Genomic DNA, 228,980 nt, shown 5'->3' with positions numbered 1-228,980 from the left:
CCTTTCGGTAGGGCAAGTTCTTCCTTTGTGACTTTTGTAGTGTAGGTCTTACAAAAGGCGGGGGTGAGGGGGGGAGAGCGATCTTCACGTTGGATGATGGCGCGTCTTGTGGCTGCGTCCGGGGAGGTATGGGTTTGGTCATCTGACGAGCCAAGTTTAGCTAGTGCATCGGCCAGGTCGTTACCACGTATGTTGCAGTGGCCCGGGATCACAGTAGCTGTAGTCGCTTAGGCGGAGGGAAAAGGGCGATGTCACCCTGAAGTCTCCGAATGGCAGGGTCTTGCGTGTGGGGGTTTCCCATAGCTTGGACCAGTGATTTGCAGTCAGTGAGGATGATTGATGTCTGCCAGTCTGCTGTTTTCCTCAGCTACGTCCATTCGCCAAACGGCTCAAAATGCGTTTAATGATTAAATACAAATACTAGTATTTTATATACAAATACTAGTATTTGTATTTAATCATCAAACGCTGTTTTCGGCTGGATTTGACCGAATTTGAGAGCATTTTGAGCCGTTTGGCGAATGGCCCTGTTCTTCAAATGGCCGACAAGCGACGACGTCTAGCTCCGTTCCCTCACAACGCGCATCGGAAATCTAGTCTGTATACACGATACCTATGGGAATACCAAGCAAAAAAAAGAAGGAAGACGACGAAGAATGTGAATTTCCTTTGTCTTGTTTTAAACAAAATACTAGTATAATATACAATACTAGTATTATATATACAAATACTAGTATTTGTATTTAATCATTAAACGCTGTTTTCGGCTGGATTTGACCGAATTTGAGAGTATTTTGAGCCGTTTGGCGAATGGACGTATATAGACGTTTTTTTTGCCTTATCGAGCGAGGAATTCACTTCCCTGGGCTCGGTTCTAATGTCCAAAAAGCTCCAGTATTTGTATTGAATCATTAAATGCTGTTTTAGGATGGATTTGACCCGATTGCTGTCATTTCACGGCTCGGTTCTGCTACATCTGCCCGCCCAAGAGTGCTTAATCCCGGGCTGACATGCCCGCCCAAGAGTGCTTATTCCCGGGCTGCCATTGACGGTAGACTAATAAATTGAGAGTGATGAGCGGCAAAGGGAAATTAATCATTGATTTTTACTATAATTTGGACAACGCCGGCGGCAGGGCGTATTAAAAATCCTAACGGGCCGTATATGGCCCCCAGGCCGAGGTTGAAAAACTTGTACACACACGATCCGGGGGCGGGGCGAGCGCGCGAATACCGTTTCGGCTAAACCTCCGTGAATGAACGTTCGGCGGAACGTCCATTCGGCGACCTGTCCGTCTGTCAAACGTCCGTCGGCGAAACGTCTTAAGACGAATCATCCGGTCACGTGACGGTCGGCATTTGTTTAGAGACTGCAGTAAAGGCGGTTTGGATGGGGGGGGGGGGTGTAATAGCCAGGGTGGGCAGGGGGGGAAGAGTATGTACAAGGGGTATGGAGTTCAAGGGCGGTAAGACGGGGAAGGGTCGAAGATCGCCAGTCTGACTTCTTTTGTAACCGCATTTTGATGTTTTCATGGAGAAGGTGAGGTCGGGTATCAGAAGGAGGCAGCTGGTTACAGGCATCAGCTTTAAGAAGTGTATGTAGATTGAGGCGGGATGAGAGGGGTGTAAGATACGCCTCATGTAGGACTGCTTCGGTGGGGGTAGACCTGAGGTGGTGGGTTATGGCGCGGGCTGCTTCCAGTTGGGCAGTTTCGAGGGATTAGAGGTGAGTTTGGGCCAGCCAGGGGGCCCATGCCGGTGCTGCGTACTCTGCGAGACTTCTTTGGGTGGCAATATATACCGTTCTAAGGTCGTTTGGTTGCCAACCCCAAGATGTGCCACTGAGTTTGCGGAGGAGATTTGTTCTTTTGGACATGGTTTGGCGGACTTTTTTTCGCCTGCTCCGCAAACGTGAGTTGTCGGTCGAAGGATACGCCAAGGAAAGTGGGGGTGGGGTTATGTTAGAGGGCGGCGCCATTTATTGAGATCTTTGGTTGCCATTTGGCCTCAGCTGAGTGAGTCCAGGCTAAAAAAGGACGCCTCACACTTTGTGGTGTTAAGATTTAGGTGTGCCTCGGAACTCCACCTCCAGACTTTTCCAACCTCCGTTTGAAGTCTGCTTTCCACCTCCTCTTTGTTCCTAACCCGACAAGCAAGAGCCAGATCGTCTGCATAGGCGCTGACCAGGGTGGAATCGTTGAACTTGTCGAGGAGGTCATTAATATAGATGATGAATAGGAGGGGCGACAGGACTGAGCCTTGGGGGAGCCCTTCTTTGAAGGTTCTGCACCTGCCGGAGGTATTGTTGATCTTGTTTGTTGTTGAGGTGAACACCCAGGTACTTAAAGTTCTCCACGATTTCAATGTCTGTACCCTGGATGTTCACCTGAGTGGTCTTGTTGAGGATTCCTCCGAAAATCGATGACCATTTCCTTTGTCTTACTGGTGTTGATGTAGAGGTGGTTTTGCCTACACCAATCAACAAAGGCTGTGATGACTCCCCTGTATCTAGGTTGTTCCCGTCCGTCACTCGTCCAACAATAGCGGTGTCGTCAGAGAACTTCTGGAGGTGGCAGGTGTCTGTATTATGTTTGAAGTCTGATGTGTAGAGGGAGAAGAGGGGTGGGGAGAGCACTGTGCCTTGTGGGGCCCCCGTGCTGCAAGCTACCACATCAGACGTACAGTCCTGGAGTCTCACATATTGTGGTTGTCAGTGAGGAAGTTGATGATCCATGCGGCTAAGTGGTTCCTTACTCCAGCCTCTTCCAGTTTCCTTCCAGTTGAACGCACTGGAGAGGTCAAAAAACGTAATTCTCAGCGTGCTTCCCATGTTCTCCAGGTGTGAAAGAGACCTGTGCATCAGGTAGGTGGTAGCATCTTCCACACCAATGCCTGGACGATAGGCGAACTGCAGAGGGTCCAGCTCTGCATTCATCAGGGGGCTCAGGTGATTTAGGATGATTCTCTCCAATGTCTTGATCAGGTGAGAGCTTAATGCTACCGGCCTGAAGTGGTTTGGCTCCCTGGGGTTCGCGGTCTTTGGAACTGGGACCACACAGGAAGTTTTCCACAAGGTGGGGACCTTCTGCAGACTGAGGCTGAGGTTGAAAATATGCAGAATCACTTTGCCAAGCTGATCCGCACAGTCTCTCAGTATTCTGGAGCTGAGGCCGTCTGGACCGGTAGCCTTCCTTGCCTCGATCTTTATTAGCTGTTTTATCACCTGATCGACAGTAATGCAGAGACCGGTAGAAGAGGGGGAGGAAGAAGAGGAGGAGAAAGAGGGGGGAGTTGCTTCTGGTCTGGGGGGTCAGGGGAGTGGGGGCAGGACTGAATCTGTTAAAGAACTGATTCAGTTCATTGGCCCACTCCCTGTCTCCGGACTCCGGGTCTCTCTCACTGTTGCCTCCATGGCCCGAAATGGTCCTCAAGCTCCTCCAGACCTCTTTGCTGTTGCCTCTGTGGAGTTGGTTCTCTAGCTTCCTCCTGTAGATGGTCTTAACCTTGCTTCTCTCTCTCTTCAGCTCCTTCAGTGTTCATCAAAGTTGACTTTAATGTGTTGTCAAAGAAGACTGCTCTACATAGTCAATTACTTGGATTTGATATAAAAGAAGCTGAAGAATCATCTGTGTGCCTTTGTCTCACTCTCTGAACGGAGTATCTGTGTAGATGGTGTCCCAGCGCTATCAAAGAACATCACAAAGCTAAGCTAACTCGCTAATATTGACTTTTTTTTGTTGTATTTCTTGTTCGAAAGTGGCAACTATTGGAGTAATATGAAGCATCGAATGAATTAAGATATTTTGACATTAGAAGCAATATGGCTGCCACGACATCTTAAACATCTGGTAAGAAAATTGTAATTTTTGCAATTAGAAAGCATCAGGTTCTCATCAAGATAGACTTATTTCCTTTTTCAAATTAATGAATTTGATATTTTGCATTTACAAAGACAGGCATATTAACTTCCTTATGATAATTACCCTAATAATGTGCTTTTGATTCCTACAGTATCTCAGAAATACCATGTGTGATGATTTTTCTTAAGATTTTCCCTTCAAAGTAACACATTTGTTCTCCCTATTAAAACCATGAATATGGAGGTGAAAATTGGGAATCAGGGGGGCGGCTTATACGCGAGAAGATGTAAAAATAAAAAAATTCAAGGCAATTTTTAGGGTGCAGCTTATACACGCAGGTGACTTATATTCGAGTGTATATATATATATATATATATATATATATATATATATATACATATACATAAATATATATATATATATATATATATATATACATACATATATATATACATATACATATATATATACATATACATATATATACATATATATATATATACACACATATATACGTATATATATCAGTGGCGGGCCGTCAGGGCCTTCAAGGCCTTCTCTGCTGGCCTAAGAAATATCTGAATCATATTATATTTTGTCCATCAATACTTATTATTCCAAATGCTCTGTTAGCTTCCTTTCATTGCTTTTCCCCCTGGTTGCACTGCTTCCAGATGTGTGTTTTCATATTGAAGCATTTAACCAATCACATTTCAGCCATTATTTGTTGCCAGATCAGATCTGCCTCAAAGCCTTCACAATCAGTTCTGCGGGGTCTGCTGCATTAAACTAGACTGTTGCTTTTAACCAATCAGATTTCGAGTTGGCAACCTCACAATGATTTTTCATCGGCGTTAGCATTTTGCTGGCTGGGACATGTCATTGCTTTCACCAACTATGATTGGCTAGTAGGCAGGCCAAAGCAGTACCGAGGCAGCCGAGATCGCAAACTCCACCCACAATGGCCGACAGAAGCAAAAAACAAATGGATTCTGTTTGCTCACAAAGCTATTTTCCAGACTGACTTTTCCAGAAAAAAATGGACATCATTAAGAAAGGGCGGTCAACTCCGAAGCTAGCAAGCCTGTTACAGCCGGGAAAATGGTGTGTGCGGGACTTTCAGTGCGCTAACTTAGCTGCACCACCAAATAGAATATTGTTGTGTTGATTTAAAGCCATTTTCAAAACGGACTATGCCGGAAATATGACAGGACAGGCTCGACTTTCATCATTAGCTTCGATGGCGATAGGAAAGAAGGAAGAAAGAAATGAGGATGGATATTGTGTACAGTTAAAAAAAAAAATTTGGTGAGTATAATATGGCTTTATTCCTAAATAATATTTCAATTGTGGGCCCGGTTCTGATATCTGAAAAGCTCCAGTGTTTGTATTTAATCACAAAATGCTGCTAGGAAGTGGATTTTACCCCAGTTTAATTTTTGGCGTTTCGCCATTGACGTCCATCGCTGTCTTTTCCCGGGAAAAATAACCCCCCTGGCCTGGTTGTAATGTCTCAAAAGCTCCAGTATTTGTATTCAATCAATAAATGATGCTAGGAAGTGGATTTTACCTAATTTTAGTGCATTTTTTGTCATTTCACGTATGGACGTATCGACGGTCATCGCTGGCTTTTTACCGGGGAAATGATACCCCGGGCCCGGTTCTGATGTCTAAAAAGCTCCAGTATTTGTATTTAATCAATAAATGCTGTTTTCGGCTGGATTTTACCCTATTTTCGGGCAATGTTTGCCCGTACGCCATTGACGTTCATCGCTGTCTTCTCCCGGGAAAATCACCCCCCTGGCCTGGTTTTAATGTCTGAAAAGCTCCAGTATTTGTATTTAATAATGAAATGCTGCTAGGAAGTGGAATTTACCCCATTTTTGTGCATTAATTTATTGATTATTTTTTATGTGTCGCAGCTGTAGCTGCAGTAGTGGTTTTATAGCCATAAAATAGTTTTTGAGGGTTGAGAAAATGCACCGACCGCCACTGATATATATATATATATATATATATATATATATATATATATATATATATATATATATATATACATTTATATATATATATATATATATATATATCAGTGGCGGGCCGTCAGGGCCTTCAAGGCCTTCTCTGCTGGCCTAAGAAATATCTGAATCATATTATATTTTGTCCATCAATACGTACTTATTATTCCAAATGGTCTGTTAGCTTCCTTTCATTGCTTTTCCCCCTGGTTGCACTGCTTCCAGATGTGTTTTCATATTGAAGCATTTAACCAATCACATTTCAGCCATTATTTGTTGCCAGATCAGATCTGCCTCAAAGCCTGCACAATCAGTTCTTGCGGGCTCTGCTGCATTAAACTAGACTGTTGCTTTTAACCAATCAGATTTCGAGTTGGCAACCCCAAAATGATTTTTCATAGGCGTTAGCATTTTGCTGGCTGGGACATGTCATTGCTTTCACAAACTATGATTGGCTAGTAGGCGGGCCAAAGCAGTACCGAGGCAGCCGAGATCGCAAACTCCACCCACTATGGCCGACAGAAGCAAAAACAAATAGATTCTGTTTGCTCACAAAGCTATTTTCTAGACGGACTTTTTCAGGAAAAAAATGGACATCATTAAGAAAGGGCGGTCAACTCCGAAGCTAGCAAGCCTGTTACAGCCGGGAAAATGGTGTGTGGGGCACTTTCTGCGCGCTAACTTAGCTCCACAAGCAAATAGTATATTGTTGTGTTGATTTAATGCCATTTTCAAAACGGACTATGCCGGAAATGTGACAGGACAGGCTCGACTTTATCATTAGCTTCGATGGCGATAGGAAAGAAGGAAGAAAGAAAGGAGGATGGATATTGTGTAAAAAGGATTTTTGGTGAGTAAAATTACAAATATGGCTATATTCCTAAATAATATTTCAATTGTGGGCCAAGTTCTGATATCTGAAAAGCTCCAGTGTTTGTATTTAAGCTCCAGTGTTTGTATTTAATCACAAAATACAGCTAGGAAGTGGATTTTACCCCAGTTTAATTTTTGGCGTTTCACCATTGACGTCCATCGCTGTCTTTTCCCGGGAAAAATCACCCCCCTGGCCTGGTTGTAATGTCTCAAAAGCTCCAGTATTTGTATTCAATCAGTAAGTGATGCTAGGAAGTGGATTTTACCTATTTTTAGTATTTTAGTGCATTTTTTGTCATTTCACGTATGGACGTATCGACGTTCATCGCTGTCTTTTTACCGGGGAAATGATACTCCGGGCCCGGTTCTGATGTCTAAAAAGCTCCAGTATTTGTATTTAATCAATAAATGCTGTTTTCGGCTGGATTTTACCCCATTGTCGGGCAATGTTTGCCCGTACGCCATTGACGTTCATCGCTGTCTTTTCCCGGGAAAATCACCCCCTGGCCTGGTTTTAATGACTGAAAAGCTCCAGTATTTGTATTTAATCATGAAATGCTGCTAGGAAGTGGATTTTACCCCATTTTTGTGCATTAATTTATTATTTTTTATGTGTCGCAGCTGTAGCTGCAGTAGAGGTTTTATAGCAATAAAATATTTTTTGAGGGTTGGATTGATACGTTGAAGGCGCTACCAGAAAATGCACCACCCGCCACTGATATATATATTTATATATCATGCCTGTCAACCTCTGCCGATAACTGCCCTTATAAATGATTATTGATTCCCCTTACAAACCCCCCAAAAACCTTACAAACACCGTACGACTCGTATGGTGTTTGTAAGGTTTATATATATATGTGGGTTACACCATCTCTCACAACTACGGCAAGCAGCCCCCGACTCTACTATTTTCCCCTTAGAAAAGTACTGCACAGTGACTGCTGGGATATGTAGTTCTTTTGTCAATACACCCAATGGATTGTGGCCTGTACATCAGCACAGCTTGACGAAGGGTGGCAGGCAGCGCCGGGCTAGTTACACTAGCTACTAGCTAGCTACTATTTGCGAATGGATTGTGGCCTGCCGATCGGCATCAACACAGCCTTGCGAAGCATGGAAGACAGCCCCGGAATAGTTACGCTACCTACTAGCTAGCTACTATTTGCGAATGGATTGTGGCCTGGCGATGGGCATCAACACAGCCTTGCGAAGCATGGAAGACAGCCCCGGAATAGTTACGCTACCTACTAGCTAGCTACTATTTGCGAATGGATTGTGGCCTGGTGATCGGCATCAATACAGCTTTGCGAAGCATGGAAGACAGCCCCGGAATAGTTACGCTACCTACTAGCTAGCTACTATTTGCGAATGGATTGTGGCCTGGTGATCGGCATCAACACAGCTTTGCGAAGCATGGAAGACAGCCCCGGAATAGTTACGCTACCTACTAGCTACCTACTATTTGCGAATGGATTGTGGCCTGGTGATCGGCATCAACACAGCCTTGGGAAGCATGGAAGACAGCCCCGGAATAGTTACGCTACCTACTAGCTAGTTACTATTTGCGAATGGATTGTGGCCTGGCGATCGGCATCAACACAGCCTTGGGAAGCATGGAAGACAGCCCCGGAATAGTTACGCTACCTACTAACTAGCTACTATTTGCGAATGGATTTTGGCCGGCAGGACGAACATATAAAACTCAACGTTTTCGATGACTAATTTGGACAATTGTTCAATTCGGACACAGAAAATGAGGACTTTGATGGATTTGTGGGTGATCATGACATGAGTAAGTTGTAAAATAGCTAAATAAAGTACAACCGAACTTAGTTTTGCTTCCGTTGCCTTTTTAAAAACGTGTTTTTAGCGTGTGGGTGTAGCGTGCAAGAACTATATATCCCAGCAGTCACTGCGCACCGGAAACCGGAAATAGAGTCTGGGGCTGCTTCCGGTAGCCAGCGCTATTGCGGTTCGATATTCATCCATATATAATATATATGCGTCTAAAAAAACGGTGCGTCCTTTGTGTTTAAAATAGAAATAGCACTCGTTACTGACACTGCGGTACATACCTACCTACATACCTACCTACCTACATACCTACCTACATACCTACATACATACCTACATACATACCTACCTACGTACATACATACCTACGTACATACATACCTACGTACATACATACCTACGTACATACATACCTACGTACATACATACCTACGTACATACCTACGTACATACATACCTACCTACATACCTACCTACATACCTACCTACATACCTACCTACATACCAACCTACCTACATACCTACTTACATACCTACTTACATACCTACTTACATACCTACTTACATACATACCTACATACATACCTACATACATGCCTACATACATACCTGCATACCTACATACCTACATACATACCTACATACCTACCTACATACCTACCTACATACCTACCTACATACCTACCTACATACCTACCTACATACATACCTACATACATACCTACATACCTACCTACATACATACCTACATACCTACCTACCTACACACCTACCTACCTACACACTTACCTACCTACCTACACACTTACCTACCTACACACCTACCTACTAACACACCTACCTACCTACACACCTACCTACCTACACACTTACCTACCTACACACTTACCTACCTACACACCTACCTACACACCTACCTACACACCTACCTACACACACACCTACCCACATACACACCTACACACACACCTACACTCACACACACACACATACACACACACACACACACAGGGAGAGGGAGATTGCTGTAATGGCTTTTTCAGGCACTGATTGATACTTCTTAAAACCTAAGAATTTATTGGCTCTGCTCTCAAAGGACAAAATAATTCCATCTATGTAATTACAACATGTATTGCATGTAGTACTGCAACAATTAGATTCGAAGTAATTGCCAATAACAATTCCAGCATTATACTATTATAAGTATAAGCACAACACTAGTATATGGTTTGTAACTGATCAGTCCTTGCTGTTTTAATTCTACAAACATTCACCTTCATTTGTCCTCCTTTTTGTTTGCAGAGAGCCCAACAAAACCCAGGTCTTCACTTTCTTCCAGACAGATCTTGGTGGTTTACTTCCTCGCTCTGTGGTTGACTCCTTTTTCCCGTCCAGCATGGCAGCATTCTATAGCAATCTGATCAAAGTTGTTAAATCATTCAAAGACCATTGACTTTCCATGAGTCCAATTTCTGTACTATCCATTATCACAATTGTAACATTTAAGTTTAATACATAGTACAGCCAATTCACTATTGAATACCATTTTACTTGTAATTGTTCTAATTCCTCCCACAGACATACTGTGTGCTAACTTAGTCATCCTAGACATTTCTTATACTACAAAATGCAGTTGTACCTCTACTTACAGATGCGTCTACATACTAAATTTTGAGGTAGAAAACCCTTTAAAATGCCAATTAATGTTCCAACATACGACAACATCCAAGATTCTCCAAAATAACAATGCATTTCCTGTATCCATTATTTTATTTTGTCGCGGCAGTGTTGTCCTACTTGATAATCTCCCTACACCCATTGGCCTTCTTTTTTTCATGTGGTCATAGCTCAAATTAACATTTCTGGTGCAATTGAAATGAAGAATTCGACCCTGTTAGCCATCCACGAGCGATATTGCAAGGCAACACGGTCATACTCACCTACCATCACTACAATATTGAACTAGAAGTAAGCTTTTAAAGTGACGACTCATTGGCATGTCGTCACTGAACAACGACATGGAGAGACTGTTATTGCTTTCGATAAAAAAAAGGAAGAACTTGCAGGAGGGTGGCCTGCCGGCTGAGTGGTTAGTGCGTCAGCCTCCCTGTTCTGGGTTCGATTCCAGGTTGGTCCTCCTGTCCTGTGTAGAGTTTGCGTGTTCTCCGTGGGTTTTATCTGGGTACTCCGGTTTCCTCCCACATTCCAAAAACACTCATGGTAGGCTGGTTGAACACTCTAAATTGCCCCTCGGTGAGTGTGAGTGTGAATGTGTGTCCGCCTCCTTATGTCACCAATTCAAGGTGTTGTCCCCCCGCCTCGTTCCCGAATTCAGCTGGGAAAAGAGGTTCAGAAAATGAATAAATGAAATTGCAGGACATACAGTGACGGACTCGATCATTTCTGAAAAATCAGCTATTTAATGCTAAGTTGGTTTGTTCATAATTTGAAGTTGTTTAGATGTCCTTTTATGTCCCTGTGTTTTTGTGCTATGTCTATTGCCTAACGTTAGCTTCCTCCTTACACTCATGCACCTGCATGAATAGAACATGTTTTGCATGTTTTTTATTAATTTTAATAAATCATTTTCTGTCATTTTTCAGTTTCTCACATCTTTCATGCAAAAGTGGGACACTTATACACAGATAATTTTTAAAGGGTTTAGACAAGGGAACGAATTAGATAATTTACATATAAAATACTGCTCTATTCACGAAAAATCCAAGTTACAAAACAAGTTCTGGAACCAATTCAATTCGTAAGTAGAGGTACCATTATAATGTACCAACATGTTTCCATTGACGCGTAACATGCTGTAAGATGGGATATTATGTTTTCTTTACATTTGTGTCTGTTTGTTATTATTTTTGCATTACTTTGTCATTGTCTACTTACTTAATCAAAAGATTACAATTTCAGAATGTTTTAAGTAACTTTAAATAATGTGGCTTTTCTCCAAGATGACCATTGTTTCCAAGGTGTTGGTAATACACTAAGACATCATGGTTTGAAATCATGCATACCACAAAGGGTTTCCCTGCTTAAGCCAGTAGGCGAAGGTCTGTCTTAAGTTTACCAATGACCATTTGGATGATAAAAAGGAATCATGGGAGAAATTTTGTGGTCAGATGAGACCAAAATAAATTTCTTTGGTCATAATTCAATTAATGGTTTTTGGAGGAACAAGAATGATGACTATCACCCTGTCAGGATTATTAGTTTTACATTATTATATATTTGCTTGCAATGGCGAATGCTTTGCTTAACTACTAAACTTAGTTTCATATTATTATATGGTTGCTTGCAACAAAGTAAATGCTTTGCTCCTGAGAACCTTATTTAGACTAAACACCAAAACCCTTGGACTGCTTGGAGTGGACTAAAACAAAGAAGATTCAAAACACCAAGAGCTGCTATTGACTTTCAGACCTTCATTTGTTTTGACTATATTGCCGTCTCACTTCTGTTTCCCACCCCTCCCTTGGGAGTTGAGACGTCCATTGTAGTAACTAGGGTCCTTGAAGTTAATAAACAACAAAAAAGGCGTGTGAGGCCAGAACAGAGCGGGGACTGGAGCTCACCGATTTGTTCTCCTTGCAAGAAAAATCCAGAAGATTGTCTTCTCTTTATTTGTGCGTGCATTTGGCAATGCCTATTGGTGAACCTATCACACCCCAAGAACACAATCCCTACGCTGAAGCATGGAGTGCTAGCATTATGTTTTGGGGGTGTTTTTCTACACGTGGGACAGGACAAATGCACCGTGTAAGGAGTGGATGACTGGAGTCATTTATTGTGAGATTTTGGGGAATAACCTGCTTCCCTTAGTCATTGCATTGAAGATGGATTGTGGGTGAGTCTTCCAACATGGCAATGACCTGGATGACAACCAGATAAACCTAGGAGTGGCTTTGTAAGAATCATGTCAAGGTTCAAACATGGCCTAGCCCAGGCATGGGGAAATTACGACCCGTTAAACATTTTGATCCGGCCCGCCGAACATCATAATATCACATTAATAAACCTTGTTAATTTTTATTTTCCCTACCATTCCTCTTTTTTTCCACTAGATGGCACAGCAGATGCACTGGCTTTGTTGAGGTAAATCGTAGGGCATTTTCCTCCACGTTTGCTATTTCCCCTTTGACCCTTCTCTATCCGTCAGCCCTTCGGTATTGATGAGCGGACCTAAGAAACGGAAAGTGGACAAAGAATGTCGAGTGTTCAATACGGAGTGGACAACTAAATATTTTTTCACAACACTGATCATGTGCTGTTTGCCTATTAACTGTTGTGGTTTTCAAAGAGTATAATATTAGCCGGCACTTTGCTACAAAGCATGCTAACTATGCTAGCAAGTTGTCAACAAAAGAATGGAAAGCTGCTGCTCAGAAGTTGGCAGGTCATTTAAAGGCTCACCAAAGTTTTTTTCATCGTCAGACTGCCATTCAAGAGTCAAGTACCAAGGCCAGTTTTATGCTTTCATTCAAAATAGCAAATGCTAGTAAAACACTGTCTGAGGGCGAGTTTTTAAAAGAAGGTGCTGGCGTTGTTCGGCTCGACCTACATGTGTGAACAGACCTTCAGCATCATGAACATCAACAAAGTCAGCCACAGATCCAAGTTAACAGACCAACACCTCAGCTCCATTCTGAGAATCGCCACAACAAAACTAAATCCAGACTTTGATGTGCGGGCTAAAAAAGGAGACCAACAATGTCATTAAAATTGAAAGTGTCTCCGTGATACGCACATTCTCCAAAATAAACAGTGCGCGCCGATTAAATTTCATTCCGCTCCACAGACTGACTTGCTGCCACTGTTTTGTCTGAAGGACAACAGAACTTTCCGTACTTTAAAATAGAAATGGTTAGTAATTAATAGAGGAACATTTAGTTCATTTGATCTTCAGTGTTTTAAGACTAATTCAAAAGTCACATGTTTTGTTGTAATGATTGTTCATTTTCATTTGAAATTAAAGCACATATTTACTCTATACCCCAAGATGTGTATTTTTTCTCCAATGAGGGGGGATTACCAAAGCAATCCATCAATCTCCTCCTGGCCTGGCTCCTTTGTCAAATGTTAGAACCGATTGTGGCCCGCGAATCAAAAAGTTTGCCCACCCCTGGCCTAGCCTAACCTAAGCCCAGTAGAAAATCTTTGGAGGATCTCAAATTTCGTTTCTCAACAACAGCCCAGAAACCTAACTGATCTTGGGAAGATCTGTGGAGGAGTGTGCCAAAATCTCCTGCAGTGTTTGCAAACCTGGTGAAAATTAAACGTTTACAGTGGGGAAAATAAGTATTTAGTCAACCACCAATTGTGCAAGTTCTCCTACTTGAAAGGATAGAGAGGCCTGTAATTGTCAACGTGGGTAAACCTCAACCATAAGTGACAGAAAGTGGGAAAAAAATCACATTGTTTGATTTTTAAAGAAGTTATTTCCAAATTAGAGTGTAAAATAAGTATTTGGTCACCTACAAATAAGCAAGATTTCTGGCTGTCAAAGAGGTCTAACTTCTAACGAGGTCTCCACTCGTTAACTGTATTAATAGCATCTGTTTTAACTCATTATCGGTATAAAAGACACCTGTCCACAACCGCAATCTCTCACACTCCAAACTCCACTATGGCCAAGACCAAAGAGCTGTCGAAGGACACGAGACAAAATTGTAGACCTGCACCAGGCTGGGAAGACTTAATCTGCAATAGGTAAAAGAAGGCTTGGTGTAAAGAAATCAACTGTTGGAGCAATTATTAGAAAATCGAAGACATACAAGACCACTCATAATCTCCCTCGATCTGGGGCTCCATGCAAGATCTCACCCCGTGGCGTCAAAATGATAACAATAACGGTGAGCAAAAATCCCAGAAACACACGGGGGGACTTAGTGAATGACCTACAGAGAGCTGGGACCACAGTAACAAAGGCTACTATCAGTAACACAATGCGCCACCAGGGACTCAAATCCTGCACTGCCAGACGTGTCCCCTTGCTGAAGCCAGTACACATGCATGCCTATCTGCGATTTGCTATAGAGAATTTGGATGATCCAGAAGAGGACTGGGAGAATGTGTTATGGTCAGATGAAACCAAAATAGATCTTTTTGGTAGAAACACGGGTTCTCGTGTTTGGAGGAGAAAGAATACTGAATTGCATCCGAAGAACACCATACCCACTGTGAAGCATGGGGGTGGAAACATCATGCTTTGGGGCTGTTTTTCTGCAAAGGGACCAGGATGACTGATCTATGTAAAGGAAAGAATGAATGGGGCCATGTATTGAGAAATTTTGAGTGAAAATTTCCTTCCATCAGAAAGGACATTGAAGATGAGACGTGGTTGGGTCTTTCAGCATGACAATGATTCCAAACACATAGCCAGGGCAACAAAGGAGTGGCTTCGTAACAAGCATTTCAAGATCGTGAAGTGCCCTAGCCAGTCTCCAGATCTCAACCCCATAGAAAATCTGTGGAGGGATTTGAAGGTCCGTGTTGCCCAACGATAGCCCCAAAACATCACTGCTCTAGAGGATATCTGCATGGAGTATTGGGCCAAAATACGAGCAACAGTGTGTGAAAAGCTTGTGAAGAGTTACAGAAATCGTTTGGCCTCCGTTATTGCCAACAAAGGGTACATAACAAAGTATTGAGATGAACTTTTGGTATTGACCAAATACTTATTTTCCACCATTATTTGCCAACAAATTCTTTAGAAATCAAACGTGACATTCTGTTGTTTTTTTTCCTCTCATGGTTGAGGTTTGCCCATGTTGACAATTACAGGCCTCTCTAATCTTTTCAAGTAGAATAACTTGCACAATTGGTGGTTGACTAAATACTTATTTGCCCCACTGTATATAGTACATATAAATTGCTAAAGTATCTCTTCCTCATTTTCTGAACCGCTTTATCCTCACTAGGGTCGCGTGGCGTCTGGAGCCTATCCCAGCTGACTTTGGGCCAGAGGTGGGGGACACCCTGAATTGGTAGCCAGCCAATCGCAGGGCACAAGGAGAAAAACAACCATTCACGCTTACACTCAAACCTAGGGGCAATTTAGAGTGTCCAATCAGCCTACCATGCATGTCTTTGGAATGTGGGAAGAAACTGGAGTACCCAGAGAAAACACACGCAGGACAACATAACCGACCCAGATTTGAACCCAGGTCGCCCACTGTGAGGCCGACGCGCTAACCACTCAGTCATCGGGCCGCCCCTACTAAAATATGAATTAATAATTTTGCAATGCACAAACAAATTAAATCTTGATTTATAAAATCTAGATCTTACTGAATAACTTTGGATTCAGCACTACAAAATTACATTAAGAAACAGATGTTTGCATTAATACAAAAAAAAGACCAGTCTAATGAATCTTGAAGCAGGCAATACACATTCAATAAAGCATTTTGTGTTTAGGACCTTCCAAACTTTTGTGTGAGCTCATGTAGCTATGATGACAGAACTGCTAACATGACAGACTAATCTATGTCACAAGGTTCATCGTGAATTTAGATGCAACTGTCGAATGGGTGCTTAGCTACCCAGTTAAGTAAATGTATACATTATTCAAACAGGATCATTTGCTCTTATCGGATTACCACAACCTTATGTGTTACAAAGTAAACAGAGGACATTGTGTAAAACAAATTACAATGGTATTGCAAACTGGTATTTTATTAATATTGATGAGTGCATATGCATCAGCATCCTCCTCATGGAGCAAAAGAGTCACAAGAATGGGAGCCCCTCAGAAGAAATGGAAAGGCAAGTGTTTCCCTCCTGAAGCAGGAAACCCTTCCCTGAAATTGTGACTCGTCTATTGTCGGGTGAAGGAAGCCACTCCTGATAGCACAGGCTATAGGTTTCCTGTTGTGCGCCAATGGCTTGGCTTCATTGAGAGTGGGCAGGAAGGCTGAAGAATGCTGGGTCATGAGCGGCCCCAAATCCTATTAAAGCGTTGTATCATTACACAAACAGCTATCTCCCTCTGGTCATAACTGTGCAGCCGGAGACAGTTAAATGTAGTTGTGCAATTTTTTTGAATAGGAATAAGCGGAATGAAAAAAAAAACATGATGGGTAGCCGGGGAAACTAGTGAGTTTGGAAAGCATTAAAATGCCTAGCGACAGTTTGACTCATTTTCCTTCAATATGTTTGGTTATTGAAAATGTTTTAAGCCAAGAATGTACAGAGATCCATTCATTCAATCATTTTCTGGACTGCTTATTCTCACAAGGGTTGTGGGTTGACCTGGAGCCTATCCCAGCCAATTAAGTGCACCAGTTAGGAGACACCCTGAATTGATGGCCAGACAACCATTCACGCTCACACTCATACCTAGGGGCAATTTAGAGTGTCTAATCAGCGTACCATGCATGTTTTTGAAAGTTTTGAGAAAACCGGAGTACCCAGAGAAAACACAAGGAGAACATGCAAACTCCACATAAGTAGACCGACCTGGATTTGAACCTAGGACCACAAAGCTGTGAGGCTGACGTGCTAACCACTGAACCACCGGGCCTCTGATCCATTCATGTGGATAAAAAAAATAAAAAAAACAGGGGCAAAAAAATTAATAAATATTAAGGTATTCAAGCAAAGGTATTGCTTAAGCTAGTAGCTATTGGGTGAGTCTTAAATACATTCTAGAGAGGCACTTTCCTGACAATACGCCACACGGAATTTTTAAAAGTATATTTATTCATTCATCTTTCATACTGCCATTCCTCAAGGGTTGCCGGGGTTGCTGGATCCTAAACCAAGCTGTCTTTGGGCGAAAGGCAGACTACACCCTAGACACAGAGAAAAAGACAATCACTCACTCTCACAATCACACTGCCACCAAGTGGGAATTGAACCCAGACTGCCCGCACCAAAGTCAGGTGGAAGAAGCACTGCAACATCCGGTGGCCAAGTACATTTAGAGATTTTTAAATTAAGTTGGGTGGCCCGGTTGCTTGAGTGGTTATCGCGTCGGCCTCATAATTATGGGGTCCTGGTTTCAAATCCAGGTCCATCCACCTGTGTGGAGTTTGCATGATCTCTCCTGGCCTGCGTGGGTTTTCTCTGGCCACTCCAGTTTCCTCCTACATTTCAAAGACATGCATGGTAGGCTGTTTGGATACTCTAAATTGCTCCTAGGTATGAGTGTGTGTGTGAATGGTTGTCCGTCTCCTTGTGCCCTGCGATAGGCTGGCCACCGATCCAAGGTGTCCCACGCCTCTGGCCCGAAGTCAGCTGGGATAGGCTCCAGCACCCCACGCGACCCTAGTGAGGATGAAGTGGTTCAGTGAGTGAGTGAGTGAGTGAGTGAGTGAGTGAGTGAGTGAGTGAGTGAGTGAGTGAGTGAGTGAGTGAGTGAGTGAGTGAGTGAGTGAGTGAGTGAGTGAGTGAGTGAGTGAGTGAGTGAGTGAGTGAGTGAGTGAGTGAGTGAGTGAGTGAGTGAGTGAGTGAGTGAGTGAGTGAGTGAGTGAGTGAGTGAGTGAGTGAGTGAGTGAGTGAGTGAGTGAGTGAGTGAGTGAGTGAGTGAGTGAGTGAGTGAGTGAGTGAGTGAGTGAGTGAGTGAGTGAGTGAGTGAGTGAGTGAGTGAGTGAGTGAGTGAGTGAGTGAGTGAGTGAGTGAGTGAGTGAGTGAGTGAGTGAGTGAGTGAGTGAGTGAGTGAGTGAGTGAGTGAGTGAGTGAGTGAGTGAGTGAGTGAGTGAGTGAGTGAGTGAGTGAGTGAGTGAGTGAGTGAGTGAGTGAGTGAGTGAGTGAGTGAGTGAGTGAGTGAGTGAGTGAGTGAGTGAGTGAGTGAGTGAGTGAGTGAGTGAGTGAGTGAGTGAGTGAGTGAGTGAGTGAGTGAGTGAGTGAGTGAGTGAGTGAGTGAGTGAGTGAGTGAGTGAGTGAGTGAGTGAGTGAATAAAGTTAAGTTGGTCATAGTTAATACATTTCAGGATGACTATATAAAATACTCAGTGAATATCTGTGATTAAAATGTATGTTGCTCAATGTTTTGTTTATCTACGTATATTGGCCTGGTTTAAGATATCTATGAAAACAGTCTGCAAGGGAAATATTGTACCTACACTAGAAAGGATAAGGGCCTCATTCCTGTCAAGCTGACAAATGCATGATATGGCATGAATACGGGATTATGGGCAGTGTTTATACCACAGACACAGCGATCATAGCAAAAATCATGAGGTTGTTTTCTTTTGTGATTCAAGTACTATAATTAAATAACCTAGACGACAATCCTCTAAATCGGAATTCTAATTTTAGTCCTGCAGATAACATGAATTCATTTCAAGTCTTTGAAGCAGGTTTCGAAAGATATATTGCGCAAGAACACTTCTATTTGCTGACATAGAGGCAAGAACTCGTCTTCTATGTGTGGAATGATCTCTTTGAAAGTGTACCCAGTGCCATTTAAAATGGAAAACAAATGAAAGCAATACTTAATTTGGGGTGTGGCAGTATTCAGCATTGACCATTCATTTCGATATATACGTACAGTAAAAGGACCATTTAGAGTGGTTCTGATAAATGCTGAATGGCTTCCGAGATGCTTGGAGGTCTCGCACTAACATTCTGTTGTTTTGTGTTATTTGGAACTGTTGCAATTATCTACAGCTCAACAATAAAAGCCCCAAGCATGATGCTGCAACAAACCATGCTTAACTTACCGTAGTAATTACACCAAACTACTATGATTTAAAAGCAAAATGTTCACTCTGGCTTCAGTTTTACAAAAGCACAAATGAACTTCTCCAAATGGATGCAGGAAAATTTGTGACACTCCGATGAAACCAAAGTTGAAATCTTAAAGCATCTAAAGATAATGAAGCATCAGGTTTTGGGGATGTTATTCTGTAAAGTTTAATTTATTTTCCACTTATGTTTTGAAACAATTTGTTTCGGTTACATTTTTATTTATCTTCATTACAACAAGTTGACATCTGAAAAGGGTTCTGAAGAGATAAAATGTCCACTTAACGAGTGCTTTGTTTGCATGTCAAAATGTCGCTGTAGCCACCTGATGGTGTAGCGCAGGGGTGGCGAACACATGGCTCGAGAGCCGAATGTGGCTACCGGCCAAAATAAATGCAGCTAATCAGTTCTTATCAAATTTTGTATATAGTGTGGCTCTTTAACTCGTTTTATGTCCCTCTAATTTTTATTCTCTCTTAATACACTCAAATTCATCAGGGCCCATTAAAAACAAATAATATAGTATATTTAAAAAACAATTAGGGCGGCCCGGCGGCTGAGTGGTTAGCGCGTTGGCCCCACAGTGGGGGACCTGGGTTCAAATCAAGGTCGGTCCACCTGTGTGGAATTTGCATGTTCTCCCCGGGCCTGCGTGGGTTTTCTCCGGGTACTCCGTTTTCCTCCCACATTCCAAACACATGCATGGTAGGCTGTTTGGACATTCTAAATTGGCCCTAGTTATGAGTGTGAGCGTGAATGGTTGTTTGTTCCTTGTGCCCTGCGATTGGCTGGTCACCAATTCAAGGTGTACCCCGCCTCTGGCCCGAAGTCAGCTGGGATAGGCTCCAGGACCCCCCGTGACCCTAGTGAGGATAAAGCGGTTCAGAAAATGAGTTGAGTAAAAAACAATGCATTATTAAATGTATTCAAAAGCATCATATAATGGAAATAGTTCTATAAATATTCAACTAGCTGAGGGGTGGCGAACACATGGCTCTCAGGGCACATGCGGCTCCCGGCTAAAATTAAAGCGGCTCCTTGCTTATCATATTTTGTATATAGTACGGCTATTTACCTGGTTTGATGTTTAACTTATTTTTATTCTCTTAAAACACACTCAAATTCATCAGGGGCCATTAAAAACAAATAATCAATTATATTTTAAAAATAATTTGGCAGATTGATCTTTTTATGCTGTTTCTGACGTAAGGTGAGGCTCTTCGACTCTCACAGTTTAAAATTTTGCCTCTTTGTGTCTAACTTGTTCGCCACACCTTTGCTAGCTAATTGACTTGAATGATATTGCCTTGAACTCACAACCATCCCTTTATATGGTTTGAATGGACAGTATACTGTATGGATCAAACAACAGGTTATCAGAAACATATTTAATTGATGAAATAAATACTCCATTACATGCATGGTCAAACACATTAAAGTACTGTGTGGCGTCCAATAATGTGTAAAAACCTATGGCACACTCACAGCAGCTTTTACCAAGTAGGAAATCACACACGTTGGAAAAACAAGCACTTCTCTCTCCTACCAAGCTCACAAAGCACTTGTGCAACATCAGGTCTGTCAATTATAGGTTTGCAAAGCTACATCCATCTTACATCGAGACTGGAATTTCACCAGAGCTGAAAACTGAGGTAAACTTTTTAAGTTAGAAGGGTGCTGTCAGTTTATGAAGCATAGACTGCATTGGCCTCATGGTGACCAAGTAGCCTTATTGCTTGGTTTGGGGTCACATCCAGCATGACATAAAACTCTCTCGAGAGGTTATCACTGATGTTTCAGCTCAGGTCATTGCAGACACCAGGCTTCCTTGTATGTTTTTGTAACATTTTCGAAACCTAGTGATTAGGTATCATACGCGTGTCTTTGGTATGTTGAAATACTTTAAGACCATAAATCAGATTGCCTTTTCCTGAACTAAGTCACAAAATGAGAGTTGACTGGTGGCAGAGTCCTAGGAGACGAGCGCGCTCTGAGTGCCTGTGTGAGCAGGGTACAGCCATCAGACACAGCAGACGCCGAGTTTCGCAGGCGTTCGCGGTAGTCAGCCATTTTGGAGCTGCTTTCTGGGTGCTGGGCAACATCCCTAAGACCTTGGGTGAGGAGGACACAGGCCGAAACCACACTCATGGCGCCCCCTAAAACTGCAGTCTGTACTCCCTTCCCTTCAGTGGAGATACTTGCAGCTCTCCCCAGGAACTGGGGTTCTGTGGCAAAGCCGACCAGCGCATTGACAGCTTGCACCAGAGCGGTGCTGAAGAGGATGCAACGATTCCTCGATAGCTCGCTGGGCTGAGTTTTGACTTCTTTCACACAAGCCAGGAAGGCAGTGCCGCTAGTGCTCATGCTCTTGACACTCAGTTTGAACTGCTCTTTTCCAAAGCGATCTCTGGATCTTTCGGTTGCCTGCGATGAGATGTCTGTGAGAGTCTTGAGGTTAGTGGAGATGTTCTGGGAGAGCTCAAGGAGAAGTTGGGGAGTAAGGTCAGGCAGGGGAGTGATACGGAGAACACTGCAGCTTTGTTCAACCTCGTGGCGACAACGGGTCACCTTGTAACGGTCCACAAGACCAAGCAAGCAAGGCTGCGAGCCAGTGGTCTCTACTGCGGCCAGGTACGCGGCGTGGGCAGAGCACTCAGTCAAAGAAACAACGAGATCAGCCATTTCTAACAGGCGGCCCCCCACCTCTGTGAATCTGCCCATGTTGAGTTGGCTTTGTATGTCATGGGTGAGGATAGAGAGCTCTTTAGTCCGTGCAATAACAGTGTCACGACACTGGTCAAAAGTGTCGGCCATTGCCACACCCTCAGAAGTCATGACTGGTCTGGTTTCGCTGGACAGCAGGAGAAGGTCAGCCACCAGCTGCATCTTGCCCTTACATGTGTCACAGATGGACGAAAGATGCTTTCTCTGCTGAAAACTGCCACTCAGCGGACTGGTGTATCCTTCACTAGCCGATTTGCCAGAGCCACCGCTAGCCATAATAAAGAGGAGAATGGTGTAGAGGTGGTCAAACTGGAATTTGACAGGCTTACTTATAGTTTGTTGCTGCTGCAAACTCTGAGATTCTGCTTAAGATATTTCCATATAAAGCCCCAACTCTGCATGTTCAAATCTCTCTCAGAAACAACTGGCCAAAAGTATTCGTTGACTTCCTTCACAATATAGTAAATCTTCTGTACATGGTATGTCGATGCACTGCGTTATGTTATTGTAAACACTGCTGAAAAGCATAACAAATTTACTGCATTATTATAATTAAGTTTCCATTGCCCCCAACCCGTCATCCAACCCATAAATAGAAATGCCCTGAATTAAAGGTAGATGTATCACAATAGTCTTAGGTTGTGGTGGAGCAAAAAAAATTCACAAGTTGATTCTAAAATCAAATCAGACAAATTGCAGTGTTAAACGCCTTTCCATAAGGAAAAGGTGCAGACTGAAAATTGCTCAAAACACAAAAGAAAACAGATGAACTTTTAAAACTAAATTAAATTAAATTCCGGGGCGGGAACTAATTTTTTGCTATGCAGTAAAATTTGAGATTTTACAGATGTATCTGTCACTACAGGGGGGACACTTTCCTGATACTAAACTTAAGTCTCTTTCTGCTGTATTCAATAGCACATCATTTAACGTCCATCCGAACGAAGGCTGATCTCGAAGAGTACCTTGCCAGACTGGTTCCCAGTGAGTTTGACCAGGCTGGCGTACTCATGTGTGTTAGAGCCAGTGCTCCACCCGGACAGTTCTTGCAGACAGGCTCGAACGCCATCGTTTTAGGAATCCCACTGTAATCCACTTGATTTTGCCGCTAAAAGTCCATTCAAGCCGATTCCGCGATCCAGTTTCAACCTCGTCTTCTTCAAACTCAAGCCCGGGTGACACGCTAGCGGTCGATTCGATTCCATAGACATCGTCCGTGTGTCCACCTCCTCTTTGGCATCTTAACACGGGACCAGTGCGCGTGAAAACCCACGCACTCTCCGTGAACATTCGAGTCTTGTATCCATAACGCTCGGTGGTCATCCAACATGTAAATACACGTGCGACAACTGGCCTCCTCAAATATCAAAAACGGGGTTTGGAAAAAGTATTTCCCCAGATTCTACGTGCCGTTGCGTGCTCCCGCTGCAGTTCTTTGAGGAAATGGGGAGGGTGTGGTCGCGCTGAATGGTCGCTGGAGTGAACCAAGTTGTTTAACACACTGATACGACAAGGGGCAGTTCGCGTAGGCCGAAGCATTTGCTGTGTTTGGGGCCACGACAGCCCCAAATAAAAGGCTTTAAAGGGGTAGCTCGGAAGACCACGGTAGCGTATAACTTCCTAGGACTTTGCATTACTATTAAACTCCTCGTAGTTCTGTCTGGCATGCGACATCACCACTCAATCAAGTAGGAAGTTAACCAAGCGAACCATCATACGCCGGATGTGATGTTCCAAAATAAAGTTCATATGTCAGATAACCGTATTTGTTCGTTTAACTCGCATATGTATGGTTGCTAAAAGTTTTGACACTCAGGAAAACGCAAAATATCAAGATATTTATGTATTCATTATCCGAGCCATTTATCCTCATAGGGGCTGCCTGCATCCCAAGGGCAGTTTACACACTGATTTGGTTGCCAGCCAATCGCAGGGCACACGGAGACCACGCACATACTCATACCTATGGACAATTTGGAGAAAACCCGTTAACTAGGTACGGGGAGAACAAGAACAAGAGCAAACTCCACACGGGACCCACAAGTGACCCAGGACCGTCCAAACGTTTTCTCATAGGGTTGCTTTCACAAAAAAACAAAGGATGTGAGCATCAATTTGAAGTCCTTCCTCTTTTATATAGAGCAGCGTTCCCCAACCACCGGTCCGCGAGCTACCTAGTGCCGGTCCGTCAGGGTAAAAAATATTAACGTTTTCAATCTCTCCCTCCTACTTGAAATGAGAAAAGTTGTTGTGATATAATAATAAATAATTGCTATTTTGCTTGGGACTTGTTTTTTTGTTGTTGGCGTGGTGGGTGTCGTCCCCCCAGGCCCCTCTGAACTGAATGAAATATGACAGTACACTTGTAATAGCCACAAAACCTTGGTGTTCCATCACCACAACACCCACTACCAGTGCAAAGATGAATGGATGTGTTGCGCACCGTGTTGCTGTGAATGCCTTCATCTCCTGGGACGGATTTCTTCACCCAACTCTGTCCCTACATTATATGTTGTCAGCATCCCTACAAGTGCTGTCTAGTGTTCTGGTTTTAATGTGTGAGTGGCCACGTTTTATTTATTTATCATCTCATCTCATCTCACTTTCTGAACCGCTTTATTCTCATTAGGGTTGCAGGGCACAAGGAGACCGACAACCATGGACACTCACACCCAACCTAATGGCAATTTAGAGTGTCCAATCAGCCTACCATGCATGTTTTGGGAATGTGGGAGGAAACCGGACTACTCGGAGGAAACCCACGCAGCCCCAGGGAGAACATGCAAACTCCACACAGATGGACGTGATCTGGATTTGAACCCAGGACCACAGAGCTGTGAGGCCAACGCGCTAAACACTCACTCCACCGGGCCGCCCCTTTTATCTATTTATTTATTTACAATTCCCAACTGATTGTTTTCATTTTCACGCTGTTTCTGGAGTGCCATCAATGACAAGTCAGCAGGACGCCTGGCCTGTATCCTCCAATGTACTGTGATCCTTCTTCACTTTACGGCTTCAACCTTCACGGCTTCACTAGATCGCAGATTTTTTGGGGGGATTTTTTTTTTATAAAAAGGTGAAAATCCACGCTGAAACTCGCAAGTGGAAGCCACTCCCCTGTCTTTCGCTTGCCACTAGGAAAATAACGGAAGACAGAGGACTCAGCACTGAGGAAAAAATGGCAGGCAGCGGGCGGGGGCCATTATTTTCATCCGAAAATAGAGCTTTCTGAGCGGCCGGGAGCCGCTGCAAGGGTGCATTATTGTTTGAGATGTGAGCCCCGTGCGGTCTAACGCCGTGGCACTGATTTGAAAATAAAACGTGCTCGGCGAATTGGACGGCAGAGAGCATCAGCGAAGGGATATTTTTTGGGGGGAGCCCAGGGCGACGTTATGGTGGACGCTATCGGCCTTGTCTGAAAATAGAGCACTTTGGCCAGCGAGGATGGCGGGATGTCGAGGAGGAGCAACGTGGAAGTTGAGATTCCATTTAAGTCCGGGCAGTGGGCTAACCTCATTGCACTTATCCCAAAATAGAGATCACTGGATGGCTAATTGACAGATGGACGCCACGGAGGAGCAAAGTGTAAGTTTAATTTCACAGCCAGTCGGGCGATGATTAAACGGCAAATGCCCACGGCTTTGGCTGGGGCTTCGGCGGCCTGTGCCGTGGCGTCAGCCGGTGATGTGGTGGCGAGCGAGGTCTGCTTAAAAGAGAAGTAAATCAACTTTTCCGCTCGGAACAGGCAGCAACAAGTTTTTTGAAAGAGTATGCTAGACACTTTTATTCAAAAACCAACTGAAAATGCCAGGCTTCACATGGATCCTATGTGTGGGGATGCTGCTGGCTGGTTTCATGGAAGAGCCAGGCTTAATCAACAAGCTTATATCTGTAATATTTGATAAATATACACTTGTACTTGTCTACTTGTATTTCTGTGTAGGCGCGAAAACATGTATTGTGGTAGTTATAATGGGGTGATCCTACTTGGTCTACATTAATTGTGATATTCGAGGGATTACTGTAGTATGTGATGTTATGACTGTCCAGTCGGGCTGTACCTGGATGGTATGAGATGTTCAATGACAATAAAGCTGTCAATTTCATTCAATTCTAAGATAACTCTTATGTTTTAATAACTTCATTTATGTGAAGAATATATATATATATATATATATATATATATATATATATATGTTTGTATGTATGAATGTACGCACGTACGTACGTACGCACGCACGTACGCACGCACGCACGCACGCACCTAAGTACGTACGTATATATTTATATATAATTCACATAAATGAAGTTATTAAAACATAAGCTGTCTGCCCTTTCACTATAAATATAGACTTTTATGTGCGCCCTTGTGATGGTTTTTTTATCGCTCAATTAGGGTAATTGCAATCGGAATTCGCTGAGGTGGTTGACAGGTATGATATTATATATATATATATATATATATATATATATATATATATATATATATATATATATATATATATATATATATATATGTAACGTACATACTTAAAAAATCCCGTTCAAAAGTTTTTATACAACACCAACACAAAACTTTTTTTCTCGTTTTCATGGCCACTAAGGTGGAGACAAACAAACAACTTTGAGTTTATAAATTGCCTGAGATCCAATCCATTTGACATTTTTAAAGTCATCCTTTATTTTGAAAATCCTTCAAATGATATTTTGGTTTCCGCGTGTGTTTTTTCTTGTTGTGACCGGATATGGCACTGGCCAATCAGATTGGACCATCTGGAAACATGGCGTTTGACTTTCGGTCGCAATGTGTAGCTTTTCTCTTGTGTACTTGTTTGCTTCATTCTTTAACGAGTAACATTAAAGATAAGGCCAAGAAAAAGGACGTAAGGGACTACAATGATGCAGATATGGCTCGTCTTCTTGAGCAGTGGGAGGTACTGTAACATGCGCTCATCTCATCTCATTTTCTGAACCGCTTTATCCTCACTAGGGTCGCGGGGGTGCTGGAGCCCATCCCAGCTGACTTCGGGTCAGAGGCGGGGGATATCCTGAATTGGTGGCCAGCCAATCGCAGGGCACAAGGAACAAACAAACAACCATTCACGCTCACACTCATCTAGGGGCAATATAGAGTGTGAAATCAGCCTACCATGCATGTCTTTGGAATGTGGGAGGAAACCGGAGTACCCGGAGAAGACCCACGCAGGCCCGGGGAGAACATGCAAACTCCACACAGGTGGACCGACCTTGGTTTGAACCCAGGACCCCAGAGCTGTGAAGCCGACCCGCTTTTGCCAAGTAAACGCAGCTTATGGAGAAGCACCACCAATTTCATCATACGCAGTTTCTGGGTGTGATGACAAGTAGGCTTTTTGTTGTTGATGATGACGACAGGGCCTATGTCTGATTATTATTATTAACCACTCGCCACACTGGACCGCCGTTTTATTTTATTTACAATTCCCAACTAATTGTTTTCATTTTCACACTGTTTTTGGAGTGCTGTCAATGGCAAGTCAGCAGGTCGCCTGGCCTGTATCCTCCAATGTGAGGCCGACGCGCTAACCACTCACCCGCCGCCCATTGTAACATGCTCTATTTATCATCTTGTCAAATTGTTATTAATCACAGCCTTGAGCTTTTTCACATCTATCATCGCTCATTAAAATATTCTTGCAGAAGTAATATTTTGCTTATTTTCATACCATCAGACAATGAATCTTAACATTCTGAACCGAGTCTGAATTACTTACCTTGAGTTTGAATTACTTACCGTATTTACTCATTTAAGACGACTGCGCGCATTAGCCGCACCCTTAAAATTCACTTAAAATTTTTCAATTTTACAATTTCTCGCGTATAAGCCGCCCCCGATTCCCAATTTTCTCCTCCATGTTCATGGTTTTAATAGGGAGCACAAATGTGTTACTTTGAAGGGAAAAATCTTAAGAAAAATCACAAGTGGTATTTCTGACATACTGTATGAATCAAAAGCATATTATTAGGGTCAATATCATAAGTCTTTGTAAATTCAAAATATCAAATTATTCAATTTGAAAAAATAAATATGTCTATCTTGATGCAAACCTGATGCTTTCTAATTACAGAAATTCCAAGTTTCTTACCAGAAGTTTAAGATGTGGAATTTTGTTTTACTACAAAATAGAGGCTATTCGCTTCTGGCCAGTCAGAGCATGTTTAACTAGGTTTAGACGGCAGCACCCTAGGTAAGATGCCTGCCCGGGACCTTGGTAAGATAACTGAGCAGTGACGGGAATGTGAGTTTTTTTCACGTTTTATGCAAGTTACCTACGTTTTTTTTCTTGGATTTCATTCATAAATGATGTTTAGCGTTTTATTTACTTATCTTTTCTCTATTTTGAAATAAACGAAAGTATCGGCCGCATCGCTTGCGTCATGACGTCACGCTGCCATTGCGTCATGACGCAACGGGGCCATTTTGTCGTTACGTCATTGTGTCACGGCGGCATCAACTTGCAGTTTTTTTGCATGTCGTGTTTTTATGCGCATATAAGGCGTACCCTCCATTCTGTCATTTTGTCTGACAAAAGCAGCTTATATGTGAGTAAATACGGTAACTGGAATCTAAAATACTTAATTGGAATCTGAATAACTTAACCGGAATCTGAATTACTTAACTGGAATCTGTATAATTTAACTGGAATCTGTATAACTTAACTGGAATCTAAAATACTTAACTGGAATCTGAATAACTTACCTGGAATCTGAATTACTTCACTGGAATCTGAATTACTACACTGGAATCTGAATTACTACACTGGAATCTGAAATACTTAACCGGAATCTGAATTATTTAACCGGAATCGGAATTACTCAACCAAAATCTGAATTACTCAACTGGAATCTGAATTACTCAAACAGAATATGAGTTACCGTATTTACTCGGATATAAGCCGCATTTGTTGGATAAAAAAATGCTGACTGAATCGAGGGTACGGCTTATATGTGCATAAAAAGACAACATGCACTAAACTACAAGGTGAAAAAGATGAAACACCATTACCCCATAACACATGACAATACGGCCGATACGGTCATTTATTTCAAAATAGAGAAATGATAAACAGATAAAACGCTAAACAAGATTTATTTTCCCGCATATGAATGAAATTCAAGAAAAAAAAACATCTTGCATAAAACGTGAAAAAACTCACTCTCTTGCTCAAGGCGTCGCCGTCCTACCTAGGGTGCCTCCGTCTTACCTAGTTTAACGTGCTCTCACTGGCCAGACACAAGTAGCCTTGATAGATGTGTTTGTAGCTTTTACCTTGTCAGCACATACCAATACAGTAATCCCTCGAATATTGCGGCTTCAACTATCGTGGTTTCACTACATCGCGGTTTTTTTCTGGGGGACATTTTTTTGTTAATTACATTTTTTTTGGTAAATTCATAAAAATGGGAAAATCCACGCTGAAACTCGCAAGCGGAAGCCACTCCCCCGTCCTCCACTTGCTACTAGAACTCAGCACTGTAGTAAAAAAAAAATATATATATATATATATTATTTTTTTTAAATAGGGGTGACCCTACTTCACTTTTTCGTTTATCGCGGCCTTGTCTGGTCTACATTAACTGCGATAATCGAGGGATAACTGTAGTTGTTACAGCTAATGTAAGGTCTTGCGGTCGATCATTAAAATATCAGCCTTGATACCTGCGTGATACCAGCTGTTATTGCACTCAGAGACTTGGTGGACACAGATCTGTTAATTCCTTTTTGAATTTGTCTACGTGCAGGCAACACCTTCCCTTTTGGAACACAGAAAGGAAATTATTGTACATTGGTGATTATGAAATAATCTTTTAATTTCTTTTTCGAGAGTGACAACTATTGCAGTAATATGAACCATCGATAAAAATAGAGATATTTTGACATTAGAAGCAATTTGCCCGCCACAACATCTTAAACTTCTGGAAAGAAAATTTTAATTTTTGTAATTAAAAAGCATCAGGTTCCTATCAATATTGACGCTTTTATTTTTTCATATTGAATAATTTGATATTTTGCATTTACATAGACAGGCATATTAATTTCCTTATGATATTGACCCTAACCATGTGCTTTTGATTCATACAGTATCTCAGAAATGTCACGTTCGATGATTTTTCTTAAGATTTTCACTTCAAAGTAACACATTTGTACTCCCCATTAAAACCATGAATATGGAGGTGAAAATTGTTATTCATATATATCAGGGGTCTCGAACTCAATTTACCTGGGGGCCGCTAGAGGCCGAGTCTGGGTGAGACTGGGCCGCATCAGGATTTCCACAAGAAAAGCACTGATAAAACTTTCCAACGTTATCAAATATCTTTATTTTTTAACAAAAAATAATGAATTAAATAATTTAACTTAAAGATGAATAAAAAATAAATCAATCAGTAATATAAAACCAAATAATACTAATGAGCATACATTAGATATACACTGGCTGGCTAAGTAGAGAAAATGAATTATTTTTATTCCGTTTCAAATGTCTGTATTAACAGCTCTTTAACCTTTAACTTTCTGAACTTGAATGGAACATTGAACATGAAATATTCTGAACACGGCTTCTTTTGCCTACTCCTTGCTGCTAGAGACCTGGCAGCGCTTCTTCTCACATAGTCACATTTGGCTTGAGGGAGGAAGCAGTGGAGACCCTCAGTAGAGCTTGAAGATGCTCATCAGTAAGTCTGGACCTGTACTTGGACTTATTGAAGTTCAAGGTGGAGAAGAGCTTCTCACACAAGTATGTGCACCCAAAAAGGCACATGGTCCGCTTGAACCTTCGGGAAAGTTCAGGGAAGCTGGGGGTCAACTCTCTCAAAAATTGCCCAAGCTTGTCTGCTTCTCCACTCACCTCCCTGAACTTGGCTTTGAGTGCAGAGTTGCACTGCAGGTCAATGAGCTCCATTTGAAGCTCAGGAGGGGCATCTTGCACATCAAAGGAGAAGGGGTCCGCAAAAATTGAAATGTGGCTTTGTGTGTCTTGAAGTCTGCAAATCTGTGATCAAATTCCTCCTGTAGCTTCGAAATGGCCTCAACATACTTCTCACCACTGAATGGTGTGCCTGCATCCACGAGAGCCTTGCATGCTGGGAAATGGCAAAGGTTTGTCTGAGAGAGCTGGGCTTTCCATAACACAAGTTTAGTGCAGAATGCTCTCACGTTGTCATAGGCAGCACTGACAAGTTGCCCCTGGCCTTGTAGCTTCTTGTTCAGTACATTAAGCTCATGTGTGATATCAACAAGAAAAGCCAAGTCCATGAGCCATTTGGGATCACTTAGCACAGGATCAATCAACTCACAAACGGCGTAGCTAGCTTTGACTGCTGCATTACTGTCTTTGGTAGCCTTCTTGAAGAGATCCTGTTGCCTCAGAAGACGTGTTTTAAGACTGGCAACCTGGTTGGCTCTCTCATCTCCCTGGTATTTTTCGTACTCCTCAGCATGTCTCATAGTACAATTACGTTTCAAATTGTATTCCTTGTGCACCGCAACTTTTTCAGTGTAAATGAGACACGTCGGGGTGCCCCTGTGTTCAACAAAGAAATATTGCACTCCCCACTTTTCTTGAAACTGTCTGTGCTCATCACCGACCTTTCTCTTCACGGCAGGCTTTGAAAGAGACATCTCTGGGGCTCTGTAATATGTTTTTCCACTTGGAATGAGTCTCGGGTTGATCTTTCACATTCAGTCGCGCGGGTTTGTGGCGCATGTGCACTTTCGCTCTCCGTTTCAATCGCGGAGATGGCTACAGACACTGACACAGGCTGGATCACGGATCATAGCGCCTCATTCAGTTCTATGCTGAGAGCAGCGGAGGAGTGTGCGCGCCGAGCGGAGTGATCGGCCTCACGGCTTCTCCTCCGCCCAGCTGATTGGAGGAATGAATGAGTGAGTGAGCGAGGCACTGGACAGCCCGGCCGATGTCCCGCCCTCCAGAGCCGTATACCTCACCGTGATTGGTTCATTCAGCTCCGAACCAAAGTTCCCTCTAATTTTTTGTTGGTCTGAGCAGAAAGACAACCTCCCTGAGCGCACTGAGTACCAGTGTGAGCGACATCATCGGTACTCGGATGACTCGCCTAAAGACGTTTCGCCGACGGACGTTTGACAGACGGGCAGGTCGCCGAATGGACGTTCCACCGAACGTTCATTCGGCCGAACGGAGGTTTCGCCGAAACGGGATTCGAACGCTCGCCCCGCCGGATCGTGTGTGTACAAGTTTTTCAACCTCGGCCCGCGGGCCATATACGGCCCGTTAGGATTTTTAATCCGGCCCGCCGCCGGTGTTGTCCAAATTATAGTAAAAATCAATGTTCGTCTACCATCAATGGCAGTCCGGGAATAAGCACTCTTGGGCAGGCAGATGTAGCAGAACCGAGCGGTAAAATGACAGCAATCGGGTCAAATCCATCCTAAAACAGCATTTAATGATTAAATACAAATACTGGATGATATCGCGATGGAGGCAAAAAAACGTCTATAGACGTCCATTCGCCAAACGGCTCAAAATGCTCTCAAATTCGGTCAAATCCAGCTGAAAACAGCGTTTAATGATTAAATACAAATACTAGTATTTGTATTTAATCATTAAACTAACAAATACTAGTACGACCTGTCCGTCTGTCAAACGTCCGTCGGCGAAACGTCTTTAGGCGAATCATCCGGTCACGACATCATCATTGCTCGCTATCGGCACACCAGTATCACACCTGCCACAAGCAGGTGCATGTCAATGTTCCCTCTAATTTTTCATGTAAAACATGCTGTAAAACAAGAAAAACATGAGTGGACAGAGCTACTGCCACTGGCTGCCACTTAAACGGCGCCATCATGGGGAAAGGGGTAAAAAAATAAAAAAATAAAAAAAAAAAAAATTAAAAAAAAAATCGATCTTTCATATTAAGACGGGGGCCGCAAATTATCGTCCCGCGGGCCGCAAGTTTGAGACCCCTGATATATATATATATGATTCATATATATATATATATATATATATATATATATATATATCATATATATATATATATATATATATATATATAATCTCGAATTCAGTCAGGTTTGATGGTTTCCGAGCACGGACAGCCCGCTTTAAATCACACCACAGATTTTCAATAATATTCAGGTCTGGGGACTGAGATGCCCATTCCAGAACGTTGTACTTGCATTCTAATTACGCCAGCAACCTTTCAACACAAAAACGTGCGGCTACCGCTGACAGGTTGGTTTCTGGCTTGCAGACTCAGCAAAACATCTTTAATAGAGCAACTTCCATCCAAGGAGCATGTACGCAGACAAGTTATTTACTGGCATTCAAACTAGCAAACAAATTCTTGCAGTTTACAGTGCAGTTGAATCAAGATGGCGAAAGCCGTAGCAATGGTGTGAATTTCGAGGCATTTAAATTGGAAATGTGGTACTTTTCCAAAATGGTTGCTTAAAAAAATATACGTGAACATTTTTGGGTATTTCAGGAGTAAAGGGAGGTTGTCCGGAGTCCCAGAGTTTGCGTTGCATTTCCGGAGAAATTCCTGAAATTCCGAAGTAGTTGGCAGCCCTGCGAATTGGCCCAAATATAAGACGGCCCCCTCTTTTTCAAGACTAAACTTTTGGCTCAGCTGCTTCCTCACCACGACAGACCGGTGCAGAGTCTGCATCACTGCAGATGCTGCACCGACCCGCCTGTCGATCTCCCGCTCCATTCTTCCCTCACTCGTGAACAAGACCCTGAGGTACTTAAACTCTTCCACCTGGGGAAGGACCTGATCCCTGACCCGGAAAGGGCATGCCACCTTTTTCCGACTGAGTACGAATCGTTCCAGCGAGAGTTCGAGATTGGATTGGATAATTTTATTCATCCCGCATTTGGTAAATTTCATTGTGACAGTAGCAAGAAAAGGCATAGTTATAAGTTAGGCTAACAGAACAAGGAAAGTTGTAAAAACATTAAAGTAAAAAGTATTAAGTACAAAGTAAAGTAAAAAGGAATGTATTAACAAATATTGAAATGTAATTAAAAAAAGATAGAAAGGCTGTAAAAGTTATAAGTTAGACAGTACAGTCGCAAAGGCCGCAGAACAACAAAGCAAAAGCACAAAGTACAAAGCAATCAAAGCAAAATGGGATCACTAAGAATCACCAAATCAAATCATTAAGACAGAAAAGCAGCAAAATCACAAAACGAGCAAGAGTGGACGGAGCTACCGCAACCGGCTGCCACTTGAACGGCGCCATCTTGGTTGCGGTAGCAAAAACGGATACAGACTCAAAAAGATGTTGTAAAGTTGGACAAAAACTGGAACCACACACAGGAAGTCTTCCACAAGATGGGGAACTTTTGCAGACTGTGACCGAGGTAGAGAATATGCAGAGTGACTCTTCCAAGCTTATCCGCACAGGTCCTCAGTAGTCTGGAGCTGAAGACAACAGTAGCAGAGTAGAACCCCTCGACTCCGTTGCTGGTAAGCGCCGACAGCTCTTCCATCTTATCCCATGATGGAATGGTTGGTCAGTAGCGTTGCCTCTTCTCTCGGCACTTTTGTCCAGCTTCGAATCTCCAGTGGCACCAAGGTGTTGCTCCTTCTGCTGCGTATTGTAACACCTAGTCCAATGTGTATGACAGCGTAGGCATGGCTGAATGGTTCCAAAAAAGAAATAGCAGAAAGAAGCCAGGCTAACAGAACAAGGAAAGTTGTAAAAACATTAAAGTAAAAAGTATTAAGTACAAAGTTAAGTAAAAAGGAATGTATTAACAAATATTAAAATGTAATTAAAAAAAGATAGAAAGGCTGTAAAACACGAAAAACAAATAAGAGTGGACAGAGCTACTGCCACCGGCTGCCGCGTGACGGCGCTATCTTGGGAAAAAAAATGGTAATAATGGTAGGCTAACATAAGTGTGTTGCCTTCATTGTAAGGCTTTTAATTTTTTGGGGGGGCTCCAGACATTTCTCATCTCATCTAATTTTCTGAACCGCTTTGTCCTCATTAGGGTTGCGGGGTGTGCGGGAGCCTATCCCAGCTGACTCCAGGCCAGAGGCGGGGGACACCCTGAATCGGTGGCCAGCCGATCTCAGGGCACAAGGAGACGGACAACCATGCACTCTCACACCCATACCTAGGGGCAATTTAGTGTCCAATCAGACTACCATGCATGTTTTTGGAATGTGGGAGGAAACCGGAGTACCTGGAGGAAACCCACGCTGGCCTGAGGAGAACATGCAAACTCCACACAGATGGACATGACCTGGATTTGAACCCAGGACCTCAGAGCTGTGTGGCCGACGCACTAAACACTCGCTTCACCGGGCCGCCTCCAGACATATTTGTGTTTTTTCTTTCCGTCCAATATGGCTCTTTCAACATTTTGGGTTGCCGAAGCCTGCACTACACCATCAGGTACCTTGTTTAAAAAATATATAAATAAAAGATTCATAAAATATAGATATTGTATCGTCTTGCTTTAAAATACCTTTTCAACCGATTTAACAGTTTTTAAATTTTACTGCATTATTGGATGTAGGCCTTCCCAAAAAGAGACTCGCAGTAAACAAAACATTTGACTTTTGTATGTATATTCAACATTTCTCCTTATCTATATAGAAAGATGATGACATTGAGGAAGGTGATCTTCCAGAGCACCGGAGATCTCCTCCTCCCATTGACTTTTCGAAGATTGACCAGTCCAAGCCTGAAGATCTGCTGAAAATATCAAAGAAGGGGCGCACCCTGATGGTTTTTGCTACAGTATCAGGAGAACCCACTGAGAAGGAGACTGAGGAGATCACAGGGCTGTGGCAGGGCAGTCTGTTCAACGCAAACTATGACATTCAAAGGTATGAAATACGGATGTCCCAATCACATATTTTTATACCCACGTCCGAGTCACCTGATTTTGTGAAGCTGCCTATAGAGACCATTGATTTTAATTTAAAAAAATAAACTATCCAAACATGTTAGCCTGTAAACACAGCGGTTATTTACACCAAGAAAAAAATTAAAACTTTTCTTTTGCAAATATCTGTTTTGCAGCACAAATAAGATAAAAAAAATTGTGAATACAGTCATTTCAAGAAGTATTTAAACACCATGCCATATTGCTATACTGTTATCCTTCACCACTTTGCGGGTTCAGTACATAGCATTTTTTTAATATTAAGTATAAATAAAGTTCCTAAAAATGTCAAAATTGAGGGGTGAAACCAAACAAACAGAAGACACTTCCCTGTCTTCTGCTTGCCACTAAGAAAATGGCGGAAAACAGGGGAATGACACTACTCATCACCGGAAAAGAAAAATAGCACGCAGCAGGCGGTGGCCGTCACTTTTATCCAAAAATAGAGCTTACTGAGTGAGTGGACAGAATGGCCAGGATCTTCTGTGAGGGTGGATTTTTTTTCAGAAATGAGAGCCCCGGGCGACCTTACTATGCCCTCACGCTAATTTGAAAATAGAGCTTGTTCAGCGGACTGGACACTTGGGAGCCTCAGGGTCGCGGAGTTGATGGTGGAATTTCCCAAAAATGTTTCACAAAGTGCAAGCTCCGGGCGAGATTACGGAAGACACCGTCGCTCGCCCTTGTCTGAAAATAGAGCCCTTTGATGCTCCAAAAATGGTTGGATGCTGCAAAGGAGCAAAGTGGAAGTTCATTCATTCAATCATTCATCTTCCACACCGCCCATTCACGAAAGGGTTGTGGGGGTTGCTGGCGAAAGGCAGACTACACCCTAGACCAGGGGTCGGGAACCTTTTTGACAGAGCGAGCCATAAACAATTCATATTTTCTAAAGTCATTTCTTGAGAGCCATTCTCAGAATTGAAAAGTAAAAACACATGAAAATGTGTGATTTTTTTTGTCATTTCACCACTTTTAAAGTACCAAAAGTCACTGAATTCTTTTGACAACATTTTTATGCTGTTGCTAATAAATCAGTATCAATGATACTATGCATGCGGAAGAGTAATAAAAAACTAAATTATGATTAAAGTGGTGGTAGAGGTAGTGTCAACGCCACAGTGACGCTCTTATTAGTGCGTTCGGGACTCAGCTCTCTCACCACTGATTTCCATATTTTACCTCACGGGTTAGTGGAAAGCCATATGCACCCATGGAAAGAGCCACATATGGCTCCCGAGCCATAGGTTCCCTACCCCTGCCCTAGACTGATCGCCAGTCATTCGCAGGGCACACAGAGAAACAAACGACCATCCACACTCCCAATCATAACGCCACCAGCGGGAATTGAGCCCACACTTATATCTCTATTTGTCCTAAAAAAGAAACAGTGGTCACAACTCCCCATAAAGATTTTCCCTGTGCGCCGAAAACCTCTTGCAAAAGCTCCTGAAAAGCTCCCCTACGGCGCCTCCTGAAAATTCCATCAATGATCCAATCCCTCTCGAATCTGACAAAAAATTAAGCGAAGAGGAACTATTTTCACTGTGAGTCCAGTATTTAAAGTATTTACATTTTTTATATATAGATTACATTTAGATATTAATAGATTCATTTTTGCATCTGCTTATAGCTGTAATTTTTAATAAATAAACTTTTGTACTTGTATTTCGGTGTAGGCGCGAGAATGTACTATGATCGTTCCTTACTTCGTTGCTTCAACTTTTGTGGCTTTGACATCGCAGAATTTTTTTCAGAATGGAATCAGCCTTGTCCGAAAACAGAGCACTTGGGCCGGCGAGGATGATGGGACCTCTGGGCAGAGCAACGTAGAAGTTGAGATTCCATTTAAGACCAGACAGTGGGCTGACGTTGTTGGCGCTTATTTGAAAACAAGCTGGGGGGACCGGCAAAAACCGGAACCAAAAGACAACTGTTGCGCTATTAAAAAAAATCTCTTTTGAAAAATGGGCATTTAACAAATAAAAGATTGGGTTTACACACTTAGAGAAGGTGAAGAAATTAAACCACTCGTCTATTAGGATCCGTCAGCCGTTTCTGGCCACTCTATGTGCACGGTTTGGACAAACGTAGCTAAGAAATCTTAAACTCACACGCACACACCCATAAATCTAGTGGCGGTCGGTGCGATTTTCCCGGGAAAAGACAGCGATGAACGTCAATGGCGTGTGGGCAAACATTGCCCGAAAATGGGGTAAAATCCAGCCGAAAACAGCATTAATTGATTAAATACAAATACTGGAGCTTTTTAGACATCAGAACCGGGCCCGGAGTATCATTTCCCCGGTAAAAAAAACAGTGATGTACGTTGATACGTCCATACGTGAAATGACAAAAAATGCACTAAAATTAGGTAAAATCCACTTCCTAGCAGCATTTATTGATTGAATACAAATACTGGAGCTTTTGAGACATTACAGCCAGGCCAGGGGGGTGATTTCCTCGGGAAAAGACAGCGATGGACATCAATGGCGAAACGGCAAAAATTAAACTGGGGTAAAATCCACTTCCTAGCAGCATTTAGTGATTAAATACAAACACTGGAGCTTAAATACAAACACCAGAGCTTTTCAGATATCAGAACCGGGCCCACAATTGAAATATTATTTAGGAATATAGCCATATTATATTCACCAAAAATTCTTTTTAACTGTACACAATATCCATCCTCCTTTCTTCCTTCTTTCCAATCGCCATCGAAGCTAATGATGAAAGTCGAGCCTGTCCTGTCATAGTTCCGGCATAGTCCGTTTTGAAAATGGCTTTAAATCAACACAACAATATATTTGCTTGTGCAGCTAAGTTAGCGCACTGAAAGTGGCGCACACACAATTTTCCCGGCTGTAACAGGCTTGCTAGCTTCGGAGTTGACCGTCCTTTCTCAATGATGTCCATTTTTTTCTGGAAAAGTCAGTCTGGAAAATAGCTTTGTGAGCAAATATGCAACAGAATCCATTTGTTTTTTTTTCTGTCGGCCATTGTGGGTGGAGTTTGCGATCTCTGGCTGCCTCACTATGGCTTTGGCCCGCCTACTAGCCAATCATAGTTGGTGAAAGCAATGACGTATCCCAGCCAGCAAAATGCGAAAGCGTATGAAAAAGCATTGTGGGGTTGCCAACTCGAAATCTGATTGGTTAAAAGCAACAGTCTAGTTTAATGCAGCAGAGCCCGCAGAACTGATTGTGAAGGCTTTGAGGTAGATCTGATCTGGCAACAAATAATGGCTGAAATGTGATTGGTTAAGTGCTTCAATATGAAAACACATCTGGAAGCAGTGCAACCAGGGGGAAAAGCAATGAAAGGAAGCCAACAGACCATTTGGAATAATAAGTATTCATGGACAAAATATAATATGATTCAGATATTTCTTAAGCCAGGAAAGAAGGCCCTGACAGCCCACCACTGCATAAATCACACTTTATAAGGATCATAGATAAAACCTGCTTGGCGAATTGGACGGCAGAGAGCACCAGGAATGATGCTTGCTTTTTTTATTATTATTTTTTTTCCTCTGGCGGCCAAGCTCAGAAAACAAAAAGAAAAATGAAAAACAAAAAATATATAATTAATTCAAAAACAACCTCATGGGGGAAAAAAAACTAAGAAAAAATTACCGTATTTTCACGACTATTCGGCGCATCGTATTTTAAGCCGCAGTGTCGGTAACAAGTGCTATTTCTGTATTTTAGACACACAAAGCACGCACCGTTTCATTAGGCGCATATATATTATATATTATATATGGATGAACATCGAAACGCAATAGCGCTGGCTACCGGAAGCAGCCTATTTCCGGGTTCCGGTGCGCAGTGACTGCTGGGAAATATAGTTCTTGCACGCTACACCCACACGCTAAAAACACGTTTTAAAAAGGCAACGGAAGCAAAACTGAGTTCGGTTGTACTTAATTTAGACATTTTACATTTACATTTCGTTCTCATAGTCACCGTCATTTCCATGTGGCTCCTTAGAAATGATGCCGGCTTGGCAAAAGCTCGAACAACCGTGCAAGCAGACACATTCGCCCAGGCGGCCACAATCCATTCACAAATCGTAGCGTAAGAAGCCGGGCGCTGCCTGCCACTTTTCGTGAAGCCAGGCATGGCATATATATATTATTTATGGATGATTATCGAACCGTAATAGCGCTGTCTACGAAAGCAGCCCCAGACGCTATTTCCGGTGCGCAGTGACTGCTGGGATAAATAGTCCTTTTGTCAATACACCCAGGTTGACGGCTGTGATAACTTGGCACTAATAGTATCAATATACTACAACAGCGAACACACTAATTTGGTGCTACATGTACCAAATGCACGCTACACCCGCACGCTAAAAACACGTTTTTAAAAAGGCAACGGAAGCAAGACTGAGTTCGGTTGTACTTTATTTAGCCATTTTACAATGTACTCACGTCATCATCACCCACAAAACCATCAAAGTCCTCATTTTCTGTGTCCGAATTGAACAATTGTCCATTGAAAACGCTGAGTTTAACATGTTCGTCCAGGCGGCCATAATTCATTCGCAAATAGTAGCTAGCTAGTAGCTAGCGTAACTATTCCAAGGCTGTCTTCCATGGTTCGCAACTGTGTTGATGCCCATCGCAGACCACAATCCATTCACAAATAGTAGCTAGCTAGTGTTGATGCCGATCGGCAGCCCACAATCCATTGGGTGTATTGACAAAAAAAACTATATATCCCAGCAGTCACTGCGCAGTACTTTATCTACGGGAAAATAGTAGAGTCGGGGGCTGCTTGCCATAGTTGTCCTATCAATGGATTTATTTTATTTTATCGTGATAACAATTTTAGTATTGGTCCACATATAAAGCGTACTGGATTATAAGGCGCCATGTCTATTTTGGAGAAAATTTCAGACTTATGTGCGCCTTAGTCGTGAAAATACGGTAATTGAAAAAAACAACCCTCAAAATAAATTATTTGAAAAATAGAGTTGAAGAAAAAATTATTCAAATAAACAATCCCAGAAAATAAATTATTTTGAAAAATTTAGTTATCAAAAATAATTCTCGTATTTTCACACCTATAGAACGCACCGCATGAAAGGGCGCCATCTCACTTGCGGGTGTATATTCAGTTTTTTGCCCATAGATAGGGCGCTTCGGCCCAATGAGCGCCAACATAACACTATGCTAGCGTATGTTATGTTAGCGTATGTTATGCTAGCGTTAGCGTGTTTTTTTTTAAAGACAGCATGAGCAAAACTAAGTTTGATTTACTTCATTGACATAAAAGGGACTCACGTTGGTTGAAGTTAAAGCAGCTAAACATCCACAAAACCATCAAACTCATCTCCTGTGTCTGATATAAAGAGTTCGGCCAAGGGGGCGAGTTCGCCGTCCAAGATGTTATGCTCCATCTCACTGTCAGAGTCAGAGCTGTCGCCGGAGTATTCCGGGAACTTGATGCCAGCTTTGGCGAAAGATTGAACTACAGTTCTGTCCGACACTTGAGACCAGGCATCCACAATCCATTGACATATTTTCACGTAACACGCCCGACGCTGCCTGCCAGTCTTTGTAAAACTATGTATACATCAGACATCCATTGCTCTCAAGCCATTCGCAACTTAGTTTTGAATGCTCTGTTGACAACAATTTCCAGCGGTTGTAGTTCCTTCATCAAGCCTCACAGAATGACGTTAAGCTCGGAGTTAGTATGCCATATGTCGAAAGTGAGCGGCCCCTCGTACATATTGGGGATGTGGCTCGGCTGGATACGCTTGTCGCCAATCTTTTTGCTGCAGTAAGAGCGGAAGGCTGTCATCTTTTCTTTGTAGTCTGCCGAAAGCTGCTATGCCACCGTAGTTCTTCCCTGGATTGATAGATGGTTCCATTTCATGGCGCGCAAGCACCAAGACAGACCTCCATGAAAATGTTCAATTTTCATTTCATTGGCAAGCTTTTTTTCCCCTGCGTCGAATATTGACTGTAGAGATGTTTCTCCCCGCTGCTCTTTCCTCCTGGATCCAATGGTTGAGAAACTCTTCCAACATGGGCCATCTTGCTTTACCTCCAGCGTTGTCTTTTTGGCTTGTTCAAACTGATTTTCCAGCTTCCTCCACTTGCGAACCATGGACTCATTTAGGTTGAGGTACCTCGCTGCAGCTTGATTTCCATGTTCTTCCCCGTAGCGGATAGCCGCCAGTTTAAACTGTGCCTCGTAAGCGTGTCTCTTTGTAGGTCCCATTTTTGGGGGTTCAACTGATATTGTTTTGCACAACGTATGCACCCATTATTTATAGGGACTGTATTTTCACGATAAGGCGTGCATAAGGCGCACATAAAAGTCTTACATTTTCTCCAAAATAGACAGGGCGCCTTATAATCCAGTGCGCTTTATATATGGACCAATACTAAAATTGTTATCACGATAAAATAAAATAAATCAGTCGATAGGACAACTATGGCAAACAGCCCCTGACTCTACTATTTTCTCGTAGATAAAGTACTGCGCAGTGACTGCTGGGACATATAGTTTTTTTTGTCAATACACCCAATGGATTGTGGCCTGGCTATCGGCATCAACACAGTTGCGAACCGTGGAATACAGCCTTGGAAGAGTTACGCTAGCTACTAGCTAGCTACTATTAGCGAATGGATAATGGCCTGGCGATCGGCATCAACACAGTTGCGAACCATGGAAGACAGCCTTGGAAGAGTTACGCTAGCTACTAGCTAGCTACTATTAGCGAATGGATAATGGCCTGGCGACCGGCATCAACACAGTTGCGAACCATGGAAGACAGCCTTGAAAGAGTTACGCTAGCTACTATTAGCGAATGGATTGTGGCCGCCTGGAAGAACGTATTAAACTCAGCATTTTCGATGGACAATTGTTCAATTTGGACACAGAAAATGAGGACTTTGATGGTTTGGTGGGTGATGATGACGTGAGTACATTGTAAAATGGCTAAATAAAGTACAACCAAAGTCAGTCTTGCTTCCGTTGCCTTTTTAAAAACGTGTTTTTAGCGTGCAAGTGTAGCGTGCATATGGTGCATGTAGCACCAAATTAGTGTGTTTGCCGTTGTAGTATATTGAGACTATTAGTGCAAAGTTATCACAGCCATCAACCTGGGTGTATTGACAAAAGGACTATATATCCCAGCAGTCACTGCGCACCGGAAATAGCGCCTGGGGCTGCTTCCGTAGACAGCGCTATTACGGTTCGATAATCATCCATAAATAATATATATATATGCCATGCCTGGCTGCGTCTAAAAGAACGGTGCGTCCTTTGTGTGTGTAAAATACAGAAATAGCACTCGTTATTGACACTGCGGCTAAAAATACGATGCGCCGAATAGTCGTGAAAATACGGTACATGCTCTATTCTTAAAAAAAAACCTGCACCACCCCCTTCACACCCGCATACTGTTGTTAGTTCCGTACGTATTTTCAGTTTAATACGTCAGCGAGAAATGCACCCAGACAATCAAGCAATCAGCGTCATACAGCGACATCTACAGAATCTTGACTTTAGTGCACAAAAAGGCGCACCGACAGATTGGGGGCCCTGACCAATTTGGGAAAAAAAATAGACTTTTAACTGCGCCCTATAAGGTGTGAAAATACGGTAATTCAAAAAACAACCTCAAAGTAAATTACACTACAGTAATACCTTGACGAGTGCCCCGACATACGAGCAATTTGAGATACGAGTAAAATTTCGAGAAAATAGTTATCTTGAGATACGAGACCAATTTTTATATATGAGCATACGCGGACGCGAGAGGCTGTTCATGAGCTCAGCAAGGGCACTGTCTTCTTGCCGCAACTCCCTCGTCTAAATGTTTCTATGAGCACTGGGCGGAGCGTTGCATTTTTTCCGTGTTTTTTTTCTCGTTAGTCAGTGCAGAATAAAGGGAACAACAATTGTGTATGCGTGGCGGAGCTTGCTCACTAATACGAGTACTACCCAGGCAAGTAGGCAAGTGGTCGTGCGTTATCCTATTGTGAGGACATTTGTGTGCATCATTTTCTGAATATTTTGAATGGAAGACAAAAGCAAACAACCCTCAATAGGTTCCTTTTAAAAAACTCAGCTGAAAGTCAGGGTTGAGGTGGGGCAAATAGAGCCAACCCGCGAGAAGAAAGTTTTTTTTTTTACCTTCTTTAAAACAAAATTAGAAATAAGTTTAGTGTAAGGTTAGATTACATGTATTTTTGAGTGACTGTATCGTAATCCAAGTTCATTTAAATTTGTTTGTTATGTTATGAGCGCGTTGCCGTGCAAAAAGCTCGTATCTCGAGGTACCAATGTATAGTCAACCATCAATTGTGCAAGATATCCTACTTGAAAAGTTCAAGTTTGTCTCGTATCTCAAGGCAAACATTTGCTCGGAATTTTCCTTGCATATCAAATTTCTCCTATGTTGGGACACTCGTATGTCAAGGTACTACTGTAATTGGAAAAACGGTCAGGGCTTTCTGTATTTCTAATGTGAATGCAATATGCTTCCGTACAAACAGCAGCACTTTAAAATTTCCTTAACCCATTTCAACCCACTCTCCTCATTTGATGACAGCCTGTATTTTTTTTTTACGTGATATCAAGGAATTATCCCATTTTATCTAAATGTTATGAAAAAAAATTTCCTTAACTGGCAAAACAGTGAATAGCAGTGGACAGGATATGGAGGGCGCAAGGAAAAATGGGACAAAGATAGGAAATGGTCGTGGGATCATAGTGTTGTACTAAATAGATTTGTTTTTACCTTTTTGTTTTTGTCATTTTAAATAGTTAAATCAGTGTTTCCCAACCTTTTTTTGAGCTGCGGCACACTAATTGCATTGAAAAAATCTCAAGGCACACCACTATCTGAAAATCTTCTAATTTAAAACTGTCGCCTATATTAACATTATAAAGTTGTTCTCATCAAAGTTTTATTAACAAGAATTAAACAATTCCCCCAAATTATTACAAAATCTATTTATTTCACACCGATCTAACGTCATTAAAGTTGACGTCCGTAGACCCTGAAGAGCTTTCAGTTGGACTGATTTTAAAATAATTAATGCAACGTTTTTTAACCTTATTTTAATTTTTGACTTTTTCTCCCAAAATTAGGCAAAAAGTCATGTGCTCACAGAGACTTTACGTTGCCAAAAGTTGATACCCCTGAAACCAAACAACTTCCGGTTCACGTAGCATAAAAACAGGAAAATGACTTAAATCTCGTAATATTACTTAGTTTTTTCCTCCCAATATTACTTCTACCACATAACATTACGAGAAGAGCCGTTTTGTGCTCACATAGACTTAGCGTCGACAAAAGCCAAAGACTTCTGGTTTACTTTACATAAAAATAAGCAACAAAATGACTTTAATCTTATAATATTACGATTTGAATCTTGTTATAGTACAATCTATGATTTCCTATTTCAATTTTAACCTCGTAATAGTTTGATTTTAATCTTTTAATACTTATTACGATGTATGACTTGTAATTTCCCACGCACACCTGAGCATCGCTCACGGCACACTGGTTGGGAAACACTGAGTTAAATAATGCATAGAAATTAACGCTGGCATGACGATGTACCAATAGCAAAGCCAGTCTGGTTTTGTGCATTTCACCGCAGCATCCTGTTTCATTTTCGTCCATGAATGCAATAGTAATCTATTTAATTAGTGAAGTCATGAGCAATGTGTAAATATGTTGGTGTTGTGTTCACCTTTAAAATATGATCATTACAAATGAAGAAAATCTTAATCCCCTTTTTTATCTGCCCCTACAGATTTGTGGTTGGCTCCAACAGGGTAATTTTCATGTTGCGTGATGGAAGTTTAGCGTGGGAAGTTAAAGATTTCCTGCTGACCCAGGAGCGCTGCTTGGATGTAACTGTTGAAGGACAGGTGTTCCCTGGCAAGGCTGCCAAGAAGGATGACAGTATGTACAAAGCAAATGAAGTAAATGCTAAGAAGAAGAAAAGCACAAAGACGACTGAGAGTGAGAAGGTTGATTTGAAAAGGAACAAAGCCAGCCCCAGGAGACAAGATCTATGATGGAGAGGCTGCAGGACCATATAAAAATTCGCACTTCGATGTCATTAATCAATGAACTAATCATCCCTGTGTCGATTTGCTTCACTTCTCTCCATGCTCAATGGTCCTTTTTGATCATTCTGTATTGTTTTACAAATACTGTCTTTACTTGATTAAAGCCTTGCAAGTCTGACAAAATACAAACTATCTTGATGTTGTGACTGAATTAGGTATTACTTGACACACCATTTATACGACCTGCAATTCTTAGTCGAGGCCTTTGTTCACGTTCAATTGCACTTCAATCAATGTTAAATAATAACTTGCATATTTCTTCTGGCCTTTCACTGACTTTTTGGTGTGTGTATGGGGTCTTATTCATTAAATACACTCCCATGTTGAATTTCAGGATTGGATATGATTTATTTTCAGAGTTAGCAAGCTGTCTCAATTGCATGACTATTTTTATTCTGTAAACTTATTATTTTTGAAATTTCTGCAAACTTTTTGTGGAGGGGTGTCAAGACTTTCAAAGTGCCCTGTCATATGTCAAGTTTTTAAATTGTTTTCAAAATATCAGCAGGATCCTGTTGAAAATAAAGGTCTCTCAGACTGTCATATAACCCAAAATGTGGCTGTGAGACACAGATAATTTTACCTTCTTAAAATGAAAATAATAAATAATAATAAAAATGCCATGAAGAAATCAGACACGGATTGTAATTTCTTCTGACGTTATTTGATTACAGTTATTGAAAAAGCACATTACAGGAACCCGGCAAATATTACCTTGTACTGACCAGTGTAAAGTCTAGTTACAGTAAAATAGGAGTACTACTTTCCCTCAGCTGAGCTAAAATGTATGGGTGTAGAATCTCTAATACTTCATGGTGTGCTGCACAAATCAAACTCGTAGAATTTTCTTGGGCGATCTTTCGATGTCCATATCGGATTGTCATGCTTGTCTGTCTGGTACAAGTGATGCCATTCACCTGGCTTTTGTTACTGCAGATAATCACAAAAACAACACAAATCTGCATTCTTCCTGGTACAGATACATTTTCTTCCGAATAGGTCCAAGGACCCCACCTGACTGTTAGTAATATGCAAAGAGACTGGATCACTAAATATGACTTCGCTGGCCAGCTTAATAAAATAAGAAAAAAAAGGTGTACCTGAAGGTAAAAATGAAAATAGATAAAGGTAGTTATAAAGAGACAATACATTTGGGGTGTTTATAGCAGAAAAATAAAGAGTAAGACATAATTCGGTTGTCTTAATTGTCTATAAGTGCACTCAAACGTGTGTCACAGTCCTGTGTCTTCATGTTTTTTTTTCTTTTTTTCCCTTTCAGTGTTCTTTTGTTCTGATGTAATGTGTATGTGATGAGTGTTTTTGCGATCACAACTGGGTGAGTCTTTCCCCCATCCTTATTGTTCTCTTTTTCTCATGACAACAGACGGGTATCCCTAAGAGAATGAATACCCAAACAATGATTTGCCTCCCACATATAAACCTACTTCAATCACAATTCGTTGGGGAAAAGTTTATTTTACAAAACAAAATTTGAGTCCTGATTGTACAAAAAAATTAAACAACGTCTATCCGTTTACGAAAGAGGTAAAGAACAAACCATTTTTTTTCCACTGATATTGCCTTTGCTAACTTTACCTGTTTGAACCTTACAGGGCAGGGTATGAATCTGGGGTCGATAGGTGAGACATGGGGCACCCACTGATTCCAAGTTGTGACCTATGGTGGTGTGGTCCAAATAAATTATATGATTCCTGTCAAAATGCAACAGGACCTTGTGCCTTGGTTTCACTGCTATTACCAGTATCTGTTTTTCCATCTACAGTCAAGGAGATAAAATTGGCAGCTCAGAATTTTGGTGCAGTGGCTGGCCTCTCCCGACGGCGTTGAGCCTCATGGAGGGATGGCTATCCGATTTACATTGATGCAATTGGCATCCCAGAGGCATACCAAAGGAGTGTAAGTTGGCTAACATAATTGCAGCTGATTGGGAGTCTATTTTTCTTTGGGTTACTCCAAATAAAAATGTGGATAGGATAAACTATATACATCCATTACAGCAGGGGTGGGCAAACTATTAATTTGTATTTAGATTTTGTTCTTCATTTTTCGGACCTGACATGAAAGTAATGTGAATTTGGGTAAAGAGCAAGATCACAAATTTCCCCCAAGTCTATTTATGTTTGTCATAAAAAATGAATTAATAAAATAAAGCCGCTAGGAAGTTTTATTAAGGAAATTATATGTACAAAAATATAATAATCAGGGGAAATGTCAGGGTTTTTATTTCATATTATACATTTTCTTCCAACAAAGAATACGCTTGGCCTTGCTATTAAAGAGTGCTTTGCTCACCCTTAGTTTATTATTATTCTTATTATCATACTTGCTTGCAACGAAGTAAAGCTTTGCTCCTGAAAACCTTGGTTAAACTAAACAAAGAGGGGCCAGAATGCCATGGATTCCTGGGAACTTGGTCTGGGAATTGCTCCCCAAGGCTTCCTGATGCTTTGGTCCTCATTTTTTTTTCCAAGATGGCGCCGTCACGTGGCCCCCAGTGGCAGTAGCTCTGTCCACTCTTATTTGTTTTTCGTGTTTTACAGCCTTTCTATCTTTTTTTAATTACATTTTAATATTTCTTAATACATTCCTTTTTACTTTACTTTGTACTTTATACGTTTTACTTTAATTTTTTTACAACTTTCTTTGTTCTGTTAGCCTGGCTTCTTTCAGCTACTTTTTTGGAACCATTCAGCTATGCCTATGCTGTCATACACGTGGGACTAGCTGTTACAATACATAGCAGAAGGAGCAACACCTCAATGCCGCTGGAAATTCGGAGCTGGACAAAAGTGCCGGGAGAAGAAGCGACGCTTCAGACCAACCATTCCATCATGGGATAAGATGGAAAAGCTGTCGGCGCTTACCTTAACAGAGTTGAGGGGTTCTACTCTGCTACTGTTGATTCTTCAGCTCCAGACTACTGAGGAACTGTGCGGATAAGCTTGGAAGAGTGACTCTGCATATTCTCTACCTCGGTCACAGTCTGCAGAAGTTCCCCATCTTGTGGAAGACTTCCTGTGTGTGGTTCCAGTTTTATCCAACTCTAGAATGTCTTTTTTTTGAGTCTGTATCCATTTTTGCTACCGCAACCAAGATGGCGCCGTTCAAGTGGCAGCCGGTTGCGGTAGCTCCGTCCACTCTTGCTCGTTTTGTGTTTTTGCTGCTTTTCTGTCTTAATGATTTGATTTGGTGATTCTTAATGATCCCATTTTGCTTTGATTTCTTTGTACTTGCTTTGTTGTTCTGCGGCCTTTGTGACTGTATTGTCTAACTTGTAACTATGTGTAACTATGCCTTTCTTGTATCTGCATTCTCACCCTCTTACTACTGTCACAATGAAATTTCCAGAATACGGGATGAATAAAGTTATCCAATCCAATCCAATCGGTTTTTACCAGTGGCGGGCCGTGAATTTCCTACCGACGCCAGCTATGTCTGAATCAATCCAACCCTCAAAAACTATTTCATGGCTATAAAACCTCTACTGCAGCGACAGTTGTGATACATAAAAAGTATAAATAATAATCTCATACAATTGAAATATTATTTAGGAATATAGTCATATTTTACTCACCAAAAATCCTTTTTATCTACACTATCCAATGAAAGGAAGCTGACAGACAATTTGGAATTATTTAATAAGTATTCATGGGCAAAACATTAACATCAGTCTGTGAATCAGACTGATTAAGTATTTGGTCACCTACAAACAAGCAAAATTTCTGGCTGTCAAAAAGGTCTAACTTCTAACGAGGTCTAACAACGTCTCCTCGCGTTACCTGTATTAATAGCTTCTATTTTAACTCGTTATCGGTATAAAAAAACATCTGTCCACAACCTCAGTCTCTCACACTCCAAACTCCACTATGGCCAAGACCAAAGAGCTGTCGAAGAGCACCAGAGACAAAATTGTAGACCTGCACCAGGCTGGGAAGACTGAATCTGCAAGAGGTAAAAAAAAATGCTTGGTGTAAAGAAATCAACTGTGGGAGCAATTATTAGAAAATGGAAGACATTCAAGACCACTGATAATCTTCCTCGATCTGGGGTACACGGTCGATTGGTCGCCGGTCTTTTGGTCACCGGTCTTTTGGTCGCGGTCTTTAGATCGCCCGGAAGTTTGGTCGTCGTCTTTTGGGCTGCCGGTCTTTTTTGTCGCCGGTCTTTTGGTCGCCTGATCGGCTGCTGCCATCTACTGTCAATTTATTAAATAGCAGATTGTGTTTTTATTGAAGCAGTCCAATGAACCTTCATTCTCTCTGGGAGAACTTGCAATGTTGAAATACTTTAGATTAGAGGGTCATTTTTATCAAACAAATAACAGTATTGTATACTTTTAGTTAGACAGTATTTAGATCGTTTCAACAGTATTTAGACTCTAAATACTGTTGAAACGATCTAAATACTGTTGAAACGATCTAAATACTGTTGATACGATCTAAATACTGTTGAAACGATCTAATACTGTTGAAACGATCTAAATACTGTTGAAACGATCTAAATACTGTTGAAACGATCTAAATATCTAATATCAAAATATCAATAAGAGCACTCATTTAACACATCGGCTGCTGCCATCGACTGTCATAGGCGTCCCATGAACCTTCATTCTCTCTGGGAGAATGAATGGGAGAATCTCTCTTAAGGTAGAAAAATGGTTAAGAATGCCCAGAAAAGTGTTCCAAAAGCGGAGTAATAATTTTAAAAACAGCATTTAATGATTAAATACAAATACTGGAGCTTTTCAGACATTAATTGGGGGTGATTTTCCCGGGGGAAAGGGCTATAAACCTCGGCGCGACCAAATGCGACGACCATTTGCGAAAGGGTCTACATTTCACTAAAACGGGGTAAAATACGCACTTATTGATGAAATACAAATACCGGAGCTTATCAGACATGACTATCGGGCTCTGGGGTGATTTTCCCGGGGGAAAGACAGCGATAAAAGTCGACGCGACCAAATGCGACGATATGCGACCATTCGCAAAAGTGCCAAAAATGCACTAAAATGCGGTAAAATCAGCACTTAGTGATGAAATACAAATACTGGAGCTAAAATGACAGTCGATGGCAGCAGCTGATGTGTTAAATGAGTGCTCTTATTTCTCCCAGAGAGAATGAAGGTTCATTGGACGCCTATGACAGTCAATGGCAGCAGCCGATGTGTTAAATGAGTGCTCTTATTGATATTTTGATATTAGATATTTAGATCGTTTCAACAGTATTTAAATCTTTTCAACAGTATTTAGAGTCTAAATACTGTTGAAACGATCTAAATACGGTCTAACTAAAAGTATACTAATACTTTTGTTTGATACTGTTGAAACGATCTAAATACGGTCTAACTAAAAGTATACTAATACTTTTGTTTGATACTGTTGAAACGATCTAAATACTGTCTAACTAAAAGTATACTAATACTTTTATTTGTTTGATAAAAAATGACCATCTAATCTAAAGTATTTCAACATTGCAAGTTCTCCCAGAGAGAATGAAGGTTCATTGGACTGCTTCAATAAAAACACCATCTGCTATTTAATAAATTGACAGTAGATGGCACCGGCGATCAGGCGACCAAAAGACCGGCGACAAAAAAGACCGGCGACCCAAAAGACGACGACCAAACTTCCGGGCGACCTAAAGACCGCGACCAAAAGACCGGTGACCAAAAGACCGGCGACCAATCGACCGCACACGCGATCTGGGGCTCCATGCAAGATCTCACCCCGTGGCGTCAAAATGATAACAAGAACGGTGAGCAAAAATCCCACAACCACACGGGGTGACCTAGTGAATGACCTACAGAGAGCTTGGACCACACTAACAAAGTCTACTATCAGTAACACAATGCGCTGCCAGGGACTCAAATCCTGCACTGCCAGACGTGTCCCCGTGCTGAAGCCTTTACACATCCAGGCCCGTCTGCAGTTCGCTAGAGACCATTTGGATGATCCAGAAGAGGACTGGGAGAATGTGTTATGGTCAGATGAAAACAAAATAGAACTTTATGGTAGAAACGCAGGTTCTTGTGTTTGGAGGAGAAAGAATACTGAATTGCATCCGAGAGAACACCATACCCATGGTGAACCATGGGGGTGGAAACATCATGCTTTAGGGCTGTTTTTCTGCAAAGGGACCAGGATGACTGATCTGTGTAAAGGAAAGAATGAATGGGGCAATGTATCGAGAGATTTTGAGTGAAAATCTCGTTCCATCAGCAAGGACATTGAAGATGAGACGTGGCTGGGTCTTTCAGCATGACAATGATCCCAAACACACAGCCAGGGCAAAAAAGGAGTGGCTTCGTAAGAAGCATTTCAAGGTCCTGGTGTGGCCTAGCCAGTCCCCAGATCTGAACCCCATAGAAAATCTGTGGAGGGAGTTGAAAGTCTGTGTTGCCCAACAACAACCCCAAAACATCACTGCTCTAGAGGAGATCTGCATGGAGGAATGGGCCAAAATACCAGCAACAGTGTGTGAAAAGCGTGTGAAGAGTTACAGAAGACGTTTGGGCTCCGTTATTGCCAACAAAGGGTACATAACAAAGTATTGAGAAGAACTTTTGGTAATGACCAAATACTTATTTTCCACCATGATTTGCAAATAAATTCTTTGAAAATCAAACAATGTGATTTTCTGGTTTTTTGTCCACATTCTGTCTCATGGTTGAGGTTTACCCATGTTGACAATTACAGGCCTCTCTAATCTTTTCAAGTAGTATAACTTGCACAATTGGTGGTTGACTATAATAATAATAATCGGACATAGGCCCTGTCGTCGTCATCAACAACAAAAAAGCCTTCTTGTCATCACACCCAGAAACTGCGTATGACGAAATTGGTGACTATACAGTGGTACCTCGAGATACGAGCTTAATGCGTTCTGGGACTGAGCTCATATGTCGATTTTCTCGTAACTCAAACGAAAGTTTCCCATAGAAATGAACTAAAAACAAATTAATTTTTTCGAACCCTCTGAAAAAACACCAAAAACGGGATATTGGATTGGAAAAACATTTTTATTTCTTCTAATTCTCCATCTATTAACAAAATAAGAAATAACTACTTGTTTAATAGTACTGAAATGTGTTTAATAGTATACTATAATTAGATGGATTTCGCGGAGGGGAGAGAGACGCACAGAGAGAGAGGTAACATAACATAAACAAATTTAAATGAACTTGGATTACGATGCAGACACACTCAAAAATAAATTTAATCTAACCTTACACTAAACTTAATTCTAATTTTGTTTTAAATTTTGATACCTATCTTCTCCCGGGTTGGCTCTATTTGCCCCACCTCCACCGAGACTTTCAGATGCAACCTATCGAGGGCTGTTTGCTTTTGTACTCCCTTCAAAATATTCCGAAAATGATCCACACAAATGTCCTCACAATAGGATAACGCACGACCCCTTGCCAACGAGAAGTAGTATATACGCCATTCGCGCTGAATAACAGAAAAAAAACACTGAAAAAATGCAACGCTCGGCCGAGTTGCGACCAGAGAGACATTACACGAGGGAGTTGCGGGGAGAGAGACAGTGCCCATGGTGTTCTTATGAGCAGCCTCTCGCGTCTGCTGTCTGCTCGTATAACAATTGTTTTCGTATCTCAACATAAATATTTGCTGAAAATTTTACTCGTATCTCAAATTGCTCGTATGTTGGGGCACTCATATGTCGAGATTTCTCATTTATTTTAATGGCCTAATAAGAAAAGTATTTTCTTGCATAAATACATGCATTCGTTTATCTTCCAAATTGGTATACATTTATATTTTTTATGCTAAATTAATAGCCATTTGTTATTTGTTATCATCAGTAATTTGATCATTGTTTTTGGGCAGAAGCTGTGAAAAACAGTAGGTAGCTCTGGGTGTTTGTTGTATAAACAATTTAGCTGTGTTCTGGCAGTTGTGAAGCTTTTACTAATTTGATCATTCTAGGCCTGTCTAGACATCTTGTTCCTTCAGTTGAAAGAAAGGTGTTATATTCTGAGAATCTTTTACCTCAGCAAAGGTTTAGGTTAACGCCATGGTTAACGTCATGGAAGCTTCAATAATGTCTTGCCTATATTTTATATTAAAACTTGTTTCAACAGATCTTTCAGAACAAAGAAAAGAACATCCCACAGTGCGAACAATTGAAGTTAAGAAACCACTTCTGAAACCAATTATTTTTTTAAGTAAAGGTACAGCTGTATTTAGATTAGGAAGTTTTTTTATGAGACACTAACCGCCCTGGGTAAATAGTGTCTGAGTGTAGGGTTTTTGGGGGATTGCATATTTTTTAAAGTGTAAGAACATATACAGAATAATAAAAGTTAAAACTATCTGTAAAAACAACTAAACAGTGAATTTTAATTTCAGTTCTCCAACTAGGTATACTGGCTTTGTTCTAAAAACTGATGACAATCAAACAGCAGTCAAAAATCTGTTAATCATTATTTATTTCTGTAAAAAGTTTACAAGCTCAAATCACATATATAACCATTTTGTTTTCTTGACAGTGGACAATTCATAGGTTTGATGGAGGTTGGAAGATGGTGCACTATTAGATGTACCTTCCAAATTCGAGATGGTAGCGTCTGTACAATAAATAAGTTCTGTAGATTTTTAAAAACGCATTAAACAAACAAATCACTAAATAATTCCTACACCCTTCGAAAAAAGACCAGCTATTTCGGCAACGGGAGAGGTTCAAATTGGTAATGTTTCTGTGTGACTTTAGAAGGAGAAAATTTACACCTAGGAAAACTCCATTTATGCTGATTAACATTAAAATGGCAGAGATGTATCATAAGCACAAGATAAACATCCATGTGTTGGATGCTACCAAGGAACAATAACATGAAAATTTTTCACCGTAGTTTAACAAAAACCCATTATATCATTTCCATCGCGATGTAGATGTTGCATATTCAATTTGCTTCATGTAAATGGATGTTTCAATGTCCTAAATACAACTTGTTACAGAAAGAGCTATATTTATATTAATCCCTCTTTTTTTCCCGCTTGTATCACTTGTGTCAATTTTTCTTGGAATTGAAGTGCTCAATTAAAGAAGTGATTAAGAAAAACAGTTTTGCTTTCCAGGCTGCGGAGCCATCTGACTAACAATGTAAAAATCCACTGAAAATTTGCAATCAAGAAACGCCAGCGACTAAGAAGCAAACCCAGCAGATTATAGATTTTAAATGAGGAATTACATGTGCATAATGTAATACCATAGATATGTTTGTGGTTCTTTTTAATATGTTGTTTGACAAAAATAAACTAGAAGTTGGACAAGCTTTCAAGTGAGCTGTGCATTTTACACACTTCCGCACTTTAACAACCATATGTGGTCCTCTCGCAAGCCAAATGATATGACGTGCTTGTGATAATGCATGAGTGCAGTCACAAAACTGCCCAATGTATAAGGAGTCAGCCACATTTCAAAAGCAGCAGCGGTCATTATATGGTCGTTTTTAAGATGTCCACTAATGAGGTTGTCTTAGATTTATTGTGGACAATGCTTCTCTTTCTCAACACCCAATACACAATTCTACAAGAACACACCACTTGCTTGCAACAAATCTGCAGTCAGTGTATGATGTATGGTCTATAAATGAGTGTGGGTCATCATATTGCAGCCACATAGCCTCCTTGTTGTACTCCCTGTTCTCACTGTCATTCAGAGCTTCATCTTGTGAACCACGGGGATAGGTAGGACTTGGTGAATCTTTGCTCTGTCTGGGTCCACTTCCAATCGAATCCAGTCAGGGTGGAACGTGCCTTTGAAGCCTACAAATGCCAACTTATCTGCAGAAAGAGAACATTGTAGAGGCTATGAAGACTAGAGGTGAGGATTTTTGCCTCAAAACACGAATCTTCTGCAATGACTATGACTTTCTATGAGATGCGAAGAAAAGAGTTCTCTCACAATCCAAAAAACACAAATGATTCTTGGTGTGAATAAGCAGCCACATGCTAAGACCTTGTTCAGACTGGCAGCCAATGTGCAAATTTTATGCTATCCAGATTGTTAATGGGTGGCTCTTTTGTAGTCTGAACAGTCAAAGAGCACAGAAATGGAATTCATGTATGACCAATTGAAACATGTGGGTGCTAGTTACACTAATCCCTCGTTTTTCGTGGATATTGTAGATCAGCTATGGCCGTGATATTAGACAAGTACAATTATCAAGAAGTGTATTAAATGTCACAGTTAAAGGCATATGAAAAGACTATACAGTAATCCCTCGATTATCGCGGTTAATGTAGACCAGACATGGCCATGAAGTAGGGTCACCCCTATTTAAAAAAAAATATATATATATACATATATATTTAAAAAAATAATATATACATACATATATATACACACACCCACATATATATATATATATATATATATACATATATATATATATATATATATATATATATATATATATATATATATATATATATATATAATTTCAGTGCTGAGTCCTAGTAGCAAGCGGAGGACAGGGGAGTGGCTTGCGCTTGCGAGTTTCAGTGTGGATTTTCACATTTTTATGAACTTACCAAAAAAAAAAAAAAATTCCCCCTGAAAAAAAATCCGGGTTGTAGTGAAAGGTTGAAGCCGCAATATACATGGGATTACTGTAATATATTAATATCTAAATACAGTCGTAGCCAATGTTCCCTCTATTTTTTTGTTTGTCTGGGCAGAAAGACAACCTCCCTGAGCACACTGAGTGTGAGCAACATCATCATTGCTCGCTATGGGCACACACCAGTATCACACCTGCCATAAGCAGGTGCATGTCTACTACACATAAATTATTTAGTAATAATAAAATGTAATGATTAATATCTATGAATGGGGCGGCCCGGCGATGAGTGGTTCGCGCGTCGGCCTCACAGCTAAAAAAAATAAAAAATAAATAAAAAATGGGGATTTTATTTTGTGCGCTCCATATGATTTGCTGTGCGCAGAGAAGACGAGACTAGTGCGCAATTGCGCACGCGCGCAGCTTAGAGGGAACATTGGTCATACCTCTACTTACGAAATTAATTGGTTCTGGAACTTTTTTCGTAACTTGATAATTTCGTAGGTAGAGGAGTACTTTATATGTAAATTCTCTAATTCGTTCCACGGTCCTCACACTACTACCAACTTAACCCTTTAAAATTGGTCATAGTGTCCCATTTTTTTATGAAAGATGTGAGAACCACACAAAAATGAAATAAAATGATTTATTAATGTCTTAAAATGAATAACAAGCATACAAAATATATCCGTGTTGAAGCATGATATGCGCACATGCATTTCCCTATGACCCGATGGCGCCAGAAAGCCGTCCACTTTGTAGTACATTTTAGACTTTTACGTGTGCCCTGTGTGTGTGTGAAAATATCTGCCACGTGGCATTTGTACGGTCCTTATCTCTTAATAAGGGGAATTGCAATCATTAATAAGGGGAGCCTTTAGCCGAGGTGGACAGGGGATGATATGCGCACATGCATTCCCCTTTGACCCGGTCGCATCATTAAGCCGTCCACTTTGTAGTGAAATTTAGACTTTTACGTGTGACCTGTGTGTGTAAATATGTGCGGCATTGCATTTCTATGTTTTTTTAAGGTGGACAGGACATGATATGCGCACGTGCATTCCCCTTTGACCTCTCCGTGCCAGAAAGCCGTCCACTTGTACAGTTTTTATCACATAATATGGGGAATTGCAATCATTAATAAGGGGTACATTTAGCCGAGGTTGACAGGTTTGTAGAATCTTGAAACATGGATAGTGGTTGTTGTGAGACAGCCAATGAGAGCGCAGTAGAGTGTAGCGAGGTTCTAAAGTGAGAATCAATGCATCTGCGACAATATTTTCAAAATAAAATACTGGATAAGAAAATGCATTTACTTTTTGGGCGATTTCGTAACTTGGATCTTTTTTGTATCTCGAGGCACTCATCTGTATATAAAAAGCTTTTAGAACCTGAAATTTTTGTACCTAGAGGCATTCGTAAGTACAGGCAGGTATGACTGTATAATTTATAATTAAATGTAAATACATAGTTACTGTCCTCAAGTAAAAATAGTTCCTCTCCGCTTTATTTAAATAATTTATTATTGTACATCTGTGTATGTATGTATAGATGTGCTTATATATGTATGTGTATGTATGTATAAATGTGTATGTACACGTATGTGTATATTGTTAGATGTTACGTTTTAGCATCTGACTCCAACGCCTAAAACTGTCTTATCTCGTCTAACAATGTAAACTTAACGTCTAACAATATGTATATATATATATATATATATATATATATATATATATATATATATATATATATATATATATATATATATATATTTATATATTTCAGCAACACGCTTATTTATTTATTCATGTATTTATTTATTAACTTACTTATTACCTATCTATGTATGTCTAAAATGCCTTTCCTATTACTGCATCCTCACCCTCTTGCTACTGTGACAACAAAATTTCCCGAATACGGGATGAATAAAGTTATCCAATCCAATAAAAAAAAAACGGATTATCGGAGTTTTAGTCCAAGTCCTCTTCATCAGATTCGAGAGGCATTTTTCTTGTACAATACGATTGCCAACTTCAATGGCTCCGTCATCCGTCAATGTTGTCATCAGTCTCCTATTTGGCCCCATGCAGTGTGTTGACGTCCTGGCATCATGCTATCTTCACGGCTATATCTACGGCGTACAGAGCTGCCAACTTCTCCGGAATGTCCGGAGTTTACTCTGGACAAGCAACGCAAACTCCGTTACTCCAGACAACCTCCCTAAAATCCCAAAAATTGCCACTTAATTTTTTTAAGCAACCATTCCGGAAAAGTACCAAATTTGCCATTTAAATGCATCGAAATTCACACCATCGCTACGGCTTCTGCCATCTTGATTCAACGGCACTGTAAACCGGATGAATTAGGTAACACGAGTGCGTTGTGAATCATCCGAGTTACAAGTTTGTCTTGTGCGACTTCAGCTTGGCAATTGATTCTGAATCAATTTCGTTTTTCTTATAAGGGAAGTATTATTAAGGCTGACTAAGCCACCAGTCTTTTGTTTTGAAACAAATCCTTTTATTTCCGGGGTTGTTCTAAAGGATGTAGGAGTACACACCACTGGTAAGTCAATATGCCTACTCAGAAAATGGATGGCAATTTGGATGAAACTTCTACGAAGAAACCCAGACACTCGTAGAAGTTTATTGGTTCTTATTCGACGAAATATCCCATTTGAAGCCGTCTTCAAAAGGACCGACATCTGCACATTGCACAACATGCAAGTGCTTGGTAAGGACCAGCTGAAAAACTTTTGTTAATGTTGTGGAAATTTGAATTTGCCAATCAACAAATTATACTTTGTATAATAATCAGTGTGGTCAGAGACCTTTGTGATACTATATTTTGAAGGCAGTGTCCACGGGTCGGCCTGTTGCCTTGGTAACCCAGTGTTCGCCATGAACAGAAAGTAGTTTTTCTGGCTGTTAGGAAGCGCGTATGGCAACAAAATTTTTACACGCATCTTTCCTGTGGCCCAAAAGAGAATTTGCGTCAGGTTCAGTTGGTGGCTGTGGCCTTAGCGCTCCGTGGCACCCCCTTCGATTTCTCGCACAAGCCTTTCCGCACGAACAAGCGATTAAGCGACGCTCCGAACCGCGTCGCACTTTGGCGCCTGTCCGACTCGCGCGGTGAACGCTCGGGCCTGTTCAGTACTGCTTGCAGTCGTAGTTACATTTGTAATTTGTGATTACCAGACTTGACCCATTCAGAAAATGATGAAATAATTTTATTTGATTTTGATTAAAACAAAAAGATCTGATCGTCCAGACATAGCTTAAATGACCTAAAATGGCAACAATTTACTGTTTTTTAGATGGTGACAAAAAAGTGCATGTGTATTTTTATATTGGTAGTATTTAAACTCTTAAATTGAGTAACATTTGCCTCACAGTTCTGAGAGCAATGATTCAATCCCATGCCTGACCTGCCTGTGTGAAGCTTGCATGTTCTTATTGGGCCTGAGTGGGTATTCAGTTTTCTTCCCACATCACAAAAACGTGTATGCTAGAGGTTGGTTTGACATGTTCATATTCATGTCAAGTTCATGCTTGCAAATAGAAATAAGTTCCCTCAAAATCCTCAACATTATGCGGTACGGATAATGAATAAATGAAGTAATAGTGCTCATTTTTGGTGTTTGGTTTTAATGTGTAATGTGAAACAGTAGCAGAATATTACATGACTATTATTTTTTTTAAACAATATTTGGAGAGAAAAAAAAAGACATTGGTAGTGGGTGAAAATACCTTTCAGTTGCTTGCCCGAGTCTGCCCCAAGTCGTTCCAATACTTTGGTCCAGGGTCCTTTTGTAACCAGACCCCCTTTAGATGTCAGAAGAACAACTGACCTGCAGAAAGAACCGGCCAGATGCTGCATTTCACTTTCATGGGGGAAGAATAGTTATATGTGTGAGAGTCCTGATCTGGAGGTTGATGCCCATTGTAATTGTGTCCATTCATTGCGATTCACGATCGTGTAAATTCCAACAATCCTTTATTAATAAATACTTGTACACTTTTGTTAAAAAAAAGCAGTGAGGTGGACTATAAAGTTGTACGTATGTGTTCCTCCAAAATTGTCTAAGGACAGAGAGTTTATTTTTTAGTTCTGCACTCTGTGATATTTTTAGGGGATCTTAATTAGTATTTAAACTCTGAGTATCCCCTGCCTAGTGCCCGTAGTTGGCTGGGATACGCTCCGTAATCACCCCACCTTTTGACATTAAGCGATACACAAAATGATTTAATGACTATCATGCTATTGTTTTTACAATAGAAACCTTTCTTACCCATCTTGTAGGCTACTGATATAGTTGTTTATTTGTGCAGGAACACCCTGAAGGATTGAGTTCCTGAAGCCTTTGTTGTCCACCACCTTCCCATTATGCCCGTCAATCACGGTCAGATGTACACCATCTTCTGGTTGGTACAATTTTCTGCCGTTCACCTATTATATTGGCAGACATTTACATAACTGTTTTAAGTCCCGTCACACAGCGTCCAGCAAGATTTTGATGAAACTCTTAAAGCAATATTTATAATATTTTTTAGTACAGGAACACATTGTTGATGGTTATTAGCTGAATATTTTTCCTTCAGTCCCGTAAAATTAGGAAAAACGTATTGGATTATGTTCTCAGTTATTAAATAACCCTGTTAGAGGGTATATATATATATATATATATATATATATATATATATATATGCATATATATATATATATATATATATATATATATATATATATATATATATATATATATATATATATATATATATATATGCATATTATTCGGGTCAATATGATAAGTTAATATGCCTATCGTTGTTAATGCAAAATATCAAATTATTCAATTTGAAAAAAAGAAATAAGTCTATCTTGATGAGAACCTGATGCTTTCTAATTACAGAAATTATAATTTTCTTACCAAAAGTTTGAGATGTTGCAGCCATATTGCTTCCATTGTCAAAATATCTCAATTCTTTCGATGGTTCATATTACTCCAAAAGTTGTCACTCATGTCTGGTCAGTCAGAGCACGTTTTTAAATAGGTTTAGACCGCAGCGCCCTAGGTAAGATCGCCGCCCCGGGACCTAGGTAAGATGGCTGTGCCCCGAGCAAGCAGTGATGGGAACGTGAGTTTTTTCACGTTTTATGCAAGACACCTACGTTTTTTTCTTGAATTTCATTCATAGACGTCAAAATAAATGTAGTTTAATGTTTAGTCTGTTTATCTTTTCTCTATTTTTAAATATATGGCCGTATCGGGCGCATTCGCTTGACGTCACGGCGCCATTTTGTTGTGACGTCATCGTGTCATGGCGGCGTCAACTTGCAGTTTCATGCATTTCATGTTTTTATGCGATTATAAGCTGTACCCTCGATTCAGTGATCATTTTTTGTCCGACAAAAACGGCTTATATGGGAGTAAATATATATATATTATATATAATATATCCTTAAGTTTATAAATGAACGAAAAATATATTACCTCAGAATAAGCGAAGTCCTCTTTGATGTGGAAGAACCGAGTATTATAAGATTCTAGTTTGACTTCAAGTAAGTGCTCTGGTGAGTGCTGAAAAGAAATAAAATCTGATAATTTGTAACTTTTGCCACAAAAACCTAACATAACATTGTAATAAATCTCAGTTTGAAAAAAGCCTTACATCAAGATGAAGGAATTGAACAATGTCAACGTTGGTTAGGACAAATCGGTGGACATATTTACCTTTGATGTCAACACAAGTTCTAAACTCATATGCCGTGACATACAATCAGGGGAGGCAGGTGAGGCAAAGCTTCACCTCTCATGATGTAAATTCATATATAAACCGGAGTACCCGGAGAAAACCCACGCATATATATGCATGGGTTTTCTCCAAGTATATATTTACTCGTATCTCAAATTTCTTGTATGTCGGGCCACTCGTATGTCGAGATACCACTGTACATATATATATATATATGTATATATGTATATATATACATATATATATATATATATATATATATATATATACATATATATATAAATATATATATGCGTGGGTTTTCTCTGGGTACTCCAGTTTCCTTCCACATTCTCCCACATTCCAAAGACATGCATGGTAGGCTGATCGGACACTCTAAATTGCCCCTAGGTATGAGTGTGTGTTTGTCTCCTTGTGTCCTGTGATGGGCTGGCCGCCAATTCAGGGTGTCCCCCACCTCTGGCCCGAAGTCAGCTGGGATAGGCTCCAGCACCCCCCGTGACCCTAGTGAGTATAAAGCGGTTCAGAAAAAATATATATACTGTTAGGGTTATTAGTCTTACATTATTATATATTTGCTCGCAATGAAGAACGCCTTGCTTTGCTTAGCTTATTAGTCTTATATTATTTTATATTTGCTCGCAATGAAGAACACTTTGCTTTACTTAACTTATCATTATTAGAAAAGTCATTTTAGAACATCTGCTTGCAAGCATGTAAATGCTTGCTCCTTATTTAGACCAAACAAATGAAGGTCGAATCACCTTGGACTGCTGGAATGCGGAGAAGAACCTTCGGCTCAACATGACCCTCATTTGTTTTGAGACCTAAAACTTCTATTGACTTCTCACTCCTATTTTCTCACCCCTCCCTTGTGAGCTGAGATGTCTATTGTAACCAGGGTCCTTGAAGCTAATAAACAGGAAAAAGATGCGTCTAACGCCAGAATGAACTTGGACGAAGGCGCGTCGGTTCGATTCTCTCTTGCAAGAAAACCACAGATGAGTCTCCTGTCTCTTTTATTTGTGCGTGCATTTGGGAATCCCTATTGGTAAACCTATAAATTGCCCCTAGGTATGAGTGTGAGCGTGAATGGTTGTTTGTCTCCTTGTGTCCTGTGATGGGCTGGCCGCCAATTCAGGGTGTCCCCCACCTCTGGCCCGAAGTCAGCTGGGATAGGCTCCAGCACCCCCCGTGACCCTAGTGAGGATAAAGTGGTTCAGAAAAAAATACAACTATATCGTATTTACTCGCATATCAAGTCTAACAGATTTGTCAGACCATCCTCGTAGTAAAAAAAGTCTGAGTCCAACTAGAGATAACACAGTGCATTGACGGAGGGTGATGGAGGTTGAATTGTATCTTTTGGTCGAGAAAGCTTGAGTGGTGAAAGAGTATAGTAATTGGAAGGTGGATGACTGGCAGGCTGTCGTCGGCGTGAGCGTGGACGGCATCCCGGTGGGTCCTTGGCTGGTGTGATCGTTCTGTCACTTATGTACGGCGTCGAGCGTGGAACGTGGAAGGACCCAAATGCGGGGAAGATTCTTCGGCGCTAAATTGGGTGGCACTCAGCACTGAGGAAGCAGCAATATTTTACCGTGGAAGAATAACGTTCCGAATAATGTAAAAGGCAGACGACATCTTGGCTTCTGCTGTTTTATTGCGAGGGAATTTTCCATCGCGCACATTACCTGTGGAGAAACACTACGCCAAGCCTATTCCAGCATTGTTTGGGTATTGAGTCGCCGTTGAAAATATCTCCTTAACGTCTTGGGCCATCTAAGGCATCCAATGAGCCCAAGAAAAAAAAAAGAGTGCTACATATCCTAAAGGCGTAGCACTCCATTCCGGCATAAATGAATCTACTGTGTGTTATGCCAAGAAAGAAGAAGCGAACATTCGAACAATGACAACAATATCCTTTTCCAAAGACATCAAGTGAGTGGTAACCCCTAGGAATAACAAAATGAACAAGTACACGGACGTGAAGCTGCCATGACGAGAGGACGTCAACTCACTGCTCGAGATACCTCTATGAACCCCCAGCAGTATGGCACGCAGTTTGTAACAACGGGTCCAGAAGATTGATGACAACATGGTCAGAGCCATTGAATTTTGGCAATGGTCTTGAGGGTCTCCTGTCCTTGTACAAAAGCATATTTGTGCAAGAACAGAAACGGCGGTCCCCATGTTCGTTGTGCGCCGAAAACCTCTCGCAGAAAGAAGCCCCTACGGCGTCCCCTGAAGATTCCATCGATGATCTCGAATTTGACGAAGAGGACTTGGACTAAAGCTGCCAATAACCTGTTTTTTAAAAATTATTATTTAAATCAAACAGAGAGGAAATATTTTCACAGTGAGTACAGTACTTAAAGTATTTTATTTATTTATAGATTATATTTAAATATTAATACATACCAGTCTTTTAATATGCATATAACTGTATTATTTAATAAATACACTTCTTGATAATTGTATTTGTATTTTTGTATAGGCACGAAAACATATAGTATGGTACTAATAATAGGGGTGATCCTACTTCGCAGTTTTTCGATTATCGCGGTAATATTATGTCTAAATTAACCGCAATATTCGATGGATTACTGTAAACCTGCATCGTCTGCTCATTTTCGACTTTCTCAAATGTAATGCTTAAATGTATGAAACAAAGCAGAATCCATGACTTGAATTTAAGTCACAAGACGAAAAACTCAGTCCAGGTCAACAAAATCTGCACATGTTCATGATCAAACTTGACAAAATGTACTTCTAGTTTAAATTAAATTAAATTAACTTTCCAAATACAGATTTTGAATTATTCCCTTTCCTTTAATTTGATCTTTCACTCACCAGTCGGTCATTTGGGATCTTTTTGGGCATCGGCACATCTACAACAGAAAGTTCAGCATGTCTTGGGTAGGCCCGAGACATGCAATTGCTCGGTGGACTTCCTTTTGGGATGACAGCTGTTATCTTTACCCTCTCACATCCTTTGAGGGAACAGAAAGCATAATGTTCCCTGTCGTTATGAGCCTGAATGTTCAAGAAGAGCAGCCTGTAACAGACACACACGCATAAGCACACACACTGACCCTGAAAATGCCAGTTTATTTCATTTTTCTACTTGTTTCAAATCTAATACTCAACTTTTATGGGAAAATATGCGTACTATATTATACAGCTAAACAGTTACTGTATTTACTCACATATAAGCCACTTTTTTCAGAAACATGCACGAAACTGCAAGTAGACGGCGCCATGACACAATGACGTCACGACACTATGGCGCTGTGACGTCATGACGCAAGACAATACGGCTGATACGGTCATTTATTTAAAAATAGATAAAAGATAAACAGATAAAATGCTATACAAAATGTATTTTGACGTCTATGAATATAATTCAAGGAAAAAATAAACCGTATCTTGCATTAAACGTGAAAAAAACTCACTTGTGCCAGTTAATACTCGCTCAGAGCGTCGCCATCTTACCGTAGTTAAATGTGCTCTGACCGTAGTGTTCAAGAAAAAAAACACGTATCTTGCATAATATTTATGTAAATAATATATATGTCTGTCTGTCTGTCTGTCTGTACATAATATATATGTAAATAATATATGTATATAGGTATGTATATATATATATATATATATATATATATATATATATATATATATATATATATATATATATATATATATATATGTGTGTATCTATCTATCTGTCCGTCCGTATATATATATATATATATATATATATATATATATATATATATATATCAGTGGCGGGCCGTCAGGGCCTTCAAGGCCTTCTCTGCTGGCCTAAGAAAAATCTGAATCGTATTATATTTTGTCCATCAATACTTATTATTCCAAATGGTCTGTTAGCTTCCTTTCATTGCTACCCCCCCCCCTCACCCCCCCTGGTTGCACTGCTTCCAGATGTGTTTTCATATTGAAGCATTTAACCAATCACATTTCAGCCATTATTTGTTGCCAGGATCAGAAATCTGCCTCAAAGCCTTCACAATCAGTTCTGCGGGCTCTGCTGCATTAAACAAGACTGTTGCTTTTAACCAATCAGATTTCGAGTTGGCAACCCCACAATGTTTTTTCATAAGGATTGGCATTTTGCTGGCTGGGATACGTCATTGCTTTCACCAACTATTATTGGCTTGCCATAGAGAGTAGGCGGGCTATAACTTAGCTGCACAAGCAAATATATTGTTGTGTTGATTTAAAGCCATTTTCAAGACGGACTATGCCGGAAATATGACAGGACAGGCTCGACTTTCATCATTAGCTTCGATGGCGATAGAAAAGAAGGAAGAAAGAAAGGAGGATGGATATTGTGTACAGTTAAAATGATTTTTGGTGAGTATAATATGGCTATATTCCTAAATAATATTTCAATTGTGGGCCCGGTTCTGATATCTGAAAAGCTCCAGTGTTTGTATTTAATCACTAAATGCTGCTAGGAAGTGGATTTTACCCCATTTTACCCCAGTTTAATTTTTGCCGTTTCGCCATTGACGTCCATCGCTGTCTTTTCCCGGGAAAAATCACCCCCCTGGCCTGGTTGTAATGTCTCAAAAGCTCCAGTATTTGCATTCAATCAATAAATGCTGCTAGGAAGTGGATTTTACCTCATTTTAGTGCCTTTTTTGCTGTTTCACGTATGGACGTATATGGACGTATCAACGTTCATCGCTGTCTTTTTACCGGGGAAATTATACTCCGGGCCCAGTTCTGATGTCTAAAAAGCCCCAGTATTTGTATTTAATTAATAAATGCTGTTTTCGGCTGGATTTTACCCCATTTTCGGGGAATGTTTGCCTGTACGCCATTGACGTTCATCGCTGTCTTTTCCCGGGAAAATCACCCCCCTGGCCTGGTTTTAACGTCTGAAAAGCTGCAGTATTTTGTATTTATTCATGAAATGCTGCTAGGAAGTGGATTTTACCCCATTTTGTGCATTGATTTATTGATTGCGTTCTATGTGTCGCAGCTGTAGCTGCAGTAGAGGTTTTATAGCCTTAAAATAGTTTTTGAGGGTTGGATTGATACGTTGAAGGCGCTACCAGAAAATGTACGGACCGCCACTGATATATATGTATGTATGTATATATGTATGTATGCGTATGTATGCGTATGTATGCATATGTATGCGTATGTATATATATGTTATGTATGCGTATGTTTATATATATGTATATATGTGTATATATGTATATATATATATATATATATATATATATGTATATATATGTATGTATATATGTGTATATGCATATGTATGCGTATGTATGCGTATGTATGCGTATGTATGGGTATGTATATATATATGTATACGTATGTATGCGTATGTTTACATATATATATATGTATATATGTATACGTATGTATATATATGTATATATGTATACGTATGTATGCGTATGTTTATATATATATATATATATATATATATATATATATATATGTATATGTATACAGTGGTACCTCGACATACGATCTTAATCCGTTCCGGGACTGAGATCCTATGACGAGATTCTCGTAACTCGAGCGGACGTTTCCCATTGAAATGAATGGGAAACATTAATTCGTTCCAACTCCCTGAAAAAACACCAAAAACAGGATATTGGATTGGAAAAAATGTTTTATTTCTTCTAATTCGCCATCTATTAACAAAGTAACACATAACTAGTGGTTTAATAGTAATAAAATGTGTTTAATCTAACTAAAATTGGGCAGATTTCGCCGACGGGAGACAGAGACGTTTGGGCGCGTGGGGGGGATCGTTTTTTTTTCCACGACAACGCACTCGTAAACGGAACAAACACATTTAAATTAAATTGGATTAATATATACAGACACTCAAACATGTTTAATGTAACTTTACACAAAACTGAATTTTAATTTTGTTGTAATCTTTTGTTACCTTCGTTTTGCGGATTGGCGGTTTGCCACGCCTCCACGCTCACGTTTGCTATCGATGGGCTGTTTGCTGTTGTACTACGTATTCCCTTCAAAATACGTATTCCGAAAATGATTCACACAAATGTCCTCACAATAGGATAACCCACAACCACTTGGCAACAAGAAATAGTCTTGTAGTACATTTTAGCGATCGCTCCGCTGCTCATAAAGACCGGCTCGCAACTCCCTCGTTGAAATGGCTCTGGTTGCAACCGCTTTGAACGGTGCCTATGAGAGAGAGTTGCGACCAGAAATATTACAAAGAGGGAATTGCGAGCCAGTGCCGCTGATGTTCTTAGGAGCAGCGAACGAGAAGTGATATAATACTCCTCGTATTAGATAATAAAAATAACAGGAAATGCAACAGGTCAGCTTACCCATGTATTGATTGTGTGTAATGAAGTTTCATTCTGAGAAAGAGTGCCATTGCCTATCGGCGTTGTGTGCACGAGTATACTTCATTACCCAGAAAGCCCTCTTTTTGCCCCCGCATGCGCGTTGTGCGTTTCCTGGTCGATGCGTAGGAGGAAAAACTCGCCTGAATTAATCGTTCAGTGCTCGTAGATATTGTAATACACGAAAGATATGCAAAAAAGCTTGGTCGCATCACGAAATTTTGATCGCATGACGGGCGAATTATTCGATCGAAATTTCCGTCGTAAGACGAGAATTTTGTATGACGAGCGGTCGTGTGACGAGGTACCACTGTATATGTATACGTATGTATATATATATGTATATATATATGTATATATGTATATATATGTATATATATATATGTATATATATATGTATATATATATGTATATATATATATATATATGTATATATATATATATATATATATATATATATATGTATATGTATATATATAACACTGTTGTATGTTTCCCTGGTGAGGCCCATTCTCGAGTATGGGATCCAAGCCGCATCACCGTACCTCGCCAAGGACATCCAGCATCTGGAGCGGGTCCAGAGGCTTGCAACGAGGATGGTCCGCGGCCTCAGGCTATTGTCCTACGAGGAAAGATGCCAGCGACTCAACCTGCCGACCCTTGAGGCTAGGCGTCTGCGAGGGGACCTAATACTGGCCTACAACATCCTCCACGGCATCTGCAGCGTGCCCCGCGACCTCTTCTTCACGCCCGCACCTGATCGTGGTCTGAGGGGTCATCCGTGGAAGCTGTACCCTCGAGGGTTCCGGTTGAATCGGCGGAAGGCGGCTTTTTCAGTGCGCATCGCCGGTCCTTGGAACCGGCTTCCGCAGGGTGTGGTCGAGAAGCCGACGGTCGCCCAGTTCAAGCGGGCTCTGGATGACTTTTTGGCCGTGAACCAGTGACTACACCGCGTTTGTTGCACATTTCTTGTGTCTTGTTACATGGCCCTTAGCCTAGTGCTTTTTTTTTGCCAAATAAATTGAATTGAATTGAACACTTTAACTTTATAACTTTGGATAACTTTATAACTTTATTCATCCCGTATTCGGGAAATTTCGTTGTCACAGTAGCAAGAGGGTGAGGATGCAGGAATAGGAAAGGCATTTTAGACATAAATAGATAGGTAATAAGTAAGTTAATGAATAAATATATAAATAAATAAGCATGTTGCTTAGCACATTTATACATACACATGAATGTACATGCATGCCTACGATAGGTCTTAACACTCAGTCATTTTTTTGTTAAAGAGCCCGACAGCTGATGGGAGGAAGGATCTGCGGAAGCGCTCCTTCCTGCAATGAGGGTGCCGCAGTCTATTGCTAAAGGAGCTTCGGAGGGACTCCACAGACTCATGCTGGGCGTGGGAGGTGCTGTCCATGATGGACATCATCCTGGTCAGCATTCTCCGCTCTCCCACTTCCTCCACAGAGTCCAGAGGACAGCCCGGAACAGAGCTGGCCCTCCTGACCAGCTTATTCAGCCTGTTCCTGTCCCTCTCCGTGCTCCCGCATCCCCAACAGAGCACTGCATAAAACACTGTAGATGCCACCACAGTGTCGTAGAAAGTCCTCAGCAGTGTCCTGCACACTCCAAAGGACCGTAGACTCCTCAGTAGGTAGAGGGGGCTCTGGCCCCTTTTGTACAGGGCATCTATGTTTGTGGACAAATCTAGTTTGTTGTTGAGGTGAACACCCAGGTACTTAAAATTCTCCACGATTTCAATATCTGTACCCTGGATGTTCACCTGAGTGGTCTGTTGAGGATTCCTCCGAAAATCGATGACCATTTCCTTTGTCTTACTGGTGTTGATGTAGAGGTGTATATATATATATATATATATATATATATATATATATGTATATATGTATGTGTGTATGCGTATGTATGCGTATGTATGTATATATATGTGTATATATATATATATATATATATATATATATATATATATATATATATATATATATATCAGAACCTATCAGGAAGGTCCAAACCTGGGAGTGAGCCCTCGATCTTAGAACTGAGGCCAATATGCTAACTACTTGGCCACCCAATGATAATAAATAAACTTCAAAAATGTAAATAAATATACTGTACCATTCTACCGCAGACTGAGTGAGACACAGACTTATGCTGTCTTTTTCTTCAGAATTATATTCTGTATTGGATGGTTCAAACATGCTCAATATCATAGACAGAGGAAACATGCCAACCGTGGCTGCACCCACAAATACCCGACACTACCATCCAAATAGCAAGCAGCACGCTACTCAGATCAGAAAGGACATTCGACTCAGGAAAAAAAAGAGGTGGTGGACTTTGCATTTCTGTGAATGAGGGATGGTGTCACAATACCACTGTTCTGGTTAGGCACTGTTGCCGAGACAAAGAATTCATGTTGGTGAGATGCAGACCCTTCTTTCTACCCAGAGAGATAGCTTTTGTTATCATCACTGTTGTCTACATCCCACCGTACGCTAAGGTGAGTACAGGGCTATCCCAACTAATGGACACAATAATCAATCACCAGAATGCCTATCCAAGTGCCGCACACATAATTGCATGAGATTTTAATCGGGCAAATCTCAAAACCCACGAGGTCCGATCACCCCTCCGGGTACAAGATGGAGCCTTCAGATCCGGTGACAGGGCACTCTACAGCGCAGCTCGTGCCAACCTGAAGAGAGGCATTAAGGCTGCCAAAGCAGACTACAAGGGGATGATAGAAGGACAACTTGACGACCCCTGAACGATGTGGCAGAGCATACGGAGCCTCACCAACTACAAGGGCCAAGCTGCAACTCCTGCGGACTCAGATGCGGCACGGGCAGAGGACCTAAACATCTTCTTTGCCCAATTTGAGTCCCAAGCCCACCACCCAGTCATGCCACCTCAACCTGCAGTCAACCCCAGGAAGGCTACAGGACTGGATGGAATAGCAGACAAAGTACTTTATGCCTGTGCTGACCAACTAGCACCAGTCTTCACAGACATTTTCAACCTTTCACTAGAAAAAGCCTCCAGACCAGCCGGTCTTAAATGGGCCACCATCATCCCAGTACCCAGGAAGTCACCCGCTAATAATCTGGGCAACTACCGCCCAGTAGCTCTCACACCAATAATCACAAAGTGCTTTGAAATATTGGTAAAGAAACACATCAAAGCCTGTCTTCACCTTATCCACGACCCGCATCAGTTTGCATATCGGCGGAACAGATCCATCGGAGATGCAATAACCACCGCCCACCACGCTGCATGGAGCCACCTTGAGAATAGAGGGAGCTATGTCAGCTCGGCTTTTTAACACCATAAGACCGGACATTCTTATCCCCAAGTTGGCCAACCTGGGGCTCACAGTTTCCACATACTCCTGGATTGAGGACTTACTGATCAACCGACCCCAACACGTGAAGCTGGGTCGCCACCTCTCATCTGTCCGAAAGCTCAGCACCGGCTCGCCCCAAGGCTGTGTACTGAGTCCACTACTCTACTCGTTCTACACACACAACTGCAGACACATGCACCCTGAGAACATCATTGTGAAATGTGCGGATGATACAACGGTGGTGGGGATGATCACAGGGGAGAATGAGATGGCCGACAGAGATGAGGTCCTTAGACTGAGCGAGTGGTGCGCCCTCAACAACTTGTCGCTTAACGTCTCCAAAACCAGAGAACTGCTCTGTCGCCACTGTATATTAATGGCGAATGTGTTGAGCAAGTGGAGAGTTTCGAATTCCTAGGAGTCCGCATCTGTGCTGATCTCACTTGGGCGGCAAACACCACAGCACTCGTCAAGAAGGCGCAGCAGAGGGTACATTTCCTGAGAGTACTCAGGAAGGAGCAAATGAACACCAACCTGCAGAGAGTGATCAACACAGCCCAAAAGATCATCAGTTGCCCCTACCTATCCTGTCCAACACTGATTGGGCACCCATGGAATAATATCCGATAATTTTGGGGAACATTTTGGACTTTTAAGTGCACTCTATGTGAGTAAATATGTGCAGTGTTGCATTTGTACAGTTTATTATAGCTTACTAAGGGGAATTGCAATCATTAATAAGGGGAACGATTGGCCAAGGTTGACAGGTATGCTATCCCAGCCAACTACGGGCACAAGGCAGGGGACAGCCTAAAATATTTTGTCTACTGTAGTATGTGTGTCTGACCCTGTGTCTTCCTCCCAGTAGTAAAAGCTTCTGGTCAGGTGTGAGTGACTGATCTTCTCCATCTGCATGGTTCTCATGAAGACTCCTGTCTTGCGAGTCTGTTTGGTCAGGCGATTGTGGATGTCTGAGATGACTACAAAAGTGGTGCCTTTTGGGTAGCACACACCAACATTTATCCAGTCCTTCCTGCAACAAAAGATGGCGATATAAAGCAATACAAAATATTTGTCTTTCGTGGTTACTTACAAAATATCGCAACGTTTGTAAGCATTTTACATTTTATACAGTCTCATAATATGGTACATGTATAACAATAATACAAATAGTCATACCTCTACTTACGAAATTAATTGGTACCAGAAATGTTTTCTTAACTTGTGAATTTTGTAATTAGAGCAGTACTTTATACAGTCGTACCCCTACTTACGAAGTTAATTGGTTCCAGAACTTTTTTCGTAACTTGAAAATTTCATAAGTAGAGGTGTACTTTATATGTAAATTCTCTAAATCGTTCCACCGTCCTCAGTTTAATGCGTTCCGAGACTGAGCTTGTATGTCGATTTACTCGTATCTCAAATGAATGTTTCCCATAGAAATGAACTAAAAACTAATTAATTTGTTCCAACCCTTTATTTGTTCTTGTTCTTGATTGCTTTTGTCTTCCCTTCAAAATATTCCGAAAATGTTGCACACAAATGTCGTCGAAATAGGATAACGAACAACCACTTCCTTGAAAAGTACATCTTGGAGCAAAAACGTTTGAGCACGGCTTGACTAAAGCCATAATGGTGATGTCAATATATTGGCTTCAAGCAGGGGGGGGCTGCTTCGCCGGTCCCCCCTGCTTGTTTAGAACCAAAAGACAATTGTTGCGCTATTAAAACAATTCTTTTGAAAAAAGGTTGTTTAACAAATAAAAGATTGAGTTTACACACTTAGAGGAAGGTGAAGAAATTAAATTACTCATCTATTAGGATTCGGCAGCTGTTTCTGGCCACCATAAAAAAATGTATGTTGCATGGTTTGGACAAACGTAGCAAAATAATCTTAACATAGACAGACAGACAGACACACACACACACACACACACACACACACACATAAATCACGTTTTATAAGGATTATAGATTAATGTTTTATTGTTATTAGCACATATTTTGTTGAATAGATCCCAAGCCAATTGACAGATTGACACGAACTTTACAGAAAAGATAGGTAATTACCTTCTGTTTAACGGACACCTTTTAGTTTTTCAATAAGACATTCCATGTATTAATTATTAATTTATTACTATTATAAGCACCTAATATCTTCAATAGCTCCCAAGCCATTTGACAGATGGACACCAATTTTACAGAAAAGATATTATATATAGGTATTTACCTTCTGTTTAAAGAAAACCATTTGGTTTTTCAATAAGACATTCCATTTATTAATCATTAATTTATTACTGTTATTAGCACCTATTTTGTTCAATAGCTCCCAAGCCGATGGACGTATTGACATCACGTTTACAGAAAAGATCGGTAATTAGCTTGTGTTTAACAAACACCTTTTAGTTTTTCAATAACACATTCAATTTATTAATTATTAATTTATTACTATTATTAGCACCGAATATCTTCAATATCTCAAGAGAGCAGCAAGTTAACATATTTCAGGTTAGGCATACTCATCGATAATACTTGCAAATGCTCAAAGCTTGAGTTCACACACTTAGAGAAGGTAAAGAAATTCAATCACTCGTCTATTAGGATTCGACAGCCGTTTCTGGCCACCATAAAAAAATTCAACTCTGTACGATGCACAGTTTGGACCCAACAGCTGTTTCTCGCCACCATAATGTCAATTCTCTACGAAGCAGGGTTTGGACAAAAGTAGCGTGAGAATGTTAACATTAAACATCCACCCATCCATAAGTCACACTTTATCTATTCCTGCTCCCCACAACACTTTTTTTCATGTCGTGACGGAAATACTCGGCGAGACACGATGGTGCTGGGTGCGTTGACCCAAGACGCCTTTCCACGTCGTTTACAAACGTCATTTTGGGGAGAATTTCCAGGTGCACACACACATAAACATCCATCCGCATATCACGTTTTATAAGGGTAAGAGAATACATAACGCGTGATTTATGGATGGGAGGATGTTTTATAACTCCCGTCACGACAGAAAAAAAAGTGTGCCTGGGAGCACCTAGAAACTCGCTGGCGGACCATTCAGCCAGGCGGTGCGTTTAGGTCATATCATGTAAAAACAACGATTCGTACATCAACTCTGCTTTCAGCTGTAACAAATAAAAGTTGAGTTTACACACAGAGAGGGTGAAGAAATTCACTCGTCTATTAGGATCCGACAGCTGTTTCTGGTCACCATTAAAAAAAATCAACTCTTTACGTTGCACGGTTTGGACAAACGTAGCGAGAGAATCTTAACATACACACAAACATACACCCATAAATCACACTTTATAAGGATTATAGACAAGGTGGATTGGAAATTAAATCCTATCAGGTAGAAAAGTGAGTCATTACTCAGAAAATCCACAAATTGAGAGTTCTGAACAAATGATCAAAAAATATCTTTCCTGGTCTGGATTAATGAAAGCCAAAATAAAATTCTTTCAAAAGACTGCTTTATAAGGTCTTAACTCAAACTCTCATGATATTATCAGTATTACTGAGTATACAAATATAAAATCAAAAAAACACCACATCAAAGTGTGAAACACCTGTATGATGAATTTGCTTGGGAAATTGAATGTTTTCAAAGCAAAAAGTATTGGATTGGATTGGATAACTTTATTCATCCCGTATTCGGGAAATTTCATTGTGACAGTAGCAAGAGGGTGATTACGGTCTGTGTTATGATCGCGCTCGGTGGCGGAGTGGAGTTGGAATCAGGCAAACAAAGGGTGTGTGGGGGCACAAACGAAGGCTTTAATAAACAGGGCATACTACAAAATAAAACCTTACAAACAATAAATATGGAAATTCTAAAAAAACAAAGAAACAACGTAGGGAAAAGACACGAGGGAAGAGGCACACCAACATAACGCTACATAACCTCCAGAAAAGACAATACTCCCATGGAGACTGACAAAAACACTGGTTTTAAACATACCTAGACAGGGGGTTGACAAGACAATTTCTAACACCTAGGTCACAGGAAGGAATAAGAGTCGGAAAGACACAGCAGGTGAAACTCATTTGCAATCACGCAGACAGGACACACAAGGAAAAGCACGCTAAACCACCAAACCCCAACAAAATGTGACATTCTGGAAACGTTTTCAAGAGAGTCGTAATTTGATTGATTGATGGATGGATGGATGGATGGATGGATGGATGGATGGATGGATGGATGGAGGGATGGAGGGAGGTAGGGTTGGAGGGATGGAGGGATGGAGGGATGGAGGGATGGATTGATTGATTTGATAAGGGACAGCACATATTAATGAACATATTCATATTCATGTTAAAGAACATATATATGTAAATATGTAAGATTGTAGTCGCCGGCTAATTTCCATCTTTAATCCCTAATAATATAATCCCTAGTAATGACACACATGATCAGTTTTTATGGTCACAATTTCACAACAGCATGACGACCATTGTCAGCCGCTTCTTTTATAGAAAGGTGCGGTGGAAGAAGCACTTAAACACCATTCAATTTGCTCTGATTTGACTCCTGGCCATTTTATGATGTTCTAGCTCACACAAACCTCGAAGGACAATGTACAGTATAAAAACTTTGGAAAGAGGTTGGCCTCAAGAAGAATCCTTTGTTTAGCGCAGTTTTCAAGATAGTTAAACTTTAATTTGTGAATTGGGATGCATTGTATATTTGACAAATAAAACAGAGATTTAAGTGGGTTGGTGACAATTTTTATAATTTAAAAAACCCTCTAAGACAGGGGTGCCCACCGTTGGTTCTCGAGGGCCCCTATCCAGTCTGTTTTCCATGTTTCCCCTGATAGTCTGAACAGTCTGTCCCGCACATACAGTAATCCCTTGATTATTGCGGTTAATGTAGACCAGAAATGGCCGCGATAAACGAAAAACCGAAAAGTAGGGTACCCCTATTTAAAAAAAATTAAAAAAAAATGTTTTTTTTTTACTTCAGTGCTGAGTCCTAGTAGCAAGCGGAGGACAGAGGAGTGGCTTCTGCTTGCGAGTTTCAGCGTGAATTTTCACATCTTCATGAACTTAAACATTTTTTTATTTTTATTTATTTTATTTTTTTACTTCACTGCTGAGTACTAGTAGCAAGCGGAGGACAGGAGAGTGGCTTCAGCTTGCGAGTTACAGCATGGATTTTCACATTTTTCTGAACTTACAAAAAAAAATCCCCCAGAAAAAAAATCTGCGATTTAGTGAAAACGCAAAAGTTGAAGCCGTGATATTCGAGGGATTACTGTACTGTGAGAGATATTTTAAATTTTCAGGCCACTATAGATAACAGTGGTAACAGTGGTCACACAAAAAGGTATGGACAATTTCTGTCCTGGCAGCATACATTGTTATTATATGAGTGCGATCTTACAATTCTGCTGTTCTTTTTGTACTTACTTATTGAAGTTAATAGGCCAGATCGTAACCTCAGTAGGTGCAGCCTGGTCCCAGTGGATGGTATAACCCTTTGCCAATGTGATGACTGGTTGGAACTGCTGGTAGTGCTTCCTCTTTCCTAAGGCACCCTCTAGTTCCAAGGGATGTTCAGGATAATCATTTTTCACTATTTGCATGTTGAGGTTGGAGGGATTACGTGTTTGGATGTATATCTGTAGGAGCACAATCATAAAGTTGCCAAATTGATTTTGAAGTCAGTAATATAAGATTATTAAGTAAAATGTAAGTAAAGAGTATCTATGGTTTTTGTAAACCTTTTTTTAAATCACTTAAAGTGCCACGAACACTTTTTTCCACACTAATTAAATGATGAATCTTGAAAAAGGGATTCAAAAATAATTTATAAAGGCTCACACGGGTCCATAATTATTGAAACTGCAATAAAAATATTTTTGTGAGTGGTTTACTTCTGTATAGTTTGAGACAGATAACATAAAAAAGCAAGTATAACGGCACGGGACATGAATCGATTGACTACTTGCACATATCCCTGCACCTTGGGAGGCTACTACCAGTAAAGCACCGCTGCCATTGTTGTTGTCAGCGAAAGTACTGAAGACTAATGGCGGCTCTAATAGCCGCAAATGAAGACCAGATCACCAGTTTCACAGGAGATCGATGGATATATCCCACAGGAAAGCAGAGTCATAGAGAATACGATGTGAGAACTTGATGCCATCAAAAAACACATTTATGTTCCGCGCACTTATGCTGTGAAACATATCATATCCAAAGGCCCTAGGGTTTACCCCATCGATATATTTAAACATACTCACTATGTGTAAAACTCCTAGATGTTGCATACCTGTCAACCTCTGCCGATAACTGCCCTTATAAATGATTATGATTCCCCTAACAAACCCCCCAAAAAACCTTACAAACACCGTACGACTCGTACAGTGTTTGTAAGGTTTTTGGGGGGTTTCTAAGGGGAATCATAATCATTTATAAGGGCAGTTATCGGTAGAGGTTGACAGGTATGATGTTGGGGCCTCTGTCCCTCCCTCCTGAGGTCTGACCTACCTTGGGCAGGTAAAGGAGTTGTTATGGAATTACAAATTGGAGGCAGACAGCATGAGTGGGCACAGCTGAAGCCAATCAACATCGATCACCTTTAAATAGCCAGTGGACGCTCCACCTCGTCGCCCGATCAGCTTGTCTGGTTCCTCTGTCAGTTGCACCTCGCCCTCTCATAATAGAAAATTGAAGTCTGGCTCTTAATTTTTGCTTTGTTCCTAGGATTTGTCTGCCCCTTCTGCATTATTCAAGTCTGTGTTTTGGGTTGCCTCCAGAACATCCACCACAATCCACGTGACTCCTTCCTGAATACCTGGATGAAGCCTCGAAAATAAATGTTGTTCCCCCGTCACCCAAACCATGTAGTCTGCTTTGGGATCACACCTTGCTGTGAAGCCTTAACACTAGATTGAGCAATAACAAAATACCCTAGCTCTGCACAAACCAAAGCGAAGGAAGCCATTGTTTCAGGTGTGTATTTTATCCGAACATGTCAACGTGTGGATATCTCAGTGTTTTAGTTTTTCTCAGCTTTGATTCATTTCTAGAAAAAAAGATGCCATTTTAAAAGTGGTGAGAATATTTCCTCCATAGCAGCCTGCGATGTTGACAGCAGAATTTGTTATGTTCTCGGAGCGTGAAGTGTGGTAGGACCCAATTGCAGGGAAGCAGGCAAAGGCGGGGAGTGCGGACTTGATTTTCTTTTATTAACATAAACTTCACTAAAATAACCAGAAAGAAAAGTAACTACGAGCAAAACTAAACTGACTGGGGTCAACACGAGGAGCACGATGAGACCTGGAAATGAGAATGACAAATGCGGGTGATCCGACCAAGACTAACAAATAGAGAGGGTTTAAATAGACAGACATGGGTTGATGAGACAATCAGAAACACCTGGGTCACACAAAAGGCAACAATCAGGAGATACACCAGGGGAGAGGAAAAGACAGGTGAACTCAATGGGCAATCACAGGGACAGGTCACGCAAAAAAAAAACCAATCTCTAACAGAATTGTATTACTAATTCATTTCAGCACGTTGCATATGATTTAGTCAGAGCTTAATCTCTGCGATTAATTGACAGCTTATATGTTTCAACTTTTTAAATATTTGACACATGGGGTATTGTGTATTATCTTTCTGCTGGTGAACTGCACATTTATTAGTATTAAAAATTTAGGATTACAGATCTCTCTCACAGCTCAAGCATTGCTGTAGTCTGGTAGTACGTGAATTCTAAAAGCAAACACATATTTTACCCGAATACGTTACAGCCTACTAGATGTGTTAAAAACAAATTTTTGGCTACCTCACAGGGTGAATTTTTTAGTTCGCGATCCCCAACACGAAATGGTTTGTATATTTGCACTCCTTGGCTACCATGGCCATTTCCAACCGCGACTCCTTTACTACGTTTTTGTCAATCACTAAGGAGGCAACACTCAGAATTTTCTGCCAATCTCTGAACTTTCAAAGTCAGCTACGGTATTTTCATGGCCATGCATGACATTGTTTAAGACCGTAACCCAAGGTGACTGGTTGCATGTAAATGTTACCTTGATGACTCACCTGTGCATAGTGCCCACTGCAGATGGCAGCCCTCCACTCAGGCACGTCAATGCACTCGGGGTGTCTGAGCAGCCAGTTGTCGTCCTTTACAAGGTAAGTTCCAGGATATTCACTGACTGAACCATCAATGTCATGGAATATAGTGGTCTTGTCCCCATCCATGTCCATCTTATTAAACCAAGGTCCAGGTTCCCCGAAAAACACACGTGAAGTGATCTATACAAGTCAACAGTACCAATTTTAACAACAAAAACGTCAAAAGTATTAACATGCACAGTACAGTCGTACCTCTACTTACGAAATTAATTGGTACCAGAACTTTTTTTGTAACTTGAACATTTTGTAAGTAGGATTACTTTATATTATAAGGAATTATAAAGAAATTATTTATTAATGTCTTAAAATAAATAAAGCATATGAAAATGTGCCCTGCACCGCTGAAATAGTTCCCTCCACAGCAGTTATAATGGGAGATGTGATACCTGCTTTGGCCGGCAGATAGCGCCAAGAGCCCGTTCTACCATGGCCGAAGGCCGTCCACTTTGTAGTACTACATTTTAGACTTTTACGTGTGCCCTATGTGTGTGAAAATATGTGCCATGTTGCATTTGTATGGTTTTTAATTGCTTAAATAAGGGGAATTGCAATCATTAATAAGGGGAGCATTTAGCTGAGGTGGACAGGTATGTGAGAATCTTGAAACATGGATTGTGGTTGTTGTGAGACAGCCAACTGAATTAAATTGAATGCTTTTATTGTCATTATATGAGATAGAATGAGAGCGATGAAATGAGAGCGATGAAATGAGAGCCCAGTAGAGGGTAGCGATGTTCTAAAGTGAGAATCAATGCATCCGCGATATTTTCAAAATTAAATAACGGATAAGAAAATGCCTTTTTTTTGGTGGATTTTGTAACTTGGATCTTTTTTTGTATCTAAAGTCACTGATTTGCATATAAAAAAAATCATAACCTGAAAATTTAATACCTAGACACATTTGTAAGTAGAGGTATGTATGACTACATTCGTACCTCTACTTACGAAATTAAATGGTTCCAGAACTTTTTTCGTAACTTGAAAATTTCATAAGCAGAGGTGGACTTTATTGTAAATTATCTAATTCATTCCATGGTCCTCACACAACTACCAACTAAACCCTTTAAAATTGGTCAGTGTCCCAATTTTGTATGAAAGATGTGAGGAAACACACAAAAAACGAAAAAAAAAATAAGGAAGTGATTATGTGATGGTTATGAAAGGATAATGTCTAAAAAATGAATATAATGGCCAAAAATCCATGTGAAAATGTGCGCTGCGGCCCTGAAATACCGTATTTACCCACATATAAGCTGCATGCGCGTATAAGCCGCACTCTAAAAGTTGCCTTGAATTTTTTGAATTTCTCACATATAAGCCACCCCACAGATTCCCAATTTTCACCTCCGTATTCATGGTTTTAATAGGGAGTTACTTTGAAGGGAAAATCTTAAGAAAAATCATCACAAGTGGTATTTCTGAGATACTGTATGAATCAAAAGCACATTATTAGTGGTCAATATCATAAGGAAGTAAATACGCCTGTCTTTGTAATATTAAAATATCATTATTTAATTTGAAAAAAGAAATACGTCTATATTGATGAGAACCTGATGTTTTATAATTGCAAAATTACAATTTTCTTACCAGAAGTTTAAGATGTTGTGGCAGCCATATTGCTTCTAATCTCAAAATATCTCAATATTTTGATGGTTCATATTACTCCAATAGTTGTCACTTTCGAACAAGAAATACAACGAAAAAAAATCAAAGTGGAATTTAGTCTTATTTAAAAATCAAGGGTGTTTTTTGCTTGAATTTCATTCATAGATGTCAAAATAAAATTTTGTTTTGCGTTTTATTTGTTTATATTTTCTCTATTTTGAAATAGACGTCATGACGTCACAGCTCCGTTGCGTCATGACGTTGTGACGTCATCGGGTCACGGTGCTGTCATGTTTTTATGCGCATATAAGCCGTTCCCTCGATTCAGTCATCATTTTTTGTACAGCAAAAGCGGCTTATTTGCGAGTAAATATGGAATGTATATATGTATGTATATGTATATATATATATATGTATGTGTGTATATAATAATAATATCATCATCATTGACTCGACAAAAGTCTAGTTGTCATCATACCCAGCTGCGTATGACGAAATTGGTAGTGCTTCTCCACAAGGTGCGCTTTCCTGGCAAAAGGCCCCAATACGTGATAATTTCAGACTCGGCATTCTGCCGTGATGGATACATCGCATTACCCCTCGAGCGCAACCAAATCCCGGCGACTGCAGAAAAAGTTTGCCTCGCAGATGTCAACAAAGAAAGAAAAAACGGATCACTTACCTCCCACTGTCTCCTCACTTACCTTCAGTCAGACAGTAGGAGGCAGATCACTGCCCAACGTCCTTCATGTTATCTCACCCGAAGTTATTACACAGAAGGGATTGTGTGTCGTGCTAACGCAAGTTCAGAGTCCTGATGGCTGTGGGAAAAAAACTGTCCTTAAGCCTATTCGTCCGTACTTTGTGAGACTTGTAGCGTCTGCTAGAGGGCAGCAACTGGAACAGGTTGTGACCAGGGTGGTATGGGTCCCCGACAATGTTCCCGGCTCTGCTGAGGTAACGAGGGCTGGCAATGTCTTCCAGTGAGGGCAGACAGCAGCCGAAGATTCTCTGGGCAGTGTTAATCACTCTCTGCATGGCCTTTTTGTCTGCTGCTGTTGTTGTTGTTAGGTCACCCAGGCGCCTGAGGATTACCCTCAGCAGCGCTAGAGCTGTCACTGGAACGCGGATTAGTTCATCCAGGGGGTAGCCGAAGGTGTGGGGCAGTGCGAATATCTCCGGTTGGATGAAAAACGTAGGGCGCCACGTTCCTGGGTGGCAGCTCTGGGTGGTTTTGTTGGATTCGCAGGCCGCGACGGGCGGCCTCTCGGGAGACAACTGTTGTCTCCCTGTCTGCTGCTGTGCTTCCAGCGTACCACACTGTAATGAAGTATGCCAGGATGCTCTCCACAGTGGCTCTATAGAAGGTCACCAGAAGCTTAGTCTCCAAGTTGTTCCTCCTGAGTACCCTGAGGAAATGGAGTCGTTTCTGGGCCTTCTTCACTACTGCCGTGGTGTATGTAGACCAGGAGAGCTTATCCGTGACGTGGATCCCCAAGAATTCAAAGGACTGGACCCTGTCTACACATACTCCATTTATGAGGAGTGGGGCCAGATCTGTGCTGTGTTTGCGAAAGTCCAGGATTATTTCTTTAGTTTTCGTGGTGTTTAGTGTGAGATTGTTCACCGACCACCACAAAGACAGTTTGTTGACCTCATCTCTGTAGGCGGACTCATCCCCTCCTGAGATGAGTCCGACCACAGTGGTGTCATCGGCAAATTTGATGATGGAGTTAGACTGGTGGGTTGGTGTACAGTCGTATGTGTACAGGGAGTACAGAAGAGGACTCAGTACACAGCCTTGAGGGGAGCCAGTACTCAGTGTAATGGAGGAAGAGAGGTGGGGACCAAGTCTAACAGTTTGTGGTCGGTTGGTTAAGAAGTTCTTTATCCAGCAGCAGATGGAAGAGGATAGTCCAAGGTGGGAGAGTTTGTCAGCCAGAATGTCTGGTATTATAGTGTTGAAGGCTGAGCTATAGTCATTGAAGAGCATCCTCACGTAATTCCCATGGTGCTTCAGGTGGCTCAGTGCCGTGTGTAGAGCTATGGCGATAGCATACTCATCGGACCTGTTTGGTCTATAAGCAAACTGGTGAGGCTCAACTGAGGGAGGGATTGTATTCCTGATATGGCGGGCGACCAACTTTTCAAAGCAAAAGTATATATGTATGTGTGTGTGTATATATATATATATATATATATATATATATATATATATATATATGTGTGTGTATGTGTATATATGTGTGTATGGTACGCGGTCGATTGGTCGCCGGTCTTTTGGTCGCCGGTCTTTTGGTCGCTGGTCTTTTGGTCGCCCGGAAGGTAAGTGATAATTACCATTTAAATCGTTGCTCAAATTCCCTAAATACAAACTGTGAATTACTATTTAGTCTTACTTAATGCCCTAGTAATTATTAGGCTAAAGAAAAGCTCCAAATTTCCCGGACTTTTATTGTTTTTTGTTGGAGAACTTGTTAAGACCCTGACTGATGTAGCTTCTTAAAATGGACAACGCATGTACAGACGCTCCCCTACTTACGAACATTCAACTTACGAACAACGGTACATACGAACATGTCTGCAAATTGCGTTTAAGTCCAAAAATGTTCGCAAGTCCAATTTTGTATTTCGCGCCTTTTTCGGAGTAGTACTTCTTTCCGCCGCTAATACTGACGCCTGGTGCTGTGAGAGCTCAGCTCACCCAGCATCTACCTTCTTCGTTGCAATGCGGAAGTGCGTGAATGTATCTCCAGTGTGCAAAGAACCTTTTTCATTTGTATCATTAAATATCTCATGCATCCAATATTGAATATGGTTGGTAAAAAGCTAAAGGCTTCTATTGAGGGAGTTGCAAGGAAGAGGCAAGCCATTTCATTTGAAACGAGTGGCAATAATAACGAAGCTTGATGCGCGTTTCACGGGCATTGAATCGTTCGACCGTCAGTACCATTTATAAACAGAAAGATCGAGCAGCAGGACCCAAATATTGAACGTTGCACAAAGTTTGCAAATCAATTGAATGATGCCATACAGTGCTACCGCATTATTTATGATGAAAAAAAGAAGAAAACTGTGCAATCGTCATTAGGTCGCTTCTTTTGGCCAGTTTCTAATACATAAATCTCTCTCTCTCTACAGTACTGTACATATTCTCTCCATTTTATTAAATGTTTTTTTTTTCTCAGTACAAACCAATGCGTGTTACTTATACAAGCCTTAAACATACAAATGCACTTATATAAACCTTCAATATACTTATATCGGCCTTAAACATAAATCATAATACAAAATATAGCACTGAATCAACTTACAAACAAATTCAACTTATGAACAATCGCTCGGAACCAATTGCGTTCGTAAGTAGGGGAGTGTCTGTACATACAAACTCTTATACACTCACACATCGGCTCAGTGAAACTGCTCATGGCCATTGTTGGCTTTTATTGATGCGTAGACCGTGTTGTTTTACCTCGTTTTGTCGTCGGTCTTTTGGTCGCCGGTCTTTTGGTCGCCCAGACCGTGACAACGGGCGACCAAAAGACCGGCGACCAAAAGACCGGCGACCAATCGACCGCACACAGTGTGTATACGCGAGAGGATCTTGAAGCTCCGGAAGATCTTGAAAGAAGTCTCAAAACTGACAAATCAAAAACTTAAACCAATATGTACCTCGTTATCCGTTGATCTTGCAAAGTCAAGTGGGGGGAAAACACATAAAAAATGTCTAATGCCTTGCCCATATCAATAAATGGGCCATCTCATCAGGTTGAGCTACTGCTAACAGAGTACTTTCGCTATTAAACCATTAAAAATTAAAAGACCGGCAGAAAATTCAGACTAATATCTCTTTTGTGATTGACGAAAGCGTAGTAAATGTGTTTATGGATAGAGTTGGCCGTACTAGTAGGCAAGGAGTGCAAAAATACAAAACCTTTCACGTTTGGCAGGACGAACAAGATATTAACTCGGAGTGGTGGCCTAAAGTTTTTAACACAACTGTCGGGCTGTAACATAATAGGGTTAAATATAATGTTTCAGCATTTAAGCAGTGTTCGTGTTCTTTTATTTATCCTGAAAGATTTTTTATTAGAACGCAGACGAAACACAGATCAGTTTTAGCGGACACTGGTTAATACGGGATGAATAAATTATCTAATCTAATATGGGATGATTAAAGTTATCTAATCTACGCCACTGTAAGGAATTAATCAAAATATATTTCAATAATTGGGTGAAAATTATATACTTATTTATCTCACCAATTTCGTCATACGCAGCTGGGTATGATGACAATTAGGCTTTTGACGAATCAATGATGATGACAAATCCTGTCTGATTATTATATATATATACGTATATATATATATATATATATATATATATATATATAAATATATATATATATATATATATATATATATATATATATATAAATATATATATATATATATAAATATATATATATATATATATATATATATATATATATATAAATATATATATATATATATATATATATATATATATGTATGTGTGTACCGTAATTACTCGACTATAACACGTATATTTTTGCTATATAATTAATTCCAATAGTTGGGGGTGCGTGTTATAATCAATAACTAAAATAAATTACAAATTTTCGATCGAAAAAAGCATTGTCAAACTCACTTTGACGCACGGACATTGTGCAATTTCCAACTTTGAATTCAAAATACACGCATATTAAAGATCGTCAAGCCTCACAAACATCACAATCCTGCATTAATAAGCTGGAAAGTAGAATACTACATTGTAGTGTAGTACGTACTTGTATTTAAAAATATGTCCAGCGGGGGGCAGTACATTCCCTTGTTACATGTGATAGTCTTTTCCATTGTGCATATCTTCAAATGATTTATTTATTCAATTTGTATGTTCCTTTTCTTGTTTGAGAATGACAATAGATATTTGAATTAAAACATGGTATTGTCAATTGAAATGTAGTCAATGTTCAAGGAAGTCTAAAAGGTATTGCAACATAACATGTCTACATGATATGTTTGTCCACTCTGTGTATCATCTATTGCCCTAAAATTCAAACGCATAATTCCCAACTGCACGACACTCGACACGCTCGTACCTGAAGATTTCTCTATCCGGTTTTGAACAAAACAATCGTGAAACGAAGAAAAAAAGGTAAGATTTCTGATTTTCGTCAGCGGGAAATTTTAGGTGCGCACTATATTCGAGTACTGCGTTTTTCCAGATTTTTTTGGCCCAAAATTACCTGCGTGTTATTTTCGAGTGCGCGTTATATTCGAGTAATTACGGTATATCAGTGGCGGTCCCTGCATTTTCTCGTAGCGCCTTCAACGGGTAAAATCCACTTCCTAGCAGCATTTAATGATTAAATACAAATACTGGAGCTTTTCAGAATTTACAGCCGGGGGGTGATTTTCCCGGGAAAAGACAGCGATGAACGTCAATGGCGTACCGGCAAACATTGCCCGAAAATGGGGTAAAATCCAGCCGAAAAAAGCATTTATTGATTAAATACAAATATTGGAGCTTTTTAGACATCAGAACCGGGCCCGGAGTATCATTTCCCCGGGAAAAAGACAGCGATGAACGTCGATATGTCCATACGCGAAACGGCAAAAATTGCACCAAAATGGGGTAACATCCACTTCCTAGCAGCATTTAGTGATTAAATACAAACGTTGGAGCTTAAATACAAACACCAGAGCTTTTCAGATATCAGAACTTGGCCCACAATTGAAATATTATTAGCAATATAGCCATATTTTACTCACCAAAAATCCTTTTTAACTGTACACAATATCCACCCTGCTTTCTTTCTTCCTTCTTTTATATCGCCATCGAAGCTAATGCTGAAAGTCGAGCCTGTTCTGTCGTATTTCTGGCATAGTCCGTCTTGAAAATGGCTTTAAATCAACACAACAATATACAGTTTGCTAGCTCTGGCTAATCACTAGCCAGTTATAGTTGGTGAAAGCGACGACGTATCCCTACGCCTGCGACAAGGCAATGACGTATCCCTACGCCTGCGACAATGCATTGTGGTGTTGCCAACTCGAAATCTGATTGGTTAAAGCAACAGTCTTATCGACGCTTGTCTAATGCAGCAGAGCCCGCAGAACTGATTGTGAAGGCCTTGAGGCAGATTTCTGACCCTTGCAAACAAACAGAATAGTTTAGCAGATAACTATAGCCTTAAAAACACACATAAGAGGCTGTCGGAGGTCAGAGAGGAAAAAAACAACAACATATTATATACAACGATCAATGATGACAAATCCTGTCTGATTATTACCTCTATTTCAATGGCATGCCGTTCTATTTTTCAAACTTTACCCCCTATACAAACAAACCCATATATATATATATATGGGTTTGTTTGTATAGGGGGTAAAGCAGTAGGGGAGCGTCTGTATATATAATATATATACACACACCGTAAAACCTCTATTTGAGCGGCACCTCTATTTGAACGTATATATATATATATATATATATATATATATATATATATATATATATATATATATATATATATATATATACGTTCAAATAGAGGTGCCGCTCAAATAGAGGTTTTACGGTGTGTGTATATATATTATATATACAGACGCTCCCCTACTTACGAACATTCGAGTTATGAATGCAGCATCTACCTTCCTCTGCCCAGTTCGTTGCAGTGCGGAAGGGCGTGAACGTATCTCCAGTGCGCAAAGAACTTTTTTCATTTTTATAATTAAATATCTCGTGCATCCATTATTCGATATGGTTGGTGAAAAGCGAAAGGCTTCTATTGAGGGAGGTGCAAGGAAGAGGCAATCCATTTCATTTGAAATGAGTGGCAATAATAACGAAGCTTGATGCACGTGACAAAGTGGTGAGCGTTGCACGGGAATACAACTTGAATCGTTCGATCGTCAGTACCATTTATAAACAGAAAGATCGAGCAGCAGGACCCAAATATTGAACGTTGCACAAAGTTTGCAAATCAATTGAATGATGCCATACAGTGCTACCGCATCATTTATAATGAAAAAAAGGAAACTGCAATCGTCATTAGATAGCTTCTTTCGGCCAGTTTCTAGTAAGTCTCTCTCTCTCTCTAATGTATATATACAGTACTGTATGTATTCTCTCCATTTTATTAAATGTTTTTTTTCAGTACAAACCAATGCGTGTTACTTATACAAGCCTTAAACATACAAATGCATTTATATAAAACTTCAATATACTTATATAGGCCTTAAACATAAATTATAATACAAAATATAGCACTGAGCAACTTTCGAACAAATTCAACTTATGAACAATCGCTCGAAACCTAACTCGTTCGTAAGTAGGGGAGCGTCTGTACACACACACCGTAAAACCTCTATTTGAGCGGCACCTCTATTTGAACAGCACCTCTAATAAAACGGCACTTTGGGGGAAGAATTGAAAAATAAAACGCACCCTCTAATTGAACGTCACTATGGGGGAAAGTTTGAAAAATAGAACGGCACCCTCTAATTGAACGTCACTACGGGGGAAAGTTTGAAAAATAGAGCGGCATGCCGGATCATCGGTTCTTCTATGTTTGGCAAGCGCCTTCTTGACTGGTATTCATACCGTTGTCACATTAGCGATGCTACCAAGAAGAAATTGAAGAAGCTCCATATTGATGTCCCCGTGATTCCAGGAGGCTGCACCAAATTTATACAGGCCCCCGAGGTCTACTGGAACGCCCCATTCAAGGCCAAAGTCCGACAGTTCTACGAGAACTCGATGTTTTGCACGGCGAGAAGAGTTACACAAAATCCGGCAACATGCGACCATCATCAATGGAAGTTTATTTGAAATGGATTGTCAATGCTTGGGATCAGCTGCTGACATTTTTAACGTACGAAAAAAGTTCTGGAACCAATTAATTTCTTAAGTAGAGGTAGGACTTAAATAATGAGAGTATTTTTTTGGTGGATACTTTCAAAGCATTCCAACAATTACTGTAGAAAATTGTGATTGTTGTGAAATATTTTTACTTTGTTTATGAATTTCAACATACTGTTGACTTACCGGTACGTGGTCAAAGGTGATGTCTGTCACATTATTGTTGGGGCAACTCTGCCATGAGTTGTTAAGCCTAAAGCCAAAAGCGCTGCTGTGGCGTCCCTCCAGAGCAGTGTATTTACGAAATGTACAGTTTTGTACATTGATGGGCCCATCGTAGATCTGCATGCCCCGAATAGGGAAATCACTATATAAACAAACCCACACATCAAGGCATTAAACATAAACTTTCCAACTCTCTTTAGACCTTACTCCTGATGGTCAGCTAAAAGCAAAACAAGTAAATGATTCCAGGAGCAATCTTAAGGCAATTTGATATTTTGAATATTTAAGTCAGTCTTGTATTTGCCAAATTATCCCCGTGATAATTGTTAATGCTCGCAGCCATATTTGTGCCATTTTGGTCAACAGGGGCTAGTCCAGGGGTGGGCAAACTATTCCAGAAAGGGCCGCAAGTGGGTGCAGGTTTTCATTCCAACCCATTAAGAGGCCAGCTTTTCACCAACCTACAAGTGCAATTATTGGATTGCAGTCAGGTGCTTCTTGTTTTCTGTGGAAATCTAATTGATCTAATTGGTCAAAGTGTCTTTGCTGGATCGGTTGGAACAAAAACCTGCACCCACAGCAGCCCTCGAGGACCGGTTTGCCCACCCCTAGTCACATTCCTTCATAATGCGGCTAAAATGAACATTAGAAAGTGACATAATTTTTGGCAAATTAGAAAGTAGGCACAAATAGTATAACACCAAATACTTATCAAACGATACAAGTTTGCTCCAAGATTTGCCCACCCGCCCTAAAAAAAACAGGCCAGAAATTTAGATCATATCTTGAATTTATTTTTAGGAATAAATATGTTGCATTATTGGCAGGGCAATTTTTTATTTGATCAGAAACCAAGAGCAAACAGATGTTAAGATAACAATAATAAAATGGAGAAACACTGGCTGAGTAGGCATCTGTAAACAGAATAGTTTATCAGATGACTATAGCCTTAAAAAACACACACAAGAGGCTGTCGGAGGTCAGAGAGGAAAAACAACAACAACAACATATTATATACAACTATCGACTTATAGGGTTCTGTCTCAGTTGTGGGTGCAATTTCTGTATTTTGCCTATACACAAGGCACTTTGGCTCAATGTGCAATAACACTGCATGCTAGCGTATGTTTTTAAAAAAAGGCAACAGGAACACTGATTGTGATTGTGCTTACTTAACGTAATGTGTACTCACGTTTATATAAGTCAAAGCATCCAAACATCTAAAAATCCCTCTAAGTCCTCATTTTCTGTATGTGACATAAACCGACCGAGTGGGCAAGTTCGCTGTCCACCACACATGGTTACATCTCATAAAAGTGATGCAGACCGGCTTAGGCGAAAGCGTGCCTTGCTAGCCAACACTTTACCCTCCACAAATCATTGCGTAACTCGGCCGACGTTTCCCGCCAGTCTTGTATAATTATCTTATTTTCACACATAATGGGCGCACCGACTGAAAGGGTTCTGTCTCAATTGCAGGTGCAATTTATGTTTTTTTGCCCATAGAAAAGACGCTTTGGCTCAATGGACGCACTGCACTTCAATGGTCGTGCTAATATGACACATATGTTAGCATGGATGGTAGCATTTGTTTAAAAAAAAAGGCAACTGGAGCAAAACTGAGTTTGATTTTGTTTTATTGACGTAATGTGTATTTGCGATAATATAAGTCAAAGCATCCAAACATCTACAAATCTGTCAAAGTCCTCATCTTATGTATTCGACATAAAGAGTGGCCAGGTGGGCGAGTTCATCAACAATGCTGGGTTCCATCTCATTGTCGGGGTCAGAATTGTCGCCGTGGGGTTTCATAATAGTGATTCCAGCTTTGACGAAAACTCAAACTTCAGTGCTCGCCGGGGCATCGACAATCCATTCCAAATTGTCACATAACTCGTGCGACGCTGCCTGCCATTCTTTGTACGGAACCACAATGTTTGCCATCTGTTAATTCATCATCCCCAAGCTGTTCGCAACGCTGTTTCTTCTCGCTGTTATCCATGGCTTGAGTCCATTTTCCAAGCTTTCATACCCGCATTCTGTTGTCATTAACGTCAGGCCTTTCCTCTGAATAGTTGCTATAAGGTGTTGTTTCTTTAACTTCTGAGAATGTTTTTTAGGGTTAAAAGTGCCACGAGCATTGCCTTGCCATCTTCTGGGATGTTTTGAATTGATTTACCATAATGGTTGGTGTACACTGGCAGGCTATTTCTAGAGTGAACGTTCGTTGTGTTGACCGCAGTAAGTAGAATGTTGGCATGAAATGAAACCAATCAAGCGGTCGGGGTAATACAAAATTTTGAATTCAGTGCATAACCAAGGCGCACAGACTGATTGGGCGCCCTGTCCATTTTATATAATTTTAGTAATATGGTACTGTTTGCCATTGGATATCTATTGCTCCCAAGCCGTTTGCCTTACAACCGCAGAAACTCGGTATTGTCTTTTTTTACTTTTCGAAGATAATTTCCCAGCTCCCTCCACTTGCGAACCATGGACTCGTTTTTGTTGAGGTGCCTCGATGGAGCTAGATTTCCATGTTCCTCCGCATGGAAGATAGCTTCCAGTTTGAACTGCGCCTTGTAAGCGCATCTCTTTGCAGGTGCAATTTTTGGGGGTCAAACCGATAGGGTTTTGCAAAATGCATACCTAAATACGTTCCTATTGGTAAGCACTTTTTTCTTGCACCCCCTTTCAAGGCAGGCCTTTTCTTCTATATACAAATAGCATGTCGGTAAAAAAATGTTAATCCCATGGAGGAAGAAAGACTGAGTTGTGTACTTGATGTTTACTTCAACAAAAAACACATTTCTGACCAGAGTGCAGTAATTTGGGTCATTATAATGTGTGCACTATAAACTTATCAAGCAAAATTTCATATTGTGACATTAGAAATAATAAAATTAGGATTCACACACAAAAAACAATAAATCATCTGTGGTATATTTAATATATTATTGAAATTTGTTGTTTTACAGGCAAGAGCCAAACCAGATAAACAACACACAGGTTATTTACAGGCTGAGGAAATTCAATAAACATGAACAACTTTAGCACCAGTTTTGTTGATATTTTAAACCTGAAATGCATCGCTTGGATGTAAATCTGATGCATCGCTTTTTGGTTTGGGCTCTGCAAAAGATGTTTATGGAATAATGAGTTTTTGATTTTCACTTACATGACATGTGGGAGGGTCCTGCCTGACAGGATACTGTTATTCCCTGATAGTTGCATCCCATGATTGTCACTTTCCCCCACAAACAGGGAATTCTTCACCTGTTGATGAGAACCATCATCATCTGGAAACGTTCCTCCACTGCACACAAGAAGAACAAAGTGTTAGAAAATCTGAAGGAAAAATCAATAGGTACAGGTTCTATTTACTATTAGTCTTGCAGGTGTGTACAAATGTGAATAACTAACCCTATGGAGAAAGGAAGAAAAAAAAAGAAATCGCGAGATACAAAAAAAAACATTATATGAAAAGTATACATACATATATACTACCTAATACAGGTGGCGTTGCTGTTTCTATTTCTACTTTTACCAAGGGGGCATTACAAAAGGAGGGAATACCTAGTAACCGAGGGAAAGGAAAAGGGAAGATAGGTCAGATAAAAGTATGAACAGGTAAAAATGACTAAGGAATGTTAGTATTGTATAGTGGGGAAGAAATCCTCGAAGTACTTAGCCATGCATATATGCCCATTCTAATGCGTGTAGGATTCATGCAAAGAACAAGACTCGTGTGCACTGTCGCGTCCTAGTACCCATTGAGATGCCCTGGCGAATCCAAGTTGCTCCTTAGGCATTCTGGACATATTTTTTAGGTGCGCCGATACAATATGTGTATCATATACAGTATAGATTTTTCACATATACAGTGCCATGAAACAGTATTTGCCCCATTTGTGACTTATGTGTTTTTTGCATTTTTATCACACACGAAGGTTTCAAATCATTAAACCAATTATATGACACAGAGACAACCCAAGGAAAGAGAAAATGCAGTTTCGAAATGATGATTTTATTTACCAAGGCAGAAAAAAATTACAAACTTGTCTGGCCCTCTGTGAAAAAGTAATTGCCCCCTGAACCTAATAACGGGTTGTGGCCCTTTTGGCAACAATAACTGAAATCAAGCGTTTACGATAATTTGTGATGAGGCTTTCACAACGGAGGAATTTTCGCCCACTCTTCTGTGTAGAATTCTTTCAATTCTGCAATATGATGGGGTTTTCTAGCATGAATAGCTCGTTTCAGATCACATCACAGCATTTCAATAGGATTTAAATCCAGACTTTGACTTGGCCGCTCCAGAACCTTAACTTTGTTTTTTGTTTTTTTGCCATTCAGAGGTGAACCTGCTGGTGTGATAGATGTCCATCACTTTTTTTGCAATTCTTCTTGAATTTCTTTGGATCGTGGGGTGATACTCTGCTGTCAATCATTTTGCAGCCTACTTCAGTTTGTCTGACACATTCTATTTAAGTGTTTTCTTGATTCAACAGATATGGTGGTAATCAGGTGTGGGTGTGGCCTGTGAAATTGAACTCAGCTTTCCTAAAATTGCTATTAGTCACAGTTATTTTGTGATGTAACAAAGGAGAGCAATTACTTTTTCACAGAGGGGCAGAAAAGTTTGTAATATTTTCTGTCTTGGTAAATAAAATCATCATTTAGAAACGGCATATGCAAACAAAAATAAAACAGAAATCAGAAAGAGGGCAAATACTTTAACACTTTATGTACAGTGTCGTGAAAAGGTATTTGGCCCCTTCCTGTATACATACAGACATGCACGCACGTGCGCACACACGCACACACCTACACACATACACATGTACATACATACATACACATACATACACGTATACACATATATACATATATACATACATACAGTGGGGCAAATAAGTGTTTGGTCAACCACCAATTGTGCAAGTTCTCCTACTTGAAAAGATTAGAGAGGCCTGTAATTGTCAACATGGGTAAACCTCAAACATGAGAGACAGAATAGGGGGGGAACAAAAATGACATTGTTTGATTTTTAAAGAATTTATTTCAAATTACAGTGGAAAATAAGTATTTGGTCACCTACAAAGCAAGGTTTCTGCCTTCTAATGAGGTCTCCACTCGTTATGTGTACTTATAGCATCGGTTTTAACTCATTGTTGGTATAAAAGACACTTGTCACACAACCTCAGTCTCTCACACTCCAAACTCCACTAGAGAAAAAAATGTAGACCTGCACCAGGCTGGGAAGACTGAATCTGCAATAGCTAAAACACTTGGTGTAAAGAAATCAACTGTGGGAGCAATTATTAGAAAATGGAAGACATACAACACCACTGATAATCTCCCTCGATCTGGGGCTCCATGCAAAATCTCACCCCGTGGCGTCAAAATGATAACAAGAACGGTGAGCAAAAATCCCAGAACCACACGGGGAGACCTAGTGAATGACCTACAGAGAGCTGGAACCAGAGTAACAAAGGCTACTATCAGTAACACAATACGCCGACAGCGACTCAAATCCGGCACCGCCAGACGTGTCCCCCTGCTGAAGGCAGTACACATCCAGGCCCGTCTGCGGTTCGTTAGAGATCATTTGGATGATACAGAAAAGGACTGGGACAATTAAACAAAAATAGAACTTTTGGTAGAAACAGGTTCTCGTGTTTGGAGAAAGAATACTGAATTGCATCCGAAGAACACCATACCCACTGTGAACCATGGGGGTGGAAACATCATGCTTTGGGGCTGATTTTCTGCAAAGGGACCAGGACGACTGTTCTGTGTAAAGGAAAGAATGAATGGGGCCATGTATCGAGAGATTTTGAGTGAAAATCTCTTTCCATTGAAGATGAGACGTGGCTGGGTCTTTCAGCATGACAATGACCCCAAACACACAACCAGGGCAACAAAGGAGTGGCTTCGTAAAAGCATTTTGAGGTCCTGGAGTGGCTTAGCCAGATCTGAACCCCATAGAAAATCTGTGCAGGGAGTTGAAAGTCCGTGTTGCCCAATGACAGCCCCAAAACATCACTGCTCGAGAAGAGATCTGCATGGAGGAATGGGCCAAAATACCAGCAACAGTGTGTGAAAGGCTTGTGAAGAGTTACAGAAAACGTTTGGCCTCCGTTATTGCCAACAAAGGGTACATAAGAATGTATTGAGATGAACTGTTGGTATTGACCAAATAATTATTTTCACCATGATTTGCAAATAAATTCTTTAAAAATCAAACAATGTGATTTTCTGTTTTTTCCCCCCCCACATTGTCTCTCATGGTTGAGGTTTACCCATGTTGACAATTACAGGCCTCTCTAATCTTTTTAAGTAGGATAACTTGCACAATTGGTGGTTGACTAAATACTTATTTGCCCCACTGTACATGTTATGTTATAATGTAATAGGTAGTATTACTATATTTAATATCACTATTATAATATATCTAAAAATCTATAATAATGAAATAGGAAAAGAGGCTGAGCTTACATACCTTGCTAGAGTTAGACCAATGCCGTTATCTGCAAATCTGTAAAATAAATATGTTTAGTAACATCTTAAGTCACTAAACCTATGCTGCATATATATATATATATATATATATATGTATATATTTATTTTTAACTGAAGTAGGGTTCGATGAAACTGGTGGGGTTCAGTAGCTCCAACAAAGTTAAGAACCACTGATCTCGATATTAATACACTACGGTCTTTCCACATGCCTATAACTGTAATATTGAATAAATACACTTGTTGATAATTGTATTTTTGTGTATATATATGTATATATATGTGTATATATGTATATATATATATATATATATATATATATATATATATATATATATATATATATATATATATACAGTGGTCCTTCGTCATACGACCGCTCATCATACAAAATGCTCGTCTTATGGGGGAAATTTCGATCGAATAATTTGCCCGTGATGCGGTCAAAATTTCGTGATGCGACCAAGCCAGGTGGCCATGGCATTTTTTTTTGCATATCTTTCGTGTATAACAATATTTACGAGCACTGGATGAGTTATTCAGACCAGGAAACGCACAACGCGCATGCGTGGGGAAAAGAGGGCTTTCTGCGTAATGAAGTATACTCGTGCGCACAACACCGACAGGCAATGGCACTCTATCATAGGCGCCGTTCGAGGGGATGCGAACACAGATGCTACAAGCTAAAAGGAGCCGCTAGCCAGCACCCCGAAGCTCCCATGCGAATCCAACAAAACCACCCAGAACTGCCACCCAGGAACGTGGCGCCCTACGTTTTTCATCCAGCCGGAGATATTCGCACTGCCCCACACCTCCGGCTACCCCCTGGATGAACTAATCCGCGTTCCAGTGACAGCTCTAGCGCTGCTGAGGGTAATCCTCAAGCGCCTGAGGTGACCCAACAACAACAACAACATGAGCAGCGGCGTGATCGCTGATAAAAGACTGCTACTCGTTGGCAAGTGGTCGTGCGTTATTCGATTGTGAGGACATTTGTGTGCATCATTTTCGGAATATTTTGAAGGGAATAGTACGACAGCAAACAGCCCATCGATAGCGAACGTGAGGGTGGAGTGTTTGTTCCGTTTACGAGTGCGTTGTGTGAAAAAAAAAACGAAGCCCCCACCCCTTTTGTGCCCCTCTCCCCTCGGCGAAATCTGCCCAATTTTAGTTAGATTAAACACTTTATTTCTATTAAACCACCTGTTATTTATTACTTTGTCAATATATGGCAAATTATAAGAAATAAAACATTTTTTTCAATCCAATATCCTGTTTTTGGTGTTTTTTTCACAGAGTTGGAACAAATTAATTTGTTTCCCATGCATTTCAATGGGAAACTTCCGCTCGAGTTACGAGAATCTTGTCATACGAGCTCAGTCCCGGAACGGATTAAGCTCGTATCTCGAGGTACCACTGTATATATATATATATATATATATATATATATATATATATAAATTATATATATATATATATATATATATATATATATATATATATATATATATATATATATATATACACACACACATATGGTCAAGCGGGGCATGTTATCGTGTGTAGAGATGATGAGTCGATGTGTCTTGACCTCCACGGCAGAGGCTCCACCGAACCCCTGAGATCGACTGACCGAACCCCTAGGGTTCGATCGAACCCAGGCTAAGAATCACTGATCTAAATATAATGTATATATTTTTAAAAAAAGTAAATACTTTAAATACTGGACTCACAGTGAAAATAGTTCATTTCGACTTGATCTATAATCCTTATAAAGTGTGATTTATGGGTGTGTGAGTGTGTGTTTTTGTGTGTGTATATTAAGATTCTCTCGCTACGTTTGTCCAAACCGTACAACGTAGAGAGTTGAATTTTTTTATGGTGATCAGAAACGGCTGTCGGATCCTAATAGACAAGTGATTGCATTTCTTCACCTTCTCTAAGTGTGTAAACTCAACTTTTATTGCATGCATGAATCATTATTTTTACATGATGTGTCCTAAACGCACCGCGTGGCTGATTGGTCTGAGTTTCTAGGTGCCCCCCGGAACACTTTTTTTTGTTGTGACAGGAGTTACAAAACATCCACCATCCATAAATCACGCTTTATCGATTCTCAATTCCTTATAAAGCGTGATGTACGGATGCATGTGTATGTGTGTGCACCTGGAAACTCGGTGGCGGAAATTCTTCCCAAAATTACGTTTGTAAATGACGTGGAAAGGCGTCATATTTTCACTTTGGTTTACAATGTTTTACCAAAAATAACACCCAAACATTAGGTAAAATTTGTCAGCCTTTCTTTTGAAATTGATCGTCACGTTTCGATACTCCTGCTTCCGTATATATTATACGTTCCTTTTTTGCATACTTTACATACGTTTGAAGCGCAACAAGATGGCAGCACAATCTTCTGCATTCCAAAGTGGTGGCAAGGCTTCTCCCTCGGCGGGAGCTCAAGATTCTGCACAATCTTCTGCATTACAAAGTGGTGGCGAGGCTTCTACCTCGGCAGGAGCTCATGATTCTGCATCCATATCATGGTTACATAGCCCTGACCATGCTCAGATGCCTATTACTGAGTGTGTGGACTTAGCAGGGGCAATATCAGCTGTAGAGCCCACAGAAAATAGGGTGGTTCGGATGGCAAGGTGTAAGAAAAAGTCTTCGGCTACTTCAGCTACTGGGGCTGGTCAGACTTACGCTCAGAGAAAAAGTGGCCGGCGAATAGCCGCTCCGGCTATGGCAGCTGCTCGGGCTGATGAGACTGAGGAACTGTGTGCTATTCGCATTGGCCGAATGGCTGAATCAGCGACAGCTGCTGGGGCTGTTTTGGTATCCGACTGATGCTTTGGTTTGATTGAATTGAACTGCTGAAATGCTTCTCATATCATATCTGTACATTTTGCTTGATTGATTTGAAGTACTGAATTTCTTCTGTAGCATACCTGTTCATAATTATATACACGTTTGCTGTTATATGCGTGTAACAGAAATTTTCCTTTCTTATCTAACCGATTTTTCAAAACAGTTTTTTTAAATAGCGCAGCAATTGTCTTTTTGTTCTTCGCCGGGCTCCCCTGCTTGTATAAATCTAAAATAACAGGTTAATGGGAGTTTGAGTCCAAGACCTTGAAGGGCGGCACCCTTTCTTGTTTCGTAAAGCATGAGGACGGTCGAACTTGTTGATTAAGGCTGGTTTACCATGAAGCCAGCCAGCAACATCCCCACACATGAAGAGCGTCAGGCGATCCATGTGACCCTTAGCACTTTCAGTTCATTTTTGAATAAAAATGTCCGGCAATGCATCCTTGCCGCTGCCTCCCAGCTAGGGCTGCATCGCGGGGCAGACCTCGCTCATACAATGCTGGATAAAGGCTCGGCATTCTTTTTTTGTGCGCGATGCAAACTGTATGTAAAGTAATCCAAAGAAAAGGCACGACACCGTTTGTATTATCAGCGAATCATTATTCTTCTCTGTGAAATATCGCTTCTTTTTTTTTATACTTAAGATAAAAAAAATGCGATGTACTGAAGCCGCAAAGTGGTGAAGAATCACCGGATATATACACACGCACCCACACAAACACACAAATATATATAGACAATTTTTGTACTCACTGGCATTCATCCAGCCAGATATCTCCTCCTCTCAACCAAGCTCCATGGTCCTGGTTTTTGTAAGCTATAAAACGGTTAATGTGAGCTGGGACTCTGGGTTTAAAAGGATCAGCATCCTGATGCGGTCCATACCTAGGGAGACACACAAAAGCTTATCGACACTGAATAAAATAAAAGATGTGTTATTAGTATTTGGTCTCATCTCATCTTCTTCCGCTTATCCGAGATCAGGTCGCGGGGGCACCAGCTCCAGCAGGGAAGCCCAGACTTCCTCACCAGGGAGCCATCCGGGGAGCATCTTAATCAGATGACCAAACCAACTCATCTGACTCATCTCGATTTGGAGGAGAAGAGGCTCTACTCTAAGCCCATCCCGGATATATATCTCTCTATATATATATATATATATATATATATATATATATATATATATATATATATATATATATATATATATATATATATATATATAAATCTATCCTCTCTCTCTCAAAACAAAGATCTGCAGAAGCGGTCCTTCTTGCACTGAGGGTGCCGCAGTCTATTGCTGAAAGAGCTGAGCAGGGACTCCACAGACTCATGCAGGGGGTGGGAGGTGTTGTCCAAAATCTTGGCCAGCATCCTTTTCTCTCCCACTTCCTCTACAGAGTCCAGAGGAGAGTCCAGAATGGAGCTGGCCCTGCTGACCAGCTTGTTCAGCCTATTCCTGTCCTTCTCCCTGCTCCCGCCTCCCCAACAGACCACGACACAAAACTGCAGATGCCACTACAGTGTCCTCCACAGGCCACAGGACCGTAGTCTCCTCAGTAGGTAGAGGTGACTCTGGCCCCTATGTTACAGGGTATCTATGTTTGTGGAGCAGTCCAGTGTGTCCCGGGATCTCCAGGCATGAAAGAGACCTGTGCATTAGGTAGATAGTTACATCTTTCACACCAATGCGTGGACGATAGGCAAACTGCAGGGGGTCCAGCTCCGTATTCACCAGGGGGCTGAGGTAGTTCAGGATGATTCTCTCCATTGTCTTGTCAGGTGAGAGGTTAGTGCTACCGGTCTGAAGTGGTTGGGGTTCACAGTCTGTGGAACTGGAACCACACAGGAATTTTTCCACAAGGTGGGGACCTTCTGCAGAATGAAACTGAGTTTAAAAATATGTAGAGTCACTCTTCCCCACCTGATCTGCAAGTCCCCCAGGAGTCTGGAGCTGAGGCCATCAGGACCAGTAGCCTTCCTTGCCTGTATCTTATTAAGCTGTCTTATCACCTGATCAACAGTCATGGAGAGGCCGGTGGTGAAGGAGGATGGTGTCCCCCGGTGATGAAGTGTGGGGAGTGAGCGTCAAAGGTGGGATTATGCAGAGGTGAGAAGAAGAAGAAGATGTGGGAGGGGTGCCTCTGGTTTGGGGGCAAGGAGTAAGCGGGGGCAGAATTGAATGTGTTAAAGAACTGATTTAGGTAATTTGCACACTCCTTGTCTCCGGACCCTGGGTCCCTCTCACTGTCGCATGATTTTATTCCATGACTGGAGATGGTCCTCAAGCCTCTCCAGACCTCCCTGGCATTGCTCCTCTGGAGTTGGTCTTCCAGCTTCCTCTTGTAGCTGGCCTTCCCCCTCCTTATCTCTCTCCTCAACTCATTCTCGACTATTTTCAGCCTTTCTTTGTCTCCAGATTTAGACACCGTCTTCTTGTTGTTCAGGAGGGCCTTAAGATCTGGGGTGACCCCTGGCATGTTATTGGCGAAATATTGGACCTTCTTGGAGGGCACAGTTTTCTCATCACAGAAGGTTATATAGTCTGTGATGCAGTGGATCAAGCTGTCAATGTCCTTCCCATGTTAATCACACAGCATCTCCCAGTCAGTGGTCTCAAAACAGTCCCTGAGTACTATGTTGGTCTCCTCAGTCCATCTTTTTATGTTCCTTGTGGTTGGGGTTTGTTTGATCACCACAGGGATGCAGACCGATCAGACGGACCGGGTTGTGGTCTGAGCGGCCCAGTAGGGAGAGGGGGGCTGTTCACACCCATGAGCAATTTAGACTCTCCAGTTTCCAAAAATACTTCATAATGGAATGTGAGAGGAAACTTAAGTGAAAGCATGAAAGCAAACAATCACAAAGACAAAATGGAAGTACATTTTTCATAACTGAGGAGGATGTGCTAATATCTCATCTTATCTCTCTCATCTTATTTTCTGAACCGCTTTATCGTCATTAGGGTCGCGGGGGGTGCAGGCGCCTATCCCAGCTGACTCCGGGCCAGAGGCGGGGGACACCCTGAATCGGTGGCCAGCCGATCGCAGAGCACAAGGAGACAGACAACCATGCGCACTCACACCCATACCTAGGGCCAATTTAGAGTGTCCAATCAGCCTACCATGCATCTTTCTGGAACGTGGGAGGAAACCTGAGTACCCGGAGGAAACCCATGTAGGCCCGGAGAGAACATGGAAACTCCACACTGATGGACATGACCTGGATTTGAACCCAGGACCCCAGAGCTGTGAGGCCGACGCATTAACCACTCGCGCCACCCCATGTGCTAATCTATGAGGTATTTTTAGTAAGACATTACTGCATGGTTAAATATAAGTAAGACAGAAAAAACAAGCAACTGAAAACAATAACACATGCAGACCTGGCTCCAACCAATGATAGGAAAGGTCTCTTGTCCTTGTCATTTGCCTGAGTGGTCTTGACTCCATTATCTATGATGAATCCAGCCTGAAAGCAAGGAAAACATTTATTTGAAAAATTAATCATCGTTAGTATTTGATCAATTTAAAGAAATGGAAATGTTCCTGTGTGCTGCTGCATGATACCTTCACAATACAATATGGTAATAAAACCATTAAAATTAACCAGAATAAATTTCTGAAAAATTAAATTAATGGGGGGCTTTGCGTGTACATACACAACGACTGGTGCTGCAACAGTAGGATCATTAACACTCACTGCTCCCCTGATTTAGAGCTCTTGGCAGTACGGTGCAGGCCCTTCTATCTACCTAGAGAGCTAATGATTGTCATTGTAATGGCTGTTTACATTCCACCGGATGCTAACATTAGCACGGCACTTAGCCTCCTGCTAGCGACTGTAAACAAACAGCAGCTTGACCACCCCAATGGAGTCTTTATTGTCGCTGGTGACTTCATGAAAGCATGTTTAAAGGCTGTTCTGCCTAAGTTTATCCAGTATGTGAAGTGTCACACCAGAGGAGATAAAACTCAAGACCATGTTTATTCTAACATCAAACATGCTTATAGAGCCACACCCCTCCCTCACCTTGCTGGATCCGACCATGTCTGCCTGTCCCTCACCCCCTCATACACCCCACTCCGGAGGCTAACAAGGCCACAAATAAAGATAATAAAAACATGGCCCGAGGACGCCCTTTCTCAGCAGCAAGACTGTTTTTCCCGCACCATTCGGGAACTTTTTGAACACCACAACCTCCAGGACTACACGGACACTGTACTTTCCTACATCAAAAACTGTACGGACAATGTCACTGTTAATAAACGGATACAGGTTTTTCCTAACCAAAAACCCTGGATGACCAGTGAGACACAGGCACTCATCAAATGCCGTAACACCGCCTTCAGGTCAGGGGACAAGGTACAATACAGCGCTGCCAGAGCAGACCTGAAGAGAGGCATTAAAAAGGCCAAGGCAGCATATACAAGGAAAATTGAGGAGCACTTCACAGGAAATAACCTAAAGAAGCTGTGGCGGGGAATACGACACATTACCAATTACAATGACAATAATTGGATTGGATAACTTTATTCATTTCGTATTCGGGAAATTTCATTGTCACAGTAGCAAGAGGGTGAGAATGCAGATATAGGAAAGGCCTTTTAGACATAGATAGATAGGTAATAAGTAAGTTAATAAATAAATAAATACATAAATAATAAATATAGAAATAAATAAATAAGCATGTTTCTGGTAAATATATATATATATATACACATACGCATACATACATACACATACGTATATATAAATATATATATATATATACACAGATGTAAATGTATACATACGGTAAGTCTTAACATTTAGCCATTTGTTTTGTTAAAGAGCCTGACAGCTGATGGGAGGAAGGATCTGCGGAAGTGCTTTTTCCTGCAATGAGGGTGCCGCAGTCTATTGCTGAAAGAGCTTCGGAGGGACTCCACAGACCCATGCAGGGGGTGGGAGGTGCTGTCCATGATGGACATCATTCTGGTCAGCATCCTCCGCTCTCCCACTTCCTCCACAGAATACAAAGGACAGCCCAGAACAGAGCTGGCCCTCCTGACCAGCTTATTCAGCCTGTTCCTGTCCCTCTCCGTGCTCCTGCATCCCCAACAGACCACTGCATAAAACACTGTAGATGCCACCACAGTGTCGTAAAAGGTCCTCAGCAGTGTCATGCACACTCCAAAGGACCGTAGTCTCCTCAGTAGGTAGAGGCGGCTCTGGCCCCTTTTATACAGGGCATCTATGTTTGTGGACCAGTCTAGTTTGTTGTTGAGGTGAACACCCAGGTACTTAAAATTCTCCATGATTTCAATGTCTGTACCCTGGATGTTCACCTGAGTGGTCTGTTGAGGATTCCTCCGAAAATCGATGACCATTTCCTTTGTCTTACTGGTGTTGATGTAGAGGTGGTTTTGCCTACACCAGTCAACAAAGGCTGTGATGACTCCCCTGTACTCTTGGTGGTTCCCGTCCATCACTCGTCCAACAATGTGTCTGTTAACGCAGATGCCTCGCTAGCAGAGGAACTGAACCGTTTCTTTTCCCGCTTTGAGACTGACAAATCAGGCCCAGTCTCAACACATCCACCAACACCCTGCAGCAGTACACTGAAGCTTCAGGAACATGAAGTGAGACTGTGAACACCAAGAAGGCTGCTTGCCCTGACAGAGTGCCTGGGAAGGGGCTCAAAGCCTGTGCTGACCAGCTTGACTGGTGTTTTCATAAAGATTTTCAATGATTGATTCAATGATTTTCGATGACACCACTGTGGTCGGACTCATCTCAGGAGGGGATGAGTCCGCCTACAGAGATGAGGTCAACAAACTGTCTTTGTGGTGTTTGGTGAACAATCTCACACTAAACACCATGAAAACTAAAGAAATAATCCTGGACTTTCGCAAACGCAGCACAGATCTGGCCCCACTCCTCATAAATGGAGTATGCGTAGACAGGGTCCAGTCCTTCAAATTCCTGGGGGTCCACGTCACGGACAAGCTCTCCTGGTCTACCAATACCACGGCAGTGGTGAATATGGCCCAGAAACGACTCCATTTCCTCAGGGTACTCAGGAGGAACAACTTGGAGACTAAGCTTCTGGTGACCTTCTATAGAGCCACTGTGGAGAGCATCCTGGCATACTTCATTACAGTGTGGTACGCTGGAAGCACAGCAGCAGACAGGGAGACAACAGTTGTCTCCCGAGAGGCCGCCCGTCGCGGCCTGCGAATCCAACAAAACCACCCAGAGCTGCCACCCAGGAACGTGGCGCCCTACGTTTTTCATCCAACCGGAGATATTCGCACTGCCCCACACCTTCGGCTACCCCCTGGATGAACTAATCCGCGTTCCAGTGACAGCTCTAGCGCTGCTGAGGGTAATCCTCAGGCGCCTGGGTGACCTAACAACAACAACAGCAGCAGACAAAAAGGCCATGCAGAGAGTGATTAACACTGCCCAGAGAATCTTCGGCTGCTGTCTGCCCTCACTGGAAGACATTGCCAGCCCTCGTTACCTCAGCAGAGCCGGGAACATTGTCGGGGACCCATACCACCCTGGTCACAACCTGTTCCAGTTGCTGCCCTCTAGCAGACGCTACAAGTCTCACAAAGTACGGACGAATAGGCTTAAGGACAGTTTTTTTCCCACAGCCATCAGGACTCTGAACTTGCGTTAGCACGACACACAATCCCTTCTGTGTAATAACTTCGGGTGAGATAACATGAAGGACGTTGGGCAGTGATCTGCCTCCTACTGTCTGACTGAAGGTAAGTGAGGAGACAGTGGGAGGTAAGTGATCCGTTTTTTCTTTCTTTGTTGACATCTGCGAGGCAAACTTTTTCTGCAGTCGCCGGGATTTGGTTGCGCTCGAGGGGTAATGCGATGTATCCATCACGGCAGAATGCCGAGTCTGAAATTATCACGTATTGGGGCCTTTTGCCAGGAAAGCGCACCTTGTGGAGAAGCACTACCAATTTCGTCATACGCAGCTGGGTATGATGACAACTAGACTTTTGTCGAGTCAATGATGATGATATTATTATTATATACACACATACATATATATATATATACATATACATACATATATACATTCCATATTTACTCGCAAATAAGCCGCTTTTGCTGTACAAAAAATGATGACTGAATCGAGGGAACGGCTTATATGCGCATAAAAACATGACAGCACCGTGACCCGATGACGTCACAACGTCATGACGCAACGGAGCTGTGACGTCATGACGTCTATTTCAAAATAGAGAAAATATAAACAAATAAAACGCAAAACAAAATTTTATTTTGACATCTATGAATGAAATTCAAGCAAAAAACACCCTTGATTTTTAAATAAGACTAAATTCCACTTTGATTTTTTTTCGTTGTATTTCTTGTTCGAAAGTGACAACTATTGGAGTAATATGAAACATCAAAATATTGAGATATTTTGAGATTAGAAGCAATATGGCTGCCACAACATCTTAAACTTCTGGTGGTCTGTTGAGGATTCCTCCGAAAATCGATGACCATTTCCTTTGTCTTACTGGTGTTGATGTAGAGGTGGTTTTGCCTACACCAGTCAACAAAGGCTGTGATGACTCCCCTGTACTCTTGGTGGTTCCCGTCCATCACTCGTCCAACAATGTGTCTGTTAACGCAGATGCCTCGCTAGCAGAGGAACTGAACCGTTTCTTTTCCCGCTTTGAGACTGACAAATCAGGCCCAGTCTCAACACATCCACCAACACCCTGCAGCAGTACACTGAAGCTTCAGGAACATGAAGTGAGACTGTGAACACCAAGAAGGCTGCTTGCCCTGACAGAGTGCCTGGGAAGGGGCTCAAAGCCTGTGCTGACCAGCTTGACTGGTGTTTTCATAAAGATTTTCAATGATTGATTCAATGATTTTCGATGACACCACTGTGGTCGGACTCATCTCAGGAGGGGATGAGTCCGCCTACAGAGATGAGGTCAACAAACTGTCTTTGTGGTGTTTGGTGAACAATCTCACACTAAACACCATGAAAACTAAAGAAATAATCCTGGACTTTCGCAAACGCAGCACAGATCTGGCCCCACTCCTCATAAATGGAGTATGCGTAGACAGGGTCCAGTCCTTCAAATTCCTGGGGGTCCACGTCACGGACAAGCTCTCCTGGTCTACCAATACCACGGCAGTGGTGAATATGGCCCAGAAACGACTCCATTTCCTGAGGGTACTCAGGAGGAACAACTTGGACACTAAGCTTCTGGTAACCTTCTATAGAGCCACTGTGGAGAGCATCCTGGCATACTGCATTACAGTGTGGTATGCTGGAAGCACGGCAGCAGACAAAAAGGCCATGCAGAGATTGATCAACACTGCCCAGAAGATCATCGGCTGCTCTCTGCCCTCACTGGAAGACATTGCCAGCCCTCGCTACCTCAGCAGAGCCGGGAACTGTTCCAAGTGCTGCCCTCTGACAGACGCTACAGGTCTTACAAAGCACTGTCAAATAGACTTAAGGACAATTTTTTTCCCACAGCCATCAGGACTCTGAACTTAGCACGACACAATCCCTTCTGTGCAATAACTTAGGGGTGTGCAATAATATCTTAGATTGTGCAATATTTTAGTATTTACCTTAACAGGATGTGACTCTTTATATTTTTATATTACTTATTTATGTTCCTTTACTGGGAAAACGCACTTTGTGGAGTAGCACCACCAATTTCGTTATACGCAGCTGTGTATGATGACAATGGGCTTTTGATGATTTGATGATGATGATGATGATGATAAAGCCTATGTCTGAACAGGAACAGGTAATAGAGGAAAGGCTAAGAACAACAACTCTACTTCTCGGGCAAGAAATCATACATTATTCATTTTAATCTGTTGCATGGAACTGTTAATGTAATTATTGACCAAAGGTGCTGTATCCTAATAAGCTATGACTTCATTTGCGCATGTTCCATACAGTGCTAGCCTGTCCCAGCTAAAGCCAGGCTACTGTTGCCAGCCAATCGCAGGACAGAAACAGATAAACAAATATTTACACTCACACCTATAGATTATTTTGATTGGATATGGCTTTTATTTACAGTAATCTCTCGGATATGGCAGATATTGTAGATCAGTCATGGGCGTGATAAACGAAAAACCGCAAATTAGGATCACCCCTATTATTACTACAATATAACATGTTTTCGTGCCTATAAAGAAATACAAGTACTCAAGTACAATTATCAAGAAGTCTATCCATTAAATATTACTGCTACTAGCTTATGAAAAGACAAATGGATTAATATCTAAATATAATGGATATATTTTTAAAAATTGTAAATACTGTACTCAGAAGTGAGAATAGTTCCTTTCCGCTTGATAAAAATCCCCCAAAAACTGGTTAACCCTAGAATGGTAACCCTCTATTTCAGAAGCGTGAAAGGTAACCCATTTCACGCCTTGTATCTAATAGTTGAGTGTATGTATAGTACTGTATGTGTTTCATTGATGTACTTTGAGTCATTTGAAGCATAATTTGCCATACTGCAAGTGTTGAAAGGAAAAAAAATAATTTGGTACGTACTGAAAAATTTACAATTTTTTGTCTGTCTCCCGTACAGATTGTAGACACCCGGTCACCCCAGGTTACCGTTCTAGGGTTAATGGGAGTTTTAGTCTAAGTCCTTGAAGGGGAGCCCCATTTTCAGCGAGGTACTGTACTCACTGTGAAAATAGTTCATCTCCACTTAATTTAAATTTTTCAAAAATCAGGTAATCGGGAGCTTTAGTCCAAGTTTTTTTCGTCAGATTTGAGATGCATTGGATCATTGATGGAATCTTCAGAAGGCGCCGTAAGCATACCCGTCAACCTCTGCCGATAACTGCCCTTATAAATGTTTGTAAGGTTTTTGGGGGGTTTGTAAGGGGAATCAGAATCATTTATAAGGGCAGTTATCGGCAGAGGTTGACAGGTATGCGTAAGGGAGCTTTTCAGGAGGAGCTTTTGCAAGAGATTTTCGGCACACATAGAAGATGTTGATTGGGAGTTTTGACTGCTGTTATTTTTTGGTACGAATATGCTTTTGTCATGGACATAAAACTGTCAAGACAATTGCCATATTCCATGGCTATGGCCTTGTTTTCATCAATCTCTGGGACACTTTGTTTCAAACTGTGAGCCATATTGTAAGTCTCTAGCTGATTTCGTAAAGTACTAAAACCACATTATTCTTTGTTATTGGGTGATTGTTTGAGGGGGGTGAAATAAACTTCCACTTCGATCCTCCGCACTGTCAATTAGCCGTCCAGAGAGGTCTATTTTTGGATAAAGACAACGACGTCACCCCGCTGCCCAGACTCAAATGGAATCTTAAGTGCCACGTTGTTCCTCGGGTCTTCCGGCCATCCTCGCCGCCCAAAGGGTTCTATTTTTGGACAAGTCTGATGGCGTCCGCCGTAAGGTCGCCGGGAACTTGCAATTTGAAACATTTCTGAGAAAATCCATGTATCTCCGCCGTGGCAACCAGCCATCTTAGTTGCCCAAAGGGCTCTATTTTTGGACAAGGGCGATGGCATCCGCTATAACATCGCCCGGAGGTTGCACTTTGAAACATTTCTGGGAAATTTCGCGACCACCAAGCTCCCGGAGTCTGCTGAGCAAGTTCTATTTTTGGTGTAGGACCATGGCGTCCGATGTAACGTCGCCTGGGGCTCGCATTTCTGAAAAAAATCCCCTTCGCCATTTTTGGACAAAAATGACGGTCACTGCCTGCTGGCCGTGTTTTTTTTTCTCGATTCTGAGTTGGGTGACAGTCCTTGTCCTCTGCCATTTTCTCACGGGTTTCAGCGTGGATTTTTAGATTTTTATGAACTTTTTTTTCTACTTTAGGGAAAATGTAGTCAGGCCGCAAAAGTTGAAGCCGCAAATTGAAAAAGGATCACAGTATTAAGGTGAATTTATGTTTCATCTTTACGGCATGTGCTTCGGTGGTTCTTGAGATCTGCACTTTTATGCTCCACCTTTCAGCACGACACATGGTGGAATAACTGACTGTAAAACGCATGTAGAAGGATCCAAACACAAAGATAAACTTGTTTTCATTATGTTGTATTTTTTAATAGTTTGCAAAAACACAATTAATGTAAAAACATGATAATAACAGTTTGATTTAAATTGTCCTACGCTATCTTTTATTACATTTTATATTTTTATATTGATTTTGCGTGAATCGCTTTCACTCGGGAAAACGCGTGGGGTTTCTCCAGGTACTCCGGGTTCCTCCCACGTCCCAAAAAATATGCATGGTAGGCTGGTTGAACACTCTAAATTGCCCCTACGTATGAGTGTGAGAGTGAATGGTTACCCGACTCCTGTGCCCTGAGATCGGCTGGCCACCAATTCAGGGTGTCCCCCACCTGGTGCTCATAGTTAGCTGGGATAGGCGGCAGCACCCCACATGATCCTTGTGAGGATAAGCAGTTCGAAGAATGAATGAATGAAAATATTATTCCTTTAACCAATTCAACAGTTTGAGAAGGTTTGTAGACCGTGTTTGTGATGAGGTGAATTAAATTCTGAATTAATCAACTAATTTGTGAATATACTGAACATGTGTTATCCTTGTTGTTGTGGCTATGTACAGAGTAGAGACAGTGGTCGAAAATGAACAAAATATGTGTAGTTGGAGTTGGTGCTGATGCTTAGGTTCTAGTCCGTTCGGCGAACTGTCCGGTCGCCCCAACGTCCGCTCGGCGAACTGTCCGGTCGCCCCAACGTCCGTTCGGCAAACTGTCCGGTCGCCCAAACGTCCGTTCGGCAAACTGTCCGTCGCCCAAACGTCCGTCGACCAAACGTCTTTCGGCGAATCGTCCGAGTACCGAAAAAGAAGGGTCAACACTGCAAATATTGACCTATTACATGTAATTTTCAATAAAATCTTTTGATACTTGTGAAATCCTTCTAATTGTATGTCATCATACCATAGAATCATCTGGCAAACACCTAAAAACCCTGAAGGAACAGACTTTGTGAAAATGTGTCATTCTCAAAACCTTTGGCCTAGACTACTCATGATTTCTCTTCTTGAGGTGTCCATTCCATCCAAATCTGTTCACTCTAAATTTTTGTCCAACAAATCTCACTGTCGCTTCTCCTTCGATTAAATCATTTTTGATTCTATCCAATCTGAACACTCCTAGGAAAAATGTTGACTGAGGTGCAGATGCTATTTCTGTTATTAGTCTACCGTCAATGGCAGCCGGACGTGCGGCTAAATAAAAGTCTCAATAAGCTGTCATTGAATGCAGTAGACGTCCGATTCATGTTGACTGAGGTGCAGATGCTATTTCTGTTATTAGTCTACCGTCAATGGCAGCCGGACGTGCGGCTAAATAAAAGTCTCAATAAGCTGCCATTGACTGCGGTGACTAATAACAGAAATAGCATCTGCACCTCAGTCAACATGAATCGGACGTCTACTGCAGTCAATGGCAGCTTATTGATAATGTGTTTAAGGGGTAGGGAAACTTTTTGACTTGCGGGCCAGAATGGATACTAAAATTTGACAGCATTTGGACACGCAATGTAATTTATCAAAGCTGGGGATTGAAATATAAGAAAAAAGACACAATTGAAGGTGAAAATTTATTTTCAAATTTACTTTCAACATTGAGAACATATTATTATTCAACAAAAGAGAGCAGTCTTTAAATTGAGAGTGATGAGCGGTAAGGGAAATGAATGAGGTCAAAGAGAGCAGTCTTCAAATTGAGAGTGATGAGCGGTAAGGGAAATGAATGAGGTCATTGATTTTTACTATAATTTGGACAATGTGGGTTCCTGATTGTCCACCCGCCTCTTGATGACTGACCACTAGTTCCCAACAGGATTAAGATCTGGAGAGTTTCCTGGCCAAGGGCCCGAAATCACGCTGTTATGACCTTTGCTTTATGGGAAGGTGATCCATCATGCTGGGAAAGGCATTCTTCATCACCAAATTGCCCCTGGATGGTTGAGAAAAGTTGCTCTTGGAGGATGTTCTGGTACCATCCTTTGTTCATCGCTGTGTTTTAGGAAAGATTGTGAGAGAGCCTACTCACTTCACCGAAAAGCAACACACATGAATGGTCTCAGGAGGCTTCACTGTTGGCATGAGACAAGACTGATGGTAGCGCTCATCTCGTGTTCTCCAAACAAGCCTTCTTCCATATGCCCCAAACAATCGGAAAGGGGATTCATCAGAGAAAATGACTTTACCGCGGTCCTCAACAGCCCAGTCCTTGTTACTACTGCAGAATATTTGTTAGGTTTGGGTTGCCATTGTTATTTAATTGTTTTCTCTGTGTGTTGTTATGTTTGCTTTTCTACTCTTGTTGACAGCTGCGTGTCATTGATAATTAGTTGCTGTTTTGTCTATTTAAACCCCACAAATTATTTTGTCATTTGTCGGCTCGTCTGCTTTGTTTGTACCATGCCAAGTTGCCATGCCATGCAATGCCATGCTCACTGCTCCATGTTTCTCGTTTCCCCATGTCTTCCCATCAGATTTGATTCTGTGATGTGATTTCTAAGTTGTGGTTATTTTCTAAAGATCCTGCCTAAGTTATTAAAGTTTTTGTTTTAACACCACTTCCCTCGTCCTTGCCTGCTTCCCTGCGATTGGGTTCTACTCCATGTTTCCTCGCCACGACGTTGTCGATAGGCGTGACAATATCAGTCTGTCCCTGATGTTTTGGCCTGAGAGAAGTGGCTTCTTTGCTGCCCTCCTTGACACCAGGCCTTCCTCCAAAAGTATTCGCCTTACTGAGCGTGCAGATGCACTCACACCTGCCTGCTGTCATTTCTGAACGAGGTCTGTACTGGTGGTGGCCCGATCCCGTAGCTGAAACAACTTCAGGACACGGTCCTGCCGCTTGCTGGACTTTCTTGGGCACCCTGGTGAACCTCTGCCCCAACCATCCAGGGTCAATTTGGTGAGGAAGAATGCCATTTCCAGCGTGATGGAGCACCTTGGCATAAAGCAAAGGTCATAACAAAAAGGCTAAGGGAACAAAACATTAAGATTTTGGGCCAGGAAACTCCAGATCTTAATCCCATTGGGAACTTGTGGCCAATCCTCAAGAGGCGGGCGGACAATCAGAAACCCACAAATTCTAACAAACTCCAAGCATTGATTATGCAAGAATGGATGGACATCAGTTAGGATTTGGTTTCGAAGTTGATTGACAGCATGGGAGAATTGCAGAGGTCTTGAGAAAGGGTCAACACTGCAAATATTGGTCTATGGCATGTAATTATCATTATAATTTTTGTATACTTGTGAAATTCCCTTCTGCGGCATATGAATAGATGTTTGGTTGGTGATCTGCCTCCTACTAGCTGACTTGAAGGAAGGTAAGTGGCAGACAGTGTGCGGTAATCGAGAGGTAAGCGACCTGTATGTAATCGAGAGGTAAGCGACCTGTATCCACAACAGCGGAATGACAAATTACGAGTCCGTAACTTACACTTATTTAGGTCTTTTGCCGATTAAACGTAGCTTATGGAGAAGCACCATCAATTTCGTCACACGCAGTTTCTGCGTGTGATGACAAGTAGGCTTTTTGTGTTGTGGTAATGACGACATGGCCTATGTCCGATTATTATTATTATTATTATTAAATATGTCATCATACCATAGAAATATCTGGCAAACACCTAAAAACGCTGAGGGAAGACTTTGTGAAAATGTAGCATTTGTGTCGTTCTCAAATTTTAGACCATGACTGCATATTGGTAAAATATGTTGAGAAGTGAGCAGTGAGGAAACAGATAAAGGCTGAAAAAAGGTGGATGGAGGAGGTGATGAAAGACATAAAGTCAGTTGGTGTTACAGAGGAAGATTTGACAACAGATGAACTCTAATGAGACAAGCACAAAATAAAAGAAAAATTGAGATGTGATTGAAAAGATGGTATTTAATATTTTCAGTCTTACTCTGTAGTTGGAATGAGCTCTGTTATTGATGAACTGACCCATAGGCGTGTGTTCTGTTTTTCCAGGTGAGTACAGGCCCTCAGATAGTCCTGTTGGTACATGGTGGAAGATAAACCAGAATCCTGTTTCCTAAGGACACAAAAAAATTGCACATTATAAATCCCTAACATGGGTCACATGCATGGGGGTGTATTGGAGCGCCAAACCACTCCCAATTTTCATTCAGGAGATTTGTCCCCATTGGTGAGGATAAATGATTACTGCCTTTCAATTTTTTTAAAGTTTTGCTATAATTAGAGCTTCAATTTGAGCCAATGTGTATGTCTGTTGTCTGCTTGACTTTTGGAAATTAATGTTGGTTTTAAACTCACCTCTGAGCCTGCAGCTGCACAGTTGATAATGTTGTTATTGGGGTTGGCAATCCAAAAAGTGGAAGTTGCACTAAAAAAAAGAGTAATGTCACAATGGGTTGACACACAGCTGGACTCACAAACACGAGAAGCAGTCGAATGGCAGGGCCTTGAGAAATGTTTATTGTGCAGGCAGGTGCTCACAGGCCAGCCAATAAATATAACAAAAACATTTGGCACCAAGCCATACAGTTGATCATGGTGACTTGGTTTCGAACACAAAGAACGCTGAAAGTGAGAGGAATCTAAGGGCTAGGGCTAATGACAAACAGGTGTTGACACTCAGGTCATTAGGAGAGCAAAGCTGCCATAGCGACGACCAATGTTCCTTCTACGCTGCGCGAGTGCGCAATTGCGCACTGTCAAATCAAATCAATCAATCAAAAGCCTTAATTGTCATCATACACAGCTGCATTTAACGAAATTGGTGGTGCTACTCCACAAAGTGCGTTTCCCCAGTAAAAAAATAAATAAGTAATATAAAAATATAAAAAGTCACGTCCTGGGAAGGTAAATTCTAAAATATTGCACAATCTAAGATATTGCACATGGTTATTGCACACCCCGAAGTTATTGCACAGAAAAGATTGTGTGTCATGCTAATGCAGGTTCAGAGTCCTGATGGCTGTGGGAAAAAAAAACTGTCCTTAAGTCTATTTGTCCGTGCTTTGTGAGACCTGTAGCGTCTGACAGAGGGCAGCAGCTGGAACAGGTTGTGACCAGGGTGGTATGGGTCCCTGACAATGTTTCCGGCTCTGCTGAGGTAGCGAGGGCTGGCAATGTCAACCAGTGAGGGCAGAGAGCAGCCGATGATCTTCTGGGCGGTGTTGATCACTCTCTGCAAGGCTTTTCTGTCTGCTGCCATGCTTCCAGCGTACCACACTGTAATGCAGTATGCCAGGATGCTCTCCACAGTGGCTCTATAGAAGGTTACCAGAAGCTTAGTGTCCAAGTTGTTCCTCGTGAGCACCCTCAGGAAATGGAGTCGTGGCCTTCTTCACCACTGCCGTGGTGTTGGTAGACCAGAAGAGCTTGTCCATGACGTGGACCCCGAGGAATTTGAAGGACTGGACCCTGTCTACCCATACTCCATTTATGAGGAGTGGGGCCGGATCTGTGCTGCGTTTGCGAAAGTCCATGATTGTTTCTTTAGTTTTCGTGGTGTTTAGTGTGAGATTATTCACCAAACACCACAAAGACAGTTTGTTGACCTCATCTCTGTAAGCAGACTCCCCCGAGATGAGTCCGACCACAGTGGTGTCAGCGGCAAATTTGATGATGGAGTTAGAGTGGTGGGTCAGTGTACAGTCGTATGTGTAAAGGGAGTATAGAAGAGGACTCAGTACACAGCCTTGAGGGGAGCCAGTGCTCAGTGTAATGGAGGAAGAGAGGTGGGGACCAAGTCTAACAGTTTGTGGATGGTTTGTCCCGAAGTTCTTAAACCAGCAGCAGATGGAAGAGGATAGTCCAAGGTGGGAGAGTTTGTCAGCCAGAATGTTCGGTATTATAGTGTTGAAGCTTGAGCTATAGTCAATGAAAAGCATCCTCACATAATTCCCATGGTGATCCAGGTGGCTCAGTGCTGTGTGTTGAGCTACGGTGATGGTGTCCTCAGTGGACCTGTTTGCTCTATAAGCAAACTGGTGAGGGTCAACTGAGGAAGGGATTGTATCTCTGACGTGGCGGGGGACCAACTTTTCAAAGCACTTAATGATCACAGGCGTAAGTGCAACAGGCCTATAATCATTCAGGCTGTCAATGGTTGGCTTTTTAGGAACAGGGATAATGGTGGCAGATTTCAGGCAGGATGGGATGATGGATTGTTGCAGGGACAACAATTGAAAATCTTTGTGAAAACCCCAGTCAGCTGGTCAGCACAGGCTTTGAGCACCTTCCCAGGTCCTCCGTCAGGGCCAGCAGCCTTCTTGGTGTTCACAGTCTGCAGTACCTGTCTCACTTCATGTTCCTGAAGCTTCAGTGTACTGCTGCAGGGTGGTTGATGTGTTGAGACTGAATCCGATTTGTCAGTCTCAAAGCGGGCAAAGAAACGGTTCAGTTCCTCTGCTAGTGAGGCATCTGCGTTAACAGACACCTTATTAGTGTCATTGTAATTGGTAATGTGTTGTATTCCCTGCCACATCTTCTTTGGGATATTTTCTGTGAAGTGCTCCTCAATTTTTCTTGTATATGCTGCCTTGACCTTTTTAATGCCTCTCTTCAGGTCTGCTCTGGCAGCGCTGTATTGTAACTTGTCCCCTGACCTGAAGGCGGTGCTATGGCATTTGATGAGTGCCTCTGTCTCACTGGTCATCCAGGGTTTTTGTTTGGAAAAACCCGGATACGTTTATTAACAGTGACAGTGTTTGGGTAGTCCTGGAGGTTGTGATTTTCAGAAAGTTCCCAAATGGTGCGGGAAAAACATTCCTGCAGCTGAGAAAGGGCGTCCTCAGGCCATGTTTTTTTAATCTTTATTTGTGGCCTTGTTAGCCTCCGGAGTGGGGTGTATGAGGGTGTGAAGGACAGGCAGAGATGGTCGGATCCAGCAAGGTGAGGGAGGGGTGTGGCTCTATAAGCGTGTTTGATGTTAGAATAAACATGGTCTAGAGCAGGGGTCTCAAACCGATTCCGCCGAGGGCCTGAGTAGGTCCTGGTCTTTGTTCCAACCGATCCAGTGCCGACATATTAACCAATCAAGTGTCTTCTAAAATAAATAGCACCTGAATGTAATTAACTGGAGGTAGGGAGGGAGGGAGGGAGAGGAGGGAGAGGAGGGAGAGAGGGAGAGAGGGACAGAGAGAGAGAGAGAGAGAGAGAGAGAGAGAGAGAGAGAGAGAGAGAGAGAGAGAGAGAGAGAGAGAGAGAGAGGGAGACAGAGGGAGAGAGAGAGGGAGAGAGATGGAGAGAGAGGGAGAGAGAGAGAGAGGGAGAGAGAGGGGGAGAGAGGGAGGGAGAGAGAGCAAGAGAGAGAGGGAGAGAGAGAGGGAGAGAGAGAAAGCGAGAGAGAGAGGGAGAGAGAGAGAGAGAGAGAGAGAGAGGGAGAGAGACAGCGAGAGAGAGCGAGAGAGAGGTAGAGAGCGAGAGAGAGGGAGAGAGAGAGAGAGAGAGAGAGAGGGGGAGGGAGAGAGAGCAAGAGAGAGAGGGAGAGAGAGAGGGAGAGAGAGAGGGATAGAGAGAAAGCGAGAGAGAGAGGGAGAGAGAGAGCGAGGGAGAGAGACAGCGAGAGAGAGCGAGAGAGAGGTAGAGAGAGAGAGGGAGAGAGAGAGGGAGAGAGAGAGGGAGAGTTAGAGGGAGAGAGAGGGAGAGAGAGGGAGAGAGAGAAAGCGAGCGAGAGAGGGAGAGAGAGAAAGCGAGCGAGAGAGAGAGAGAGAGAGAGAGAGTGGGAGGGAGGGAGAGAGAGAGGGAGAGAGAGTGAGAGAGAGAGAGGGAGAGAGGGAGAGAGAGAGATGGAGAGAGAGTCACTTGATGGATGCGCCCGTAACGTAACATAAACATTAAATTAAACTTAAATGAACTTACTTTACACTGAATTTAAACCTTCTTGTGCAATAACCAAGGCAAAGAGGTTCATGTATTCTACTGCGGCTTTCGGGGTGAAATTCCTGCTTCTCTATACGTATTGACGAGCCAGCTCAGTCACCCGTACACTAATGTTTTCCGATTATTTCGTGCTTAATATCGATTGTCATCATATGCTTTTGCTTCGCGCTACCCTTCTCTTGCACCGGCTTGCTTTGGATGCATTGTGTTTCCCTTAATTCTGCACTGACTAATGGAGAAAAAAAACAGAAAAAAATGCAACGCTCCGCTCAGTGCTCGTAGAAATGTTTGTACGAGGGAGATGCGGCGAGAGAGAGTGCGGTGATATCACAAAGCAGCCTCTTGCGTCCGGCAGCTATTACTGTATTACTATCTAAATATAATGTATTTATTTAAAAAATTGTAAATACTTTAATGAGATGAGATTTTTTTTTCAAAATGGCTCCGTTTTAGCGGCAGTAGTAGCTCCCTCAGTCCCTACTCGTATTCTGTTTTTACAGCTTTTCTATCTTCTGTTTTTAGGTTTTATTGTTATTTAATACTTTACTTGATACTTTACTTTATACTTTATACTCTGTACTTTAATTTTTTACGACTTTACTTTTAAGACTCGACTCCTCCAGTTGTGCAAGAGGCAGTCTTTGTTCTATGCAACACCTGGATAAGATGGAAGAGCTAACGGCGCTTACCAAGATTATTGGGAGTGCTGTATTATGTGCTTCACGGAGACCTGGCTGCGTATATACATCCTTCCGCTGATGAGGCAGTCGCTCGCGAGCTCCTTCACGCTACTATGTCACGGCTGCAGACGTCACACCCCCAGTCTCTCCTTCTTATCTCCGGTAATTTTAACCATGCTTCCTTGGCTTTTACTCTCCCCACCTTCATGGAGTATGTGAAGTGCCCAACCAGGGAACACGAAACTCTGGATCTGCTGTCTGCCAACAAAAAGGAGGCATACAGCTCAGTCCCCCTCCCGCCCACGGGGGCGCTCATACCATAACCTGGTCCGTCTGATCCCCACCTACATCCCACAAGGATCATACAAAGATGGATCGAGGAGACCAGCATGGTACTGAGGGACTGTTTTGAGATCAGTCACTGGGAGGTGCTGTCCAATTATGATGGGAAAGACATTGACAGCTTGACCCACTGCATCACAGATTATATAAACTTCTGTGTTGAGAACACTGTACCTTCGAAGAAGGACTGTTGTTTCTCCAACAATAAGCCATGGGTCACCCGGAATCTAAGTGCCCTCCTAAACAAAAAGAAGAGGGCTTTTGGGTCTTCTGAGAGTCTTCAAAATGGTTTAGAAGGAGCTGAGGAGAGAGATAAGGAAGGAAAAGCCCATCTACAAGAGGAAGCTGGAAAACCAACTCCAGAAAGGCAACGCCAAAGAAGTCTGGAGGGGCTTGAGGACCATTTAGGGCCATGGAGGCAACAGTGAGAGGGACCCGGAGTCCAGAGACGGGGAGTGGGCCAATCAACTAAATCAGTTCTTTAACAGATTCAGTTCTGTCCCCACACCTCTTACCCCCAGACCAGAGGCACCTCTCCTCGTCCTCCTTCTCCTCTTCCTCCCCCTATTCCACCACTCACACGTCACCCCCCCTCCCCCACCTGTCTCTCACTCCCCCGACCCCCCAGAGCAGAAGCACCTCTCCTCCGTTTCCTCCCCCTATTCCACCACTCACACGTCGCCCCCCTCCCCCACCTGTCTCTGCATTACTGTCGATCAGGTGATAAGACAGTTTAAGAAGATCAAGGAAAGAGATGACCTCAGGTCCAGACTACTGAGGGACTGTGCAGATCAGCTTGGCAAAGTAATTCTGCATATTTTCAACCTCAGCCTCAGTCTGCAGAAGGTCCCAACCTTGTGGAAAACTTCCTGTGTGGTCCCAGTTCCAAAGACTGTGAACCACAGAGAGCCTAACCACTTAAGGCCGGTAGCATTAACCTTTCACCTGATCAAGACAATGGAGAGATTCATCCTGAATCACCTCAGCCCCCTGGTGAGTGCAGAGCTGGACCCTCTGCAGTCTGCCTATCGTCCAGGCATTGGTGTGGAAGATGCTACCACATACGGGATGCACAAGTCTCTTTCACACCTGGAGAACACAGGAGGCACGGTGAGAATGTTTTTTGACCTCTCCAGTGCATTTAACACAATTTAGCCAGTAATACTGAGAGGGAAACTGGAAGAGGGCTAGAGTAAATCACCACCTGGCAGCATGGATCATCAACTTTCTCACTGACAGACCACAATATGTCAGACTTCAGGACTGTATGCCTGATGTGTGTCAATTGGAGAAAGCAGTCTTAAGAATAATATTTGTATTGAAACAACAAAATAGACTACATACCGGCTGTACTCCACTTCTCTAGTCAAGTTCATTGCTGGGTTGGACGGGAAAATAGGGAAATATAGATGCTTTTATCAATACTGTTCGTGTTGTTCCAATTTACTAAACAACACATATTAACTGTTTTTTTGTTTAAAAACTATTGAAGTTATTGAAAACAAAAAAAGATAAACTAAAATGCTGGCAGCCGCAGGAATGAAAGAAAAGGGAAGAGAACATATACGCGAAGCTCCTGTTCATTCATTACATCACTCGGTAGTAGTACTGTAATATTGTGGCTCACAAGGAAATGGGATTATAACAGTTTGTATTTCAGTTTTCCTTTTGAGGGTAATTTTACAAATAAAAGGACTGGGTTGTGGTACAACGAAGTCCAATCTATCAAAATATCAGTAAAGTACCCCCTAAACACACGGCCTAGGGGGACTTTAAGTCTTGTATTAAATATAAAGATTTATAGAGAGCGATATGTGAGACTCCAGGACTGTACGTCTGATGTGGTAGCTTGCAGCACGGGGGCCCCACAAGGCACGGTGCTATCCCCATTCCTCTTCACCCTCTACACATCGGACTTCAAACACAATACAGACACCTGTCACCTTCAGAAGTTCTCTGACAACACCGCTGTTGTTGGACGAGTGATGGTCGGGAACGACCTGGAGTACAAGGGAGTCATCACAGCCTTTGTTGACTGGTGTAGGCGAAACCACCTCTACATCAACGCCAGTAAGACAAAGGAAATGGTGCTCGATTTCAGGAGGAAGCCCCAACAGTCCACTCAGGTGAACATCCAGGGTACAGACATTGAAATCGTGGAGAATTTAAATACCTGGGTGTTCACCTCAACAACAAACTGGACTGGTCCACAAACATAGATGCCCTTTACAAGACGGGCAGGAGCCGCCTCTACCTACTGAGGTGACTACAGTCCTTTGGAGTATGCAGGACACTGCTGAGGACCTTTTACGACACAGTGGTGGCATCTACAGTGTTTTATGCAGTGGTCTGTTGGGGATGCTGGAGCCCGGAGAGGAACAGGAACAGGATGAATAAGATGGTGAGGAGGGCCAGCTCTGTTCTGGACTGTCCTCTGTGGAGGAAGTGGGAGAGAGGGGGATGCTGGTCAAGATTTTGTGCTGATGCTGGCCAAGATTTTGTGCTGATCGTGTGCTGTCTGGACTTGGAGAAGGCGTTCGACCGTGTCCCCCAGGCAGTCATGTGGGGGATACTCCAGGAGTATGGGGTTCCAGAACCTCTCTTAAGCGGGATCCTGTCCCTTTATGACCGGTGTTAGAGTCTGGTCCGCATAGCCGGCAGTAAGTCGGATGCGCTTCCAGTGGGGGTTGGACTCCGCCAGGGCTGCCCTAGGTCACCGATTCTGTTCACTTTTATGGACAGAATATCTAGGTGCAGCCGTGGCGTTGAGGGGGTCCGGTTTGGAGGCCTCAGTTTTGCATCCCTGCTTTTTGCAGATGATGTGGTTCTGTTGGCTTCATCAAGCCGTGATCTCCAACTCTCGCTGGAACGATTCACAACCGAGTGTGAAGCGGTCAGGATGACAATCAACACCTCCAAATCTCAGACCATAGTCCTCAGTCAAAAAAGGTGGTATGCCCTCTCCGGGTCGCTGGATCATGTCCTTTCCCAGGTGAAGGAGTTTAAGTATCTTGAGGCCTTGTTCACGAGTGAGGGAAGAATGGAGCGGGAGATGGACAGGCGGACTGGTGCGGCATCTGCAGTGATGCGGAAGGAGCTGAACCAAAAGGCGAGGCTCTCTATTTACCGGTCGATCTACGTTCCCACCCTCATCTATGGTCACGAGCTGTGGGTTGTGACCGAAAGAACCACATCCCGGATACAAGCGACTGAAATGAGTTTCCTCCGCAGGATGCCCGGACTCTCTCTTAGAGATAAGGTGAGAAGCTCGGTTATCCAGGAGGGGCTCGGAGTAGAGCCTCTACTCCTCCGGATTGAGAGGAGCCAGATGAGTTTGCTCGGGCATCTGATCAGGATGCCCTCTGGATGCCTCACTTGGGAGGTGTTCTGGGAACGTCCCACCGGGAGCAGGCCATGGGGCCGACCTCTGACACGCTGGGGAGACTATGTCTCCCGGCCGGGAACGCCTTGGGATACTCCCGGGAGAGCTGAATGAAGTGGCTGGGAGAGGGAAGTCTCGGCCTCCGTGTTGAAGCTACTGCCCCCGCGACCCGACTTCGGATAAAGCGGATAAGATGAGATGAGATACTTTAAATACTGTACTCATAGTGAAAATATTTCCTTTCCGCTTGATATGAATAAAAAACTGTTTATTGGGAGCTTGTGCAAGTCTTTTTTGTCAGATTCGAGAGGCATTGGATCATCGATGGAATCTTCAGGAGGTGCCGTAGGGGAGCTTTTCAGGAGGAGCTTTTGCGAGAAGTTTTCAGCCCACAAGGAAGATCTTGATTTTTGTGTATTTCTCACATTTTTCATGCAAAATTGGGACACTGACCAATTTTAATGGGCTTAGTTTGTAGTTGTGTCAGGACCGTAGACAAGTTACATATAAAGTACTGCTCTACTTACAAAATTTTCAAGTTACGGAAAAAGTTCTGGAATCAATTAATTTCGTAAGTAGAGGTATGTTGGTACATTTTTTGTTAGACCAATCTCATCTTACCCATTTCGGCTCTAATCCGGATTGTCTCTGGTAGCAGACGAAAACGTCATTGTCGATATATGCACGTTATTTCCGTTTCCGTATATTTTTAGGTATGTGTTCTATTCTTTCCCAACCCACCTCCCCTTTCTCACTCGCATAATGTTGTCAGTCACATTCACATTTTCACTATATAAATATAGCATGCCAGCAAGCAATGAACCCAAACAGTCAAGCTGTCAGCGTAGTACAGCGACATCTACAGAATATTAAATTTAGTGCATACAAAAGGTGCACCGACTGATTGGGCACCCCATCAACTTTGGGGAAAATTTTAGACTTTTAAGTGTACCCTATGTGAGTAAATCTGTGCCGTTGTGTGTTTGTAAGGTTTATTATCGCTTAATAAGGAGAATTGCAATCATTAATAAGGGCAGCAATTGGCTTAGGTTTATAGGTATGCAAACTGCGTGCAAAATTGTGCTGCAGATGTACAAAAAAAGAAAGACCATGCTCTTCATCCTCATTCTTGACGATTTCCGCTGAACTCACTCCCCGATGGGATCATTTCGATGTGGTCCTCATCAGTAAAGGGGTGGAGGAGTGGTGAAGGATCACAGTATAACAGTTCCGTAGCATTTTTTTACAAATGTTTCCTTGATACTTTTTCAAATACTGCATTATGTGGGATTATTTTGTCTGAATTGACTGATTCTGAGACAATCCTGTCAAAAGGTGACTCAGATATAAGTGTTCCTGTTGTTGTCATACCTGCAGTCTTGCCGTGGGTTGGCTACATATCCTGGGTATGCGCCATCAGTGATGTCACGGCACATTTTACTGTCTCTGTCTGAAGGGAGGAGTGTGCCAGCTCGGACCACGAGACCCAAACAGTGATCAAATGTATTTCTCTCCTCTGGCCCATCTTCCGTAAAGAAACAATGGCCCAGCGTGTCATAGCCCACTACGTCTTTTACCTGAAAAAGAAAACATTTAATTTATTAGTTATGGAAACATATTTTTCAAAGCATTTTTTCCCTACAAGAGTTTGCGCTGTGCGCCTCAAGCTCCCACCGCCCCTCCGCATCCACGCCACCTTCCACGTTTCCCAGATCAAGCCAGCAGCGTGACGGCGCCATCTTGAAAAAAATAAATATAAAAGATGGGAAAAAAATAAAAGGAATGTGGGAGGAAACCGCAGGCATTAGAACATGCAAACTCCACACAGGTGGACCGACCTAGATTCGAACCAAGGACCCAAGAGCAGTGAGGCCAACGCTCTAATCACTCAGCATATAATCGCACCAAATAATAATAATTATATTATTATAATAACTATTGAAAAAAAGGTATTGTAATTTTTTCTGTTTGTGTTTTAATCAATTGTTTTCATTTCATTGTGTCCTGTAATGATACATCTTTGGATGTAACCAAGGCTGGCTATAGTGCATGCATCTGTGTTATAAACTTTAGGTTCTGGTCTAATACATTTGTTATGTTGTGGATTATGTATATACAGTACAAGTTATACAAGAGCTGAACTCACCAGAAGTCCATTGGTGCTGTGGATGGTAACACAGCGAGAGAATGAGTGGTGGATTGATAAATCACTGACATAAGTGGGGGGATTGTAGCCTCCCATCTCACCCACGTCCCCATTTATATGAAAGTGGACTGGATAATGTCCCATTGTTTGCTGGCCCATGTTCTGGAGCTCCACTCCAGATATGTGTGCAGCTTTGAATCCCCGCTCTACCTAATGGCAGCAGAGAGAAACACATTTTTATAAGAAAAGATATCTGGTCATGAGGTTTGGAAAGTTTGACCAAAGTTCAGCAATCAGAATGTGTAAAGATTTTTTAAAGAGATGAGTTGAATACAGCTTTGTTAGACAAGTGGAAAAACAGACTAGACGCCCCGTGCAATTAAACCGTATCCAATCGAATGAAGACATAAAGAACAACACACATTGCACCAACACAGCTTTTTAGAAAATGGGAAAAACTGCAGATATTTCTAGAGATGGGAACTTTAGGACATTAAAATCATAAATGTCAAGTGTGGCCTTATTTTAAACGCCTTCACTCTAACTTTCTTAGGCTTTTCTACATCTGTGTGTGTGTGAGCGTGAGTTGCCAAAAGTGCAGTCTACACATTTACCACATGCAAGAACTGATAGGGTGGAATGTGGTGAAATTGAATAATAGGTATGATTGTTCAAGTTTGGGACGGAGAAGTCACTTCTCTACTGTATCCTTGAGTGTTCTCTTGTGCCTCATTGTCTCCACTGATTTGTTTTCTAGACATTGCATGCATAGCTTGAATTTTTGAACATTTCCAAAAATAATAGTTGCTATTACTCAGTTATTACTAATTTCTGGTATTTGTTGTCTCTGTTTCTAAAACACCACCATTCTTTGCGTATACATCTAATAATAACTCATTATTGCTAAATTGATTTACTAGCATGACAATGTTATTTTAAATGCAATACAAATTATATTTAAATTGGAAAAATGTGTTAAACCTCAAGCCACCTCATGGTGTAAAGGTTCACTTCGCCTGACTTCGTTGCGGGAAGACGCGGACTCAATTCCCGCTGGTGGCGGTATGATTGGGGGTGCGGATGGTCGTTTGTCTCTATGTGTGCCCTATGGCTGACTGGCGACCTGTCTAGGATGTAGTCTGCCTTTCCCCCGAAGAGAGCTGGGTTAGGCTCCAGCAACCCCCGCAACTCTTTAGAGCAGGGGTCTCGAACTCAATTTACCTGGGGGCCGCTAGAGGCCGAGTCTGGGTGAGACTGGGCCGCATCAGGATTTCCACAAGAAAAGCACTGATAAAACATTCCAACGTTATCAAATATCTTTATTTTTTAACAAAAAATAATGAATTAAATAAATTAACTTAAAGATGAATAAAAAATAAATCAATCAGTAATACAAAACCAAATAATACTAATGAGCATACAGTAGATATACACTGGCTGGCTAAGTAGAGAAAATGAATTATTTTTATTCCGTTTCAAATGTCTGTATTAACAGCTCTTTAACCTTTAACTTTCTGAACTTGAATGGAACATTGAACATGAAATATTCTGAACACGGCTTCTCTTGCCTACTCCTTGCTGCTAGAGACCTGGCAGCGCTTCTTCTCACATAGTCACATTTGGCTTGAGGGAGGAAGCAGTGGAGACCCTCAGTAGAGCTTGAAGATGCTCATCAGTAAGTCTGGACCTGTACTTGGACTTATTGAAGTTCAAGGTGGAGAAGAGCTTCTCACACAAGTATGTGCTCCCAAAAAGGCACATGGTCCGCTTGAACCTTCGGGAAAGTTCAGGGAAGCTGGGGGTCAACTCTCTCAAAAATTGCCCAAGCTTGTCTGCTTCTCCACTCACCTCCCTGAACTTGGCTTTGAGTGCAGAGTTGCACTGCAGGTCAATGAGCTCCATTTGAAGCTCAGGAGGGGCATCTTGCACATCAAAGGAGAAGGGGTCCGCAAAAATTTGAAATGTGGCTTTGTGTGTCTTGAAGTCTGCAAATCTGTGATCAAATTCCTCCTGTAGCTTCGAAATGGCCTCAACATACTTCTCACCACTGAATGGTGTGCCTGCATCCACGAGAGCCTTGCATGCTGGGAAATGGCAAAGGTTTGTCTGAGAGAGCTGGGCTTTCCATAACACAAGTTTAGTGCAGAATGCTCTCACGTTGTCATAGACAGCACTGACAAGTTGCCCCTGGCCTTGTAGCTTCTTGTTCAGTACATTAAGCTCATGTGTGATATCAACAAGAAAAGCCAAGTCCATGAGCCATTTGGGATCACTTAGCACAGGATCAATCAACTCACAAACGGCGTAGCTAGCTTTGACTGCTGCATTACTGTCTTTGGTAGCCTTCTTGAAGAGATCCTGTTGCCTCAGAAGACGTGTTTTAAGACTGGCAACCTGGTTGGCTCTCTCATCTCCCTGGTATTTTTCGTACTCCTCAGCATGTCTCGTAGTACAATTACGTTTCAAATTGTATTCCTTGTGCACCGCAACTTTTTCAGTGTAAATGAGACACGTCGGGGTGCCCCTGTGCTCAACAAAGAAATATTGCACTCCCCACTTTTCTTGAAACTGTCTGTGCTCATCACCGACCTTTCTCTTCACGGCAGGCTTTGAAAGAGACATCTCTGGGGCTCTGTAATATGTTTTTCCACTTGGAATGAGTCTCGGGTTGATCTTTCACATTCAGTCGTGCGGGTTTGTGGCGCATGTGCACTTTCGCTCTCCGTTTCAATCGCGGAGATGGCTACAGACACTGACACAGGCTGGATCACGGATCATAGCGCCTCATTCAGTTCTATGCTGAGAGCAGCGGAGGAGTGTGCGCGCCGAGCGGAGTGATCGGCCTCACGGCTTCTCCTCCGCCCAGCTGATTGGAGGAATGAATGAGTGAGTGAGCGAGGCACTGGACAGCCCGGCCGATGTCCCGCCCTCCAGAGCCGTATACCTCACCGTGATTGGTTCATTCAGCTCCGAACCAAAGTTCCCTCTAATTTTTTGTTGGTCTGAGCAGAAAGACAACCTCCCTGAGCGCACTGAGTACCAGTGTGAGCGACATCATCGGTACTCGGATGATTCGCCTAAAGACGTTTCGCCGACGGACGTTTGACAGACGGGCAGGTCGCCGAATGGACGTTCCACCGAACGTTCATTCGGCCGAACGGAGGTTTCGCCGAAACGGGATTCGAACGCTCGCCCCGCCGGATCGTGTGTGTACAAGTTTTTCAACCTCGGCCCGCGGGCCATATACGGCCCGTTAGGATTTTTAATCCGGCCCGCCGCCGGTGTTGTCCAAATTATAGTAAAAATCAATGTTCGTCTACCATCAATGGCAGTCCGGGAATAAGCACTCTTGGGCAGGCAGATGTAGCAGAACCGAGCCGTAAAATGACAGCAATCGGGTCAAATCCATCCTAAAACAGCATTTAATGATTAAATACAAATACTGGATGATATCGCGATGGAGGCAAAAAAACGTCTATAGACGTCCATTCGCCAAACGGCTCAAAATGCTCTCAAATTCGGTCAAATCCAGCTGAAAACAGCGTTTAATGATTAAATACAAATACTAGTATTTGTATTTAATCATTAAACTAACAAATACTAGTACGACCTGTCCGTCTGTCAAACGTCCGTCGGCGAAACGTCTTTAGGCGAATCATCCGGTCACGACATCATCATTGCTCGCTATCGGCACACCAGTATCACACCTGCCACAAGCAGGTGCATGTCAATGTTCCCTCTAATTTTTCATGTAAAACATGCTGTAAAAGAAGAAAAACATGAGTGGACAGAGCTACTGCCACTGGCTGCCACTTAAACGGCGCCATCATGGGGAAAGGGGTTAAAAATAAAAAAAAAAAATTAAAAAAAAAAAAAAAAAAAAATTAAAAAAAAAAAAAAAAAAAAATCGATCTTTCATATTAAGACGGGGGCCGCAAATTATCGTCCCGAGGGCCGCAGTTGGCCCGCGGGCCGCAAGTTTGAGACCCCTGCTTTAGAGGATGTGGGGTATGCAAGATGGATGAATGTTAAACCTCTATTCCATCTACAAGCAGACACGCCGTATTTACTCGCATAAAAGCCGCTTTTGTCGGACAAAAAAATGCTGACTGAATCGAGGGTACGGCTTATAGGCGCATAAAACACGACATGCACGTTTGCAGCGGAATTTGCTTCATTAAAGTTGACTGTAATGTGTTGTCAAAGAAGAATGTCTACATTGTCAATTACTTGGATTTGATATAAAAGAAGCTGAATAATCATCTGTGTGCCTTCACCGCACTCTCTGACAGGAGTATATGGGTATATGAGGTATCCCAGCGCTATCAAAGAACATTGCAACGCTAAGCTAACACGCTAAAATTGATTTTTTTTTTGTATTCCTTGTTCAAAAGCGACAACTATTGGAGTAATATGAACGATCGAAAGAATTGAGATATTTTGACATTAGAAGCAATATGACTGCCATAACATCTTTAACTACTGCTAAAAAAAATATGTAATTAGAAAGCATCAGGTTCTCATCAAGATAGACTTATTTCTTTTTTCAAATTGAATAATTTGATATTTTGCATTTACAAAGACAGACATTTTAACTTCCTTATGATATTGACCCTAATAATGTGCTTTTGATTCATACAGTATCTCATAAATACCACTTGTGATGATTTTTCTCAAGAATTTCCCTTCAGTGACACATTTGTACTCCCTATTAAAACCATGAATATGGAGGTGAAAATTGGGAATCAGGGGCCGGCTTATACGTGAGAAATTGTAAAATTTTCCAGCCCATTTTCAGGCTGCGGCTTATACGTGCGGGCGGCTTATATGCGAGTAAATACGGTATGTATCAATATAGGTGTGGAGTATGGAATGTATTCTTATGCTTTTTGTTAGTCAATAGGTTTATTTAGTGTAGTCATTAGAATAGAATTTTGCATGACCTAGCGGAAATTTCCGTCCGTCACACCTATGAGTTGGGGGCGCGTCATCTACCATGACACACCCATTTCTTTGTTCACAGTTTCCCGCCTAAAGTTTGTACCTATGTCACATGACCTTTGTCAATAAAACTGGTCGACCTGTTGGGGGGATGCAGGGAGTTCAAACTAGTCAGGCTGGAGGTTAGACGCGCTCCTGGCGCTGGCTGCGCTGACTCCCTCCTTCAGCTGAAGCTAGATAAAACTCATCATGGCCGACTCTGTGTGCTTCCTCTAATTCGAAGTTATTGAATGTTTATCGATTAGATCCGACAATAGGTGCTGTACATACATATGAATATTTTGTAATCGGCCCTCCATCCTGTGCATAGTGCTAGTTGAATGGGTGTCACTTGCACTCAATCTAAAATTTTCTCTAAAATGGTCGATAATCCCAATCGGTCAGTGCGCCATGTCTGTGCACTAAATCCAATTTTTGTATGGCCCTGACTGCTTGAGTGACTGGTATTATTTCTTGCCGGCACGCTACTTATTGCGATCAACCCAGCGGACGTTCACCCTAAAAATAGCCTTCCAAGCATTACGGTAATTCCATTCAAAGCATCCCAGGGGAGTGGCAAGGCATTTGACTTCCATGTGCTCGCAGCGCTTTTAACCTTCAAAAACACTCTCAATATTCAAAGCAACAGCATATTAGCGCTATACATAGGAAATGCCTGACGTGAGTGACAACACAATATGGGTGTGAACACTTGGACTGAAGCCATGGATCAAACACAATTTAACAACTTTGCTAACGGATTGCTAACGGATGGCCAACATAGTAGATCGGGCAGGCAGCGTCGCACGAGTTACGTGACAATTTGGAATGAATTGTCGATGCCGATATAACAGTGAGGAGAATCAAAGGCTTGGGAGTGATGCATGTTGCGAGTTACAATGGATTGTGGATGACTGGGCTCAAGTGTCGGCCAGCACTGTTTGAGCTTTCGCCAAAGCTGGAATCAAGTTCCCGGAATACACAACTCTGACTGACAGTGGAGCCTAGCATGTTGAACGCCGAACTCTTTATATCAGAGTGTACCTTTTACCTCATTATCGATTTTAGTTTTGCTCTAGCTGTTTTTAAAAAAGCACGATAGCGCCTAGCCTAACTTACGCTAGCATAACATACGCTAGCGGATAGCATAACATACGCTAGCGGCTAGCATAACATAGGTACACTAGTGGCTAGCGTAACATACGCTAGCCCAGTGTCATGCTAGCGCCCTTTCTGAAGAAGCGGCCAATGCATTGACAAAAAAAACCCCGAAAATTTACCCGCAAATGACACTGCACCCTATCAAACGGTGCGTTTTATAGGTGTAAAAATACGGTAATTTTGAGAATGTCTATGCACATTATTGATTGGTCCATGATGTGTCTTTAAATTTCAATACATCTTTAGTTACAACAATTGTCAGTAAAAATATTGATAAGCACAAAGTACCTTTAAATGCCCCCCAAAGGTGTCAAAGTCAAAGAATTTGCAGGCTTCATTGCCATAACAGCTGGGCTCCATTTCACCGAGGACAAGGATGTTACGACTGAGTAGGCCAACCTCAGCTCTCATATCCACTCCATCAACCTCTTCACCCATGTGAATAAACTTGGCTATACCTGTATACACATATATGCAGATTTAGGCTTCTACTCGATATATGTATAGAGGAGACTGTAAATATACTAAGTGATTACATTAATGTTAATCATTTATTTCCAGAATTGAGGATATCAGATCAGAAATGAGGGTTGTTTTTATTTTACCACACACAGGTGAAATAAAACGTGTATGCCTTTCTGTTAATAAATGTTAATGTTGTGTTAATAGTGATTAAAAATACACGTTATTTGTCAGTCACGGGGAGCCAAAATGGATGAGAGAGACACATGTGGCTGTCATGATTTCCCTTGGCTCCGGAATGGAATGGGACAAGGAGAAAGAAGCTGTCAACAAAATGGGAGTGCTGGTGCAAAAACTTAAGGTTTAATGAAAAAGGCTAACAGAAAACACCTTAGAAACTAAAAATTGGGAAAAATTAACAAAGAAAATAAACTTAACGGGGAAGGACGAAGAAGAGGGAGACGCTCACCGATGAAGGGCAACATAACGCTTAACAGAAAATACTCACACGGAAAACAAATACAGGGGGTTTAAGTACACAGACAGGGTTTGATGACAATCAGAAAACACCTGGCTCACATGAAGGAGGGAGCAATAGAAAGACACAGCAGGTGAAACACATTCGTAATCACGCAGACAGCACACACCAATGACAAACAATTTTTTTTTGCCTTTTTTATTGGGAAAGGAGAGATTGTCGACAGCCGAGCTCCAAAGCCGAGTCCCCATTTCCCCGTGCTGGATCCCGGCAGCCTCACTCAAGTGCCGGATCCCGGTGGCCACTCTCAATTGCCGGATTCCAGCGGCCACTCTCAACTGCTGAAACCCCAGCGGCCACTCTCAAATGCCAGATCCCGGCAGCCACTCTCAAGTGCCGGATCCCGGCGGCCACTTTCAAGTGCTGGATCCCAGCAGCCATTATCAAGTTCTCACTAGCCACTCTCAAGTGCCTGTTCTCACTAGCCACTGTCAAGTGCCTATTCCTGCTAGTCACTCTCAAGTGTCTGTTCCCACTAGCCACTCTCAAATTCCTGTTCCCGCTGGCCGTTTTCAAGTGCCTGTTCCCACTAGCTGCTCTCTAGTGGTGTCTCCTGCCCCTTTCGTCCCCTGCGCCCATCACGGCGTGCCGCTCCTCTGCGCCCGTCCCGTCGCTAGTCGTCGACCCTGATGATGGCGAATCTGAAGAGGGGTGGGGGGGGCCTGACAACGCCAACTCTGGAGGCATGGGCCCTGAGGGCGCCAACTCTGGAGGCAGGGGCCCTGACGGCTCCAACTCTGGAGACAGGGGCCCTGACGGCGCCAACTCTGGAGGCAGGGGCTCTGACGGCGCCAACTCTGAAGGTGGTTGCCACTGATTCCTCGCAGGCTGGCCAGAACGACCGCCGGCTGGGCCTGCCCGACGCTTACTCGTGGGCCAGCCAGGACGACTGCCTGTCGGCTCCTTGTCCCAAATTAGCCGAGTGGTTAGCATGTGGGTGTCATGTTTTCTTGGGGTTTTAGTTAGTTGGGTGTGTTTCCTTGTGTGTCCTGTCCATGTGATTGTATGAGATTCACCTGTTTTGTCTCCTCTTGTGTGAGTGTTTGTGCTTGTCATTGACCTCTGTCTCTGAATATAAACTCCGAGCTTTTGTGCTTGTTTGTTCAAGTATTTTTCCTGTCTGGGTATGTCGCCTTTTTGTTTGGTGTGTGTCTTGGTCCTTCCCCGTTAAGTTTGTTTCTTTGTTAATTTTCCCAGTTTTATGTTTGTAAGGTGATTTCGTAATTATTTTTTCAATAAAACCTTTAGTTTTGTACCAGCACTTCCTTCTCGTTGCCTGCTTCCTGCTCCTGGGTTCCGCTCCACTTCACAGCCAAGTCGTAACATAACAGTCGGCCTCACAGTTCTGGGGTTGTGGGCTCAATCCCAGGTCAGGCCTCCTATGTAGTTTTCATGTTCTCTTTCATGTTTTCATCTCTCTGCGTGGGTTTTCTCCAAGTACTCTGGTTTCCTCACAGATTCCAAAATCATGGCTGGTTGAACACTCTAAATTTACCCTAGGCATGAGTGTGAGCACGAATGGTTGTCCGTCTCCTTGTGCCCTGCGATCGGCTGTCCACCAATTCAGGGTGTCTTACACCTCATGCCCTAAGTCAATGGGCTCCAGCACCCCCCGTGACCACTGTGAGGATAAGTGGTTCAGAAAATGAACGAATGCATTCTATACTTCCAGCAACTTGGATGAGGCGAATAATAAATATTAAAAAATAATGATTGATGATAACTATTTCGCAAAGTAGATAGCAAAGCTCATGGTGGGAGCAAACACATTGCATTATGGACAAGAGTAGCTATTTCTGTTAGCATTTGCCTCATTTATGTTGTAAAGCGGGAGGGCTCCTCTTTAGGGAGAAAAGATTGTGCTCTGAGGCATATTTCTCACCTTGAACCTTGACTTGATTAGGTTTACATTCAGGGCAAGGAATTAGGCCAAACCCTTCAGTCTGATCCATAGAATAGTCAGTGCTGGCCAACACCACCTGGTCACCAGCTTGCCAACCTACTGGTTCATCTGCAAGCTCCAAAATTGTGCTGTTGGACAACACATCGATGGAAATTGAAGCCAGAGGACGGCCTGTAGGATCAGAGATTTGTCTTTAAAAGTTAACAACAACAGTTACAAATAAAATTTTATATGAGACAAGCGCCCAAAGTTAGGGTTAGAGATATGATCCCAAAGACCATTGTGAGAATAGGTGGTACTGAAGATGAATGAATGAATGTTAGGAAAATTGATTCATTTTGGTTATTACTGGGGTAGTAAAAAAATATTAAGTTGTCGCTTCAAAAAAAATCAATATTTTATATTTTCTCATGTAGATGAAGCTTCTGTGCTATGTTAATTTCACATGGTTTCATTGATATACTTACTACCAAAAATATTAATGTTTTGAGTTTAGGCTCGGTGCCTGTACGTTGGGGTTCACCCTGGTAGATGAGAGTGTAGCATCCCTCCGCTTTCGGGCGGGGAGAAAGGACCTGACTGTTGTTTGCGTATATGCACCAAACGGCAGTTGAGAGGGGTCCTGGGTTCAAATCCAGGTCACGTCCCACCTGTGTGGAGTTTGCATGTTCTCCCTGGGCCTGCGTGGGTTTCCTCCGGGTACTCCGGTTTCCTCCCACATTCCAAAAAACATGCATGGTAGGTTTTTGGACACTCTAAATTGCCCCTAGGTATGGGTGTGAGTGTGCATGGTTGTCCGTCTCCTTGTGCCCTGCGATCGGCTGACCACCAATTCAGGGTGTCACCCGCCTCTGGCCCGGAGACAGCTGGGATTGGCTCCAGCACCTAATGAGGATAAAGTGGCTCAGAAAATGAGATGAGATGAGATTAGATAAATGTCACTAGAACGTGCACAAATTTGACTTAAACTTTTTTAACTACTGTCTTTCTCACTTCTCATTCTCATTCAAATGACTGAATGTGTCACTAGAGATAGTCCAGCATCCATTTAGTCGAGATTTTTCCATCGGAAAACTTGCTTACACCTTTAGCTTCGCTGCATGTTTTGCACAGCGGACAATTCTCACTTGAAAAATTAAAGACCTTCGCTACTTGCTCTGCTATTTGCACATATTCTGACAGCCATTCCAACTTCAAAGAACTCCAGGTCTCTTTTACTTTGGTTTGGGGAGTCGACGTATCACATTCATTTAGCAGTGTTAGCATTAGCATCATTAACTCCGGCGCACTGTACATGAGAAAATATACTGTCAATGCCGTAATTGCATCGAATCCTAGGATTGGCTGGACACCTCTCACTCACAGAATTACACAGCAAAATGATACAGAGAAAATATATTTTAAAATTATTTGTAGTCTGTTTACTGCGCTGGATAGGATTTCTTGTGCGCGGAGAGTGTGCGACCAGTGCGCAATTGTACAGCTGGAGCCTGGGGCGGATTCTCTGATGTCTGGGGTTAAAGTCATTGAGGTGGTTAAAAAGCTCCTCAGTGGCAAAGAGATCCGCCCGGAGTTTCTAAAAGGTCTGGATGTTGTGGGGCTGTCTTGGTTGACACGTCTCTGGAACATCACGTGGACATCGGGGACAGTGCCTCTGGATTGGCGGTGGTGGCCCCCCTTTCTAAAAAGGGGGACCAGAGGGTCTGTTCCGGTTATAGGAGTATCACACTCCTCAGCCTCCCAAAGAAGCTCTATTCCGCGGTAATGGAGAGGAGGGTCCGCCGAGAGGTCGAATCTCGGATTCAGGAGGAGCAATGTGGTTTTTGTCGTGGCCAGATCAGCTCTATACCCTCAGCAGGGTCCTAGGGGGAGCATGGGAGTTCGCCCAACCAGTCTAAATGTGCTTTGTGTACTTGGAGAGGGCGTTGGACCTTGTCGCCCGGGGAGTCTTGTAGGGGGTACTCCGGGAGTATGGGGTTCCGGAACCCCTGATACGTGGAGTCTGGTGCCTCTATGACTAGTGTCAGAGTCGGGTCCGCGTAGCCGTCAGTAAGTTGGATCCGTTTCTAATTGCCCAAAGTCAGCGATTCCGTTCATAACTTTTAGGAACAGAAAAACAGGTTAAAAGGAGTTCCAACAGAGGGCAAACATTTCATGTAAAAACAAGTGTTTAAATCTTTTTATACTTGTATAATGACAATAAAAGCATTCAATTATATTCAATTTAGTCCAAGTCCTCATACACAGTCCAGATCTTGAAGGGCAGCCAGCTCTCAGTGAGGTACAGCTTCGCGTTCGGGATGAAACAGTTTGTGAAGGCTTTTGTTATCCAGGCTTTTCGTTGCTCATCCTGTAGACTGGCACCAAGGCTTTGCTCATGCTGTTTAAAAAAGATGATGGTTGAACTTGTAGATCAATGCTGGCTTTCCAAGAAGACAACAGCATTCCCACACTTGATGATCCGCATGTTCAGTTCATCTTTGTATAAGAATGTCCGTGAAGGCATCCATGTTAAAATCGCACTCCAACCATTCTCTTGATTTATGTGAGGGAACTCTTCAAACCCCTCGACGTATCGTTTCGCTCCCGGCCGGTCTCCCGAGGAGGCTCACTCGCGGCACTGGAACAAGGCTGAAGTTCATCTTCATTGTCTTGTCAGCTATTGTAAAAAGTCTTGGTTTTGGTTCTTGTTGCTATCCAGAGGAATCATCTTCTCTCGCTAGGGCATTCTGCATCTTAACGATGATATTACTACTCGTGGTTACCGAATGTTCGCTTCTTCCTTATTGATGCAACGCACGGTCAATTCATTTATGATGCATTAAATGATGCAGGAGGTTTAAGAGGCATTTTCAACGCTGATTCAAAATCCATACAATGTAGGAAAAGGCTCGGCATAGCCTCTCTGTGCGCGATGCAAAATGTATGTAATGTAATCCGGAGAAAAGCCACAACGCTGTTTGTATTTTCGGCTCATCATTCTTCAACAGTGAAGTTTTTGCTTCTTATTCTGCGCTGAGTGATACCCATATCAGCGCTGAAGAAGCGGTGCCCTTACTTCCGCCATTTTTCATCTCCTGTCTTCTGCTTGCGATTTTCAGCGTGGATTTCGACATTTTTTGGAAAAAAAATCGTATTTAAGATTTTTTGAAAAATGCGATGCACTGAAGGCGGTAAAAGTTGAAGCTGTGAAGTGGTGAAGGATCATAGTATAGATACAATTTAGATGCTTGAATAGATACAGATAGTGAAGTACTCGCGCATCCCATTATTAGTCCATCTCATTACTTTGAAGAAAGAGGAAGATATTCTGCTATAAATTGAAAATAACCATATATATAACATTAGTAGTAGTAAGAAACAAAAGTGAATTGGATTTTATTTAAAAAATGAACCTAACTTCAAAATGGAGGCCTGAGCATGAACTAAGCGTTTTGTGAACAAGTTTGATTTATTTCTTTATCAGTGGCGTAAGGTCAAATTAAAATGACTAAAATTTATGGTTGAAGTAAAGAATATAGACTGTTGTTAACAACCCTGACAAATTTGAATGAAAATAGTGCATGAAATTAGGCTTGTTAGCGCTTGGATTCACACTCCTGGTGCTTGCTAACGTTGATGCTAAAACGTTGAGCATGTTTCATCTGTCAACATAGTAATTGTGCAAGCCAATTGTCCATCTGAGCCAGAATACAATTCTGAAGGAGTCGACACCGTGTTTCGGAGTGTTTCTCTGAGTCTGAAGCAGAACGCTACTGTAATTCCTCCTTTTAAAGATATCAATAGAGCCGCTTCGTGGTGTAGAGTTTCACTAGCCTGACTTTGGTGCAGGCAGGCACGGGCTCTATTCCCGCTGGTGGTGGTATGATTGTGAGTGCGTATGGTCGTTTGTCTCGCTGTGTGCCCTATGGTTGACTGGCAAACAGTCTAGGGTGTAGTCTGCCTTTTGCCGGAAGTCAGCCGGGTTAGGCTCCAGCAACCCCTGCAACCCTTTCAAGGATGTGCGGTATGGAAGATGAATGAAACTTATCAATAGTACCTAATGTTGTCCCCATGCTTTAAAAAAACAAGAACAAAGCCTATGTTTTGACATATTTGTTTATAACAGAGAATGGTGTTTTTTTAAGTCATTTTGTTACCTGACATGTTTAGTCAGGCGAGTACAATAAACCCTCGAATATCGCAGACAATGGACCCGTGCCCACACGAGGATGAAGGACTTGGACTAAAACTCCCATTTACCTGTTTTTTTTTAAATTATATCAAGCGAAGAGGAACTATTTTCACTGAGTACAGTATTTAAAGCAGTTACATTTTTAAATATATACATTCCTATTTAGATATCAATACATTACAGTCTTTTGACATGCTTATAGCTGTAATATTTAATAAATATACACTTTGATAATTGTAATTGTGTACTTGTATGTCTGTTATAGGCGCGAAAACATGTATTGTGGTAGTTATAAGAGGGGTGAGCCTACTTCGCGTTTTTTCAATTATCACGGCCATATCTGGTCTATATTAACCGCGATATTCGAGGGATTACTGTACTGCAGTCTTGTATGTCCCTTGACAACATTACCAGACCAGATCTATCTATCCATTTTCAATACTGCACTGGTGCCTTTCCCAGCTGACCTGGGGAGAAAGGCAAACTAAACTCTAAACTGGTTGTCAACCAGCTATATAACACACACACAGAGAAATAATCCTTTGGACCCGCAATCACACCATCACTGAGTGGGAATAGATCCCACGCTGTCTGTGCCAAAGTCAGCCAAAGTGAACCATCAATGAGTCGTTACAACAGTAAAGATCGTAAATAACCAATGTGACTGTAAATTATATAATTTTTCCTTAAATTCTATACTAACGACTAATTTAATGTATTTGTAATTAGTAAGCATGTATTAACATGCATACACTGTATGTCTCACCAAGTGATAGGAAATTGTCCTAAAAAAAAAATGTCATTACCCTGGGCAAAGCACACTTTTTGACTTTTTAAATCACTGGAAAAAACTAGCGACAAATTTACTATATGTATAAATCTTAAAAATAAAAGTGGCACACGGGGAGATTATTAAACTGTTAACATATATTATTCTACAACCTATATAAATGAAAAACTATTTTGTGGTGTCAAAATTTAGTTAAAATATTGTGATGGCCTGGGAACTTTGTGATTGTTATAAAATGCGGCATAAAAATTGGAGTAACATACTGTGCTGTGCTTCATTCATGAGGTGAATGAGACTCAGCGAATTTTAATGATTAGATGTTGATTAATTTGCTTTAGTTATATTCACTTGTGGGAAAAAAAAGTATCTAATGTGAGATTCATTTACCAAGTTTTCCACAGAGGAAGCGAACTCTGTAGTTGTGACAGAGGCCATGAGTTTGGTCTTTGTTGCGGCAGACAAAGCCATAATCTCTGGCATTTTTGTGGATCATATCCCCTGTTTGATTAGAAGGTACACCATCATGGGTTTCAGCCTATAAAGAACAACATTAAAAAGAAGGATTACCAAATTAATATGAGTAAATTCAAATCTTCCGAGGCAGCCCTAAACCTGTATATTTTATTCAAAGGTTGAAATATTCTCCATAAAAAAAGGTTCCATGTAGTCCAGTCAAGTTGATTCGGGTCATGTATCGGACCGGATCAGACTACAACACATCAGAACTATTCCAGTTAGGCTGACTTTCTTAATTGGGGTCTACAGCTACTGGATATATGGATTTTTTTCTGTTTTTAAACTAAACGCAAACTCTAAAGTCATTTCTGAGATCCTTATTATATCAGGATATTGGATGTCATAATACTATGACTAATGTTACTATGATATGTATATTTTATAGTTGGATTGGATTGGATAACTTTATTCATCCCGTGTTCGGGAAATTTCATTGTGACAGTAGCAAGAAAAGGCAGTTATAAGTTAGACAGTACAGTCGCAAAGGCCGCAGAACAACAAAGCAAAAGCACAAAGTACAAAGCAAATCAAAGTCAATGGGCTCATTAAGAATCACCAAATCAGATCATTAAGACAGAAAAGCAGCAAAAACACAAAACGAGCAAGAGTGGACGGAGCTACCGCCACCAGCTGCCACTTGAACGGCGCCATCTTGGTTTCGGTAGCAAAAACGGATAGACTCAAAAAGACGTTGTAAAGTTGGACAAAAACTGGAACCACACATATAATCAAATATGTTGTACAAATAATCAAGTAATTTAGAATCACAATACCTTTGCACAGGTCAGATATTTTCCTATGTTTGCCTTGAGTTTTACTCAAGTGAAAGACTAGATAGAAGGAGCTCTTAGGCCTGTCAATATGCACTTTGGCAAACAAGTCTTTGTTTTTTTGTTGTTTTTATTATTTATACCTGCCCCAAAATGTTAGTGTGTCTGTTAAACCTATAGTGCAGGGCCGTGTAGAAAGAGAGGAGCAACTCTCTCTGATCTTGCAGCCGGGTGAAGATTACAGATTCAAATGGGACAGCAGGTAGTGAATATGTGACAATTGATAACCACACATCAAACATTTTCATGTAAATAATACAGGTTGTCATACACGGATTTTGTACTCTTTCATGAGAGTGATACGCTTACAGCTTGCAAAGTTGAGCTAAACGGCATATGAGAGTCAGTCAACTACCAATACCCACAAATAGAAAAAAGTGTATGCATGACAGGCCTCTCTCTGATATAATATTAAGAGTTGACAATTTAGGCGGTCCGGCAGATGAGTGGTTTGCGCGTCCGCCTCACAGTGGGGGTCCTGGGTTCGAATCCAGATCGGTCCACCAATGTGGAGTTTGCATGTTGTCCCAGGCCTGCGTGGGTTTTCTCCGAGTACTCCGGTTTCCTCCCAAATTCCAAAGACATGCATGGTAGGCAAATTGGATACTCTAAATTGCCCTTAGGTATGAGTGAGTGTGAATGGTTGTTTGTCTCCTTGTGCCCTGCGATTGGCTGGCCACCAAGTCAAGGTGTCTCTGCAACTGGCCCGAAGTCAGCTGGGATACGCTCCCCCCTCGTTCTCCTCCTGCCCCTCTTCCACCGGTCTCTGCATTACTGTCGATCAGGTGATAAAACAGCTAAAGAAGATCGAGGCAAGGAAGGCTACCGGTCCAGACGGCCTCAGCTCCAGACTACTGAGAGAGTGTGCGGATCAGCTTGGTAAAGTGATTCTGCATATTTTCAACCTCAGCCTCAGTCTGCAGAAGGTCCCCACCTTGTGGAAAACTTCCTGTGTGGTCCCAGTTCCTATGACTGCGTACCCCAGGGAGCCAAACCACTTCAGGCCGGTAGCATTAACCTCTCACCTGATCAAGACATTGGAGAGAATCATCCTCAATCACCTCAGCACCCTGATGAATGCAGAGCTGGACCCTCTGCAGTTCGCCTATCGTCCAGGCATTGGTGTGGAAGATGCTACCACCTACCTGATGCACAGGTCTCTTTCACAGCTGGAAAACACGGGAAGCACGCTGAGAATGATGTTTTTTGACCTCTCCAGTGCGTTCAACACCATTCAGCCGGTCCTACTGAGAGGGAAACTGGAAGAGGCTGGAGTAAGGAACCACCTAACCGCATGGATCATCGACTTCCTCACTGACAGACCACAATAAGTGAGACTCCAGGACTGTACGTCTGATGTGGTAGCTTGCAGCACGGGGGCCCCACAAGGCACAGTGCTCTCTCCACTCCTCTTCTCCCTCTACACATCGGACTTTAAACATAATACAGACACCTGCCACCTCCAGAAGTTCTCTGACGACACCGCTATTGTTGAACAAGTCACGGACGGGAACGACCTGGAGTACAGGGGAGTCATCACCAATGTTCCCTCTAAGCTGCGCGCGTGCGCAATTGCGCACTACTCTCGTCTTCTCTGCGCAGCAGCAATCATATGGCGCGCAGTAAAAAAAATAAAAAATCAGATTTTTTTTTTTTAACCCCTTTCCCCATGATGGCGCCATTTAAGCGGCAGCCAGTGGATGTAGCTCTGTCCACTCATGTTTTACAGCATGTTTTACATGAAAAATTAGAGGGAACATTGACATGCACCTGCTTCTGGCAGGTGTGATACTGGTGTGCCCATAGCGAGCAATGATGATGTCGTGACCGGATGATTCACCTAAAGACGTTTCGCCGACGGACGTTTGACAGACGGACAGGTCGCCGAATGAACGTTCGTTCAAACAGCGTTTAATGATTAAATTCAAATACTAGTATTTGTTATTTTAATGATTAAATACAAATACTAGTATTTGTATTTAATCATTAAACGCTGTTTTCAGCTGGATTTGACCGAATTTGAGAGCATTTTGAGCCATTTGGCGAATGGACGTATATGGACTTTTTTTGCCTCCATCGCGACATCATCGCGACATTTTACCGAGGAATTCACTTCCCTGGGCTCGGTTCTAATGTCCAAAGAGCTCCAGTATTTGTATTTAATCATTAAACGCTGTTTTCAGCTGGATTTGACCCGATTGCTGTCATTTTACGGCTCGTTTCTGCTACATCTGCCGGCCCAAGAGTGCTTATTCCAGGACTGCCATGCCCGCCCAAGAGTGCTTATTCCCGGGCTGCCATTGATGGTAGACTAACATTGATTTTTACTATAATTTGGACAACACCGGCGGCGGGCCGGATTAAAAATCCTAACGGGCCGTATATGGCCCGCGGGCGGAGGTTGAAAAACTTGTACACACACGATCCGGGGGCGGGGCGAGCGCACGAATCCCGTTTCGGCGAAACCTCTGTTCGGCCGAATGAACGTTCGGCGAAACCTCCGTTCGGCCGAATGAACGTTCGGCGAAACCTCCGTTCGGCCGAATGAATGTTCGGCGAAACCTCCGTTCGGCCGAATGAACGTTCGGCCGAATGAACGTTCGGCGAAACCTCCGTTCGGCCGAATGAACGTTCGGCGGAACGTCCATTCGGCGACCTGCCCGTCTGTCAAACATCCGTCGGCGAAACGTCTTTAGGCGAATCATCCGAGTACCGATGATGTCGCTCACACTGGTACTCAGTGCGCTCAGGGAGGTTGTCTTTCTGCTCAGACCAACAAAAAATTAGAGGGAACATTGGTCATCACAGCCTTTGTTGACTGGTGTAGGCAAAACCACCTCTACATCAACACCAATAAGACAAAGGAAATGGTCATCGATTTTCGGAGGAATCCTCAACAGACCACTCAGGTGAACATCCAGGGTACAGACATTGAAATCGTGGAGAATTTTAAGTACTTGGGTGTTCACCTCAACAACAAACTAGACTGGTCCACAAACATAGATGCCCTGTACAAAAGGGGCCAGAGCCGCCTCTACCTACTCAGGAGTCTACGGTCCTTTGGAGTGTGCAGGACACTGCTGAAGACTTTCTACGACACTGTGGTGGCATCTACAGTGTTTTATGCAGTGCTCTGTTGGGGATGCGGGAGCACGGAGAGGGACAGGAACAGGCTGAATAAGCTGGTCAGGAGGGCCAGCTCTGTTCTGGGCTGTCCTCTGGACTCTGTGGAGGAAGTGGGAGAGCGGAGAATGCTGACCAGGATGATGTCCATCATGGACAGCACCTCCCACCCCCTGCATGAGTCTGTGGAGTCCCTCCGAAGCTCCTTTAGCAATAGACTGCGGCACCCTCATTGCAGGAAGGAGCGCTTCCGCAGATCCTTCCTCCCATCAGCTGTCAGGCTCTTTAACAAAAAAATGGCTGAGTGTTAAGACCTACCGTATGCATACATGTACATTTATGTGTATGTATGTATATATGTGCTAAGCAACACGCTTATTTATTTATATATTTATTCATGTATTTATTTATTAACTTACTTATTACCTATCTATTTATGTCTAAAATGCCTTTCCTATTCCTGCATCCTCACCCTCTTGCTACTGTGACAACGAAATTTCCCGAATACGGGATGAATAAAGTTATCCAATCCAATCCAATTAGTCAATTTATCCCTGGTCATACCTTTCCAGTTAGAAGTCATCTTGAAAACGGAAGGGAAAATCACTCATGAATCAAGATTAAAAAATATACGTAAATATGGGATGCTCATACCAATAGTGCTCAACATATGTATATGCCATGAAGAGCCTCTGATAAAATATACCGTATTTATTCGAATACAACGGGCAAAATTTTGTACCAAAAAACTGAAGCAAAGTTCGGGTGGTCTTCGCTTTTATGACCAAATCGCAAGGTTTTCGGAGGTTTTGACGTCCACCATTTTAAATATTCCTTTCTTGACCCAACTCTCGTCACGCCTGAGATTTCAGGCGAGAAGAGAAGGCAAGATGGCGGACTACACACACACACACCGGCAGTGTTCTGTCATAGGGTTTCAAAAATGTATAAAAACTGCGACTGTGCCTGGGAAAAAACTCTGATGACAGGGCAGGGCCCAGAGGATATACTGCCCCGGCACGGGGTCGGGCATGAAGGATAAGCGGCCCCAGGAAAAGGTTCCGATGACAGGGCACAGCACAGTGGATAAACTGCCCCAGCACGGAGGATAAGCGGCTCCGGCACGAAAGAAAACTGGCTTGGCATGGCAAATAAACGCTTAAAAAGGGGGCAAGTGCACACTTAGGGAAAGAAAATGCTGGAGCTTTTCAGATTTTATTTTAAAGCGACTGGCGCACTTCCAAATTCTGCCCAGGGCACTCCTTTCTTGGGGAACAGAGCCCCCGGAGAAGCCCCCCAGGGCAAATCGGGGGAAATGGCCAAAAATCCCAGTGAAAAACTGCCCTCTGCCGGTGAAAAATTCCCCTCCCCAGCTGTTATAATGGGAGACATAAAAACCTGTCTTTGTCCGCCAGATGGCGCGCGAGAGCCCGTTCTACCAGGGCCCAAAGAAGGTACATTTATATCCCCCTTCTCAGGGGATATAATCTACCTTCTTTTACAAAAGCCAGTCCTCTCCAAATAGCCTTCGGCAAGTTTATAGGGGAGGGTAAAATAAAAAAGTTGCTCCAGAGTAACGTTAGCGGGGCAGCCACTCACCAACCGTCCCAACATACAAAACAAGTTACGAAACCCCCCTAAAGTAAATGCATTTCCTGTATCCGTTAGTCTATTTTTCAAATTATCCTGGAAACATTATTGCGGCCTGCTTAATTTCCACTTGGAGCCTCTCAGAACGACTCTCTTTTGACTGCCGTTTGTCGTCACGGAGTTCTTTATTTAAAATTATTGGTGCGAATGAAATGAATAAGCGGGCCCTGTTATTCATCAAAAACAGAAGAGAAGAAAGTAGCGTGCGGTTTACTGATATTGCAAGCAATGGAACCGGCCATAACCGACCTAGGATTATTGCTACACTATTGAACAAGAAGGAAGCATTAAAACCGATGACTCCTTGGCATGGTCTCTCTGTACAGAACGACAACATGGAGAAACTCTTACTCCTTTGAAGTTTTATTTAATGCTGAGTTGTTTAATTTCATTATTTGAAGTTGTTTAGATGTGTGTTTCTGTGCATGTGTTCGTGTGCTAACGTTAGCTTCTCCCTCACTATACTGTACTACTGCACGAATGGAACAAGTTTTTATTATTCTTGTTATTCATTTTATTACATTAATAAATAATTTTCTTATCATTTTCTTTCATTTTTATTTGTTTCTCACATCTTTTTTACAAAAGTGGGACAGTGGTCATTTTTAAAGGGTTTAGTGAGTAGTTTTTTGAGGACCGTGGAACGAATTACAGAATGTACATATATTGCTCTACTTCCGAAAAATTCAAGTGACCCCAAAAGTTCTGGAACCAAATAATTTCGTAAGTAGAGGTACAACTGTACATTAAACCTGGGCATACTGAATGAATGTACACGATTTACCTGAATGTCCAGCGGACTCTTACACAAACGATCTGGATAAGCTTCACGTAAATCTGTCAGCTTCTCCCAGTCTCCAGATCCTCTCTCATCATCTCTGTCAAACCATTCAGTCCACTCAGCCTCTGTGGAAGACCCACACAAAGAGGGTAAATGCCATATTTGCATTTGCCACATTTCTGACCTTACATACACACTACTGTTTGTGAGAATGCAAATTTAAATTCTGCAATCCTTGTCAGGGTCATAATGTGCTGGAGTTGACATCGGGCGATAGCCAAACTGCACCCTCAAAGTTGGCCAGACAGTCGAAGGGTACACATAGACTTAGACCCATTTTCACTCAATTATACCATCACTAAGTGGCAGTGGCGGGCGGTGCATTTTCTGGTAGCGCCTTCAACGTATCAATCCAACCCTCAAAAACTATTTTATGGCTATAAAACCTCTACTGCAGCTACAGCTGCGACACATAAAAAATAATCAATAAATTAATGCACCAAAATGGGGTAAAATCCACTTCCTAGCAGCATTTCATGATTAAATACAAATACTGGAGCTTTTCAGACATTAAAATCAGGCCAGGGGGTGATTTTCCCGGGAAAAGACAGCGATGAACGTCAATGGCGTACGGGCATACATTGCCCGAAAATGGGGTAAAATCCAGCCGAAAACAGCATTTATTGGTGAAATACAAATACTGGAGCTTTTTAGACATCAGAACCGGGCCCGGAATATCATTTCCCTGGTAAAAAGACAGCGATGAACGTCGATACGTCCATACGTGAAATGACAAAAATGCACTAAAATTAGGTAAAATCCAGTTCCTAGCATCATTTCTTGATTGAATACAAATACTGGAGCTTTTGAGACATTACAACCAGGCCAGGGGGGTGATTTTTCCCGGGAAAAGACAGCGGTGGACGTCAATGGTGAAACGCCAAAAATTAAACTGGGGTAAAATCCACTTCCTAGCAGCATTTTGTGATTAAATACAAACACTGGAGCTTTTCAGATATCAGAACTTGGCCCACAATTGAAATATTATTTAGGAATAATATTGGATATTGGACAATGGATATTGTGTAAAAAGGATTTTTGGTGAGTAAAATATGGCTATACCAAAAATCCTTTTCACACAATATCCATCCTCCCTTCTTTCTTCCTTCTTTCCTATCGCCATCGAAGCTAATGATGAAAGTCGAGCCTGTCCTGTCATATTTCCGGCATTGTCCGTTTTGAAAATAGCTTTAAATCAACACAACAATATACTATTTGCTTGTGGAGCTAAGTTAGCGCGCTGAAAGTGCCGCACACACCGTTTTCCCGGCTGTAACAGGCTTGCTAGCTTCGGAGTTGAGCGCCCTTTCTTAATGATGTCCATTTTTTTCTGGAAAAGTCCGTCTGGAAAATAGCTTTGTGAGCAAACAGAATCCATTTGTTTTTGCTTCTGTCGGCCATTGTGGGTGGAGTTTGCGATCTCGGCTGCCTCGGGTACTGCTTTGGCCCGTCTACTAGCCAATCATGGTTTGTGAAAGCAATGACATGTCCCAGCCAGCAAAATGCTAACGCCTATGAAAAATCATTGTGGGGTTGCCAACTCGAAATCTGATTGGTTAAAAGCAACAGTCTAGTTTAATACAGCAGAGCCCGCAAGAACTGATTGTGAAGGCTTTGAGGCAGATCTGATCTGGCAACAAATAATGGCTGAAATGTGATTGGTTAAATCCTTCAATATGAAAACACACATCTGGAAGCAGTGCAACCAGGGAGAAAAGCAATGAAAGGAAGCTAACAGACCATTTGGAATAATAAGTATTGATGGACAAAATATAATGATTCAGATATTTCTTAGGCCAGCAGAGAAGGCCTTGAAGGCCCTGACGGCCCGCCACTGCTAAGTGGTAATCGATCCCACGCTCCCTGCACCAAAGTCAGGAGAATGTGCCAATACACCATTATCAAATATACCTCTATGAAATGTGTATTCATATATACATAGACATATATGTAAATATATATATGATCTCTATGAAATGTATGTATTCATATATACATAGACATATATATATATATAGGCGTGAAAATACGGTATATATATACCGTATTTTCACGCCTATTTGGCGCATCGTTTCTTACGCCGCAGTGTCAGTAACGAGTGCTATTTCTGTATTTTAGACACACAAAGCACGCACAATTTGATTAGACGCATATATATTATATATTTCATATGGATTAAGATTGAAACGCAATAGCGCTGGCTACCGGAAGCAGCTTATTTCCGGGTTCAGGTGCGCAGTGACTGCTGGGAAATATAGTTCTTCCTCGCTACACCCACATGCTAAAAACACGCTTTAAAAAGGCAACGGAAGCAAAACTGAGTTCGGTAGTGCTTTATTTGGATTTTTTACAATGTACTCAAGTCATCATTGTAATAGATTGATACTAGAAATGATAATTGCCTCAGGTTATACAAGTGTGTTTAACCACGCCACCTAGTGACCGTTGTGTAGTACAGCGTGACCCGGATGGAGTGGTGTTGTGTGTCCGGTCTGTGTGTGTGTTGGAGGGTTGCAATAAAGAGCTACACGTGTGTGAACCCTGGCTCCGCCATCTATTGCTGTTATGGATATATTAACAGTTATATAAAGTGCAAAGTTATCACAGTGGCGACGAGGATGGGATCCCTTTCAAGACGGTAGGGATTAAAAGTTTCGGAACGAGGAAATTAAGGCGTTACAAGGAGGTAACGTGACTTTGCAAACTAGCATTAGCAAGAGTTGCTAAGCTAACGGCGGCACTGCAACATGGCCAGATTCATTGGAAATCTCGGCGAATACCAGGAAAATGAAGAAGATTTTGAATCTTACTTGGAACGGTTTGAGCAATGGATGATCATCAACGAAGTGGAGGAAGGTAAAAAAGCCAACGTGTTCCTGTCTATAATAGGTGCAGAGGCCTACGGACTGTTAAAAAACCTTTGCATACCAGAGAAGCCTAGTAGCCTCTCGTATGATGTGCTAAGCGGAAGATTATCATCTCATTACAAGCCGAAACCGCTGGTGATCGCGGAGCGATTCAAATTTCAAAAAAGGAATCAAAAAGAAAACGAGTCTGTGTCAGATTATATTGTGGCGTTAAAGCAGCTATCCAGCCACTGCGAATTTGGTCTCCATTCAGACGAAGCAATGAGAGACAGATTTGTTTGTGGATTGAGAGTGGAAGCTATTCAGAGAAGATTACTCACGGAGCAAGATCTAACATTTAAAAAAACATGCGAACTGTCGTTATCCATGGAAATGGCCTCAAAGAATACGTTGGAGTTCGCCAGCAAAATGGAAGAACCTGCCACATTAAATAAGATTGACCAGAAAAAGACAAGCAAAAGTGCGGGGAAATACCAACCAGCAACCAGCGATTGGAAAAGTAAAACCACAAGTGGAAATTTCAGACCACAGAGAAGAGAAAATCATCAACCCTGTTACAGATGTGGACTTAGCAACCACGCCGCTCATGAATGCAGGTATAAAGTAGAGACATGTCACAAGTGTTCAAAAGTAGGACACATAGCAAGGATGTGTAAAACAAAAAAATGGCAAGGACACACAGTATGTAAAGGAAAATAAAAATGAGACAACGGGAAATGTTGATGATGAACTGTGCGAGTCATATCACTTGAATGCCGTGTATCCCACAAATGCTGTCGGAAATTGGAAGAAGGAAATGACAGTACAGGTCATATTAGAAGGAACTCCTCTAGAGATGCAACTCGACACAGGAGCTGCTGTAACACTTGTTTCGGAAATAGTGTATAAGAAGCATCTCTCTCATCTGCCATTGAAAGTAAGTAAAGTGCAGCTGTCAACTTTTTCCGGAGAGAACATTCCTTTGATGGGACAAGTGACGGCCAAGGTAAAATATGGAAACCAGAGTGGTGATCTATCACTAGTGATCGTAAAAGGTGACAGACCAGCCCTACTTGGCCGTAACTGGCTCAAAAACTTCAAACTGGACTGGGCAAGCATCTTCTCAGTTATACCAGCAAGGGGCAGTAACAACGCAGATGTGGATACAGTGTTGCAGAGACACAAAGCAGTGTTTGCTGAGGAGTTAGGCACTATTCGGAATTTTAAGGCCAACATTACAATAAAGCCAAATACCAAACCGATCTTCAGGAAGGCCAGACCAGTGCCGTATGCATTAAAGAATGCAGTTGAGACTGAGTTAAATCGCCTAGAAAAAGCTGGCATTATCTCAAAGAAAGAACATAGTCAGTGGGCCGCGCCCATAGTAGTGGTACCCAAAGCAGACAAGTCAATTCGTATCTGCGGAGACTATAAGGTCACAGTAAATCAAAGTGTGGAAAGGAGACCTATCCACTACCAAACGTTGAAGACCTTTTTGCCACCCTAGCTGGAGGCACTCTTTTCAGCAAGTTAGACTTGTCACATGCTTACCAACAGCTGGAGTTAGAAAAAGACTCAGAAAAGTATTTGACAATAAATACTCACAAAGGACTGTATGTGTATCATAGACTTTCATACAGAGTGTCCAGTGCTCCTTCTATGTTTCAGAATGTGATGGACCAGATCCTCCAAGGCTTGGAGCATGTGACCTGTTTTTTAGACGACATTTTGGTCACAGGAAAGACAAGAGCTGAACACCTGAGGAATCTGGAGGAGGTACTGAGCCGCCTGGAGAGCTACGGGGTAAGAGTGAAAAGAGCAAAATGTGACTTCATGCAGGAGAAAGTAGAATACCTGGGGCATCTGATAGATAAGGAGGGACTGCACCCCACTGCGACAAAAGTTGCAGCCATCGTTAATGCACCCCAGCCTACAAACGTCACAGAGCTACGGTCTTTTCTAGGACTATTAAACTATTATGGTCGGTTCATGAAAGACCTGTCGACGGTTCTGCAGCCGCTACATCAACTACTGAAGAAGGAAGTTGATTGGAAATCCACTACTAAATGTGCAGCAGCATTCAAAGATGCAAAAGAACAGTTAGTAAAAAGCTCAGTAGTAGTGCACTATGACACCAAGAAACCCCTGCGATTAGCTTCAGATGCATCCCCTTATGGAATCGGGGCTGTCATGTCTCACATAATGGAAAATGTAGATGAGAAACCGATCGCATTTGCATCGCGTACATTGACAGAGGCAGAAAGCAAATACAGTCAGATAGAGAAAGAGGCTTTGGCCATAATTTTTGGCGTGACCAAATTTCATAAATATTTATATGGCCGCAAGTTCAGTTTAATAACTGACCACAAGCCCCTTCTTTCTATTTTGGGACCCAAGTCTGAAATTCCCACTTTAGCTGCTCTGCGAATGCAGCGCTGGGCGCTGAGACTGATGGCTTATGACTACAGTATAGAGTACAGAACGTCAGCAGAAAATGCCAACACAGATGCGTTATCTAGACTGCCGGGGAAGGAAAAGGATAACACAGCGGAGGAACACAGCATCTTCTATTTCTCAGTAGTGGATGAGCTTCCCGTGCAAGCTACAGAGATCGCACAGAGCACTCTCAAGGACCCAGTCCTATGCAAAGTACTGGAGCTGACTCGGTCTGGATGGCCAAGTCAAAACAAGGACGAGAGACTGAAACCATACTTTTTCAGGAAAAATGAACTCTCTGTGGAACAAGGTTGCATATTGTGGGGAATTCGAGTTATCATTCCACCAGCACACCGAGAGCGACTACTGCATGACCTTCACCTAGGACACCCTGGAGGGTGCAGGATGAAGGCCTTGGCCAGGAGCTATTTGTGGTGGCCGCAGTTGGACAGTGAAATAGAACACACAGTACAACAATGTGAAGCCTGTCAGTGTGAGGAAACTACCTGCAGCCGCACCTCTACACATCTGGAAATGGCCGACTAGAGTTTGGCAGCGAATACATATTGACTTTGCAGAGAAAGACCAACACCACTTTTTAGTACTAGTGGACAGTCATTCAAAATGGCTTGAGGTCATCGCCATGGCAACAACCACAGCAGCCAAAATGATTGAGGTGTTGCGGAACATTTTTTCTTCCTACGGGCTTCCTGAGGAGATTGTTTCTGGCAACGGACCTCAATTCACTTCGCAGGAGTACAAGACATTCCTGCTGAGCAACGGAATAACACAAACTTTGGTACCAGCTTACCATCCCGCTTCCAATGGAGCTGCACAGCGAGCAGTTCAGACAGTGAAAGCATCACTGCTGAAACAAGTACTCGAGGAGAAGAAACAAAAGGTCACAATAACTATGCAGCACAGGCTAGCTAACTTCCTGATGGCATACAGGAGTACACCGCACACTGTTACAGGATGTACAGACACTCCCCTACTTATGAACATTCAACTTACGAACAACGGTACATACGAACATGTCTGCAAATTGCGTTTAAGTCAAAAAAATTTCGTAAGTCCAATTTTGTATTTTTTTCCGAGTAGTGCTTCTTTCCGCCGCTAATACGCCTGGCGCTGTGAGGGCTCAGCTCACCCAGCATCTACCTTCTTCGTTGAACGTTTCTCCAGTGGGCAAAGAACCTTTTTCATTTGTATCATTAAATATCTCGTGCATCCATTATTGAATATGGTTGGAAAAAAGCGAAATGCTTCTATTGAGGGAGTTGCAAGGAAGAGGCAAGCCATTTCATTTGAAACGAGTGGCAATAAAAACGAAGCTTGATGCGCGTCAGAAAGTGGTGAGCGTTGCACGGGCATACAAATCGTTCGACCGTCAGTACCATTTATAAACATAAAGATCGAGCAGCAGGACCCAAATATTGAACGTTGCACAAAGTTTGCAAATCAATTGAATGATGCCATAGAGTGCTACCGCATCATTTATGATGAAAAAAAGAAGAAAACTGTGCAATCGTCGTTAGATCGCTTCTTTCGGCCAGTTTCTAATACATAAATCTCTCTCTCTCTCTCTCTCTCGCTCTCTCTCTCTCTACACAGTACTGTACATATTCTCTCCATTTTATTAAATGTTTTTTTCAGTACAAACCAATGCGTGTTACTTATACAAGCCTTAAACATACAAATGCACTTATATAAACCTTCAATATACTTATATAGGCCTTAAACATAAATTATAATACAAAATATAGCACTGAATCAACTTACAAACAAATTCAACTTATGAACAATCGCTCGGAACCTAACTCGTTTGTAAGTAGGGGAGCATCTGTACACCAGCTGAACTGTTTTTAAAACGTCAAATCAGGACCAGGTTCAGCTTACTGAAACCAGATCTCGCTCGAGTGGTGGAAGCAAAACAACGGAAGCAGAAACACTATCATGATAAAACCGCCTCCAAGCTGAGACATCTGTCTGAGGGTGACTCAGTACTGATCCAGAATTTCCGTGGAGGAAAGGAGAGGTGGACAAAAGGAACAGTGGAAAAGAGACTCGGACCAGTCACCTACCTGGTGTGGAATGGTGTGAGCCGACGCTCGATCAACATTGATCATCTGCTGTACAACCAACCGTCCAGACCAGAGACATTGGAGTTTCCGGATGAGCAGCTGGACATCACAAACAACTACCCTGTGGTGGTTCATGCAGATGTGGGGGGGAAAGGCACACCTCGAGCAGTAGGTGGTAGCCCGTACTCACCTGAAGAGACACATGTAACATCTTCACCAGGCTCAGTGGCCTGTGACAAGACAGTTACACCTGACAACCGAGCAGTCAGTTCCCCAGAGGTGTTTGGGCGCAGGTACCCAGTGAGAACCCGAAGCGACTGAATTTGTGATTGGTCAGTTGTGAGGAACGTCGTTCCTAAAATAAAAGAGTTCCTGTTCATACAAAAATGTGAGAAAGAGTTCCTGAGATTGGAATGTCAAAGACTGGACTATTGAGTCTAATGGTTGTGTTAGCGGTAATAATTCAGTTACAAGTTGAGAAGTAAAGTTATAAAAAGTTAATGAGGCAAAGATAATTTTTGAAGTTGAGTGCTAAGTCTTAATAGGAACTTCATAGTTAAAGGGGGAGGAGTGTAATAGATTGATACTAGAAATGATAATTGCCTCAGGTTATACAAGTGTGTTTAACCACGCCACCTAGTGACCATTGTGTAGTACAGCGTGACCCGGATGGAGTGGTGTTGTGTGTCCGGTCTGTGTGTGTGTTGGAGGGTTGCAATAAAGAGCGACACGTGTGAACCCTGGCTCCGCCATCTATTGCTGTTATGGATATATTAACAGTTATATAAAGTGCAAAGTTATCACAATCATCACCTTCAAATCCCTCAAACTCCTCATCTTCTGTGTCAGAATTAAACAATTGCCCGAACGAGCCTTCCAAATAGCCGGGTCCTCCCCTCTCTTCATTTTCAGAGTCACCGTAATTTCCATGTGGCTCCTTAGAAATTATGCAGGCTTTGGCAAAAGCTCGAACAACCGTGCAAGCAGACACGTTCGCCCAGGCGGCAACGATCCATTGACAAATCGTAGCGTAAGAAGCCCGGCGCTGCCTGCCACTTTTCGTGAAGCTGTAAAATGTCTAAATAAAGTACAACCGAACTCAGTTTTGCTTCCGTTGCCTTTTTAAAACATGTTTTTAGCATGTGGGTGTAGCGAGGAAGAACTATATTTCCCAGCAGTCATTGCGCACCGGAACCCGGAAATAAGCTGCTTCCGGTAGCCAGCGCTATCGCCAGCCGCTCGGCGCCCCCGCGAGCGCTCCCGCTTTCATAGAGGTCATATATATATATATATATATATATATATATATATATATATATATATATATATATATATATATATATATATATATATATATATATATATATATATATATTTATATATATGGCGCGAGTGGTTATCGCGTCGGCCTCACAGCTCTGGGGTCCTGGATTCAAATCCAGGTCATATCCATCTATGTGGAGTTTGCATGTTCTCCCCGGGCCTGCGTGGGTTTCCTCCAGGTACTCTGGTTTCCTCCCACATTCCAAAAACATGCAAGGTAGGCTGATTGGACACTCTAAATTGCTCCTAGGTATGGGTGTGACAGTGCATGGTTGTCCGTTTCCTTGTGCCCTGCGATTGGCTGGCCGCCGATTTAGGGTGTCCCCCGCCTCTGGCCCGGAGACAGCTGGGATTGACTCCAGCACACCCCGCGACTCTAATGAGGATGAAGCGGTTAAGAAAATTAGATGAGAGATGAGATCTTGAAACATGAAGAGTTGTCGACTGCGATTCCGTCGAAGGCACTCAACCACAGCTTCTTCCAAGCATAATGTAAGGCCCCGGACCAGACTGGTGGCTGGTTGTGCCGGCCACCCAATCACAGGCCCAGCCCCTAATCACTGTGAAATATAAAATGTATTCTTTTAGATTCTTTTAGTAACTAGAATAGAATTTTACAGAGACGCCACCCACAGGAATTTTACAGTAACAACAACTATGTGTTAAGGCGCACGCATAACCGCCTACGTTTGTGTCACCGCCTATTTCTATGTCACGTGATCTTGTTTCAATCAAGCCCGCGGAGCAGAGGGTGTAGAGCGGAGACCACGTTGGGAGAGCAGGAAGATTTAACCATCTTTTTTCTCTTGCTCCGTGCTACCTCTCCTGCAGCAGCGGTTAAAAACCTCATTACATCTGCCTTAGTGTGCTTACTTTTGTTCGACTTTATTGAATGTCAAGCGCGGACCTGACAATCACTCAAGCACTTCCAGGTGTGATTCATCAGCCAGTTAGGAGTATTTAAAGCCACCAAGAACATGACCACGCTGCTGAATCGTCTTAATCAGATTACTGTTAAGTACCCTCTTGCTTGCCTCTACTGATCTCCGACCTCTTGTTTTGCTCCCAGGATCTCGACCACGCTCAGCCCCACGACCACGGACCACAATCTCGCTCTCACGTATTGTAACCTTCGCTCTGGAGTGCCTTTGCCTGCTTTGGGGTCCCCCGTCCCCGATCGTAACACATAAGTTCAAGCAGACAATGGCGATCAAAGAAACATGGAGGGTTGTTGTGAGACAGCCAATGAAAGCCCAGAATAGTGTAGCGAACTTATCAAGCAAGAAGCAGTGCATCCGTGAAAATCTCAACATAAAATAACGGATATGGGAAATGTATTGACGTTTTTGTAACTCTGATCTTGTTTGGATCCTGAGGCATCTCCAAAGGTTTCGTGACCTGAATATTTTGGACTTAGAGGCATTCATGAGTAGAGGTATGACTGTAGTTGTGTTTCTGTATAGGCACAAAAACATGTTTACTCTTCCCTGGTTTTTCGCGGATAATGTAGATCAGACATGGCTGCGATATTCGAAAAACTGCAAAGTAGGATCACCCCTATTATTACTGCATACCAGTGGTTCTGAACCTGGGTTCGATCAAACCCGAGGGGTTCGGTGGAGCCTCTGCCGCACAGGTCCAGACACATCGACTCATCATGTCTATTCACAATAACATGCCCCGCTTGACCATCACTGGCTGCAGATGATCACGTGACATTGCTTGGCCAATCAGTGCTGTGAGGAAGTTATATACCTGTATCTTGAATTTGAAAAAAAATCATATTTTATTTTAATCACATTTTACACTAAAGTAGGGTTCGGTGAATGCACATATGAAACTGGTGGGGTTCAGTGAATGCGCATATGAAACTGGTGGGGTTTGATGAATGCGCATATGAAACTGGTGGGGTTCAGTCGCTCCAAAAAGGTTGAGAACCACTGCCATATACAAAAAACAAGTACACAAGTACAATTATCAAGAAGTGTACTTAAATTTCACAGGTACAGGCATATGAAAAGACTATAATGCATTCACATCTAAAGATCCATTGTATTGACGTCCAATCGTCATGCCAGCTTCCCGGCCGAATCTACGGCGTAAATTCCTCATAATGCTGGTTCATTTTTTTACTCCTAGGAATTGGGGTGTCTTAGTCCATACGAGAAGGTTCCGCACCTCGGAAGATGCAAGCTTCGGGGGCTGATCAACGGCAAGTGCACGCCGGTGGCCAAGCGAAAGCGCTTTGGGGAGAAGAACGGTTGCCTCAACGTGCAGCATGGCAATCTGGGCTGAGAGACCAGCTGCTATACATCTCAGACCTATTTACCTCACAAAAAATTATTTTTTATTTATTCCCTGTATATATGATATTTGGCGCGCCCATTCTCCCTCCATTGTGTATTCCTTCTTCAGCGCTGAGGGATGAAGCGTTGCCCCGACTTCCGCCATTTTTTGCTGCCATTTTTCCTCTGTCTTCCGTTTGCAAGTTTCAGGGTAGATTTTAATATTATGAACTATTTTTTAATATACCCCAGAAAAAATCAGTGATGTAGTGAAGCTGTGAAAGTTGAAGCTGGCGAAGTGAAGAAGGATCACAGTATTGTGGTATTAATAATGGGGGTGATCCTACTTTGCGTTTTTTCGTTTATCACGGCCATGTCTGGTCTACTTTAACCACGATATTCGAGGGATTACTGTACAGGAATTGGTCGTGTGTATTGTACTTTTCCACAGCAAATGTGCATGTATGCACATCAATAGTTTTACACACTAAATACTATTCAAAAATAAATTATACAGATTCACACGGATCCCAAATTCTTGAATTGGTGGAAAAAAAATAACTTTTGGATTCCAGCAGAGGGCACATGACTGTATGTACCAGTATTTGAGACTTGTTGATGTTATTGTCCTATGAGTTGGAGTACAAAACTGAAAGTTGGTGAGAGGAGGAATTAAATTTGGTAAAATAGGATTCCGGGGAAACTTTACGGTACAAGCTAAAACTGGAGGCAAAATCCCCATATCACGGCACAAATGAGTAAGAGAGAGAGCAAGGCCGTAGTATATGTGACTTGGCTTGAGGTGAAGAATTTATTTTTCATGTTTTTATTCTTTAAATAGAAAATAAACTGATGGAATAATCATTATTATAAATGTGTTTGCAATGAATATAAAGCCTTATAATATACATGCTTACTATATTAATCAATATAATGCTCATCCTAAATGTGTAACTATATTAAACAATATATATATATATGTGTTGATCGCTTTCAACGAAGACAAACGCTTACGCCAAGGTCGCTCTCCAGGACAGCTGGGATCAGCGAGAGATACAAGTACACAGAGACATAAAACAATACACTGAGTTCTTGCTCCGAGGACTGAGTACTGGATACACCTCAACCGTGTTTTTATAACCTTCATGATGTTATTCGGTTGAGCTTATACAATTGTTCAAAACAGCAGAGACAGTTGTTTTTGCGTATGCAATTGTTTAAATCAGATTACCTTTGAATGTTTTGGTTATGTGCCGCTAAATGGAACGAAGAGTATTCCGCTCGTCAGAATGCACTGGGGACTAAGACGGCGTCACATGGCATTTTCCTTGCAAGTTGTAGGCAGAGTTTGTTGAAAGATGTTTTTCCTTTTTTAATTAAATATTACTAATAATGATTTAAAAGGTTTGAATCATTATTCCAACATTTGGTCCTTCGAGTAGCCGGGGTCAACACATCGATAAGGAATCCAGACGCTGCAGTTTAATATCTGGAGTGACCGTGCACGGCGAGAATCCCTTTTCCAGGCTGGACTATTTCTCAGCAGCGCCTGTTTTCTAATCGGTTGACGACTATCCTCTTGGTAAGCATCTTTCGACATTTCTGCCGAGTCCGCGTGTGATGGCTGCATATTGTTGACGGGATCCAAAATGCGCGAAGGGCATCACACGCGAAGGCCTTATTTTGAGAAGTAAGGCTCGCATCCTGGGGATGGCGATTTTAAAACCCTGCGGATACTAGTCACTAGCAGGTAGACACGGTGGGGTCTATAAAAATGTGGTGGTCGACATTGGTTGTGTGTGCGTAGTTGTTAAAGAAAAAAAGGTACTACGGGGGCACACAAATCCACTCAAAAAATGGGTGGTGCAAACAGTAATACGGCTATTGACGACGATCCAAAGATGCGTCTGCCGTGTACAGATTGGATTGTTGAAAATCAAAGCGCTACAAGGGTTAAACACCTAAACTTATGGATAAATAAATATGGATTTGCTGGCCAGCTTAATATGCATAAGATATTGATACTGCAGGATAAAATACGTGCTAAGCATGGGGGAAATCTTAACAAAATGGAGCAGGAGGGATATGATGATACCTATTATTGGTTTATGATACATGGGTTAAATCAGTTGATAATGGTGGGACTGGAAACACAGAGGCTGTGTTATTCCACAGAAAAGAGGACGGCTAGCCCGGTGGGGAAGAAGTGTGTTGTTGTTGTTGTTAAAAAGGAGGGCCCCCTCCGACAAATATGACCAGGTCGGGAGGGCCCGTGGGGGACATAGGGAGAAAACGCTATCTCCCCAGCCTGGGGCGCCGCCAATGAGTGATGTGTTTATTGAACGGGGGAAGTTTAAAACAAAAGTTAATTATACCGTGATCAGCAGAGCTAAGCAGAGGGATGGTGAGCCTTTTGCAGAATATCAAATCAGGATGACGGCTTGTTTTAAGGCCAACAGCGGCCTCGCTGAAGACCACGCGGTGGGCAGCATTTATCAGGAGCAGCTAAAAAATGGGTTGCATGCTCATTCAAATGTGTTGCATGCTCATTCAAATTATACTTATATATATTACATATATCGCTTGATTGCCTGGACAAAAAGGTCTCTAAAAACAAGGCAGGCCTGCTCAAAATGATTTGAATGAGGATTTTGAACATGAGGATGTTGAGCTAATTTTAAACCAGAGATCACATTCTTTGGGAATGAATTCAATTGGATTTTTTTGTGTGATGCTGAAAGTTGTAAAATGGCAATTAAAATGGTTATTTCCAAGTCCTAGGCATACTTTGTTAATAGTACCTAAATGTACTGTCAATTTAATGGAATGAAATGGCTTATTGCGGATTATCTTGGTTTTATCCTGTCAACGGGAATGTTTTGGTTAACAGTCGAAAAGAAATACAAAACGACCAATTAAATGTTTAGCGGGGTTGCCAAACCTGCGTTTTTTGTCATACTCTAAACTGGTCAAATAATGCTTTGGCTGCAGGGGAGCGCGGCTGTCTTTGCTGCTGATTTGAATGCAAAAAAACATGTGGACCGCGTAGCGGCTGATTTGACGGTGTTAGGCATTCAGTATGCGCGCAGACCGCACGAGCGGTTAATTTTTTTGGACCCCTTCCGTGAAGACATTACAATAATTGGCCTTGGGGGTGCTGAAGCAAACTTGAGGGCAGAAATGGGTTTTGCTATGCTTGCAGCATATTGTAATTATGGGGTATTGCCAAAATATTGTGATATAGTTGGATATCGGGAGAGTAATTAATTTAGTCTTCTCTAAAAAGCGTTATAATTGTACACAGGAGGTGAAGCATTGTGCTCAGAAATAAAAAGAGAGCACTTAGGAATGTCAACATTGATAAGCTGCTTCTGCAGCGAGCGTGAAGGTCACAGTCAGCGGGTAAGGGCGCGCTTCCGTTTAAACATTTCAGAATAAGAACAAAACATGGTCTGCAAGGGATGCAGAGTTCCGCGACTATCTTCGCATTTATTTTTGGGATTTAATCAGAAATGTCTTTCGAGGTGATAGAAAATCTGTTTGGCAAAGATTGATTTGGTAAAAGCTTTGGAATTGGGAATAATACTATTATTATTATTTTCTTTTTACTTTAATATAGGAGATTGGCTGGTTAAAGAAAAATGAATGGATTTTTTACAATATTATGGCATATTGGTTACAATTTGTGGGTCCTTTATTAAGCATTGAAAATTGTAATTAGGAAATGCCTAGTAAAAGGTGGATTTCTCTAATTTAATTATTGTAGATTTTTCTTGTGGTAACAGGGAGCTATAAGAAATGGCTCTTATCTTAAGTAAACATAGTATGGGGTGATTTGCAATTTATGTCTTAGGTATTAAGGGTTATTTGGTTGTTAAAGGAATCAGACATGAAATTAACAATGCGGAAATGAGAAATTTCATGGCATTCGTCCAAATTGTTAGGTAAATTGAACCTGGCTGGGGTAGATAAGATAATTGGTTAAGGATAGGCATAGTTTCCCTAGAAGAAACATGGAGCGTCTTTAGGTGCACAAAAGACTTTCCTTGTTTGACCTGAAGGGGGCGTATGCTTTGGCATAAGTCATATTGATGACTATTGGGACGTTATTACTGTCTATTGCTTTAGGGCATACGCATTAAGAATTTAGCCAAAACTTACTGCATTGCAATTATGGGGTTAATACAACTGAATGTTACGGTGATAACGATGGGCAATAACAAGCTTAGATAAAGGGGAATATCTACAACAGGGGTCTCAAACTCGCGGCCCGCGGGCCAACTGCGGCCCGCGGGACGATAATTTGCGGCCCCCGTCTTAATATGAAAGATTAATGTTCGTGCGGCCCGTAAGATTGATATGAATGACACTTGTTGTGTTCGGAGCTGAATGAACCAATCACGGTGAGGTATACGGCTCTGGAGGGCGGGACATCGGCCGGGCTGTCCAGTGCCTCGCTCACTCACTCATTCATTCCTCCAATCAGCTGGGCGGAGGAGAAGCCGTGAAGCTGATCACTCCGCAACGGCGCGCACACTCCTCCGCTGCTCTCAGCATACAACTGAATGAGGCGTGATCCAGCCTGTGTCAGTGTAGCCATCTTCGCGAGCGAAACGGAGAAACGGAGAGCGAAAGTGCGCATGCGCCACAAACCCGCACGACTGAACGTGAAAGATCAACACGAGACTCATTCCAAGTGGAAAAACATATTACAGAGCCCCAGAGATGTCTCTTTCAAAGCCTGGCGTGAAGAGAAAGGTCGTTGATGAGCACAGACAGTTTCAAGAAAAGTGGAGCGTGCAATATTTCTTTGTTGAACACAGGGGAACTCCGACGTGTCTCATTTGCACTGAAAAAGTTGCGGTGCACAAGGAATACAATTTGAAACGTCATTATACTACGAGACATGCTGAGGAGTACGAAAAATACCAGGGAGATGAGAGAGCCAACCAGGTTGCCAGTGTTAAAACATGTCTTCTGAGGCAACAGGATTTCTTCAAGAAGGCTACCAAAGACAGTAATGCAGCAGTCGAAGCTAGCTACGCCGTTTGTGAGTTGATTGCTAAAGCAGGAAAGCCATTCACAGAAGGTGAATTTATCAAAAAGTGCATATTACAGGCTGCACATATTGTCTGTCCAGAAAAGAAAAGTCTGTTCAACCACATCAGCCTTTCTGCCAACACCGTGGCAGAGCGCATTTCTCACCTGTCAAGCAACATTTATGATCAACTGTGTGAGAAAGCACAATGTTTCAGTGTATATTCAGTGGCTCTTGATGAGACCACAGACATCACAGACACTGCCCAGCTCGCAATATATATCCGTGGTGTTGATGACAATTTTAAAGTAATGGAGGAGTTGCTCACAGTAATTCCAATGCATGGCCAGACCACCGCGAAGGAAATATTTCACCAACTGTGTGATGCCATTAAGAATGCCGGTTTGCCATGGAAGAACTTTGTTGGAATAACAACCGATGGAGCCCCATCAATGACAGGGAGGAAGAATGGACTGGTAGCACTTGTTCAAAAAAAACTGGAAGAGGAGGGTGTGGAGGAGGCCATAGCTCTGCACTGCATTATACATCAGCAGGCCCTTTGCAGCAGATGCCTGAAGTTTGACAATGTGATGTCTGTCGTTGTGAAATGCGTCAACCAAATCAGATCCAGGGGCTTAAAGCACAGAAGGTTCCGTGCTTTTTTAGAGGAAATGGAGTCAGAATATGGGGATGTGCTCTACTTCACTGAGGTACGTTGGCTCAGCAGGGGAAACGTGTTGAAGAGATTTTTTGAGTTGAGAGCAGAAGTAAAAGACTTCATGGAGATAGACGGGGTTGCTGTTCCTGTGCTAAGTGATCCCAAATGGCTCATGGACTTGGCTTTTCTTGTTGATATCACACATGAGCTTAATGTACTGAACAAGAAGCTACAAGGCCAGGGGCAACTTGTCAGTGCTGCCTATGACAACGTGAGAGCATTCTGCACGAAACTTGTGTTATGGAAAGCCCAACTCTCTCAGACAAACCTTTGCCATTTCCCAGCATGCAAGGCTCTCGTGGATGCAGGCACACCATTCAGTGGTGAGAAGTATGTTGAGGCCATTTCCAAGCTACAGGAGGAATTTGATCACAGATTTGCAGACTTCAAGACACACAAAGCCACATTTCAAATTTTTGCGGACCCCTTCTCCTTTGATGTGCAAGATGCCCCTCCTGAGCTTCAAATGGAGCTCATTGACCTGCAGTGCAACTCTGCACTCAAAGCCAAGTTCAGGGAGGTGAGTGGAGAAGCAGACAAGCTTGGGCAATTTTTGAGAGAGTTGACCCCCAGCTTCCCTGAACTTTCCCGAAGGTTCAAGCGGACCATGTGCCTTTTTGGGAGCACATACTTGTGTGAGAAGCTCTTCTCCACCTTGAACTTCAATAAGTCCAAGTACAGGTCCAGACTTACTGATGAGCATCTTCAAGCTCTACTGAGGGTCTCCACTGCTTCCTCCCTCAAGCCAAATGTGACTCAGCTATGTGAGAAGAAGCGCTGCCAGGTCTCTAGCAGCAAGGAGTAGGCAAGAGAAGCCGTGTTCAGAATATTTCATATTCAATGTTTTCATTCAAGTTCAGAAAGTTAAAGGTTAAAGAGCTGTTAATACAGACATTTGAAACGGAATAAAAATAATTCATTTTCTCTACTTAGGCAGCCAGTGTATATCTCTCATTATTATTATTTTATTTTTGTATTACTGATTGATAGATTTTTTATTCATCTTTAAGTTAATTTATCTAATTCATTATTTTTTGTAAAAAAATAAAGATATTTGATAACGTTGGAATGTTTTATCAGCGCTTTTCTTGTGGAAATCCTGATGCGGCCCAGTCTCACCCAGACTTGGCCTCTAGCGGCCCCCAGGTAAATTGAGTTTGAGACCCCTGATCTACAACAAAGTCTGGTAGGGCCTTCCATGGTGTGAAACAAGTGAAATAATGTCTATGTTTTAAAAATAACATCTCCAAATTATAAAATATCAACCTTGGAGAAATGCTTTAAGTAGATGGGTTGATTAGAATGGGCAAAATTCGATAACATTGAAAGGGGGTGTAACTTAATCCAGAACATGGAGATAAAGTTTTTACAAACGGTTAAAATACAAAAAGGAGGTGTGTGTGTGTTTCAATGTGTCACAACTTTTCCGTTATTGAATCTAATACATTAATTATCTAGTTTCTTCAGGCATCAATCTTGATGATTGGGGGAGCACTCTAAATTTCTTGATTATGAGTGCCAGCGTGGATGAGTGTCTGTCTTTTGTGTTTCAATTGGCTAGCCACCAAGATATATCAATATTCTAATATCAAGGTGGAATATTTCTGAAATCGCTGATAAGCCTTTCAAGGACGGCGGTGGCAGAGTAGGAAAGAAACAAAAAAGAAAAGAATTTCGCCAAATGAAATTTTTGATTTCTGCAATGGGAAATTTTGGGAACCTGGGGGACTAAACAAAAACAAAAGTCTTATCTAGGAGGGCTACCATTTTGAGTCATGGTAAATTTCATGCCTCAAAAAAGGGGGAGGTTATATATTCAATCTATATGCAGATATATGGCCAAAACACGGGCGATTCCCCCTTATGTCAAGCTACAAAAGCTACATATCCATTTCAAAGGATACACATGGATTTTATAGAATATGTGTGGTACATAACAGTCCTAAAACAGATTGGGGAAACCTTGTTGCAGAAACTGGTCTAGATTGGCAAGCTTGGATGACACACGTGTGCGAAAAAACCATCAGGCCTTCGATAAAATTAACCCATATGGTGGGGCATTACAAATCATAATTCAGACTGACAAATTAACTTGTGAATCTTTGTCTGACGTTTTTCCTAAGTCCATGGGTAAGAAGGTCGTCAGAGATGGAAACACCCGGATCCGCCATAATAAAATTAAAATCTGAGATGACCAGAGAATTCATTTCTGCAACGGGGAGTTCCCAAACGGGAGGCGGTAAGAAATAATTGGTTATTGTTGATGGAAAATGCAGCTATTATAAATCAAACCTGTATCAAACCTGTATAACATGTATGGGGGGCCGACCTCTCTTAAGAGTAGTACCCGCGCAAATTACCCCTGATTATGTAAAGGAGATAATGACAAAAGAAGATGTAAGCCCAAAATGTATGAAATGGAATAATGTCTACCCAGTTACAACGGCAGCAAAGGACAAGCCTAACTTTTCAACACATGTCGCGTTTAATCATTTTACCTGCTTAGTCCTCACAGGGCACGGTCCGGCACTGGGAGCGATAAATGTGACGTGGTGTGCCCACGTCCTAAAACAGACTACACCCCTGATTCCACCTTCTGACCTATGGTGGTGGTGGGGTCAAAACAAATTATACGACTCCTGCCAAAATGACAGCAGGACTTTGTGCCTTGGTCTCACTGCTATTACCAGTGTCTGTTTTTCCATCTACAGTAGAGATACAATTGGAAATCCGGTATGATGGCGGGCCCCTCGCGACGGCGTCGCATGGAGAGAGGGTGATCCGACATACATTGATGAGTATAAGTTGGCTAATCAGATCGCAGCAGGTTGGGAGTATATTTTTCTTTTAATTACTCCAAACAAAAATGTTGATTGGATAAATTACCTGCATTACAATGTCCAAAAACTTGGAAATTATACTGAACAGGGATTTGTGGCGATAAAGGAACAACTGGCAGCCACTAGTCTGACGGCGTTCCAGGATCGTGCAGCGGTTGAAATGCTTCTTGAAGGAGCAGGGGGCGTATGCAACGTTTGAAAATGTTGCACTCAACAACACGCCCCCCACTGGGTCCCACACCAGGGCCAACGATGGCCTGCAGACCCTAAACCGCAAGATGAAAAAGCATCCTGGAGTAGAATAATGTCCGCTGACAGATTTGTGGCCTCACTAATAATGATTTGGCCTAATTTGTGGTAGTCCTTTTTGCTACGATTTTGACATTATGTGGGTGTTGTATTATTCCCTGCTTAAGATCTTTGATGAGCCGACTTATAACCACTGCGATTGCCCCTACAAATTCCAGATTGCATGAATTATATCTCCTACTGATGAAACGTGCTGACACTAACAGTGAATTCCAGGAGCATGGTAATTACGAGGATGGATTGGACGAAAATGATCTTATTTTCTGCTTTTCAGACCTGCCGAACGAGTAGAGCCTAAGCGGGTAAAATTAAAACAGCCAACGGAGATATCCCTCTCTTCTTGGATTTGCCATAAAATAAATAACGAATGTTGGGTTCATTCTGGGATGTTACTATATGTTCATTTGGAATTAATGGAATAAAGCTGAAAGGAAGTTTTATTAAGGGAATCATGTGCAAATTTATAATATAGGGGGGAATGATGGAATAATCATTATTATAAATGTGTTTGCAATGAATATAAAGCCTTATAATATACATGCTTACTATATTAATCAATATAATGCTCATCCTAAATGTGTAACTATATTAAACAATATATATATATGTGTTGATCGCTTTCAACGAAGACAAACGCTTACGCCAAGGTCGCTCTCCAGGACAGCTGGGATCAGCGAGAGATACAAGTACACAGAGACATAAAACAATACACTGAGTTCTTGCTCCGAGGACTGAGTACTGGATACACCTCAACCGTGTTTTTATAACCTTCATGATGTTATTCGGTTGAGCTTATACAATTGTTCAAAACAGCAGAGACAGTTGTTTTTGCGTATGCAATTGTTTAAATCAGATTACCTTTGAATGTTTTGGTTATGTGCCGCTAAATGGAACGAAGAGTATTCCGCTCGTCAGAATGCACTGGGGACTAAGACGGCGTCACATGGCATTTTCCTTGCAAGTTGTAGGCAGAGTTTGTTGAAAGATGTTTTTCCTTTTTTAATTAAATATTACTAATAATGATTTAAAAGGTTTGAATCATTATTCCAACATAAACAATAGGTCAGGATCATTTTATAAATTAAATTTTCCACTGTAAATCACTCAAACATTCAGTGCCATTTGTGAACTTAATTATTGAGATGTCTTTGGAAGTTAACGGAAGGCTTGAATAGAATTCATTTTGTGTGAAGACATACCTTGCACCCACTGGCTGCTGGCTGTTACCGTGAAATGGTCTGAATAACCCAACTGAAAAATACGAGAGCTTCTGGCTTCCGAGGAGGCTTTAGGCCCTTGGGACAGATACACACGTGCAAAATATGTGAGTTTTGTATAGATAGTGTGGTGTTTGCAGGGTTTTCTGCCTAGGTAACATGTGGATCATATCTAACATAACCTTTTTCCCATGTAACTGGAAAGGAATAGAGAGGTTGGACAGCAAATATATATATACGGTTTTCACCTTGATAAAGAGCATGATCTTCTACAGCAGAAGATGGGTCTCCTTTCAAGGCTATAAAAGACCATGGATCTCTATGGATAAAAAGGAGGACAAAGATGATTTTTTTTTTTATCTCAAAAGAAAACAGAACGAACAAATATGCATCTAATAAGGGGAGGGATATACACATCCACACATATGCATGTGGACAAGCCTGCACACACATTCACATTTGCTGATCTTAATTAAAAGAGTGTGCTTTCTAAAGGGAGGAAAAAGATGAACCCTGTATCTTTATGTAGTCTATAAATAGTAAGTGTCAAAAGATTTAAGAGCTCAACTTTTATTACTTTTGAAAGTCTTTGCTCTTGGAAATAGGTTTTAAATCTTTATAAAACCTAGACATGAGTGATCTGGGAAAAAACAGGCTCGTCATTTATATTTTGTATCCAATTTCAATTCTTATAAAAAAAATTGCTTGTTTTTCTACGTCTTAAAATAGCCTTCAAGGAAAGCATGATAAACTTTAGAGTAGCATAGCTTTTGGACATATTTGACCAAAAATTTAAAAAGTAGCCCACAAAGTCAATAAAAGAAACATGGAAAACTATTTTGATTAAAGGGCGGCCCGGCGGCGCGAATGCTTAGCGTATCGGCCTCACATTGTGGGTCCTGGGTTCGAATCCAGGGCGGTCCACCAGTGTAGAGTTTGCATGTTCTCCCCGGGTCTGCGTGGGTACTCCGGTTTCCTCCCACTTTTCAAAGACATGCATAGTCGGTTGATTGGACACTCTAAATTGCGCCTAGGTATGAGTGTGAGCGTGAATGGTTGTTTGTCTCCTTGTGCCCTGTGATTGGCTGGCCATCATTTCAGGGTGTCCACTGCCTCTGGCCTGAAGTCAGCTGGGATAGGCTCTATTAGCACCATGGCACTTCCTATCAATATAGTTATAATTGTAACAAATTGTCAAATGTCCAAGCAGATGGATTTCCTTTAACACCAACATTTTATTCAAATTTTTACAATGATCAACTGTCTCTCTTTTTTTGCAGCTTAGCAACCAACTTGCTTCATGGCACTGTCGTGACACATATCTCATTTTCTGGAGCCTATCCCAGCTGTATTTCGGGCCAGAGGCAGGGGACACCCTGAACTGGTGGCCAGCCAATCGCAGGGCACAAGGAGACAAACAACCATTCACGTTCACACTCATACCTAGGGGCAAATTAGAGTGTCCAATCAGCCTACCATGGAATGTGGGAGGAAACCGGAGTACCCTGAAAAACCCACGCAGGCTTAGGGAGAACATGCAAACTCCACACAGGCGGACCGACCTGGATTTGAACCCAGGCCGACGCGCTAACCACTCATCCTCCGGGCCGTGACTCTCAAACAATTACTAACATATTTGTAACATATATTACAACGCTCGTGGATTGCATTCTGTTTGGGATAGAAATAATCGTACTAGTATTTTCTTAACACAACATTAATGTTATTCTGCTCATCCTCTGACAATGTGAATGACTTGAACACGTTTTCAGCTTCGGGTTCCATAGCGTGTATCAAGCAACTCACTTGAAATTTGGCATCTTTCTTTTTCGGTTTCGTCGCAAGACGTTAATGGTGAAATGGCTGTTTGCATTCTATTTATTCATTTGAATGAAGCATTGAATGGAAAGTCCTGACCTACCAGAACTTTGGGTTCATCATCTCAATAGTTAAATTCTGTATTTAATTAATCAATCTACGCTACAAATGGTGCTGTTATGTACTAAAATGTATACCCTCACCAGTCTATAACCCTTTTGACTTTACTCACACTGAGCATGTATCTTGTTTGTATTATAACTCAAATCATGTATGCATTAACACATATTTTAATAACTGATCTTTGTAGCTTCTTCTCAAACAGTGCTCCTTTGTTCTGCAAATCTAATCTTGTATCTTAGGACTCATAATTCTTTCTGGTTAGCTCTGTTTGTCTCGGGTTTTAGATAAGTAAGGAGGCATGGGACAATCCAGCTCTGGGAGCTTGAAACCATTAGAAGGATCCTCAAAGTATTTTCAAACACCTGACTGATAAGACAGTTTATTCCCAAGACTAGCTAGCTGTGGAAAACAACTACATATTTGGAAGTTCGTTCTAAACTGAAACATGCCCACTAATATTCAAATTAACACCCACTTTTGCCTGCTGGAAAGAAGATACACCTATTCTGGAGTCAGATGTCGAATCAAGTGTGCTTCTTGCAATAAAGCCTCTGCTGATGTGCCTGAACGCACCCTGAGACTCAATTTCTTTGTTCTCCCCATTTATCTTCGAATCCACGAGAACAGAAAATGAGCACATGGCGTTGTAGGTACGAGGTCAAGATACAATGCTAACATTGCCTCAGAAGGACCTGTCTCCATGTTCCATGACGCTTTATGTGTGCCTTTGAGTGCTGTTCGTCCTCACGGAGATCTAAGATGCTGTTTCGTCAGTTTTTTGAGCAACTAACTTGTTTTCTCATGCACTCACCTGAAACCCAAATTGCTGATGTGCTGACTGCCAAGCATGGAAATGCTCTTTTTGGCAGAATCCTGCAGGTTGTTGGAGCCTTCATCATTGATCACCATGGCTACAATGAGACCTGCCTCCACTTTATTTAAATATTTTGCAAGGCGATTACTCTCATCCTTGCTCCGATATGTGTCAAACCTGTAAGGATGACAATCATTAACTTATTAGAGCAATGGTTTCGTAACCCACCATTGGTGCCTTCTTCCTGGTCTTTGTGTGCCTGATGGCAGGCCTGTATACACTGTATGTGCTATTCTCGATTCCAGAAAATGGGGCACGGGGTGCAGTATCTGGTCGACTTGGGCCCAGTATTTAAGGGGTACACGGTCGATTGGTCGCCGGTCTTTTGGTCGCCGATCTTTTGGTCGCTGTTCTTTTGGTCGCCCGCAAGGTAAGTGAAAATTAACATTTAAATGGTTGCTCAAATTCCCTGAATACAAACTGTGAATTACTATTTAGTCATACTTAATGCCCTAGTAATTATTAGGCTAAAGAAAAGCTCCAAATTTCCCGGACTTTTATTGTTTTTTGTTGGAGAACTTGCTAAGACCCTGACTGACGTAGCTTCTTAAAGGGACAACACATGTACATACAAACTCTTATACACTCACACGTCGGCTCAGTGAAACTGCTAATGGCCATTGTTAGCTTTTATTGATGCGTAGACCGTGTTGTTTTACCTTGTTTTGTCGCCGGTCTATTGGTCGCCGGTCTTTTGGTCGCCCGTTGTTGCGGTCGGGGCGACCAAAAGACCGCAACCAAAAGACCGGCGACCAAAAGACCGGCGACCAAAAGACCGGCGACCAATCGACCGCACACGATTTAAGGACCCTTAGCTTAGCGTTTTCTGACTGGCAGTGCTTTTGCCTTAGTTTTTTCGCCGACTCAGTCATGCTGCCTTTTGTTGTACTTTGTCACACTCACATATTTGCATGCTCCCTTAGTTTAATAATTATTATTTTGCATTTGATTTCCTCAATCTAGGTTTGTGTTGAGTCCATCATCAACAGCTTGCCGTTCGTAACACAAACAAATGTATACAAGTTATGTTGGATATTAAAATCTGCGAATGAGTGAAATAGCGGATGCGGAAAGGCAAATAGACAGGCGTCCATTGTATATACAGCAAGTGCCTCAATATTATCGTGGCCTTGTTTTGACATCGTTGTGCTCTTACCTTTGGATGCAAATAATGTCCATTTTATTTGGAAAGCAAACGGGCAGCCTTAACTGACCCTCTTACCTGTTATCGCTCAGTACCTCTCTAGTCTTGGGATCAAAAACATGGACAATAATGCCACGGTTGCCCCAGCCTTTCTCTGAGAGGTAGTGATTTTGATTGCTTTCTCCAGGGTATACAGTTTTATTAAGGAAAGTCCATGATAACTTCTTTGCCCCATGGATCTCCAATCTTCCACCAGTTCCCACACCAATGAATTTGCGGCCAAAGTAGATGTGCTCCTCATCAGTATCATCTGACCTGGGAATAGTTGTGAACAAGAGTTATGTATTTAGAAAAATGACAAAAGCTGTGGAAAAGAGTATGTAAACAATTACTATATTGGAATGTTTAATGCATATAGAATGAAATGTACTTAGCCATTATTCAATTATTTAGCTCAATTTTAAGGCCTGATTGTAACTGATTATTCGCTACTGAATAAATCACACAGCCCGGTGACTTAAGTGGTTAGCGCGTCAGCCTCACAGCTCAGTTGTCCTGGGTTCAAGTCCAAGTCAGTCCACCTGTGTGGAGTTTGCATGTTCTCCGCGGACCCGTGTGGGTTTTCTCCAGGAACTCCCAAAAAAAAACAATCATGGTAGGCTCTAAATTGCTCCTAGGTATGAGTGTGAGGGTGAATGGTTGTCGGTTTCCTCGTGCCCTCCGATCGGCTGGCCACCGATTCAGGGTGTCCCCCGCCTCTGGCCCGAAGTCAGCTGGCATAGGCTCCAGCACCCCCCCCCTCCCGTGACCCTAATGCAGATGAAGTGGTTCAGAAAATGAAACGAAAAATGAAAATGATTTATTTTGATGAAACTGTGCATAGCCAATTGATACACCCCTACCGCACACTGAAAGAAAATGCAGCTGTCATGTGTGAAGAGTTAGTGACAGTGTAACTAAAGATGCTCAAGTAATATAGGAAATATAGTGAGATCACTCTCCTATAGTGTGAGTTCCCCCACTTAGAAATATTGGAGGGATCTGACATTTTATCGTAGGTGCACCCATGTCCGTGTGAGGAAGACAATCTAAAAAAAATCAGTAATCACAAGGTCATTCATTTATTCATCTTCCATACCACCCATCCTTGAAAGGGTTGCGGGTGTTGCTGGAGCCTAACCCACCTGTCCTTGGGCGAAGGCAGACTACACCCTACACTGGTCGCCAGTCAGTCATAGGGCACACAGAGACAAACGACCATCCACACTCTGAATCATACCCCCACCAGTGGGAATTGAGCCCGCGCCTGCCTGTATCGAAGTTAGGCGAGTGAACCTCGACACCACGAGGCGGCTCTAATCACAATGTATGATTTTATAACAATTTATTTGTGTGATACAGTTGCAAATTAGTATTTGAACACCTATCTATCAACTAGAATTCTGAACCTCAAATACCTTTTAATCTGGCTTTAAAGTCCACCTCCACTCCACATATTATCCAGCTTGGTGAAAAAAGGTCCACTGTTGGAGCAATCAATAGAAAATTGAATAGGCTAAACGTGGGTTTTCTCCGGAAACTCTGGTTTCCCCCCACATTCCAAAGACATGCATGGTAGGCTAAATTGCCCCTAGATATGAGTGAGTGTGAATGGTTGTCCGTCTCCTTGTGCCCTGTGATCGGTTTGCCACCCGTCTCTGGCTCGAAGTCAGCTGGGATTGGCTCCAGCACCCCCCGCGACCCTAATGAGGATAAAGCGGTTCAGAAAATGAAATTAAAACTGAAAAAAATAAACATGACGTCAATGTCATTCGGAGTGGAGATCCTCGCAAGATATCACCTAGTGGGGATAATCCAAAGAAAATTGAGGAATCAGCCCAGAAATGCACGAGAGGACATGGTCAATGCCAGTCAAGAGCTGGGACCATTGTTTCCAAGGTGACTGTGGGTAATACACTATAACATCATGGTTTGAAATCAAGCATAGCACGAAGGGTTCCCCTGATTAAACCAGCACGTGTGAGGGTCCGTCTTAAGTTTGCCAATGATCATGGCAATGCGCTGATAAAATAACATAAACAAATTTAAATGAACTTGGATTACGATGCAGACACACTCCAAAATAAGTTTAATCGAACCTAACACTAAAGTTAATTATAATTTTGTTTGACATTTTGATACCTTTGTTCTCCCGGGTTGGCTCTTTTTGCCCCGCCTCCACACTGACTTTCAGTCAATATCGAGGGTTATTTGATTTTGTATTTCCTTCAAAATATTCCCAAAATGATGCACACAAATGTCCTCACAATAGAATAACGCACGACCACTTGCCAACGAGAAGTAGTATATACGCCATTCGCATTGACTAACGGGGAAAAAAAACACTGAAAAAAATGCTACGCTCCGCCCAGTGCAAAGAGGGAGTTGCGACCAGAGACATTACACGAGCGAGTTGCGGGGAGAGAGACAGTGCCCATGATGTTCTTATGAGCAGCATCTCGCGTCCGCCGTCTGCTCATATATAAAAAATTGTCTCGTATTTCAAGATAAATATTTGCCCGAAATTTTACTCGTATCTCGAATTGCTCGTATGTCGGGCCACTTGTATGTCGAGGTACCGCTGTATATGGATCAATATTGATCCGCAACAGGTCTTGCAACTACGGTAAGCAGCCGGCGACTCCATTTCCCCCGTAGAAGTTGTGCGCGGTGCATGCTGGGATATATAGTTCTTTTGAATTAGTGTGCCCGCCGTCATTCCGGGTGGATTGACAAAACAACACCTGCCGCTAGATGTTGGCGTCAACAGAGCATTCAAAGCTAGACTGCGCACTATATATATTTTGGTACTCGGACGTTTCGTCGAAAGACGTTTGGTCCCCGGACGTTTGGTCCCCGGACGTTTGGTCGACCGGACGTTTGGTAGAACGGACGTTTGGTCGCCGGTTTCGCGAGTCCCGAGGTTTGAGTCACGAGACTTCCATTTGTTTAGCCCTAACCCTATTCACTCAATGTTAAATAATAGTCAGTAAATCCCTATTCACCCAATGTTATAATCTATCAATTGCATGCGAACCCGTTCTACCAAACGTCCGTTCTACCAAACGTCCGTTCTACCAAACGTCCCGTCGACCAAACGTCCGGTCGACCAAACATCCGGGGACCAAACGTCCAGGGACCAAACTTCCGGGGACCAAACGTCTATCGACGAAACGTCCGGTCACGATATATTTTATATGGATCAACAGGTTTCTCAACTACAGTAAGCAGCAGTCGACCCCATTTCCCACTGTAGAAGAAGTAGTGTGCGGTGCATGTTGTGATATATAAAACAGCGTTTCATTTCGGTTGAGCTCGATTTAGCACACTAATTCAGTGCTCGCTGTCATTCCGGGTGGAATGACAAAATAACTCCAGCCGCTAGATGTTGCCGTCAACAGAGCATTCAAAGCTACACTGCGAACTGTGTGGGAGCAGTGATGACAGAAGGTGAACACACGTTCGCCAAGATTGGGACACAGCGCCGGACGACATATGCCACTATCTGACAGTAGGTCGTAAATGCCTGACCTGATATATCAGTCTCAACTGTGGTCCTAGATGTCAGAAAGGCAGGAATTGCTGACTCGATTAATGACAACATTGATGAGATGGAAGCGTGTTGGATGCCGCATTCGTCCAGCTGTTCGGCATGAGTTATTATGCTATTGCTGTGTCACGAAAATACAAAGACTTTACCTTGGGGAAAATAATAAAACACTTGTTTATTCATGTTGGGAGTGAATGGAGTTGTCAGAAAGCTCATTTGTAATCTATTAATAAAATTTTGACTGTTTTGTTGACATTCCCTTTAGCGTAGCACCGTCTAATGGATGCATATTAACGTAACCCCAGGCTTTAGTGTAGCACCTTATAATGCGGTGCGCCTTTTAGATGGAAAAAGTTTTAAAATATGTCATTCATTGAAGGTGCGCCTTATAATTTGGTGCGCGTTATAATGTGGTGCGCCTTATAGTGCGGAAAATACGGTATTTATTTTCAGCTGTATTGCTTAAATTAATTGTCAGAAAATCATACATTGTGATTTCTGGCATTTTCTTTTTAGCTTATCTCTCTCACAGTGAAAATGTACCTACGATGGCAATTTCAGATTCGGCCATGGTTTCTAAGTGGGGGAACTTATATAGCAGGGTTCAAATACGTATTTAACTCATTGTAATTGTTCTGCTCGTAATACAAAAGTTTTACAAATCATTTTTGTTGGTTATATAAAAATCATATGAGAATTCATTTGTATAATGTAGACTCAAAATGTTGGATATGTATATTTTTAACACATATAAGTCTACCTTCCAAACAAAGAAATGGTAAGATTGCCCTTGTAAGGACAGTCTGGACTTCCAATGTGCAGTTCCCCTTTGTTCCCAATAAGAATGTGTTTTGTCCGTAGGTGTATTGGCCGATTGGTGTCAGCAATCACCAGTTTCCCTACACAGGTGAGAGACAAGTAAAAAGGCAGAGGGAAAGACAATGTTAAGCACACTTGAAAGGTGTTTTATTTCTGCTCCAGAGCCCCCAGACACCATACATGTACCTTTCCACCATTTATAACCAAGACAGTACAGGCTGTGCAATACCTATGCCTCTACATAGTGCGGCCTTGATTTTACTACATTAGCTTTCTTGATCTTTGAGAAGGCATGGCCTTTAGCACATTTTGCCAATTGGGTGCATGATTTTTAAACTTATGTGACTCTAATGAAGGTGCTTAAATTTAAATCAAGTCCTTAACTATACCAAAAACTTAAAATACATATTAAAATTAATTATAATCCCAGGGGCAACAAGGGTTTATTTATAAAACACTGAATCATTTCTTTAAAATGCAAGTTAATTGAGAGGTTCAATTGACGGCCAATAAAGATTCTCATTCTTGCATGGTCATATTTATCCACAGAGGATTCATTCAAAGCGATTATTAGGAGTTATTTAACTAATGATGCATCAAGAATCCAATCTATACCATCACACAGTGGCTGTAATTGTTATGTGAAAAGGGTCACAATTACAGCAAGACTGGGAGTCAACTAACCATTGTGTAATTGCATGATGTCTGTAAAATATCACAAATCAGACAATCTGACAAATCAGGCCCAGTCTCAACACCCCCACCACCACCCTGCAGCAATACACTGACGTTCCGGGAACAGGAAGTGAGAATGGTAATGCGGTCTGTGAACACCAGGAAGGCTGCGGGCCCTGACGGAGTACCTGGGAAGGTGCTCAAAGCCTGTGCTGACCAGCTGGCTGGAGTCTTCACAAATATTTTCAATTGTTCCCTGCAACTACCCATCATTCCATCTTGTCTGAAATCTGCCACCATCATCCCTGTCCCCAAAAAGCCAACCATTGGCAGCATGAATGATTATAGGCCTGTTGCCCTCACGCCTGTGATCATGAAGTGCTTTGAAAAGTTGGTAGCCCGCCATATCAGGAATACAATCTCTCCCTCAATTGACCCTCACCAGTTTGCTTATAGGGCAAACAGGTCCACTGATGATGCTATTGCCATTGCTCTTCATACAGCACTGAGCCATCTGGAACACCCTGGGAACTACGTGAGGATGCTCTTCATTGACTACAGCTCAGCCTTCAATACCATAAAACCGGACATTCTGACTGACAAACTCTCCCACCTTGGACTATCCTCTTCAATCTGCTGCTGGATAAAGGACTTCTTGACCAACCGCCCACAGACTGTTAGACTTGGTCCCCACCTCTCTTCCTCCATTACACTAAGCACTGGCTCCCCTCAAGGCTGTGTACTGAGTCCTCTTCTGTACTCCCTGTACACCTACGACTGTGCACCCACCCACCAGTCTAACGCCATCATCAAATTCGCTGACGACACCACTGTGGTCGGACTCATCTCAGGAGGGGATGAGTCGGCTTACAGAGATGAGGTCAACAATTTGTCTTCGTGGTGCTCGGTGAACAATCTCACACTGAACACCACGAAAACTAAAGAAATAATCTTGGACTTTCGCAAACACGGCACAGATCTGGCCCCACTCCTCATAAATGGAGTATGTGTAGACAGGGTCCAGTCCTTTAAATTCCTGGGGGTCCACGTCACGGACAAGCTCTCATGGTCTACAAACACCACGGCAGTGGTGAAGAAGGCTCAGACACGACTCCATTTCCTCAGGGTGCTCAGGAAGAACAACTTGGGCTCCAATCTTCTGAGAACCTTCTATAGAACCACTGTAGAGAGCATCCTGGCGTACGGCATCACAGTGTGGTACGCTGGAAGCACGGCGGCAGACAAAAAGGCCATGCAGAAAGTGATTAACACTGCCCAGAGGATTGTCGGCTGCTCTCTGCCCTCACTTGAAGACATTGCCAGCCCGCGTTACCTCAGCAGAGCCAAGCACATCATAGGGGACCCTTACCACCCTGGTCACAATCTGTTCCAGCTGCTGCCCTCTGGCAGACGCTATAGGTCCCACAAAGCTCGGACAAATAGGCTTAAGGACAGTTTTTTCCCCACATCCATCAGACATCTAAACTCGCGCTAACATACACACATTCCCTTCTGCGGCATATGAATAGATGTTTGGTTGGTGATCTGCCTCCTACTAGCTGACTTGAAGGAAGGTAAGTGGCAGACAGTGTGCGGTAATCGAGAGGTAAGCGACCTGTATCCACAACAGCGGAATGTCAAATTACAAGTCCGTAACTTACACTTATTTAGGTCTTTTGCCGATTAAACGTAGCTTATGGAGAAGCACCATCAATTTCGTCACACGCAGTTTCTGCGTGTGATGACAAGTAGGCTTTTTGTGTTGTGGTAATGACGACATGGCCTATGTCCGATTATTATTATTATTATTATTAATGATATACATTTAATTCTTTAAAGCCCAACGAGAGTGCTTAGGTATTCCTCTGCAAAGTTGAAGGTAAATTTACTACCATTGATATTTGATTTTTAATCGATTACATTACTGCAATTTGGCTATTTCCGCACGTGCAAAAAACAACAATGAAGAATCATCATGCATGTCATTGCCTAAGCAGAGTTCTAGAGCGCAGCGAACTCACAGTTGGATTTATTCCCACATTTACAGTGGTCATCCCTAATCTAATCCTGGTTGCTCATACAAAGTGTCAGTCATAATGTAAATGCTGTACAAATTTAGTGAACTGCAAAATTTGCTTTTACAATTATTTGTGTAATTTAGAGGAAAAAGGAAAAAAGTGTCTCACCTCCATTTAAAATCTCAATAGAGTGCACCGTAGCAGATGTGGTGAGGAGAACTTTTCTCCCATAACTGATGACAACTCGATGATGTTTGCTGTGTCCTGGCATCCATGGCCTCAACCCTGGCTCTTTGTCAGGACACACTGTAGGATTATATGAGAGGGAACAATAGTAACATTTTCATTCGGAAGAATATGTCAGGCATTTATTCTTGACGGAGATGGGGGGATTATGAACTGATACAATTCATTCATTTATTCATCTTCCATATCGCCCATCCTCGAAAGGATTGCAGGGGTTGCCGGAGCCTAACACGGCTGTCTTCGGACGAAAGGCAGACTACACCCTAGACTGGTCGCCAGTCTGTCACAGGGCACACAGAGAGCCAAACGACCATCTGCACTCCCAGTCAGACCGCCACCAGAGGGAATTGAGCCCGCACCTGCCCGCACCAAAGTCAGGCGAGTGAACCTCTTCACCACGAGGCGGCTGCTGATCAAATCAAATCAAAAATCAAATCAAAAGGCTTTATTGTCATCATACACAGCTGCGTATAACGAAATTGGTGGTGTTACAAAGTGCGTTTTCCCAGTAATCAGTAATCAGGGGTACAAATGTGTTACTTTGAAGGGAAAATCTTAAGAAAAAGCATCACACGTGGTATTTCTGAGATACTGTATGAATCAAAAGCATTTTATTAGGGTCAAAATCTGCCTTTGTAAATTGTTCTATATTCAAAGTATACTTTCACCAGCCAATAACCCTATCAACAATATTCACAGTAATCCTATATTCTTTTCCTTTATCATTCAAGTCTTGTATTTGTTACACACCCCACGCTTATCTTGAAACTTTATCTAATAAATACTCCAGCACAAAAAAAGTACACGCGGCGTTGTAAGTACGAGGTCGAAAAAAACAATAAAATGCAAAATATAAAAATTATTCTATTTGAAAAAAGAAATAAGTCTCTCTTGATGAGAACCTGATGCTTTTTAATGACATAAATTACAATTTTCTAACCAGAAGTTTAAGATGTTGTGGCAGCCATATTGCTTCTAATGTCGAAATATCTCGATTTTTTTCGATGGTTTTTATTACTGCAATAGTTGTCACTTTCGAACAAGAAATAAAAAGAAAAAAATCTAAGCGGAATTTTGTTTTATTTCATAATCATAAATGTACAATAATTTCCTTTTTGTGTTCCAAAAAGGAGGGTGTTGTCTGCACGTAGACAAATTCAAAAAGGAACTAACAACCAGGAAATATGCCCATAGCGGTATACGTAGTGTTCACCTAGTCTCTGGGTGCAATAATAGGATACGGATTATGCAGATATCAAGGTTTATATTTTAACGATCGACCGCAAGACCTTCGGTCAACCTTAACTATTGGGATGTGCTGATGTGGTAAACGCTACAATCAGAGCACGTTTAACTCGGTAACATGACGGCGCCCTGAGCGAGCAAGAGCAGGCACAAGTAAGTGTACTCGCGTCTGGCCACCAGTCAGAGCACGTTTAACTACGGTAAATTGGTGACGCCCTGAGCGAGTAGTGACTGGCACAAGTGAGTTTTTTCACGTTTCATGCAAGACAAGATATGTTTTATTTTTTCCTTGAATTATATTCATAGACGTCAAAATACATTTTGTTTAGCGTTTTATCTTTTTATCTTTTCTCAATTTTGAAACAGGGCGGCCCGGTGGCGCGAGTGGTTAGCGCGTTGGCCTCACAGCTCTGGGGTCCTGGATTCAAATCCAGGTCACGTCCAGCTGTGTGGAATTTGCATGTTCTCCCCAGGCCTGCATAGGTTTCCTCCGGTTACTCCGGTTTCCTCCCACATCCCAAAAAACATCCATGGTAGGCTGATTGGACACTCTAAATTGCCCCTGGGTATGGGTGTGTGTGCATGGTTGTCCGTCTCCTTGTGCCCTGCGATCGGCTGGCCACCAATTCAGGGTGTCCCCCGCCTCTGGCCCGGAGTCAGCTGGGATAGGCTCCAGCACCCCCCGCCACCCCAATGAGGATAAAGGTTCAGAAAATGAGATGAGATGAAATGAGATAAATTCATGTTGGTCTTACATAAAGTCCTGTACAAAAAGAACAACCAAATCAAACAATCCTTTGATAAAAGCATGAAATCAAAAAGAGTCGAATTTTTTTCTTTAAAAAAAAAAAAAAAAAATTGTTATAAAGTTAATAATAGAATGTGTATTTTTTGTGAAGGTCATGCGTATAACCAAACCTTCACTAGAATGATGATGAACAGGAAATATGTTTACCGGTACGCCATTGACGTTCATCGCTGTCTTTTCCTGGGAATATCACCCCCTGGCCCGGTTATAATGTCTGAAAAGCTCCAGTATTTGTATTTAATCATTAAATGCTGCTAGGAAGTGGATTTTACCCCATTTTTGTGCATTGATTATTTTTATGTGTCGCAGCTGTACCTGCAGTAGAGGTTTTATAGCCATAAAACAGTTTTTGAGGGTTGGATTGATTCGTTGAAGGCGCTACGAGAAAATGCACGGACCGCCACTGAATATGTATGTTAATATTCTCTCGTTATGTTTGTCCAAACCGTGCAACGTATAGAGTTGATTTTTTTTTCTGGTGGCCAGAAACGGCTGTCCGATCCTAATAGACGATATTAGGATCCGCCCCTCTCTTTACCCGAGTGTCCAAGACAGGTGGCCGCAGGTCCGATGACACAACCACAAAGTCGCTCAACTGCGGTCGAGGGTCCTGTGCCAAGTGCACATAGGGACACCCTTATGCTTGAACATGGTGTTCATTATTGTCAATCCAAGACAAATGCATAAATCCAACAACAGAACACCACTCGGGTTCTGTCAGGGGGGCCATTCTTCACAATCACTCCCCTCTGGGTCTCACTGTCATTGCCCACGTTAGCATTGAAGTCTCCCAGCAAAACGAGGGAGTCCCCAGAAGGAGCACTCTCCACCATTCCTTCCAAGGACTCCAAAAAGATTGGGTACTCTGAACTGCTGTTTGGTGCATACGGACAAACAACAGTCAGGTCCCATCCCCCCACTTGAAGACGGAGGGATGCTCCCCCCTTGTTCACCAGGGTAAACCCAAACATACAAGCACTGAGCCTGGGGGCAATAAGTATGCCCACACCAGCTCAGCGCCTCTCACCATGAGCAAATCCAGAGTGTTAAACCCCCCTCGAGGGGAGTGGTACCAGAACCCAAGATGTGCATAGAGGTGAGCAGACTACGTCGAGCTGGAATTTCTCAACCTCACGCACAGGTCAGGCTCTTTCTCAACCAGAAAGGTGACATTCCACGTCCCAATAGCCAGTTTCTGCAGCCGGGGATTGGACCGCCAAGGATCCTTCCTTTGGCTGCCGCCCAACTGTTGACGCACCCGACCTCTTTGGACCCTCTCACAGGTGGTGAGGGGGTGAAGGGGAACCCACACCGTCTCTTCGGGGTCTGCCCGGCCGGGCCCCATGGGTGTAGGCCTGGTCACCAGACACTCGCCATTGCGACCCTCCTCCATGCCTGGCTCCAAAGTGTGGCCCCGGTGACCCAGGTCCAGGCAAGGAAATATGCAGTTCAATTGTTTTTCTTATCATAAGAGGTCTCAAACCCATTTGCCATGGGTGACCCTACCAGGGGTACAAGGCCCCAGACAACATACTCAAGGGTGGGCAATTAATTCCACAAAGGGCCGCAGTAGGTGCAGTTTTTCGTTCCAACTCATAAGAGGAAACCTTTCCACCAATCTGGTATGTTAGATATACAATCAGTGGATTGCTGTCAGGTGCTTCTAGTTTCAGCAGAAATCTAATTCGTTAAACTGTCTGTGTTGGATTGTTTGGAACAAAAACCTGCACCCACAGCGGCCCACGAAGACCGGATTGCCCAGGTCTATATGACATAGCTCCAAGGATCACTGGGACAAACAAACCCCACCACCACGATAAAGTGATGACTCATCAGAAGGAAGGAGGTTGTTCTCCAAAATCTCACAATACATGGCACCAGTCATTTATTCATTCATCTTTTGTACCGCGCAACCTCACAAGGGTTGAGAGGTTGCTGAAGCCTATCCAAGCTGACTTTGGGCATAGGGCAGACTCCACCCTAGACTGGTCTTCAGTCAGCCGAAGGGCACAAATAAAGACAGACAACCATTTGCACTCACAATCACACTGCCACCAAGCGAGATTGGATTCTACACTTGCCCGCACCGAAGTCAGGTGAGTAAAGCACTACACAATCAGGTGGCTGGAAAAATATTCATTCATTCATTTTCTGAACCGCTTTATCCTCACTAGGGTATTGGCGTGTGCTGGAACCTATGCCAGCTGTCTTTGGGCCAGAGACGGAGGACACCCTGAATCGGTTGCCAGCCGATTGCGGGCAAGCATGTGGACAACGATTCACAGTCACATTCATACCTAGGGGCAATTTAGAGTGTCCAATCAGCCTACCATGCATGTCTTTGGAATGTGGGAGGAAACCAGAGTATCCAGAGAAAACCCATGCAGGCCTCGGGAGAACATGCAAACTTCACAAAGGTGGACCGACCTGGACTTGAACCCAGGACCCCAGAGCTGTGAGGCCGACGCGCTAACCACTCAAGCTGCTGGGCCGCCCCTGCAAAAATATTATGATAGCAAATTTAAAACAATACAATAATTCCTCCAATATCGCATTTAATGTAAACCAGATATGGCCGCAATAAACGTCTACATACACAACGAATGGTGCTGCAACAGTAGGATCATTAACACACTGCTCCCCGGATTTAGAGCTCTTGGCAGTACGGTGCAGGCCCTTCTATCTACCTAGAGAGCTAACGATTGTCATTGTAATGGCTGTTTACATCCCACCGGATGCTAACGTTAGCATGGCACTTAGCCTCTTGCTAGCGACTGTAAACAAACAGCAGCTTGACCACCCTGGTGGAGTCTTTATTGTCGCTGGTGACTTCAACAAAGTATGTTTAAAGACTGTTCTGCCTAGGTTTATCCAGTACGTGAAGTGTCACACCAGAGGAGATAAAACTCTAGACCGCGTGTCAAAGTGGGGGACAGTGGGCCAAATCTGGCCCGCCGCATCATTTTGTGTGGCCCGGGAAAGTAAATCATGAGTGCCAACTTTCTGTTTTAGGATCAAATTAAAATGAAGAAAATAGATGTATATTTAATTTCCTGATTTTCCCCCTTTTAAATCAATAATTGTAATTTTTTAATCCATTTTTTCTGTGTTTTTAGTTCAAAAATCATTTAGTAAAATCTAAAAATATATTTAAAAAAAGCTAAAATAAACATTGTTTTAGATCTATAAAAAGCGGAATATTCAGGGCTTTTAATCCAGTTCTTTTAATCCATTTATTTAAAAAAATCTAAATATTATATCTAAAATGGTCCGGCCCACGTGAAATCAAGTTGACGTTAAAGCGGCCCACGAACCAACCTGAGTCTGACACCCCTGCTCTAGACCATGTTTATTCTAATATCAAACATGCTTATAGAGCCACGCCCCTCCCTCGCCCTCCTGGATAGGACCATCTCTGCCTATCCCTCACCCCCTCATACACCCCACTCCGGAGGCTAACAAGGCCACTGATAGGTCTGAAAAACAACTTCAGGAGGCAGGTTAAGAAAGAGTGAGACCAATTTAAAGGAGATTCAGTTCATTACCAGACTGCAGGATGGGGAGAGAGCTCGAACAGCTGTGAACCGCTCACAGTTTGTTGTCCTTGCAACGCTCTCCGAATGAACAGTGGGTCAGTATTTATATAGGAAAACAGGGTATAGTATAGTTTCTATGACAACGACCAAACTTTGGGCAAAGTCTGATTAATCAGTGTCAAGTCTCCATGACAACGACCAAACTCTGGGCAAAGTCCAATTAATCAGTGTCAAGTCTCCATGACAACAACCAAACTCTGGGCAAGTTTCTTATGACAACGATGTTTCTATACTTACAAAAACGGATACAATATGAACAAGCAATTGCCAAGCGACTTTGTCATCTTATCTTACAATCTTATTTTACTGCCACAAATAAAGATAATAAAAACACGGACAACGTCACTGTTATTAAACGGATACAGGTTTTTCCGAACCAAAAACCCTGGATGACCAGTGAGACACAGGCACTCATCAAATGCCGTAACACTGCCTTCAGGTCAGGGGACAAGGTACAATATAGCGCTGCCAGAGCAGAGCTGAAGAGAGGCATTAAAAAGGCCATGGCAGCATATACAAGGAAAATTGAGGAGCACTTCACAGGAAATAACCCAAAGATGTGGCCGGGAATATGACATTTTACCAATTACAATGACAATAATATGTCTGTTGACGCAGATGCCTCACTAGCAGAGGAACTGAACCGTTTCTTTGCCCGCTTTGAGACTGACAAATCAGACCCAGTCTCAACACATCCACTACACCCTGCAGCAGTACACTGGAGCTTCAGGAACATGAAGTGAGACAGGTACTGCTCAGGGGGGGATGAGTCTGCTTACAGAGATGAGTTCAACAAACTGTCTTTGTGGTGTTTGGTGAACAATCTCACACTAAACACCACGAAAACTAAAGAAATAATCCTGGACTTTCGCAAACGCAGCACAGATCTGGCCACACTCCTCATAAATGGAGTATGCGTAGACAGGGTCCAGTCCTTCAAATTCCTGGGGGTCCATGTCACGGACTAGCTCTCCTGGTCTACCAACACCACGGCAGTGGTGAAGAAGGCCCAGAAACGACTCCATTTCCTGAGGGTACTCAGTAGGAACAACTTGGTCACTAAGCTTCTGGTAACCTTTTATAGAGCCACTGTGGAGATCATCCTGGCATACTGCATTACAGTGTGGTACGCTGGAAGCTTGGCAGCAGACAGAAAGGCCATGCAGAGAGTGATCAACACTGCCCAGAAGATCATCGGCTGCTCTCTGGCCTCACTGGATGACATTGCCAGCCCTCGCTACCTCAGCAGAGCCAGGAACATTGTCAGGGACCAATACCACCCTGGTCACAACCTGTTCCAGCTGCTGCCCTCTGGCAGACGCTACAGGTCTCACAAAGCACGGACAAATAGACTTAAGGACAGTTTTTCCCACAGCCATCAGGACTCTGAACTTGCGTTAGCACGGCACACTTCTGTGCAATAACTTCAGGGTGTACAATAACAATGTGCAATACCTTAGATTGTGCAATATTTTAGAATTTACCTAGCCAGGATGTGACTTTTTATACTTTTATATTACTATTTATGTTGTTTTTTTTACTGGGAAAATGCACTTTGTGGAGTAGCACCACCAATTTCGTTAGACGCAGCTGTGTATGATGACAATAAAGGCTTTTGATTTTATTTGATTTGGCCGGCAAGGATGGTCAAGGCGGAGCAACGTGGAAGTTGAGATTCCAATTAAGTCCAGGCAGTGGGTTGACGTCATTGCACTTATCCAAAAATAGAGCTTCCTTGACGACGAATTGACGGTTGGACGGCGCCGGGGAGCAAAGTGCAACTTTAATTTCCCGGCCATGTCTGGTCTATAATATCCACGATATTCGAGGGATTACTATACTCGCCTGACTAAGCGTGGGATGGAAACATGTCAGGTAACAAAACCACCTTAAAACATCATTGTCTGTTATAAATGAATCAGTCAAAACAGGCTTTGTTCTTGTTTTTAAAGCATGAGGACGGTCTCACTTGTTGATTAAAGCTGACTTTACCATGAAACTAGCCAGCAGCATTCCCACACATGATGAAGATCCGCACATTCAGTTAATCTTTGAATAAAAATATCCAGGAAGGCATCCGCTTCCAGAAAACTTGTTGGTGCCTGTTCCGGCCGGGGACAGCTAGCAGGGCAGAGCTTGCTCGCCGCCGGATTGTCGGCCGACGCCGCGGGCATGCGCCGCCAGATGGCCGGTCAACGCAGCTGGCATGCACCGCCGGACCACCGGCCAACCGGCCGGGGAATTAAACTTACACTTCGCTCCTCCGCGCCGTCCAACTGTCCAGGTAGCTCTATCAACGACGTCAGTCCACTGCCAGGACTTAAATGGAATCTCAACTTCCACCGCTAAAGTGCTCTAGTTTCGGACAAGGCTGATGGTGTCCGTCGTAACGTCGCCCGGAGTTTGCACTTTTGCACATTGCAGATATCTGGGACATTTCATCGTCAGCTCCGCTACCACGAGGCTCCCGGAGTCCGCTGAGTAAGCTCTATTTTTGGTTAGAACCACGGCACCCATGGCTCGCATTTATGATAAAAATCCACCCTCACAGGTGGTCAGAAAGCTCTATTTTCGGCCACCGCCCGCTGCTCACCATTTTTTTCCCTCGGTGGTGAGTTGAGTGACAGTCCTCTGTCTTCCGCCATTGTCTTAGTAGCAAGCGGATTCCACTTGCGAGTTTCAGCATATATTTTCACATTTTTCTGAACTTTTATTTTCCAGAAAAAAAATAGCGATGTAGTGAAGCCGTGAAAGTTGAAGGTGCAGAGTGAAGAAGAATCACAGTAATTGTGTATTAGAAAAAAATGCACCTGGCCACTGCATTCCATATGGAGTGATTATCTCTCTCCCCATGCTCTCCCCATCTCTCATACAGTGGGAGAGCTTGTTTGGAAAAAAGAACAGCTCCCAACTAAACCTGACTAAATTCCGATTGTTTATATTATTGAGCCGTTCAAAGATTAAACATGCTTGCGAATGTCACAAAAAGAGTACATGACTCACGTGATTGCATGGTGGTTACCAGCAGAGCTGCAATAAACACGAAACATGTCGTCATCTCTCTCAGCTTCCAACAGACCAACCTCATGCCAGAGGCGTTATCAGGTCGTTTTGGACCTCCTACTGTGCTGCAAATGGAGAGATGGTGCTATCAAAGGGATCTGAAAAAGAAAATGAAAAACGGATTTCAAATCACATGTTCACCTTCACGATTTCAGACTCTTTGCCACATATTCAGTATTACACAAATACATACATATAGTATTATCATCTCTTTGCAAAAGCTCTCAGTTTGAGTTTTGTGTCCTTCAATAGTAAATTAATTAGGCCGTAAACACACCAGTAAAGTTCATAGTTTGGGTTCTTTGGTCCTGGCTAAAATACATTGGATTCTCTTTGGTTTGATGGAGGTCCTTTTCGCATTGCAATTCTCCTTAGAGTCCAAGGATTATCATTATCCTTCTCATGATTTTGTTGTCCTTGTAGAGCCGCCTGTGTAGTATGCTGCTATATTCCTTACATTTTTTTTTGAGAAAATTCAACTTTGTCATTATGATATACCAATACAAGTACCAGAGAGAATTAAATGTAGATTAAATCCAACCAGAAGCTTATAGGCAATACAGTAGTACCTTGACATACGAGTGCCCCGACATACAAGCAATTTGAGATACAAGTAAAATTTCGAGCAAATATTTATAGATGCCCTGTACAAAAGGGGCCAGAGCCGCCTCTACCTACTGAGGAGTCTACGGTCCTTTGGAGTGTGCAGGACACTGCTGAGGACTTTCTACGACACTGTGGTGGCATCTACAGTGTTTTATGCAGTGCTCTGTTGGGGATGTGGGAGCACGGAGAGGGACAGGAACAGGCTGAATAAGCTGGTCAGGAGGGCCAGCTCTGTTCTGGGCTGTCCTCTGGACTCTGTGGAGGAAGTGGGAGAGCGGAGAATGCTGACCAGGATGATGTCCATCATGGACAGCACCTCCCACCCCCTGCATGAGTCTGTGGAGTCCCTCCGAAGCTCCTTTAGCAATAGACTGTGGCACCCTCATTGCAGGAAGGAGCGCTTCCACAGATCTTTCCTCCCATCAGCTGTCAGGCTCTTTAACAAAAAAATGACTGAGTGTTAAGACCTACCGTAGGCATGCATGTACATTTATGTGTATGTATATATGTGCTAAGCAACACGCTTATTTATTTATATATTTATTCATTAACTTACTTATTACCTATCTATTTATGTCTAAAATGCCTTTCCTATTCCTGCATCCTCACCCTCTTGCTACTGTGACCAATGTTCCCTCTAAGCTGCGCGCGTGCGCAATTGCGCACTACTCTCGTCTTCTCTGCGCAACAGCAATCATATGGCGCGCAGTATTTTTTTTTTTACCCCTTTCCCCATGATGGCGTTGTTTAAGCGGCAGCCAGTTGCAGAAGCTCTGTCCACTCTTATGTTTTTTGTGTTTTACAGCATGTTTTACATGAAAGATTAGAGGGAACATTGACATGCACCTGCTTGTGGCAGGTGTGATACTGGTGTGCCCCTAGCGAGCAATGATGATGTCGTGACCGGATGATTCGCCTAAAGACGTTTTGCCGACGGACGTTTGACAGACGGACAGGTCGCCGAATGAACGTTCGTTCAAACAGCGTTTAATGATTAAATACAAATACTAGTATTTGTTAGTTTAATGATTAAATACAAATACTAGTATTTGTATTTAATCATTAAACGCTGTTTTTAGCTGGATTTGACCAAATTTGAGAGCATTTTGAGCCGTTTGGCGAATGGACGTATATAGACGTTTTTTTGCCTCCATCGCGACATCATCGCGACATTTTACCAAGGAATTCACTTCCCCGGGCTCGGTTCTAATGTCCAAAGAGCTTCAGTATTTGTATTTAATCATTAAATGCTGTTTTAGGATGGATTTGACCCGATTGCTGTCATTTTACGGCTCGGTTCTGCTACATCTGCCCGCCCAAGAGTGCTTATTCCCGGGCTGCCATGCCCACCCAAGAGTGCTTATTCCCGGGCTGCCATGCCCGCCCAAGAGTGCTTATTCCCGGGCTGCCATTGATGGTAGACTAACCTTGATTTTTACTATAATTTGGACAATGCCGGCGGCGGGCCGGATTAAAAATCCTAACGGGCCGTATATGGCCCGCGGGCCGAGGTTGAAAAACTTGTACACACATGATCCAGGGGCGGGGCGAGCGCGCAAATCCCGTTTCGGCAAAACCTCCGTTCGGCGACCTGCCCGTCTGTCAAACGTCCGTCGGCGAAACGTCTTTAGGCGAATCATCCGAGTACCGATGATGTCGCTCACACTGGTACTCAGTGCGCTCAGTGAGATTGTCTTTCTGCCCAGACCAATGAAAAATTAGAGGAAACATTGACTGTGACAACGAAATTTCCCGAATACGGGATAAATATAGTTATCCAATCCAATCTTGAGATACGAGACAAATTTTGATATACGAGCATACAGCGGACGCGAGAGGCTGCTCATAAGAACATCAAGGGCACTGTCTTTCTGGCCGCAACTCCCTCGTGTAATGTTCTACGAGCACTGGGCGGAGCGTTGCATTTGTTCAGTGTTTTTTTTCCAGTTAGTCAGCGCGAATGGTGGAGCTTGTTCACTAATACGAGAGTTGTACTACTTCCCGGGCAAGTTGGCAAGTGGTCGGGCGTTATCCTATTGTGAGGAGATTTGTGTGCATCATTTTGGGAATATTTTGAAGGGAAGACAAAAGCAAACAACCCTCGATAGGTTAATTCTGAAAGTCAGGGTGGAGGTGAAAGGTATACAAATTTAAAACAAAATTCGAATTAAGTTTAGTGTAAGTTATTTTTGAGTGTGTAAGCATTGTAATCCAAGTTCATTTAAATTTGTTTATGTTATGTTACGAGTGCATTGCCATGCAAAAAGTCTTAGATTCGATTCGATTCGTTTCGATTTGATTTGATTCGATCTTTATTTCATCCCGTATTCGGGAAATTCCCTTGGTTGCAGTAGCAAGACAGTACCAAGCACAGACACAGAAGACATTGTAGACCTAGGGAAAAAAAACAAAAAAAAACTGGAGCCACACACGGGATGTCCACAAGGTGGGGACCTTCTGCAGACTGAGACTGAGGTTAAATATGCAGAATCACTCTTTCAAGATGATCCGCAAAGTAGTCTGGAGCTGATCATCTTCTTGCCTAGATCCTCCTAAACTGTCCTATTACACGATCAGCAGCAGCGGAAAAGCACACAACTCTCCCATTGCAGCCCGGCAAGCACCGACAGCTCCTCCGTCTGACCGGGGAGATATCTCACACTCCCATAACGGAATGATCGGTCTGGAGCGTCGCCTCTTTTCCCGACACTATTGTCCACTGCTCACAGCTGATCCATGCATGACAGCGGAGGCATGGCTGAACGGCTCCAAAGACATCTAGGACTAGCATAAAGAAACCAAGCCACGCGACGGGTGGAGTCGAGTCGCAAAGGTTGCAAAAACAACAAAGCAAAAAGCACAAAGTACAAAGCAAACTATATGGGAAAGCATTAAGAAATACTAAAATGCAATTAAAAAAGATTACAGAAGACAAGCAAGAGCGGACGGAGCTACCGCTACCGGCTGCCACTTGAACGGCGCCATCTTAAAAAAAAGTACCGCTTATCCACAGAATGGTCGTGGGGGTGCAGCCCACAATAGGCAGTAGGCGGTGTCACCCTGAATCGGTTGCCAGCCAATCGTAGGGCAGAATGAGAAAAACAAAAATTAACTGCCACACTCATACCTAGAGACAATTTGAGAGTGTTCAACAAGCCTTCCATGCTTATTTTTGTGATATGGGAGGAAACCGGAGTATCTGTGGAAAACCCACGCAGGAACAGAGAAAGGATGCAAACTCCACACAGGAAAGTCAGAACTCACTAGACATTTAACCCTCGATCTCAGAACGGTAGGCGGACCTGCTAACCACTACATCACCATGCTACCTATCCATAGTATATGCCAAGCAATTACAAATTCTTTACTTTACTTCATTTTGCACCAATGGTCAGTGAAATATATAATGTACATACATAGATAGACAAACAGACAAAAACACACACACCTAGTATGAAAAAATATATAGAGATTGTTTTCTTTTTTCCTCTCTTCAAGTTATTTAGGTTGACAGATTCCTTCTATATTCCCCAGTCTGCCAACTCTAAGCCTTAAAAAGAGGTAATGTCACAAATGATCATATCAGAATGCTTTGTTATTCATCACCGTGCATATGGAGGTGAGCCATTATGTCAGCCGGTGTGAAATATGAAACTAATTATGGAAAAAAACAATATGCTGTAAAATAAGAGAATTTAAATATTTCAGAACCAGGAATAAAAGATGCTTGCCTGTATATTCCTCAAATGGTACCATTTCACAAACACATCTATGTAGGAGCCGCCTCGTGGTGTAGCGACAGATGACTGGCGAACAGTCTGGGGTGTAGTCTGCCTTTCGCCCGAAGTCAGCTGGGTTAGATTCCAGCAACCCCCGCAACCCTTTCGACAATGTGCGGTATGGAAGATCTCTGTAGGAATTTCTTACTTCCCTAAAGGTTCATCCAAGTGTGATCACCAGTGTATCCTAGTATTAAGTGTCAGCCATGAAAAACAAACAGACAGAGTGATCTCTTATTCCTCTTGCAGAAATTAAGACAATGAAAGCAATGAGTCAGGTTATTTTAAGCACATTTGCTCACACTTAATCTTCAAGCATTTGTTCCTTTAAAAGTTTTTTTTCTCTGCAGAAATATGTTGTTTCTTGACACATTACAATTGCTTCTTAGATGTAGTGTTTTTTATAGTTGACTGCAGGATGCAATTTTTTTAGGAAGAATAAATGTGCTTTTTATGCAAAACATAATTGTATTAATTAATTTTTGTTGTTAAATTCATCAATGCTGTAAACAGTTTCAGATGTAAAACAGTCTTTTAGTAGTAAAAGTTTCAGAAAGTAGGTAAACTCCATCAATTGCCTCAATAGATTCTATTCAATACCAAATCCTGCAGCAATCAACTGTAGAGGTCTTTTCACCTCAATAATCACATTGAAATCACTCATTTTACTGTGCTGACAAGAACATACAACCACTCAGCCTACTAGAGATGTGAAAAGGCTGATGTTTTAGAGGTTTTATTATGTCAGGATATCGGCAATGGAAATGAAATATATAACTGCCGATAACTGTCATATGGGCAGCCTCGTGATGCAAAGGTTCACTCACCTGACTTCGGTGCAGGCAGGCACGGGCTCGATTCCCGCTGGTGGTGGTATGATTGTGAGTGCGGGTGGCTGTTTATCTCTCCGTGCACCCTACGGCTGACTGGTGACGAGTTTAGGGTGTAGTCTACCTTTCGCCCGAAGTCAGTTGGATTAATATCCTGCAAACCTTTCGAAGATGTGCGGTAAGGAAGATGAATGAATGAATAACTGTCATATTAGATGTATTATCTTTGTATATTGATAAGAAAATAAACAGTATAAATAATGGAATTGCTTAGAATCTTATCAACTCGTATATCCACCAAGATATTTTGTGAACAGCACGTCCAATATTTTGTAATCTGGTATATCAAAAGATCATTATCATCATTATGATGAGTTTTAATTGCACATGTCAAAAATTTATTTTCTTGTCTGTGTTCATGTCTATATGTTCTGGATTTGGTTTCAGGACAAAATACATTGAGATATTTGAAACATGCATAACAAGGTTAGCATGTTAATAAAAAAATTGTATAAATGCACTCCACTATACACAAAGTCAAACTGTATGCAAGGTGACTCCACATATGTAATTATGCAGGGGCACCACACACACCCCTACTCCACACGTGCACACACACCTACACAAAATACCAAGTACTGCATGTGCTTATATATTGTTGCATCCATACAGTAAATTACTTTTGCAGAGAGGTCTTGCCTAGCGGCACCAAAAAGTACAATGTGTTAAAATTTCAAGCATGTGCTATTTTTTACATTATTATAAATTCATACTCTTAATTTTGTGGAGATCTTGATATTCTGAAATCTGCATTGAAACTTCAGTGACTGCACAGGCATGGCCTTTACAATACGTTTGTACACTCATTGTCAGGCCCCGGACCAGACTGGTGGCCGGTTGTGCCTGCCACCCAATCACAGGCCCAGCCTCTAATCACTCAAGCGCTTCCAGGTGTGATTCATCAGCCAGTGAGGAGTATTTAAAGCCACCATGAACATGACCACGTTGCCGGATCGTCTTAATCAGTTTACTGTTAAGCACCCTCTTGTACCCTACTGATCTCTGACCTCTTGTTTTGCTCCCAGGATCCCGACCACGCTCAGCCCCACGACCACGCTCAGCCCCACGACCACGCTCAGCCCCACGACCACGCTCAGCCCCACGACCACGCTCAGCCCCACGACCACGGACCACCCACGGACCATGATCTCGCTCTCACGCATTGTAACCTTTGCTCTGGACTGCACTACGTACTCCTCGGGTACCAACCTTCCTGGCACAACTAACGACTCGCCTACGCTACTCCCTTTTGTGCCTCTGCCCATCTCTTGGATGCTTTCAATAAAAGTTCCACATCCAGACTTGCTGCCTTTGCCTGCTTTGGGGTCCTCCGTCCCTGATCGTAACACTCCTCCTCCTAAAAATATAGAATCCTTTTCTTTTTTTGTAAACTGAAATACACTCAAATTATCCAGAGCACACTAAAGTGACGCTGATAACTTCCCACATCTCGTCACTACTTTGTAAATGCTTGTTTTCACCTGTACACAGCTCTCTGAAACCAGTGGCGGGCGGTGCATTTTCTGGTAGCGCCTTCAACGTATCAATCCAACCCTCAAAAACTATTTTATGGCTCTAAAACCTCTACTGCAGCTGCAGCTGCGACACATAAAAAATAATCAATAGATTAATGCACAAAAATGGGGTAAAATCCACTTCCTAGCAGCATTTCATGATTAAATACAAATACTGGAGCTTTTCAGACATTAAAACCGGGCCAGGGGGGTGATTTTCCCGGGAAAAGACAGCGATGAACGTCAATGGCGTACGGCCAAACATTGCCCGAAAATGGGGTAAAATCCAGCCGAAAACAGCATTTATTGATTAAATACAAATACTGGAGCTTTTTAGACATCAGAACCGGGCCCGGAGTATCATTTCCCCGGTAAAAAGACAGCGATGAACGTTGATACGTCCATACGTGAAATGATAAAAAATGCACTAAAATTAGGTAAAATCCACTTCCTAGCATCATTTATTGATTGAATACAAATACTTGAGCTTTTGAGACATTACAACCAGGCCAGGGGGGGGATTTTTCCCGGGAAAAGACAGCGGTGGACGTCAATGGTGAATCGCCAAAAAATAAACTGGGGTAAAATCCACTTCCTAGCAGCATTTTGTGATTAAATACAAACACTGGAGCTTAAATACAAACACTGGAGCTTTTCAGATATCAGAACTTGGCCCACAATTGAAATATTATTTAGGAATATAGCCATATTTTACCAGTGGCGGGCCGTCAGGGCCTTCAAGGCCTTCTCTGCTGGCCTAAGAAATATCTGAATCATATTATATTTTGTCCATCAATACTTATTATTCCAAATGGTCTGTTAGCTTCCTTTCATTGCTTTTCCCCCTGGTTGCACTGCTTCCAGATGTGTGTTTTCATATTGAAGCATTTAACCAATCACATTTCAGCCATTATTTGTTGCCAGATCAGATCTGCCTCAAAGCCTTCACAATCAGTTCTTGCGGGCTCTGCTGCATTAAACTAGACTGTTGCTTTTAACCAATCAGATTTCAAGTTGGCAACCCCACAATGATTTTTCATAGGCATTAGCATTTTGCTGGCTGGGACATGTCATTGCTTTCACAAACTATGATTGGCTAGTAGGCGGGCCAAAGCAGTACTCGAGGCAGCCGAGATCGCAAACTCCACCCACTATGGCCGACAGAAGCAAAAACAAATAGATTGTGTTTGCTCACAAAGCTATTTTCCAGACGGACTTTTTCAGAAAAAATGGACATCATTAAGAAAGGGCGGTAAACTCCGAAGCTAGCAAGCCTGTTACATCCGGGAAAATGGTGTGTGGGGCACTTTCAGCGCGCTAACTTAGCTCCACAAGGCAAATAGTATAATGTTGTGTTGATTTAATGCTATTTTCAAAACGGACTATGCCGGAAATATGACAGGACAGGCTCGACTTTCATCATTAGCTTCGATGGCGATAGGAAAGAAGGAAGAAAGAAAGGAGGATGGATATTGTGTACAGTTAAAATGATTTTTGGTGAGTAAAATATGGCTATGTATTCCTAAATAATATTTCAATTGTGGGCCAAGTTCTGATATCTGAAAAGCTCCAGTGTTTGTATTTAATCACAAAATGCTGCTAGGAAGTGGATTTTACCCCAGTTTAATTTTTGGCGTTTCACCATTGACGTCCATCGCTGTCTTTTCCCGTGAAAAATCACCCTCCTGGCCTGGTGGTAATGTCTCAAAAGCTCCAGTATTTGTATTCAATCAATAAATGATGCTAGGAAGTGGATTTTACCTAATTTTAGTGATTTTTTTGTCATTTCACGTATGGACGTATCGACGTTCATCGCTGTCTTTTTACCGGGGAAAAAATACTCCGGGCCCGGTTCTGATGTCTAAAAAGCTCCAGTATTTGAATTTAATCAAAAAATGCTGTTTTCGGCTGGATTTTACCCCATTTTCGGGCAATATTTGGCCGTACGCCATTGACGTTCATCGCTGTCTTTTCCCGGGAAAATCACCCCCTGGCCTGGTTTTAATGTCTGAAAAGCTCCAGTATTTGTATTTAATCATGAAATGCTGCTAGGAAGTGGATTTTACCCCATTTTTGTGCATTAATCTATTGATTATTTTTTATGTGTCGCAGCTGTAGCTGCAGTAGAGGTTTTATAGCCATAAAATAGTTTTTGAGGGTTGGATTGATACGTTGAAGGCGCTACCAGAAAATGCACCGCCGCCACTGTATTTTACTCACCAAAAATCCTTTTTACACAATATCCATCCTCCTTTCTTTCTCCCTTCTTTCCTATCGCCATCGAAGCTAATGATGAAAGTCGAGCTTTTCCTGTCATATTTCCGGCATAGTCCGTTTTGAAAATAGCTTTAAATACACACAACAATATACTATTTGCTTGTGGAGCTAAGTTAGCGCGCTGAAAGTGCCGCACACACCATTTTCCCGGCTTTAACAGGCTTGCTAGCTTCGGAGTTGACCGCCCTTTCTTAATGATGTCCATTTTTTTCTGGAAAAGTCCGTCTGGAAAATAGCTTTGTGAGCAAACAGAATCCATTTATTTTTGCTTCTGTCGGCCATTGTGGGTGGTGTTTGCGATCTCGGCTGCCTCGGGTACTGCTTTGGCCCGCCTACTAGCCAATCATAGTTTGTGAAAGCAATGACATGTCCCAGCCAGCAAAATGCTAACGCCTATGAAAAATCATTGTGGGGTTGCCAACTCGAAATCTGATTGGTTAAAAGCAACAGTCTAGTTTAATGCAGCAGAGCCCGCAAGAACTGATTGTGAAGGCTTTGAGGCAGATCTGATCTGGCAACAAATAATGGCTCAAATGTGATTGGTTAAATGCTTCAATATGAAAACACACATCTGGAAGCAGTGCAACCAGGGGGGAAAGCAATGAAAGGAAGCTAACAGACCATTTGGAATAATAAGTATTGATGGACAAAATATAATATGATTCAGGCCCTGACGGCCCGCCACTGTCTGAAACTGAGTTTTGACATTCTGCACTTTGATTAAACAGTGTAATTCCGACACACTTTTTTAAAAAAAAATCGCATTTACTAAAACCCTTGCTCATATGAAAAACACGAAACTCGCCTTCTTTGTTTGTTTATTACTTTCTGAGGAGCAATTATATACATACCATATTGGCCCAATTATAAGATGATGTTTTTTGCATTGCAATAAGACTAAAAAAGTGGGGGTCGTCTTATTTTCTGAGTGTAAACATCATACTCATTCGCAACGCTAGATGGCGCTAGATATAAAAGCGAATGCTGAACTTAAGGTTAGCCGGAAGCTCAGGAGGAGTTATGATGAAAACTTCAGGATGATGTTGATAAATGAGGCATCGGCTTCAAACAATTGCAAAGCGGCTGCGGAATATGGTGTCACAGAGTGTAATGTACGGAGATGGAGAGCTAAAAAAGATCGCCTAAAAAATGCTCTCAGTCAGAGAAAAGCTTTCCGTGGTCCTCAGAGCAGCCGGTTCCAAGAGCTCGACAGAAGGGTGTGCGCGTACGTGGACGAATAACGAAAATACGGGATGCCTATCAGCAGAGCCGTCAATCAGCTTAAAGCCGTGGAAATTGCCAAAGAGCTAAACCTACCCACCGCTGACTTCAATGCAAGCCTCACCTGGATTAAAAGAATTATGCGGTGTAACAGACTAACACTGCGATGCAGAACAAGTCTAGCCCGGCGCCTGTCCTCTGGCTTTGGAGAGAAGCTGTTGTCTTTTCAGCGCTACGTGATCAACTTAAGGAAAAAGCACTCTTACCCACTGGATCAGATTGGCAATGCTGATCAGACACCTGCGTTTTTGACATGCCACCACCTGTTACTGTACCCAAGAAAGGTGAGAAATCTGCTATTTTAAAATCCATTGGAAATGAGAACAGGCGTGTTACCGTCATGTTAGCCTGCCTTGATAACGGAACCAAAATCCCTCCGTATGTGATTTTGAAACGTAAGACAGTACCCAAGGAAGCGATGCCAGCTGTCATTATTGTACATGGCCAGGAAAAGGGCTGGATGGAAACCAAACTTGTAGTGGACTGGCTCAAGGTTGTGTGGGGCAGGGGGCTTGGGGGACTCAGAAAAAAATGGAACATGCTGATTTTGGATGCATTTTGTGGATACTTGTCTGATCCAGTCAAAAAACAAGTTAAGGCGATGAATGGCGACTTGGTGATCATTCCGGGGGTAATGACAAGTCAGCTGCAGCTCTTGGATGTTGTGGTCAACAAACCATTAAAAGACAATCTGCGAAAGAAATACACAGAGTGGCTCCTCTCTGGTGATCACGTGCTTACACCGACTGGATAGAATCAGATGCCTCCGGTACATTTGCTTTGTGAGTGGATCCTACATGCATGAGATGCAGCTTCCTCAAAGAGCATCCAGAGGATGGGAGTGAGGACAGTGACACTGAGAACAGTGAAGAAGACGCTGTTTGTGAGTAATGTTCTGTCATGACAGATCTCAGCGACTCTCAAGTTTTAATCACTTTGCATTATTTTAATGCAATGTTTTTCCATATTCAGATTAGTTTTAAGATCTTGAATATATTGTTATAATTTGTTTTAAGATCTGGAATATATTGTTATAATTTGTTTTAAGATCTTGAATATATTGTTATATTTTGTTTCAGTTGCACTGTAATTAGACGGCCCGGCGGGTGAGTGATTAGCGCGTCAGCCTCACGGCTCTGGGGTCGTGGGTTCAAATTCCGGTTGGTCCACCTGTGCGGAGCTTGCATGTTCTCACTGGGCCTGTGTGGATTTCCTCCAAGTACTCTGGTTTCCTCCCACATTACAAAAAACAATTGCATGGTAAGCTGGTTGGACACTAGATTGCCCCTATGTATGGGTGTGAGTGTGCATGGTTGTCCGTCTCCATGTGCGCTGCAATTGGCTGGCCACTGATTCAGGGTGTCCCCCGCCTCTGGTCAGGAGTTAGCTAGGATAGGCTCCAGCACACCCCGCGACGCTCATGATGATAAAGCGGTTCCGAAAATGAATGCATGTATGGTACTTCCTGTACAAAAATTAAATTTGGTGTTCAAAAAGTCTTTTTGCTAATTTGAGTCTTGAAAATGAGGGCGTCATTTTATAATCGGGGTCATCTTATATTCGGGCCAATACGGTATACTGACAGCATTACACATTTAGAACAGTACAGTATACCTTTTGCATGATATATTCTTTCTTTCTGTGTCCTGCAATTTGCCGGAAAGCAGTTCAGGGTACAGATTATCCCGGACTCCTCCCATAGTAAACTGGGATCGGCTACATGAGAACAGTAAAGATTATGAATATATGGACTGAAATTTAGCATTCAGAGCCATCTATTTTTGAGTACTTTGGCAAACTATGGGTCAGCAAAAGTGATACATTCTTCCTCAGAGTCCTTGCCAACATTCTGGACATTTCAGCAAAACATTTCTTACTTAATAGTTATTTCAAATCTCCTGTTTGCACAGATTTTTATTGCGACACTGACTGAGGCTCTCTGGCTAAACTGCTCTAAGGGTTTGACTAATTTCAATGATGACAACTCGTGCCTTTCCATCTTTCATAGAATGTTAATTATTGTGAGGTTGTTTCTCAAGATATAGTTCATTCATTCATTTTCTGAACCATTTATCCCCAAAAGGTTCATGGGGTGCTGGAGCCTATCCCACCTAAGTATGGGCACCAGGCGGGAGACACCCTGAATCATTGGTCAGCCAATCGCAGAGCACAAGGAGACGGACAACCATTCACGCCACACTCATTCCTAGGGACAATTTAGAGCAGAGGTCTCCAAACCGGTCCTCGAGGGCCGCTGTGGGTGCAGATTTTTTTTCCAAAACATACAGTTTAACCAATGAGGTTTCTGCTGAAAAAAATAAGCACCTGACTGCAATCCACTGATTGCACTTCTACGATACCAGATTGGTGGAAAGGTTTCCCATTACAGGTTGGAAGGAAAACCCGCACCCACTGCGGCCCTTTTTGGAATAGTTTTGGGACCATTGATTTAGAGCAGGGGTCCCCAAACTTTTTCCTTTGAGGGCCACATAACTTTTCCCTTCTCTGATGGGGGGCCGGTGTCAGTTTGTAACAGAAAAAGTGTGACGATCGTAGGGGAGCTTAAAAAGAATATTGTTTTCCAGAAAGCCACACAACCAAATAAATAATAACTAAATAACTCTTTCTGGGTTCTTCATAGAATATATTTATTCCTAATATATAAATCCAATTCAGAGTTGCTCCCCTCCACAGCTCTGGGTCAAAAATAACAATTCTCAAACAGGTTGCACAGTTTTTATATGTTTGAATAGTCCGCGATGGTCCCAGGGCTCCGCCCTCACCTCTGATCGTCCAGATGTCTCGGTAACACTCTGCTCGCGCATGCATCACGCATGCACTGGTGGACGTGCCCGCGTGCATCAAAGGGAAACACTCTCCTCGCGCGTGTCACCAAAGAAGCAATGCGAAGCCCCGCTTCACTGGGATGATTTGTGGGCTCAGCGGGGGTGCAATGAACCAAACACAAGATTAAAACGTCCCAGTCTTCAAGGCCAAATAGGAAAAAAATCCAATAGCGTCTCTGGTATTGTTCAGAGGGCCGGGCCAAATGTGCTGACGGGCCGTATCCGGCCCGCGGGCCGTAGTTTGGTGACCCCTGATTTAGAGGGTTCAACCAGCCTGCCCTGCACATTTTTGGGATCTGGGAGGAAACCAGAGTACCGGCAGAAAACCCACGCAAGCCCGGGAAGAACATGCAAACTCCACACAGTGAGGGCTCACCTGTACATTACATCATTTTATAGAGTAAGTGTGATAAAATCAGTCAACAAGCTATAAATGCTGCATTCTGAAATAGGAGTCGATTGTCAGAGATTCACACATTTTTGGAGGCTACCTTTCATTTAATTTGTCTTATTGTTTCCGTGAGAAAATCAACGATGAGCTGAATCCTATGCCTATGCCAGATGACAGTGTGCAAGTGGTAAGGGTCACACACAAAGATAGGGAAGAAGGAATGTATTGAAAAGACATATTGAGGAATATGTCTTGGTATAGAACATCTAATAACTAAATTGACAAGTCTGAAGGAACATCTCATAAAAATAGCAAATACTTTTTAGGGAGGTGATTCAAGCCTTAATCAAGAATACATTCACTCCTACCGCCTGCTTACAGATAAAGTGTAAATCCTTAAATCGTTCATGTGAGGTTGGCTGAGAACCCTCCCATCTATGATAAATGAGTCCTGACACAACAAGGAGCGACTGTGATAACATTTTAAGAGTGAGTATGTACCAAATAGAAGCCCAGAGTACCCACCCAATTGGGAGTCCTTGGAAAGGGTGTTGGAGAGTGCTCCCCCTGGGGACTCTTTTGTTCTACTGGGGGCTCCATTGCTCAAATGGTCAATAACAGTGAAAACTAGAGGGGCATGATCATCATAAATTTTAGCATTTAACCAATCACATTTCAGCCATTATTTGTTGCCAGGATCAGAAATCTGCCTCAAAGCCTTCACAATCAGTTCTGCGGGCTCTGCTGCATTAAACAATCTGTTGCTTTTAACCAATCAGATTTCGAGTAGGCAACCCCACAATGCTTTTTTGCAGGCATTGCCATTTTGCTGGCTGGGACATGTCATTGCTTTCACAAACTATTATTGGCTAGCTATAGACTAGGCAGGCCAAAGCCAGAGTGAGGCAGCCAGACTAGCAAACTCCACCCACAATGTCCGACACAGGAAAACAAATGGATTTGGTTGCAGATTTGCTCACAAAGCTATTTTCCAGACGGACTTTTCCTGAAAAAATGGACATCATTAAGAAAGGACGGTCAACTCCGAAGCTAGCAAGCCTGTTACAGCCGGGAAAAGGGTGTGTGCGCCACTTTCAGTGAGCTAACTACAAAGAGCTACCAAACTGTATTTGGAGCTAGCTGCACAAGCAAATATATTGTTGTGTTGATTTAAAGCCATTTTCAAGACGGACTATGCCGGAAATATGACAGGACAGGCTCGACTTTCATCATTAGCTCCGATGGCGATAGAAAAGAAGGAAGAAAGAAAGGAGGATGGATATTGTGTACAGTTAAAAATGATTTTTGGTGAGTAAAATATGGCTATATTCCTAAATAATATTTCAATTGTGGGCCCGGGCCTGATATCTGAAAAGCTTCAGTGTTTGTATTTAAGCTCCAGTGTTTGTATTTAATAACTAAATGCTGCTAGGAAGTGGATTTTACCCCATTTTACCACAGTTTAATTTTTGCCGTTTCGCTATTGACGTCCATCGCTGTCTTTTCCCGGGAAAAATCACCCCCCTGGCCTGGTTGTAATGTCTCAAAAGCTCCAGTATTTTTATTCAATCAATAAATGCTGCTAGGAAGTGGATTTTACCTAATTTTAGTGCATTTCTTGCCATTTCACGTATCGACGTATATGAACGTATCGACGTTCATTGCTGTCTTTTTACCGGGGAAATGATACTTTGGGCCCCGTTCTGATGTCTGAAAAGCTCCAGTATTTGTATTTAATCAAAAAATGCTGTTTTGGGCTGGATTTTACCCCATTTTCAGGCAATGTTTGCCCGTACGCCATTGACGTTCATCGCTGACTTTTCCCGCGAAAATCACCCCCCTGGCCTGGTTTTAATGTCTGAAAAGCTCCAGTATTTGTATTTAACCATGAAATGCTGCTAGGAAGTGGTTTTTACCCCATTTTTGTGCATTAATCTATTGATTATTTTTTATGTGTCGCAGCTGTAGCTGCAGTATAGGTTTTAGAGCCATAAAATAGTTTTTGAGGGTTATATATATATATATATATATATATATATATATATATATATATATATATATATATATATATATATATATATATATATATATATATATATATATATATATATATATATACCGGATTTTCTCTCATATAAGCACCCCCTGATTCACAATTTTCACCACCATATTCATGGTTTTAATAGGGAGTACAAATGTGTTACTCTGAAGGGAAAATCTTAACAAAAATAATCGCATGTGGTATTTCTGAGATACTGGATAAATTGAAAGGATCGTCTGCTGAATTGCACATTCCTAAAGGGTGTTGCCTGCATGTGAATTCTGCTGGCTTCATTGTAAAGCCAGCCTTAATCTACAAGTTCGACCGTCCTCATGCTTTGAAAAACAAAAACAGAGCCTTGCTCCCTGTCTAATGGATGAGCAACAGGAAAGTTTCTGTTTCATCCCAAACAAGAAGCTGCGCCATGCTGAAAGGGGGCTGCCTTTCAAGGTCGGGACTGTGCAGGAGGACTTGGACTAAAACTTCCATTAACCCACGGGTGGGCACACTATCCCACAAAGGGCCGCAGTGGGTGCAGGTTTTCATTCCGACCCATAAAGAGGACACTTTTTCACCAATCTGTAGCCCTGCGAGGGCAATCCGAGGATTGCAGTCAGGTGCTTCTTGTTTTCTGCAAAAGATCTCATTGGTTAAAATATCTGTGCTGGATCGGTTGGAACAAAACCAGAGAACTTATCCTGGACTTCTGACCGAACAAGGCTGCTCCATCCCCCCTGTATAACAACGGCAAATGTGTGTAGCGAGTGGAGACTTTCAAATTCCGAGGAGTCCACATCTCTGCTGATATCACTTGGGCGGCAAACACCAAAGCACTCGTCAAGAAGGCGCAGCAGAGGCAACATTTCCTGAGAGTACTCAGGAAGGAGCAACTAAACACCAACCTGCTCGTGACCTTCTACCGACTACCAGTCCATCTCCTTGTGCCCTGCAATTGGCTGGCCGCCGATTCAGGGTGTGACTCGCCTGGCCCCCCTAGTTAGCTGGGATATGCTCCAGCACCCCCGGCCACCCTAATGAGCTATAGCGATTCAGAAAATGAATGAATGAACAAACAAATGAACGAATGATATAGACGCCATCCTTTAGTAATTTGTTGTTTTTTAAACAAAAGAGACATTTTTACAAAGTAAAGATGCTCGGAAGAGTCATTTTATCCTTGGCTGATGTAAAGTGGCACAATCCAACACATTATCTTCAATCAAAGCCTAAAAGGCTGTGTCCCAGCAACTCCCCAGAGTAGTCCAGGCATCCAGGTCAAATATAGCCGGACTGACTGGGTGAGATGGATTATCGCTTGGAAACAGTCTAGCACTTGGTAAGTAAAATGAATCCCTCATTTGGAACATACCAATTGGATGTATAAATAGTATGCAAATACTGTAAATCTGCAAAGTGGAGACAGGTTGTGGCTCTTGCTATCCAAAATGATAAAATAGTTACATGTTCTTATTAGGTCGCTATAAAACAAAAAAGTTGAAACGTTTTTAAAGTATGTCGTGGTTTGTCCGGAAGAAAACCCTGCCCTTTCTGTGAGAATGCCAATATCAAGACTTCTTTAAAACTCTCCAACATTCCTGAAGATAAAGCCCAAATATTGGTTGAAAGTGTTGGAAAATCCAAAGTGGGGCTTCCTCTGAGTGTATTACGTGAATCAAATATGGAAAAAACATGTAATCGAAATGTTTTGATCATTATCTAGACCGGGGGTGGGCAAACCGGTCCACGAGGACTGCTCTGTGTACGGGTTTTGTTCCAACCGATCCAGCACAGACACTGTGACCAATGAGATTTCTGAAGAAAACAAGAAGCACCTGGCGATAGAAAAGAAGGAAGAAAGAAAGGAGGATGGATATGTGTATAAACCACACCTTTAAAATTGCATTAAAATCGTTGAATTTTACAATTTCTCGCGCTGATTCACAATTTGTGGCACGGTCGGTGGAACGAGTGGTTAGTGCGTCGGCCTCACAGCTCTGGGATTCTGGGTTCAAGTCCAGGTCGGACAACCTGTGTGGAGTTTGCATGTTCTCCCCAGGCTTGCGTGGGTTTCCTCCAGGTCCTCCGGTTTCCTCCCACATTCAAAAGACATGCATGGTAGGCTGATTGGACACGGTACCCGGTCGTTTCGTCGACTGACGTTTGGTCGACGGACACTCGGTCCCCGGACGTTTGGTCCAACGGATGTATCGTCGTCGGACAGTTCGCCGAACGGACGTTTCGTCGGCTGGATGTATCGCCGAACGGACGTTTGGTGGACGGATTCGACGCCGGACAGGACGTTGAACGGGCGTTTTATAGGTGTGCAAATACGGTACTTTGACGTATATTTTTGCGAATACACATTACGTCAAAAAAACACTGGTGAACGATCACAGTAGTTCAATAGGAGGGAGAGATCAGGGAGAGGGGTTTGGATATTACTATAAGGCTTTATGTAGGATGGGGCCCGGAGGTTGAGTGGTTAGGCGTCACAGTTCTGGGATCCTGGGTTTAATCCCAGGTCGGTCCTCCTGTGTGTAGTTTGCATGTTCTCCCTTGTGTTTTCTCTGGGTACTGCGGTTTCCTCCAACATTCCAAAAACATCCATGGTAGGCTGGTTAGACAATCTAAATTGGCCCTAGGTATGAGTTAGCTGGGATAGGCTCCAGCACTCCCCGCAACCCTAATAGAATAATAAATTTGTCTCCTTAGCTATTGAAAAGGAATCTTTGAGCAGCAACATTTTCCTCTGGGAGATCACATGCTAGTTCATTGCCATGCGTGTTCTAACCTGAACCCAAGAGGGGGTCATCTCTTTGTAGTGCACGTGACAGTCAAAACTTTCCTTGAGGACACTTGGGCAAAAAAGAAAAACGTTAAGAAAGTTCTCTGATTTTGCTTGTTCTTAAGGTACAAAAAGCTAATCAATTCTCTCGCAGCGACAGCAATTTTATTCTTTGTCTGGCACTAATTTACTTGGGAGTCCGAAGCAAAGCAAATTAACAAAAGGCACCTTACCTTTGGGTGCAAAGATCCATCTGTTTTTGAAATCCATTACCTCTCATACACTGAATTGCGACCTTGGTTCAACTCCATCATACAAACATAATTCAGTGAAAAAAAGTGTTGCCATTTATAGATTGTAAATAAAGTATGTTGGGGAAAGTCATAGTTTCATTCAGTTTGCTAATTTTGATATCAGGGCAGGAAATAAAAAAGACAAGATGAAAGACAAGAATGACAAGTGAGTTTTACATGGTCATCAGTGATACCATATTTACTCGCATATAAGCCACCTGTGTGTTTAAGCCCCACCCTTAAAATGGCCTTAAAATTGTACAATTTTACCATTTCTCGCGTATAAGCCGCCCCCTGATCCTCAATTTTCACCTCCATATTCATGGTTTTAATAGGGAGTATAAATGTGTTACTTTCAAGGGAAAATCTTAATAAAAATCATCACACGTGGTATTTCTGAGATACTGTATGAATCAAAAGTATATTATTAGGGTCAATATCATAAGTTAATATGCCTGTCTTTGTAAATGCAAAATATCAAATTATTCAATTTGCAAAAGAAATAAGTCTATCTTGGTGAGAATTACAATTTTCTTACCAGAAGTTTAAGATATGGCTTCCAAATTGCTTCTAATGTCGAAATATCTCAATTTTTTTCAATGGTTCATATTACTGCAATAGTTGTCACTTTCGAACAAGAAAAAAAATCAAAGCGGAATTTTGTTTTATTTCATAATCACAACTGTACAATCATTTCTTTTCTGTGTACCGAAAGGGAGGGTGTTGTTTGCACATAGACAAATTCAAAAAGGAAGTAACGTAAACACAACCAGGAAATATGCCCATAGTGTTCACCAAGTCTCTTGGTGTCAAGGTTTATATTTTAACAATTGACCGCAAGACCTTCGATCAGCCTTAACTGTTGGGATGTGCTGACATGGTAAAAGCTACGGTCAGATGGCGGTGCCCCGAGCGAGCAATAGCAGACACAAGAAAGTGTACTCACGTCTGGCCAGTCTGACCACGTTTAACTACAGTAAGATGGCTGTGCCCCGAGCGAGCCGTGACGGGAACGTGAGTTTTCTCACGTTTTATGCAAGATACGGTTTATTTTTTCCTTGAATTATATTCATAGACGTCAAAATACATTTTGTTTGGCATTTTATCTCTTTATCTTTTCTTTATTTTGAAATAAATGACCGTATCGACCGCATTGATTTGCGTCGTGACGTCAAGACGCCGGCGCCATTTTGTCGTGACGTCATCGTGTCATCGTCGTCAACTTGCAGTTTTGTGCATGTAGTGTTTTTATGCGCATATAAGCCATACCCTCGATTCAGTCATCATTTTTTGTCTGACAAAAGCGGTGAGTAAATACGGTATATGACTGCTCTGTTCTAGGTGTGGTAGATATGTCATTCACAATTGACCAGTCCATCGCCAATGTACTATTGGTAGATTGCATGACGGTAAGGTTTGATCCAGTCAGTGATTATTCTTTAGGCTTTAATGATGTACCGTTAGTACCCCAACATAGTAATCTACACAGGCACAACACTTACATCGCAGGATGTGCGATACTTTTATTTTTTTATTTCTACAGCTATAAGCATATCAAAAGACTAATGTATTAATATCTAAATATACCATATATTCACACCTATAGGGCACACTTAAAAGTCTAAAGTTTTCTCTAAAATGAACGGTGCGCCTAATCAGTCGGTGCGCCTTGTCTATGGGTTAAATTCAAAATTTATTAGGATCCTGACCACTTGACTGACTGGTTTCATTTCTTGCCGACACGCTACTTATTGCAATCAACCCAGCGGACGTTCACCCTAAAAATAGCCTCCCTGCAATTCTAAGCATTACGGTAAATCCATTCAAAAAATCCCAGAGGAGTGGCAAGGCATTTGACTTCCGTGTGCTTGCAGCGCTTTTAACTCTCGAAAACGTTCGCAATACTTAAAGAAACAGCATATCAGAGCTATACAGAGGAAATGCCTGGCGTGAATGACAACACAATGCGGGTGTGAACGCTTGGAAAATGGACTGAATCCATGGATTGAACTCAATTAACAACTTTGCGAATACAAAGACGAGCAGGCAGCATCGCACGAGTTACGTGACAATTTGGAATGGATTGTCGATGCCGATATAACAGCGAGGAGAATCAGCGTGGAGTAAGACTTGGGAGTGATGCATGTCCCGAGTTATAATGGATTGTGGATGACTGGGCTCAAGTGTCGGCCAGCACTGTTTCGAGCTTTCGCCAAAGCTGGCATCAAGTTCCCGGATTACAAAACTCTGACTCACAGTGAAATGGAGCATATTATGTTGAACGCCGAACTCTTTATATCTGATACAGAAGATGAAGAGTTTGATGGTTTTTCTAGATGTTTAACTGCTTTAACTTCTCTTAACGTGTACCTTTCACCTCAATAGTTGAAGGTCAAGCAATTATACAATAATTGTAACATTTGAACATCATCTTCATCGTCGTCATCGTCATCATCATTTTCCTAGCCATTGGCCTCGGCACCCTCTGCCGGTTTGGTGTAAATGTGATCCAAGTGGATCAGTCCATTAAGGGCCTCCAGCTTGATTGATGGCGTCCCCAGAGGTCCAGGTGAGGCGGCAAGTACTTGGTTTCCCCCATCAACTTGGAGCTGCTCACAGGATGTGAATAAAAGCTCCGGGTCAAGGATGTCCAGCATGCCCAGGAGTAGATCAGACTCATTGTCTGCACTGTCAGGAAGAGCTGTATCCATTGAGAAGTCTTCAGGTTTTGGAACTGCTGGGTCTGCACCTGCTGCAGAGGCACACGTAGCCTGAGTGGTGCTGACTCAAACTTAGTTTTGCTCGTGCTTCCTTTAACATAACATGCTAGCGGCTAGCTGCTAGCATAACATACGCTAGCCTAGAGTCATGCTTGTGCCCTCTCCGCAGAGGTGCCTTTTGTATTGACAAAAAAACTGAAAATATACCCGCAACTGAGACTGCGCCCTTTCAGACGGTGCGTTTTATAGGTGTGAAAATATGGTAATCTATATACTGCATTTTCTCGCATATAAGCCGTATTTGTCGCTAAAAAAATGATGACTGAATACAGGGTACGGCTTATATGTACATAAATTAGAGTGACAAAGACGAAACGCCATAACGCAAGACAATGCGGCCGGTAGAGTCATTTATTTCAAAAGTTAAACAGATAAAATGCTAAACAAAATTTATTTTGACGTCTATGAATTAAATTCAAGACAAAAATGTGTCTTGCATAAAACGTGAAAAAACTGCTCGCTCAGGGCGTCGCCATTTTACCGAAGTTAAACGTGCTCTAAATGCCCAGACGCGAGTCAGCACATCCCAATAGTTGTTAAGGCTGATCGAAAGTCTTGCGGTCGATCGTTAAAATATCAGCCTTGATGGCTGCGTAATGTGTATCTCATGCTATTATTGCACCCAGAGACTTGATGAACACTAGACCACGATGGACAACGTTTCCCATAGAAATGAACTAAATACAAATTAATTTGTTCCAACACTCTAAAAAAACACCCCAAAAACTTTATATTGGAATGGAAAAACATTGTATTTGTTCTTATTCGCCATCTATTAACAAAGTAAGAAATAACTAGTGGTTATGATCAATGTTCCCTCTAAGATGCACGCGTGCGCAATTACGCACTACTCTCATCTTCTCCGCGCACAGCAAATCATATGGAGCGCACAAAATAAAATCCCATTTTTTCCCCCCATGATGGCGCCGTTCACGCAGTAGCCAGTGGCAGTAGCTCTGTCCACTCTTGTTTATCGTGTTTTACAGCCCTTCTATCTTTTTTTAATTATATTTTAATATTTCTTAATACATTCCTTTTTACTCTGTGCAAATAGAACAAAAAGAACAAGCGGTGAAATCGGGGGAGAACTGTCTAAATCTGCTGTGTGTGTGGTTGTGTGCATGCGTGCGTGCGTGTGTCTGGTATCTACAATCTTACATATATATGTTCATTAACATGAATATAAATATGTTCATTAATATGTGCTATCCCTTATTAAATAAATCAAAGCAATATCATGGAAAAATATTGCATATAAATGGAAACTTGACTATCTCAAGTGACACGTTCAGCAGAAAAGTCATTTGAACGAGAATGAGAAGTGAGAAGGACGGATGTGTAAAATAAGGTAAAATCTAAGTCGGATTTGTGCATAATCTAATGGCATTTATGAAGATGTTTTATTCATAGATATTTTTTCATTCATTTTCTGAACCGCTTTATCCACTTGATCACTCGCGGTGGGTGCTGGAGCCTATCCCTGCTGACTTTGGGCCATGGGTGGGGGACACCCTGTATCGGTGGCCAGCCAATCGCAGGGCACAAGGAGATGGACAGCCATGCACACTCAGACCCATACCTAGGGGCAATTTTAGAGTGTCCAATCAGCCTACAATGCATCTTTTTGGGATGTGGGAGGAAAACGGAGTACTCAGAGAAAACCCACGCAGGCCCAGGGAGAATATGCAAATTCAACACAGGTGGCCCGACCTGGATTTGAACCCAGGACCCCAGAGCTGTGAGGCCGACGCGCAACCACTCATCCGCCGGGCCGTCCATTCATAGATATTAATCATTACATTTCTCAGTGTGCTCAGGGAGGTTGTCTTTCTGCCCAGACAAACAAAAAATTAGAGGGAACATTGGTGTTTAATAGTACTAAAATTAGACGGATTTCGGGGAGGGTAGAGATAGAGGGACAGAGAGGGAGCGAGAGACTTTTTGTCGTAACAAATAACTAGTGGTTTAATAGCACTAAAATGTGTTTAATATTATTAAAACTAGACGGATTTCGCGGAGGGGAGAGAGACGGACAGAGAGGGTGGGAGAGGGGGGACTTTCTGCCTGGCAACGCGCTCGTAATCTAACATAAACAAATTTAAATGAACTTGGATTACGATACAGACACATTCAAAAATAAATTTAATCTAACCTTACACTAAACTTAATTCTAATTTTGTTTTAAAGAAGGTAAAAAAAACTTTCTCCTCCCGTGTTGGCTCTATTTGCCCCGCCTCCACCCTGACTTTCAGCTGTTTTTTAAAAGGAACCTATCGAGTGTTGTTTGCTTTTGTCTTCCCTTCAAAATATTCCGAAAATGATGGACACAAATGTCTTCACAATAGGATAACGCACGACCACAAATAGTACTCCTCTCGTATTGGCTCCACCATTCTGCACTGACTAACGGGGGGACAGTGAAAGTGCTCGTAGAGACATTTACACGATGGAGTTGCGGGGAGAAAGACAGTGCCCATGATATTCTTATGAGCAACCTCTCGCGTCCGCTATATGCTCGTATATCAAAATTTGTCTCGTATCTCAAGATAAATATTTGCTTGAATTTTACTCGTATCTCAAGATAGTACTGTACATTTGTGATTACAAAATAAAACAAAATTCCACTTTGATTTTTTTCTTTTTTTTCTTGTTCAAAAGTGACAACTATTGCACTAATTTGAACCATTGAAAGAATGGAGATATTTTGACATTAGAAGCCATATGGCTGCCACATCTTACTTGGTTACACTTACACTGGTAAGAAAATTGTAATCTCTGTCATTAAAAAGAATCAGGTTCTCGTCACGATAGACTTATTTCTTTTTTCAAATTTAATAATTTGATATTTTGCATTTACAAAGATAGGCTTATCAAATTCCTATGATAATGACCCAAATATTGTGCAATCCAGCAGGCGATCCTTTGGATTCATACAGTATCTCAGAAATACCACGTGCGATGATTTTTCTTAAGATTTTCTCTTCAAAGTAAGATACATGTGCTCCCTATTTAAACCATGTACAGTTGTGGTCAAAAGTTTACATAAACTTGTGAAGAACATTATGTCATGGCTCTCTTGCGTTTCCAGTTATTTCTACAACTCTGATTTTTCTCTGATAGAGTGATTGGAACAGATACTTCTTTGTCCCAAAAAACATTCAAGAAGTTTGGTTCTTTTATGACTTTATTATGGGTTAACAGAAAAAGTGAACAAATCTGCTGGGTCAAAAATATACATACAGCAACACAAATTAGCAATTTTGGTGACTTAGAAAGTTGTGTCAGTGAAATGAGCTTCATAACATGGCCTCTTAACTTCCTGTGAGTGATTATGAGTGACTACAGCTGGTGAGTTCTCTGAGGCCATATAAACAGGGCTCAATGGATGCAAACGCCCACAAACGCTACAATGGGAACGTCAAAGGAGCTCAGCATGGATCTGAAAAAGTGAATCCTTGACTTAAACAAGTCAGGAAAGTCTGGTGCTTTACAGAGAGAGTAAATGGGATAATGAAGAAGGAGGATTACCTTCAAGTTCTTCAAGATAACCTGAAGTCATCAGCCCGAAGATTGGGTCTTGGGCGCAGTTGGTTGTCCCAACAGGACAATGACCCCAAACACATCAAAAGTGGTAATGGAATGGCTAAATCAGGCTAGAATTAAGGTTTTCGAATGGCCTTCCCAAAGTCCTGACTAAACCCCATTGAGAACTTGTGGACAATGCTGAAGAAACAAGTCCATGTCAGAAAGCCATCAAATTTAACTGAACTCCACCAATTCTGTCAAGAGGAGTGGTCAAAGATTCAACCAGAAGCTTGTCAGAAGCTTGTGGATGGCTACCAAAAGCGCCTAATTGAAGTGAAAATGGCCAAGGGACATGTTACCAAATATTAGCGCTGCTGAATGTATATTTTTGACCCAGCAGATTTGATCAATTTTTCTGTTCACCCATAATAAAGTCATAAAAGAACCAAACTTCATGAATGTTTTTGTGACAAAGAAGTATCCGTTCCAATCACTCTATCAGAGAAAAATCTGGAGGTGTAGAAATAACTGGACACTCAAGAGAGCCATAACATTATGTTCTTCACAAGTGTATGTAAACTTTTGACCACAACTATATATGGGGGTGAAAATTGTTAATCAGCGGGTGTTTTATACAAGAGAAATTGTAAAATTCAACAATTTTAAGGGTGTGGCTTATACGCGGAGGCAGCTTATATGCGAGAAAATACGGTATATAAAAATGTAAATACTTTAATTACTGTACTCACAGTGAAAATAGTTCCTGTGTTGATTTATTAATGGATGTCGTTTGAAGCCAACTGCGTCGATTCAACTCCCGTTTCCCGCGGATGGGTCCTAATATATTCCGGATCGCGCCGCGACGACGCGGCGAGATCGTAAAACTCTCCGTGTGGTTAAAGCAGGTTCTTCTGTTTTTATCATCATGTCTCCCAAGAAAATTACCAGTGTGAATGAAAAGAAGAAGCAGGCCCCGTAATCCAAAGAAGAAAAATGAAATGTGTTGAAAAAATATGAAGGTGGGATTCGGTTGATTGAAATTGCAAGGCAATATGGCCGAAACCCCTCCACAATGACTACGATTTTGAAACAGAAGAAAGCATTAAAAACTACAACTCCTTCCCATGGCCTCTCCGTGATATCGACGAGATGGAGAGACTTGCACTTCTATGGTATTGACGAGTTGGTTGAGGGGCACAAAAACGAACTCTCAACGGAGGAGCTGGAACACTTGGCAATACAGGAGGAATACATGAGGAGGCGGCCGAGGAAGAAGCAGCGAGATTTCCAACAACTTTCCATCTTCGTAGAAAAAACACATCCAGAAAAAGTGTTCACGAGTCGTGCGATCGCCTACTTTGACGACGTTTATCTGTTGCATTACAGAAACGTTATTAAAGGTCGTAAAAGGCAATCGTGTTTGGATTTTTTTTCCTAAATATCTGTCAACCAGCCCTGCAGAAGGACTACTTATATAGAAACAGGTACTTAGTCGCATATAAGCCGCCTGCGCGTATAAGCTGCACCCTTTAAAAAAAATTATATTTTCGGCCGCATTGTTTTGGTGACGTTATGGTTATGGTGTTGTCACCTTGAAGTTTCGTGCATGTCGCCTTTTTATGCGTATATAAGCCGTACCCTCGATTCATTCATCATTTTTTTGTCTGACAAATGCGGCTTATATGCGCAAATACAGTGCGAGAAATAAAATGGGTGGAAAATTAAATTCCAAAGAAATCATAAAATGTTAATGTTTTTTGTATTGTGGAATATTGAGGCGCCCGTTAGTCTAGTTTTTCAATAAAGTGGGTCTTGCTTCCTGTCTGCAACCAGAGCGTGTTGTGCATTTTCCCCTCCAATAGTTGTTGATTAATGTTATTAATGTTGTTGTTTGAATTCTTAATTTTATGTTTATTAGATGTGTTCATGTGTTCATGTGCTCTCTCTCTCTCTCTGTTGGCTACCAGTAGGTTCCTCTTATTCACCTGCGTTTCAACACGGATAGATTTTACCTGCTTGTTATTCATTTTAGGACATTAATCATTCTGTAATCATTTTTTCTCATTTTGTTGTGTTTATCACATCTTTCTTACAAAATTGGAACACTGAACAATTTTACAGGATTTACTTGGTAGTTGTGTGAGGACATTGAACAAATTTGAGAAATTAAATATAAAGTACTGATCCACTTACGAAATTTTTAACTGACGAAAAAAGTTCTGGAACCAATTACATTCGTAAGTAGAGTACGACTGTACAATTATCAAGAAGTGGATTTATTAAATACTGCAGCTATAAGCATATGAAAAGACTGTAATGTTTTAATATCTAAATATAATCTATATATATTATTAAAAAAAGGATGTAAATACTAAAAATACTGAATTCACTGTGAAAATAGTTCCTCTCCGCGTAATGTAAACTAAAAAAATAGTTATTAGGAGCTTTAGTCCAAGTTTTTTTCGTCAGATTCGAGAGGCAATCTTCATGAGGCGCCGTAGGGGAGCTTTTCAGGAGGAGCTTTTGCAAGAGGTTTTTGGTGCACAAGGAAAAAGGTGATGGGGAGTTGTGACCGCTGTTTCTTTTTTTGTACAAATATGCTTTTGTACAAGGACATGAAACTGTCAAGATGATTGCCATATTCCATGGCTATGACCGTGTTCTCATCAATCTCCAGGACTCGTTGCAAACTGCACCCCATAATAAAAAATTCTTACGATTTCTCAAAGTACTAAGACCACGCTCTTCATCTTTATTGACGTCATTGTTTGGGGGATATTACACTTCCACTTCGCTCTTCCGTGCCATCCAGTCATAAATTACCCGTCCAGAGAATTCTATTTTTGGATAACAGCAATGGTGTCAGCCTGCTGCCCGGTGTTAAATGGAAACTTAACTTCCACTTTGCTCCTCCGGGGCATTCAATGTTCCCTCTAAGCTGCGCGCGTGCGCAATTGCACACTACTCTCGTCTTCTCTGCGCAGCAGCAATCATATGGCGCGCAGTAAAAGAAAAATTTCGGATTTTTTTTTTTTTTTACCCCTTTCCCCATGATGGCGCCGTTTAAGCGGCAGCCAGTGGCAGTAGCTCTGTCCACTCTTATGTTTTTCGTGTTTTACAGCATGTTTTACATGACAAATTAGAGGGAACATTGACATGCACCTGCTTGTGGCAGGTGTGATACTGGTGTGCCCATAGCGAGCAATGATAATGTCGTGACCGGATGATTCGCCTAAAGACGTTTTGCCGACGGACGTTTGACAGACGGACAGGTCGGCGAATGAACGTTCGTTCAAACAGCGTTTAATGATTAAATACAAATACTAGTATTTGTTAGTTTAATGATTAAATACAACTACTAGTATTTGTATCTAATCATTAAACACTGTTTTCAGCTGGATTTGACCGAATTTGAGAGCATTTTGAGCCGTTTGGCGAATGGACGTTTTTTTGCCTCCATCGTGACATCATGGCGACATTTTACCAAGGAATTCACTTCCCTGGGCTTGGTTCTAATGTCCAAAAAGCTCCAGGATTTGTATTTAATCATTAAACGCTGTTTTCGGCTGGATTTGACCGAATTTGAGGGCATTTTGAGCCGTTTGGCGAATGGACGTATATAGACGTTTTTTGCCTTCATCGCGACATCATCGCGACATTTTACCGAGGAATTCACTTCCCTGGGCTCGGTTCTAATGTCCAAAGAGCTCCAGTATTTGTATTTAATCATTAAATGCTGTTCTAGGATGGATTTGACCCGATTGCTGTCATTTTACGGCTCAGTTCTGCTACATCTGCCCGCCCAAGAGTGCTTATTCCCGGGCTGCCATGCCCGCCCAAGAGTGCTTATTCCCGGGCTGCCATTGATGGTAGACTAACATTGATTTTTACTATAATTTGGACAACGCCGGCGGCGGGCCGGATTAAAAATCCTAACGGGCCGTATATGGCCCGCGGGCCGAGGTTGAAAAACTTGTTCACACACGATCCAGGGGCGGGGCGAGCGCGCGAATCCCGTTTCGGCGAAACCTCCGTTCGGCCGATCATCCATTCAGCGACCTGCCCGTCTGTCAAACGTCCGTCGGCGAAACGTCTTTAGGCGAAACATCCGAGTACCGATGATGTCGCTCACACTGGTACTCAGTGCGCTCAGGGAGGTTGTCTTTCTGCCCAGACCAACAAAAAATTAGAGGGAACATTGCGCACTAGCCTAATAAAAGTATGTAAATGTGTGTGGAAGCTACTTGAGAATACTGACACATTTCTGAACATTTAACTTTTACTGTGGACATCCTGACACACATGAACGAGCTGAATGTGAAGCTACAAGAGAAAAAAAACAGTTTGTGCATGAAATGCAAGCAAACCTTCCGCCTTCAAAACCAAGCTGGTTTTATTTTTCAAGCAAATATCAGACAAGTCATTTGCTCATTTCCCCACACTGGTTGCGTTAAAAGATGTCACTGGATGACCTACATGAGCAATTCTGCCGTCGGTTTTGTGATTTTGGAAAAAATTACAGCTGGTGTCATGTCCTTTCTCACAAGACCCGGAAACGGTTCCACAGGAGTTGCAGTTGGAACTGATTGATCTCCAATGTGACAAGTTCAACTCCCTGAAAGTCTCTTGAGTTTTAGGCTTCATAAAGTGCAGCCAAATTTCCAAACATCCAGAAGATGGCACAGAGGATTCTGGTGTTATTTGGCTCTACATATGTGTGAACAGACCTTTAGTCTGATGAAAACCAAGAAAGCACCCCATAAATCCCAGATGAGTGATGAGTATGTTCATACTTTAGTCCTTTTTTTCTGTTTATGTTTCATATGTACTGTTAAGGGATGCAGTTTTTTATATGTATCGTATCTTTTAAAGTCAATGTGGCCCCCGGGCCGAAAAGTTTGCCCAACCCTGCGCTAACCACTTATCCGCCGGCCCGCCAAAGTGATTTGGTTGAAATTTTAATATTTTTTTTCCATTACAATTCATGAAAAAATAAATCATGCGTGCCTAAAAAAATGGCTTTTTTAAGCTTGTTTTTAGCTTTTCCTGACAATAAACTGCATAGTAGAAATACATGTATAGTTTAAATACTTTATAATAAAATAATTTTAGAAATACATTCATATTTTTTCTTAAAATGTAGGCTTTACACTCTAAATTGCCGCTAAGTATGAGCATGAATGGTTGTCTGTCTCCTTGTGCATTGCGATTTGGTGGCCACCGATTCAGAATGTTCCCCTCTTGGTGCCCACAGTTAGCTGGAATAGGCTCCAGCACCCTCCACAACCCTTGTGTGGATAAGCAGTTCAGAAAACGAACGAATGTATGCTTTAGTAGTAGAGTAGGCTAGGCTGGGGAGTGCGACAGAATAACTTTAAACAAGCAATAATGAAGGGAGAAAAACCAAAATTGCTTTTTATTCTATTTATTTTGTCTTATTTTTACAAAAAGCAACATACAAAAACATTAACTTGGATCGACATAAGTTAACGAACTGCATTAATGCTAATGAAAGAGAGGATTATTAATGTTTACAAGCAAAAAACAAAGCATTTTTTTTAATTCAGGAGATTGTAAAATTTAAAAAAATATTACCGTATTTTCACGACTATTCGGCCTATCGTATTTTTAGCCGCAGTGTCAGTAACGAGTGCTATTTTTGTATTTTAAACACACAAAGCATGCACCGTTTTTTTAGACGCATATATATTATATATTATCTATGGATGAACATCGAAACGCAATAGCGCTGGCTACCGGAAGCAGCCTATTTCCGGGTTCCGGTGCGCAGTGACTGCTGGGAAATATAGTTCTTGCATGCTACACCCACACGCTAAAAACACGTTTTTAAAAAGGCAACGGAAGCAAAACTGAGTTCGGTTGTACTTTATTTAGACATTTTACAACTTACTCACGTTATCATCACCCACAAATCCATCAAAGTCCTCATTTTCTGTGTCCGAATTAAACAATTGCCCAAATGAGTCTTCCCAAACGCCGGGTCCAGCGTTTGTAGTTCTCAAGCCTCCGGGAATGACGGCAAGCTCCGAGTTAATATATATACTAATATATATATATATAGTTCGCAGTCCTTTGAATGCTCCGTTGACGCCAACATCTAGCAGCAGTATTTCTTTTGCAAATACAGCCGAAATGATCATACTGGGTGTATTGAAGAACTAGGTGTATTAAGAACTCGATATCCCAGCAGTCACTGCGCCGTACTTTATCTATGGGAAATAGTAGAGTCTGGGGCTGCTTGGCGTAGTTGTATAAATATATAGTTCACAGTCTAGCTTTGAATGCTCTGTTGACGCCAACATTTCTTTTGTAAATATAGCCGAAATGACGGCAAGCACCAAATTAGTGTGCTCGCGCGACGTCATACTGGGTGTATTAAAGAACTGGGTGTATTAAGAACTCGATATCCCAGCAGTCACTGCGCAGTATTTTATCTACGGAAAATAGTAGAGTCTGGGGCTGCTTGGCGTAGTTGTATATATATATATATATAGTTCAACTCGAGCTTTGAATGCTCTGTTGACGCCAACATTTCCTTTGTAAATATAGCCGAAATGACGGCAAGCACCAAATTAGTGTGCTCGCGCGACGTCATACTGGGTGTATTAAAGAAATGGGTGTATTAAGAACTCGATATCCCAGCAGTCACTGCGCAGTACTTTATCTACGGGAAATAGTAGAGTCGGGGGCTGCTTGCCGTAGTTGTCCTATCGACTGATTTATTTGATTTTATCGTGATAACAATGTTAGTATTGGTCCATATATAAAGCGCACTGGATTATAAGGCGCCCTGTCTATTTTGGAGAAAATTTTAGACTTTTATGTGCGCCTTATAGTCGTGAAAATACGGTAACTCGTATCAAAGGCTAGGCTAGCATGTCTTCACTGGGGGTAACTTGTCACCTTCAAGGATCTTTGGAACAGAAATTTAGTATTGCTGTTCCATGGGTTGAGTCAAAGGTGTCGTACGCATTAGGAGGAAGAAACCTGACTTTAATGAAGTCAAACTAATCCCAGAGCTGGAGCTTGGGCAGGTGCATTGTCTATAACCAGAAGGCAGTGTAAGGTCAATTTTTCCTCCAAATAGGCTTTAACAGAATGATACACTAGCAGCGGCATGATCTTGCAATCGCCGCTAGCATTACCACATAAAAGTAGTATAAACCTCTCCTTCATAGGCTTGTGGCCTGGCATCGACTTTTCCTCCTGTCTCATGTAGGTCCTTAGTGGCATTTTTTCCAGAATAGGCCCGTTTCGTCACAGTTGAAAACTTGTTGGGAAGCTATACCTCGGCCTTGACGAAACGGGCAAACTCGTCGTACTTGAACTTTTCTGTGGTAGTTTGGTCTGAAGTTTACGCATGACTTTCCTTTTTTCAGCACGAGCAGCCTTATTACTTCCACTTGCATTCTTTGGAGCAATGATTGGGGGTTAATATTGGCTTCTTTATGAAGAAAAAACAGTCAGTAAATGTGGCTAACAGGACACGTCTGCATACTGATGCTGCGTTATACACAATAACAAAGTGCGTCGTGTGCCAGCTGGTCAGGTTGCACGTGTTATGTTTTTTCCAGCTTTTGTTGAGGGGGGTTCGAGTTCTGGATTTTCGTTTAAAATCAGAACCACAAAAATGTCCGGTTTGTTCAAAGTCTGGGACGCTTTAATTACAACGAAAATTGTGTAAATGATTTATATTTTAGAAAGCACCTGACCAACATTCATCTTCCATTCCCCATATCCTCGAAAGCATTGCAGGTTTGCCGGAGCCTGTCCCAGCTGACTTCGGGCTAAAGGCAGACTAGTACACCCACACTAACAATCATACCGTCATCAGCGGGAATCAAGCCCGCACTTGCCCGCTCCGAAGTCAGGAGAGTGAACCTCTACACCACGAGGCGACTACCAAGATAACTCATTTAACTTATCCTTCAAAGGCTCACGGGGGCTGCTGGAGCCTCTCCCAGCTAACTACAGGCACCACCGTGAATTGGTGTCCAGCCAATCACAGGACACAAGGACACTCATTCCTGCTAGAACTTAGGGACAAATTAGAGTGTTCAACAAGCCTAGTATGCATGTGTTGGGCATGTGCGAGGAAACGGGAGTACCCTGAGAAAACCCACAGAAGCCTGGGGGGAACATGCAAACTCCAAAAAGGGGTACCGACCTGGGATCGAACCCACGACCGTGACATGCTAACGCCTCCACTGAGATAATACTGTAATCCATCAACACTCTGCAGCTTCAGTACATCGCGTTTTTTTAATCTTAATTATAAAAAAGAAGGCGGACAACCATTCACACACCTATTCACGCTGACACGCATACCTAGGGGCAATTAGAGTGTTCAACCAGCCCACCATGTATGTTATTTTATATTTTTCTTCATATTAATTTTCAATAGCGCTTGCACTTTCGACGCCAGTCAGTGTGTGTCAGAACTGTTAATGTCTACCTGCCACCTACCAACCAAACATCTTCTCCCTTTTCACTACATGCCCAGTGCGTTTACTAGTTTACCACTTGATGACCAAAGCAACTTTGTGAAAACAGGCGGGTCGAGCCGCGGGAAGCATAGAAAAAACTGCACACAGGTGGCTCCCAGCGGACAAATGACGTCCTCGTTTATATTCATGATGGGCGAATACGATTCACACAAACCATTTCACAAAATAAAAAAAATAATGGCGTGGATGAAAACTTACCCTAATAATCTGTGCCGGGTCCAGGAACCTTTAAGTTCGAAGCTGTGCAGCAGTGGAAACGAGGTGTGATAGCTGGTACCGGTCACGAAGTCAAAGAAACTGTCATTTTTTGACTGGAGAGCACCGAGGCGCGCTACTATTTACTCATGCTGACGGAAAGACACGCCCACCGCGTGCCTGTGGTGCGTGCGTATTGGAGTGTGTCTCGTGAGTGTTTATGTGTGCACCCATTTAACACAACAATAACTTTTATCGCATTAATGTTTTATGTCTTGTTTTGTGTCAAGAGCTTTAAAAAAAACGACATAATGAATCTCATCTTTGGGGATTTTAATTCCCTTTTTTTAATCTATATGTTGTCTCTTTATAGGGTCATTGACTGTGAGAGAGAACGATAGAGAAAGATATACTATACTATATATATATATATATATATATATATATATATATATATATATATACATATACATACATATATATATATATATATATATATATATATATATATATATATACATATACATACATATATATATATATATATATATATATATATATATATATATATATATATATATATATATATGCCTTGGTGTTTGATGTGGAACACATTGCAATTCAGTGAAGAAAAACAGGCTGTTTCCATTTTTTTAAAAGAACCAAGGATCATTACTCCCTTGTTCATTATCACAAGCCGTAAATCTTAAGCAATGCATAATCTATAAATAAAGTAGCCCCCTCTACTTTTTGTTGAGTCAAGCTTTGACATTTAATCATTGTTGTTGTAATGTTGATGACTGACTTGTTGACATCCATTTTTTATGTATCTTTTTCCTGTACCGGAGATTAACAGTCATTAGGTCTTGATAAATCAATCTCAAGTGTAAAAGTTGAGGTATGTAACAGATCATTTTGATTTCAAAAGGAGGAAAACACAAAAACAAGCAAAACACTTGGAATGCTTGAGGTCACACCAAATAGCGTTCCTGAAAATAGATGCACAATAAACAAGCATTTGTTTGCTCAGCCTATAAAAGAAACTCAAAACTATAAAACAATGTATAAGCGTGAACTGTTATTAAAACGATTATTATAAACTCACAGTATAAAATCAGAAGAAAATTTATGACGGGCTAAAGTTTTGGGGCTGAAAGAAACCAAACTTGTCTTAAGTGGCACATGGACTGACAAGCTGAAGCAGATAGTCTGGGCCCAACCTCTTAGCCAAATTGCGTCCACATGTACAAATCTCAGGTTTGATGAGTTTCAAAGGTAAGTCTAACCTGACTGTTTATTTGCCCTTTGACACATCCTCTTCTAACATATTTTTCATTCCAATCCTAATATTTCTCCAAAGTTACAGGAATGTCAAGTATACTCTTTGGGTACAGCTCTAGCAAATGTTTGGGGTTGACGTTGGAAGCTGAAAAGACGACTTTGGGCTTGAACGCCGGCCTGTTTGTGCTGGCCAGCTCACGATGTGGTAAGCTCAAAGGAAAGAACTGTTTGAGTCTCTCTAGGTATTGCGCATACAGTTCAATGTCATTGTGGCTCCCTCCGTCACCCAGACAGCCTCAGCGGCACGGGGGCAGCATTCGTACCTAGCTAAGCCATGAGAGAAGTCAATCACTTCATCCTCTGTACCATGCATCACCAGCACTAGGAATGACACCTTGCACACTTTGTCAATAAAGCAAAGACAGAAGATTTGTGGTGTAAATAGAGATTTTGTCAAAGCACACAAGCCATTCTTGAATTATTTCAGAAATGAGAGCTCCGTGCGACCTTACAGCTGACGCCGTCGCCCTTAGCCGAAAATAGAGCTTGCTCAGTGAACTGGACGTCAGGGAGCCTCGGAGAAGGTGAATTTTTTTTCAGAAAAGCGAATGCCGGGCGACCTTATGGTGGACGCCATCGCCTTTAACCAAACATAGAACTTGATCAACAGACTGAACCGCCAGGAGTATCGGGGTCGCGGAGCTGATGGTGGGATTTATTCGTCAACTTGCGGGTTTTTTGCATGTCGTGTTTTTATGCGCATATAAGCCGTACCCTCGATTCAGTCATAATTTCTTTTGTTCGACAAAAGCGGCTTATACGCAAGTAAATACGGTTTTTAAATTTTGGCTTAATAATGAGAGGAGATTTCTCTTATAATTTATTATCTGGTGTCTGTGTTCTCTCCTCCAGAGATGGCCAGTGAGTTGCCGGGTACAGTCGTGATGCCAGGGTGAGTTGGATCTGGCACATTAAGAATGGGAGGATCTGTGACCGGCCATGGTGGAAACAGAAGATCAGGCGGGTGAGTATGATCACAGACGAGCATATAGAAAATTATTGATAAATAAACATTTGGCTTGGGCCAATATTTTGGTTCATCGAAATAGATGGAATTTGATCAACTAATTGGGTGCAGTAACAAGCCCAGAATAAAACTAGCAAAATCTATTTTAGATTGAAAAGGATATGCTCACTTTGTGTCTTAAGACAAACTTTTGCAAGCTATTTTATCTTCCAATTACTCTCCCAAAGTATACAGTGGCAGTGCTAGTGGCACCTTACTTTTAATGCTGCCGTAGCACAGGCTAAATGACTCACAGTAGAGCTGGGTGATAAAATGCTAACAATAATTATCGTGAAATAATTTTTGTCAACAATAATATTAATAACTTTCGATAAAAATTCGATAATTTTAAACTGCAATTACTGCATCTGACCACCATAGCGAACATGGCACTGTTGCGAGATTAACGATAGTTCCAGAGCAACGCTCAGGAGAAGGGCATGGTGAGGAAACGTGTTTAAAGCATGTTAGCAAAAAATTGAGGAGGATCCAAGATGGCGGCACGGGTGCAGCGGCTCTTTGCTCTCCAGCAGCTTGACCACCCCGATGGAGTCTTTATTGTCGCCGGTGACTTCAACAAAGCATGTTTAAAGACTGTTCTGTCTAAGTTTATCCAGTACATGAAGTGTCACACCAGAGGAGATAAAACTCTAGACCAGGGGTCACCAAACTACGGCCCGCGGGCCGGATACGGCCCGTCAGCACATTTGGCCCGGCCCTCTGAACAATACCAGAGATGCTATCGGATTTATTTCCTATTTGGAAAATTAAAAACATTCCAGAATTTTTTTTTTCAAAAAAAAAAAATCCTAGGCCCCACCCTGTCAAAGAGAGAACGGGATAATGGCGAAAAAGTTAGGTAAGGGAAAAATTGATTCAGAATGCAGGGTATTTAACCTGGAGTGGACAAACGATTATTTTTTGTTCAATGCAAAGAAAAGGCTGTTTGTCTCGTCTGTCAAGAGACGGTGGCGGTATTCAAAGAATACAATCTTCGCTGACACTATGAATCCCGTCACAAAGACAAGTACGATACCTTGCAAGGCCAAATACGAGCAGACAAACTCAAAGTGAAAAAGTGAACTACTATCTCAGCAGAATACATTTGTACGCCAAGCTCAGCTGAACCAGGCATCCGTTCGGGCCAGCTTTCGAGTTGCTAAACTGATAGCAAGCAGCGGTAAGCCTTTCACTGACGGAGAGTTTGTTAATAAATGTATGGATGCTGTCGCGGAGGAGGTGTGTCCCGAGAAGAAAGATGCATTTAATGCCGTAAGTCTGTTGTCTAGTACAATCACCAGACGCGTTGAAGAAATCGGGAGTAATGTATATGCCCAGCTGCAGCAGAAGACGAAAGAATTTGACTTTTTTCATTAGCACTGGATGAAAGCACGGACGTGCAAGACAGCGCAACTGCTCATTTTTATTCGTGGAGTTAGCACAAACTTTGAGATATGCGAGGATCTGGCAGCCCTCCAAAGTCTCAAAGGGACTACAACGGGAGAGGATATTTTTGACAAAGTGTGCCGAACCATGGAGAAGTTGGACCTGGACTGGTCAAAGCTAGCTAGCATCACGACTGACGGGGCTCCTAGCATGGTGGGCGAAACTCGCGGTCTAAAGGGACGCATGAACCGGGAGTTGGAAAAAAGGGGTCTCACCGCCCCGCTACGAGTCCACTGCCTAATTCACCAGCAAGCACTGTGCTGCAAAGTGTTGACGTGAGAGAGATTCTGCTCTGACAACTGAGCTGAACTTTTATCTGTTAAGATTGTGCATGGCACAACAGAAAGTTAATGTTCCATGGCTTTTTTTCTATGAAGAACCCGGAGAGTTATTTAGTTATTATTTATTTCATAAATAGTGTTATTTATTCCCTGTTTTTTTCTGTGAAGAACTCAGAGAGGGTTATTTAGTTATTATTTATTTCATTAATAGTGTTATTATTTGTTTCCTGACTTTTTTTCTGTAAAGAACCTGGAAAGGGTTATTTGGTTATGTGTGGCTTTCTGGAAAACAATAAAATTTTTAAGCTCCCCCACGATCGTCACACTTTTTCTGTTACAAACTGACTCCGGCCCCCCATCAGAGAAGGGAAAGGTTTTGTGGCCCTCACAGGAAAAAGTTTGGGGACCCCTGACCTATAGCATCACTTGATATTACTCTATTTTCATACTTCATGGTCCCTTCGAGGTGATGAAGACATTTCTCCAAAACTAACGTCACTGCCAGCATTTCACGGACCCTAATGCCATAATGAGTTCAGTCTATGGGAGTAAAAGGCATAGGGGTGGGCCTTCCCATCCCCCCGGTTTGAGCTGTGAGAGGACACCGTCCACCCCAAGTCCAAGGCATCCACCTCCACAATGTACTGCACACCTCCACAATGTACTGCAACTTGGCGTCCGGACGGTCGAGCACAGGAGTGGAGGTAAAATGGGCTTTGAGGTCACAGAAAGAAGCTTCTGTTGAACTTGATGGATTTGAGTGCCATGAGGCGGGCCGCAATGCTGCTATGGTCCCGCTTGAACTGCCTGTAGAAATGTGCAAACCCCAAAAAGCACTGCAGCTGTATCCTATCACCCAGCTTGGACCACTGAGTGACGGGCATCACTTTTGCAGGATCCATCCTCAGTTCCTCGTCGGCCAAAACGAACCGGAGAAAGGTGGGACAGAACTCGCACTTGTCAGCCTTCACATAAAGGCAGTTCTCCAATAGACTTTGCAGCACCTGTCACATGTGCTGTTTGTGCATGGTTGTCCGTGGGGGTGTGGGAAAAGATTAGAATATCACCCTGGTACACAAACACAAGCTGGTCCAACATATCTCAAAGGACATCATTGACGAGTGTCTGGAACATCGCTGGTGCATTGCAGAGACCGAATGGCATTAACAGGTACTCAAAATGGCCTAGGGGGGTGGTGAAGGCCATCTTCCATTCATCTCCCTCCCAAATGTGAACTAGGTGGCAGGCGTGATTTAGGTACAGCTTGGCGAAAATGCGGGCCTTATGAAGTGGAGCAAGTTCTTCACGGTGATGGCGTTGAGGCCCCGGTTGTCGACGTGAGCTATCCTTCTTCCCTATAAAGAAGAATCCTGACCCAACTGGGGAAGTAGATGACCGGACCGCACACGTGCCGACTGGAGACACCTGGTGTGGCAATCTGGATTCCAGACTGTCCTCTTGGTACTTGACCAGTCAATGACTGGATTGAGCTCCTTTAGCCATGGATGGACCAGAACTATGGGTATTCCTGGGTAGTCCAAAACATAAAAACTGGTAACCTCCTGGTGATTCTGAAGGGGAACTGGCTCCATCAGGTCTACTCTGCCTAAGGGCTGCCCATTAAACATCTTGGTCTTCAAAGGAATGTCCAAAGAGTGAGTCCTGATGCCCAGTTGGGTCACCACAGAGTGATCGAGGAAGCTCTCGTCCGCTCCGCAATCGACCAGTGCAGTGGCCTCATGCGTCTAGCCCAGGGTTGGGCAAACTTTTTGGCCCGGGGGCAACATTGACTTTAAAAATTTGACAGGCGGGCCGGGTCAGCACAAGATACGATACATATAAAAAACTGCATCCGTTAACAGTACATATGAAACATAAACAGAAAAAAAGGACTAAAGTATGAACATACTCCTCACTCATCTGGGATTTATGGGGTGCTTTCTTGGTTTTCATCAGACTAAAGGTCTGTTCACACACATGTAGAGCCAAATAACACCAGAATCCTCTGTGCCATCTTCTGGATGTTTGGAAATTTGGCTGCACTTAATGAAGCCTAAAACTCAGAGACTTTCAGGGAGTTTAACTTGTCACATTGGAGATCAATCAGTTCCAACTGCAACTCCTGTGGAACCATTTGGGGGTCTTGTGAGAAAGGACATGACACCAGCTGTCAATTTTTCCAAAATCACAAAACCGACGGCAGAATTGCTCATGCAGGTCATCCAATGATTTCCTGTATTTTTTCACATGCTGGGGCCTCTTTTAACGCAACCAGTGTGGGGAAATGAGCAAATGACTTGTCTGATATTTGCTTGAAAAATAAAAACAGCTTGGTTTTGAAGGCGGAAGGTTTGCTGGCATTTCATGCACAAACTGTTTTTTCTCTTGTAGCTTCACATTCAGCTCGTTCATGTGTCAGGATGTCCACAGTAAAAGTTAAATGTTCAGAAATGTGTCAGTATTCTCAAGTAGCTCCCACACACATTTACATACTTTTACTAGGCTAGTGCGCCATCTATCGGGGAAATGAGGGTATTTGGATTGGATAACTTTATTCATCCCGTATTCGGGAAATTTCATTGTGACATTAGCAGAGGGTGATTAGACAGAACAAAAAAGCAAAAGCACAAAGTACAAAGCAAATCAAAGTAAATGGGATCATTAAGAATCACCAAATCAGATCATTAAGACAGAAACACAGCAAAAACGCAAAACGAGCAAGAGTGGAGGGAGCTACCGCCGCCGGCTGCCACTTGAACGGCGCCATCTTGGTTGCGGTAGCTAAAACGGATAGACTCAAAAAGACGTTGTAAAGTTGGATAAAAAAAACTGGAACCACACACAGGAAGTCTTCCACAAGATGGGGAACTTCTGCAGACTGTGACCGAGGTAGAGAATATGCAGTCACTCTTCCAAGCTTATCCGCACAGTTCCTCAGTAGTCTGGAGCTGAAGACAACTGCAGCAGGGAGACAACAGTTGGAACCTTCACGAGGTGTCTCCCGAGAGGCCGCCTGTCGCGGCCTGCGAATCAAACAAACCACCCAGAGCTGCCACCCAGGAACGTGGCGCCCTACGTTGTTCATCCAGTCGGAGATATTCGCACTGCCCCACACCTCCGGCTACCCCCTGGATGAACTAATCCGCGTTCCAGTGACAGCTCTAGCGCTGCTGAGGGTAATCCTCAGGCGCCTGGGCCTAACAACAACGACAACAGCAGCAGAGCAGAACTCCTTGACTCCGCTTCCGGCCTGGTAAGCGCCGACAGCTCTTCCATCTTATCCCATGATGGAATGGATGGTCAGAAGCGTTGCTTCTTCTCCCGGCACTTTTGTCCAGCTCCGAATTTCCAGCGGGATTGAGGTGTTGCTCCTTCTGCTGCGTATTGTAACAGCTAGTCCCGTGTGTGACAGCGTAGGCATGGCTGATGGTTCCAAAAAAGAAGTGGCAGAAAGAAGCCAGGCTAACAGAACAAAGAAAGTTGTAAAAACATTAAAGTAAAAAGTATAAAGTACAAAGTAAAGTAAAAAGGAATGTATTAAGAAATATTAAAATGTAATTAAAAAAAAGATAGAAGGGCTGTAAAACACGAAAAACAAATAAGAGTGGACAGAGCTACTGCCACTGTCTTCCGCATGACGGCGCCATCTTGGAAGAAAAAAATTAAAAAATATTTTTTAAAAATAATAAATAAAATTAAAAAATATATATATAATTTGGACAACGTCGGCGGGCCGGATTAAAAGGCCTAACGGGCCGTAGTTTGCCCATTTCTGGTCTAGCCCTCTCAGGAGAGAGCGGCCGGCAGCAGATGACGGGAGCATTGATTTGTAGCAAGACTCACCCACACCTCCCTCTCGGGTTGCGGAGTCTTTTCTCTTACTCTGCGAACTGGGCACATCCGTATAAGGTGGCCTCTTCCACCGCAGTAAAAATGTAGAACTGAGTGGAAACAATGGGCGCAATCGTGTGTGGGTAGCCCACGAGTGAGTTTTCTAACCCTTGACGTCAGTGTTCCCGGAGTCGACAGTCTGTTCAAATGGCCAAACTCACGAGCGTCAGGCTCAGGGCTAGACAGGTGGGTGGATGCACCTGTCACCCAATCACAGGTCCAGCACCAGCTGGGTCAGGCAACACAGGTGTGGCTCATCACCATCATCTTCATCATCACTTACTTAAGTCACCAAGAGCTTGACCACATGGATGGCTCATCTTAATCAGTTCATGTTTCTTCATGTTCATGTTGTCTGGTC

At 42.2% G+C, this 228,980-nt stretch overlaps 4 protein-coding genes across 5 annotated transcripts in view; 2 read left to right on the top strand and 2 right to left on the bottom strand.

Moving 5' to 3' along the window:
- The window catches only part of stard5 (StAR related lipid transfer domain containing 5), a 41,702-nt gene extending 30,563 nt beyond the window's left edge, over positions 1-11,139 (top strand). For both annotated transcript variants that reach the window (XM_077592988.1, XM_077592981.1), the window contains exon 7: positions 9,847-11,139. In XM_077592988.1, the coding sequence (XP_077449114.1) occupies positions 9,847-9,997 (151 nt within the window). In that variant the 3' untranslated portion in view covers positions 9,998-11,139. The remainder of the gene's footprint in view (positions 1-9,846) is intronic.
- Positions 11,140-20,615: 9,476 nt separating this feature from the next.
- tlnrd1 (talin rod domain containing 1) lies at positions 20,616-23,706 on the bottom strand. The gene has a single exon (XM_077594737.1). The coding sequence runs from the start codon at positions 22,240-22,242 to the stop codon at positions 21,178-21,180; it is 1,065 nt and encodes a 354-aa protein (XP_077450863.1). The 5' UTR covers positions 22,243-23,706; the 3' UTR covers positions 20,616-21,177.
- Positions 23,707-26,707: 3,001 nt separating this feature from the next.
- mesd (mesoderm development LRP chaperone) lies at positions 26,708-46,648 on the top strand. Its single transcript, XM_077625048.1, has 3 exons — positions 26,708-26,903; positions 35,609-35,841; positions 45,691-46,648. The coding sequence occupies exons 1-3, from the start codon at positions 26,715-26,717 to the stop codon at positions 45,956-45,958; spliced, it is 690 nt and encodes a 229-aa protein (XP_077481174.1). The 5' UTR covers positions 26,708-26,714; the 3' UTR covers positions 45,959-46,648.
- Positions 46,649-54,471: 7,823 nt separating this feature from the next.
- cemip (cell migration inducing hyaluronidase 1) lies at positions 54,472-220,826 on the bottom strand. The gene is made up of 30 exons (XM_077591982.1): positions 220,658-220,826; positions 192,136-192,300; positions 186,864-187,021; positions 178,134-178,271; positions 175,214-175,352; positions 170,943-171,179; positions 169,658-169,837; positions 167,154-167,224; positions 166,888-166,983; positions 145,753-145,874; positions 139,237-139,384; positions 133,865-134,056; positions 131,271-131,440; positions 124,842-125,051; positions 124,067-124,272; positions 114,716-114,785; positions 114,345-114,473; positions 102,780-102,865; positions 100,148-100,279; positions 96,510-96,545; positions 93,183-93,320; positions 89,966-90,146; positions 80,192-80,407; positions 77,543-77,754; positions 72,966-73,151; positions 65,228-65,432; positions 62,116-62,202; positions 60,913-61,070; positions 60,371-60,471; positions 54,472-55,842 (listed from the first exon to the last, which is right to left on the bottom strand). The coding sequence occupies exons 3-30, from the start codon at positions 186,946-186,948 to the stop codon at positions 55,715-55,717; spliced, it is 4,059 nt and encodes a 1,352-aa protein (XP_077448108.1). The 5' UTR covers positions 186,949-187,021; positions 192,136-192,300; positions 220,658-220,826; the 3' UTR covers positions 54,472-55,714.
- Positions 220,827-228,980: the final 8,154 nt, after the last annotated feature.

Source organism: Stigmatopora argus, chromosome 2 (genome assembly GCF_051989625.1).
Source record: "Stigmatopora argus isolate UIUO_Sarg chromosome 2, RoL_Sarg_1.0, whole genome shotgun sequence".
NCBI classification, from domain to species: Eukaryota; Metazoa; Chordata; class Actinopteri; order Syngnathiformes; family Syngnathidae; genus Stigmatopora; species Stigmatopora argus.
Note: the sequence above shows the minus strand (reverse complement) of the source record. Positions and strands in the feature narration are given on the sequence as shown.

Excerpts from the sequence above, each read along its gene's own strand:
- tlnrd1 (XM_077594737.1), bottom strand. The coding sequence starts at position 22,242 with ATGGCTAGCGGTGGCTCTGGCAAATCGGCTAGTGAAGGATACACCAGT.
- mesd (XM_077625048.1), top strand. The coding sequence starts at position 26,715 with ATGGCACTGGCCAATCAGATTGGACCATCTGGAAACATGGCGTTTGAC. Across the intron at positions 26,904-35,608 it reads GTCTTCTTGAGCAGTGGGAG|AAAGATGATGACATTGAGGA; the intron begins GTACTGTAACAT and ends TTATCTATATAG. Across the intron at positions 35,842-45,690 it reads GCAAACTATGACATTCAAAG|ATTTGTGGTTGGCTCCAACA; the intron begins GTATGAAATACG and ends CTGCCCCTACAG.
- cemip (XM_077591982.1), bottom strand. The coding sequence starts at position 186,948 with ATGAGGTTGGTCTGTTGGAAGCTGAGAGAGATGACGACATGTTTCGTG. Across the intron at positions 134,057-139,236 it reads CTTCCTCTGTGGAAAACTTG|GCCGTCCTCTGGCTTCAATT; the intron begins GTAAATGAATCT and ends CTGATCCTACAG. Across the intron at positions 102,866-114,344 it reads GAGCTCATTCCAACTACAGA|GCTGGATTCATCATAGATAA; the intron begins GTAAGACTGAAA and ends CCTTGCTTTCAG.